At 37.0% G+C, this 265,907-nt stretch overlaps 10 protein-coding genes and 1 non-coding gene across 12 annotated transcripts; 7 read left to right on the top strand and 4 right to left on the bottom strand.

The window, feature by feature from the left end:
• The first annotated feature begins 6,067 nt into the window (after nt 1-6,067).
• LOC146140962 (calmodulin-like) lies at nt 6,068-10,331 on the top strand. Of its 2 annotated transcripts, XM_083391794.1 has the most exons (6): nt 6,068-6,133; nt 6,352-6,382; nt 6,949-7,064; nt 8,409-8,543; nt 9,334-9,469; nt 10,031-10,330. In XM_083391794.1, exons 1-6 carry the CDS (start codon nt 6,131-6,133, stop codon nt 10,057-10,059), a joined length of 450 nt encoding a protein of 149 aa, XP_083247920.1. In that variant the 5' UTR covers nt 6,068-6,130; the 3' UTR covers nt 10,060-10,330. The 2 variants fall into 2 exon arrangements, with proteins under 2 accessions (XP_083247920.1, XP_083247919.1); XM_083391793.1 differs by lacking the exon at nt 6,068-6,133 and having other exon boundaries at nt 6,343-6,382; nt 10,031-10,331.
• A 2,813-nt stretch (nt 10,332-13,144) lies between these two features.
• On the top strand, nt 13,145-15,780 carry LOC146140961 (neo-calmodulin-like). The gene is made up of 4 exons (XM_083392758.1): nt 13,145-13,157; nt 13,626-13,741; nt 14,276-14,404; nt 15,592-15,780. Exons 1-4 carry the CDS (start codon nt 13,145-13,147, stop codon nt 15,778-15,780), a joined length of 447 nt encoding a protein of 148 aa, XP_083248884.1.
• A 2,410-nt stretch (nt 15,781-18,190) lies between these two features.
• Nucleotides 18,191-22,509, top strand: LOC146140960 (calmodulin-alpha-like). Its single transcript, XM_083392980.1, has 6 exons — nt 18,191-18,326; nt 18,600-18,630; nt 19,292-19,407; nt 20,542-20,676; nt 21,757-21,892; nt 22,284-22,509. Exons 1-6 carry the CDS (start codon nt 18,324-18,326, stop codon nt 22,304-22,306), a joined length of 444 nt encoding a protein of 147 aa, XP_083249106.1. The 5' UTR covers nt 18,191-18,323; the 3' UTR covers nt 22,307-22,509.
• A 2,392-nt stretch (nt 22,510-24,901) lies between these two features.
• Nucleotides 24,902-58,495, top strand: LOC146140959 (uncharacterized). Its single transcript, XM_083392757.1, has 30 exons — nt 24,902-25,018; nt 25,614-25,741; nt 26,348-26,530; nt 27,136-27,282; nt 28,220-28,383; nt 28,886-28,997; nt 29,474-29,598; nt 30,080-30,156; nt 30,977-31,160; nt 32,088-32,192; nt 32,820-32,952; nt 34,772-35,001; nt 37,154-37,278; nt 38,398-38,706; nt 40,203-40,598; nt 41,399-41,429; nt 42,112-42,274; nt 43,613-43,727; nt 44,071-44,268; nt 45,403-45,593; nt 46,707-46,804; nt 47,985-48,122; nt 48,588-48,796; nt 50,132-50,252; nt 51,047-51,223; nt 52,284-52,718; nt 52,946-53,572; nt 54,601-54,807; nt 56,296-56,502; nt 57,119-58,495. The coding sequence occupies exons 1-30, from the start codon at nt 24,902-24,904 to the stop codon at nt 57,259-57,261; spliced, it is 5,595 nt and encodes a 1,864-aa protein (XP_083248883.1). The 3' UTR covers nt 57,262-58,495.
• Nucleotides 58,496-61,748: 3,253 nt separating this feature from the next.
• Nucleotides 61,749-74,202, top strand: LOC146140958 (serine/threonine-protein kinase PAK 5-like). The gene is given in 10 exon segments (XM_083392755.1): nt 61,749-62,042; nt 63,929-64,065; nt 65,369-66,252; nt 67,121-67,311; nt 68,269-68,441; nt 69,691-69,847; nt 70,790-70,960; nt 71,358-71,618; nt 72,834-73,094; nt 74,005-74,202. Coding segments are annotated over 10 exon segments (2,637 nt in total). The 5' UTR covers nt 61,749-61,838.
• Nucleotides 74,203-83,043: 8,841 nt separating this feature from the next.
• On the top strand, nt 83,044-109,679 carry LOC146140957 (homeodomain-interacting protein kinase 2-like). Its single transcript, XM_083392754.1, is given in 21 exon segments — nt 83,044-83,150; nt 84,242-84,572; nt 85,353-85,579; nt 86,167-86,325; nt 87,077-87,268; nt 88,816-88,997; nt 90,455-90,578; nt 91,065-91,271; nt 91,748-91,929; nt 92,687-92,873; nt 93,390-93,487; nt 93,909-94,056; nt 94,920-95,011; nt 95,399-95,505; nt 96,104-96,206; nt 100,424-100,555; nt 101,691-101,863; nt 102,227-102,495; nt 103,782-103,982; nt 104,534-104,774; nt 105,416-109,679. Coding segments are annotated over 20 exon segments (3,417 nt in total). The 5' UTR covers nt 83,044-83,150; nt 84,242-84,250; the 3' UTR covers nt 105,487-109,679.
• Nucleotides 109,680-112,559: 2,880 nt separating this feature from the next.
• LOC146140956 (solute carrier family 60 member 1-like) lies at nt 112,560-118,833 on the bottom strand. Its single transcript, XM_083392753.1, has 3 exons — nt 118,668-118,833; nt 117,642-117,758; nt 112,560-112,720 (listed from the first exon to the last, which is right to left on the bottom strand). Exons 1-3 carry the CDS (start codon nt 118,831-118,833, stop codon nt 112,560-112,562), a joined length of 444 nt encoding a protein of 147 aa, XP_083248879.1.
• A 6,746-nt stretch (nt 118,834-125,579) lies between these two features.
• Nucleotides 125,580-170,615, bottom strand: LOC146140955 (fermitin family homolog 2-like). Its single transcript, XM_083392964.1, has 18 exons — nt 170,221-170,615; nt 168,480-168,613; nt 167,804-167,903; nt 167,194-167,364; nt 166,461-166,493; nt 164,679-164,871; nt 163,186-163,288; nt 141,656-141,763; nt 140,114-140,236; nt 137,017-137,066; nt 133,160-133,274; nt 132,275-132,394; nt 130,005-130,146; nt 128,982-129,064; nt 128,160-128,309; nt 127,318-127,407; nt 126,642-126,730; nt 125,580-125,735 (listed from the first exon to the last, which is right to left on the bottom strand). The coding sequence occupies exons 1-18, from the start codon at nt 170,423-170,425 to the stop codon at nt 125,615-125,617; spliced, it is 2,130 nt and encodes a 709-aa protein (XP_083249090.1). The 5' UTR covers nt 170,426-170,615; the 3' UTR covers nt 125,580-125,614.
• An 18,422-nt stretch (nt 170,616-189,037) lies between these two features.
• LOC146140954 (uncharacterized) lies at nt 189,038-218,600 on the top strand. Its single transcript, XM_083392021.1, has 30 exons — nt 189,038-189,098; nt 191,056-191,161; nt 192,037-192,142; nt 192,615-192,727; nt 193,672-193,807; nt 194,560-194,741; nt 195,695-195,839; nt 196,578-196,712; nt 198,046-198,162; nt 198,959-199,126; nt 199,929-200,054; nt 201,084-201,251; nt 201,987-202,124; nt 202,771-202,974; nt 203,556-203,690; nt 204,325-204,492; nt 204,715-204,795; nt 205,554-205,743; nt 206,426-206,600; nt 207,348-207,540; nt 207,975-208,077; nt 208,347-208,473; nt 209,753-209,899; nt 210,507-210,675; nt 211,192-211,281; nt 212,569-212,723; nt 214,447-214,608; nt 216,033-216,464; nt 216,781-216,888; nt 217,558-218,600. Exons 1-30 carry the CDS (start codon nt 189,038-189,040, stop codon nt 217,841-217,843), a joined length of 4,626 nt encoding a protein of 1,541 aa, XP_083248147.1. The 3' UTR covers nt 217,844-218,600.
• A 1,707-nt stretch (nt 218,601-220,307) lies between these two features.
• Nucleotides 220,308-248,092, bottom strand: LOC146140952 (uncharacterized). The gene is made up of 26 exons (XM_083391652.1): nt 247,884-248,092; nt 246,930-247,096; nt 246,112-246,222; nt 245,076-245,202; nt 244,367-244,491; nt 241,819-241,946; nt 241,113-241,284; nt 240,295-240,421; nt 239,083-239,221; nt 238,262-238,422; nt 237,484-237,575; nt 236,786-236,835; nt 233,180-233,375; nt 232,451-232,561; nt 231,003-231,102; nt 230,145-230,329; nt 229,436-229,525; nt 227,979-228,098; nt 227,170-227,241; nt 226,053-226,192; nt 225,326-225,484; nt 223,815-223,978; nt 223,160-223,276; nt 222,557-222,669; nt 221,290-221,422; nt 220,308-220,526 (listed from the first exon to the last, which is right to left on the bottom strand). Exons 1-26 carry the CDS (start codon nt 248,011-248,013, stop codon nt 220,420-220,422), a joined length of 3,336 nt encoding a protein of 1,111 aa, XP_083247778.1. The 5' UTR covers nt 248,014-248,092; the 3' UTR covers nt 220,308-220,419.
• On the bottom strand, nt 228,277-228,351 carry Trnaa-ggc (transfer RNA alanine (anticodon GGC)). The gene has a single exon. It is a non-coding gene; the product is annotated as a tRNA-Ala (tRNA).
• Nucleotides 248,093-265,907: the final 17,815 nt, after the last annotated feature.

Here is a 265,907-nt window from a genome sequence, read left to right as displayed (position 1 = left end):
CCAGTATTTTGTTAACGTTCGTGGTTGAAAACTTGATTTCCTTAACTGCCACACGATGGTATCAGTGTAATTCCAGGCTTTACCTTAATTGTTTCTTTGTACTTTTGTGCATTCGGTCTACGTTGCAATACATATTTTCCGTCGATTCGTATGCTTTCTATTTCAGTCCCACATACTATGTCATGGGTCACATTTTACCAATTTTGTTTTGTGACGATCGTAGTTAACATAATTCAGATACGATGCTTCATAATTTCTAGCCGTTTTCAATCTTCAGTTGTTGTTATTTTGCCGTCTGGTAAGTGAAAATTTTTGGCAGTTGTAAAGATAGCGGTAACGTATAGGTCAGTGTTGCTCAAACTATGGATCCCGTCCCAAAATTTCATTGTTGTAAACAGGTCATTTGGAAAATACATTTTTTAAGTTTTTTGCTAAATAAGTTAAGTCCAAGTCATGTCATTGACGTAACAAATTAAACGTTTAGCTATTAATAGTGCTAAACACGTTCGATTGTCATGAACAATAACTCGACTAAAAATTAAGCACTTAATTCCAAACTATGTCATTTGGCTCCATGACTTCAGTCGAGTCATTTTACCGAAAAGACTCGAGTCAAGTGATTGAAAAAGAGTGACTTAAGCCGAATCATTATAACACTACACTTAGTATATGGTCGCCCACAGAAAAAGGTCGATAAGCATTGGTATATAGAATAGATGAAGATCAAATAGCGCACATAGCAGTGTTGCGAGTTCGCCCGACCTTGTTCTGTCTCTTCGAATTCTTAACCCTGTAGCGACACACCCTCCGAATCCTGTCCAATATGTGTACGCAATGGCGCGGGCTCGTCCGACGCTGCGCAAACAGCATGAAGGGGCGGCCGACGTGCAAATACGACGCTCGCTGCGAGAAATGTCGTCCTAGTTCGCCCCACTGTGTGCGGTCAAACTCAAATCTGCGCCGTGAAAGGGTTTGCGTGCGATGCCGCTAGTGCGCTGAATCAAAGGAAAACGCCGCATAAAAGGATATACGTCCGGTGCTTTTTGCTGTTGTCGTTTTTTTTTTTGTTGAAAATGCAAGACTTGAATGTAGGAAAATATGGCCACCAGATTCGGAGATAGGGATGTTGAGGTAATTTTTAACCCACGCGCTAGAAAATTATGACGCACAACAGGAATTGTGACGTACAAAGGGCTCTGAAGATTGCTGGACCGCACGCATGTTTGTCAAACAAGAAGTTAGAAATTTGCCTTCCTCATTCTGCCAGTAGTTTAAACAAGTTATTTAAAAAACTAATTAATTCCAAGACAAGTTGTTTGCAAAAATAAACGGCAAGTCATCAGTTGCGCCATTTAACACGCAAGTCACTGATTTCCGTTATTGCACCATTGCATTCTATAAATCTGAACACATGTTTTTAAGCGAACGATGTTTGCGGTATCCATACGCTTTGTTTTATTTTGGTTTATAAACGATGCCGTACCACTATGGAAAAAAACAAACAAAAGTATATCTGGCATAACCAGAAAAAATGTTATGTTTTAAAAGAAGAATTTCGCATTTTGTGAGAAATCGTATTATGTGATTGGTTCATCGTCAGAGTTTGTATCAATTGTACAGTTTTTTCTTTGAAATATTTAACAAGTGCCATTCTTTGCGTTTCGTGTAGGCTACATGTCGATTCGGTGGCTGGCCTCTGCCTTATATAGGGCTACATGCTCAATTAAAGCAGTGTTGGATCAATGGAGAAAGGTGGTGGGGTGTTTTAAAAAGGACATCGCTTTGCACCTTTTATGTTTTGCACAATTTAATCCATTTATCGACCAACGTGGTAATTTATTTTGGGTCGACTGTTTGACTTTTCAGGTTCGGTTCGGGTTTAAGTAAAAAGTTCTGGTCCAGTTGGGTTCGAACCAAGATATTCCGATGTTTAAACCGGTACGGGTTGGATATAAACATATTTCACTGACTAAATCTAGTGTTGTAAACAAGTTATTTTAAAAAGACTTAAGTCCCAGTCAAGTCATTTGTGAAATAACTTTAACCCATAGCATGCCAAGTTTAAAAAAATGGAAAGTCCAAGTCAAGTAATTTGTCTAAAAGACTTAAGTCAAGTCAAGTCATTTTTCCAAAACAACTCAAGTCATTTTAAAACAGTGACTTAAGTGCACCTAAGTCAAGTCATTGACTTAAGTCATTACAACACTGACTAAAACCATCCAAGTATTAAAACTCAAAGTTTAATACAAGTTTCATAAAACACGACGCAGGCATAGCCTACAAAAAGAAAACGCTGAACAATATATATTTTTTAAATGACCATGTTTTTCCATCATCTTTCGCGCTATTGTTGTTTCCTTTATCTCGTTCTTCGTTAGGTTTGTACAGCGTATCGTAGTCGGCAATTATTTCTTACAGCGGGCCGCATGGTAAACATAAAATGTTGTGGCGGGTCGGGTTAAAAATAGGAACTTAAGTCTACACAATGGTGTCACACTGTGACGCCATAATACAAGTCAGCTGAAGAAACCTGTATTACGTTAGGAGTTGGGCGCAAATGGGCAACTGAAGTTGGATTTAAACTATATTATGCAGGAATTTCGTTTAAAACATAAAGATTTAGAGGAGGCGTAACCATTTAAGCACAGATCAAGTAAAATATAGCGGATTGCACGATATATGGCAGTTGTGGGGGACGCTGACCCAACAGCAGCAAGGTTGAGCAAAAAACACTTAATAAGTTCGTTAAAACAATAAAAGAACCTGAAATGTGTTTAACTTGTTGAGCGAAAGTTACAGATACTTTAACGATACTTGGACAAAGATATACCAACAGAGCAATCGGTATAGCTATATTTTTTAGGTCAACCATAATAATGCAAAAACTTATATCCGAACAACCAGTCCGCGCATATTAATGTATAAGGTATTAATTTTTGTTTTAGGAATTATTTTTTAATCATTGTCCTACACATTTATTAATTTTGCCTCGGCACGTCCACGTGGCGCTTTGCTGTCCTCTTGAGGAAAAAAATTAGAAAAGTCACCGGCCTGAAAAAACAGTTCATTTACAATCACCGGCCTGAAAAAAACAGTTCATTTACAATCACCGGCCTGAAAAAACAGTTCATTTACAATCACCGGCCTGAAAAAACAGTTCATTTACAATCACCGGCGATGTAATCACCTTTAAATGGACAATCAAACTCGGTTTCCGTCCAATTCTACTATATAACTAGGGATGTGCGATACTTTACATTTTAATCCGATACTGATTACCTAGATTTTAACAAAAATTTTCGCGATCCGATTTGATGCCAATGACGTCATTACTATGCCCAAGCCCAAACAAACAAAGTAGATTAAAATACAACGTTAAAAGTTATTTTTCCCGCTATTAAGCCAAAGCTTGCCTTCAGCATCAAGAAGTCTAATTAGCAACAGTTGTTATCCTATTTTTTTAATAAATTTATATTTCAAGATCGAATTGCTGCATCGTATCGCATATTTATTTGGTTTAGGATCGGCACCGATATAAACCTAGCGCGAGTACCGATACTACCACTTGCCATCGGCTACCGGCTCCGATCCGATATTATCAGACATCCTGGCATTTAGCAATCCGATTGAAAGACTCACCCATGTTTTCAGGAAATTAAAAGCACATGATACCACAAACTGCAATAATATTGTGTGAAACGATCCGCACGTAAAATGTTTGTTTTTTCACTTTAAAGAAAACTAGTATACTGCTCCCAAAGTTAGTCGCGCAATTTTTTGGCAGATTTCGTGCTTTCCAAATTCTGTATTCGTTTGTCGAAAATATACAGCCATTCGACCCGTTGAGTTTTGCTGGCTATCTTTCGATCAATAAAGGCCGGCTCACACGATGCAGACCTTGCAGCTGCTAAAAGCCGATTTCGCTGAATAAAACACGACAAAACGACGCTAATGGAAGCAATTTTAGACTCCCACCTAACAGATTTGTATTATAAACAAGCGGATCGGTTCGACGTACAATAATCAACTTAATTAGTGCAAAATGCAATGCTGCATTGATTGTGTTTTTCTCCTTTTTTAGAACTAACGGCGTCGCCGACGGCAAAAATGTGTTTTTCATAATTAAAATTCTTATCGATTTTCAGTGAATTATGTGCGTATATTGTAAAATGAAAAAAACGATCAACAATTAAGCAACATGAAAACAGTTCTAATAAAATGTAGCAAACCAGATTTAAAACATGTGTTAACACATTGTTAATTTGCAAAGTTCTTCCAATTCAAAAACGCCACTTTAAGCAGTTGCGGGTTTACTCTTAAACACCCCCTCCCTTCTTTGAAGGATACCAAGCCCTATAAGCGGCTCATTTAATCGCGTGGGAGCCTTCTCCCACCAGTAAAGCCTTACTGTATATAGTCGGTGCATCAGAGCATCCGGTGTCCGTAGCGGCGTAATTACTCGGCAGGCTGCAAGCAAGGCTGTAGTTGGAATTGTCTCAGGGACTAGAGTATGGGAAAACGTTCAGGCTAGCGGTCGCAGGGCGCTGCCGTGTCGACTTAAAAGCGGGAATTAGAGAAAATGCAAGGGTACGTGCGCGCTGGGAGGGTCGGCCTCGTGGACTTGCAACCAGGGTTTTCCCTATAAAGGCCATCGTAGATCCGCCACTATGTAGATACAACTACTGCTGGGTAGATTCCTGTAAAACTGTCAGGGTAGAAATCAAGCTAATAACTAAGATTAAGCTAAGTGCACAGAGTAGGAAAAAATATGTTTTAAAGTTAAGGACAAATATATTTTTACTCCATTAGGGAATCATCAATTTCCTACGGTTACATTTATTAACTTTATCTAAGTAATAAAAGTTTGAGTACAATCTGCTGGAAATGAATTGTTTGGCTTAATTCGCTGAATGTGCTACCATAAAGTATATTTCTATTTTTCGTCATTCGCACAAAGGCAGATTGTTTTACTCAAAAGAAACGTTTAAATCATAAAAAAACAAGCTGAATTTTTTATTGACTAGCGTATTTAAGTCCGTTTTGTTGTCTGTTTATTTGCTAAACGAAGTGTTGTATTGGGTAAGTAGATTACAGTAGTCTTTAGCCTATGACTAATGTGCATCCGCCGTGAGGCAGACAGGATAATTCTTTAGCGGCACGTTAACCAAAGCTTTTTACAACTCAGAAAGGGCCTCCGTAAACAAAAGGGACAGTTTATGAGCAAAACAGCGCCCCTTTGCCATCTGCGCACGGTTTTCGTAGCTGTCAGTCGACATCGAGTAATGTACGAGCCCCTCTCAAAATCACTTCCTGTGCTTATCAATCGCTCCAGCGTGGACGCAATGCGGGCAAACGTCAGCCAATCAGGACAGAGAACGGCGCACGGCGGTGCTGGATTGTGCTCGTTTGTTTTTGATATGACCAATTGTTGATTGTGTCACAAGTCAATTATTTTGTTTTTTGCATTGCGTTCGAAAAAAAGCGATTTTAAATTGATTAACAACAAGTACAGACTATGGCTATGCTCGATATGTAAATAAATGACTGCTGTTTACATTCGCTTTCTCAGTCCTTCTATTGTGGGGAAAACGAGGCAAGGCAGGCCCAAGAGAATTGTTTCCACTTGTATTGTTAAATGTAGTACTTGATTTCAAACTAATTTTTGATCAACGAAGACTAAACTGATGTCATATTATAGTATACTGGTAAAGCACCACCGAACAAAGTAAAAATTAAACTGGTTTCCTGTTATACATTGAAACGTGTCCAATACTGTCCATAGTCAAAGTGTCTTTAAGTACGGTAGGATGTTTGTGAAGGCTTAAAAAATTAATTTAAAGTTTTTTGTTCGTTGTTTTAGTGTGAATAGCGAAAGCTACAAAAACCTAAATACTGACGGAGAAGGAAACAATAAATGCAGAGGAAACAGTATGTAAATTTTACATTTTTTCCCAGAAGGTGCTGTATTTTGTACGCTATCCTATAGCTTTGGTCGAATTATATGGGCCGACAATTTGTTTTCGGAACATATCTTGTTATATACTTTTACAGCAATTTGTTTTCGTTTAGATTGTTGTAGGTGCATATTTTTATAGTTTTCTTTGCAACATTCCTCGAAACCTTACAAAAAATGGTGAGTTCAATTTGTATGTTACATGTTAGTTAAAAAACATAGGTTCTAGTTTTTTTATGTTATTAATTATGCATTTTCATGTATTTAACAATCGTCCGACGTAAACTCTATAATGCACCATCTTTAGCGCTCGAAAATCAATATTTTACAATTATTCCTATTTGATGGTGTTTTATAGCCTTCACGCTTTTTTTTAAACAAATTATTTTATGTTTCAGTCTGAATCACTTACTGAAGAACAAGTTGGAGGTAATTAATAAATCACATGATTTTCAGTGTTGTTTTCCTAAAAAATACGAAATTCAAAATGTTCAATGTCACTTTTTTTTCTATGCAACAAAACTATTCTTGTGATAATAACACGTGCTTAAGGACAAAAAGATATTATACTTAACCGCTAATTAGGTGATTTTCGATCACATTATTAACTTGCGACCTGTATTGTTTTCGTTTTTGTTAAAGGTCAGCATCATTTTAAGTTAATTATAAAGTTTTACAGGGTGGGCTAAGCGTGAATTTCCGCGTTTGTCGACTTAGTACATTGTCTGTGTCTTGATAAAGTTAGAAAATATATTTTTTTGGAAATAAAGCGCATTTCGGCAAAAACGTGCGAGCGTAGATGTTTGAAGGTAAAACTCTAGTGTACATATTGTTATTTCTGTTTTTCTAAAATGTTAGAAAAACTCTGATCAATAAAATTGCACAAATTTTACCTTTTAAATATATAACGCTATTTATTAAATTAGGGGAGGCCCAAAGTAAACATTCCCCGTATATAACTTTCGATGTAAATACCCTGGATTGTATCTGTTCAGAATTCAAGGAGGCGTTCTCACTCTTCGATAAGGATGGCGATGGCACCATCACCACCAAGGAATTGGGAACTGTGATGCGATCTCTTGGACAAAATCCAACTGAAGCCGAATTGCAGGTCAGGTCATAATGATAAACGCGTTGTAAGCGCACATATTCAACGTTATATTGTATTCAAATATGTTCAGACAATGTCAAGTCATTTTAAACATCAAGCCCCAGTACCAGCCATTGCTACAGCAAGTCAAGTGAATGTCATATACAGATTTTAACAATAGGCCGGCATTCGATATGTCCAATGGGACACAATAAGATTTCGCAAACAAACAGTCTAAGACAGTGGTTCCCAGCCTTTTTAGCTTAGGGCACTGACTGGAAAATATAAATAGATATTGGCTCCCTTTCTTGCATTATACGAAGTGGTTAATTGTGTTATAATAATTAAAATTGAACAATACTCATGAACTCTATTCGAAACAGCACCACGGTTGGGAACCACTGGTCTAGGAGGTACATAAATAAGGTATAGCATCCAATAAAATATAGTTCAAGTCAACTTAAGTTTCACTTGGAAGCCTTAGTCAGATATATTCATTGGAAAGATTGTGATTTATCTTATCTTAAATTGTCGGCTTGATGTTTCCGTTCCGTCACTGTATGTCAAGTACGAGCGAGTTTCTAAATAATGTTACACCCTGCGGCATGTGTTTAGTCACAATTAATTAGGGGAATACCCAATCGTTTAGGATAACAGGATGGTGACGAAACTGCTTTCCGGTACACTTTTTACCTCTGTGTCCTTTTGGCTCGTAAACTAAAGGTATTTTCCCACTGAAACTATACGCAGCATTCACGCCCGCATTTATTTTACTTATTTAATGTATAACAGGATATTGTTTTTTATCAGTAAATTATAATTCCTGAAAAGACATTTTATTTTGGAACACAATACACTTTTTTAATAATTTTCATAAAATATTAAAGCCATTATTATTATTATTCGATGTAATAAACTTTTTGCTGTTACAAACGATTCGGCACTGCCATCATCAGTGTAAAAATACAAGTAAAGATAAAAACGCTAAAACCAGCACAACAGAAAAAAGGACAAAAATAACAGGAAAAGAAGGCGATATATAGGTCGGTAAGTAGCAATAAGTGTTAAAAAGATGGCATGAGGTATTGTCGAAACGTTTGTAACAGGAAAATGCAAACTGTCTTTTTTATCGATTATAATGGCTTTAATTTTTTAATTAAAATTTTATTTAATGTGACATTCTGCATAACTAAAATTACGGGGCCTATATAGGCATCTTAGAAAAGTTTAAATTTCCGTGCGTTTTCATTCCTTCTGAGCGATTGTTCATTCATTTATTCGGAGTTAACGTCATATAAATATCTCTTCAAACAAGTTATAGTATGTGGTGTAAATTGCATTTAACTTCGTTGTATTTTTACGCAGGATATGATAAATGAAGTTGATGCAGACGGAAATGGAACCATCGACTTTCCAGAATTCCTCACAATGATGGCCAGAAAGATGTTAGACAACGATAGTGAGGAAGAAATCCGTGAAGCTTTCCGTGTTTTTGACAAGGTTTGGAAATATAGGCTAATAATATCTTCCGATTGTTACAGAACCAAATCCGCAAAACATCGATGTACAAATAGCACCTCCCTCAAAAAAACTGCCTTTTACCAACTTTTAACTGCATCAGTTATTTTACGCGTTTCGCCAGCACGTTGTGCATCGAAAGTACAATGTTTTTTTTGCTATTTTTAGTTGAAGGCTATTCGCAGCTAGCGTTCGGACTGTAGAGGGTGAGAGAATAACACTTGTTTTTCATCAAATTAAATGTTAAGCCGTAATAACTGTTTTCCTCTAGTTTTTCTGAACAGCTTGTTATGCGTTTGCTCAATGTTTAACAGTGTTAAAAGAACAAATAATTACGTTAGGTGACTAAAGTTTTTAATATCGTAATAAAACCGTCGTCTGATCGGATCTGATACAAAATGATGTCATTACCATGTCCAAATAAGCCAATTAGACATAATTGAAACGCCTACCCTACAGACAATTTTTAGCGCTTCGTGCAATTAGACTGGTTTTCAGCCTTATATTTCCTAACATGCTCGTTCGAAAACAACAAGTGTTTTTTAAGATTAATTGCTTTATCACGTAACTTTGTGAGGTCATCGTAAAGGTTTTTATACCCTCAAACAAAAATCCTGAATATGCCCCTAACTATAAACATACATAGGATTTTTTTATAAGATTTTAGACAACAGTTTAGGGGTATAAAACCAACGGCAAAACCCAACTACTTCGCAAAAATATTTGAAAATTTTTGAGTTGAGTTAAAGTGTCGTTTTTTTTGTATTTTTAGGACGGCAACGGTTTTATTTCTGCTGCTGAGTTGCGTCACGTGATGACAAACTTGGGCGAGAAATTGACGGACGAAGAAGTCGACGAAATGATCAAAGAAGCAGATGTGGACGGCGATGGACAAGTCAACTATGAAGGTCAGTAAGGTTTGGGAAAATGTAAAAGATATTCAATGTGTTCAAACTGACACCTACTTCTGTATGACTTTGATATTCTTAGTACGTCCTACTACGACTTCCAACCATTATGGTCTAAACCCGGTTTAATTGCTAACCTTCCTGCGATGATGTTTGAATCCAACAGTTTTTAACGTTTTTACTGTTAAAAAACTTTGTGCAAAATGATTTTCCCAAAACGAGCTAAATCCTACAACAAACACTCACGTTTTTACATTAATGTAGGTAAAATCGGCAATAGTATTTTTTCGGGGTGACAAGCTTAATTATGCTACCCAAACATTTTGCAAGCAAAATGTTTTACTTGACAAACTTAACTCAATTTTATAATGAAACGTGCCTAATGAAAACACTTTTTTTTCAACCCTATAGTCATTTGGCCAAAAAACTTAAGTCAAGTCAAGTCATTTGTAAACCGTGACCTAAGTGTTCTTAAGTCATTACAAAAACTGATAAAACTTTCGTAGTTGGCTAAGTGCCCTCTAAACCGCTGTTAACCACCTATTAACCTATACGTCACAGAATTCGTCAAAATGATGACATCGAAATAGGAACAGCTGTATCAAGCTCGACAACCTACCCCTAAACCGATCTCCGTTTTGCACCTCCATTTGCTGGATTGTACCCGCCTCGTGTGCCTTGCTTCGTAACAACTAATCAATGTGTGACGTAACAATTGCGTCTTGGAATATGCAGTGAAGTACACCAAACAGAAAAGTGTGCCCAAGTGTGTCTTTTGGCTCCTTAAAGAAAGCAATAAACGCCAGGATGTTAATTTTCAGGCTTTAATTTAGTCGCAGTGTTTTTCTCCTGCGCCATAAATACATTAAAACAAGTAGATGTGCTCTGCTGTGGCTTTTCCTGTACCCACTTTTGACTTATAATAATCCACATTTTTTACTCTTTTTGTTACCAGTAATTTTCTACGAAATATCAGGGTTACACATAGATAGACTGTATTCATCTATTGATATCTACAAACAAACAAATCAACCTTACTTCAACCTAAATTAAAACTCTTTCAATTGCAAAAAGTTCAGGCACATATAGATTTTATTAATGTAATTGTACAATATACACAAAGTGTAGCTTTATCAGCTCAGAAGTTTACTTTGTAAATTAGTCGTCTCGTTCCAACTATTTGCCTCGAAATATTCTCTATAGTCAAACTCCCGATACAAGTAGGCAAGTAGCCTATGTAAAAGCTGACTTCACACATAGGCTAATATCCTTTAGATTTTGAATAAGAATTATTATCAGATGAAACAAACAGTGAGGTATTGCCATATGCGAGAATGGTTACTGCCAAATTGTAAAAGAATTGGAGGAAAGGTATTATCACTTCCTATATCACATTAGTGGTCATTAAAGCGGTATATTAAAACCCTGAAAACCTGAACAAATTGCTTTAGAACTGTTAAGTTTTGCATTTATATGTTGTTTTAAAACGTTAGTTGATCTGCATGCACGAGCTATACCAACACTCACAAACGCTTCCTCGCATTTTCTGGCCGCCTTAACATGTCCACGACCTTAAAAGGAGATATAATAGGTTTTAGGTCTTTAATATTAGGTCGCAACAATCCAAAACAAATTTTCAGTGAAGCCTTCAAAAAACCTTTACCGTCATACCTGTAAAGCATTACACATCCGATCAAGTTATTTTTCACATCCGGTAAAAAATCACAACTCATACACAAACGCTTCCGTGCAAACCAAATAATGCAAGCACGAAACCGGTCTCAGGTGTACAGTATCTGTCTACATGTCTGTTTGGTTGCGCCCAGCTACCATGTTTAGCTTAAGCGTTTTGATTGGCGAAGGTTGAGCGAGATGGAGAGTATAATTATCACATTTGTTAGCAAACTTGCAAATTATTTAGCAATTAACTGCTAGCTACAGTTTTTGATTCTTTTTAACCCAGACAAACTTAATTTTTATATATAAGCTCTTATGGAACAAACATAACTACGGTCAATTGTTTATAGCCATTGTGTAATGTCGTTAAGTGTTGTAAAAAAACAGCCATTTATCACGAAACATTTACCATGAAGGCGATCTTATAGACTGAGACAGGGGCTATTGTTTTAACGTCGGCCCCCACCAATTTGTATTGATTTACGTGGGCCAGAGTCGGCATGCTGACTTCATAAACCAAAATTTGAGAAATCGCCTATTTTCGGTTCAAATAATGTGAAACTGAAATGAAATTAGTCTTAATGTAGACTCAAGGGAAACGTGGCAAGGCGTTTTTTTCTAATAAACCCTGTTTTTGAAATGTACGCCAATACTTCAATTAGGCTTTCATGGACCCCCCAAGCGGTCCACCTACCCCAGTTTAAGAACTCCTTAACTACGCCGTCCAAAGGTTAGAAAAATAAAATTTGCAGAAGAGTTGTTTTTATTATTACAGATCTTTATGTAAAGTTAGTGCTGTCCATTCAAAGTTTTACTGGAATTTATATTAAAAAAATAAACGCAAAATGTTTTTCATTTAACTGCGAATAATCAACGGCTTGTTATCGAACGTTGGCGCCAAATATCTTGAAAAATTAATATTCGTGCAGAGCAGGAGATAACAAAGAAGTACGATTTATTTGGATCCGTGTTAAATAATTGCACCGGCATTTTAAAATTCCACATAATTTCGAGAAATTTTACATCATCAAACAAAGAAATCTCAAAACATGGTTAGTTCAAGTTGTGCTTGTATTTTTTATATCTATGTCTATTTTTTATATTTAGCAATAAAATGCGTATAAGAAAAAACACAATAATTGCGATGCAAACTATATAAGCTTGCCGAACATTAAAATACGAATCTATTTGTTTTAAACAATTTAAATACAAAATATAGATTGTATTGATTGTGAAAATCCCCAAATAAAAATTTCAGATTTAGGCCATATAATTTTGTGATTGTATTTTTTAACTTATATAAGCCTTTTGAGATTATGTTAACGATTAATCATAATTATTTTGTGTTTAGGCTGAATCACTTACCACAAAACAACTTGCGGGTATATCTATGTTTTTGATTAAATTAAATTATTTAATGAAATGTTCAAATATGATAATATCTTAGATTTGCAACGAACGGCGTTAGCTATCCGTAGCCGTGCTTGAAATTCGGTTAGGATAGGCAGTTTAAAGTTCAAAATTAGGTGAAATCCTCATAAAACAGACGTTGTGCCGTATGTGAAGCCATACCGGTACTTTATTAGTCTCTTAGCATTAAACCGACAAGTTTTACAATTCAGGTAAAACTAAATACATTTAAGAAAAAATCGTTAACTTTAAAGTTAAAACAAGCTGTTTTTTCTTTTAAATACTCTTACCCATAAAAGCCAGAAGTGACCATTCTCCCTTTTTTGGACAACCAAATTGCTGTTACGGATTTAGACAACCAATTAATTGCCGCTTTTATAAGAATTTCCAAAATTTTAATAGAATTACAAGCATTTGATACAATGCCATCACACGTTTAAACGCACTATACCGTTAAACTAATCTCAAGATCTAATGATCAGCACAATATCAGTTTTGTATGATACGTCCCTTTGCACTAATTAATTTCCCCACAAGAGATGACTTTTCCTGGCTATAGGCTTGCTAGAAATACCTTAAACTTAAATAATGTGTAGCAACGGTATACTAATTACTGCCTTCTTTTTATAAATATTTGTGTCACAATCATGTTCACTTTAGTATAGAGTTATAACCAAAACTACCCATTTAAGGCCCATTTACAATATAGCTGCGCTAAGCTGAGCTGGGCGTAAAAATCGCTCCAAAACGTAACATTTTTCTAAAGCTACACTGGGCTTAAGTTTAGAAAAGCGTAAAAATCGCTCAAATCGAATTTTTTCCAGCTGCTCTGGACTTAAGTTTAGAAAAGCGTAAAAATAGCTCCAAAGCGTATTTTTTTCAGCTGAACGGGGCTTTAGTTTAGCAAAGTGTGAAAAGGTCTAATTCTAAACAATGGAATTGAAATGCAAATTACGCTTCGCTCAGCTCAGCTCAGCTCAGTGCAGCTGTAGTGTAAACGGGCCTTTAAAAAATGCCGCGCGTGTAGCTTGACGCTTATAGAGTAAATTCCAGGGGTAACTTTGCGCAGAAATCAAGGTGGCTTTTCGCACTTATGACCGGGACGGCAACGGCCATGTTTCCATCGACGAATTGGGAGCTATGATGCGAGGTATGGGACACTCAGCCACCGAAGCAGATCTTAAGGTGACGCTTGTGTTCGTGACAGTGTTGTAAACAAATCATTTTGAAATAACTTATGTCCCAGTCGAGTAATTTGAAGAATAACAAGTCTAGTCCCAGTTCAAGTCATCAGTTACCCGAGTCACAAGTCCCATTCAAGTTATTATTTGAGCAAGTACACTTCAAGTTAAGTCATGGACATAAAAACAAAACGTTAGCTAATAAAAGTGGCAAATTTGTCCGATTATAATAAGCAATAATAACTCAACTAAAAATAACAAAAACGCAATATACAACAAGCAAACTGTTTTACGTGCAAAAATTGAGAAAAATAACCAAATTTTATTAAATATTATTTAATTAATTTTACTCCAAGGTATTTGACAAAATGACTTAAGTCCAAGTCAAGTGATTCGTCAAAAAGATTTAAGTCAAGTTAAGTCATGTTGGTCAATAGACTTAAGTCAAGTCAAGTCATTTGAAAACAGTGACTTAAGTGCACTGACCACAAAACAGATTTGCAGCTGTATAAAACTATTGGACTTTGTGCTTCCCCAGCGTATAATCACGGCAATTGATACTGATGGAAGTCGTACCCTCGGCTATGACGAGTTTGTCAGGATGTTAGCTGCCTGGATGCTCGCCGAAAAAGATAAACTGAAGATCAAGTTTAAGATCTTTGACAAGGTTTGTGAAGTGAAAGATCAATCCACCATACATTACGTAGGTTAACCAGGCTGTTGGGGTGTTTTTAGGATTGACATGAATACGTTATTTTGGTACAAAATAAACAATCTCGCATTACCTAATATTTTGGAGTTTCAATTCTGGAAATGCTTTTTTGCTGGTGCAGCATGCCGTTCCTGCAAGTGTGCCTAAATTGCACTTTCACTTAATGTTCATTAGAAGACGCAAAAAGCAGGTTCTCGACGGAGGATCCATTCAAGGTTAAGTGAGACCACGTGGCCATGCCCCACTCAAACTGTATTTCGTGCCTATTTTAACTAAGTTAATTCAAACAATCCCCCCCCCCCCCAAAAAAAAAAAAAATAATAAAAAATAAATAAATAAATAAAAATAAAAATAAAAAAAATTATTAACTGAGTAATTGCAATTTTCCGCTCCGCGCGAATATAATTACGTTGCTGCAATGTCTTCGCACATTTTTATAAAATAGTTTTAGCTCAAAGGCGCCATACGTCCTATCGCAACATCGAAAACAAAACGCTTGGGCGACTTAAACAACATATAAAGGCGTTTTGCGCTTTGATCGAATTGATTACATCCTTATAGCTTTTGCACTGAAAGTAAAACCTGCCCCGATATAAAGCGTTAAACAAATAAACAAACTGTATGGTGTTCATTTCATAGGGTTACTTTTTATAACGTCACGTTGAAATGTAACTTTGTGACGTCATCTCTAAAAAATGTTGTGATCCAAAATGCCATTATTTAACACTAAACAGTTTACCGCCGAACTAAATTATAACCGATCAGACAATGAGTCAAACCCAGTGGGGTTTTATACCAATGGTATTGATTTGGTACAATTTGGGTACTTAGGATTTGAAAAACATAGGACCCATATAGAAAGGGTAACAAATTACAGGTACGGCCACACTCTTTTGTTAACTTTACGAATACATATTTAACTACGTTCTGCTAGTCTGTTCGAGGAAGAAAAAAAATTGAATTCTTGATTTCTTTGCTTTTTATACTGGACCAGAAAAACTGTACTTGTTAACTAACGAACTAATGTAAAACATGCCTAAAATAAGGCCTATACTCATTCAATGCTTTAAAGGTAACGTTAAATGTATCGTTCTTTTAACGAAAAACGGACAAACCCTATAAACAACAAACTGGTGTTTTAGGACGACAGTGGTTTTATTTCTGCCGACGAGCTGCGTCAAGTTTTGGCTAATTTCGGCCAGAAATGGTCAGACAAGAACATCGAAGATGCGATCAAAAAAGTTGATTCGGACGGGGACGGAAAGATCAACATCGAAGGTGACCTAAATTATTTTCCAGTAAAAGTGAAGACAACAAAACCCCAGAAGTAAATGACGGAATAGTTACACTTCGCTTTTCCCACGAAAATTAATGCCAGAAGCTTAACTTTTTTTGCAATTAAACAAAATCAGAAGATAAGGGAATTAGTAAGGGTTGCAAATATTTTGCAAATTAAAAAAGAACAGAAAAATAAAATTAAATAAAACACGGCTAAAGATTGAAAATTATATTCACATGACGAAGTCAAGCGAATCTTCAATTACTAAAAAACCTTTAAACATGTAAAGAATCACACTACTGGATCAAAGTTTGGCCCAATAAAGAAGCACAATTATTTTTTATAGGCCGACAATCAGGTGACAGTCTTTCGACTGAATGAAACCTTTTGTCGTGGCCAGAGGGGTAGCCAGGGTATTTTGCGCCCGGGGGAAAACTATGAAAAGGGCACCCCCTCCTCCATGTTTAATCACATTTTCTATTACATTAACATAATGAACCTTACTTTATACGGAGCAACAATTCATATTTTAACAAAACATTGCAGTTAAAGAAGAAGCAACGTTATTTTTCAAAACAGGTTCCTCTGGCAATATATATTGTTTTCTACCAACGTTTTGGCTTACTATCCGGCAAGCCTTCGTCAGGGACACACAAAGCACAGCATATTTAAGAAGCAACGTTGTACAAATTTTGTAAGCCTCATTATGGCACCCATGTACCTTGGCTCCCGGGGACATGTGTACCCCACCGCCCCCCAACATTGCTGCAAAATTTATTTTGGTTTAACACAAAACTCTTGAAATATGTATTCCTTTACCGCTACCAAAGAGATTGATAACACAATTATGCTAATTGTTACTAACCGTGATTTTTTTATTATGTGTTGCAGAATTCGTGAATTTCATATAGGAGAAACTTTTCAAGTTAAGTCTTTCTTTTGCCGGGAGCCGCTTTGTTGGTGACAGTTAATCATCGTGTGACGTCATGACAGTTAACGTATATTGTATGCGGTGAAAACGCCGAATAAAACTATATAATTATGCTCAAGCGTCTTTTGGAACTCAGAGGAAAGCATTCGGGTTTTTAAACCACTCGGGTTTTTAAACTTTGAGTTTTATTGCGCCGTTTATAGTTTTATTTCAACTAATCTTGTGGATTTACTATACAATAAACAAGGGGGTTACTATATTACTATGCAACAAGGCAACTGATCTATTGTATGGACGTGTTTTGTTTTTAGCTCAGGTTCCATTACTGTTTCTTGACCATAACAAGTTTTTTGTTTTGGGGGATCATAATTTTTATACGTTACGTCACAGACTCACGTCAAAACGTGAATTGCTAAGTTACATCTTAACGTGACGTCATCAAGAAGAAACTATAAGAGCACCACACAGTTGGTTTATTTCATTAAACTTAAAGGTTGGATAGATGTTATTTTCAATAGAAAAGCTATAATATAAAAATTTGTCGATTTGAGCAAAGCAAAAAAACGCCCTTTACTCGTCAACTTGCCAAAATGCGAGATACGACGCACAATGAATTTGAGCTACAGCAATTTTACAGATTCGTGTGATACGCGAAATAAACTTGCATTGCCAAGTTAAAATAGGTAAAAAAATCCAGTTTCGGAAAGGGGTTTCCATATTCCTTCACGTAAAATAATTCACTGGAAATAATTATTTGGTGCAAATTAAATATGAATGGCCACAATGTTGCGGTGACAGGTTTTCTCATTAGTCGCCGCAGGCAGCACTCTTAACTTGATTGACAACCTACTGGGCTGGTCAACTTGCAATTGCTGTAAGCTGAAAAACGTTCACGAGTTGAGGCTTGCCAATAAGTTGGTTGACGGTCATATTCAGTTCGACAGGAAAGGCGATACATTTGCACTCGTTTATGTAAAGCGTTAGACACATAAGGACTTAAAAGCTTTTTGTTTCTTTAAATCTCTCTGCAAAAAAATGAATAGGCGTGTTAGACACATGTGTTGTGTGCAGTTTTCGTTTGTGTTAGTCTTTAGTGGTAATGTTTTAGAGCTAAAGCACCACTTTAGACCTGTACTTGTTAGTTGCCAGCATTCGGAAGTTTAAAGTGTAAAAAACTTGTGTGAAAGCCATAAACCGTATATAACAGCACATTTTTAAGCACAATATTAGATCATAACTATACTTCACCGAAATCGGTTCAAACCGTGTTCAATGCTGTAAAACAGTTATTAGGCTACCCAGTAAATACCCAATTTGATGCCACGCATAAGATATCTTGAAGTTAGGATACTTATTTATGCCAAAAGGAAGCTAAGCATAAAGCATTGTAGAGTAAATAGAGACGTTTTAATATGGTTGGTTCGAAACAAGTTCCCAAAATTAAAATGTGTTTGCTTAATTTTCGCAAAAACTAAACAGTGTTAGCTAGATTGCCGTTTCAGTTTTTGTTTTAAGTGTTTTTATCTGGAAATAAAAATTCTGGCAATATATAAGGTAAAGAGGTTAATAAAAGTTTGTTGGCACTAAATCAAAAGTTTTATTCAGGCATAGTGAACTAGTTCCAACTTAACGTTTTCATTCCGATTCCAGGAAATACCCAAAACATGGTAATTTTTTTTAGGTTTACGTATACCATTTGTTAAGAAATTTCGAGTCGATTCGTCATTTTTAATTACCAATAAAATGTAACCTTTGAAATTTGTTTTGCAAACTATAACATAAAAATTGATGTTTAAATAAACAAACCCCCTAGAAAATGTGTGTAACTGATGGATATTTTTACAATTTAAAGATTTTTTTTAAATTTCTTTTGGCGAATTTTCAAACTTTTTAGGCTTGTTAGGCATAATATAGTTAACGTTGTTCCTTTGTGTTCACAGGGAGAATCACTTACCGAAGAACAAATTAAAGGTAAAAGAGGGGGCAGATTAGGTAGGGGGAGCGTGCCTATGCCCCCCCTTTCAAAAAAAAGTTTATTTTTGCCCATTTGAACTATACGTAAATATAAACAATACGTTTTATTTTTTGCGAATCTAACCTATGTTTCTATAATTTGTGTTAGTCCATTTTGTGAAGATCGGTTTCGCTCCAAAGCGCCATATGAGGCTTATGGCACCTTCTAAAATCAAAGTTTTTAAACTGGGGTCCAATGACCCCTTGTGGGTAAGTGGACCAGCTTTAAGGGATCTATAAAGGCCTTATTGAAATCTTCGTGTGTAATTTTAAAAACGAGAATTATTTCTGAAAAAAGGTGTATTTAAAAACGATTGGGCGCCTTCACTTCAAATGTAGCTATTTCAACCTATTAATTTCACATTTGATGGACTGAAATCAGCATGTTCCCTGTGTCTACTTGTTTTGTAACGTCAATATACTAGGTTATTTTTTAAAATTGCATGCCGGCCGTGGGCCACTCGAACTAAAAAACTGAAGTCTCCGTGTATAGGCTAAACAAGTTTAAGGATGGCTCACCCAAAATAAAAAGTCTGGGTCACTTAAAATATACAAAGGCATTTTTTTACGCTGCATGCGAGTGTTTTCAAGTAGTAAATGTCGCTGTAAATTTGTGCAGACGTTAAGAAGACTTTCGAGCTTTATGACAAGGACGGCAACGGAACAATATGTTGCAAGGAATTGGGAACCGTCATGCGATCCCTGGGACACGAACTCACAGAAGCAGAACTTCAGGTGAGCATTTGCGCCGCTGGTCTAGATTGCTAACAACATTTGGGTTAGGGTGCGAGTTAGCGTTTGAATTTTGGTGGAAGAAATATTATGATTATATTTATTCTCCAATATTTATTTTTTACTTGTTATTTTAACTTTGGCAACTCATTTCGTTACAGTAAAAAAGTGGTAGGATTCTAGACCAGCTGCGGATTTGCAATTTGGTCATGTTTGCTCGCCAAATATGATAGTGTTGTAAACACGATATAACGTCATCTTGTTATTTTACCTTAATTGTTAAACACAACAAAAATGACCTGACTGAGTAAACAACAACGAAAATGCACACCTTTCGGAGCACTATTTTCGAAAATAGAGCAATTGGGGTTTTACGCGTAAATACTTGCTTGCGATATGTTGGGTTTTTGTTATTTTTTAGTAGAGGGTATTACTCAAAACCTGACTAATTTACCAATTATAATAGTTGAACGTTTTATTTTTATGGCCAGGACTTGCTGTAAAATTGAATTGCTCTAATTATGAATTTACTGGGACAAGTGTTTTCACAAATGACTTAATACATTTCAAAACGACTTGTTTACAACACTGCCAGATAAAACCGAACGATAAATAACTAACCACATCATTTGACCAAATACAGAGAAATGACACTTGCGATATTTTCCCCACAACATAAATGCTGTGAATTTGGTGTATTTCGCATTTTTAAATTTCAAGCACCAAAATAAAACAAACCGTTTTCTACATAAAAAGGTTTTCGATTTTAACTTTCAGGCAACAAAATTCACCTTGCATATCTTCACAGTTTAAACCAGTGTTTCCCAAACTTTTTTGGCTCGCGGTACACTAAAAACATCTTAAACATTTCGCTGCACACTTTTAACGGAAAAACAATAGTGTGATTTTACAATCGCCCTTAACACACGACAAACTAGTATATAAATGTTTTAAAACTATTAATTTATACTGAATAGTGCGTTTATAAGTCTAAAATGCTTGCGTGTATGCCTATTGGAAATAAAAATACTCTCCTTTTCGAAATTACGGAAAGTTGTGGGGCACACTAGTGTACCGCGGCACACAGTTTGGGAATCACTGGTTTAAACAATTAGGGTTATGCGTTTTTTTTTTCAGGCGATGCTCGAAGCAATTGATGTCGATGGAAATGGAAGCATTGGCTTTCCAGAATTTCTGAAGATGATGACGGGAGCAGCAGAAGACAAAGAAGACAAAGAAAATATGCGCAACCAGTTTCGAGTCTTTGACAAGGTTAAAAACGCAGCAACTAAACCAGCGCGGGTTGGGCAAAATATAACGCCCGGCGAAGTTTTGATCTTTACTGTCCAACTATCGATAAATGTTTTTAATCCTCTAAAACAAGTGGCATGAAATAGTTTCGTTATAACCAGGGCATGGGAGCTGGTTTAAAATAACCCGTGTTCCGGCTAGACGTGGGCTTTCATCGAGTACCGAGTCTGACTCTTCAGTCAGCATTTCACCCATTTACGTAACTTAAACAAGGTGGATATTCGATCCACTCAGAACAGGGGTGTCATATAATTAATTGATTCAACCACAATAGATCATACTTGGACAACTAGATAATTCTAGTTTTCTAATTCATTGAATTGGAGCAAAATGCGGCTAATTCTAATCTAATTTATGAATTGCCTATGTGCTTTAATTCTAGTTCTAATCTAATTCGGATTTTTCCAAAACTGCTACTTGTCCAACGACATTTTTAGTCACTCAGTTGAAACACAGAATTTCAATTAAAACTCTTTGGTTGGAACTAGTTGTATGAAATTTTTACAGTCTAAAAAGCATAAAAAGGCTTAAAAATTAGCACACACATATTTACCATTCACATTCTTATAAGAATACTTTGCGATTAAATTAAATTGGTTGTATGTGCTTCTAGTTCAAATTCTAGTTGAAATTTGTTTTTTTAGGAATTCGATAATTCTAATTCTATTCTAATTTAAAAAGACTCAAAACAATCTAATTCTAATTCTAATCTAATTTAGAAAAACTAAATAGCTCCAATTTTAATTCTAATCTAATTTTAAAAAGCTAAAATAAGTCTAGTTGTCCAAGTCTGCAATAGATGGTTGGAAAATATTCAACCATTTGCTGTTACAATATTACCATTTACAGTGTGCCGCCTTATAAGAAATTGAGTAATGCGCATGCGCACGTCGGACTCGGGTGGTTTCACGTGTTTTCACTCGAGTCCCGAGTCCGACTCCAACAAAAACAAACCGACTCCGTCGAGTCCTGGGCCCCTCTATCGAGTCCTGGGTTCTCGCACCCCTGGTTAAGAAACCCTGCTTTAAATATTTATTTTAGGACGGCAGTGGTTTCATTTCTGCCACCGAGCTGCGTCAGGTCATGTCAAGCTTGGGTGAGAAGTTATCGGAGGAAGATGTCAACGATCTGATCAAGCAAGTTGATATGGACGGAGATGGACAAATCAACTACGAAGGTCAGTGAATTTACCGTTATATAGAAAACTTACTTAATATAGGTCTGAATTGAGATTATTTAATACTCTTCACTTTTTTCCACTTTATGTAAAATCGTCTAATATACTTTTAATAGCCAGGGAAGTAAATATTGTTAATGCAATTGAATAATATTAATAAGTGCAATTGGTTACTCTACGCTTCCTTACGTTTATATAACTATATGGAAAAGGTGGCGGTGTTATAAATAAGTCCAAGTCAAGTTACAATATGATTACAGTCCTTGTGATAAAAATAAAGCGTTAAACTGTTAAAATTGCATTTTGCCAAAATAACATATTTTTTGCTTCCAACAAGGTTGACTGTACAAGTCTATGCCGATAATGACACCTTACAAAATTTGTTTTACAGAATTCCTGAGATTGATGAAATAAAGGAAATTTCTCAAGTTTACTGGTGCATTGTTTCGCCGCTGATAAATTTGTCTGTACAAATTAATCATCGTGTGACGTCATGCCTACGTATAATATGTGCCCTGAAAACATCCGAACAATGAAAAGCGTCACTAACCGCACGTTTTATTCTATTCTAACTTAAAGTGTATATTTTACCAAACCCTAATAAAATAAGCGCAACATTTCTGTCTATAATTATTGGTTATCGATAGTTCTGGAATTATTTTTTAGTTTAGGTAAACACATGGTGCGTATAACCTATTTAAAGCTTTCAAGATAGTCTAGTTTAATTATTTTGTTCAAAACGACCATCCGCATTTTACAACCTTCCACTCCACTTTTTAGTAAACAAACTCCGACCATGTACTTTTAGCAATATATGCACAAATTTTAATTAAGCCCAGGGTTATACTTATAGAATTTCTATAGGAAATGTATTACTGATTTAATTATTATGATCCACTTGCCACGACTAGTCCGTTTTGCACAATAACATTAGTTTTAAACCCTCGTAAAAACGGTTTGGCAACTTAAACGAAAAAGGGCGCTTTTCCGCTATGCGTGAATCAATAACATTTTTGTAATATAACTTTTTTTATTTAGACTAACACCTCTTAAACCTAAAACTTTAACAAAAGGCGACCTGTGTCGTGTTCTTAAAGTTCCTTCTTTCTGACGTCACGTTACGATGTAAAATTCTGACGTCCCACTTTGACGTAACTTTGTGACGTAACATCTGAGAAATTTCAGGTCCCGGATTTTTAGTCAGGAGTAGACATTCAGTTATTCATGGAAAGCGATAATTAATTGAATATAACTTTCAATTATGTTTTACACTACAATTATGTTTGCCCCTACAAGATTAAAATGTTGGAAAATCGTCGGAAAGATGTGACAACTTTTAATAAACTTAATAGGAAGTGTTGCTCTGGCAAGTGTTATTATTTTAAAACATAGTTGAAGATTCATGCTGTCTTCTTAAATACTGCTTGCCTATTGTTTCCACTACAAAACACAGACAGAAGTTAGTCAAGCGGAGCAAAGGTAGGTTTCTGGTAAAAGAAGAGAAGAGACTAAAACCAAGTGGTAAATGTCCCATAGAATCTGATAACAACAACAACTCGTTTGTTTTAACATTGTAGTTGCAATTGTCACAACGCTGCAATAACTAGACTAGATTATGCGTTCACCTCTTTACCGCAATGGTCCAATTCGATTCTCATATATGCCGAAAAAATACAACCGCAAATCGTTTCATGCATCAGTAACGCCGTATAATACTACAAGAGATAGCTTTGCCAACACCAAGTCATAGAGCAGACTGTACTAATTAGCAGACAGCTGTTGACTTTCTAAGTTTTGTATTGTTTGTTTAGTAATTATGATTGCTAGAGACGTCTTTGAATTTTGCAAGTGTATAGTAATTTGAATAATACACCTGTCAAAGTGGGTTATCTTGTAACGAATGTGAAACTACGCTGCAACGAACTGTTTTTAAAACACAACTGACTAGACAAGACCTGGAAAATGGTAGTTTTGTAAACACGTTTTGTTTGGCAGAATTCCTAGAACAAAACATTTTTTTGGTTCGGGTTCCTGTAAAATTTAATATAAGTTTGCTTTAAGGGAAGCAAGGAATTATTAAGTAAAATTGATTAACTTACGGATTATTTTGGCGTTGACCCAGAATCTTATTGTTTGGGTGCAGGTGGGTCAAATCGGTGCTGGTCTAGAATCCTACAGCATGTTAAAATAATTATTGAATTAACGCAAATTATTTGGATTAAGTTCTGTCCGCATTTCATGACACTTTATGCCGAGATCTGGGGTGTGCAGCACCAAGTTTTGAGGTTTGCAGGTGTGCAATCATGTTTTTTTGCACACCTTAGTTTTAAATTCCTAGTTCTTACCACAATCTATCTTTTTTCTCAAGTTTAAGTGTGCCATGTGCACCTGCCACATAATGCAGTGCTGGTTAGCATTTGGATTCGGGTTGGTCAAGTATTATTAATAAATTTAGTTGGCAATTTCAATTTTGACGCCAGATTTTATTACTGTACCTCAAAAAAGAGATAGGATTGTAGACCAGCGCCGAATAATGATTTACACCATTTCTGCATTTAGTGGCAGGTGCACACAGTATACACAAATTCTTTTAAAGAGAGTTGTGTGGCCATCTGATTTGATAATTTCAACACCTAAATTTTAGTAAAAAGAAATATTTGATTGAATCATAAACCTCTTGTGAAGTATGCATTAAACCTTGATTGAATACCTACACTACACACCTAAAAAAAGTGGCACTGCATTTCTGAGATCTTGGCAAAAACTACCATGAAATGCACACTAGGATACACATATGTGTAAATCATTGCATTGTGTAAATTTAGAAATGATTTTTTTACATAATTTGTATGTAAATAACTTGCAAATTTGAAAGAATTAATTTTTCAACAAGCAATAGCATGTTTCAACTGCACATTCTTCAGTGTAATATGTATCTAAGTTAAAATGCATCTGAGAAATTGGTAATGTGTAGTCTTTGTCGGTGACATTCAATCTGGAGCTAATATCATGAAAATGGAAAGTGGAAGCCAAACAGAGATGTCTCAAGAAGCCCTGCTCGACCACCTTCGCAAAAACACAGACCAAATAAAGTCCTACGATGAAATAGTTAATCTGCTACACGTGGTAAGACATAAAAGCCATACCAACTACTATTAAGATCCAATTGTCAATTATTTTAAAAAATAATTTTTTTTTTTTTTACTTTTTAGGAGTAAGTTTTCTTAGTGGTCTGTTAGAACCAAAGGCGCCAAACTTTCAAATTTCCAAGGCGTTATTTTCTAGAACAGTGCCAAATTGCTAATTAATTAGAAAAAATGCGAGCTCTTAGATAACTGCTGTTGAGTCTGTTATCACTGAGCCAACCATTTAACTCTTTTCGCACCTTGAGGCTGAAAAAGTTTACATTGAAATGGAAAAAACCCAACAATAATTTAAAAATAAAAATCGCATTAAACTTGGGATTGTATGGCCTCCTACCTATATGGCAATTCAGGAAAGTTTTTTTACACTTTTGGTTAACTATAACTGTGCTACAGGAATTATTTTGCACATTTATTGAAAACTTGGTAGAATTTCAGGGCGTTTTAGTGCCCTGCAGGAAATCTAGGGCGTCTAAAAATGCTCTGTACATCCACATTCGGCGCCTATGGTTAGACCAGATAATAGGTGCCAAATTTTTCCAAATACAAAAAAGGGATTCATTAAATGTTTTTAACAGATTGCATCTGAACAAAAGGCAAGGTCGATGCTGCGGTCATGCATGGACAAAGTTTTGATCAACATGAGCGATATTCACAGTCTAAGGGACATGCTAGATCGATTGCGCTCTGTTGCAAGAACTAATGGGTAGGCGCAGTTGTGATGGTTTAGTGTTTTTTTATAATAATTTCAAAACATAGCTTACACTACTCAATGTAACATTTTTTTCAGATAAAATTCTAAATGTTAATTGCATTACACTTTTTTCACTTATTGAAGTCTGTCACGAAGATCCTAAATCTTCTAGATCGATACTGAATGTTATAAGAAATTCACTAAATTTCTTTTAACAGTTATATAATTGTTTGCAGAAAGGCAGTCCATACCCCTTATCATTAAAATATTACTCATTTGTAATTTTTTCTTTCGGGAAAAAAAAACCTTTTACAAATTTCCCAACGTTTCAATAACCACAGGAATTCTTCATCAAATTTATCATAGATACAATGCCTGCAGCAACACTAAGTTCATTAAAATATTACTACAATAATTTAACCCATTGGTATTTGAATATTTCAATGCTACTTGGAAGTGACTAAAAATAAACGACATGAAGTGCGATTACTTAGCTTTAGCCAACTAAGTACAACATAGTCGCTATATTAAAAAAGAGCGTTAATTAGATTACCAAACAGGAATCAGAATTACGATAAAAACATAAATTATTACAATACTCAACATACTTGTTTTTAGATTACGATTTCAATTGGTGCTAGACAACAATGCAACGGGTCCTGAAACAATTTGCCAAATCATCGGCGATATGTTCAAGGTGGAGATAACGCTGGACGGACAAGATTCGCATTTTTGTCTCGATGTGAAAGTTCACCATTCAGAAAACACAAGGAGCTGTCCTGAGATAACGCAAATAATAAGGTTTTGAGTTTGTTCCATTTACCATTTGAAAAACCTAAAATGTAAATCCGAAAGTCATAGTTTTTTTAAGATGTTTGAGGTACCGCAGCGTTCTTTTAAATTTCTTTAACGGTCTCTTAGCTGGCACCAAACTCAAACCTTAAAAAACCTGCCCCTAGGTTTAGGCTTGCAGAATCTTGTCAGCCTTCTGGTGACAAGCATTTCAGGCCCAATCTGTTTTTTTTTGTTTGTCTCGTTGTAAAGGTATATATTGTGTTTGCTTAACGAATATATAAACCTTGCCATGTATGGGCGATTAAAAAGCATTTCACAAGGAATCTATTCCACTGAAAAAATGTTAAAAAAAAATTAATTATATTTATTTGCACAAATTTCTTCTTTTCCACCTAATTCTTAGGCCGACATGGTCGCCAAGTCACCTAGGTTTACTATTCAGTTAAGGAGATTCTGCTATTTCATGAAATTCTATATGGTTCACATAGTGGCCAACCATAGGCAGCCAGTTTGTTATTACTAATATCCTTGTATGTATATATACCCCAACCAATACTGTACTTTTTGGTTTATAAGTCCTAAGATTGAAAAAAATTTGCTGGAACTTGCAGAAACGGGAAGTTTCTTGAACTGTCAAAGTATCTCAAGAGCCTGATTGAGATGTACCCTCTCAACATGGACAGACAGACCAAAACCAAAGTGTTTCTTGCCTTGCAATCGCTGGAAGTGGATGTATCACGCATGAGTCAAATATACAAGTGGGTTTTAGTAATTTATAATTTTTCCGGCAATCCGTAAGCTGTTAAATAGGTTTATCAGAACATACCTGCTTTGGGAAGACTTGGACAACTAAATAATTCTAGTTATCTAATTCAATGAATTGGAGCAAAATGCGACTAATTCTAATCTAATTGGTGAATTGCTCATGTGTCCTAATTCTAGTTCTAATTTAATTTGGATTCTTCCAAAAATTATACTTTATTTGTCCAACGGCATTTTCACTCACTCAGTCGAAACCAAGGAATTTAAGTTAAAACTTTTATTCGAAACAACTTGTCGGCTAATTTTACAAGCCAAAATATATAAAAAAACACAGGAATATTTGCAATTTACATTCTGATTAAAATAAATTGCGTTTAAAACTAAATTGATTGTGAATTATTAAATGAAATCTGGTTCAAATTCTAGTTTATACTCTGTATTTTTTAAATTTAGTAATTCTAATCTAATTTTGGAAATAAAAATGATCCAATTCTACGTCTAATCTAGTTTTAAAAATCTGAAAGGATCTAATTTTAATTTTAATTTAATTTAGAAAAAACTAAAATAAATATATTAGTCTGGCTGTGGGTATGCTCTGGTGTGTTAATTTCTTATTTTAATTGTATGAAGTTACACATTTCGTGAAAGGTAGAAATAAAACAGTTATAAATTTACCTTGGTATATGTATCAACCGAATAAGTTATATCCAAATTTCATCCAAACCTTTAAATAAGCCCTTTTTTGCGTTTTGGTTTTGTCTGTATGTCAGTATTGGATTTTACACTTGACCATGCCAATTCCCTATGGTTCTTGCTACACAGAACTAAATTACTGTCAGATTTTTGTTTCGCAATTGTATGGTTGTTGCTTTTTCAAGCTTTAAGTGTTTCTAGCAGCTCAGTAACACATTTTTAATGTTTTTATGTTCACAGTGACTCCCATCCTGACAACGATGTCTTGCATGTTGTTATGCACGGTGCAGTGGGCTTAATAATGCCACATGTAGTCGGCAAAAGTGTTCATATCAACTATTTCCTGCCGCCCTACGATCTGATAGACCCCCTTTCTAAACAAATGATAACAGACCTTCAGTATAGTAAGAAGTTTCCCTAAAACTTTTTTTTATTATTTTTCTTTGGTGTACATATTTTTTGATTAATTTTCTTTAATATACCTATTTTAGAGTTCTTCTAGTTTAATTTTTATATAATGGTAATCAGTTTTTGCTAAAAAACATGTATATTACAAAGTTGCAAATAAATATCATGATTCATAAATATAATGTCAACTGTAAAATAAAAGCATATCAACAAACAGCATTATCTAATATAGATTGTAAACAAGGTTCAGATGATATTAAACACTTTTGAAAAATCATTTTAAAGTGGTATGTAAACAACCAAGTGCTTTAGGCTTCATTAATGAATAATGCATGAACTGGTAGACCTGTACTCTCTCTTAATTAACCGATAGATAAAATGTTAGAATGTTAGGCACTGATAACCTGACATGTTTTCTTTTATACATAATATGTACATTTTTTTTTGTTTTTTTGTTTTTTTAACTGTCTGGCCGACCTTCTTATTTTTTCAATTTAGTTCTACCAGATAAGGGAATGCAGGCAGAAGTTAAAATTGTTTCTCAAGATGTCCTTCGTACATTGTCAATTTCTCCCTTAATTGCTAACAACCATGCCATTGATGGCACTGGGTAGGTTTTATCTCTTTAACTAGAATAACAACATTTGTAGAATAAAGTACAATTAATATATTGTTATTTTGAAGCAAAATACTTTTTAAATTATAAGCGTAAAATTTTAACAGACTTGGCATTGTTAACATGTCTGTCTATCTATGCAGTATGCATAATGTGTACTTGCATAAACTTTTTTTAAATTGAATACTAATTGGAAAACTTTATATAAAGGTAAAGAATATTTTTTGTGGATAATAAAAATGTGTAAAACTTACACAATCTAGTCAAAATGTAAGGATAGCTATATTATTGTGATTTTCGAATTTTTAAAATGTAGGTCTTACTGAAAAAAATAAGTACCCATTGATGGTAAAAACAAAAGCGCTGAATTTTGGGGACTCTTTATAAAACATTTCATTTGTTGCAGAGGCACCTAATTAACAGAAAGCTGGTTATTTCCTATTATTGCTAACATGTACGTGCAAATGCAGGCAACCGCGTTTCGCTGAGGTGAACCAACACAATTCTGTTGCATTGGCTGCTTGCTTTATCCTCAAGCTTCATCCACCTTTACCACTGACCTCCATGATTGCTGCTGAAATTGAAAAAGAAACAGGCATGTGGCACCCACAGTTTGTTTACATGTTTGCTGTTTTTTAAGGGGCAGAGAGGGCTAGCCTCTTTTAATTGATGCAGTGATAACAAATCTTTTTTGGTTTAACGAAATTCAATTGCACTCACACTTTGTTTATTTTTTTGCTACAAATTTTTTTTGCGGGAGGTGCGCTAACCCCTTTTCATTTGTGCAGTGAAAATAATCTTTTTTTGTTCAACGGTATTCAGTTGCAGCTTATATTCATTTAAATGTTGCGCACACTGAAAATATTTATTCTTCTTTATTCAACGAAATGCAAGTCAAGCTTTATTAAAATTGAAAGTTGTCCGAAGTGCAAATAGTTAATCTACAGATGAAAGTGTATTTTTAAAAACACAAATTGTTTGTGCTATAAGTAAGCTATCCCCCAAATAAACCCTTAATTTTGAAATGAAATTATATGTAATGCTTATTTTGTATCTCACCGTAATTGTTTATTTAGGAATTGCTGTGTTTCCCGTAAAAGCAACTTTGCAATCCTACATGTCACTCATCTTGAAAGAAGAAAGCTGCTCACAGGTAGATTTATTAAATTGAAAACGTTTCAAAAATTAGCAAGTGTGCAACGTGGGTCGACAAACTTTGCCCAGACATATTTGCCAAACTAACCCAAAGGCGGGAAAAGTTAGATAATACTTAAATAACAACATATATATATGTAATATGCCCATAGGTTGTCTAACAGTGGATAAAACAATTTTTTTTTATCAATTAAATTTTTCAGTCTTGCATTTTCCCACTTTTCTTGTCCTTATATTCGGAGTTTGCTGTTTCGAAGATTCTACTATAGGTATTTAAATAATTTTTACTCAATCTACCAAGTTTAAGTCATACTTGTTAGTAATAAAAAAATACTTTTTATTTTTTAAATTCGATTTTCTATCATAAAAATCAGGGCTGCTGAATCAGTTTGAATAAATCCCAATGCGATTCCAGAAAAAATTAACCTGAGTCCGGCTCCGGCTAAATGTGACAATTCGACGAGTCCAGAGTCCGGCTTCTATGCCGCCTGTATATCACTTATTTACGTAACTAAAATAACGTAGATATTGGACAATCCACTCATAGGGTCTCTCATCCACGCACGTTAGGTGGTTGAAAACTGTTCCACCATTTGCCATTACACTTTTACAATTAGAGTTTTCTGCCTTATCAGTTTCGCAATTTGGTAATGCACATCCGCACATCGGACTCGGGATTCAGGCATCGGGTAGTTTACGTGACTTTACTTAAATCCGGAGTCCGACTCCGTCGAGTCCCGAGTCCAACTCTGACTCCGCAGTCTTGATGAAACTCAACACTGCGTTTTTGAACACATTAAACACTTTAATATTGCAAGGTGTCGTTCGATGACTACACCCACCGTTTTCACCTCGACTTTGGCCACTTGAGGGCCGGCATGGCCGAAGAAATCCACTTCACGCATCCTGGCCACATCGCATCTATTGTGGCGCTACTAAGGAAGCAGTGCTACTTTAACACTCTGTTGACAAGCTGTGTTCGAGCAAAGCAAACGCCCCCAGGTAGCTACCGAAGTTTAAACGATATACATAATGATTGTTAAACAGTACCAGATGTAATGTGCTGGTCAAATCATGCCTAGATATAAAGTCTACTAACTTTTAAATGCTTACATAGTGATTGTTCGACAGTAACAAATGTGTTGTTTAAATTATGCCGAGATATGAAAGCTACCAACTTTTAAATCTATACATATTGATTGTTGGACAGTACCAGATGTTGGGTACACTATGAACGGATCTGTAATGTAGCTTGATAATAAATTGCAAAGACGAAAAGGTCGAGTAGATCGACATCATCTTGATTATGACATGCGTCCCACGTTTTATAAGTATTGTCTTGATTTATTTCTTGGTCACATTAACTGACGATGATACAAGTTCGTATTAAAACGTCTTAATCAAGATGATGTCGATTTATTCGACATTTTTGATTTTGCAATTTCCCATGAAATGTGTTGTTCAAAAGGTGCCTAGATATAAAAGCTACTAGCTTTTAAACGATATACATATTGATTGTTAGACAAAGTTTTTTGTTAGAGCTTGCCTATTCATTAGTCTTTGTAAATTGCCGTATTGTACTTAAAGACAAGTTGTATTGAATTTACGACAAGCTTTTGCACAACCGTTCTTCATCAGGTCAAAGTAGAAAATCAAAATCCAAGTAGCATTTCTACTTTGACCTGATGAAGCACGTTTGTGCAAAAGCTTGTCGAGAATGCAATACAATTTGTATCTATATATTGTCACCTGATCTGTCTATTTATTAGGTTGATGATCCTTTTCTCCGTGTATTTTGATTTTACAACAATAAATCATCCGCATTTATTATCTTATATCAGTGTTTGTGTACTCCTAATGCCACTTGTGTTTTAGTTTTTTATATAAATATAGAAGTCCGACATTTATCGATTTTTTATTGAACTTTAGGTGCCAAAAAGAAGGAGTGGTATTGTGACGTATCTTCGGATGGCCGCCTCACCAAGTTTAACATTACTTTCGAGCATCCTCTAATTGCAACGTCCACCGCGTTCGGTAAGAAAGACAAATATAAGTTCCCCTTTTTTTGCAAATCTATTTTTTGCCTAAAAATTTCCCATAAATATTTTTAATAACTATCCGTCAAAAAGTTTTTATTAAGTGTAGAAAAATTTCGATATATTAACTATTGCTATACAGCAGTGGTCGCAAACTGTGGGCCGCGGACCAAATGTGTGCCTTACAGCCAATTTTAGTGTGCCGCGAGCTATATATTTTTATTTTAGTTTATTTGTCGGTCGCGTAATAGCCGTACACTCGTCGTACTGTATTATAAAAGTCACAACAAAAAGTTTGTTGACCACTGCTATAACTTGAATGTAAAAAAAATCTTATGTTTTGTTTAATTCAAGGAGTCGAATCGTTTGGCTTTTCCGGTTCTGGTTTCGTTCTTGTTGAAAGATTTTTTCGGAATCCGGTTTAGTTACGGTTTTGGTTCAGACCATTTTTAAAGTTCCGGTTCAGCTCCGGTTCGACTGAATTTATTTGTAAAACCGGTTCATAAAGTTCTTGTTCGACTCCCTGAACTTTAATTAGCCTTTTTCTGTATAAAAAGCTTAGTATACAACTTCGCATACAATTTGTGTCGTCAGAATCTAAAGAGCAGTTTTGTTTGTTTTGCAGCTGAAATCCTTTTCTCGACCGACGGCTTTTCTGCTTGTCATTTGTTCACGGGAAGGGGGGATCCCCCGCTATGTGGCGATCAGTATGTTACTAAAGTGCTGCAAAAATCTTTCTCTCTGCCTATTACTATGAGGTAAGTTTTATCGCTTTATGGCCCTTATTTAAACAAAATGTAACTATAGCTTGATAATGACTTGCAAAGCTAAAAAGGTGGAGTAGATCGACATCATGTTGATTAAGACGTTTCGATGCGAACTTGTATCATCTTCAGTTAATGTGACTGAGAAGTAAATTGAAGCAACTCTTATAAAATGTGAAACGCAGTTGCTATTATTCTTGGTTTCTAAACTGAAGATGATACAAGTTCGCATTAAAACGTCCTAATTATACGAGACCTTTTCGGCTTTACAACTGATTATCAAGCTACCTTACATATCCGCGCGTAGTGTACCTAAAAATATTACTATGTATAAGTCGCAATTTCATTTTTTACTGTTTTGCCACTTATTTGTGTTGTTTACCATTTCGAAAATTTAGAAAATCGAACTTTAAGTGGAAGCTTATTTTGTTAAACACCCATGTGTGTGTATTTCATTAAATGAAACCTCACTGCCGACTGCTTGTTTTTCTAGCCTGCCTTGCATCATTATTCGACACATTCGGTTAGTCTGCGAATTTCGGTGTGCTATGATACGTAAGCCGTTATCGTTGGTCAAAAACAGCTTCAGAAGGGCTAGATCAGGGATGTCCAACCTTTTAGCAGAATGGGCCGCATTGCCACTTTAAAAATTTCGATGGGCCGCAAAATCTTTCAAATTAAAGGGGTGACGTCATAAGTTGCGTCATATCGTGACGTCATAAAACAACCTAACTTATAAACACCCGTTCTTCGAGAGTGAACTTATGCGCAAATATGCAAAAATTTAAGTTTTCACGTGTTTGGGCTGACATATTTCCTTAAAACGGTCCGGAAAAACACACATTCAGAAAAACAAACATCTTACTTAGCAATGATGGGTGCACAAAGTGCTCGATGGATGTTGAAATGCGACATTAGACTCGATTATAAAAAACACAAGATTATGCCTACATCAAATACTGCGCGATCTTCACGTTTTGACGATATTCGAAACAACTGTTTTTAATAAAGGTTACTGAAAGTGAGAATTAGTGGTGGGCCGCACGTAAATATCAGGCGGGCCGCAATGCCCTGGGCTAGATCATTAGTGTTTCTCAATCCCCCCTTTTTAGCGACCCAAATATGATAAACACATAGTGTGTATGCTTCATTAGCTTATTCTGTTAAATATGAAAACTGTGTCGTTTAACGAGTTTTGCGAACTACATATAATATTGGATTCATGCTAACGAGCATTCGTTTAACTTTTTTACTAAGTTCGAACCGTAAAAAGTCGATTAAAACGAAAATCTCCACGAAAGCTTACTCAAATGCCAATAAGAAATTGAAATATACCTTATCACTACAGAGCGATTATTTTTTTACCAAAAAAATGAGAAATTTTGACCTAAAAATATATTTTTTTTACAAAATTCTGACCTATTAGAATTACATAGAATTAAACAACATATTTTAGTTTGACGTACTGTATTAATATTTTGGCGTCGCCAACCACACGTTTTAAATGCTTTACTGACTACCAGTCGAACACCAATCAGTTGTTTTTTTAATTTATGCAAAACTCATGAACAAGTTGTTATTTTTGTCATTTGAAAAAGACAAACAAACAAGAAGCTGTTATTTTAGGAAAGTGTTGTGTAAACAGTTGAAATGCTATAGTTTTTTTTTTAATTTGGTAAACGATTTGTGGGCATTTTTATCGATTTTGACTTGAAATAATTTTGACAAATTTTGACCTAACGTGTAAATTTTGACTTGTTAAAAAGAAAATCGCCTTACTTATATCATTCGCATTTTTTCTTGATTTATCCAGATACCTTATGAAGCAGACCAAGCGTCAACCGCGCAAGGAGCCGGAAAAGGGTCGCCACCCTCCCCCCAGACAACTCACCCTTCACCCTGCCGCGATGGGGTCCTACAAAAAGCACCCACCGCCCCCGTTACCCAAGCAGAACACCCTGCCAGCGAAAACGTCCACCTCGGCCGCCAACGCGTTCACATCGCCACCAAAACCGACTCTAAAGGCTGAACTTATGTCTACAAGTAAGATCTTGGTTTACAGCATTTTGTCGCTCTTAATGTAATAATACTTTTCTTTTTTTGATATATTGAGATTTTATTTTATTTTTAATTCCTTCGATTTTATGCAAAGACGGTTTTTTGTTTATAGATTACATGATCGTACCAATAAGATTTTAGTAGTACGTTCATTTGACGTTTTTCCAGCTGTAGTTTTTTTTCTTGCTTGCAAAGATAAGATCTTTGGTTTACAGCAGTTTGCCGCTATTGATGTAATAACATTTTTTATCTAGTAACTTTTTTAAATTTTCAATTACTTCGAGTTTATGCAAAGATGTTTTTTTGTTTATAGATTACATGATTGTACCAATAAGATTTTAGTAGTACGTTCATTTGACGTTTTTCCAGCTGTAGTTTTTTTTCTTGCTTGCAAAGATAAGATCTTTGGTTTACAGCAGTTTGCCGCTATTGATGTAATAACATTTTTTATCTAGTAACTTTTTTAAATTTTCAATTACTTCGAGTTTATGCAAAGATGTTTTTTTGTTTATAGATTTCATGATCGTACCAATAAGATTTTAGTAGTACGTTCATTTGACGTTTTTTCCAGCTGTAGTTTTTTTTTCTTGCTTGCAAAGATAAGATCTTTGGTTTACAGCAGTTTGCCGCTATTGATGTAATAACATTTTTTATCTAGTAACTTTTTTTTAATTTTCAATCACTTCGAATTTATGCAAAGATGTTTTTTTGTTTATAGATTTCATGATTGTACCAATAAGATTTTAATAGTACGTTCCTTTGACGTTTTTTAACAGCAATAGTTTTGTTTTTTTCTTGCTCGCAAAGTAAGATCTTTGGTTTACAGCAGTTTGCCGCTATTAGTGTAATAATACTTTTTTATTTTATTTTTTTATGATGTAATAGAATCTTTCTAATTACTCGGATTTTTTGCAAGGACGAACTGACTTATAGATGGTATGATCGTACCAATTAGATTTTAGCAATTAATGTATTACAATATTATTATATATATATATATTTTTTTTGATGTAATAAGAATTTGTTCACTTACATTGATTTTATGCAAAGACGGACCTGCTTATAGATTACATGATTGTACCAGTAAGATTTTAGTAGTACGTTTCTTTTAAGGTAACGTTTTAAGCAGCTGGTTTTGTGTTTTTCCTAGCTCGGCGTTTTCTTCAAATATACCGCATTTGCATATAAGTTGCAATAATAACACTGAGCGCCCAGTAAAATAGAATGTTTTTTTTGAAAATTTGACAAAAATGCAATTTAAATACGAATACATAGCGCATATTAATCAAATGCCGTATTTTTATGCTAATGTATTTTTTGTTGTGTTGGCTTAAACTCAAAACTCAATTGCTCTCGTTTTCTGTCCATCAATGGTGGACTAACTAAGAGGAAAAAAAGTAAAAGTAAAGAAACTAGACTGTGACTCGGTTCTTCTCATTGGCCAAGAAGTAGGGCGGGAATTTCTGAACAAGTCAGTAGAGTCTGCGCCTAGTCCTCTGACAACCTGACTCCACTAGGGAGCAGGTGTCGCCACGGCGGTCAATTGCATTTTTTTACCTTAATTTATCACGCGATAATAATAAGGTACACGGCGGAAGGAAAAGACGCACGAGAGATAAAAGATAGATCTCACCTAATAAGAAGCGACAGATTTACGTGAACAGCAGGGGTTCTTAAACTGTTTTTACCGCGGATCCCTATTTTGTTTTTGGCTTCGCGTGGACCCGGTGGGCACGAAATTTTTTAAAAATGACGTCATAAATTGACGTCACAATCGAATAGACTATACATTCAGTGGAAAAACGTTTTATTCCTAATTAAACTATTTTTTTGAAAAAATGATTACTTAAATATACAATAATATATCAATTTGGCCTTCATGGACTCCCTAAAACTAGTTCACGTACCCCTAAGGGGTCCATGGACCCTCGTTTAAGAACCCCTGGTTTACAGTCTGGCCTATTTGACTCAAAATGCTGCGCGATTCTTATATCCTAGCGCAATATGGTATTCTGATTTTTTTCACTGTTTTTACCGTGTTCTTGAACATCATTAAGGATGGCAAATTTTTGGCGTATTCGTCAATTGCTTCCGTTTGTGCTGGCCTTCACCATTTTGTTTCTTTATCCCCTCCTAGTGGCGGAAATGCAGCGGAACGACAACGAAAAAGAGAGTCTTAATCCGATGCTCACTCAACTTCTGAAGCCATCCAACGACCACTCGGTCGCCCCTAAGTTGAACACGTCGGTTGTTCAGAGCAAGGTATTGCCGGAATTTGTTGCGATAAGGTTTTATTCCACTGTCCTTTAAATAACGAGAAAAAACTGGCTTATACGTTTTAATGGGAACGCACAATAAGACTTATCAGGCAACAATATCTAAAGCAGAATAAACCGTAGTATTGAGACCACGTAGTAATGAAGCCAAGTACACAGTAATATAATATTTGATATATTGTAATATTTGTTGCCACAAGGTTTTATTTCACTGTCCTTTGAAGAACGACATACCTGCTGTTTTGATTGGTTTCGGTTCGTTTTTCTTCATGAAAATGTAGTCAAAATCACGAACCTGGAAAAACAATTTAACACGTAAAAATGAAGTCTAACGTATTGACTAAACATCAATGTTTAATTAATTAAAAAAAAGATGACACAATATGTGCAACAACAAATGAAAACACACAATTTTAAGTAGAATGTGGAAGAAGAAAAAATCGCATAAAGACCGCTTTAAATTTGATTTTTCACGCCGACAATCAATCCGCTAAAATTAATTCATTATTTTTTATGTAAAAATATAGGCTAAACAATAAATATGCTGTTGCTACCAGGCAGAGTAGATTTAAAATAGGTTCCTCTGGCATATATTTGTTTAGCCAACGTTTCGGCTTTCTATTCGGCAAGCCTTTGTCAGGGACTAACACACAAAGCCAACAGGGCGCAAGCCAAAGGCCGGATACGATGAACATCAAAACGGACGTTTTTGTCGTACCGACAGGTGCTAAAAGATAACCACTAAATTACGTTGTCTTATCGCTTGTGTTTTGAACGTTGTTTTATCGCCGTGTATTTTGAACGAGTCTGGCACATTTTTATGTCCTTTTTTATGTGTCACTTTATTTTCCGTCCTGTTGGATATGTGTGTTAGTCCCTGATGAAGGCTTGCCGTATAGTAAGCCGAAACGTTGGTTAAACAGGTACATGCCAGAGGAACCTGTTTTAAATATATAGGCTAAACATTGTTGAAAAGGATAAAATCCTAGTTAAACCGTCACACATAGTTCCTGTACAGCTTTCGTTTGAATTAAAAATAAACTTATTAATTTTTCTAAATTATTTTTTTTTTAATTTTAAAAATAAAAATCCATTTTTTCTACAGAAACACCCGATGCTGTTGACCCTACTCAACGACCCCGAATCAAAAGCAACCCCGCCTGCGCCCCCGGCCCCACCCCCAGGCCCCAATCCTCACCCCCAACAAGGGCCGCAACCACACCCACAGTCCTTCCAACAGCAGCAGCCCCCCAACGACATGACCCATCAGTATAGCCAGGGGCCGCAGCCCCATTTCAATCAGGGAAACCACCCCCATCCCCAAACGCAACCCAACACCCACCAGATGCCCCCGCCGCCAAGTTACCCCGGTATGATGCCGATGAAACAGAACACCCAGCCAACATACCAGCAGGTAATCTGAGAAGAAAAAGTACCACAAAAATGAATTTTAGATTTACCTATTGAGAATGATCTTCAAGTTCCTTGGTGTCTTTTATGCATGGAAACATTTTCAAAGAATAGGCTACTACGAAACCTGCTCCTTTAAAACAACACCTAGCAAATGCTCATCCCAGTATAATGAGCAAAAAATGGTCCCTTTTTGAGTCAAAACGTGTGCAGTCGTAACTCTTAAAAGACAAAAACTAGACCGAACTGGAATGTTTTGACAAAAATTCGTTGCTAAAAAGCAATGGCAGCCGTCGCATTGGTTATACCTAATGCATTTTGTTTTTTTCGTTTTTTAAAAGATGAGCACAATTTTATATATTGGGGGTAAACTGATATTCAACTTTGTTAAAAGGGTAAAACATACATAAAAGATTAAGAACCCCTGGGTTAGAAGAAGCGAGGAAATGTACCGTTAACGCTGGCAAGCCGTTAAGTGTGAACTGGACAATGCTAGAATTTTGCGCCAGGCGCTAACGCCAGAAGCAAAACGCGTCTATAGTGTGGACCAACCTTAAGACTTTTGTATTCGATAGCCTTATTTCATTTTAAGCATTTAAAGTAGCCTTTTTAGAGGACAGTGACAAGATATCGAGCTCAAATTTGATTGTATGATGTTCCTTTGTTTGTGTAGGTAGGCTATTCTGTATTCCCCGTTTCCTGTTTAGCCGAGGCCGTGAACTCCACTCTAACCGCGAAGTGAATTTAATTTTCCAGTAAAATTGCAGTATGATGTCGATCAGCCGTTTTGGGTGCATCCGGTGTTTTGTCAGAAGCGGGATAATTTTAAGGTGTTGACTTGGTGGCCGTTGAGATTTTTTCTTACCACCGCACCGCTGTTTTATACAAGTCTGTAAAATAACTCTAACTATACAGTTACAGCTATATTTTATGGGTAACACACGATAAAACGTAAAAAGCAACAATGTTTAAATCAAAATAATCAATTAATATTTTTAAACCAACGACATAATAGAGCCAAATACAAAATAACGCCTAAAACGTTTTAGTGTCGACGTTTGGGCTTCCTATAGTTGAACGGCGCCGCTGTTACGGCAGCGGAATGTTTTTTTATGACACCAAACAGCGAAGTAGCTTGTAGTAACAGAATGTGGCAAGCATTGCCGTATGGTTGTTTCTTGACTTGCTCCTCTTTGAGACTGCATAGCTCAGTTGGTAGAGCGACGCTCCCGGTATGGCCGGAGGTCGTGAGTTCGAATCTCACTGCAGGTTAGTTGTTTTTTTGCATCGTTGATCGACAGATTCGGCGAGTCTGCGATGGCCTTTCGTTGTATCAATGGTTATTTATAATTATGTGGCATACACATACATATAATTATTTTTTGTTACTTTTATTCGTTGCTAAATAAACGAAATTTAAAGCCAATTTCCAATGCTTTGCTTATTTATAATTATTCAACATACTTTAACATATACTTATTATTTTTCTTCTTGTTTCAGCAATACCAGCAGCCATCTCCACTCAGCCTTGACGACCTTGCCCCCATGGCCCCTTCACTGACGTCACCCTTCAATATGACCCCAAACATCCCCTCCAAGACCCCACCCCTCATGCCAATGCACGGGATTCCCCCTTCCCCAAACGCCCCCTCCCTCCCTTCACCCATGTACCAGCCCCAGTCGTCCCCCATGCAGCCCCCCATGAATACCCCCCAGCCCTTACCCATGTCTTCACCCATGCACCCCGCAATGACCCCACCCCCTCCCTCACCCCGAAAAACCAGCCGTCGGGCTTCGAGGCAAAAGTCCCTCTCGACCGAAGTGATGTCGGTGGGTGGAATGGCTTCTGTGAAGCAAGAAATGCCCGATTTGGGTTTCGCTCCACAATTTGACGAGGTGTGTGTCTCATTTGAAATTTTTTCTTTAATTATGATTATGGATGTCCGATATTTGGCGTTTCAATGTGATTCCGATACCCGATGTTTTGAACAAAAAGTACCGAGATCCGAGCCGGTACCAATCATGTCATCACTATGCTCCAACAAACAAGATATTTAAAATTAAAGCGTTTAAATGGATTTTTTGTGTGTTAAGAGGTTTATTTGCCTTCGTTTTTCTTTTACCTCCAGTTGTTACTCTGCAGTTTGTTTTAACTAACCTTATGTTAACCAATTATTCAGATATTAACCTACTAATTATTTTTTTAGAAATCGACGCTTTTTAAAATTCCTTTATTATTTGGTATTGGATCGGCACCGATACCACCCTAGTATCGTACAAGTACCGTTACTAATACTCGGTATCGGGTATCGGCTTCGATCCGATATTATCGGACATCCCTTGTTATGATATTTTTAATCCTTTAGCATTCGGACTTTTCGGAATGACTTGTGGTTAAAAGTGTACATATGTTTCACTTAATTTCGTTTTGTTTGCTAAATTGCTACCACCTTAATTTATTTTTCCTGAACTTCGTTTTTGTGGTCAACATGATTATATTTTTGTCGCTTTGGAGGCAAGGGTTTCTATATTATACCCTTTTTTCTGCTAACATAATGACAAGCCTGTACTCTTCTGCACTAACTTACTGTGTTTTTCGTTGATTTTTATAGTCAAATAAGACGTGTTTTGAGCGACTGATGTTTGACGGCTTGTTTTTTTTATAAACTTTGACGATTTATTTTCTAATTTCGCAGGCTCCATCGCCGATGATGGATTTGTTTTCAGGTAAGAATTTTTGTAAATTCATTGTTTTATGTTTTTTTTGTTTTTTTTGTTAGTATCAAACGGTGTTGTAAACAATACATTTTGAAATGACTTAAGTCCTAGTGTTGCCCAAGTCAAGTCCCACTCACTGACTCAAGTCATTATTAGAGCAAGGCAACTTTATTTCCAGTCATTGACATAAAAGTAAAACTTGAACAAGTAAAATTCGAAAATGCGTCCGATTGTCAGCAATAACCAAAACTAAAAAAAAAAAACGAATACGCAACATATTGCAAGCAAATTGTTTTACGTGCGAAAATGAGATAAACAACCCAAATTTATTAAAACTGTAAAACTTTTTCAACCCAATTGACACATTGACTTAAGAAGTCCAGTAACTTAAGTAGCTTGATAAACTCTTGTCAAGTCATTCATTCAAGTCATTATAACACTAGTATCAATTAAGCATTGAGGTAACCAACATTAAAAAGAAGTGTAACAGCTTCCGAGGAAAAACATATTACGAAACTAATTACTTCAAAAATAAAACGTAAAAAAACAAATAAACTTCCCAAGAGAGAAAAGCGTGAAAATAATTACCTTACTTCAGATAAAATAAATTTGAAAAAATTTGACAAGACGATTTGTGAAATCTACTGTTCCATTTCTTCGTAAAGTAAGCCAATCTGAATTTCTCTAAAAGGTATGAGTCCAGGAAAGGGTGGTAGCGGTTTTCTGAGCCAGCAACACCAGCAGCACCAGCAGATGGTTTCTCCCAACGGTGTGATGACCAACATGCACCTTCCCATTGTTTCAAGTTTCTCCTTCGACTCCGATTTTGGTATCGACAGCAATGAGCTGGTCAGGTAAGTTTGGAATTAGACAGCCGAGTTATTTGTTTGGCTTTATGTAGATGGCGTGTCGGCACCTTTAGCATCGAAGAAGGTAATTGATTCATCTCACTTAATCCTAATCAGAATAATCTATATGCCATCAGACTTGGACAACTAGATTTATTTTAGCTTTTTAAAATTAGATTAGAATTAAAATTAGATCATTTCGGTTTTTCAAAACTAGATTAGAATTTAAATTAGATCATTTCGAGTTTTCTCAAATTAGATTAGAATTAGAATTACCGAATTCTTAAAAAAATTGAATTTAAACTAGAATTACATTTGATTATTTACAATCAATTTGATTTAAATCGAGAAGTATTCTAGTAAGATTGTGAATGGCAATATATTTGTGGTAATTTCGATTTCTTTTAGATTAACATATGTTTTGCAGACCGTAAAAATTAAGTTCCAACCAAAGAGTGTTAATTAAAATTCTTTGTTTTGACTAAGAGACTAAGAATGCTGTTGGACAAAGTAGCATTTTTGGTAAAATCCGAATTAGATTAGAACTAGAATTAGGACATTTAAGCAATTCACAAATTAGGTTAGAACTAGAATTAGCCGCATTTTGCTCTAATTCATTGAATTAGAAAACTAGAATTATCTAGTTGTCCAAGTCTGTATGCCATAGCATTAAAACCACCGACACAATCATAACCAAGACAAAATAATATCCAAAGTAGCCTAAAAATACCTAAGTATGTCTGAATTATAGTCCCAAATTTATCGGAATAAGGCCTGAATGAACAAAATGACGCCTAAAACTATAGGGAATTGGTGTGGAACGATTGGGGGACACCTGCCTGGCATCGGCCGTTTTGTTGTCCACGTTTGTGCCCCATAGTTTGTGCGCCACTGTTATGGCATCCGATTGTTGTTTTTTTAAACACCTTAAAAATCGATTAAATAAATGAGCCGTCTACGTCGTGCGCAAACACCGATGGCGCTGTATATTCTATTTAAAGCAGTGGTTCTTAACCTTTTTTCAGTCGCGACCCCCTTTGGTAATTTTCCTATGGTGATTTTAGGAACTTTGGTAATTTTCCTAATTTCATATGTAACTGGAATTACCCTATTATTTTATGCTCTTTTATTTTAACGTGACCTGAGCTTGATTCGAGTATTGTCGTTTAAATTTGCTTTCGCTTATATTTAGTATAATCAAGGTTCTTTCCAACCTATTTGCCGCAATCCTAAAAAATGTACTCTCAAAGCCTGAAGCGTTTTTGCAATTCCGAAGCGTTTTTTGTGTCGCCTTTTGCCATGTTCTTACCATGTCCCTTTTCAGGAAAAAAGTTTTTTTTTCAGAAAAAACTCGCTGAACCGGCGTCTCTCCGGTCAGGGACCCAACTTTATGCAACAACAGATGATGAGCCAGAATATGCAGGTGTTTGTATGTGATTATGTGCACAAAAAGATAGTGGTACAAAAATGTTCGTTGAAATTTTATGGCAGAATGTTGGCGACCCAGCGACATTTTATAACAACTTTTATTCTGAGTCGGATATCAGCAACTTAGCGTATTATTGAAAACTTGGTTTTAATTTTTCCACCTTGTATGATAAAAATGAGTGCTTCGGTGTTAAAGTTAACTAGTGGTTTTATTTTATTTCCAACAAATTGTCGTTAATTTTTAGGATTTGTAATGTTAAAAAGATTTTACAACTGGCCGATTTCGAACCGCAAATACACCAAAAACATTCGGCAAACCTACTGTTTTAATTAAAACAGACTACATGAAAGTTAACGTTTAGTTTTTCCCACAGGCCGCTTCTCAATACTCGCAAGACTTTCAGCCACAAGAGGCGCTAGACGGTGGTCAGCAGGGGGCGCCAGAGATGCACGGCCAGTTTAACCAGTCTTACGCACAACAACAACAACAGCAACTACAACAGCATCAACAACAACAACAACAACAACAATATCAGCAACAGCAAATGTTTAAGCAGAACTCGGGCCAACCTGTAAGTAGTAACTTGCCAATCGTCAAACGTGATATACTTCACGGCAGAGCTGCAGATGTTGGGTAAAAATAACTCGATTCCGACTTCGGCCGAAAAAAAAAAAGAAATTTGAGTCCGACTCTCTAGTCTACACTCTACAGCCTGTATTACATCTATTTATGTAACCAAATTAGGGTGGACAACTTAACAATGGACATACAGCAATTTACTTATAGGGGCGTCCTATAACGCCTACACCAACACAACATGGTTGAAAAGTATTCCAACATACGACATTTTATCTTACAATTTACAGTTTGCGGTCTCAACAGTTTCGAAACTTGGTGCTGCGCATCCTTCGAGGCCGAGGTCGGAGTCCGACTACTTCGACTTCGCAGCCTTTTTTCAGGGTTGTCACAAATTCTTTAAAAAATTGTTAATTTTTTGTCCAGCTAAAGTTAAGTGTTCATAAATCGCCCTAATAAAACTGATCTTACAGTATTTTTCTTATTGTGCTGAGCATGACATTTATAGTGTTTTGTTTTCAAATTGCATTACATTTTTTTTTGAAAACCTATAGAAATATAAAACTGTGTTGCAAACCTGTACTTTTAGGAAAGACGTGTTTTATTTTACGGCGAAGTTCTGGTATAAACTAAATATAATTTCACACATTTGTCTTTTGCGGTGAATAGAAGCAACGCCTGACTCTAATCCTGGTTAAAGTTGTCTAACAAATGCAACAAAGAAAATAATTGGATTATTTGATGGAAGGTTAACTTAATCTGCCAATATTAATATCGTAGGTACTCGCCATTTATACTTAGTAAGTCCAAGTTTAGGGATATTTTTTTAACCATTGTAAAATATTTATTCATATAACGACACAACAGAACGAGTGCGAAAGAAAAAAAAAACGAGATAAAACACATGTCAGAAAGCGACGATTTAGCAGGGAGGCATTAACATACAGCTGGGGATTCGGGGTTACTTGTACTGAGCTTCCAAATAGCCCTGTCTACTTGCAGAGAAAGTCATTGATTTTCTTATTCTTAGTGGCGATAAATGTTCCGATTTGACCATACTGGGAACATTTTAAATTCGGCACAGATTAGGCTTGTGATGGCTTTTTAAGAATTATTCCTTTATTCACAGGGCGCTAACAGCGGCGGCGGAAAGGACGTTTTCGGTCCGCTAGGTGGTAGTACCGACTCGCAGCCGGGGGACTTAAGCCGTAGCAACTCGCTGCACACGCCCACTGCCACGCCCACCTCCTTGTCGGCCACCTTCTCCCAGCTAAACGAAGCGCCGCCCGAGGACCCGTTCACCTTTGACGACGACAATAGGTGGGGAGCTATATAAAAACGTGACTTGGACAAACTAGATAGATAATTCTTTTCTAATTCAACGAATTACGACAAAATGCGACTAATTCTTATTACAATTCTAATCTAATTTGTCACCCCAAAATGTGACAACTACATGATTCTACTTTTCTAATTCAAAGCATTAGGGCAATATGCGGCTGATTCTAAATCTAAAAAAATTTGTGACACCAGATTTGGTCAACCAGTTCATTCTAGTTTTCTAATTCGAAAAATTAGGGCAAAATGCGACCAATTGTATTTCTAGTCTATTTTTGAATAGCTAGTTTGCTCATATCTACTTCTAATTTAGTTCGGATTTTACAAATCATACTACTTTGTCCAACCCTAAGGTGGAAACCTCTGCCAAATCAATGTATAACGATCGGACTCGGACCACTACATAATTCTAATAAAAATATTAAGGCCATTATATTCGATAAAATCGATATTTCGCTGTTTTCAAACGTTTCGGCAATAACTCATACTATCATTAGCGTAAAAATGTCAATTTTATCGAATATAATGGCTTTAATATTTTTATTCAAATTACTAAAAAAAACGTGTGTTGTGTTCCAAAATACATAATTCTAGTGTTTCAATAACTTCGGGCAGGTGCAGGCAACTTTTGTTTGACTGCGATCGACTGAAATATTGTTTGAGACTCGCGATCGACTGCTGGTTCAGTAAAAAAGCCACAAGAACACTTATTAAAAATTTTGAGTGTTAAATGCATTCCAAGCCAGCGATGGAGGTTAATTTGTTACGTCGGCTTGTCCAGAATTTTTGCCAATTTTAATGGTTTATCGTTTTAAATTATATCAGTGGAGATGACTTGGTCTCCTATTGACCTACTCGGTGATGACTTGGTCTCATATTGACCAGAATGGAACTGGACTTGTTATTTTTTTTACAAACGTGACTTGAACTTAGTTATTCTTTGAAAACTTGCTCTAGTAATGACTTACCTGGGACTAGAATTAGGCAACTGATGATGACTTGGACTGGGAATTAGGTCATTTTAAAATGTCTCGTTTACAGCACTGGCAGTTTTTTGACGCAATGCATTAAACCCCCTATATTGTGACATCGTAGGACGCCGTCGAAGATCAGTATGCCGGACAGCAGTGGTGGCGGTGCCAATCCACAACGAAGCAAGTCGCTTTCCAGGCAATCAAGCTCGTCCACAGTCGGTAAGCGGGCCTGTAAAATCGCCAAAAAATAACCCGGGTCGGACTCTGGCCAAGAAAATGAACCCGAGTCCGACTCCGGTCAAATGTAAAATGTTAGTCCGGCTCAGACTCTACAGCCTGCGTGTTCCGCTAATTTACGCAACTAATATTGAGCAATCCACTTTTAGGGGTGTAATTTAGTTCTTTTACATATATTACACGGACAATTGCGCCTTCTCGTTAAGCCGTAGCAATTTAACACTACCCCTGGCATTGCTTTTGCCAAATGCGTACGGACGTTTAAGCGGGCTGTTTGTGAGTTGCTCTAATGTTTAAAAAAATGTTTGAAGTTTCGCGTGAAAACGACAACTGCGAAATAGACTATTGCTAACTTCGCCGCAAATTTTTGGGTAACACTAATTTACGGAATGATGAATGGTCGGAATGGTCGGAACGCTCACAGTATTATTATTAAATATAATAACACTTGACCCAGCTTCACCCAAACGCTAAACCCCACGCTAACTCAAATATTGTGCGTTGGTTTAATAATTGTTTTAACGGGGAACACTTAAATTAGTGAGCGTTCCGACCATTTATCATTCAGTAAATTAGTATTACCCAAATTTTTTTATAAGATTTCCTTTTTTAATTAGCCCAATATTTATCGTTTTTAACCTGAATAGTACTTCGCTCGATTGTTTGTCAGTTTAGATTGCGTTGATGTAGGGATTTCAACAAGCCACCCCTTAATAAAATGATTCGAAAAGTATTGCCGCCGTATCAACAAGCCTTGTAAAATCATCCTAAAATTAAAAAAAATCTTATATTGTTTTAACACAAAGGTCTTTAAACCTTTCAAGGTCGTTACCGTCTCTAAATTGATTTTCATGTTGAAAGGCCTTTGAATAATACTATATGTTTTTTTACCAAAATATTACTATAGTCATTATTATTTAAAATTAATGGATTGGGAGAGTGCCGTACTAAAACAAATTTCCCAATATTTGTTATTGTGTTGGCTATAGTATTTCTAGTGTTGGGTTTTCGAATAGTTTTCAGAACACCTCTTGTATATAGTTTTAGATCTTTGGAGTGTTGACAAAGTCTTTCAATCGCCCTTGAATTGATTTTCATGACGTCGTTACATCTCTTTGAATTTATTATTTCAATACTTCACCACTTTCGTTTTTTGCGACAGACGAGTCGACGCTAAAGGGACTTCTGGCAAACACTCCTGGACTCGTTAGCGCCCTCACCGGTAACAGCGGCTTCAAACAAGGCCCTGGAAAGACGGACAAGCCCGGGTCGGCCATGTTGCACAACCTGCTCAGTAAAAGTAAATACCTATGTGTTTGTTTATAGTTACAGACGTGTTGAAGTCAAGGAAACGATTATTTTCGTTTAAACCCATGTTTTTAATTGCTGTAGGTCTAGTTGGTGTGAGTTAGCAGAGACTTGTACCTTTACCCGTTCCAAATGGATTTCTCTAATTTAAAATATGGTTGAAATGTTTGTGGGATCCAAGAGAAATTTTGATGAAAACATTTGGTGTAGTAGCCACCTGATGGTTTATAAATTATAGTTTGATTAAAGCAATTCATTTTAACAGGAGTATGTTCAAACCACAAACTGTTAAAACCACAGGTACTGATTCCTTAGATTCAATGTCTTCTTAGTTCTCACTGTGTTGAAAATTAATAAAGAATTATTCGAAACGTTCAATATGACACCTACCTCTTTCTCTGTGTGGGTTTTGACATTCTCACTAAAGCCTAAGGTAATCTCGCCCGTTGTTTTGTAGACGCTAGCGGAACCTCCCAACGCCGTTCGTCCGAAGAACTTTCTGGATCTTCTTTCGCAACCGCAGCACAGCAACAACAACAACAGCAACAACAACAACAACACCAGCAACAACAGCAACAGGGAAACTTGATCAGTGGTCATAAACCCCTAATGAGGCAGAACGCCATCTCGAAGGGCGCACCGCAAATGAAGCCTTCTGGTCTTCCGGTAAGTTCGATAAACTATATTTGTAGATATTACTATTTTTTGGGGTTTTTGTAGAGTTTGTCAAGGTAAAATAGAATTCCTAATTTCCATTGTCACTTCTCTAATTTTGATTGTGGTGTCGTCGTTTTAATTAGACACAACTACGCCTCTAGAGATATACTCCCAAACGAATGATAGTTTATGCCCTTAGGTTCTTGCTTTTCCGAATATGTAGTTGTCCGTGTTTACATGGCTGCTTTGCGCAGGATTGCTCGGCATAAAACCTCAAAAATTACTATATTGTTATCAGCCAGTTCCATTGTAATAGCACAAATAATAATTAATTTATGGATATCATTAAATTTTTTAACTACTTTCAACTGTTTTTGTTGAAGACTATTGAATAACTCGATCGCCCATTTTGTCTAAAATCTGGATAATTGCGCAAAAACGTCATTTTACATAGCATCGTTCTACCTCTGTGCGTTCGATATGGCCATGCAATTCACAGTTGACTAAACGGTAGCACAAACTAGTTTGCGACGGTAGTTTTGTTTGGTGCTCCATGGACCACCTACTGTAGGTTTAGGGGTTAGGACAGTGGTCAGCACACTGTTGGCCTTTTACCTAATTTTAGTGGGCCGCTAGCTATTTGTCAATATTTTAGTTTTATCATGTTGTTGTGGGCCGCGTTACTGATAACCGTGCATTTAGTGTACTAAATTTTTAAGTTAGTTTGTGGCGTAACTTTGTGACGCCATTATAAAAACATTACATGCCCCCAGCCCTAACAAAAATCCTGGATTCTCGCCTGTTGTCGTTGTGGGTTTACGTATAGTGGACCTTTAATAGATCTGAAAAGAGTAGGGGCCGCGACAAAAAAGTTTGCCGACCACTGGGTTAGGGGTTAGGTTTAGGGCTTGGGGTTAGGTTTAGGGGTTTGGGTTTGGTTTAAGCTTTTGGGTTAGATTTAGGGGTTAGGGTTAGGTTTAGGGGTTAGGTTTTGGGTTGGGGTTAGGTTTAGGGATTTGGGTTTGGTTTAGGGGTTGGGGTTAGGTTTAGGGGTTGGTGTTAGATTTTGGGTTGGTGTTAGATTTTGGGTTGGGGTTAGGTTTAGGGGTTGTGGTTAGGTTTAGGGGTTGTGGTTAGGTTTAGGGGTTGTGGTTAGGTTTAGGGGTTGTGGTTAGGTTTAGGGGTTGATGTTAGGTTTAGGGGTTGGGATTAGGTTTAGGGGTTGGGGTTAGGTTTAGCGATTTGTTTTGGGTTTTTTAGGGGTTTCGGTGGTTGGGGTTGGATTTATGAGTTTCTATGTCTTAGATGGTTTAACTTTCCATCAACGTATCTTAACTTTTTCAGGGCAAAGTGGGGGAGGGCAAAGAAAAAGCACGAAAGCGGGCCGCCGGCAAAGATGACGTCACCAAAGGACCCCCCAAGCGAAGAGGCCGTCCCCCCTCCACCGACAAAAAGGAACACTCGGGTATTTGGCGCCTTTTAGCATTTTTAGCTTCTGAGGTTTTGGGTTTGGCCGAAGTGATTTACCTACACAATAATGTCATCTTAATTGGCATATATGAGCCGATACCAAATTGATTCACCTTTACGCTTTTTAAATTTTATTTCACACTGTATACTATGGTATAAAGTGTATAGCTGACCATAACATTGTCTGTCGGTATCTCGACAAAATACACAGTAGCATTTCTACCTTTGTTGTAATGACTTAAGTCACTGTTTTTAAATGACTCTACTTGACTTGAGTCTTTTGTACAAATAACTTGACTTGGACTTGAGACTTTTGGAAGATTGACTTGGGTCAAAATGAACTGTTTTCATTAAGATTTTTTTTTATTTATAAAATTGGGTTATTTATCTTAATTCACATAAAACAAGTTGCTTGCCGCATGTCGCGTTTATGCCAGTTTTTACTCGTGTCATTGTTTATATTTCGGTGGAGTTTACCAGTTTTATTAATTTAAAGTTTTATTTTATTGGCAAGGACATGACTTGAAGTCGACTTGCTCTAATAATGACTTGACTGAAACTTGACTTTGTTATTTATGCAAAGAGAATTAACTTGGACTTTAGTTATTTCGTGAATTACTTGACTGGGATTTAACTCATTTCAATTATCTTGACTTGGACTAAAGGTATTATACGAATTACTTGACTGGGACTTAGGTCATTTCAATTGTCTTGACTTGGACTAAAGGTATTATACGAATTACTTGACTGGGACTTGAGTCATTTCAAAATGACTTGTTTACAACACAGTAAAACGCAAGAAAATGGACAGCGCCTCGGGCGAGGATGGTGAGGGTACCCGGGGCAAGATTGTGCTAAACGTTCAGCTCAACAAGGGAACTCCAATCTCGTCTACGACCAAGACGAAGCCGAATGCCCCAGAGGCGGCACCAACCGCTGGAAATGGGAGTGGCGAAAAACCGTCGGGTAAGAAGCCTCTGTTCGCAAAGCTGAATCTACGCGTTTTTTGTGTCGCTGTGGTTCGTTTGTCGTTGTGGAAAAATAACGCTGTACAATTTCCGTTTAAGGGTATAGTTCACCGTTGGGCAACCCTTTCTTAATCGCCGGTCAAACCAACTTCAGAAGGGTCTCTGCTGACTGTAATGAATTTCAACTGACAATTATGCATTCAAATGCAATGAGTTGGCGAAACTTCCAATGTTAATAGTTCCAATACAGGGTAGACATTACGAATTTTTGAAAAAAATACGGAAATTAATCTAGTTAAAATAACCGAAAAATATGAGAAATGGCCTCCTACCTATTTTGTAAAGAAGGTGGCGGGCCGGATGATACTCATTAGCGGGCCGAATTTTACTCGCCGTTCGTAGGTTGCCCACTCCTGGTATAGTTGGTTAAAAAAATCAAATAAATTTTAACGCAAAAGTATTTTGATTCGTGACGAGAAGTGTGCTAGGACGTCCCTTAAAAAAGTCCTCCCAAAATATTTCGTGCTAAGACGCCGTAATGTCCGTATTTGTTATATACTAAAAAATAAAACAAATGTGAAAGCTAATCTTATTTGTTTGTACGCTTTTAAAGTTGTCAGATGGTCATTTTATTTGAGGTATATAATACGTCATAAGTCCTTTCTAACTTTAGAGGTTTCTTTTCGGTGAAGCAGAGTCGAAATGCAGTAATGTCGTTTTTTTATGTTTTCTTTGAAATGTAAGTTTAAGATTGAAATTTGTTTAGCTGTTTTCTTTCCCCGGTTTTCCGTCCTAACCTTATTGCACCTGTACGACGGAAAATTATATTTCTATCATTTTATTCCCAAAATATAATTTAATTTACCACATATCTAGATGAAAAGAAAGTCGTTTAACTTTGTAACACATGAACCAACGTATCGCTTTTTCATAGGTCGAAAAATTCATTTATTAACATTTTAATCGGAATCGTAAGTGGACTGAGTATCAGCAGGCAACATAGGGCGATTTCATAATGTGCTCGCCCCATTTAGGCGTTTTTCTTTATTTTTTCACAGGTCCCGTCCCCTCGGTGCCCCAGGCGGCCCCGGGTGGGTCAAGTGCGCCCCCGATCGAAAAATACTCCCCCGACATGCAGCGATACTTCAAGACGCAAAACGAGTTGGAAAAAAAGAAAAAGGAGCGAAAACTCGGGGGCGGGTCCGCGTCCCCGGTCATCCCTGGGGCCGGCAAGGCCAACGGGAAATTCCCGACGGCCCCTTTGGCTAAGTCGGCCGGCAACGGGGGCAAGGGGCTTTCCCAGCCCCCGGCCAAGTCCCAGGTGTCGCCCCAGGGTAAGGGGGCAGCGGCGGCCCCAAGACCCCGAAGAAACTCGATAAAGGACGTGGTCGAAATGCTCCACGCCGGGCACACCTCGGTGGGGGGGTCGAGCACCCCCAAAGCCCCACAGGCGGGAACAGGGGCGGCTGCTAGGGGAACCCCCGCTCAGACAGGTGATGTTTGTAATTTTCTCGTTGTTTTTGTTTCGTTGATCGATTTAAAGTAGTGTTTTGTTTAAGTAGGACGGCGATTTTTTTACAGTACCGTGAGTTTAAAATTTTTTCAAATAACAGACTAATATTTTCAAGTAATTTATTCATTTTTGAAATAAATTGCAAAGCCAAAAAGGTCTTTTTTTTAATGTGACTAAGAAGTAATTTAGGCTTATTCCTTTTGTTAGGTTCCGGAGTCGCCAAATTCACTGACAAAGCGCCTTCCTCCGCCGACCACCCCGGGCCCCCGAAACTCAAGCCCATCGCCGTGCAGGGCTCCAAGCTCACCCCCGCCGCCCCAGCGCCCCACCTGGTGGGTGGGAAATCCCCGACGGACGAACGGGGAATCCCCAAACCGGCGTCAATCCTCAAACAAGGTGGCAGCAATAAGAGCCCCAGCCACTCTGCCAAGCCGGGCGGCAAAGCGGGTGCGCCTGTATCGAAAAAAGACCCCCAAAAACCGCGCCCGGTGACCCCCCAGCGCGACCGGAGCCTTGCCACGCCCCCTCTGACAAAAACTTCCCCGAAAACCCCGTCGATTTCCACCCAGGAGAAGTTGAAATCCACCCTGAAGTATGTGAACGATGCGGCGGCGGCCACTGCCAAACTTTCTGGTCCGGGCGTCGACGTTGCCAAGCAACGCATGCCCGGGCCAGCGCGCCCGGCCGGCGGGGGAAAGTCCCCCGGCCGTTCGGTGACCCCACCCTACGCGAAAGTCCCCTACCCCATGGGTAACCCTGAGGTGCACATCAGGAACGATAGCAACATACAGAACATTATGAAGAACAAGAAGTCGCCATCACACGCTGGATCGAGTGAGTGGGTTTTGAATAGGAATTTCCAATAATATCGGATCGCACACGCCATGCCAAGTGGTAGCTTCGGCAGCCGTCCGATACCCAAAATGTCATCGCTGACCATCAAATACCTTATTTTAGGAACTGGGACTTGACTTGGGCAGCTGATGACTTGGAGTGGGACTTGACTTGGTAATTTTTGGAAAAGACTTGACATGGACTTGAGCCAACTTTTCTACATTTGTGAGATACTTAAAACAACTTGTTATGTATGATTAGTGTGCAACAAATCAAATGTTCTACATAGTACACAGTTGAAGTATGCAGTTTTACTTCGTTTTATTGTGGCATGTCACTTAACCACTTGAAGAAAATCCTAATAAGGTGCCGCGAACTAGTTACGTTTTCTAAAGGGTCTATCTGTATAGCATTTAAGATTCCCATTACGTCAAACTAAAACTAAAACCTCTGACATTGTGCCAAAAAATCTTACTTTTATTTTTACATTTTACCGTTTTATTTTAAACTCATAGTTTCTCGACCGCTTATTAAGACAAGTATTTACCTATCGACACACGTTACATCCTGTTTAAGTTCAAATATATTCAGCAAAGATGAAAGAAAGTCTTAATTTAAGTTCATGCTTTATAAACGGTTCCGTAAGCCGCCAATATTTGGGAACCACTTCATTGACGGTTTAGTAAAAAAGCTGTTTTTCGACTTTGGTCAGAAACGGCAAACTAACGGTTTCATTATTATATGTGCCGAAAATTTATTTGTAAATGTACCCCCCCAAACAATCAGTAGAATGCGGCACCCCTATAAGATTTTTCCGTGGATAATTCACTAGAATGTCACAATAAACGGAACTGGAACAAACACATCAACTCTGCACAACGTAGGAAGTTTGAATTGGATTTATTCCACTCTCATCTTACACAAAAAGTTGTAAGAGTTGAGCAAAAATCAGATTCCTAAAGATTTCCAAATATGTCGCGGCACCCCGGTTGAGAACCACTGAGTTATTGTCTTCTCTTTATCTTCAGTTAACCTCACCTTTCAAGATGCGGCCAAATCGACGTCCACCAATTCCTCAGCGGACCCCAGTTCCGTCGAAGGGACGCCCCCCATGAAACCCCCACCCATGACCCGGCCCCCGTCGGTCAACAGCGTCCACCCCAGGAAACAACCGGCGGGGTCCGATTCATCCCTTAACCCGCCCCAACCTAAGCGACCCAACCTGGTGCAACAGGGTAAGTGTTGTTCAGAGCAGGCAGTGTTGTAAATAAGTCATTTTGAAATGGTCTAAGTGCTAGTTAAGTCATTATGTAAAATAACGTCCAAGTCAAGTATTTTTTAATAAATATTAAGTCGAGTCCCAGTTCAGTCATATTTAAATCAAGTCAACTCCCAAGTCAATCCTTGTCTTAAAATTAGACGATAAACTATTCAAATTGGTAAGTTCGTTAGATTATATTAGTCAAAACTCAAAGAAAAATTAACAAAATCGCAACGTATGGCAAGTAAATTGTTTTAGATAAATAACCCAATTTTATAAATAAAAAACTTGCTTAATGAACAAACGTTTCAACCTTAGTCATCAAGTGTTCGACTGAATTCATTACAACACTAAAGCAGGGCTGCGGAGTCGGTTTAAAACAACTTGAGTCAAACTCGGTTGAAAAAAATTTAATAAACCGACTTTAGGTCTAATTTTGAACTATATAGTTTCTCGGCCGCCTTTTTAGCCAAGTATTTACTAATCGCCACATGTTTACATTCTTTGGAGCATAATGGTTGGAGGTTGTAGTAAGACGTAATAAGAATATCAAAGCCCATACAGAAGTAGGTATCATTTTTAACACGGCACAACCCGGAAATTAACGCAGACCAAGCTTCTATACCACTCTATCTTTTCAACATCTGATCACGTGGATGGCCTTATCTGCTATCGGCGACCTACCTTCTAATCGCCGCACACCCGGTTTAGATTCTGTATCTATCCACGTTTCCTTCTTTCTGATGTCTGCCTTAGCACTATATATACACTTACCATCAGTGACTTCTCTCTATGTTGAAAATAAATAAAGAGTTATTGGAAACGTTCAAAATGATATCTACTTCTGTATGGGCTTTGATATTCTTATTACGTTTTACATTCTTGTTTAAGTTTAAATATATTCAGCAAAGATAAAAAAGAAATCTTAATTTAGGTGAAAAAAACTAAAGCACAAACGTGTCTAAAAATAAACTTAAAATTCCCTTAGTACGCCGAAAGCCGTCGCAGACTTACTGAATCTGTCGATCAACGTAAGACCCCTTGTAGCTTAGTTGGTAGAAATACAGTACGTCCCGGTATGACTGAAGATCGTGAGTTCGAACCTCACTGCAGGCTACCTGTTTTTCCAGCCTGCCTAGCTCGCGTACTAATGATACGTATACCGTAATCGTTGGCAAAAAGCAGCTTCAGAAGGGCTAGATCACAGTTGTTGAACACATATGTGTGGGTATATTTTATTTAATAAAAAAATCAAGAAAAACAAACTAGCCTGCACTCTCGGTATGACCGAATGTCGTGAGTTCGAACCTCCCTGCTAGCTCGTGGTTTTTCTAGCCTGCCTTGCCTGCATACTAATGATACGTAAGCCGTAATCCTCAGAAGGGCTAGATCACAGTTGTTGAACAGTATGTGTATCTTTCATTAAATAAAAAAATCAACTTGTTCATTCTTGTCTCAGCAGGGGTTGCCAGCAACCCCGCCCCTCGGCCCCCGAGTGCCCCCGCCGAGAACCCGGTGAGCCCCGACGACCAGCAGCTCGTCATCGATGACGACACAGTGGGGTTAAAGGTCAACCGTAGCGTGACCCCAGTTCAAGCGTCTTTGATGAGTCGCGTTTCTTCTCCAGTACTTGGACTTATTAAGTTACAGCCCCCGCCTTCCTCGACGGGTAAGTGAATATTGAGTGATTTTGGGGAGAATAATGGTTGGAGGCTGTAGTATAGGGGTTCTTGTTTTGCCTCGCGTGGGCCACGGTAGGCTAAAAAAAAATTAAAAAAATACGTCATAAATTACCGTCACAATACAAAGAGACTTCATAAATCTGTTGATTTTAGTTCAAACATTGTGAAAGCAAAATAGAGTCTAAATGCATTTAGCGCAAAACCGTTGGGGGTAGGCAGACTTGAACAACTAGATAATTCTAGTTTTCAAATTCAATGAATTAGAGCAAAATGATTCCAATATAATATGTGATATGCTTGTGAGCTCTTATTCTACTTCGAATCTAATTCGAGTTAAAAAATGTTACTTTTGTCATTTTTTACGGTATTTTTAGTCTCTTAGTCAAAACAACGAGTTTAAATTAAAACTCTTTGGTTGGAACGACTTGTATGTGATTTTTGCAGTCTATAAAGCATAGGATGTCTCCAACATTAACAAATCAATGAACTAGGCAAACATTTGCTGATTTCAAAAAAAAAAATATTTGCACACTTTAAACACATGCACTTTTTTATCAAAAATGATTTTTCACCCCTCTGTTAAAGTTTCCTTTTAATCAACAGATAGGGTCCCGGCACCAAACCTGGCCTCCATCATGAAAAGGTCTTCAACGACCGACTTCGAGCTCTCCCCTGCCGTTTCCGGAAGTCCCTGCGTCATTGATGACGCGCTCATGGACGAGGCCGTCATGGATACGGTCACGTGACGTCATCATTGATGACGTAGTTTTCCCTTCAAGGCGCCAAAGCGGGGCGATGGCTGGTTGTTGCGCATATGCAAGAGTGCACAGCAGTGACTGACGTGAGAAGTCCGATAGTACCGGATCGGAAGCGATATTTGACACTTTATTTGTATTTTGTTCCTCTACCGGTCCTGCCATTTAAGGCGTACAGGTTTAGCCGACCGATTTGGTACAAGTCAAGTTTGAACTCTGTTGATGAAGTTGGCTTACATTTGGTAAATTACAGTTTTCTAAAAACTTCAATTTTGGAAATCGTTGGATCGCTAAAGGTGGAAATACCGAATAATTCAAGTATCGGACGAGTATCGTTACTACTACGTTGCATCTTGTTTCGAGTCTAATTGGCTTATACCGGTCCATTTCGTGTAATGTAATTGACACAAGAGTAAAGCGTTAAACTATTACGATTGGTAAACATGTCCGATTATGAGCAACAATTCAACTAAAAATAACGCAAACGCAATATACAACAATCAAATTGTTCAACTTCCAAAACTTTAAATAGAATTTATAGAAAACCCCTTAAGTCCAAGCTAAGTCATATTGGTCAAAAGACGCCAAGTCAACTCATTTGAAAACAGTGACTTAAGTGCACAAGTCAAGTCAATGACTCGAGTCATTACAACACTGGTATGGCTATACTGGGATAACATCGGCGACCATCCGATGCCACATAAATGAAGTCTTTTGAAACACAAATGTAGTTTGGAGCATAATGGTTGGAGGTTGTAGTAAGACGTAATAAGAATATCAAAGCCCATACAGAAGTAGGTATCATTTTGAACGTTTCGAATAACTCTTTATTCATTTTCAACATCAAATGTAGTTATTTTAAAACTAATTCAACGCAGAAATTTACAACTGGGGAGATTTCCTTTCAGCCAGTAGTCGATCAACTGAAGATAAATAGTTATGTTAGGCTGAAACAAATTAAAGCTCGGTGCCATGGATTGTATTGATATGAGGTCGGGCAGCTATGTTTTGCCTAAACTACTGAGTATCAACAGCGAAAAAATAATTCCCAATTTTGCAACACAGCAGTGCCAAGCCGTAAATACTTGATGGTCATATAGGGTTGTCGATAAAATCAGATCAAAAACCCAATTTATGTAGGCATTTGTGCCATGGCAAACGATTTGATGCAGCGTTTTCTGCCTAACCTATATTATATTGTTGCTTTCAACCAAAGGTGGATATATTTAACACCAAAACACACTATTGCTCAATACAATGCTTCAACAACAGTTTAACAACTTCAAATAGACGTAAAAAGCGACATGCTTTATTGTTCAAATGTTTCGGCAAATGCTCATTTCATCATCAGTGATGAGCCGTTATTTTCACCATTAAACTTATGAACAGATCCGTATATAGTGTTCCAAAGTTTAACAACTAAAATTGAAATACATTTCTTGACACCTCAAAAGTAAGCAATACGGAATTTTCAGTTTATAGTTCCACCTATTTTTTTACTTAAAGTTGCCAGGCGTACATGTGCCCAAACCTTAAGGATCGGTTCATAATATATATCCAAAGCCCCGCGGCATTATACAAGTAAAAAACTGTGGCCTATAGTTTAACTAAAAATTGTCCAAAATTTCCTTACTATGCTGCGATTTGCGATTTCCTATCTTTTTGAATCGTTTCTCCGTTTTTTTTTCATTTTTACACACGACCTTCACGTTACGTCACCAGTATTGCCAAGTCGTGACGTCACATCGTCGGTTTAGTTTTCAATACGTCACTGGGCGTGTCGGCGTCGGCCGAAAGCTTCAAATCTTATAACAAGTATGGATGTCCGATACTTGATATTTCGTTCCGATACCGATATTTTGAGCAAAAATTATCGCGTTCCGATAACAAATGACGTCATTACTATGGTCAAGTAAGCTCAATTGGTTAAACTAAACTGAAAAGTGAAATGTAACGATTTTCAAGGTATAAATCGAACTTTGCATTTCCCCTAGGAATCCTATATCTTCTGTGTTTATTGTAATTTGCTCTCAGATCGGCACCGACACCAACCTAGTATCGGACGAGTATCGATACTAACACTTGGCATCGGGTATCGGCCCCGATCCGATATTATCGAACATCCCCAGCCGCAAGTTCGCATTCGACGTTTTTTGCCGATCGTGGTTTCCACTTTGTAGCGTTGCACTATTTGTTGACCACTTGTTGCGCTTTGTATACAACATACTTTCTATGTTACAAACATACTTACTATGTTTCGAGACGCGCCGTTTCTCTCTCGCCCTTGCAAAAGTGTTTCTCGTTTCGCAGTATCCAATGAAATAAACTACAGTGCTGGACTATCTAATGCGATGTGTCATAAATATTGCGAATGCAGAGAAGAAGTTTGGTACTAACTTGTTTGGCTCGCTGTACGTAAGCGCTTTTCAAATTTGTTACAATTTCATTTACCGGTATAGTTTGTATTTGAAAATTTGGTTTTCTTCTGCAACGAATTTAGAAAACTAGCGTGTCAAAACACACTACTAGGACTAAATTGACAAAAAGAAGTGTATATGAACCAGTATTAACGGACTTGACTTGTTCGGTTTAATGTGTTTTGGGTAAAAATTTTTGAATTCAGTCAAATGGATAGGCCTATATGAATTGACCTTTAGCCTATTCATTTACGGAATGCACATATGGGAATCATTTAAGGCAACCTTTTGTATCACGGCACACAGCTTGAGAATATCTGATATTCACTCTATACAGGATTCACTGCTACATTAAAAACTTAAATTGGTATTATTATATCATTTGACGATAATATATGCCACCATTGTTAATAGGACTAATACCCAACTTTGGAAAAGTACCAGGAAACAGTTCGTGTTATAAAGCTTAAAAAACGCTAGTTAGCCATAATGAAGTCGTTGACTCCAGTCTTAATACAAACATTAGAACAACGTCATCGTTTGAATAAAACACAGTTTCTACTAATGCCTCAATAGGACCTAAGAGATTATATAATCTCTTTGAATAGGATATACCGTACCTTAATAATCGTAGTAACGTTTAAATAATAAGACTTAAATCCGTCGGAATTATCCTTGCGACTTGGGCTTTATTATGTTGTTAGTCCTAATGCTTTAGTATTAGATTGTGTTGATTTAAACATTATTATTTTGTAGGTGTTATCTTATTGTGTTTTCCTCAAGTTTTAAATTAAACATAGAATACTACATTGATATTTTAAAAACCTTAAAACGGATGAGCACTACAAAGGATTTCGAATTATTGAGTTAACTTTTTTGTTTTAGATTTAGATTAAGGCGTATAGCTTGATTACCGCTGAATTTAATAACTATAAAAAAAGTAAAATGTTAAGTGACGCGTGTGATGGACGTAGCCAAACAAAAAAGCTCTATATATCTGAAGGAATGTAGAAAACACCATAAAGATATATCGACAGCTTTCAAGTGTCGAAGGCAGTTTTTGAGGGGTAATACTAATTTACGGAATGATGAATGGTCGGAATGGTCGGAACGCTCACTAATTTAAGTGTTACCCCGTTAAAACAATTATTAAACCAACGCACAATATTTGAGTTAGGGTGGGGGTTAGCGTTTGGGTGAAGGTGGGTCAAGTGTTATTATATTTAATAATAATACTGTGAGCGTTCCGACCATTCCGACCATTCATCATTCCGTAAATTAGTGTTACCCGTTTTTGAGCTTTACAGAGTTCCTTACTAATTAAATACTACAATTACATGACCAATACTCTGCCGTAACTTTAAATGCCAACTTACAGCTCACCAGATCCTAAATAACTGATCAATTATATTGAATGTGGATAGGTAACTAACATTTCCCCACTATGGAAAGTGTACTCGCGATTTAATTTCATCAGACTAAACCTGAACCCTATAGAAAATGAATATTTTTCCATATGTTGTAAAGCTGGGGTGCACTTTGACCTTAGTTGCACACGCTCACCCCATTTTTTTTTTGGCTGTGCACCCGCAAGATCTCATTGACATAGTCTGCCGTACTTCCAGACGGGCGTTTTTTAATATTAGACCATTATCCAGTGTGCACCAAATATTGAGTCACTTTGTTTTCTTATTTATCTTAATGACTATTAACATTCTTGTTGGGAAATATCAAGTCATATTAGGACTTATCGATAATGGGGCCTGTCTTTGCATAACATGACACATATATATATATTATATATATTTCAATAAAATTTAAAAAATATTTTTGACAAATACTGTACATAGTTTTGCAGTGTTTATAAACTTTTGGGAAAGCAGTGATATTATTTTTTGCAATGCCAATTTAGTCGGTAAAGCATTATAATGTATATTTGTCTAATTCCATTTGGAGCATAAACATCTTTAACTAACTTAAAATTGGCAGCATGCCACACTTCAACGATGAACAACGATAATTTTGAGTTTAAACTAAAGCATTTTATTGTTTCAGGTATTTAACTTCCTTGTAGCTTGTCTATTAAGCAATGACCAAGTACACATTCCTGCTTGCAGTTATGTAATTAATTCGAGCACTGCAGGCTAAATTATGTTTGCCGGGAAAAAGAAAAAACGGGTTGACATTTCCGAGCCAAGCAACTTTCAGCATCGCGTGCACACCGGATTTAACGAAAACGAAGGTCGCTTCACTGGTTTGCCCGTTCAATGGCAGAGCATTATTCCTGAAACCAAAACCCAACGACCAAGACCCCTGATTGACGCCAGTCTCATCACTCCCGTCCCAACTGAAAAAGTTAGTTGTAAATCACATTTTTAACTGTGTTAATATAATAGCTGATAAAGCAATGAACAATTTAATGAGGATATTTCTTCAACCCCTGGCAGGCGTCTTAAACATGGGAACGTGAGAAACGATTGAGGGGTATGTAAGCATGAACATGTTATTGGCACTGTGACGTTTTTTTCAGTAAGAGTTCTTTATGGAAATTGTTGCTAACATTTGTGTTATAAGCAAGAACAAAGTTCCAGCTTACTTAGTGCAACATTTAAGCTAAAACCAACATTCTATATGTTACATATGACTTGATGCTGGACTTCACTGTTATTTAAAATTATACTATTATAATAGCAAAGCAGCTACTGCTGTTTTTTTTATGATGTAAGTCAGGTTTTTTTAGGAAAATGGTACGCACTCTAGTCAACTAAAAATATATTTTGGTGTAAGTTTATACTTTTTTTCAGATAGTTATGTCTTTAAACCCTAAAACACATGGTTTTTTGGGCAGCACATATAGATAGGCCAAAAATAACTAATCCAAAAAATCTTATATATGTTTTATCTTTCGTACACTATGCACAGATCTGTCATGTAACTTGATAATGAATCTAAAAGCCAAAAAGAATCACGTTACGATTAGGGATGTTCAAAGTAGAATATCGAATCCTTGGATTCGAATCCAGATGAGATTTGAATCCAATTCTGCCGTTTATTTCGGGTAATTGGAACCGATATAATTTAAAATTGTACAAACGCGTGTGGTAAGGTGGCCTGTCGCTGCGGCGACCAATTTATAGTGATTGCTTTAAATGTAACCTGGTAATGCAGCGTCAGCGTTTTTTCGGGTGACCAATTACCGCGTCTTGCGATAACGTTCGTCTAATAATTAGGTGTCAATCAAGCATTATTGGGCGAGCGACTAACGTGTAATTTCAGGTGGGGAGTTCCCAATTTCCCTAAATGCGTTAAGTTGCAAACGTAACATTACGTTGTAAGAGGTGCTGGATGTCGACCAAATGCGCTATAGGGTTACTTAAGGTCAACTTTAGGCCAATATTCAGAAAGGTTATACAGTAATGCACAGCGTAATTGTCAAGTATTCGTTATGTCAATAGTAACTTATTCTTTGCAGTACATTTTTTGACTGCATAATAGATCATTTTAGTCAAAAAAAGAAGCACTAAAAAACCCCAAAAAAACCCAAAAATGCTTTGAAAACAGGGCCGAATTGCTAAAGAGCTCTGTGTTCGGTGTTGCATTGTACTTACTATTGGCAAAAATATACGTTTTGGCAACAACTTGGACAGTGGACATATTACAGTTTACACAACTGCTTCAAATGACAGTTGTTAAGAATGTTTAACACATGGGAGATTTTTTTTATTATAATGTACACATGTTAGCAAAAAATTCCTTCCCCAAACAAAATTGAGGTTAAATAATTTAATAAAATTATACTAGGATTCGATATTCTGGATTCGTTATTCTAGATTCGAAACCTATTATTCTAGAATACCTTGGTATTCTACTTTGAACATCCCTAGTTACGATACATATTTGTATGATTTGTCTTGTTTTATTTTGAAATTATTCGTCTTAATTCATGTAAAATAAAATATTTTTCGATTCAAACGTATTGTTAATTTCCCAATAATTGTTTCAAAAAGAATCTAGAAAGTATAGTGTTTTTTTATATGAATATGCTTCACAATAGATATATATTTATGCTTTGAGTTAAAATGCCTTTATCACTTTTTTTAAACTGTGTCCTAGTATTGGGAATAGAGATAAATTGAGTTCCCATTACTCTCTCACCTCAAACAATATCCTGTCTATTGTTCAAACCTACAAAACTCAACAGCATTTAATTTCGACTGAATCGCTTGCTTTTGCCAATACAGGAAATAATCACTGGCAACAAGAAGCGAACAGGAAATGGGGCATTACCTCATTTGTCATCAATATCAGTCACCAGGTCAAATTCGCTCAGAAAAGAAAGCCCACCGCAGATTAGAAAATTGAACTTAAATGATTCCAGGTAAATCATCTTGATAAATTTGTTTGTTATAATTAACAAAATAATGTATTTCTACAAATTAAAGATCAACCAACTTAGAACTTTTTAAACCTATACCACAACCAATTTTTTATGTTTTCGCCAACCGATGCCGATAACTAATTTTTTATTTATTGTGGGATACAGTAAAAACTTAATTATTTGAACATATATTGCAAATTACATTCAGTTTAATTCCTACTAATTATATATACTGCTTTTATTCCACATATGAAATTTACATGAGGATAATCACAGTAAACCAAACACTATAGATGTTCAATCAGTCAGTCATGAAAATTAAAGCAAGTGGCAAATTAGGAAATTTGTTTGTGTTGAGGAAACGCTACATAATAATTTCATAGTAGAATACTAGCAAAAATTTACCTATACCGACGTATTGGTAGGAGTAAAATATTGCCAATAATATTATTGATTAATCTATACAAATATATATTTATTTCTAAATAATTTGTAGTTTGATCTTGTTAATAGGCAATAGGCATGTTGTAGTAGCGCTCGGTATATTTAAATGCATAAAAGTCATTTAAAGGTAACTGGCATAGTCATGCAAAGAAAAAAAAATATATAACATCAGAGAAGAAACTTTAGACAAAAGTAGTGTATGTATCTATCAACAACATGTAATAAAGCATGATACATTATGAGATAACTTACTTCATTTTGATGTTTTACTACATATTGTTAAAATTTACTACATAAATCAAAAAAATTTGATGTTAGGCCACAGTATTGCGGTACTTGGCAAATTCCATCTATTACTGAATAACAACTATATCATATTTGTTACTTAAAATCTTATATACTAATATTTCTAAAAAATAAAAATCTGGATCAGGCAACAATGTTGAATGACAAATTGTATTAGGTGTTGACAAGCTTTTAAACAGCAGTTCTTATTGAGTAAATTACTAAAATTTTACTGCAGTTGAGGTTCTCTAAAGCTTATTACACCCTTTTTGTTGTGGAAACCTGGTTTAATTTAAATTTACCCTGAGGAGTAATTTCTTGCTATCAACCTAACATATTGATTTTGCACCTAAAATACTCATATACCTTTGTTCAGGACTTTATTGTAAAAAAGTGGTGGTGTAGTTCAAATCTAGCACACTTTAAGCCTTGCTGCGTAACAGTGCTCTATTTGTATGTTGTAATTCAATATGCAATGGTAGAACATCCGCATCCATTCAGGGTTAAGTTAAACAATAATTTTTTAATTATATTCCATAAATTTTTTTTTTGATTTAATTTTGTGCTGTTCAAGAATTCCGGAGTCAGTGAAAGAAGATGGCACAGGCTCTTCAGGTGGATCTGAACTGGAATCCAACCGTAGAAACACATCCTCAAGATCCCATAGGGACTCCAGGCATCGAGATTCCTACTATCGTGACAGAGGGAATGACACTTACAACAGACACAGTAGTTCGCGAACCGGCGAAAGGCACTCGGTGAGGCGGCAGCACGATGAAGGAGACAGAAGGCCACGTCGGCATGATTCCGAAGAAACAAGACGCCAACGACGGGAGAATGAAGAAGCAAGGCCACGACGACAGGACAGCGAAGAAACGCTGCCAAGAACTCATCAGCGGACTTCAAGAGATCGCGACTCGCAGTATGACAGATCTGATTCCTCACGGCACCGGAGTTCCGACGGCCATCGGGATTCTCGGAACTCACCCTCCACTGTCGGCTCGCAGCACCGTGACAGGGGTGAAAGGTCATCCGAACCGCGTACGTCAACGTCTTCGACAAGGGAGTCGACCAGGCATCGGCGCAGACCCAGCGACGAAGATTACCCTAAGCCGGGTTATGAAACTTCGGATAGAAAAGAAAGGCCGAATGAAGCGCGACAAGCAAACAACCACTACAGGGAGCACCGTGACGGTCGAATGACAAGTGACCCCTCGAGAAATTACATTGCATACCGAGATGTTAGCGACGGTGTGCAGCACTCTTACCAAAACGTACCAAAATTTGCGGAGGAACATTCTCAAACAACCTCAACGAGAAGCAAGAAAAAGTATAACCATCCTTATCAAAACATACCAGACTCGATGCTGCAAGAACAAGTGTCGGTCCCGTCCAGTCGAAGTGGTCATAGAAAGGACTACCGTTCACAAACTCTTCTCCCCCAATCACAGCATTCTGGTAAGTCGTCCATCTTTATTAACAATGTTCCACTTTAATAAAATGAAGGTGTGGGGTTTTTTGGCAATCTGACTTTAACAACTCTTCTCCTGTGCGTTGGATGTACAGCTCAAGATAAAATATATGTTAAATAGCCGACCCAACTAATGTGCTCAAAATTTACAGGAATAGCTTTTTGATTTAAATTAATTTAATCCAATCAACAACTAAAATACGATGAACAGATTTCTTCCCTTTGCGTTTTACCATTTTAATCCGGAAACTCTGCTGGCCTATTAAAAAAAACAGGCCTGCTGAATGCTGATGAGTAAGCATTTTGCACTGATTTAAAATTGCCATGGAATTTTGAAGGGTTGATATTTATCTATATATTTTAATTTACTGCTTTACTCCATGTTGTAATAACAATGACTTGACTTAAATGCACTTAACTAACTGTGTTCAAATGACTTGAGTCTTTTGAAACAAATGGCTTGACTTGATTTGAGTCTTTTCGACAAATGACTTTGGTTAAAATAAATTGTTTTCATTAAGCAATTATTTATAAAATTGTGTTATTTGTCCCAATCATTGCACAGAAAACAATTTGCTTGCTATAATTGTGTTTATGTTATTTTTTACTTGAGTTATTGCTCATAATCGGAGAAGTGTGCCAGTTTTCGTAGTTTAAAGTTTATGTGACAAGGGCTTGACTTGAAGTTGAATTGCTCTAACTTTGACTTGACTGGGACTTGACTTGGGCAACCAATGACTTGACTGGGACTTGACTTGTTATTCATTCAAAAAGATTTGACTTGGACTTATTTTACGAATGACTTGTGTACACTGTACAACACTGGCTTTACCTACAATCAATATATCCTTTTAGCTGCAAGTCAGGATAGAAGCCACGGTGCCAATCTCCGCAAGCCGAACATTCCCATCAATTCCGGTGGCCTTCCTTCCAAGCATGGTTCTCAGTTTCGCAGCGCACCCGATGTCAGCCAAAAACAAACGGAAGACTATCAGAAGCCATTTGAGGTTCCCCATGACCCCCCATCTTACCATTCTCGACACAGAGTAAGTTCAGTAAAATAGTTCACTGCATTTTAGTGTCTTTTTTAGCTGGAAAAAAATGCTCATTTAAAATTTAATCTTAATTTTCTACTGTTAATTTTTTCATTTGATCTCTATCATTTTTCAATATATTTTTAGTCAAATATTAATCAAATAATTTAGAATGAGATTAACTTTTATTTGTGCGAGTTTAAAAACAAAGAAAATATTATCAAATTAATTACCTCTTCTGATGTAATCTTCTAATTAAGCTTTATTACTAAAACATAAGATAGTGCTTAAAGGTCAGCATGACATTTGAAAATTTATAATCAATCTATAACTTTATCTAAATCGAAATTAAAAAGTAAACTGTTAAAAAATTGTTCTTTTACAATTTAAAATGATGTCTTTCCTATATTTTCACAACATTTTTGGTGTTTGCAGAAGGAATTGCTCTCGTGCAATGAATCTATCCTAAAACAAAACAACATTACATTTGAAAACCAAACTACATAATTTTATCTAAATTGAAATAAAAAAGTAAACTGTTGAAAAATTGCTCTCTCTATCTCTGTACAATACAATGATGGCTTTTCTTTCTTTTTACAAATTTTTCGGCATTTGCAGAAGGAATCGCACTCGTGCAATGAATGCTTCCTAAAACATAACAAGGTCAACATAGCAAACTACAAAATTTTATATAAATCTAAATTAAAAAGGCAAACTGCTGAAAAATTGTCTGCAATACGATGATGTCATTCCTTTATTTTTACAAAAATGTTGGCGTTTGCAGAATCACACTCGTGCAATGAATCCTTCCAAAAAAATTATACAGTGCTTTAGGGTCAACGTAACATTTAAAAATTTGTCTAAACCAAATTAAAAAAAGAAAACTGTTAAAAAATTGCTCTCTCTCTCTCTCTACAATACAATGATGTCTTTCCTTTATTTTTACAAACAATTTTTCGTTGTTTGTAGAAGGAGTCACACTCGCGCAATGAATCCCCACCCTCGTCGTCAACCACTAACCTATCCAGCTCCCGACCAGTTAAATCCGGTTCCACCCAGCCACCGCCCAGCTCATATCGACCACACAGGAGCGACCGAAGCCACGAGGAAAGAAATTCTAGTCGTGATGGGCACAGAGAAAGGTTCATTAACATTATCGTTAACTGTTTGCATGTTATTTTAATCTTTCAGCACTTACACAATTAAAAATTATGTAGAAAAAACACACTTTTTAAAAATATTAATTAAGGTAAACAAAACTTTTTTTGCCCACCTTACCAAAATATTTAAAACTTAAAATATGCTCGCTTCAAAATACCCTTGAGAGTTGACGGTTTGTATTAAACAGTTAGAGAGATGAACAACTCTCTTTAAAAAATAGTTTTAATCCTTTTTTTTTCCATCATAAACTCCAAAATATCCATTTATCTTAAAATTAAAATTGTACCTAAGCATACACTTAGAAATAGCTACAACAACAGGGTTGTTTAGTTTATTCTGGCTAGTGTTTTATTGCAACATGTGATTTACTTTGTTCAAAAGTTTAATCCGTGCATCAACATGGTGATGGTAACCTATGAGACCATGTGTTTTCGTCTATATTTTAATTAGTTTTGGAAAGGTTTTATTCAGTCTTTTGAAAAAAATCACAGAGCATCATCTTTTAAATTCATCCTTGTTTTTCTTAAATAAGTCTCTTATTTGGGGGTCAAGGGTTGAAGAATGATCAAGTTATTATCCATTGAAAATATAGAAAGGTTTAAGATGATATTTAAGAAAAAAAGTAAAACAAAAAATGTATTTCAACTAGGCCACTATTGAGGTCTAAGTCGTCTGACCAACTCCAATTATTTCATTAAACCCTGAGCCACCCTTTAAAATTTGGCCAATGGAAATTTATGTGGTGCCCCCTCTCCGCACTCGGTGCTCGGCTTGTCCGATACTTGACATTTTAATCCGTTATCGAGACCCAATATTTTGGACAAAAAGTTTTTGGATCCGATCCCATAACAAATGACCTAATTAATATGCCCGAACAAGTGAAATAAATGAAATAAAAAATTTTCGAATCTTTTTTCTTTCTTATGATGTTAAAATTTGCTTTATTCTGATGAGTTTAGTTACCTACAGTTGTATCAAATTATTATTTGATAAATTTTTGTTACAAGATAAAAGTTGCTTGTTGGATTGCAAATCATGGCTAAAATTGCTTTATTTATTTGGTATTATATCAACACTGATGCCACCCTAGTATCAGAGCAGTAGCGATATACCGATACCCCCGATACCAATCTTATACTATCGGGCCTCTCTGCTTGGTGCTCTTTGCACTGGCTAATTTTGATTGATGGTTAATCCAACCCTGATTATTAAACAACATCTTTGTTGCAGAAAACCGTCGCACACGTCTTCCAGCACTCCACCAGCAAAAACGCAAGCGCAAACGGCCACAGTGGCAATCCCTCCGCCCGCTGCACAGAAGGCGCTGGGGAAGCAGCAGCATGACAGCTTTGTTGTAACTGACGACCAGTTCAGGCAGGCTCTGCAGGTAAAAATCAAAATACAAAGTGCATATCAAGATTGCCTGCTCCAAACACAGGGTTGCCACCAAGTCTTTGACTCTTTAAAAGTCTTTAAATCAATTTTCGTGTTAAAAGTGTATAAAAAAAACTATTTTGTGTCCCGCTTAAGTTATGTGCCTCCTCGCTCAAAATACAGGGTTGCCATTGCACTTGAGTCACTGTTTTCAAATTAATTGCTTGTTTGATTGCTGTATATTGCGTTTCTGTTATTTTTTAGTTGAATTGTTGCTAATATAATCGGACAAGTTGAACCATTTTAATAATTTAACGTTTTACTTTTATGTCAATGACAAGACTTCTTATGTTTTGCAAAAGACTTGACTTGGACCAAAGTTATTTTTCAAATAATTCACTGGGACTTTACTCGTTTCAAAATGACTTATTTACAACGCCGGGTGCCACAAAATCTTTCCCTCTTTAAAAGGCTTTAAATCAAATTGATTTGCGCCTTGAAAAGTGTTCAAAAATCCCTATGCTGTTATATGACCATCTTAAGTTATGTACTTAAAAAGTGGAGTTGAAAAAACAATTAACTATTTGTTATTGTGTTGACCTCAGCGTTTATCAAGTTGCTTTGAATTTTTTCCCCAATCCGACAATAACCAATGCAACGCACACGCAAAGTAAGAAAGTAAACAACGTCAGGGGATTAGAAGAAGAAACAGCCTTGAACCATAAATGGTTATGCAAAGAGAATGGCCATACTGTTTTGTTTTCTAATTTTATTCCAATCATGTGAAGTTAACAGAATTAACGGCTTCATAAACCTATAAATGTTCACTTAAATGTAAGTCTTTGAATAAGTACATTTCCTTTCACATCAGATAAATTGACTGACTTGAATTGCGACAGAAAAGTCTTAAGAATAGGCCTACTTGCAAGCTTCAAATTATTTTTTCTGCTCCCAGATGGTCGTGTGTCCCGGGGATCCGCGCGAAAGCCTGGAGGACTTTATTAAGATCGGCGAGGGATCAACCGGGATCGTTTGCATCGCTAGTGAGCGTGGGACTGGGAGGAGGGTTGCCGTGAAGAAGATGGACGTCCGGAAGCAGCAGAGGAGAGAACTGCTATTCAACGAGGTACATCCGACGGACACGGTTTTTGCCAGCTCGTTTAAACCAGGGCTGCGAAGTCGGACTCGGAACTCAACGGAGTCGGTTTGTTTTGCTGGTGTCAGACTTGGGACTCTAGTAAAACTTTATAAAACTACCCTAATCCTGAGACTGACGTGCGCATGCGCAGTACCGAAATTTCGAAATTAACGAGACCGCAAACTGCAAATTTTAAAAGAACTCCGGATTCGACAAAGTCCCACATTTATCCGGAGTCGGACTCGGGAGTCAGGACTCTGGTTATTTTAACCGACTCCGCAGCCCTGCTTTAAACCGCGGCATGTGCTCAGTGCGAATCGTACGCTTTGAGGCGTAAATTTTATTGCGAAAACATAACAGAAACGTTCCATTATTTTGAACCCAGGTGGTGATCATGCGCGACTACCACCACGACAACATCGTCGACATGTACAGCAGCTTTCTAGTCGACGACGAGCTATGGGTGGTCATGGAGTTCCTGGAAGGTGGAGCCCTCACAGACGTGGTAACCCGTGCCAGGCTCAACGAGCAGCAAATAGCAACCGTCTGTCGCTCCGTCCTCGACGCCCTGGCCTTCCTACACGCCCAGGGAGTCGTACATCGCGACATCAAGAGCGACTCCATACTGCTCACTGGCGACCTCAAGGTGTGCTACGGACGTGTTTTTTTTTTGAGAAAATATGAATTGGGCTTTTGGACTTCAAGACTATAACGCCTCTTTAATTGTTCTGCGGTTTTACGGTTTGCAGTCACCTCAAAATTGCGACGGACATGTAGTTGGGCGCGTTCGAGAAAGAACCTTTTTTTTGTTGATAAATATTTCAGAAAAAAATTCTTAATTTTTGTTGTGGTTTTACGATTTGCTGTCAGATTCAAACTGGGAAGATTTTGAAAAGTTTAATTTATTTTTACAAATTGTAAAAATGAAATGAAACTTTTAAACTTCATAGCCAGAAATCGCGATTTTTTTAATCTTGTGATTTGAAAGTAAGAAAGAAAGACACGTTTTTATGTGGATGGATTTTTTTTTAATTAAAAAATTACCTTAAATTTAAATGCTTTTTAACTTAAAGAGTGGTACGTTGTAGCTAAAGGACGTTAACCGCGGGAAACTTTTTCGGTGGCTATCAGTGTTGTAAGCAATGCAATTTTAATATGACCTGTGTCCCAGTCAAGTCATTCGTAAAATAGCTTTAGTCCAAGTCTAGTCTTTTTTAATAAATCACAAGACAAGTCCTTGTCATAAAAGTAAACGTTAAACTACTAAAATTGTTAAACTCTTTCGATCACAAATACCTCCTCTAAAAAATAATAAAAAACGCAACATATAGCAATTATTTTATATAGAAAAATTAAGGTACCCGAATTTTATAAAAAAAATTGCCAAGTCATTTGTCCAAAAAACTTAAGTCAAGTCATTTTTCCCTAATGACTTAAATCAAGTCAAGTCATTTGAAAACAGTGACTTTAGAGCAGTGCTTCGTAAACTTTTTTAGTTTTATTCCCCCCTAGCATCTATCTCCAAATTCCATTCACCCTTGTCTCATGATATGTAAAAAACTATATCGTCTATGTATAACAGCACACCTGAAATATCCGCGCTGCTCGCAAGCTATCATCAATTTCTGGCGGTTCACTCTTATTCACCCCTTTTGGTTGGTTCACCCCTGCAAAAAATTTATTCACCTGATTAGGGAACACTGCTTTAGAGGACTTAGTTCAAGTCATTGACTTAAATTCTTAAATCATTACGCCACTGGTAGCTATATTCGATTGCGTATCAATACAATTCCAGTAAGGCCTTCTCTAAATCATAAAAAGCAATATAGCCCAATTCAACCTCCCGTCATTTTCCTTCCAGGTCAAGCTGTCCGACTTCGGCTTCTGCGCTCAGATCTCGCCCGAGGTGCCCAAGCGGAAGTCGTTGGTGGGAACCCCCTACTGGATGGCCCCCGAGGTGATTTCCCGGGTCCCCTATGGCCCTGAGGTCGACATCTGGTCCCTGGGCATCATGGTCATGGAAATGATTGACAAGGAGCCCCCCTACTTTGATGAGGCCCCGTTACAAGCCATGAGGCGCATCAGGGACATGCCGCCGCCCAAGCTGAAGAACCCGCACAAAGTATGTGTTTTCGGCATTGTTGTAAACAAGTCATTTTTAAATAGCTGAAGTACCGGTCAAGTTTTTTTGTAAAATAAAAGTTAAGTCATTTTGAATAAATAACAAATCAAGTCATAATTATATCAAGTAAATTTAAATTTTCAACATTTCAAATTTTCGAAGTCCTTGTTTTTAAAAATTAAACATTAAGCTATTAAAATTGGTAAACTGCTTCCGATTGTGAGCAACAATTTAAAAAAAAACACACAACGCAGCCCCTCCAGCAAGCAATTTGTTTTATGTGCAAAACTTAAGATAAATAAACCAATTTTGTACTGAAAAATGCTTAATAAAAAACACTAAATTTCAACCAGAGTCATTTGCCCGAAAATGTCAAGTCTTTGAAAACAGTCACTTAAGTGCGGTGAAGTCAAGTCGCCCTTATTAATGATAAATGACTAGAACTTATAAATGATAAATGACTAGAACTTATAAATGATAAATGACTAGAACTTATAAATGACTGACTTTGATCGAGACAGGAAAGTCTAAAACAGTGATGTCCAACATTTTATTATAGTGGGCCGCATTGACACTTGAAAAAGTTTAATGGGCCGCAGAACCTTTTAAGTTTCAAGATTAAGTATTGCTCTTTAGAGTTATAACGGGCCTTTAGAGTTATATATATATTTTTACATATACTATACTATTAGTGCGCCCCTACAAGCTGACTGGTACATTTTAATTAGGCTAATATTGAACAATTAAAATACTTCTAGGGAGTAAAAATGACTAGCGGGCCGCACAAAAATTTCAGACGGGCCGCAATGTGGCCCGCGGGCCACAGGTTGGACATCCCTGGTCTAAAAAATAGTAGACAAATACGGATGCCAACCAATATTAAAAGAAAACCATAATATTTCCCGTCCAGGCTTCTCCGATGTTGAAGGGCTTTCTGGACCGCATTCTGGTCCGCGACCCGACCGCCCGTGCCACGGCCAAGCAGCTGATGGACCACCCCTTCCTCAAGAAATCCAGCCCCAACGCGTCCATTCACCCCATCAACCTGCCCCAGTAGCGGACCCCCCACCCCGGGGATGTCCCCCCAACAAGAAATCGAGTTGCTTGAACGAGGCAATTGGCTGTTTTAGAGGGTTGTCCGGTGTAATCTGACCAAGGGCCGGTTACCCAGTTATGATATGGGCTTTGATTGTCCGGTAGTGTTTTTTTATTACGATTCTCGGTGATTTCTGAAAACTTGCGCAGTCCTATCCAATTGAAATAATTTTAATTGCCAACATCAATTTTATTAAAGTAAAGAAAAAAATATATTCTAGTTTTTTTTGGTAGACCCGAGTTGGCGTCAACTTGTCTTCATAATTATATCAAGTGCGTGCATTTTTTTAATGAATTCTACATTGGTAAAAAATGGAAAACTTAAAATGGGAACCAAGCAATTCTTGTCACCCGAGACTTTCGCTTTTTGAGTTGAAAAAAGAATCCAACATTTTTTTAAAATCGACTGATTAAGTATTGTCGAAAGTCGCTTTAAATTCGTTTGTGGTCTCTTTGCATGTAATATGCTTGTTTAAGTTTTGGCATTGCAGTGTTTTTTAGTCGCCCTACGCTTTATGAACGAGCAAAATCCGATTTCATTTTTTCCAAATTACAACACACTTGACTTTTTTTAACCAACATTATGGAAATTGAACCGGCGTAAGAAACATGGTAAAAGTACTCCCAAGCAAGAAAAGGCTAAAAACCTTTAAACCTTGTGTAATGCAAATTGGCAAACCTACAGTAATTACGCGTCCTTGTTTCTTTTTGTTATGACAGTTTTTTACGTTAAAACCTGTTCGGTAGCGAATGGTTCCGCCTTGAACCTCTTCCAGTGAGTTTTGGTTTGATAGCGCCAAAATGTTTCGCAGCATACGCGCTCGCGTTTTTTGCCTTGTGATTACCTCCAAGTTCGGTGCAGTTTGCCAAGTCTGAACATTCGATTTTGGCTTGATTTTTCATCCCCAACGATTTATTTTGATGGCTTAAGTTAAAATCTAAACTTGTTGATGTAACGCGTGCAATTTTTTTTTTTATGTGTACGAGTCGATTTAAAAGAACCAGTGTCCGACTCCGGTCAAATTAACCGACTCAGTCGATTTCCTACTCCGCACCTAACCATGTCAGCAACCAAAATTAAGTCGATTTTTTGACTGAGAATTAGGGCTGCAAAATCTTTCAAAACATTAACAAGAGTCCGACTTCGGCCTTATGTGCGATTTCGCCGAGTCCCAGTCCGGCTACGACTCTACAGCCTGTATTCCAACCGAATTGCGTAACTGAATACGGTGGATAATCAGCAATCCAATTTCAATCAGGGGTGTCATATAATTCTTCCACTTACAATATATGTTGGAAAAAATCCACCATATGCTATTCCGCCTTTGCAATTTATATTTGGTGGCCATATCGGTTTCAAAATTTCATACTGCGAGTGCGCACGTCGGACGCGCAGTATTAAATTGGGAAATAATAGTTTTACGTGTTCTTACTAATAATTTTACGTGTTCTTACTCGAGTCCCGAGTTGGACAAAAAATAATACATTTTGTATCTAGTTGCGACTTAAAAAATTGCGCATCAAAACGACCCGGTGCCATAATTTGCGACGCTTAACGCCGCTAACTCTCGTTCTTTAAAAGTGTTATTTCGCTCTTTAAACCAGACCCTGTCAAATCGTGTAATTTCTAGTTCCCCTTTTTCGTGCGTTCGTTCGTTCGTTCGTCGGCAACATTGTGACGTCACAGCCCTGACCATTGTGCTTGTTTTGTTACGTCATCACTTTGTACATGTTTGCCGGATTGTGGTGTGTGTGTGTGTTTGTCTACGACAGGGGTGACGAACCTATTTGCTATCGCGGGCCACTTTGTCAATTACCGCTGAGTAAGCGGGCCGCACAACTTTTTGCTCATACTATAAAACCTGTTTAAAGCAAAGGCAAACTACGCTTACACTTAACTAGTTACTACTGCACTGTACTGAAGCAGCAACAGGCTCATGGTGTTAAATTATTATTAGTATATTTTATGACACAGCAATGAATAAACAGTTGAATCCTGAATTGATGGTTACTGTATGGATTTACATAACAGTTTCTACGATCCTGCGTGATATACACGTTATTCAATCCGGCTATTAGCTTTTGATATCGCATCGCAAAGAATAAAAGCAGGTCAAAGAAACTTCAAGACTGCCGTGGTCTCACCCGAATGCTTGGCGGGCCACACAAAATTCTTTCGCGGGCCTTTTGTGACCCGCGGGCCACGTGTTCGTCATCCCTGATCTGCGATGATTGTTGTTTGTATACATTATTTCATACAGTTATATACATATTACACTAGTCACTTATACGGAAAAGGCAAAAGCATTAATCGTGTGTGCACTTTAAATCTTTTTTGCTTGTATGCGCTTTTGTTGATAGCGGGGAAATGTATTTTATATTGCGATGAGAAATCTGGATGCTATTGAATTTGTCCAAAAATCGTACATTTTCATTTCTTGTTAAATCAGTTAAAACCGTAAATCTACATCCGCTCGCTTGGCTTTGTATACAACGATTTGAAAATCCGGTACTTAACATTAGTGTGTGAACAATGCATGTTACATTAGGGATATCACCTCGTCTAGATTGGTCCCTCCTATTTGTCTTATCGCCTTAATTCTTGGTATTCTTGCAAATCGACTTTAAACTATATTGGTCCCTACCCTGCAGTTCAACCTGTAAATTATATAATTGTTTATTTTTCCGAAAAAGTCATATCCCGATTGCTTTGTTTATTGAACGAATGTAAAATAAAATTTGCGAAAGCTGCTCGTACAGTTCTCTACATCTCTGTAAGACGCTGATTTTAGTAAAACGTTTTCACAAAGGGATTTCATATCAAATCACCCAACCCATAAAGCATGACCTTCTTGAATTTTGCCTAATAGTGGTAAACCTACTAGGCCATTAGTTCTTAAACTGGGGTCCATGGAAAATAAGTATTTTTTTTAATGAAATATATATATTTTTTTTAATTTTAATGATGGCGATAGACATTTTGTTTTTGAGATTGTAATAAGACCTAATCAAATATTGCTGTAACATAAGGGAGTTAATATGAAAATTCAGAATTACAACCAAACAAACAATTTTTTTTTTCGAACAAAATTTGGACTATATTAAAACAATGCATAAATCACAAAAAAGTGGAGTGGAATAATTATTATGGAGTAAAATTCAACCGCATTTTTTGGTTGTAGTAATATTTGGTATGTTTGCTATACACAACTATGTCACTTCAATGTACTATATGATGCAATGACAAATCCTTATTTATTTCTGCAACAGAATGTACAAATACAGTTCACAAATAAATAATGGCACTTAAAAACAGCAACACACAATTTAAAATAGTAGAAAAACTGTTTTTTAAACTTTAGTTGAAGGGTTTGGTTGCTCAGTGTTGTTCTTTCTGAGTCAAGCTGAATACTCTTCTAGTTGCAGTTTTGGGATTGACACTTAAATGGTCGCATTTGTAATAATTAAACAATCTTAGGGTAATGGATATGGCAAATGAAGGGGATGGGATTTATAACTACCAACCACCATTGGTTATCATACTGTTACACACCCACTACATCTTTCCAAGAAGTGTCCTCTGAACAAGGTAGGGAAGACACGCAAATATTTCTTTACCATGACATGCACTTCTGAATCTTTTACCAGGAAGTAAGAGTGAACCTTTCAAGTGCCACTATTGCCACGGCCAATTCAAAGTGGTCCCCTAACCAAGCTCTTTCTTCTTCAATTGAATTCTCTGGCACCAAGCAAAATAACACTTTGGGAATATGTGCTTTCGAAAAATTCATACAATTGCTTCAGTGTTTGAATTTGCTGCTCATTGGGACATTGTAAGTTGGCTCGCAGTGGAAAGAGGGAAAAGAACATGTCATAGCCTTTGGCAGCAGAACTAAATCAGGACGAAATTATTCCACCAGGCGCAAAAAAATATTAGCGGTCGTTTATGTCACCAAGTTATTTCGCTGCTATCACCTAAGACAAGGTTTTACTTTGCGGACTGACCACGGTTCTCTCAATTGGCTATATCAGTCCAAGGACCTCTATGACCAGTATGCGCGATTGGTCCAGCAACTGTTTTAATCTAATACATCGGTGTCAAACATAAAAATGCAGATGGTCTTTGCGCACGTCAATGCAATTTCGTATGCTAGGCGGCCGTATATATTCTAGCAAAATTACCCCCAAAGAATGGACTCTGTAAAGAATGCTAATGCATCAAGTACTCATAGTTACGTTTTAGGAATAGAATACGGCTACCTCAAGACTCGACCAGAGTTTCTGTGCTGCCACCTAGTGACAAGTATTTTATAATATAGGGTACGCTAACAGTTCCGCTAGACGTCGCACTATACATATAAGGGTTTAGTTTTGCTCTCGCTGTACAGAAGAGGGTTGGCTCTTTCTGACGGTGTGTTCATCATTAGGGTAGACCCAGCACAAGGGCAACTACACAATTTTAAATTCGGGCAAAAAGCCGAAATATTGTGGTAGGATTCTAGACTTGCGCACGTCAATGCAATTTCGTATGCTAGGCGGCCGTAGATATTTCATCAAAATTACCCCCAAAGAATCGACTCTGTAAAGAAAGGCTAATGCACTAAGCACTTATAGTTACGTTTTAAGAATACAATAAGGCTACCCCAAGACTCGACCAGAGTTTCTGTGCTGCCACCTAGTGACAAGTATTTTATAATATAGGGTACGCTAAGAGTTCCGCTAGGCGTCGCACCATGCATATAGGGGTTTATTTTGGCTCTCGCTGTACAAAAGAGGGTTGGCTCTTTCTGACGGTGTGTTTATCATTAGGGTAGACCCAGCACAAGGGCAACTACACAATTCTAAATTTTCGGGCAAAATGCAAACATATATGACCGTGACCTTCAATAAAATACGCCAGGTGTCGCCACTTGCAAGATAATACCCCCCTGTACAAATTTATTGGGAAAATGCTTTCACCTTTGGGAAAAATATGGCCAGTCTAACCAGATTTATTGTTACCTTTGGAATTTACATTTGAAAAACTAAATTTTGCTACTGTACCTTTTGCCGCTAAAAAAAAAAAAAAAAAAAAATTCTAGACCAGCGCCGAAAATTTGTTTAATCAAGTTTAGTAGTTTTTATCGTTTATTGTTTAGAAATTCACGAATTAGGTGTTAGACGAACGCTGTATGAAATCTTCAAAAATTACGCCAAGAAAATTGGGCGCTCTTTCACTATTGTACGTGAAAAGTTATGCAAAAAAAAAAAATAATAATACCGCATACCATAACGCATATTGTTTGGGTTAGGGTGGGTCAAGTAATATTTTGTTTATTATTAATAATAACTTGACCCACCCTCAACCAAACGCTAACCCGCACCCTAACCAAAACAATATGCGTTGTGGTAAGCGGCATTTGAAGAAAAATTTTTTTTTATTACATTTTACGTACAATAGTGAAAGAGGGTCGAAAAGTGTTCCTCTTCAAAAATGTTTCGACGGGAAATTCCCGGGATTTCCCGCGAAATAACGATCCCGAATATCATGAATTTTTTTTTATAATCCTGGTTATTCGTCAACATAGCAAAACTTTAAAAAACTTGTCGTTTTGACTGATATAAAGAAAAAATATATTATCAAGCGTATTAAAGTCGTTGCATGAGTTGCTTTATGTGCGCTTACCAGCGGAAAAACTTAACCAATAAAAATGCGCCCTGCATGCGCTTGTTTTCTAAATAAAAACAAATATGAGTGCAACCTTTAATACGAGTTGGTCTTGTAAGATTGCAGAAGCAATACTGCAGAACATAAATGAGCTTATGTAAATGCTTGGAGCTAATATCAAGAATTTTAAACATCAAAATGACGTAATTAGACACGAAAAGTCAAATACTTTCGTCGGGATTCCCGGGTTTTCCGGTAACTTTCATTTTTCTCGAGAAAGAAAAACTCCGAGAAAAAGAGGAACCCTTGAAGACTGTGCTATGTATAATTATGTCGCGCGGCTCGCGCCTGTGCTCGGTTATACACGAATACAGTGGAACTAGATTTTTGTTTGATATGTCTTCAGTTGTGGGATTCAATTTTTTTGTCAGTCGGTTCTATCACAAAAGCCACATTTTTTCAGCCGGTTCTGTTACAAAAAGTCATATTGTTCGGCAAATAATAAAAGTAATTGCAAGAACAGAATGCAACTCCAGGTTCCAGCGTTTGGTGCGAACCGACGGAATCCTATCACTGCTAACAGTCACACCAAAAATCAGCAGTCGTCTTCTCAACAATTCAGTTTTCAGAAAAAATCACACAAAATAAATTATTACTAAAATAATATAAAAATTAACACAATGGATAACTGTTACGTGATAACTTGACCATTACAAATTTTAAAGAAAAAACAAAGAAAAAAAAAAGCTGCTTGGATCTCAAAAATCGGTGTATCACATCAGATGCAAAAATCCATTGACAGTAACCAGTAATGCTAACCGGTTGCCTGATATCATAAAACTCGTGAACGGTTCTATAGAACCGGTGCGAACCGGCTGGATCCCACCACTGTATGTCTTCGATTCTGGTAAATCGTTATGCCTTTATCTCAGGTGTGGGCAATTTTTTTAAAGCGGGCCGCACGAGAAACTTTAAAAGTTGTGGCGGGCTGGGTCAAAAGTAGAATCTAAAAGAAACGCAGTACGACGTCATACTCCAAAAACAAATAGGCTGATAATCTTGTTATTACGCTAAGAGTTGTACGCAAACGTGCAATTTATGTCGAATTTAAAAGAAAAAAAAGCGATTATAGCAGGGGAGTAGAATCGGAACCGAACCGGAACTCTATGAACTGATTTTGGGCTATTTTTTTACGAACCGTAACCGAACCTGAACCGCTTTCTGTAAGAGTTTAAGGAGCCGAACAGGGACTGAACCAAATGTTTCAAAAGAACTTTAACCGAACCCGAACCTGTCAACAAAAGCGGTTCACTCCAGCATGACGTCACAACTTGTATTTTTGCTAAAGTTATGCCATGTTTGAAACGTTATAAAAAAAAAAAAATATTGATTAAATAAAACGATAATTTTATATTTTTCAGATATTTTAACAATGAGCTGCTTGTTTTTTAATACGTCACGTAACTTAAATTTAATACGAGTTACAATTCAATATTATTCTTTACATTTATTGACCCACACTTTTAGATTTAACACAACCAATATATTGTATCTGAACCGGAGCTTTATAAACCGGTTTTGAACATAAATTTAGTCGAACCGGAGCTGAACCGGAACTTTTAAATCGCTGGAAACCTAAACCGGAACTGAACCGAATTCCAAAAAAATCCTTGAAACCGAACCGAACCTGAACCGGAAAAGTCAAACGGTTCGACTCCTTGGATTATAGGCAATTTGTTTTAAAATGCAAACTTTAATTTGGAGGGGACGTCTAGAACTGAGCACATATAAAAATGTACTTCGCTTGATATATTGGCGTTTATTAAGTGGTTGGCGCGTTGACCCAGAAGTTAAGGTACGTTTTTCGCACAAAAATCTTACAATTTCTTTTGAGGCTTCAGTTACCGATGCTTTACTTGCGGTACAATGGTCATATTTCAAAGACGTTATAAATCGGGAGAAACACACAACAAGGCAATAAATAAATTACGTTGACAAAATGTGAATCGGTATGTTTCAGAGTTAGAAAACGGCTTGTATTTCGTTCATATTTTAGAGACGGAATACATTCGACCGAAGAGCAAAAAAAATATAAATATTGGTCTAAGTTTGGTAAATGTTGGTTGAAGAGACAGCCAGAGTGTAGAGGGGGCTATTTGTCTGCAACGATGCCAAAAATGGAACTTACGAAAAATTGGACAGAAGAGATTCGCGCAAAGCGAGAAAACAATTTCCATTTTAGCATTTAAAACAGGCTCAAAATAGAGTTTTGCGGGGACTACAGATCCGCCCCTGGAAAGAGTGTTCGCGATACTACCAAAACATTTAGATGCTCGCCCGCGTTTTAGCTTATAGCTTGTGAATTTTAGAAAAAACAAGCCGCGGGCCGGATTAAATCGCTTGGCGGGTCGGGCCCGGCCCGCGGGCCGTATGTTGTCTAGGTATGTTTTTCTATAAAGATGCAAATTAGTGCACGAATCACATTGGTCGAAACACGTCTTTTAGCACGTATTAGGTACGACATTTGACGAAACAAAACACCTCTTTATTTCGGTATGACGCATACTGGTCGTTATGTCTAAAACCAAAATTCAGGTAAAAATCCTGGATGCTACATCAAGGATCAATGTTTTATTTTACCTCTCGCCTTCCTTTATGATTTTATTCGGTTTATTTAGGACGTTTAAAAGCAAAAAATAAAACTGTGATTGACTTTAAAATAGCCTACAATTAGCCTATACGTTGGCCTACTTGAATTATTTTTATGTTTGTATATATCTTTAAGCACTATTAAAAGCTGCAGCCTGTGCTTATAAATTGCTCTAGTAAACGTGTCTTTCTGGTTGAGTATTTTTATTTCACCGAACTATTCGGTGATGCAACAACAACCTAAAGATCGCCAATCAATTTTTGATTTCTATGTTCTTAAAATAAAAAAAACGACTTTTTGTTACCTGCTAGGCAACAAATTTTCCCCTTAACAACAGCATGGTAGATATTTCTTCAAGTTGAAAACTTGACTTTGACCGCAGCATCGGCCAGTCGTCAGTCGACCTATCCAACGGCCGCCATTTCCCGCCACAGCCAGGCGAAGTGCGCGAAATCTCGCCTCGGCCGTTGCTCGGCCTCGTGCTGGTAACGCGATCACGTGATCAGCAACCGTGACGTCACATCCTGCTAGGTAAGCGAAGATGGCGTTACGAGCAACACGACAAAGGCTGGCGCTTTGAAGACACTTTCCGCGACGAAAAAAACGTAAAGCGTGATTTTTTAGACGGGCATCGGGCCTAAATGAAACGAAAATAGGACGGCGAGTAAGTACTGTTGCTGTGTTTTGTGTATTTTCTCGTAGTTTTATTAAATTTGCTGATACCTAGCCGCAGTGTGTATAGCTGGATTCTGAGTATACCAGCCAATTTGTAAACAGTTCTCGAGCTTTCGCGAACCATGATTTGTGTTTAATTTACAACCGATGAGATACAGGATACAAAAAAGTGAAACCATTTTTTAGTTTTCAATTAGGTGTTTTAATTTTTAATTAACAAAATGTTTTATTTTGTCTTTGTGCCATATCAAACACATAATCTGTGATAACTCCCTTTGTTACCATGTTTAGAATTTTTTGTAACTTGGTTATGTTTTGTCCCAAAATTCAATTAATATTTATGCAATTCATGTGTATACTTTGTAAAATAAAAGTAAACTTTTTTATATTTTGTCAAACGATTTGTCCTAATGTTTACCTTTGTTTGTGAACTCAGTTTTGTCTTGCACAAACTTTGGCGATGGTCTAAAATCCTACGACGTGTTCAATTAGTTATTAAATCAATGCATATTAACTGAGTGCAGGTTGATCAAGTATTATTATTTAATAATATTGCTTATCCCATCCAAACACTAACTTGCATCATAACCAAAATAATGTGCCTAATGCGTTGTGATAAGATTTTAGACCAGAGTCTCTGCAAATGATAAACAACTACCCAAGAGACGAATATGCTAGATCAATGATTTTGAAATTATCCACTAGTCCGCCAAAATGTTTTTCTTTATTTTTGTAGTTATTATCCATGTTTTGTGCCAACTTTTGGTCTGTGAAAAGTTTTCTGTGTTTTTATCGGTCTACACGTTTCAATAGGTTAAGAACTATTGCACTAGATGGCTAGACTATATAAGATGTCAATTAGCAAGAAAAACCTCGATATTGGGGTTAAATTAATAGCTGGAGATTAGATTTTGGCCTGAAAGATTTTTACACCAGGCACTGAATAGATCATTAATTGTTGTAAACTTCAAATTGCATCAAAGGCCATAAAATATTTTCTTTAGGCTGCTTTTGTGCACAGGCCATGTATTTGAGATCCTTGGGTAAGCCTAAAAATTGAAATTTTTTATTTCATTTCAGTTATGTGGAATGTCCTCGAATTCTGTTGAACAAACAAAAGAACACTTTGCTCCGCGCTGTTTCAGCAAAAAGAAAGATGCTTTACACAAAGTGTCCAGTCCTGGTCTAGATAAGAGCCACAGTAAAAATTACAAAGTTTCCACAAGAAAAGGCTGTCCGAGCAAACGTGGATTAAAAAGGAAACTTACAGCGGATTTATCCGGGCAGCTGCAACCCATCAATGGTAGACACTTGCCTGGCAAGAAGCTACCATCTAAGGATTTAAAAACAGACAAGAAGATGCATATTGAAGACCACAACATGTTCCATATGCAGCAGGCGGCCGCATCAGGTATGTTTGGGAAAATTAGCAAATAAATTTTATAAAAAGGTATTGAAGAATGCAGAAAATGGAATTCAACTTACAAAATCATTGTTTGTTTCCAGACTGGCAGAATCTTGTCAGCCTTTGGTGACAAGCAATTTCGGCCTAAATTCTTCAGTTTTTTGGTCGTGCCAAATAAAAACCTTGCCGTGTTTAAGCAATAAACAAGCTTAATAACAAGTAAAATAGTAAAACAGTTTGGTTTTAAATAAAAAAAATTGCACCAATTTCTTTGTTTTCTTGCTGGATCTTGGGCCGACGTAGTCGCCAACATTCTGTCATACTGTTTTGCATTGCATGCCATTTTTTATTAGGTCGCGTGCCACATTTGGCATGCGCGCCTCATGTTGGCCCCCCTGATGTACAATATGGTATGGATCTGTGATTTAGCTTGAAAATAAATGTCTATGCCAAAAAGGTTGATTAAATCAACATCATCATCTTAGTCAAGACGGTTTGATACACACTTATATCATCATCAGTTAATGTTACTGAAATCTATTCAAACCATCTTGATTAAGGTGTGGTTGATTTACACGACCTAATGGAATTTGACATTTATTTTTAAGTTGCAATTTTAGGTCTTTGGGTTAAAATAAAAGATGTTGAATTAGTTTCATAAAATTGTGCAGTAATCCTGTTGGTTACACATTAAACATTATTTGAGTAGCACTGTTCCAAAAAAATGAGAGTCTTTATTTTATAAAATACAAAAAAAATTAAACATCACATTTTTACCCCCTCCAGGTTTAATGACACATGCGCACCTACACGCGAACCCCCATGCACACCTGTCCGGCCACACGAGGCACCATCAGGTGTTCAACCAGATTCAGCCGCACACTGGTACGCCTCGTAAGAACAACAACCACTACAGGCAGCACCAGCAGCATACAACCACCAAGAACCACAACTCTGGTCAACAAAGTTCCTCCAGCAACAACGAAGGGGATTATAAGCTTGTTCACCACGAGGTAATAAATGTATTTTCAGATATAGTGTATTAAATCTAGCTAATAAAGCTGCATTTGTAATTATCTTACTGGCATGTCAAAAACAGAAATGCTTCAAGTGTGATAGTAAAAATACCGGGGCGCAAGGCAATAAATCAATTCAATTGGTTTAAGAAATGTAGGTATTTTGATTTGCTAGGAAATAAGTAACACTAACAGCAAGTAATGTGAAACAACCATGATTGTTAAAAAGTTTTTGAAACTTCCACTGCTTTAAGGATATATATGATACAAATTTATCCATTACGACCAGGTTTTAAAAAGTTTGGTAGACCCATTCTGCACCTATAAACTAGTAGGTAATTTGGGATTTTTACCTTTTAGGCAGAATATTTTTGCGCTGTTTTTCATATCCTTTTTTAAATAGCCAAAATGAATGTGTTTTACTCTTACATAACAATATAGAAATGAACATAAGTGCTTAATAAAATATTTCTTTCTTTTTTTTGTTTGTTTTGCAATAAATTAAACTGTTTCTCTTTTAGATATGTATAAAACGAATGTACAATGTTTATATATATGTATTTACCATGAAAAAACAAAACCAGGTTCTGCGTTCGCTGACCAACGAATACGAGGTCTTGGAATTTCTTGGCCGCGGTACGTTTGGTCAGGTGGTCAAGTGCTGGCGACACGGTAGTAACGAGCTGGTGGCCATTAAAATCCTGAAAAACCACCCCTCCTATGCGAGGCAAGGACAAATCGAGGTAATGAGCAAATTTATTCATACTATAAAACTAAAAAAAAAACTTATACATTTGCAAGAAATTTGCCAAAATAAAAAAAATCTAAAAATTTGCTAACATTTGATTTCCAAAAAAATTATGATGTTTGGGATACTGCATGTTTACATAATTCAGTTTTGTGAAGGTTCTTAAAAATGTTAAATAATATTTAGATACAGATTTGAATCTTTATTATATTTTTAGTTTTGGTTTGGTTTACCCTGCGGCAAAATTTCATTTGACATATTCGTATTAACTTTTTTTTGTAGAGCTTGTCATGAAACTATTTTAACGAGTTTCGTTTCGGATAAGATCCCTGTAAATGGTATTTATTTAAATGTCTGCTTTTTCTGTTTTGGTTGTATCTTAGGCCGTAAAATGTCCTGTTTGCATAATAAATTTTGAGCATGTATTTTCCTTTCTGTGAAGACGAAAAACAATTACATATAAACTTAAAATAAGTTGCATTAGTCAAAAAGGTCAAGTGTCTCGATGATGGCGTTTTGATACAACCTTGTATCATCTTCAGTCAATGTAACTTTTGGCTTTACAATTCATTATCAAGCTACATACAGATCCATGCATAGTGTACCCAATTACATATATATCTTGTAAAAATGTAAAATTAATCATAAAAGTATGTTTTGGTTTATCAAGTCGGTTTATCTGATTCGTTTATTGTCAGATGTTGAATTATGTGATGCTCTGTTGATTAGTAATCTGTTATCTTTAGGTTGGAATCCTCAACCGTCTTTCAACTGAAAACGCTGATGAGTACAACTTTGTGCGAGCTTTCGAGTGCTTCCAGCACAAAAACCACACCTGTCTCGTGTTTGAGATGCTCGAGCAGAACTTGTACGACTTTTTGAAGCAAAACAAGTTTTGTCCACTTAAGCTGAAGTACATTCGGCCGATTATGCAACAGGTGCGTGGTTTTGGTTGAGTTTTGTTGCTTTGATTTAGTGTTAGACACAAATACACGTTTTGATTGTATTGTTGCCTAGCAAAGATTGTAAATTAATATATAACTGTAATTGGTATTAAAACTTGTAGACTTTATCATTTTAAAGGAGGTTGAAAAGTTGTCTTGTTTGTCAAGTTTGATTTAATTGGATCCAACTTATTCTGTATGCTGTGCTAATATTTTTTTAAATAACCTTCAGCCAATATCGAATAATTGTTAATGATATGTTGTAATCCGGCTTTTAAGCATGTTTATTGATACCTTAGTTCACCGTAAACTGTTTGCAGTTGCAACCTATTATACATGGACAATATTTTCATAATTTGTATAGTATTTTAACTTTTTTTTTATGATAAACTGCTTAGTATAACACATTGTCATTGAAAAGCCTTGCAACAGCCATTGTACTTAAAAAAGGTTTATATTGTTTTAAATTTGTTAAAGTGATTCAGTTAATCGTGTATTCATGTTGTGTAGGACATTTAGGGCCTATCATTTACTGATAAAAACAAAAACAATTCTGTGACTCAAATGGTCAACAGTAGTTGTATAGAATGACAGCCATGTACTCACTTTGTTTGTTTTGTTTTTATGATGTATTTTTCTCTAAACACCGGCCCCCACAAAAACACTTTTCATTACAGACATGTCAGTGTTCATGTAATGTCACTTTTCTACATCACAGTTTTGCAATCATAGAGCCCTTTCAAAAAAACAAACAATAGGCTATGTAATGGTGTCAGCATCTCCGCTGTCATTATGTGTCACACACACACACACATCAGCCATCATGTCTGTTTAAAAACGTCATCCCAGTGTGGCGCCCTATTAGCCAAACAACAGCACTGTGCTAATACACCCTTTTGGTCCAGCCACTGGGTAGCTGCTCAATTGAAGTGGCCCAAAAGGGAAAAATATAGGCGCCATGCCACTCTGGTGAACACAATATGCCTCTTGGGCATGTGCTCAATTGGCCTGCTAGTGTTTTCTCTCTTCTGTCCCCTTTTTCCCTTCTGTTTGTTTCACTGACTGGCACACTGCAGGCTAGCCAGCTGCCGTTTTTTTTTCATATATAAGATTTCAACAGAGATTTTGGCCTGATCTTACTGACTGTTTTTCAAAGTAGCCAGCTGCCCTGCCTGTAAAACCTGGTTTTAGAATAGGTTTAGAAAGAAAGCTAGTTTCCTATGGTCATTATAAATTATTAAATTGCTTCTTAGTGTTTCACTGTGCTCTTGCATATGACTTGTTTTGAAACCAATTACTTTGTTTTTGTCATAAAAGTAATAATTTTTAACACAAGTTTATACCATGGATATGTGGATTGTTCTGGTCTAAAATTTTACTTTTTGAAATATAAAATAAAACTCTTTTAATCTATAAAGACACAAACAAAGTCCTAAACATATTAAAACCTAAAAGTTAAAACCAACATCTAAACTCGAAGGTTACTTGCTACTACAAAAATCATTCAGTTTTCCTTATGTTATTTTTCACTGTTTTTCTAGGTGCTGACAGCATTGTTGAAGTTGAAGCAACTTGGTTTGATTCACGCCGACCTCAAACCAGAGAATATCATGTTGGTGGACCCTGGTCGGCAACCTTATCGTGTCAAGGTCATTGACTTTGGTTCAGCAAGTCATGTGTCCAAGACAGTCCCATCAACATATCTCCAATCCCGCTATTACAGGTTAGTATAAAAATGTTTAAAATTTACCTGCCGCTTCCTTTCAAATCAACCTCACAACTAGTTGCCTTGTTACAGGATCAAACAGTTTTTTTTTAGCTTTTTGTGTATAATTCCACTATAATTTTTGTGTATAATTCCACTATAATAAACAGATGCCAGATAAACGCTTTTTTGACTATTAGTATCATTTTATTACAGTTGTCTTGCTCCTTTTTTATGTCAAACCCTAGGTTTTAACGTTTTAGAAATGTACAGCAATAAGTTTTATGAATGTTTCTTTTCATAAGAACGAAACAGTAAGAGCGTTTATATTAAGCAGGCTGTGCTAGATGCTATTAAAAGCATTGCTCTAAAATTCGCAATTGTATGTAAATGACACTGAAACTGTGCCATTAGTAAGATGCTAATAATATACGCCTATATTATCATCTATAATAAAGACCATGCATTGATCCTATACATTTACTTCCTAAACATGACACTGTTCAAATCATGGCCTAATATAACAAAAACATTTTTTGGTACTTTCCAAATGCTTATGGTAAAACAAGCAAGTTTTCAGTGGGTCTTCAAAAATTTGATTTGTAAATTATTGTGTTATTATCTTTGTTGAAAATATGCTAAGTGTTAAGACACTGTGAATTTTTTACTTTTTTTTCTTTTTTTCTGAACCTCTATGTACGATACTAACTTTCAAATGGTTTCCTTAATGTTAAAGCAACACCTTTACACACCAATAAATAAACAAGAGAATTTGTAAAACAAGGTCTTGTCTGTGTGACCCCTATTGAGTTCTTATAATTCCTGTAACCCTTATTGAGTTCTTGTAATCTGGCTTAGACTAAAATGATAGCACATTTGCGGTACTTTTAAAAACCTGTTAGGGCTAAACATCCCTTAGTTTTTCTACTTTTAAAAAAAGGTCCACTAAATGGTATTTCATTAAAACCCAATAGATTTTAATTCCGTTTTGTTCATAGTTTTAATGCAGAAAGAGTTACAGTTTAGTAGTTGGAAATGTCATATAGAAATATGTTTTCACTCAATTCATGGTGCACTAACTGTTTTGCCGATACCCAATTTTAAAAAAATTTGTAGACCAAAACCCGATACCGATATTTTTTTTTTTTTATATATCTTGGAAATGTTTAAAACTTGAATTAATTGAAAATAAAATTCAAAACACGTTTTAGTTTATATACTTTGATTTGTATATTAACTTCGTGTGATTCTAAAATCTTAATTTTTATGAATAAAAAATAGTTAAGTTGTTTATTGTACAACAAACATTCTATCATGTTTTTATACAGGTTAAAGTACCGGCCTACATTGACTGATACAGTTATATCGGTAGAAGCCAAATATCGGCTGCAGTTATCAGTAAACTGATATATCGGTCTATCTTTAGTTATTACTATGTTTTTGTATAAATTACCGTGTTTTTCTGTATTTTGCAGGGCCCCAGAAATTATTCTGGGTCTGCCATTTTGCGAGAAGATCGACATGTGGTCTTTGGGCTGTGTTGTGGCGGAGCTCTTTCTAGGGTGGCCTCTTTACCCAGGCGCATCAGAATACGACCAGGTATATAAAGTGCTATATTATTGGACTTCATACATTAAACAATAAGTAAAACCTTAATGCCCCATAAAACAAGCTAAGCAATATCTCATACCCTCTAGCTATTTAAATCTTCAGCGACACACTTTTAACACTAATAACTTGGAAATGTGACCTTGGTATGTTTTCATTAATCTACTTTGCTGATTTGATCATAATATCGACAGCAGTTGTCAAATAATGATCATGATAATTTTTGTCCAAAATATTGGGTATGTGTATCAGTATAAAATATCAAGTATCTGACAACCCTATCCCAGACTGTGTGCTGCATGACTAAAACCATTCAAAAAGTAGAAATAGACCTCATGTCATGAAACATGTTGGCGAGTGGCGACTATCCTGCTAATAGTCTTCTGTGGATAGCAAGCCCATTTGATTGTGCCAACATCCAGCCTAACTATTTTTAACAATTTCTGGGAGATAACAATGCAACCTATGTTCACACAGATTCGCTACATCTCCCAAACTCAAGGTCTCCCTTCAATACAGCAGCTTAACGACGGCACCAAGACTAACAAGTTCTTTTTGCGGCATAACGATAACTCCTATCCGATGTGGCGGTTAAAAACCACATCGGAACACGAACAAGAATCTGGAGTGAAATCCAAAGAGGCCAGAAAGTACATTTTCAACTGTCTGGACGACATGACACAGGTTTACAGCAGTGTTGTTTTACCAAACCTAAATTAATTACCCTTTAGTTGGAAAGATATGTGTTTCTTAAATGTCTAAATCAAGACGGTTTTTTTATTATTTACAAAATTCATTTTTTATTTTGAATAATAGTTTTGACGCATTTTTTATGTATTCCCTCTTTGTTAATAAATCGTTGTCCTTAAAGTTTTCTATGCCTATATAATATATAAGGTTCCACAGAATATTTGTTACCTCTCTTGGTTTTCAAATCCATAAAGGGTCTGAGATAAAACTTAAAATCTTTAATGCTTATTAACTTTACCACTATTTTGATATAGTTAGATTTTATATGTTATTTCGGTAACATGTCAATGGTTTATTATTTAAAACTGTTGTACCGTTTTATCCAAAAAAAAAAAATTCATTTCAGCAAAAAAAAAATTCATTTCATTTTTTCGTGATTAGTTTAAAGAACTCGCCAATTTTTTTCCCAGATCAACATTCCGCAATACGACAATGTTGACATGATGGCAGAAAAGGCTGACCGGCGCGAATTTCTTGCTCTACTCAAGAAAATGCTGGTTTTAAACTCGGAATGTCGAGTAACGCCTGGCGAGGCACTCAACCATCCGTTCGTCACGATGACCCACCTGGTTGAATATGCCCACTCGACCTTGTAAGTTTTGACCTAAAATATTCTTCGCTCGCCTTTGCGGATATTAACCGGCTATTGTGGTGCTAATTGTTTACACTGGACTTATTTACGCAGTGTTGCTTATATTCTAAACTAAAGGGAACAGTTTGAAACTTCATTTAGAACTACTGCAACTATAAATACTAGGAAGCACTTCTGGATTATATCAAATCATAATTCAAGTTTTTAGAAGTGGCCAACTTTACATATTTTATCCAGTAATATTTAAATGTTGAATATTACACAGAAGGACTAGAGATTAATTTTTGGTAAAGGCACTTGTAATTTTAAATGCTTCAGCAATATTGCAACAGTTCTTAAATGGACGCACTTCTGAATTATTTTTTTAAAACAAATATGCTGTATGTACTTACTTTAAACAATTATGCTGTATGTACTTGCCACTGTCCTGTGGCATACAGTTTGGAAAAGTATGAGCTATTAGATGCTGGCAAGTGTATACACTATACAAGTATACAGCCTTGTACAGGATAAGATGATTACACTTGTTCAATGCTGTTTCCCTATCTATTTTAAAAATATAGTCCAAAATGAATATTTATAAGCCAACCATGATAAGTTAAAAATGGCAAATTTTTAGTTGTCCATTGATTAAATTAATGTAAAGTTTCAATAAAAAACTTCCCCTCACATACAAAGGTACTTCACAAAAAAAATACTGCTAGTCCTTTAAAACCTATTCAAAATCGGAATTTTTATTATTCTGTTTATTTTACAGAGTGAAATCGGCGGTGCAGAAAATGGAAGTATGCCGAAGAGGCCACCAACTCTTTGACCTGGTTGGTCACCAGAACCAAACTGTTGCCATGACGGCAGGACCAAGTGCCCCTTTCTTGACCGGTTTTAACCCGGTCGCTGCATCTGCAGGGGTCGGTGCTGGCTTACAGGTTCCGCTGGCCAATCAGGTTTGTTCATGTTTACTTTTATGTGTTTGGTTGATCACAGATTGTTTCAAAATCACAATATGCTGGTTCCGAATCAAGTTAATTTATATATATAATATTAAGGTGATGTATTTCTAAAAAAACTTTGAGATTTCCTGTTCTTACTTAGGATGTATAGTATAGTAAGTACCTGAAGTACAAACATTTTCTAACAACAGTGAATGGTTTTGTATGTTTTATCTTATTTTTATTTGTTTGTTAATTACGCTTTGGGTTATTTTCTTATGGTGCCTTTTATTATCCAAAAAAAATTTGCTTGTATTTAACATTTATTCCAAAAAATATTGAGCTTTAAAACAATCACAAAATATTAAACTCATTGAAAAACTTATTAAATTTTTTTTAGTAAAAATAAATAGCAATGCACTGGGAAAAAAAACACATGAATTTTCTTAGAGTTTTCAAAACATTTTTATGAGTCGACTGATACATTTACATTTTAAACTGCAAGTAATATCTCCCATAATTTACTTTCAGTCCTCGCGTGCAAGTGGTCATGCCTACCCCTGCGGCACAGCATTTCAACAACCCTTGTTCATCTGTCCCACTTACAACCTCCAGGCAAGCCCTGGAAAGTAAGTAGCCTTTGTCTAAAAAATTATTTGTGGTTTTTATATTCAGTGGTCTATGTAGCAATTGTATGCCGGTTGCCACAGATTCATTTTTTTCTTTAAAAGTCTGTAAATGCCTTTGAAATGATTTATGTCTTGAAAAACTGTTTCTTAAGTTCTTTGAATAGTTGTTGAATTTATTTTATGTTCAATTTAAGAAATGTGTTTTTCAAAGTGTCGTTAATTTTTTTTTAATTGTGTTGACCATGGCATTTATATTTATACTGTTTTGGTTTTTGGAAATTATATTAAAAAAGCATTGTCTTAAAAAAATCTACTAAACTTTTATTGGAAAGTCTTTCTTCTAATTTAAACACCTGAAAAGCTAGCCAAAATAGTTTGAATAACCTAAAAAGCAAAAGTTTAATGAAAGTAATTTTGTTAGAAACAACCCCCAAGTGGGCAACGGCGGTCCCTCGATGGCCCACAACCCCATGGCGAGTTCACTGGTCCAGTCGGTGTCCCAGGCAGCTCCAACCGTGGCTGCCGTGGCTGCTGCTCAACTCTCACTGCAGACACCACTCCTATCACAGGTTCGTAGATCAGACTTAAAGCTGGAATTGTAATGTGTTCTCTGGTCACTTTGTTGTAAATTGATAGAAAAAAACAATACGACTCCGGCTTTGTTTTTAATATGTATGTTGGGAGAGTCACAATATAACATCCCAAACCAAAGTATATTTACTGTGGTCTTATGTACTACATGCACTATACAGTAAATTGAAGTACTGGCGTGGTTTTACTAACTTTAATGCCTATAAATGAAAGTTAATTCAACTTTTCAATCCTATCATAGGTTCGTAGATTAGACCTAAAGCTCGAATTGTAATGTTTTCGCTGTTCACATTACTGTGAATTGACAGAAGAAATCAATACAACTCATGTTTTGTTTTTAATATGTGTGTTGGCAGAGTCACAATAATTCATCCTAAACCAAACTAAATTTACAGTGGCCGTAGTACTATCTACAGTGAATTAATTGAAGTACTGTCATGGTGTAAATAACTTAAAATGCCAAGAAACTAAACTTAATTCCAATTTTTTATTTCTATTACAGGTTCATAGATTACAACTTAACCTTGAATTGTAATGTTTTCGCTAAACACATTAGCGTTCATTGGCAGAACCTACCACAGACAACTCGTTTTAATTTTTTTATTATATATGATGGGAGAGTCGCAATAATCATCCTAAATTTACAATGGTCTTATTTTGGTTTACCTAGCTTAAAAGCCAAGAAACTAAATTTGTTTGTTCGTATTTCAGTACAGGTTGAAAACTGTTATTGCACAAGCTTAAGATTTGTACTGGTCTAAATGTTTTAGGAGCCATAGGCCAATTTAACAGAAATTTGTGTTTCGCTCTTACATAAGTAAAACAACTATTTTTCTTTTAGAATCCCCTCCACCCCCAACCTGTGCTTGTCCCTGCATGGCAACAGTTGCCAGGGCTTGCTGCCAATCTTCCCCAGCATCACGACTTATTAAGGCAAGTCCAAACTGTTTGGGAATGTACTGTTGTGTAAGGATGTCCAATGATATTGAATTGGGGCCGATATCCTATGCCAGCTTGTAGTATTGGTACTCGCCCAATACTAAGTTATGTAAGAAGTTCAGTCCAAAATCGCAGGCAAACGCAGCGAAATTTAATTGCTTCAAAAAAACGCACCCTAACTTCTTGACACTAAGGCAAATTCAGGCCTAATAACGTTGACTACCTTGAACGTTTCTATCTTACCTATATGGCATTTTAAGCATAGTTATGACGTCATTTGGTATCGGATCAAATCGCAAATAATGTCAGTTATCGGTCAGTACCCTACATTTGTGCATTGCACACTATTGTCCTTAACGCCACCACGTTTTTTGCTCACAGGTGTCGGCAAAGCCAGCACTCTGGTTTGATGGGTCTTGGCGACTCACAGTATCCGCATTACAGCGCAAGCCATTTTCCTGGTGCAAAGAGGTAAAACTTTTGGGTTTGTTTTGAAAAAGGCTTTCATTTATGGAAAAAAAAATAGGTACAACGTTTAACTGTGCAATCTTTAAACGTTGAAAAAAATATCACCAAAAAGATGAAAAATACTTAAGCATTAAAAGTTACCTTCAAGTATTAATGTAGTATTTTACTATTTCCTGAAAAAATGACAATTTATTATTATGATATTTTTTCTTAAATTAAAAAAAAACGTAATTATAAACCTAATCTAATTTGAGTAAACTAAATGACTTATTTCTATTCATATTTCTTTCTAAGTCAATTTGGAAAAACTGAAATGCTCCCATTCCAATCTAATTTTAAATACTAAAACAAATTAGTTGTCCAAGTTTGATTCAGACATGAAAAAAAACGTAATTCTCATCTAATTTGAGAAAACTTAAATGATACATTCTAATTCTAATCCAATTTGGAAAAACTGAAATGCTCCCATTCCAATCTAATTTTAAAATGCCAAAATAAATCTAGTTGTCCAAGTCTTCTAAATCAGACAAAGTCCTCAGCGACTGGAATATCTCCCCCAAAACCTTGTTAACCGCGTGTTTCTCCCCCGTCTACCCAGGTTATCTCCGCACCACCAAGCCCACCACCAGCCCATACTTATCCCGGACAGCCCGGTCAGCGTCATCACCATCAGCAGTGACAGTGAGGAAGAAGAACAGCCAATGATCACTGGGCCGTCGTTGTAAGTCTCCTCGCTTAGAGCCCTATGTTAAATATCAGTGCACTTTTGGAAATTGAGCCGAAATTTGGTCGAACGAAGCGGGTTGGGCTCATGTATAGTTTAGTGGTGGCCAACATGCAGCTCTTTAACCGGGTTTATCCCGCTCTTTGGTTCATTTTTTTTTAGATTGTAACTCAACTTCGAGTAAGCCTCCCATTTACTTCGTCACTGACTTTTGCAAGCCTGTCTTTGAAGAATATCATTTCTCATCCGCTAAGTACTGAAACACACATGCCAGTAATGTCCTGGAAATTTTGATTTTTATTTTAGTGCGTAACATTCAAAATAAACCTGGTTGAGCAGAAATACAGTATGTGCGCTAGACGGTAAGAAAGGGCGTTTTTATAGTCATTTCTTCTCATTTCTTCTCATGCGCAAGGTGTGACTTTTTACGGTTGTAAATGTCGCTGACTGGCTGGCCACCCCGAAAATATTAGCTGAATCTCGGTATGTCGGAAGAGCAATTTTCCCAGCTCACATTGAACAAAAAATAATCTTTGGCCAATGCTCTAAGTCGGTGTATAATTTAAGCTCGTTTGTGGCAAAATGAGTCAGCTGGGTTGAATCATTTCGTAAATTAGTCCGCGCATTAATGGCTTGTTTTTGTTAGTCGTAAAAAAAGCGTAGTTGTCACTTTGTTGGAGTTCGTTTATAAGTCCACTTCTACTGTGTAGGCCAGTGGTTCTCGACCTTTTTTCTTTCGTGGCCAATTTACGTTGCCGAAAATTCTGTGGCCCAATAAATTTTTATGAAAGAAAAAACTTTACCCGTTCGACGTGTTTGATGAATTGCTTAATCAGTGCTATCAATATCATTTGATGACCTGACACCAGTGGTATTTTTTTCCTTAACAAATTCTCTTAGTTTATGTTTTTACAAGTAAAATATCGGTCTCAAAATATAATACTTCGTTATGATTTTTTTATTATAAAGCAATCCGAAATAAATCGACGGCGTTTTTTGTTTTCAATTTTATCGACGTAAAGATTTTATTGATGGATTTATAATATTTCCTTAAAAAATAAAAATTGTGGCCTACCATAAACTGGTAGCAGTGTCTAAACAACGTCCATTAATATTCATTCGCATGATAACGTAAAAGAAAAATAGTGATACTACTTTTATAAAAGGTACTACTTTTTGCAGTTCAAATACCCCTGCCATAAACCATACACCCAGCCGTGTAAAAGCTCACTGTTGTGTAACTGGATTCACAATTTGCAGCGTAAATGGCAAATCACTGCCACGCCTTTCGCCAAACTCGAATACGATATAGTTTCCCCACTATCGATTCGCGTATCAGACTTTATTGATTCGCTTCCTTGGGAATGCTCGTCTTGGTTGCCTTATTAAAGAAGAGATTAGTTTCGTGTTAAGCCCGTTCGATCCCTGGACTGCAAACAAACTGCTAATAAAATCCCGCGGGCGTTTGTTGACGCTGTAGGGGGGACACTTAATAAGACGTAAAAAGCAACAATACTTAAAGCAGAAAATCTTTAATGCCATGCTATTAGGGGACCAAAATAACGCCTGAAACTGTAGGGACGATCGTTGGCTATGGATCTGGCATCGGCCGTTTTGGTGATTACATCTACAATAGCGACAAACACTTTCAAGGGCAAATGCATTTAAAAACTTAAGCTATTTGATTACATGTGATCATTGCAAACACATGACAAAGAATAGATTGGTCTTTTGTTTAACATTTTTAGAACACTTGCTTTGTCCGTAAAAAAACGCCATTTTCTGCCGCAGAGTTGTACTTAACGTGGTTTTGAGAAAATATTGGATAATTTCTAGACACCGTGCTCTAATAAATCACCTTGAAAAGCCCTTTTTACTTACCGGGCTTTTTTTAAGTAAAATTATTTTTGTTAATTTCAGTAATACCCTTTCTTTGAACGACATGTTGCTCATCATTTCAAAGTGCTATTTATAATCGAAGCTGGCGACCTAGTTTCCACCATACCAATCTCATTCTCGCCTTTTCGCCAGCAGCGAGCTTTCGTAATTCAATTAAACCAGATCTACAAATCATTACCGGGATCGATTTTTGCCATTGTTTTCGCTATTTATCCGCGCCGCAATGGCAGTTGATTCGCTTTGAAATCGATTTGAAACGTGCTGGCCAAACTGTCAGCCTTAGCGCCGTCCGTTGTCTTGTTTTCGCGCAAGAGCCAACTGTCTTCCAATGCCTAGTTCAACAAGGCTGTTTGACAAGATCTAGCGTTATAAAAGCCTAAACGAGCCTATGGCATGACATGGAATTAATGTGGATCACCAGAGCTGCTTCTATACAATGATGTTTTTTGAGCAATTTGTACCTCTTCCCCTAATAATTATTATCTGATTGATTTCTAGTATTTCCTTAAAAAATAATAAATTGTGACCTACAGTCAACTATAGCAGCAATGCTTTAACAATTTTCCATTAATATTCATTTAAATGCAAACATAAAATAAAAATAGTGATGTTATTTTGATAAATTTCCTACTTTGACCTGATGAATCACGGCTGTGCGAAAGCTTGTCAAGATTTCAATACATTTTGTATTTAAATAGTGCAACCTGATTGAAAGTATGTTCGACCAAGTTTCAGTTGTAGCGCAAACGGCCCTGTCTTTTAAAGCAAACGTACAATCCCCGAATGCTCTGCTGAGGCACAAACGCGCGCCCTTATTCGTTTTTAAACCGCTATCCAGTGTTGTAACGACCTAAGTTGACTAAAGTGCTTTTGAGTCTCTGTTTTAAAATTACTTGACTTTACTTGAGTCTTTGGGACGAATGACTTGAAGTGTTTTTATTATGCATTTTTTTATAAAGTTGGGTTATTTATCTTTTGTGCGCGTAAAAACAGTAGCTTACTGTATTTCGCGTTTTTGTTATTTTTCAGTGAGTCATTGCTTATCTTAATCGGGCGAGTTTACCAATTGTAATAGTTTAACGTTTAATTCTTATGAAAAGGACTTGACTTGCAATTGGCTTGTCCTAATTGTGACTTGACTTGTTATTTATTAAAAAAAATTGCCTTGCTATTGATGCAAGTTATTTTTGCAAATGACTTGACTGGGACTTCAGTTATTTCAAAATGATTTACAATACTGTCGCTATCTGTAGCAAGTGAAGTATGTAAGCGGCCGTTGCCGCGCGATTTTGAACTTGAAGCACAAAACCAATGCAAACACTGGTACAAGGTCAGTAAGATGACACATCAATTGTACTGTACATAGCACTCGTCGTTAAAGCTTTGTTGCCTTCTCCATCGCTGGTCGTACATGTCTGCAACTCTTTGTCCCTTCTGGAAAACTCTTTATGTGTTCAAAAGTCGGTTTGATCCAGTTCGACATAGCAATTTCGACGTTTACGGCATAATCGTAGCTTAAAACTTACTTGCCGTTACGTCGAGTCATTCAAAAGGCGTGTAATTTTGAATATGTCTTCACATTATGTTTTTTCAATTACTGTTAAAGTAAAGACCATTAAAGTGACCGACCTCCAAAAAAGCTCTTTGATATTTTTCTTTAACACGCACAAGGATAATTTTAAGTGTAAAGAATGCAAAATTACTGGCTTTAAGTTTTGTGAAAGTAGCCTGCCCGTCTCATGATTAGAGTTTTTCTGAAGGTTGGTAATCAAGAACTATGTACAAAAAAAAAGTTTTGTTCACTATCCAGTGTTAAAAACAAAGTTTAGATGACGAGTAAGTCTACATGCCTCTAGCGCCGTTAATTTTACTCAATAGCTGGTAAAATAGTACAAAAGCGTTGTTAAAAGTTGAGCCATTTTTTAAGCGCTATATAACAATTGTTTTATAGCGCTTTATGTTAAAGGAAATAAAACGAGGCACGAGTTGAAACTCGCCTTTCATCCCTATTAACGCAGTACAGTAGAGCCCAAAAATACGACGTTCACCAAACTAAAGGTTGGTTTACACTAGATGCGCTTGGCCTTTAGAGTCTGACGCAAAGCGCTAACGTCGTCCACTTTAAAGCGTTACCAGCGTTAACGGCAAATTTCTTTGCTTCTAACCGAAACCGTCAAAGTTGAAATATTTTAACTTTCCGCAGCCGAAAGCGTTTTTTAAAAAAACGTTTTATGTTAACGCCAGACGCGTCTAGTGTGAACCAACCTTTAGGTTGAAAAACGAAAAACAAACACTGCTGCTGTTGTTGTTGCCAGGCAACGCAATACCGTGGTTAGCTGCGCGACGGTGCGTGACAGCCCGATGGAGCGTGACCGCCACACTTACTCGCCGAGTCCCGGGACCAAAGCTTTCGCCACAGTGGCGCCGCTGGCGCACGAAACTGCCAGGTGAGATGCCCCCGCGGCGCCAAGACCCCCTTGGCTCCCGTTGGATGGGTTCATGGAACCAGAGTGTGACGTACGATCAATAAAAACGCTAAAAAATTAACGCCCTAACTAGGGATGTCCGATCATATCGCATCAGAGCCGATACCCGATGCCCGATTGGTAGTATCGCTACTCGTCCGATACTAGGGTGGAATCGGTGCCGATCCGATAAAAAATTAACATAGGAATGTAATCCTGGATTTACAACTAGAGGTACTCGACCTAATAACGCTAAAGAAAATTTTATTAACCTGGAAAAAGTGATATTCAAACGATTTCATTTAATCTTTTTTTGCGTATGAGCATATTAATGACGTCAATTGGTATCAGATCGGATCGAGGAACTTTTTGTCCGAAATATCGGTTATCGGTATAGGATTAAAATGTCAAATATCGGACATCCCTAGACCCTGAACTTTTTTTGCTGGGTGCTTTAATCGGTGACCGTGTTTTACTGATAAAATCTGTAGGGTGAAAGCAATGCAACGTAGATCGCGCTTAACATTTACTTGGCTTGTTATGTTTGGTGCTTTTTGCGTGTTTGAGATGCAAGGTAATAATAAAGTCGGTTTTTCCAGTTTTTGATTGCTTACGGAAAATGATAATTTACCTTCGACTGGATAAAAAGCAATTACTCCCTGTCCGAGAAGTCGTTTGTAATGGCTTAAGTCATTAAGTCACTGTTTTCAAATGACTTAACTTGACTCCAGTCTTTCGTACAGATGACTCGACTTGACTTTTTGGACAAATGATTTGACAAAATTACTTGACTTGACTTGACTTTAGTTTGTCGGACAAATGACGTTGGTTAAAATTGAGCTTTTCATTTAGAATTTTTTATTAGTCATTTCAAAATGGCTTGTTTACAATAATGCTTCACAAGGCTTGCCACAGAGGTTAAACGTCTAAGGTTTGACACCAATTAAAAAAATGGGCAAAAATTAAAGAAAAGTTAGCAAAGTTAAAAAAAAATAAGCACAAAACATTGCGCTTATTTATAGGAAATGTGCTTTCGTTGGTGTGTCCTGACGATCTCATAGACTCCCAATCTCATAATAATTTATCTCAAGTTCTTTATTTTTTCTCCTTTTTCCAGATACGCCGCTGACGAGAAGCCAAACTTCCACCACCACCAGCATCCGTACCTCCGAGCAATCGAGGAGGAGGAGAAGCTCTTTCAGATGGGAGGCCCTTCATCCTCCTCCGCTCTTCACAGGAGCGACTCCCAGCATCGGAGGCAACACGCGATCCGAAATAGTGACGCTAAAGGTAGGAGGACTTTGGATGCGTTGAGACCTTGTAATACTAGAAATAAGTTCTTGTGGTATATATTCGTTTATCCAACCTTTGGGCTAACTATTCAGAAAGCCTTCATCAGACGTTGTTAGAAAATATTCCACCATTTGCCCTTACACCTTTACCAGCTTCCCCGCTGTAAATGTCGCCCAGACTTCATTTAAACTTAAATTTGTTCTCCGGTTGAGACAGTGGTTGACAATATTTTTCGCACAGCACATCAAAAATAATTTATTGCGGCATTTTTACCATCATTTGACTTTAAATATGTCACAAAACGAACACACTGACTGTAAAATTTTGTAGTTTGCGAAACGTTTTTTTACACATTACCAGGAGGTCACCGACAGCATCAACAACAACAACCACACCTTCACAACAGCCAGCAACATCAACACCAGGTCGCCATTTCTTCGCATCTACAGCGCACCTTCGCACCCACCCTGGCCCACGGGGCAGCCCCCAAACAGGAACGACCCCGCACCCTTAACGTGCCCGCGGTTCCGACGGCGTCCTTGGCGCCTTCCGTTGCCTCTGTGGCTCCCGGGGGAATTCCCGGAACGTACGGCGCGGCCATCCAGCTTCAGCCGCTCAATCTCAGCCAGGTCAGTCCGCGTGACGTCATTACGGCTATTTTTGTGAAAAAAAATATTTTTAGGTTAAAACAATTTTAATCTAAATGACTTTTTTTTTAATTTGAACGAAAATATTTTTTTTAATTTATTGGAAGTTTTCTTAATTTGAACGAAAATAATTTTTTTATAATTTACACAAAATTTTCCTTCAATTTTAACGGAAAAAAAATTATATTGAAAATTTAAGTAAAATATTTTTTCGTACAACGTATTCGCTTGGATTCCCAGATTTTGATTAATCTATATTTGAAAAACAAATTGGATTAACAAGTTCAATCCCTTTACAAAACAGTAATTATTTTAATTTTTCAATCCTTTTTTTCTTATATTAATGACCTCCTGCGTCCCATTTAATGAATGACGAAGTGTGACGTCATACAATTCGAGATTAAAACCACATAGTTTTCTTGTGACACGGCTAGAAAAACTTAAGAACGGTATTTCACTAATTGCTCTAAAACAATCCTTAAATTTTAACATAAAGTCTGCGTCTAATTTAACATTTTAAACTACTTGACGAACATGTGCACAAAAAAAAAAAAAAAAAATATACAAGTACCAAAAACAAATCAAAACAACGGGAAAACAAATAATACGGTATCCTCTCGCTAACAAATCAAAAAAACAGAACTGCGACAAAAACAAAATTAAACAAAAAAATCGAAACCCTTCTAAATCGATAAGGTAACTAGTATTTACTCGCCAACAAAGAAAAAACACCAAATCCAAATATCCAACATAATTATTTAAAAAAACATTTAAAGGTACCAGCAAGTTAAAACATCATAAAATTCCTACATCGGACAAAGTTATAAAAGTTTCCAATATTCCGGGCAAAAGGTTTTCCGATATTCCGGGCATTGTTTGGTCGAAAATAACAATAAACGTTGTTAACATAAAAATTCGGCAAAACGAGGGTCGAGTCCAGAGGCATAATAATAAATTTAAAAAAGTCAAGCCAATCATCTTAACCCGACGAACAAAGAAAAAAAGTCCCCCCCACACCCCCAATAAAAACACCCAAAAAACGGGTACGTTCTCGCTTTGCAGAACGCCAACTGGTCTGTGAGCAGAAAGTTCTTACATCGGCCCTCCAAAGTTATCATAAAATAAATTTCGCAAAGATGACTAGTACCAGTATTCAAAAAAGAAAAAAAACAGAAACGTGACGAGGGAATAAAAATATTAACGCGACATAAAAAGAAAAAATCCCAAGAAAAAAAAACACCTAAAATGGCTGAGTTCTCGCTTCGCAGAACGCCAACGGGTCTGTGAGCAGCTGCGGCGACTTCGCCCCTCGCTTCTGCATCGGACTCGCGTCCGCGTCCACCTGCGCCCCAAGCGCCGCCCCCTACTTGTCACCCACCTTCACCCAGCCCCAGACGGCCCCCTACCTGACCGCTCACTCTAGCCCCAGCGTGAAAGCCCCGACCGCTGCGCCCCACCTTCTCGGGACGGTGAGTTGGCGCGCTCGCTTTTTAAGAAAGTCCCCACTTTTGGCTCGCCGTTGCTGGTGTTTTAGTTTTGGGGGGATCCTGAAAAGTCAGAATTAAAATCTTTATGAATACTTAAAAATGAAAAAAAAATTGGATTAAAAAACGCATTCTTGAAGAAAAGCTCTTTATTAGACTCTTCAATTTTCTTGGCGGATAACAGCAAGTTTCTTGGTCTTCTTGTTTTATTACGTCACTCTATGACGCCATCTCTAAAAAAATATGCGGACCGTGTTTCACGCAAACTGAAAAAATTAAGGGTAAAAAAAGTAAAAACGCCTGGCTTAAATTTATCGGCCAGCCAGATTATTTCTTCAAAAGACCAATATGACGTCACTAAAATCCCAATAAACGACCCTCTAGTCATGATTTAAGAAAAAAGTGATCGCAAAAGACGCGAAATATTGCATACGAAAGTATTAGACTTAGAGCAATCTTGCTCAGAACCAATCTCAATAAAAAAAACATATTTACAAGGAAGATTTGACTTTTAACCGTTTTTTTAATCGGCTCAGGTCCGACCCCAAATCGCCGCCACGAGTCTACTGGCGCACCCGGGAAACCCCCACCACCCCCAGCTGTCGATCAACCCCCACACGCTGATCCACTCACCAGCGATGACCCACACCCACATTCAGCCCCACCTAGCCCCAGGACCCCCAGGTCACCCCTCAAGTAGTGCAGCGGCTGCTGCAGCCCAGGTGATTTTTCACCAGTACGCGCGTCAAGCCTACTCATCCACCACTTCACCTACCGGTAAGCCTCGTTCGATATATGCTTTTATATTTTTTGTTGTTAATGAAAATTGTGCTGAAAATTTTTTTTTTGTTAAGAATTTTTTGGATTGAAGAATTTTGTTAAATTTGGGCTAAAAACCTTCTTTTTTTTAGAAACTTTATTGTTGATGAAAATTGGAGTAAAACTTTATTTGAGAAGAATTGTGTTGTTCATTAAAAAGGGCTAAAAAAAAAAATTTTGTACAGAATTTTTTCATTAAAGAATTTGATGGTTGATAAAAATTGGGCTAAAATTTTTTTAGTAAAGGATTTTTTTAAGAATATATATTTGTTTAAAAATTGTAAAATGACATTTTATTTACAGTTTATTTCGTTGATTTTCTATTAAAGGATTTTTGTTTTATGAAAAAAAACAATTTTTTTCGTAAATAATTTTTTATAGTAAAGAGTTTGTTGAACAATTTTTAGGTTAATTTTTTGGTTTGATATACTTTCCCAATCCTGCTTTTCATTTGCATAAAGAAGTTTTTCATTGTGGAAAAAATAAGTATTTAGCATTGAATTAATTATTATTTTAAGATTTGATGTGAACAAAGTTTTCGATTTTTTATAGCGTGTACATAAAAAGGCGAAATTTTATATCCCTACTTTGTGTTACAGGTGGCTACGCAGCAGCCTACTCTCTAAGCCCGGCCAAACCGCATGGTTTCCAGTACTTCTACCAACCCTAGCCGGCGTTACGCACTGTATGCCACAATAAAAATGTCCTGTTTCTTTCGGTATCTTGTTGTGTCAGTCGATTTCACGCGCGGTTCGAAGCCTCGCGATCCGAAGGTTGTAAGATCGATTCCTGCCCTGGAACATTTCAGGATTAAACTGTAGTCTCCCGATTTTAATCTCGTATTGTATTTTAAACGGTTCGGTTTTAAAACGCCGGTTGCATATACTTGTATTGTCCCTGTTGAATTTCCGTTTTGTTTTTTACTTTTAGCTTTTAGCCCCCTCCGAGCATTTTAGCCCCTTCACAAAGGTGTTCCGCGTGTTACGGCCGAAACAGTCGGGTCGTTTTCGTTTTTAGAAGTCGAGTTTCCGCAGTTGCAAATGCGATTTGCTTGTCCGTCGTTTTTAGACCGCTCATTTAGTTTTTGTGGCTTGTATTTTTCCCCACCGAGTAGTTTTGCCTGTAGAATGGTGTAGCTGCCTTTATATATAGATTTAAATACGTGTATGTACAGCTAGCCGGTATCGTTGTACTAAACTGTCCCTGTATAGTGTTTTTACCATTATTAATGCCGCTTTTTTCGGCTTTGCTTGCCTTTTCTGTACCAAGGCACCCGTTGTGTGTTTATCTCTCTGTGCCCTTCCACCAAAACTATACTTGCTCCCCCACCGTGCAGTGACGTCATCGATTGTTGTGTATTTTTGCGACCCCGGCAAAATCATGACGTCATCACGCTGTATATTACATGACAAAAACGGGGCTTGGTCCTTAGGTGTTGCTTTATTGCTTTCTTTGAGCTCGGTCCATCCTACGGCATTTTTTACGCCAAACTTTTGGCCAGCCGTTTTTTTTTTCAGCGCGGCCCATTCGGAAAAGCCGGCCGGCTCCGTATTTTTCATCCTTGGCCGCTTTTTGTGCGCTGTCGATTTGGAATCCCTTTCTTTCGCTTGTACAAAGCGCCCTGCTCGAATTCTTGGCCGTTGCCGACTTAAGCCCGGTCTGCCTACACCATACAGCCGTAAACACGATAATAATTACGGACCCGCGATTTGAAAATAATGTACAAAAAATCGCGTGGCTTCTCGCAAAACGAGACACGCCCGAACAAAGGGGTGTATCCATTCGTACTTTGGCACAAACTGGGGGGCACAACCCCACATACCCCCGCCACCTGCGCGCCGTTGCACTACATATTTGATAGCACCTCCCCCTCGCCCCATTTTCGCCCCTCATTTTTCGTTGTTTTTGTTTTCCTCTTTCGCTTTTTTGCCGCCGAACAGCCCGCCATGCGTTTTCTATGCGTCGCAAAATGTAACCCAGATCACTGTAAAAAGAGTAACCTTCGCTGTCGTCGTTGTTCTTGTTGTTTCAGTTATAGCCGTTTTTTGTTGTTGTCGTTCGCCTAAGATTCTCCTTGCTCTGTATGCTTCAGTCGAATTCGTTAAAAAACAAAACTTACGCTTTGCTTGTAGTTCGCGACTGAACTTACGACTTTGCTCGCCTTACATGGCCTTGTCCAAAAAGGTTGCTCAGTTAAATGGGCCGCTCGATCGGAATTCGCAATATCCGTTCGTCGTGGATAACTAGTCCGGCGGTAATACGGTCGTTCACGCAAAACAAAAAGGCGATTTGCAATTTCGCGCTTGGATAAAGTTGTTTTCACCACCAGAAAGGTTGAAAAGTCGGTTGTACGAACCGCCCCTTAACCATTTACCTAAATACGCGTAAAATTGCGGCTCTTTTCTTGTCAAACCTTTTGCTTTAAGACACGAAGTCGGCAGGATTCTTGCAATTAGGGTTTCATGTTTCCGAAAACTAGAAATTTTATAAAAATCTTTTCAGCGATTTGTTCTCCATACAACAAAAAGCGCCGCTTTTTAGTGTTCATCCGCCGCACAACCTTCCGCGTTCCCGTAGCAATCCGCGTCCAAAAAGTCCTCGTAAAGTTTCGCGCCTCTATTGTTCTTTCGCCGCCGCGGCGCTTTTGTCCTGTATACGTAGATATGGTACATTATAAGTATATGAGAATATAACTATAACCGACGAATAACGCATCCCCACCCTGTATAATGCTGCTAGTCCGACCATTTTAATCGTGTCGTTGTAACGTAGTGCTCTATATATACTCGCACTTGTTTCCACTTGAAAAAAGTGTTTCCCCTCGATTCGCAGGCTTTTTTTTCTCAGCGCGGAAAAGCCTGTTCTGAAAACGAGTATTTTCTGCCCCCTTTTTTCTGCAAAATTACGGTTTGTTGTCGTATTCTTTTTACACGCTTGGTGTGTTTTTTTCCGAACGGAATTCAGCATTTTTGACGGATTCGGTTTTGCGAAACGACTTCTTTCCTCAAACTGGACGTTGTAGAATCGGCACGACGAAATAAATGCGTGGCATGTGCTTAACTAGCACCGCAAATAAGACGCCCCAAAAACAAAACAAAAAACAGAAGTATGAAAACCAGCTAAAAAGAGAAAAAAAACATTAAAAAAACTGGCGACTTAGCGAAACGTGGCCATAATTTCAGGCGAACCAGTTAGGGTTTATCAGTATTGCTTTCTTTAGATTCAGGGTTGGTGAAGTATGCTTGTAAGCGTGTTTAGACAGTCGATTTTGCAAAGTTGGTTTGCTGATGGTGTGCGTTCGAGAGTTGTTCTTGTTGTTGTTGTTTTAATAGGAGGTACTGGCAAAATAGAGTTTTCCGAGACTCGCGAAATACGTCGCTTCTTGTTTCGAAACCATGCCTTTTGTTGTGTTGTGCCATGAATTTCAACCTTGATGTTCATAAGAAAGAGCCCGGAGTTGAAACGCATTTGAGGCGAGTTTCCAATGGTACCGACCTGAAAACTAAATATATTGGTTTTGGTCCCGGATTTTTCTCTTAAATTTTCTTTATACGCTCGTGTTCGTGATTTTGCCGCGCAAAAGTTCAAGCAAAACTTTACTAACCTTTAAACGACTGTACAAACACGTCACTGGTTCGTTGAAATTTTTTGTCTCTTTCTCTTGCGCGCCATTTTTCCATGCCACCCCCCTCACCCCCCTCACCTTTTACCCCCTGTTTCTAATTGTGACGTCACACGACGAATTGTTGTACAGTCTCGCGTATACAGGTGCTGTAATTATACCCCGTCTCTCTGTGCGTTTGTATTGATTGCCAAGTCTCCATACCCACTACTACTACTCTATTATTCTTTCCTCGTTTTTTTGCTGTGATATCTTGCTGTGTGTGACGATGTTTTGCTACGTCAGAATTGCGCGCCTCTTCCGTATTAGACGGCAAAGTTCGCTCGGGAACCAAACCCGCCGCGAAACCGTACAAACAAGCGAGAAATTAGCATCAAAAAACGCCGAATGCGCTTCATAATAATGACCTGCTGCTTACTTTCAACTCACCATAAATCGATTCTGACCTCTTTGTTGAACTCATCCTCGTCAACTCGCATCCCTTGTGATCTTAAAAGTGGGATATGTCCGATATTATCGGATCAAAGCCGATACCAGTCAATCGTGTGCATTTCGGTAAGCCATGGTTTGCGGTCAAACGTTTTTAACCTTAATATGTGAATTTTTCAGAAAGTAGTAAAAGTATGTTAAGACAACTCTTCTTCTTACACTCTTTTTGTTAAACTGGAACGTTAACACTGGTTCAATTAGCCATGGTATGCTCGTGATTTTGGTTTACATCCAAGGTCGTGCCATTTATATCAAACTTTGGATATCGGAATAAAGTACGGCATATTTGGCTTGGTACGCGACTCGTGGTTTTTTAATTGGACTTGCGGACGCATCTATGCTTACCTGCTTTTGCGCGTTTGACTTTCTCAAAATCTACAAAAAGTAACCTGCTTTCTAAGGGAATTTAAAGCCGAAAAAATCTCTACGAATTGTGACGGCCGAAATATGATCACTGCCCATGTTTTTATTTCAACCCGGTCGAAAATCGAATAATAAGCCTTGGCGGAAACTCGGACCGCTTCACCCCCTTCACTGTTCCCCCGAATTCACCAATTGTTGCGTGAAGGCAATCGACCGCTCTATTTAATTTGGATGTTTCTTCCATCGTTGAAAGACAACCGAAACCCTTTTCACCCACGATACGCTACTTTCCCTAAAAAAATAGTGCGCCATAATTTAAAAAAATAAAGTCGCCCCGTGGGTAAATCTTAACCCCCTATGAAAATTGCAACCAAATCCCCAGCAAACCACGCAGCAGCACGTGCAATATACTTACTACACCCGCGATAAATACGCGCTGATTTGGCTTTTCCACGTTGAAAACAGCTTGCAATGTTTGCAGCAATGGCGAAACCGAATTTTACTCCCTGAAAAGTTTGAAAGAAAATTCAGCACCTCTTGCTTCCCCGCCTAGATTTCGGCTTCATGCGGTTTTCCCGATTTTGCCTTTCTCTTCTTGTTTTTGTTGTGGTTTTCCTGTTATTAACCTTCCTTGTTCGTTCGTTGGCGTAGCTCGGTTTTTGTAGCTTTCCTTGTTGATTTTTCTTTTCGGTTCGTTTTTTTTCGTTCATCTCTCTCTCTCTTTGCTTACTTTTTCCCACGCGATCGTCCCTCACTTATTACATTTTCACCCGTTTTTTTTCCTGTTTGTGGTTCGCGCGCGATCGTCGTCGTCCGCTTCGGGAGTCCCCCCCCCCAAAAAAAAAAATAAATACCCCTGTTTGCAAACCCCTTTCCCCCCTTTGCTAACGCGATATATCCTAACGCGCAAATTTGTGAACTCCAAACCGTTTTCACTTGCTGATTTTTGCCCCCTTTCAATACGTAGGAATAGAGGAAACCCTGACCCATCCCCTTCCCATTTAACCCCCGCCCGCCCCTTGCACCCATACCCAGCCGTGCGGCTCTATCCATTGTACAAGTACTCCTTGTGTTACGTAGCTATCGTGTTAATGGAAATAAACGGCTGACGTGATTACACTTGCAATCTTGCAAAGCTTCGTGCCGACCCTTAGTTTAGATTTAGAGAACTTTATTTTAGGCCAACTTAGACCCCTCAAATTTTCACAGATGTTGGATATAGTTTTTGTTCAACTCAATCCATTTGTTTTTCTACCTTCTTATTTTTAAAGAAAGAAAAAAAGGTTAGTAAAAAAAGGATTGTACCTGTGTCTTTCTATTAGCTGAAAAGATGTTTATGTAGGTACATCGTCCAGTTCTACAATTATCCAAGGTTGTTATAGCCTCTTTAAAAGGACTGCCTCACCAGCCAATATCTGGCCAAGCAAAAGTTATGTCAAAGCGATGGTTATCACTAGGGCGATTATTTTTTGAGCTAAAAAATAAGAAATTTTGACAAACTTTTTACTTTTTTAGATGTTTTACTGACGTCCAGTCGAACCCAAATCAGTTATTTTTTCGAGTTTTTGCAAAACTCATAAAAATGTTTAGTTGATATTTTTGTCATTAGTAAAAGACAAACAACTATAAAAATGCCCAAGGAAAACAAGACGCTGGTTATTTTAGAAAAATATTGTGTAAAAAGTTGATATACAACGTAACAATAATTGCAGAAAATTAACAAAGACCTAGTTATCGAAATAGAAAATGGAATAATTGCAAACCACAAGCAAAAAAGACAACAAGTACTGTTCAATACCTTTTTCCAAATCAGAGATAAACAACTATATATAGGCTTAATGCAAAAACGAAATTCGAGGTGATACGGAGTTCATACAATGGCACAAGCTGAATAAAAAAAGTTCAAACTGTTTGCCTTGAAAAAAATAGTACCTCACCGCACGTCACTGCTATTTTTTTAACGTGACTTTTTGGACTCGTTATTTTCCAGATAACTTGACTTGAACTTGAGTAATCCTGATCCGAGTTTATAAATTCGACCCTAACAAACGGGAACTTTTAATTATTCCTAAATCATAATAATTTCCTAAAAAGCAGCAGAAGCCTATTTTTTTGAGTTTTATGGTGCAACTTAGTGGAACCACAGGAAACTGTGCAGTGAAATATGCTATTTTTTAATTCAAAACTTTTTTTCGATTTATACTTTGCAACCATTTCAATTGATACCATTTTGCAGCGCAACTTTATTGATTCATTTTCGCCTAAAAGCTGGTTGCCAAAGAAAAGTTCAGTTTTTGAGTTTTAAGTGTCTTACAGTGGCACTACTGTTTTCTTCTAAACTTTACTTTTTTATTAGGCCATTAAATCAGTTATACAAACGTCCGTAAAAACTAAACATAACCTTTAACTCTTCTTATCAAGTTAAGTATTTCGTAAAAAAACCTTCAAGTCGTTATGAATATATAACAAGTCAAGCCATAATTAGACCAAGTTAAAATCATGTCCATTTCTTCTCATAAAAAATTAAACTTTAAAATATTAAAATTGGTACAAAATTGGTACAAGCAAGTCAAGTCATTTGAAAACAGTCACTACAACACTGAAAATCGGACATGAGCTTGGCAATTTTGGATATAATTTACGACATTATCATAAAGGAGTACTGCAAAAGCAGAACACACATTTTCAGGTACACGTTGTGAATCGACAGAGTTTGATCAGTGATTTTTCACTAAACCTTCCATAATTTTTTTAGAATACATGAGATGTATACGTAGGGGTGGTGATGATGCGTGGAGATGTTCGATCACCACAAATTTGCCATGACGGTGCATATACCTTTGGGAAACACTGATTTAAAGTACATTATTGAACGTTAAAATATGTTTAAGCTATAGTCCTCACCCCTTGCAAATCAAATTGATCCGTAAAGTTCGCGCTTCGGTTTTGATTTGGACAAACTTCTGACTCGCCACTGCCAAGAAAGGGTTGAGCTGAAAAAAGCAAAAGTTTCTTAATGGATTTCCAAGAAACCCACAAGAGACAATGTGTATTCTGTGATTAAGCCATTCTGGAGTCATACTGGCTGTGGATAACGTCACATAGTATAGTACTCCCCTTCGATTGATGTTTTATGTTCGAACATGATGCAGCAGACAATGGCGCTATGGTTATTTCACGACTTGCTGCTCTCTGAGCATGTATAGCTCAGTTGGTCGAGCGACGGTCCTGGTATGATTGGAGGTCGTGAGATCGAACCTCACCGCAGGCTAGTCATTTTCTAGCTTGACTTTGCTTGCGCTACAATCCTGATCTTGATTACCTATCAAGGGAGCGAGAAAGGCCCCGAAGGCGATCATGAAGTGGTAGCCCGAAATGAGGCCTCGCGATTCTTTTTCTCCCCACACTTGGAGAATCAGGGCTTGCATTCCTACAAAAAACACAGCCGGGATTAGTATGAGCATTTTAAAAAGTCCCAGTCGAGTCATTCGTAAAAGAACTTAAGTGCAAGTTTAGTCTTTTAGAATAAATGCCGAGTCAAGTCATAATTAGACCAAATAGATTCCAAGTCACGTCCTTGTCATAAAAAATAGAATTTTAAACTATTAAAATTGGTTAACTTGAGTCAAGTCAAGTCATTTAAAAACAGTGACTTTAGACATAACAACATTGAAAATCACACATGAGCATAGGCATTTTGGGATACAATTTACGACATAGGCTTAATCATTTTGATCACGTTGGGCTGATGTGTGCCCGCGAGTGATTCTCGGGGAAAAGTGTGCTGCCTATTTTTTTGCAACTTCATAAAACAACCCGCGAGTTTTGCAAGTTCAGGCAAACACACTAGACTTAAAGTCGCACCGTAGATTTATCACAAACTGAAACAAATTGTGGTATAAACCTATTGTCTTTTCGTATAATAATGGTGATACTAGTTTTGTATTTGTAATGATGTTTTTTTTAAAACAAGTGTGCCGCAATTCGTTTGTTAATTTTTGCAGTCCTAAGCCAGTGTTGTAAACAGGGAGTCGAACCGGAACCGAACCGGAACTTTATGAACCGGTTTTGGGTCAATTTTATCCTAAACGTAACCGAACCTGAACCGGTTTTTATAAGATTTTAAGGAGTTGAACCGGAACTGAACCGAATAATTTGTAAGTACCTGAACCGCAATCGAACCCGAACCTGTAAATGAAAGCAGTTCGCTCCTGATGGCGTCACAACTTCTATTTTACAGAGTCAAGTTACGCCATGTTCGAAATTTTATGAAAAAAATATGAATGTTAAATGAAAAAATCGTTGAATTTTTACTTTTTAGATATTTTAATAACAAGTTGCTGTTTTTTTAATAAGTCACGTAACTTAGGTTGAATGACTTACTATTCAAACATTATTCTCTACATTTATCGACCCACATTTTTAGATTTAACGCAACTTATATTGTATCTGAACCGGAACTTTATGAACCGGTTTTGAAATAGCGATGGTCGAACCGGAGCTGAACCGGAACTTTTAATTTCCTCCGAACCGAAACCGGAACTGAACCGGATTCCGAAAAAATTCTTGAACCCGAACCGGTTCGACTCCCTGGTTGTAAACAAGTCATTTTGAATTGAAATAAGTCTCAGTCGAGTCATTATTAAAGAAAGCCAATTGTAAGTCAAATCGCTGGAATAAAAATAAAACAATAAACTATTAAAATTGGTAAACTAGTCTGACTACGAGTAATGTCTCAACTAAAAACTAACAAATAAAAAACATGTAGCAATCTAATTTTCTACGTGGAGAGATGAATATTTCTTTTTTCAATTATTTCGTAAATAAAAACGCTTTTTAAGCCAAGTCATTCGACTCAATGACTTAAGTCCAAGTCACAAAGACTTCAAGTCTATAAAGACTTCAAGTCATGTCATTTTGACGATTTAAGATTTAAGTCAAGTCAATTCATTTGAAAACAGTGAGTCATTAGAATACTGTCGCAAGCTGAACAAGTCTGAGAACCATTATAATGTGGAATCATGTCCGTTGACTCTATGTTTGTAAATAGGTTGCGTTTAAAAACATTTAAAAATCGACGATGACATACGAGATCGTAACTTACAGTTGGCATATCGATGAGGAAATTTTACATGCAATATTTATCTTTTTCCTTAAACCATTATCTTAATTTCCTCGAAAACCAATTTAACCAAAATTACGTAGAAAAAACGTTGTGCCGCGAGAGATCCCCGAGAGAAAGTGTGCTGTGTAAAGTTCAGGCAAACATACTAGACCAGTGGTTCTCAAACGGAGCCACTTGGCTCACTTTGGGGGGAATTTTAAATTCGGGGGAGGGAATTTGTTCCAGGGAGGAATTGGGGAGGAAAAGTGTATGAAAACTGCTCACTTTTCATGATTTAATATTTAACACATATAACCAACTGCAAAGTTTAAATGGGAACTTCTACCTACTATAAGACTTAAAGTAGCCTATATGTGAAGAAAATATGCTGCTTTAATTGTGTTAAACTACGTCATAATAGACTTTGTTTACTTTACAATATCTATTGTTTCGTCACAGTACGTAAAGTTCACTAGCACCAGGTGTCTGTTTTATACTGTTGGTTTGTTTGTTTTAGCATGGTTATAATTATAAGTACGTAAAAGTAAACTGCGGGTGAAAAATAAGAAAGGGTGAAAAAACATATTTGCCCAGCTTTAACTTCTTATAGCTGCAGCTACTTATAATTTGAGAAAAATAATACTAACTGGATAGTACCGATTCACATTTCTGCCAATAATCATAACCTGGTTACCTGGACAATGTTTTATTTTGGTAGGCTAATCCTTCTAATCACCTATACTTATTGCAGATAAGTTTAAGTTGAATATTTGGTAGATTTAGTCTTAATAGTGCAGTATGGGTTCAGTATAAATTTTAAATTCTGCAAAATGCCAAAGCAAATGCTCGAGAGCGACTTTTACCAATTCGCTAATTAAAAAAATAGCTAATGTGGTTGGGTCCACAAGTTTGTGCTAATCGAAGTATGACAAATTAACGGTTATTTCCGACTATACATATTTAGTTGAATGTGGTTTTAGTGCCATTACCGATATTTTCCAAAATAGAGGAACACTTGACATTTGCAAACGCGGAGATTTTCGGGCAAAACTGGCCTGCTTTTCTCCTCAATATCCATAGTTTTTTTTAAACATGCTCATGGTTCACATTTACAATTAATAACACTTTATAAATACGTTATGTAAATTTCGTTCGGTAAAATTTTCTTTGCATTTTTGTATTGTTTTTTAATTGTACCCTACTTTTGTAATGTTCACTGTTATCTCTGAGATAAACCATAAAAACACGCCTTGCACGGCATATCCATTTACTGCGAAATTTTGGCAATATTTTTTTGGTGATTTTTGTCGGGGAGGAATTTTCAAATCTTTATGGGAGGAATACGAAAAAAACTTTGAGAACCACTGTACTAGACTTAAATTGGCACCGTAGTTTTATCACAAACTGAATAGATTGTGCTATAAACCTATTGTCTTTTCCTGTAATAATGGTAAGTTATAATTGTCTTTTATTTGTAATGATGTCTTTTAAAACAAATGTGCCGCGATTTGTTTGTTAATTTTTGAAGTATACCCCAAGCTAGTGTTGTAAACAAGTCATTTTTGACATAAGTCCCAGTCACGTCATTTATAGAACCAAGTCAACTGCAAGTCAAATCACTGGAATAAAAATAAAACAATAAACTATTAAAATTGTCATCTGATTATGAGTAATTTCAAACAAAAACACTTCATTTTAAGCCAAGTCATTTAATTCAATGACCAAGTCCAAGCCACAAAGACTTCAAGTCTATAAAGACTTCAAGTCATGTCATTTTGTCAAATCGATTTAAGTCAAGTCAATTCATTTGAAAACAGTAGTGACGTCATTACAACACTGCCGCAAGCTAAAAAAGTTTGGGAATCATTGTAGTGTGGAATCATGTCACTTGACAATTTATGTTTGTAAATATCTTGCGTTTAAAAACATTTAAAAAGCGATTGCTTACGAGAATATAACTTACAGTTGGCATATCGCTGAGGAAATTTTACACGCAATATTTATCTTTTTCTGAAACCATTATTTTAATTTCCTCCAAAACCAATGTAACCGAAATTACGCAGAAAAAACGTTCAGTCGCCAAGTTCAAAACGAAGCGCGTTTTTCTGACTTCCTGTTTATATTTTAGCAAGCGTAGTAACATTTTTTATCACACGAATAGCTGTTGCAGCATTGCTGAACGTTTAAAGAAAGACAGGCTGGTAAAAAATCCAAACAATATTAAGACTTTCGTTTAGCAATAGATTGTAGACAATTACACTACTGTGATATACGAGCAAAATATGTTTGTAGGTACACAACTCGATTTGTGTATCTTATTTGTACAACTATAAAAAACATAATAAAAGATGATAGTTGTAGATGCATTGTGCTTATATATTCCTATGTATAAATAGTGCACGCATTTATAATAGAGATATATTCGGCTTCGGTAGTTAAAATTTAAAAGTATGTTTTGACATTAGTATGCTGTTGAATCTTGTGCTGGGTATATTTTGTCAGAAAACCGAACAAACAGTAAAATATTCGTTTTAGTCCAGCGGTTCTCAACCAGTGGGCCATGGGAACATTTTGAGTGGGCCACAGACCAATTTTATAAAGCTAGATTTAATGAAATATTAAGTTTTATTTGTGTCACTACACTTAATTTTACAGAAATAATGGCTTGGGAAGGAATTTAGAAGGAATGTAAATTTATTGTTCAGCAGCTAGTATCTCACTGCACGGGTAAAGAAATTATCTGTTTTGAAACTTGTTGTGCTGTTTTTTCTTCTAAACCTATTCCATAGTTGTTTTTTTCATAACAATTTATTGGGCCACAGAATTTTTGTGCAACGAAAATGGGCCACGAAAGAAAAAAGGTTGAGAACCACTGCTTTAGTATATAGTCTTTGTATAAAAAGTACAATTGCTCGTTTAGTATTGCTTTTGATAATAGCCAGAGAATTTAACCGGCCCACGAAAGAAAATGATACATTGCATGAAAAACTGCGCCATCCAAATAAAATCGTTAAAGTCAAGTCATGTTATTACAAAATAAAGTAGGACTTTAATGTTTTTAAAAAAGAAACTTAACCGATCCACGAAAGAAAACCAAACATTCAATGAAAAAGTGTGCCACCCAAATAAATCGTTTTAAACTAACCAAAGTGAGAAATAGCATTGTGATAAACGCACTGTATAATACAGAAACATATAGTAGTTTTGTAATATATAGTAGGCTAGTATACGCTATTTCCAAGGTTACCTGCATCAAGATAGCCAAACACGACTCCACCGACCATAACAACAAGTATGAGCAACCACAGATGGGTTATCCAAGGGGTTGCTGTCACCACGGCCGCTAGGACGAACGATGCACCAGCTGCAAATAGATTCATATAGAAGGAATCAGGAAATTTAGTTATCTCAAGTTGTTAACCTATATATTTTTGAAATAAATTTAAGTTTCAAGATAAAAATTACTGCGTATAATCGCAAATTATTGCCACTTCCCAAAATAATTTGGCATAGAATTGGTACCGATACCAACCTAGTATCGGCCGGGTATCGATAATATTACTTGGCATCGGGTATCGGCTCCGATCCGATATTATCGGACATCCCCAACTTGGGCTTCCCGTTTCGCAACTATAATCACCTACAAATCGTGGTTGCACAGTTTGTTTTATTGATTGTTATATATGGTGTTTTCCCTTCCTATTGGTTGTTAGATATGTTGTTTTCACGTTTCCGTCTACATGTTTTTGTAATTAGTTTAACATTTAGCAATCGTATTTTTTTCTTCCGGCTGTAATTCTGGAAAACCTTCTAAAATTTGGCAGTAGGGTTTGGAAAGATGGTAGAGTTAAAATTTATCCAACTTTACGTTCGTGTCTTCTTTTACACATTTTTCGCTTATCAAAAAGTAATCTAATGTACACAACACAGTTCGTTTATTTTGTTAAGGTTTTAGATTGCTCAGGTGTTATTTTTAATACAAGAACTATATTACAACAATGTGATCGATTCGCACAAACCGCAAAAACTCATTTATATCGTTTAAGTTGCCCAACTTTTCATTTTCGATGTTGCAATATGACGTACGTCGCCTTTGGGCTAAAAGAATTGTATCAAATGGAGTAGGACATTCTGGCAACATCAATTTGCGCAAAGCATGACTTTTTTTGCACCTACTTAGTTACGATAGGCAAAAACAGTGGCCAGTCTCTTCCTTGAATGAATCCGCCCCTGGTAACCTCAATATTTGGCGTAACAGATGTAACAGACCCACCGAAAGTGTACATGTTGTTCAGTCTCTTCATCACGAATCCGGTGGCGACTCCGCCAGCCAGAAGTCCGATGGAGCGGCTTCCGAACAACCAGGAAACGTCACTCACCGAAACACCCACGTTCCTGGCCAGGGTTAGTAGGGTGGGGCCGTGGATTGAAATAAACATTCCCTGCAAGTCAAGGGTGAAAGTAAAGTAATTTTTTATCGGGACGCGTGAAAGTTTTTAAATCGCCTGAGGGAACGTGCAACTAAAACATTAATTCAAATAACGGGATGGCCTAGGGCAGAGGCCGAGAACCTTTTTACCTAAGGGCGCCATAAAAGCGGAATACTTCTGGTTGTATTTCGATGAGAGTCATATCACATGTTTTTTTTTATGTTGAAACAAAATATTGATTTGAATAGGGCTGTTTGTTCTGTCTACCAAAGACAGGGCATATTAAGCGCAAAAAAGTGCATTGGCTAAGTTTACACAACTTTAATTACAGAATGACATGTTACAAACATGTCCTTTGGAACAAGATTCCGTCAAACGGACTAACAGCCACCAAAAAACAAATAGGATTTGAGCGCAGCGCTAAAAAAATTGCTTCTTGTTTATGAAAAGTATAGGCTACAGCTACAGTGTGGAAAGGGGCCATGGCCGTGTGCAGTTTTATTCATATCATGCTAGTATGTTAGTTTTGATTTATCTGCGGGCAAAATTCCCTCTTTAAAGAGCCATACATATATATATATATATATATATATATAGGCTATATCAGTTCGGATCGGCACTGAACTCATACTTTCTATTGGCACAAGGCTGATCAGTTAAGCGTGGAGTTGTAATCCATATAAGCATAGGGCTTTGGAGCCGGAGCCGGAGCGTGGAGCCGGAGCCCTGGAGCCGTGCATTTTTAACGGAGCTGGAGCTGGAGCCGGAGCTCTACGTGTAATTTAAATGGAGCTGGAGCAGGAGCTGGAGCCAGTTGTTTAAAAAATAGCTCCGGCTCCGATATATTTCATAAGATGATATGCTACTAGCCTTCCACTAATAGCTGAATTCACATAACTTAACAGCAACTCTTCACAAAATTAGGAATTGTTGCCTCTTAGGCGCACCTTTTCTAACTAACCATTGTGGTGTTTCGTTTGTGAATATTTTGAAACGCTAGATATTGCAAATTAAGCGTTCAGCCTTAAACCTCAGTTTTTGTCGTAATGGAGCCGGAGCAGTGGTATCAATAAGCTCCGGAGCTGGAGCTAACCTATGATAAAAGAAAGCTCCGAAGCTGGAGCCGGAGCCGTTTAACATTTACGACTGCTCCAAAGCCCTGCATATAAGGACAGTATACCCACAGTTGAGCAGTGTTGTAATTCCTTAAGTCAATGGCATGACTTGAAGTTGCCTTGCTCTCATAATACCTTGACTACATGGGTCTTGACTTGGTCAACTGATGACTTTGACCGGGACTTGTTTTTTTGCAAAACACTTGACTGGGACTTCAGTCATTTCAAAATGACTTGTTTTACAACACTGGTAAAAAGTTACAATACGAAAGAATTACCCCTCCTATCCTTGCCAGAGAGATGGCTAAAAGTAGCAGAAAGGACCAAATAGAATGGCGGTGAATTCTGTTTTTTGGCTGCATATCGGCTGGCAATCTTCCTTCTACAAAATCACATACGTAAAAAAGCTTTTGCTTTAAATGTTAAATTGCAAATAAACTTTAAAGCCAACATACCTGCTTTCATTTTCGACTGATTGGTTTGATAGCTTCTATCTTGATAAAAATATTGGCCTCTTTTTTATCTACACTAACCTGGTTATTAAAACTAAATCTTCAAACACAACTAGACACAACCTAGACACAACTGCTCAGTTAGAGCATTTAAACAATAAACAACAAAATTTTACACAAAATACAATAAATTTAGGACATGTTTTGTTCAACATCACAACTATAAACACCAAAAAATACAACAGGAAATCCAATACCAAAAGTCAGCTATTGTGCTCTAAATCAGTGGTTCTCAACTTTTTAGCTCACGGACCGTTAAAATTTCAAAACAAATTTTGCGGACCGGTGGACTTTCAAAAATCAAAATCAACCCAAAATGTAATTACGACAAAATAATGTAACTTTAAAGCAAATAATTAAGACTTCAATTTTATGAGCAATTTGCCGCTGTATTTTTAAAAATCATACGTGGTTCTATTGAAGTTTTTCACATACAGCTGGTCTTGTTGTAGCCTATACTTATAAATAGTTGGGTACAACACTTGACGTCTTAAGTAGACCATTAACTCTATATGTTACGTCAGAATGCTACAAATTACGGAACTGGCGAAGTTCTAAATTTGATGGACAAGCTTTTACATCTTGCCATTGAGATATAAAATTGTAATATATTTGGCGGACGGAAGAAAAGTTGACGCGGACCGGCACCGGTCCGCGGACCGGCGGTTGAGAACCACTGCCCTCAATATTGGCGATGGGCTCTCCATTATATCAAACCAGTTTTTTGACAATACAGAACTTTTTGTACAAAAATGCGACCAGTAATTTCTACAGTTGTTACGCATAGCATATAATTACACAGGAAGTAATAAAAAACCTTCCTTTTTGTACACAAAGCGAAATTTTCCGGACTGCAGTTGTTACATCTTCCATTCACATTATACTTAACGTTATTCTTTACTAGCCTAAGTATCAATAACCAGACGTAACTATGGTTTTGGAATCAGCTTTGCTTTCTCAATTGTTATGTTCGGCGTTTATTTTCTAAATAAGGTTAAGAAGTAAGCTTTGCTGTACCTGGCTACGTAAAATTAAATAGATCTGGGTCGCAAAAATAATAAAATGATGAGTTTAATTCGCTCTGTGAATGCGTAATGTTCATTGGAACAATAAATATAATTAATTATATGATGGACTACAGTTTACGAGCGTCACAATGCTTTCATACAGAAGTCACATTTAACTATACGTGTAAGTTAAACGAAGTCTTAATTCACGGCGCTACTTATACCTACTACTTTTTGGTGATACCTGTGACAAAGTTAACTTGCCTGCCCAAATCTGGCACAACAACGTATTGCAGTTTGAGTAAGTCAAGCCACGGCATTTCCGTTCTTGCAAAATGTAAAATAAAACGTAAACAGGAAAGGAACGACTCGACTTCACATTGAGCGCTCAACAGTCGCCAATTGCAAGTTTGTACAAGTGCATTATGGAAAGTTACTGGGAGACTCTTTTCTTCCAGCAAACGGATGACATTACTACAGATACTTGGACAACTAGATTTCAACTTTTTAACCGGATCTTTATGAACCGGTTTTGGGTCAATTTGTTTCGAACCGTAACCGAATCTGAACCGTTTTTCGTACAATTTTGAGGACCCGAACCGAACCGAATAATTTGAAAGTGCCTGAACCTTAACCGAACCCGAACATGTAAACAAATGCGGTTCACTCCAGCATGACGTCACAACTTGTATTTTACTGAGTTAAGTTACGCCATGTTCGAAATTTTATGACAAAAATATGAAAATTGGTTAAATAAAACGTTGATTTTTGATTTTTTAGATATTTCAACAATGAGTTCCTGTTTTTTTGATACGTCACTTAACTTAGCTTAAATGACTTACAATTCAAAGATCATTCCCTATATCTTTATTGTCCCACATTTTTAGAATTAACGCATCTTATATTGTATCCGAACCGGAACTTTATGAACCGGTTTTAAAATAACCGAGGTAGAACCGGTACTTTTAAATTACTCGAAACCGAAACTGAACCGGATTCCGAAAAAATCCTTGAACCCGAACCGAACCTGAACCGAAAAAGTCAAACGGTTCGACTCCCTGATAAGAATTAGATCGTTTCATTTTTTTTTATTTACAATCAATTTATTTTAAATCGCAAAATGTTACAATGAGAATATTAGTGGTACATACTTGAAATAATTCTTATGCCTTTAAGCATGTACAGTAGAGTAGATTATGCTTTTCAGACTGTAAAAATCATATGCAAGTCGTTGCAACCAAAGAGTTTCAATTAAAATTCTTTGTTTTGTCTGAGAGACTAAAAAGGCTGTTAACAAAGTAGCACTTTTCGTAAAATCCGAACAAAGTAGCATTTTTCGTAAAATCCGAATTATATCAGAAGTAGCCGCATTTTGCTCTAATAGAAAACTAGAATTATTCTAGGTGTCTAAGTCTGCTACAAATACAATCCTTAACTGCTTCCTTCGTCCTTCACATGGCATCTAATGTGTGCGTTCTGTAAAACTTTCTATAATTCAGTCCTTGCAAACTATTGTGATGCACTACTTTAAGTCAGTGGTGAGAGTTAGCCGAAGCGGTGTTCCGGGAAAATAAGTTTTGAAAATACGCCGTTCTATTTCAACTAATATTTCAGTTGCATATTATTTAAGCACAGCATCGAACGATAAGCTTCGATTTCCTTCGGTTACTCTTTTAGACGTCGCGTTGTAACTTTGTGACGTCATCTCTAAAAATTTTCCGCTATGAAAATTATTCTACTATCACCATTGCCTTTAGTTGAAATACAAGCAATTCACTACCTATTCCACTGACCGAGTCTCGTTAAAAGAACCAGATATCATTGCTTTCCGGACGTGTAATGTATAATATTACTTCGTTAAACGGGGAGTGGACGTAATAAGGTGGGCGTGGCACGACGATGGGGGAGGGGCGAAAAAAAACAACAACACAACAAACAGATGAAAAAAAACGACGACATGCGCGCGCCATCGGAAAATCGGAGTTTCCCCGGATTTCGCGCTTTTTGAGAGAAGCGTTTGTTTTTTGTACAAAAAATCGAGGACTGGAACTGTCGAACGGCTTTCGTGTTTGATTTGTCGCCGTGATTTTAAGGTTGGGTAGTGGCGCGCTGGTTATTTTAGTTAAACCTGTACAATGCTTAGGCGTCGCGGCGGTTTCGAGACGGGGTGTTCCCCACAAAGGGGTATTCCCCGCGTGCGAGAAGGCGCACGGACGGTTAATCGATAAATAGTGCGACGTTGCGGACGCTTACAAGAGCGAAACAAGCGAAAACAAGGTTAAAAATCAACGCGTCGTTTTTTGTGATTGGGTTCGAAAATTTAAGGTTGCTTTAGAAGTTGCGCTCATACCGCACTGAATTGTATTTCAGCGAATTTTTTTTCGGGTCCCAGTACAATATTTGAAAATTTGCGTTAAATAGGTTGGAATTTTAAGTAAAAAAATATTATTGTAAAATATCCGTGTATCGGACGCTTGGTAACTTGTCACATTTTAGTGGACAAAAAACCTTTATATTTTTGCACACCGACGACAAAGCATTTTGGACAATTTTGAATCAATGGCGATTTTTTTGTGCAAGCATAATGGAATCACCTCCAAAAATCCGTTGGGATTGAGCGATTTTATTTAACGAAATCGCGCAATTGGCAGGATTTAACCCTTGCCGCCGTTAACGCGTTATGAATATTATAGATCTATAGAGCTCGGCAACGCAAAAAAAACGAGATATATTAATATAAAAAAGGTGGAAACAAGGAGGAAAAAAAGGGGCGAAACGCGTGATTTCGTGAGTGCGATTATATAAATGCTAAACTATATATTATACTACAGTCGGCGGACACCGGACAGGTTACTGATTAACACCAGGTCGATTAATAGATTTAACACGATTAGTTAAGCCGCGAGCGAGGGCGCAAAAAAGAAAAAAAAGTTACAAGGCATTTCATTGAAAAACAAAAACGAATAGGGTTACGGCGCTTTTGAGCTTTTTTTCTGAGGACGCTATCGCAAAACGACGTCCGAAGCTAATCGCATGAGATTCAAACGAAAAATGGCGCGGAAGAATATCTCTTCCAAGCGGACCGCGCCGCGGAAGAATATCGCGACGCCTGGCAGTTTTTCTTTGTGTGTTTCCCCACGACGAAGTGACGAGAATTCAAGACAACGCGAATGACTTCGGAGCAACAAACAAACAACGCACAACAAAATGACGTGGGGAGTTTAACAGGAAAGGTCAAAAGGTCACAAGCGCTGTCGTTGGCAAAATTTAAGAGGAATTCGTAAAAATATAGTATAGGTCAGTGCTTCCCAACCAATGGGTCGCGAAGCATTTCTAAATGTTACACTTTTAATTAGATCGAAAAAAAAAACCGTACCATTTATGCAACAATGTAACAAATAGGTTGCAATTAAATGTGTTCTGTCGCAATATTATTTTACTATATGTACGCAGGGAGTATATATGCAAGTTTTGTGTAGTACTCACATCTCATTGTGGGTCACACAACAAAACTTGCATTTAAAGTGGCGAACTTAAAAAGGTTTGGAAAGCACTGGTCTATAGGATCACGTTCGAGGCGGAATTTTAGTGATGACAAACACGTGTTACGTAAAGGGTCGCGTTTTTCGGGGGCATCATCTGGGTCTGGTAACACGCTTTCAATATTTTAATTTTACTTACACAATTACAAATCACGTGCGTGACGCGACACTCCTCAACCCGCGCGTGTGTGACGTAACAAACAAACTCAACCCGTCAATGACAATCGGCAGCAGCTTCGTGCGTTTCAACTAAAAATGACGTTTTACGGCGACGTTCAACGAAAAGCGATAAAAAACACGCCCTGCCCCCGTGAAAACCAAAAAATACCCCCCAAAGATCGAAGGATATCAAAGCCCATACAGAAGAAGGTAGCATTTTGAACGTTTCAATTATCTCCTGGTTCAATAAAGAGTTATTCGAAACGTTTAAAATGATACACACTTCTGTATGGTCTTTGATAAAAAAATACGCCCCAAACATCGAAGGAGCGCGCGTAAATAAAACCACTTGGCGCGTTTTGGCGACGAAAACGCAAAAGCAGCGACAACAGAACAAAGATAAAGGGGAAGCCCCGACAGCGTCGACTCTCGGGCGACGTCTAGCGGCAATGCGATCAGCCGTTCCAGCCTCCGGTGAGTTTGAAGAACTTCTCATCATCGAGCGTTTCGTCGGCGTCCTTGGTGCGCATCGAGAGGAAAATGTAGCCGCCAATCAGCTCGTGGACCAGCTTCGGGCTGCGAACACAGGCGCGAACATGAGTTCGGGTTTGTTCGCGAATGTTCGCGTGGGTTCGCGTCTTGGTGTAAGCAGTAGCGTTTTACTGCATTTTTGTATTGTTGTAATGACTTGTCTTAAGTGACTTGATTTTACTGGCTTCAAATTGCTTTTAAATAATTTGACTTGACTTGAGTCTTTTGGCCAAATGACTTGACTTGGACTTACGTCATTGAGTCAAATGACTTAAGTTGAAATTAATTTTTTTTTTTTACAAAACATTTTATTATAAAATTCAGCTTCTATATCAATTTTTAATTTGGCAGTAGCGTTGTACTATATTTTTGCAGTATTGTAATGACTGGATTTAAGTGCACTTAGGTCACTGTTTTTAAATCATGACTTGACTTAAGTCTTCTGGCCAAATGACTTGGCTTGGACTTAAGTCATCGAGTCAAATGAATTATGTTGAAATTAATTTTTTATAAAACATTTTATTATAAAATTTAGCTTTTTCTTTCAATTTTGCCATTTTTCTGGTAAAAAAACTATGCTTGTTATATGTTATTTTTTTGGTATTTTTAGGTTGAGTTGTTAATCATATAATCGGTCATTTCCAAATTGATTAGTATACCGTTTTATTTTTATATCAGTGATTTACTCTGAGTTAACTTGCTCCAATAATGACAAACCGATGGCTTGGTTTTAAGTCTTTTCAAAATGAATTGTCTAACAACACCCCATTTTTGTAACGTTGGAGCGTCCTAGCAGCAGATTTTGGCCGATATATCACTATAAATATATGGTATATATCATTCTAGTATCGGACGAGGAGCGATACCCCTGCTTTGCATCGGTTCCGATCCGATACTATCGGGCATCCGAAATTCAAGATAATTTTTTAACTGTTAGTTTTGCCCACTCACCTGAATCGTGTGCAGGCGAACATTATGTTCTGTTCCTCTTCGGCCAGCTCGACAATAACCTGGTTTGTGTCCCAGTTCACGCTCCACGCCTGTGATTGCAAAGCAACGCTAACACATCAACAGTACATAACTAGACAAGGGTAGATAGTGAATTGCAAAGCCAAAAAAGGTCGGAAACATCGATATCATTTTCATTAAGACGTTTCGTTTATAAGGTGTTTTTTTGTCTAGGTGAGCAAATGCAACGTTAACACATCAACAATACATAGCTAGAATTTGAGAAGGTAGCTCGATAGTAGACGTCATTTGGTATCGGATCGGGATCGCGATAATTTTTGTCCGAAATATCGAAAATCGGTATCGGAATAAAATGACCAGCATCAGACATCTTTAAATGTAAGGGGTGGCAAGACACTCGAAATTCGACGCGACTACTGATAAGTACACTTTGATAACTGGGTTTGTTTTAGCTTTTAAAAATTAGAATTAGAATGCATTTTCAGTTATTTCTTGCCGTTGGACAAAGTACAATTTTTGGTAAAATCCGAAGTAAATTAAAACTAGAATTAGAGCATACAAGTGATAGTTTAAAATTCGAATTAATTCAATTTGGCTGAAATTCCATTGCATTTAAAAACTATAATTATCTAGTTCACCAAGACTATTGACAACTGACCTTCATAACGTTGTACCTCCAGGTCTTGATTGCTTCTCCTGTGGTTGGTTCCATTCTTATAAGTCGGTTATAAGCGACCGCTACAAGCTCCTAAAATGACAGTTATACATTATACATCAAATAGTTAAACGTTGCTTTTTAAACAGCAAGACCTTAAATGTCAGGTTGAAATTGGTAGTTTTTACGAAGTTTTAAATGTAAATTATTCCCGTTTTTGGCTGCTTGCCATTCCAATGGGAAACAACAAAAGTATGTCATTGCGTTGTAAACAAGGTTTAACAAAGAAATTTTATAACGATTTTGTCAAACCGAGTGGGACGACTTAAATCAGCAAATTAGGCTTGGTTTGTCGCCTGTGCAACTCTTTTTTGCGAAGATCATTTTATAAAAAACAAACAGATGAAAAAAAAATTGGTTCCCAAGGCCTTTACAGACAAAATATTTATCAGAATCCTTAAAATAACATAGTTTTAATACCCAAAGAGAATCGGGACTGAACAGAAACTAAAAAAGAGGCGCAAATGGTTGGAAATAAACTTTGGAACATAATGGTTGGAGGTTGTAGTAAGACGTAGTAAAAATACCACAGCCCATAAAGAAGTAAGTAGCATTTTGAACCTTTAAAATAATTCTTTATATATTTTCAACATCAATGTTTGCCCTATAAATATAAATGTTGAAAATGATTTGATTTTTGATTCTATGAAAATGTTTATTCGAAACGTTCAAAATGCTACCTACTTCTGCATGGGCTTTGCTATCTTTACTATAGCGTTGGCAATGACTTTCGAAAACATCAAGAGTTTCTTTAAAACAATATCGACAAAAACAAATCGACTCACGTCCTTCTTGGCGCGCCTGAATCGAACGTAAAAGTGGGTGAGGCCGAACTCGGGCAGCGCTTGCCAGGCCTTGATGTAGGCCAGCTTGGCATTGACCAGGTTGTACGTGCTGTAGTTTGTCACCGATTCCTGGATCTTTCGCACAGCCATCTGTAAGCCAGGCAAGAATGGTTAACGGGTAAATATGGCTGAACATTGGAAGCTTATGCCGTTTGGCGGCTTTTTTTGCTTTAATCTATATTTGATAGCACCAGACGCTTTTTTGCTATAATGCAGCGGTTTTTAAACTTGGTTGTTAAAAAACTTCGGCAACTTCAGTTACTGTTTTTATTTTTATTTTTTTATTATAACAATACACTTAATTAAGCAATTTTGGAAATTCATAATGAAAAAAGGGTAACCTTAGTTGAAGTTTTTTGTTATTCTTTTTAGAACAATACACCTAATTTCAACACATTTTTGCAGAACTTTTTGTGATAAAATGTTGTTTAACGATTTGGACAATAATTCAAACGAAAAATTTCACTTAGGTTTGGCGTAAATGCATAATCCCCCTCCCGTGGGTATTTATTCGCACAACAAACAATGTAGGTTGAACGGAGGCAACAGCCTCAACTGTTGCCTTTGGGGTTCAAATCAAATATTATGAACGTATATTTATTCAGTTTGAGGTTTAACATTATGTTTTTTAAGGTAAGAGTTCAACCACAATATAAGTGGTTAATCTATATGTGAAGAGAGTCAAACAATGCGAATCCTGTGATATTCCACCAACAAAAATGTCTCCGGAACTTTTCAAAAACAAAATTGACGGGCAAGTACCTTGTTTCCGAGTTTGCGCAGATGTCTTCTCGCCACGTAGAACTGGGGTTCAATGTTGGTTACGAGCTGGCCAACCGAATCGCCTGTAAACAAGGAAATACGACGTTGAGTCATCATTTCGAACATAAAAGTTAAATGTCTCAGAATTTTTTTTTGGAATACCAGAATCTGCCTGAATCCGATTTGGGAAAAATTAACGATTTTGGTTGCACATCAATGAGAAAGATTAAACTAAGTACAGAACTTAGTAAATTAAAAACCAGTTTGTTTGGATGTTGTATGATAAATATATTTTTGCCTGATGTTAAATGTCGTAATATTTTTTTTTTTCAAAATAAGAAAATTAGTTTCATCAGTCAAATGAAGAATGCAAAATTACATAGTTATGCAGTTTTTTAACGTTGAGATTGGAACAAAAACTTAAAATAAGGGTAAACAGACCTCCAGCACGCGTTACAAGATTTAATAATTTTTTGTTACATTTTTATATGCAAATTACAAGTAACAATTGCAGGTAAAATGCTATTAGAACAGAAGTCGAAAAAGACAGGAGTCTATAGGCACAAGCGAAACTTAAAAAAATGGCATCCGAGCCTGAACCCACCTTTGTCACAGTTTTAAAGTCAAATTTACACTAAACAATTAAAAGTAAAATTCAATATAGAAATATGTGAAAAAAGACCTATGGGCACAAGTATATTGAAAGCAAAAAAAAAAAAAAAAAAAAAAAACTGTCATCCGGGCCTGAACTCTCCTTTTTAAGGTCAAATTTACTACAAACAATTAAAACTAAAATCCATTACAAAAAAATTGAAAAAGACAAGAGTCTGTGGGCACAAGTAAAACTTATAAAACTATCATCCAAGTCCGAACCCACCCTTTTCACATTTTTTAAGTCAAATTTACAAACAACAATTAAAAGTAAAATTCAATATAAAAATATGTGAAAAAGACAAGAGTCTATATGAGCACAAGTAAAATGAAACAAAGAAACAAAAAACTGTTATCTAAGCCTGAACCCACCTGATCCGTTTCCGGCCCCACTTCTCTGCAGTTTGAGCAGGGTTCGGAAGTTCTGTACTTCGGTCTCGTAACTGGCGTCGGCCATCGTGTGACCCTTGGCCGCCAGTTTGCACGCAGCTATCCACTGGCAGTAGATCACCTCCTACAAGAAAGAAGGGGGCACTGTTAGATTAGTCTTTCGCGGTTTTGTTTAAATCAGGGTGAGACAAACCTGCGACCTCGCTTAAACTGGGCACGAGGCTATTCCTCATATGTTTTTGTATATTTTAAGTATTTTTTTCCTAGTTTCATCCCTGATTAAGAGTGCTTGTGGTTGTTCTAATTTACACAGCAAAAAATTTAACTGCCCGCAGAGACTTTTTTGAGTTTGGTTTTGGCCCGCAACTGGCAAAAGACTGACCAGTGACCAGTGTCCAGTGACCACCCCTGGTTTATAATGCTGGTTATAATAGGATTACTACTCTTTTTTTTCGAAAAAGCAAACCTTTAAAAAATTATAAAGTCATAATATTTCCATAAAATCGACATTCGGTTGTTTACAAACGTTTCGACAATGCCTCATACCATCATCAGTGTGAAAACTAAAAAGATAAAAGCGACAAAACACTTTTGTTATAAAGCAGTAGCAGCTATCGCAAAACGAGAGAGGAGTATGGGAACCAATAATTACGCGGAACCTTTCCTGATTGGCAAAGCCGCCAAGCAGAAGCTTATCAAAGTGAGCTATAGCTGGTTGAGGTTTTTGCAAAGCCCTATCGCTTGCATGCATTCTTATCGCCCAGGTATTCCCAAGAAACAACCAACTTCACAAAATTCTACAATGCGCCGCTATTTGTTTCAATTTGCTGAAAAATATTTGTTTTGCTAAAACACGTTGCGAGAAAAACGCGCGGCCCATTTTTTCCTGACTTGGGTGAAACTTTATCGTCATGCTGAAACTGGCGTCCGCGAACTCCTGGATACGTGGACTAATTTTAGGCCCATGAAGAGCCTTATTGTAATATTATAGTGTATAGTTTGAATATTGAAATAATTTTTTTTGAAGAAAATAATTAAAAAACAACGTCAGGGCGCCTTCTTCTTAAATGTATTTATAATGTATTAGATTTTCAAATTTAAAACAGAAGGTTTCTTATGTCTACTTCTACTTGTTTTATGACGTCAACTCTAAAACTTTTACGCAAACCAAAAAACGTTAAAAAAGTACCAGTAACCTAGCTACTCTGCTTTCTCAAACACATTTCATAGTTTTTATAAGATCTAAATTTGATATATAATTCGAAAAAAAAACAGTATAAAGTGCCAAGTAACAAATATTTGTAATGTTGGTTTTACAACGACACTTTGAAACATCTAACTTAGGCTGCACACAAAAGCCGAAAAAAAAAGGTTTTTAAAGACTTCTCAATTTGTCGGAGAAAAGCCCGGAATACTTTTGCAGAGAATACATCAGTCATATTTTTTATTTACGTAGTTTGACAGAGCAAGGCTGTTCAATAACCGTCACACAAACACACGGTTTTTAAATTCACCAAAAATATTAAAATCACCGGTGGTGATTTACGCCCGTTCATATTAAAGGAATAAAATTGCTTCAACATAAATCTTAAGAAAATCGATGTATGTAAATACTGGGTTTCCTACAGTTCTCTTTGAATCCATGCTTTCAATAAGTTCAGGGGTAAGCAACCTACGGCCCGCGAATCCGGACTGCCAACGCAAAACATGCGGCCCGCGACCTTTATTACAAACTGGGTACACAGCCATTACTCATATTTTTTTGGCTATTTTAAATATAACTAAAAGCAAAATTTCCTTGCGCTTTGCGCAAATCTTGTTCTTTCATTGAGTGTAAAGTGCAAAGTACTCGTAGTTTTATCCCTAATTTATTATTAGTCGTTGCGGTTGTTACAAGATGCGTAAAGTTTTTAACACAGTTAAAATGTAATGGCCCGCAGAGACTGTTCTGAGTTTGGTTATGGACCACGATCCCAAACCTGAGTGAGTTGGTTAGTTGTAAATACACGATCTAGTATTGAACTTACATGATCTACCAATCTTAGTAAATGGCCGTATTTGTCTAATTCTAAAAAGGGTAATCAGGTTGCACTATATAACGACAAATTGTAGATAACTTTTTTCCACTTTGACCTGATAAAGTAGGGTTGTGCGAAAGCTTGTCGAGAATCAATACAACTTGTCGTTATATAGTGCCACCTGATAACCCCACTTATGTGATCAAGTAAAGTTCTACGTTAAGTTCTACTTACGGTGTCGCATCGCAGCCAGAGCTCGGTCATTCCTTCGGCGGTTGCGATGAAGAGCTTGATGATGTACTTGTCCTCGCTAATATTCACGTCTGGCACCACCTCGGCTCCCTTCAGCTTAATCTGGAAGCAGAGTGAAATAATTGGCTGATTTAAAAGGTTGTTTGTAGGGGAATATACACATAATAACCTACAAGGCAACAATATCTAAAGCACAATAATCTATAATAGCATACTATTAAGATTAACAACATAATAAAGCCAAATACACAGTAATATCCCCCAAAAAATAAGATCTAAATCGTCTGAATAAAACTTAAACCTGTTAGAATTTTATCCTAAATTTAGCTAAAGTCTTAGGTTGGGATAGTTTACAATTCCTTGACATGGTGTTCGAATAGACACAAACCAGTGTTTTTTTCACTTTAGAAAATCTTTATACAATAAATGTTTGTTTAAGTCAAGGCTGCGGAAAACAACCCCGACTCCGGCAAAATGTGACGAATTTTTAAGTCCTGAGTCCTGTTTGAACTCTACAGTCTGTATTTCACCCCTTGCGTAACTATAACCAGGTGGGGATATATTCAGCAATTCATTCGTAGAGGTGTCGTACAATTCATTCCCCGACAATACGTGCTTGGCAAATATTCTACCGAATTCACCAACATTACGAACAAATTGCACATTTTTGTTTTCGTGCTTTTTCAATGGTGGATAAATTTAGAAAATAGTAAATTCCGCAACAGTACCGCGTAAATGGCAAGTATCGGACATCCACATCAGGCACTATATATACAAAGGGTAAAATCCCGGTAAACCAACATCCTTTAGTTCAGTGTATATAGGTAATTAAAATATTATCTTATGGGAGCAGAACCATAAACGTACCGTGGTGGGGCTGCTCAGGGCTGCGGCATCTTCTTTTGTCTTGAAGTAGGAGATGTTGGTGTCCTTGAATATGAAGTAGTACTTCTTGTATCCCTTCAGGGTAAACTTCTTCGGTCTGCCGAAATGAAACGATTGTTTAGTAACCTGCTACCCGTAAAGTAAAAAAAAAATTTAGCCTTTCACAGACATAAAAGTACTTGTAACTATAGGGCTGCGAAGTCGGTTAGAAATACTCGAGTAGACAAAAAATGGACTCCAATGTCCGAGTCCCGAGTCCGGCTTCAAATCTGCAGCCTGTATCCCACTCATTTACGTAATTGAAATAAGGCGGATATAGAGAGCAATTCACTCATAGGGGTTGTCATGGAGTTCGACCACCGTGTCATTTTAGTACGTGTATTTCGTTATATAAATCATCTACCAATAAGACCTGATTGGATGACATGATGTTTCATCATATGCTATTCAACCTTTGTATTTATAGGTTTCGAAATGACAAAAAATATAGCAGAGTAAATGAAAATATTTCATTTCTAGTTGCAAGCAAGGCTGCGCATGCGCACGTCGGACTCGGCTAGTCTTGTACTCTAGTAGTCCCGAGTCCTACTCTGCAGCCCTGCTTGTAACTAGAAACGTAACTTCGTAGATAAAGATTTACATTTTACTCTGGTATATTTTTATTTAATTTTTCCCAATTCGACAATTTTACACGTAAAGCCAAATCATTTGTCGTCCTATTAACGCTACAGAAATTCAACACATAGCGTTTGCTTCTGTCAATTTTGTTGCATTTCGGGAACAAATGTAATTAATTTATCTATTTTGGAAAAAAACATACAACTCGGTTTAAAAGTTGTGCATGAACAATATAGGAAACACTAGTATAAAAAGATTCGTGCTTTTTCGTGATTTATTTAAGTCGACAAAGATACCATCCAGATATCGGGAAAATACACATACCAAGACCTGGTGTATTGGTTATTATAGCTTTAATACTTAGCACTACTTTATTGTTAAAATCTTATAAAAACATATGTAAAAGATAGAATAATATTAAAGACGCGTAATGGGTGCGATTATGGTGAAAAATTGTTAAAAAAATTAGGTGATATTAAAATAAATGGGTGTAAGAAAGCCAAAAAGTTGGGTTGCATGGTTACACGAAAGTTGTCTTTAACTAAATGAGATAATTGTCGTGACTCTCATTTACAAAAAGTTTTATTTTCCTAATTATAAGACACCATCTAGGGCAAATCCAAAGAAAATTAAGTTTGCAGATTACCAAAATCAGGTTAAAACGAGCTAAATGACACAAATGAAGGCGTTGTTATTTAAATGCTATTCCCAAAATAAAGTGCAGACCTCCCAGACTACCAAGTGAGTATTAAGGTTGGTTCACACCAAACGGGTTTTGTGCCTGGCGTTAGCGTCTGGATTCACACATAACGCGCTGCCAGCGTAAACGGCAAATTTCCTCGCTTCTAACCGAAAGCCTCAAACTTTCCGCAACCGAAAGCGTTTTTCACACTTTTGGCGCCGACGGCTAACGCAAAACGCGTCTAGTGTGAACCAACCTTTGCGTGATCGGGCGCGGCTTTGTTTGATCGGCCCTATACTTTTCTCAATACCCTTGTTGAGCCACGCAAAATACCCGGGCGGTTCACGGGCAAATAGTTAAACAGCCTTTTAAGGTAAAGCACGCAAACGGCCGACGACGCAATAATCCACTGTACGTCGTAAAGCCTTTTTATTTCCCTTAGCGATTTACTACGCCCACTTAAAACCAGCTTCCGAGCAAAAGCTATAAACGTGAAGGTCAACAAAATTGCTGATAAAATATTTTGATACTTCGTTTCATTCCGATACCCGATACTTGGGTAGAAAGTGTGACGTCCGATCCGATACCGAATGACGTCATTAATAGGGATGTCCGATACTGGACCTTTCACTCTGATACCGATACCGATATTTTGGACAAAAAGTATCGCGCTCCGACGAGATACCAATGACGTAATTACTCCGCTCAAACAACCAATATAGATTAAAACATTCGAAGGCCTTTTTACCAGATTATTAGTCCATAATTGGTTTTGACTAATTAAGTTTAGAGTTCCAATTAACTTATAACATACTGTTTTCTGCTAAACTTACCCTTCAAGATAAAATCGCTGCGTTGAATTACAAACCACGGCTGGAAATTCCTACATCGATTTGTTATCGGATTAGAACCGATACCACCCTAGTATCGGACGAGTACCGATACTACGACTTGCCATCGGTTATCGGCTCCGATCCGATATTATCGGACATCCCTAGCCATTCATATGGTAAATTAGAAAAGCTTGATAAAATTATATCGTGCAAACGAGAAATTTTTGAGATTGTGAAATCGAAATTTGAATTAGCGCGGAGAAAGTCGGCCATGTTATATTGTTAAAACGTTATTTTTGTAAAACAAACTTTCAGGGTAAAAAAACCCTAATTTTAATGACAAAGCATGGCTGAGATGCACAGTTAAACAAGTATCGGATCGGCACCGATAGCACCGTAGTATCAGACAAAAGCAAATACTACGATCTTACATTTAGTATTTCCAATTTCTGACAATACAAAACCTGTAAGGATTGTATTTTCTCAATATTACGCCCAGGAAAGCAATGTAAATACCCCGCGATTAGGTTTGCAAATTAAACTTCGCTTGGTGGTCGTTTGAAGCCACAAAGAGGGTGTTTCAGTGCGAACAAATATTGATTGTGTAATTTGTCGTTGGAGCCCCGATAGTGGGTGTAACGCTACGAGCCCGCCTATGCGCTCTGCTCATTAATAAAACATACCGCTGTCGTACGTTAGGGCGAGGTGGAAACAAAATACGCCGACAAAAGGCGTGTTTAACCGAATAGGGAAATCTGGCTCGCAAAACAGGGCGTCAATGTTGGTTTTGACATGTTTTTTTGCAGTGTGGCAAAACAGGAGATCCAAAACGAAGAAACAGATTCTCAATTGGGTACACTATGCAGTATGTACGGATCTGTAATGTAGCTTGATAATGAATTGCAAAGCCAAAAAGGTCGAGTAGATCGACATAATCTTGATTAAGACGTTTCGATACGAACTTGTATCATCTTCAGTTAATATGACTGAGAAGTAATTTAAAGCATCACTTGTAAAAGTGCTCCGACTATAGAAAATCAGAATGATAACCATTGCGTGCCACCTTATGTAAAACAGGCTTTGATTTATTTCGACCGTTTTGGATTTTTAATTCATTATTAGGATTCTCTTTATTCCGTATAAAACAATTATAAACATTACAGTTATAATTTCCGCTTAGCATTACACACACAAAAGATTAATTCCAATAAAGCCACATCCTTAAGGGGGAAATGCGCTTATATTTCATATTATCCCAGTCATATTAAAAACTTAAAAATGGGCTAATTTTTGTCCCTTTTCTTTTCTCCGTCTTTATTAATTTATAACAGGGGTCTGCACAACTTGCTTTTGAAGGGCCGGATTACTATAAAGATTGACGATTGAGTCTTGGATGTATAATTATGTATTGACCTTAATAGACTGTAAATAAATGAAGAAAAAAATTGTCCACCAAAATAAATAGTAAGTTTTTGTCAAATTGACGTTTAATTTTTTGAAAAATTCGTTAAAATTTACCTTGAGATGTTTATTTTATATGAAAAACATTCATGTCAATAAACTACTAATAACCCCGTTTTAGGAAATAACCAAAAAGCATTAAACCCGATTGTGGTTGTGGCGCCCGCATGTCGTAGTTTGGTGAGCTCTCATCTACAATGATTGTATATAGCAGTAGAGAAGCAATACAAAGTGAAAATTCTTACTTGAACAGCTTGAGGTAGTGAGCCAGTTCTGGTACTGTTGTGATGTCGCTCTGGTGAAAAACAAAAAGCAAAATATATTCATATAGCAAAACAGAAATAGCAAAGGTTTATGTCGCTTTAAAAAATCGAAACGCTAAGAATATAAAGATTGATTGTCTTAATCAAAATGAGTAGTTCACAAATTGTTTGGCTAATGGAACCCAACAGGAAAGATTACCAAATTGTGGCTATTGTATAACTTTTTAACCAAGTGATTTACTGTAGTGTCATAATAAATAAATATCAACTGTCGACAAAAAGTGGGAAAATGTTTTTTCGACTTATAATGGTACACAGCAAATGCAGGCAAATGCAGGCAAATGCTTAGGACGCGCATTGCAAAATGACAAAAACGTTTTCATTTCGCCATACGTCATTAAAATCTGGCACAAGCTAAAAAGACGAAGACGAACGTGGGTGACTGACTGGCTTCCGGTGACGTTACGTGATCAGGCCGTGCTCCTTTCATCAATATTTCAGGCGCGGTTTCGCTTTATTCCAGCTAAAGATGGCGTTTGAACGAAGCAGGGCGCGCAATGGGCTACATTTGCTTTGTTTTAGTGAGCTCTCTAGGACCGGCTTTTGTTTTTTTAGAGATGCGTATTTTATTTTTGCGAATGGGTTGTAAATTGAACTAACATGCACAATGTGATTTTAAATAGATTTCCACTTATCTTTAACAAATGTTTGACTGAAAAGGACATTAAGAAATGTTCTGTTTGACAATGTTAATTACTCGAAAATTTGAATCAATTAAAATGAGTGGCGGACCAAACACTTTAAAATGTCTGTGTAAAGATTACGCAAGGCTGGACAAAAGTGAAAGATATTTCCAAAGTTGCTCCAAACAACCTAAGATTTCAACAATAATCTAGAGAGTTTCATATAGGCTCCTGTCTAGCTTCAACAAATATATAATATTTAACAGGTAATATAAGGCTTTGCGTAAGAAAAGCATCTAAATTGAAAAATGAAATATTTGCTGTATTTATCTGATTATTATTTACGATATTTTTAGGTTGCTTGTTAAACCTAAATAACTTTTCAATGGTCTTCAAAAACAAAAAAAGCGAAAAACTAACGCATGCATCTCGACAATTTTTATACCGGTTATTTAATTCAGCGAAGAACTAAATATTAAAGGTTTTTTATAAATCGGGGTCACACCAAACAAGGCCTTACTGTCACAGATTAAAGAAGGAAAACTGTAACTGGCAGGGTTGTGAGTACTGTATATAGATGTCCGATCATATAGATTTGGAGCCGATACCCGATTCAAAGTGGAAGTATCGGTACCCGCCCGATACTAGGGTGGTATCGGTGCCAATGCGATACTAATTTAATATGGGTATTTTATTCGTGATTTGCCATCCAATGCAGCCGTTTCTATCTTAAAAGGTAAACACATCAAAAATCAGTAGGTTAACAACTGAACTAAAAAAGCAAATTTTGGCCTGGGAAAAATTATCCTTGAAAGTTATAGTTATTGTTTTCCCTGTTGTATGCGAATCTAATTACTGTTCAAAGGGCAATATTTAAATATTACATCACGCATGTTGGCAATAACACAGGTGCAACGAATACAAATTGGCCAATAGTGGGCAGAACGATACCAACAATTTACCGCAATGACTTTCTGAATAACTAAACTATACGAACAGGGGCCAGTAATTGTATTACGAATAACGCAATTCATAAGCAATGGCCTGTAAGGCAAAGTCACGTCGATGAACAGAAAAAAGGCTCGTTCAATTTTGCTCGACAAGCAAAATCAAAACGCGTCATCAGCGTTTTAACTTGCAGTGCAGCAACAAGGCAGTCGATTAGACGGAAACTGAACCTTAAGCGTAACGCGAAACAACGACCATTAATCGCTGCGTGAGTCACTTCTCTGTCGACGCGACGGTGTTCTGCGGGCGGTGACATAAAATCTCGTGTCGATAGCACAAGCTGCAGCATAAGCACAGCTCAGCAAAGCAACGCCTCAATCTGAGTGATGCTGTTGCTGCTGCAGTGTCCATGACGCAAGGTTTAAGCCTTAAAGGTCTTGCGAATAAACGCCATTAGTTTAAGCTTTAAAGGCGTTTATTCACATCTGCGTTTTTTTATACGTAAAAAAATCAGTTTGTGTGCAATATACACTACATACATGGGAAAACCATTTATAGCACAAGCAGCAGCATGATCACAGATCAGCAAAGCAACGCCTCAATCTGAGTGATGCTGTTGTGTTGCTGAAGACGCAAATGACGCAAGGTTTAACCAATGGTTCTCAACCGATGTGCCGCGGCGCCCTGGTGTGCCATTTCTTATGCTTAAGGGTGCCCATAGGTATTTAATAATTTTTAACCATTTTGTTTTTGTTTAATCGGTAAGCTTCTTAATACAACTATTTGTGTACGATTAGAGACCATTATGCCAAATTACATTTTCCTACATGCTTTAAGTTGATTGTATTGTCCCATTTCCATTTATAGTGACATTTCAGTAAAATATTCAAGTCGGGGTGCCAAAAATCTATTTATTATTTTTGAGGGGTGAAGTAAGCCATAAAAGGTTGAGAATCACTGGATTCAGCCTTAAGGTCTTGGGTTTATTAGCATTTGGTTGTGTATACGTAAAAAATCAGCAGCATAATCACTGCTCAGCAAAGCAACGCCTCAATCTGTGTGCTGACGCTGCTGTTGTTGCTGCTGTTATGTCCGTGACGCAAAGTTTAAGTCACGACGCATTAAGCCTTGAACGGGTTAGGAGTATTCCAGAGATTTTGCCTGTTTGAGAAACACTTATATACAGTGGTGCGAAAATCCGATCGAGCCCTTATTAAGTTGTATTGCCAGTATCCGACTGCAGAAAATTACATTACAGTTGTACACACACGTGTCTTTAAAAAACACCAGATTCCATTTACCAACCTTGGCCACCTGGGTAGCTCAGCCATATATATCCTTCATTTTTTTTTTTTTTTTTAATTTTTTTTGGGGGGGAGAGGTGATATTTTTTGCTTTGTTTGGAGGTCCATAAAACACACGACACTCCAGCGCGGTTTTGAGCTTACCCTGTTGGCCAAACTCGTGGTCCCGAGTGAGCCCTCTAGGTCCTGCAGTGCCTGGTCGATGTCCCGGTTGTCGTTTTGCTCCATTTCCTCGTCTGTGTTTTCCGACAGCTTGGTAATGTGGTACTGAAAACAAAAATAAAGGAGTTTTTTTTCAGTTACACGGATGATATGAGCGTTGTTTAAGCGCCATCCAGCAATAAAACCGAGATATGTTTAGACTTAAGGATAAGACCCAATGCACTAACTCCATCAATAATTTCCAAGCCCAAATTCCAAACAGAGTCCTCCTGTTTTTGCCAGTGACAGTTCCGAAGCGACTAATGCCAAATTTGCTTACTATATATAAATTAAGCTAAAATAATTTATTCAAAGTAGTGCTAAAAAGAAGAGCAGTTAAAATAGGAATATGGCGCTTTAGAAATTGCAACTATAATGGTTGGCCTATTGTTCTTGCTAAAATAGTGTGTAATTGTACAATTTATTTGTAAAGGGGCGGATAACTTAGAATTGTCAATCGAAGACCGAAAAACAGTAAGCATTAAAGATCACGGGCCGGATATACATCTTCTATTGCAGTGGTTCCCAACACGTTTTTAAGGCGACCCATTTAAAAAAAAATCATTTGGTATAATCTTGCGACCCAAGCAAATACAAGATTGCATTGCAAACAAACTGCACTACAAAAGCAGCTACTTTTTCCGAAAATAATATGTTTCTTAATTTACTAATGAGATAGTTGTGCTCGCTTGCTCTCAGTGAGTTTTTGAAATCGAGGCGTTATTTTGCTTGAGCATATAGAGTCACGCATGTCAGCTCTAACTTCCAGCCGTTTTCGCTGTTTAGTTTTCATATTTTCTGATTATGATTTCCAGTTTTGTGAAAAGATACAATATGCCTGAAAAACAAGCGACCCCCCAAAATAATCAGGCGACCCAACTTTGGGTCGCGACCCATGCGTTGGGAACCACTGTTCTATTGGACTTACTTGAATATATAATTAAACGAAGGAAACCGGTATTAAACTAACAATAACCTTGTTTTAGAAAATATGCCACGGGCTAAGGGATGTCAACAAAGACTTCTTGACTGATCTGTCACGAAAAAGCCACAAAGTCAAGCGTCGGGATTCCTAAGGGATGTCCGATAATATCGGATCGGAGCCAAGCCCGATAACGTAAAATCTTACCATGTTATCTACCGTAAGTTTTACCATGTTTGTCTACCGTAAAATTACGTGAAATCAATTCCTCAGAATGAATAACCCCCTTTAAAGAAAACTACCCTAACGCTTTGCAAAGTGTAAACATTTTAGGCCTTATATCGGTACTTGTCCGATGCTAACGTAGTATCGGTGGCGCTCCGATACCTGATTAATATATTTTTTAGCCATAAAAATGCAGCAAAAGAATTTAGCCCACAGGCCTTAGTTTGGTGACCCATGAATTAAACTGACATTTTTTTACTTCTACACGAACGAACGAGAGTCACAGCGTTTCAGTAACACGTTAAAACACGAGACACAGCACGTCTGTTGAGTTTTACCTGTAGCGACGCGAACATGATCATTTCCTCCTCAGTGCAGTCCATGTCCTCGCACAACAAACTCCACTTAGCTTGTTCGTATAACTGATTGATTCGAATTGCATCGTACTGCAAAGAAACGGAATACAATAAGACCTACAAGGCAACGATGTCTAAAGCAGAATAATTTGGAATACCTGAGCATTAAGACCACCGACATAATATAATTAAACACATAGTAATATTCACGACATATAAATGTGTGGTTAGGACCTAAACTTGTCGGAATATGTTCTAAATTCATCGGAATAAGGTCGAAATGGCCAAAATGAAGCCTGAAACTGTAGGGAGAGGGTATGGGACGATCGGGGGTGTCAGTCTGGCACCGGCCGTTCAGGTGTGGACGTCTGGACGCCCAGTTTGACAGGCGTCGTTAGAGTGCCGCTGCTTTGGCACCGAATTATTTGCCCTATTCCGAACTTCTATTTTTACCGATGTGATATTGTTCTTATTTCGGTCTTACAGCTGGATTCCAAAAAACGTTACGATAAAGAGCCAAATCGCGACCGCAAACCAGAGCCGTTAAATCAATTGTTCACCAAAAATCCTACAGTTGACTTATGACTTAACAGTTAACTCAAAACGCGACAGTGCATTAGGTAAATACTGTACCTCGATAGTATAAATAATCTAATAAATTGAGTCTTGCATGCCTCTACATAATAGAAACAGGTTATTTCCAAAAACACCAAAAGCAAAAAGGTCGGTTAAAGCTATCAATCATTATTAACTACTTACAACAACAAAAATATAGGTAATTTTTTTCAATATTTTAATCTCCTTCAACCTCCAATTCCCCCCTGAAATCGAATTCACATCCCCTGGGGAATCTGTAAGTTTAGAAAGTAATTGTGTACGCACTTGACAAGCATGTTTCAAAAAGGTATGACAAAAATATCCACCAATGACCAAATAAGTCAAACTAATCCCCTTGCAAGCCTTTAAGGTTACTCAGCTCTAACGTAAATCTTTATATGCGTTTATAGTGCATATTGCAGCCATTTCTTTTCATAAGGGCCGAAGATAAACTTATTTATCTGCCCGATTGTCTTCGCAGGAAAAAGTTTGTTTTGACAAACGGCAAAAAGTCCTTCAATTGCGTTTGCTTAGTAGGTTTAAGAACACTTCATAAAACGCACACAAAAGGATACAACACAAAGGCTTAAAGCTTCAATCAGTGTTGCGATTTTAAATATTGGTCAACTACTCAACTTGCGATTATTTTGCAAATAATAGCTAATGACTAAAAAGGCCTATAGTGCCAAATTAACATGGAAAGTTTGAAATCTTTTTTTTTATTAAGTCTGTAGAATTGCATGCAGATGAAAAAACAAATGGAATTAGGTACAAAAATGTGATATCAAACTGACCAAAAAAGGGGAATCTATAAAAGCCAAATGAAAATAATAGTGAATGGAGCATAATGGTTGGAGGTTGCAGTAAGACGGAGTTAATATCAAAGCCCATAGTGAAGTAGGTAGCATTTTGAACGTTTCGAATATCTCTTTATTTAAAACGCAAGATAATTGAGACGCTTAAAATGCTGTCTACTTCTGTGTGGGCTTTGATATTCCGACCACGTACAAGTAAAATATATTTTTGCATTCTTCACTGGGTGATAAAACTAATTTCAATTTTCTGAAAAAAATTAGGTGGCATTTCGAATTTATGTTTATTCCTTTTTAACATAATGGAGGTAAGTAATTTTGGTGCAAGCAGACGGCAGACGCGTTAACCAGCGTGCAATCTATTTGCCGCACATATATAGTGGGCAAGTCAGACGGACAAGCCATAACAGGGCAAACCGCTGGCATTCATAGCTCTTCAGCAGACCTTGTGTACCCGCAGACCACAGATAAGCAAATCCGGCACCGGCAAAGTTTACATTGGCCAAGCGGAAAAGAAAGCAAAGAATTGACACCGGTAAGATTGCCTAACTAGGCGGCACCCAACTGCTTGGAAAAAGGCTTTGCTGCAGTGCCCTTATCATTCATTAGGCTACGAGGCTATAGTTGTTACCACGCGACCAAATCGATTTCCAAGAACAAATGACTTGACTTGGATTTTAGTTTTTTGACTTGGGTAAAAAATGAAGCGTTTTCATTAGGGATTTTTGTTTATAAATTTAGGTTATTAAGCTATATGTTGCGTTTACGTTATTTTTTACTTAAGATATTGCTCAGAATCGGACGAGTTTACCAATTTTTATAGTTTAAAGTTTTATTTTACTCACAAGGACATGACTTGAAGTTGACTTGATCTAATAATGACTTGAACTGGGACTTGACTTGCTATTTATTCAAAACGATCATCTTGTTCATAGATATTAAATTTAAACAAAAAATAAAAAAATGGAAAAAGTAGCAAGTTATTCATTAATGTTTGTAAGAAAGATAGCAGCTTCACAAACTGGTCAAGATTTTTTTCTTAAAGCCAACACTAAAATCTTACATTTTTTTTTCAAGTTTTGAACACTTGCAAAAGTATTAAAAAAATTAGGATTTCAAGCGCATAAAAAGGGCATTTTTTCAAAAAGTGATGCTTTCTTATATGGCAGGATTCATTGCATGCGGCCAGCGGGGCAAAGAAACAATTTTCGAACGGGTTCGTGTCCGAAGTCAGCCGCTAAGCTCGCCGTAAGAACTATACAGATATAGAGTGGTTCCGGTACTGAATGCCGGTGCGTCGATTGGCTTGTTTGAAACGCTCGAAGTGACGTAGCACTTTACCTGGGCGCGGGTGCTCAGCGATGCGTGACCGAGCGCGGGCATTCCGCATTAGCACTCATGCGTGAAAACGCACAAGGACTGGCATTCTGCGGACGTTTTGCCTTTTGAGAGACAAGCAGCGTTAAAACAACGTGTTTTTACGGGAAATAACGTGATAACAGGGCACATACCGATAATGCTCTGCTAAAACTGGCTTGCATTTGATTTTTAACACGAATCGGCAACCACAGGTTGTGAAAATAGCGCTTTGAAAACTGGCCCAAGGCGATTGCGAATTTTGCAGGCGACTGATACATTCCTCCGATGTTTTTAGTTTTCAGCTTTTACTTTTTAACTTATAAACATTTACAGCCAATGAACCACTCAACATCCCTAACAGTTGCTTTAAACTGTCGAAAAAATTGTCTTTATTATCTGCGCTAAATAGTTAAATTCATTATGAAATAGACAAATCCTTACAGACAGTCAAATTCTTTATGCAACCGTAAAAAAACACGTTGACAGTCATTCCAAAACTCTTAGATTTTTGTCCAAAGATAAAGTTACAAAATCATTGGTGTGACAATCAACGCCAAAACTTGAAATGCGAATCAAATGTTGTTAAACTTGCCATGTAAATCGACCAAGGCGGGATCAAATAAACGGGATTACATTGTAAAATAACCTAATGCCGGTATAAAGAAACGATTTGCGAACTCAAGCGTGTAATTGGGACAAGGGTCTGGATAAATAATTCGCAATTTTCGGCGACATTATAAGCGCTCATAAACGAGCTGCATTCGTTGGGAGTTCGACTGGCACCAAACACTGAAACCAGATTCGGCATGCCTGGTTAGCTGTGAGAAGATTAGCGAACGCGCAAAACCTTTTAGTTGGGATTGTTAATCGTTTTAAGGGAGCTCAAGGTAAGTAAGGTCGTCGTTCATTAAGCGATTTCAGAAGGGCTGGATGGAAATATACAATAAGACCTACCAAGCAACAATACCTAATGCAGAAAAATCTATAATACCATGGTATTAAAACCAGCGACCTAATAAAGCCAAATGTAATACTCACAACAGAATAAGTTTCAATCGTCTGAATAGGACATAAACCCGCTTAAATCGCCAAAATACCACTGAAACTATAGGAAGAGGGTACGATTTTGGGGCCATTGGGGGCCATTGATTTGGCATCGGCCGTACGCTATTAAGGCTAGATTATTACGAACTATGTTTTAATGTAACGTTGATGTTATTCTTATTTCGATCTTATGGCTGAAGTCCGGTTAGGTTACAGTTGTTGTACACGAATGTGTCTGTATCTTTCATCCAATCGTTTTGCGTTTCGTCAAAAACGTAAGACTTATACCAATTGATGTAAAACAAAAGAGCGACAACTTTAAACTGAGGAAAACAAAGCAATGCTATAAAAAGAAGGCTTATGTTTGAAGTTCAGTCGTCAGCATATTTGTCATCAAATATTTTGCCAAGCAATGAATTTAAAGTGTGTTAAGTTTCGAGAGCAGACGCAAACCAATGCAAAGTTCTTTTAAAAATCGCAAAACAACAGAATCCAGATATATTTAAGAGCGCTTTACTTCCGTTAAAGGAAGGGAACTGAAACCGCTTTATCTGGGAGTTTGTCGAAGTGTCGAAAATCGTCCATGCTTGCCTTGCAAATATGGCTAGTGAAACAGAAACGTAAGACTTATACCAATTGATGTAAAACAAAAGAGCGACAACTTTAAACTGAGGAAAACAAAGCAATGCTTAAAAAGAAGGCTTATGTTTGAAGTTCAGTCGTCAGCATATTTGTCATCAAATATTTTGCCAAGCAATGAATTTAAAGTGTGTTAAGTTTCGAGAGCAGACGCAAACCAATGCAAAGTTCTTTTAAAAATCGCAAAACAACAGAATCCAGATATATTTAAGAGCGCTTTACTTCCGTTAAAGGAAGGGAACTGAAACCGCTTTATCTGGGAGTTTGTCGAAGTGTCGAAAATCGTCCATGCTTGCCTTGCAAATATGGCTAAGGAAAGTAAGGTAGCTGGCCAAGCCACAGAAATGACGTGATATCCGGTGTCTCACCATTTCAATAAGCCAGGAATGGCAACGACACCGTTCGATTCTACATACTTGCTTTGCTGCGTCGGAGCGCCAAAGCTCACATCCAGCTATGCGGCCCATATTAGGTTAGTTCAGTGTTTCTCGACTTTTTCTGGCTAGCGGCACCCCTCAGAAATAATAAAAAGATTGTGGCACCCCTACAAGATTTTTCAGTATGTAATTCACTACAACGTCACAATAAACAGAACTGCAACAACACACATCAACTCTACACAACGTAGAAAGTTATAACTGCATTCATTCCACTCTTATCTTACACAAAAAGTTGTAAGAGTTAAGCAAAAGTCGAAATCCTAGTGATTCCCAAATAAGCGGCACCGTTTAGGATTAAAAATGGCACACTAGGGTGCCGCGCCACCCCGATTGAGAACCACAGGGTTAGTTTGTAGTGCTAAAGAATGGTGAGTGCTGACAACCTATTTTTTTACTTTTTTGGTAGTTTTTTAACAAAGCTATCCTGTTATGTAAGTTATACAGCTTAAGCTGATCTGGTAGTTGGAAAACTTGCCTAGGCCTACCAATTGGCGGATGTGAATGCTGTACGCCCACATACTGCGTTATGGCGTCGGTATTTATTTATTCCCAAACTAACGAAAAAATATAGAATTGTGGTCATTGACAACTTTCCCTTTGTACACGGGTGCTCAAATATTTCCGCTAAATTCCCCTTGAAAAGATGAGTTCATATGCGAAGAAAGGAATATTTAAGTTTTGGTATAGTACACAATATTTCGCTAGTGGTGCTCGGAGCACCCTAATCACCCCAAACTCGGCGTCCATGATTGTGGTTCATTCGAGTCTAACCGCTCCTAGACGTCAGTATAGACCACTTTCCAGACTAGACAGTCAAAATTAGTCTAACCTGAGAAAACGTGCAGTTGCTAGCATTGCCCGTCATTTACCATTCTGCAATAAGGATTCATTACAACTTGAATGTAAGATACGTACAACATTAAGAGCAATTCACCAAGGAAAATGTACAACTTATTTCAAAATTTACGAGATTTTTTTTGAAAAAACATAGGTTTTTCACCAACATGTATCTTAACACTCAAGGAATTTAAAGAAAATTCATAACTCATTTCAATATTTTACGAGATTTTTAGAACAAACTTATGCTTTCTTACCAACATGTATCTTAACTCTCACGGGGTTTGTCTATACACCGTCTGCGTGTATTTGTAGCTAAAGGATTTTAGCAAATTCTGATTTGCCGCACGCGTCATGTGTGTACAGGAAGCGATTAATTAATAAGTCATTAAAAACTTTAAGTACAATAACAAGACACGGGGAGAGAATTGTCTTCAGCAGAATCGCACAACTAATGCTGCCACACGCGGTTCGTTTACCAATAAGTGGGCAACAAAGACGTAAATGAGAATTGAGAAATGCTAAGCGGTAACGGCGAGTACTCTATATACACAGTGTTGCCATATAGTAATTTAGTTCGAAAACATTCAAAGACTTGGCCCTATGCACGGATCTGTAGTGTAGCTTGATAATAAATAGCAAAGCCAAAAAGGTCGAGTAGATCCATATCATCCTAAGACATTTTTATACGAAATTATATCATCTTTAGTTCGAACCTTTATCATTATTTAGCACATTAACTGAAGATGATACAAGTTCGTATACAACTTAATCAAGATGATGTCGATCTACTCGACCTTTTTGACTTTGCAATTTAAGGACTTTTAAAAGAACATTTATAGGTTTTCCAAGATCTAAACCTGGTTCATTTGACATGCTTTCGAATGCCAAACATTGGATTTTTTAAAGACTTTTTGATATAAATCTCAAAGGCGTTTCAAGACTTGAGATATCGCGTTACGACGGTATGCGGCAATCTACACATTGATTTCGTATAACAATTGCGATGCATCCCGTGCGCTCGAAATCAATCTTTCATAGTTTTAGTTTTCAAGAGAGTCCCAAATTACCACAAGATAGTAGGTTATTGAACGGGCGCGACTTATTTTCAGTGGCTGTGAACATTGTTTTTAAAGGTAGGGCTTTTGAAAACACTAAAAGGAGAAAAACTATTTCACCAAAGTACCACATGGATGAAACTACAAAATGTTCTTCTCTATATAGTTACTGTACATGAGTATACATTGGAAGCATGTTAAAGAAATTAAGATTTCGTTGCGGCCATCAAAACACCTTTTAAAAAACGCTGGATGTAAAAACTGGTCAATTAGTTTGTTTTTTTTTGGCAAGACAAATGGCGCGAAGCGAAAATTTGGCACATTTTACACAAGCCTAAAAAGCGGCTTTCGCGGTCGGCTTTCAAAAAATTGTACTTGGCTGTTAGCTGCTGGAAATCCATTAGCGGCGGAAGTTTCAATCAGTGCGACATTTGCATGGCGTCTTCACAAGACAGAGACGCGACAAAATCCACATTTCAAGGGTCGTAGATGGTATAGGGACATTTGTCATAAATTTACGGGAAGCACAACTTCAGTTCCTCTTCAAATTGGCGTAAAAAGTCAATTCAAGTAATTTAAATAAAGTGACCTAAGTGCAGTCATTGAATTAAGTCATTACAACACGGGAAATAGTAGGTATCGAATGGACACATAAAAGTCTCTTGTATTGCGCGTGTAACAATACTCCAAACTGGTATGCTGTCTAAAAGTTGTATGTAAAACTAAAAAAGTTATTCAATGGAATATTGGAAATGGACATTCCTAGTATACACCGTCACAGGTTTGCAAGAAATACAACCCTAGTTAATTCTTTCGCGCCGCACCTTTTCTCTCGACCGGGAAAAACACGCGTTTCGTCATTGGCCGGATTCGGGCAACATGATGTAACGCAACTGTGACGAAACAAAGCAAGAATTTGAAAATTGCCAGGCTCGGTTCGGCGTAGAAGACAACGGTGTAGGATTAAAACTGAGGGAGGGCGGCAATTACAGCAGAAATGGGTTTGCTGCAGATATGAGTGGCGTTTGACAAGACTATAGGCTCTGTTTGTTGCACTGTATTGCTTTTTTGTGGCCAGAATAAGAAATGTAACCTATATGGCACTTTAAAAGACAAACAATCCTTGGGTTAATTATGACACCTTATCAGAGAAACTGTGAGAGTCTTACAACAAAAAACTGGTTTAGTATACCATTTAAAAAACAATACCACCTTGTAAGGCTGCTATATAAATTGGACAAAACATGAACGGCGCCCTTGGGTATTTGATAAACACGCTTTAAGACCCATGAAAAATAAACATATGCCGCAAAAAAGATTCTGCAATATATAAATAAAAAATAGACCTCATCTTAAAGACAATTGAATATGTTTCGCATGTCAATAAAAAAAAGACAGGTTTGAATAAATCAGGGGTGAGCAGCCTTTTTCTAGTCGCGGGCCAATATATTTCAACTGTGTAGACTTTACGGATTTTATTATATAACAACCACAACGACTGTTAAGCAGGGATAAAACTAGGGTATTTTGCAATTCAAAAGGGCTCTAACTACATGTTAAACTCAAAGCAAAATATGTGCGCAAAGCGAAAAAAATTGCTTGTATAGCTGAAATAGCCAAAAAAATATGAGGAATTACCTCGTGCCCAGTTTGTAAAATGGGTCGCGGGCCGGATTATTTACGTTGGCGAGCCGTAGGTTGCCCACCCCTAAAATAAAAAGATTCGTTTGGTGTGGTTTAATTTGAGATCCGCTGACGGGGTTAACCGACTCAAGTAGGGCCAGCAATTGAACAAGACGCCTTGCTAATTCCGGTAACCGACAAACGCGATAAGACTTTCTTCCGATTGATGTTCGGACGTACGCCGAACGTAACGAGACGTTGCTTCAGTTTTTCCGCGAAATTTCTGCGAGGCAATTAAAATCGACACATCCGTCCTGTTACAAAGGTGTTTTTCAAATCAAGTGTGTTTAGGTCTATTGTAGGCGATTGCTTACCACATTGCTAAGTCTTTATACAAAAACTACTATTTCTACGTTTTCGCGCTTTGGTCAGTTAATTCGGGTTTATTCACTTTTTATTGAGTGCTTTAAAAACATTTGCTAGCTCAAACTGTTACTCCAGTCAGTTTTTTTAGGGCTTGGCTTAGGATACCTGTGATAAAGAGTTCGCAACTTTTTCATTTGAGATGTAAACATAACCATGGTTGGTTGGTTGCCCTAGTTACAATGTAGGTTTTACGGTCTTCCTAAAATATTTTAAGGCAGTATAAGTCCTAAAAATTGCACCCATTGCAATAGGGTATCAGAGAACAAAAAAATTGTTTAGTTAATTTTTTGGAACAGCAGCCAAAATTAAACAATTAAAATACAAACAGCCAATATAACTTAATAACCAAATTACAAAACGCCAATAATACTCTTTATACACATCAGTGGGCCGCGGCACACCGGTTGCGGAGCACTGCATTAAAAGCAGGATTTAGCATTTAAGATCTCCCCAAGTGCGCCTGCAAAGCCGCGGCAAAACGGCATTGCTGGATTTTCTTCTTTTGAAGCGCAAAATAGCCTGTTTCCGGTCCCGGGGGCGTTGTCGGTTGGAAAGTAGAACAAGCAGCGACGTCACGGTCCAGCGACAAGCCGGCGACCTAATTGGAGCGTGACGGGCAGCTGGATCACGTGACATGGTTCACCGGTTATACGTTAACCGCGAGCAACTGTGCAATGCCGACCGCGAGCATTCCGTTCAGGCGCTTTTTTCTGATCTCACTTGTTTGTTGCATGTAACAATGATATGAGGAATAAAACACGCGAGAATCAAAGACGCCACCTCAGTTCAGTAATAAAGATCGGCAAAAAGCGATCGATGCCAGTTGACGGATAGCAAAATTTCACCGCTATACCACAAAGAGTTAAAATAAAAAGGGTAATACAACAAATACGACATCCTTAAAAGCCGTAAAGCCAACTGGACAAATTACGCTATTTAATAAATTGATGCACAAGCATGGATAAAAAGAGAGTTTTTACGGTTTCTCTCAATCTCAAAATTTTTCCGTTTATCTAAGCGAAACATTTAGATAACCTAAAAAGGTTCTTGAGGTCTTAAAACTTTTTACGAAGCTGCAGCCTTAATGCTTGTTTTATAAAACCCAAAATTGCACGCCATTTGAATGTGTTTACTTTAAATCAGCATTAGTTCGCTTTAACATTTAATAAAGCGTTAACCAAGGTAGCTTAATTTGCAACAATGCTACCGAATGGATTATAGTGAAATTCTTGGCTAAAGCGCCGCAGTAGAAATGGCAAACCGAGCGCTGCAGGCTTTGTGTTAAAAAAAACGGCGTTCGATGATCGCCATGCAGATAAGGAAGAAACAATTTTCATCTTCGAGTTTTGCCGGTGTGTTCATGCCTAGTGCCCTTTCCATCGCCTCCCCCAAGGGCAAATAGGCGGGGTACGCTTAAACCGTCAGGCCGGTTGAAACGATTTCGTCAAGAGGGCTGCGTTTCGTAAGACTGCTTTTGCGATTTTTGTTCACTCCTTTTAAAGGTTTCGTTTTCTCAGTGGTAAAAATGCACGGAAATCCAGTATTGTAATGACTTAAAATAATGACAATGACTTGACTTCAATGTAAGTGTACTTAGGTCACCGTTATCAAATAACTTGACTTGACTTAAGTTTTCCGGACAAAATGATTTACTTGACTAAAGTATTTTGGACAAATGACTTGCGTTAAAATGAAGTATTTTGGACAAATGACTTGCGTTAAAATGAAGTGTTTTTATCAGGAATTTTTTTTTTATAAAATTAGGTTATTGATCTTTACGTTTGCACAACAATTATTTTTTGCCATACAAAGCGTTGATGTTGTTTTTTACGTCAGTTACTGCTCATAATCGGACTAACTTGAAAGTTGACTGGCTCTAATTATGACTTACTGACATAAATTTTGCAAAATATTTCTCCGTCGTGTCTTATTAAAGAAAGCGTGGAGAAGGTTAGGGTTGGTAGTTTTATTGCACCTTAACTTCGCGCATTCAAGTTTACCGCAGTTGCTACAAGGTGCGACTAACATGCTCGATATTATCGCGGAAGTTGCAAATTAAGCGATACGATCGACCTTCAAGGCAAAGCACGCTCTACCGGCTTGATTCTAATCGGCAAAACCTCGTAATTTTGAAAACTGCGAGGCATTTTAGCAGCACTTTTCAATAGGTATTTTCGACCTTTGCGGCAAACAAGCAAACACGGCCCGGAAGGCAAAGACACGAGGCGTAACGTATTTTAACAAGCGTTGAGTAAACGAGAAATCGACCGCGAGTCAATAGGACGTAAAGCGCATCTCTAAAGTTTCCGCATACGTCTAGAATTGCGAACACACAATAAGACCCACAACCATAAGGCATCGATATTTAAAGCAGAAAAATCTATAATACTGTAGTATTAAGACCAACGACATAATAAAGCCAAATACACAGTAATATCCAGTACAGCATATGAGCAAAATGGTCTGAATAAGACTTAAATCTGTCGGAATAAGGCCTAAAATCACCGGAATACGGCCAAAATAACGCCTCAAACTGTAGGGAAAGATGTACTTAGGGGTGGAGTTTGGGGATAGGTAAAAATTGTATAGGCCTAAGTATGGCTATTTAGGTCTTAGTCCGGCGGATTTGGGAATTATTCCTATTTTTGAATTATTCCGAGATGCGTTTCGTTCCGAGGTTGAAGGTGTTCTTATTTAGGTATTATGGCTGGAATCCGTACAATCCAAGTCCCAACTACGCTAACGTGAACAATTTCGAAAGGGCAGCACGGCTTGTGCAAAGGATAACAGTAAACAAATGCCGATAGGTCTCGCATCAACCCAACAAAACTGCAGTTTACAGTTGGGGGACTTTTCCAGCAAATTTATTCGCCCTAAAAACACCCTTTTGTTTTTAGTTCACACTGTGGTTCGACTAAGAAAATAGGGTCGTTTTATAGGTTACAACACACAGTTCTAAACACTAAAATTAATCGCATGATTCAAAATTTAAACAACTCTGGATTTTATACAATGTAGCCAATGTAGGCCTAATCAGTAAAAAGCTATCGCAACGAAAATAATTATCCTATACATTAGAAATCAAATGAACCAAGGTTTCCGGTGTCCGATTACAGTGGCAAATATATGGTTACTAGTACGATATTAAATATACAATGCCATGTACAAACAGTCTGCACAAACGTAGAAGGTCGGAAAACCACGTGTATAGTCGGGGAAGCGGTCCCCAACCAATAAAACAACAGCAGTCACTTGCGTCCCAAGGGCGGGACAGTACTTCCAGGCTTTTGTACTTAAATGGACCGCTTTGGTCGCCAGCCGATTGATTATTACCGATTAGAACCGTCGACGGCGTATCATGTTTCTCTTTTTTTCAAGTGCGGCTGGATATTGGTATTAAAAGGCAAATTTCGAAGTCGCCAGGACCAATACACAGCTATAACTTTTTTGTTTAAGTTAACTATAGGCGTTAGTTGGCGACTGGCGTTAAAGTTGACTATTAGGCGTTATTTGAAGTTAAAGTCTGCTATTGGGCGTTATTTGGCAAGAAAACTACCTGTAAACTACCATATTCCAGGTGGAGGATTTTTGACTGACATAAGGTAAAACAGGGGATTAAAGCCATTAAATTATGTCAGGACCGTTGCTCGTTTAAAATAAGTTAGTTATCCCTCTGAATCCGACTAGAGAGCTAAAAAGCGACCTGTATTTTTTAATTTAAAAATAAACACTATCATCGCTTTTAAAGTAAACACTGTCTATCATCCATAAGATAGGGGATAAAAACATACCTGTATTGTTATTGTGTTTTACAAGTTACATATTTTTGGAGTGTGGAAAGTATGTTTTTTTATCGCCGTGCCGTAATATTCTAAAGTTTAATACCCACAGCTTTAAACCTTTTAAAACACCTTTGTGAGTAAAAACCTTAAAAAAATTACAAAACAGGGCTACGCGCCATAACTACAAGAATCTATTCTAGCGCAGTAATCAATACGAGATGAAAAAAATTGTAAATTTTCGGTCCAAAAAAAGTTTAACCATCAGCCGCGCACTTAGCGATAAGCAAACAACCAGACAACGTCGTAAATCGCTACGAGCTTAGTGAGCAAAACACGCGATCCAGACGATTTTGCGGCGGGGCCTGAGTGCTCAAAAACCGCGCGCGGCAAACTCGAGTCGAATTCCGGGCATTCTTTGCGGTGACGTCATTGTGACGTCACGGCGCGTTATGAGGGGGAACCCCGGAGGGCGGCCCGATTTGGTCGACGAACTCCAGCGAGGTCCATATTTGGTGAAGCGTTTTTAAGCGTGCAGCAATAAAAAGCACTTTACACAACTAAATATAGCCGTGTGCGCTTCAGCAAGCTGATTTTGTAGCGTGAGACAAACGGCAGCGGGAATATTAAAGCAGATGCACAGTGGCACGACTATATATAACAACACGCTGTTTGTAAACCTTGAACACACCGCGTTCGTTTAGGTGGACCTGCAACCGGTATGACTAGGGGTGTTTGATCATTGACAATTTATAACGAAATTAAGACCCTTAATTTTGAACAAAAATAATCGTGATCCGGATCCGATTTTAAATAATGTCATTAGAGAAACAACCATACGCCAATGCTTGGTACAATCTGTTAGCACAAGCAACTACACATTGAAGGGGCTTTATTCTACAGTACCATATCATTCAATAAGAGATTCACACATTGACATATACGTGCGTTTAACAACTGTTATCTAGCTCTCCGAAGCTGCTTTTTAACCAACGATTATGGCTTACGTATCATTAGTACACCGAAAGCTAATCGCAGACTCACCGAATCTGTCGGTAAATAATGCAAGCAAGGCAGATTAAAAACAACAAGCCTGCAATGAGGTTTAAATTGCTTGCATCATTAATTAACAAATTCGGCGAGACTGCGGTGGTTTTCTGTGTAACAATATCATTACAATGCTCAAATCTTCAAAAAAAAAAATTTGAAACATTTAAAATATTTTTTTTAAACTTTTTAGACAACAATACTGTAGAATAAAGAGCAACCAGGTACTGTAAGATAACAAACTAAACGAAAAAATGAACGAATTAGCGAAGAAACAACGGGACTTGACTAGCTTGAACAAAAACACAACGCGGTGTTTTTTGTTTTGTTTTGAGTGAGAAAGAGCGCGACATATTATGAGACTGTTTGGCCAACGTAAACAAGAAGCACTGGAGCTTATGTCAGAGAAACTAGGAAGCTAAACGGAGGAACTTAAAATGACAACTTGGTAGCTTTGTTGCAGTCGCGATCTAACAGAAAACGACGCGCAGAGGAAACGCTGGGTCGGCCTTGCGCCTTACTGCATTTCTCGAAAAAAAAATCTGCTTTTCGAGCGTGGGAAAGTCTCGAAGGCGTAATTAAGCCCATAGACCTCGACGACGGCGAAAAAATGCTCTCCATTTGCACGCTGTGTGTGTCGCTGAGACGGGCCCACGGCAGGCGCAAGTCTTCTGACTTTAGTATTGTCACGGATTGACACGCAACAACGAAAGCAGTCTGTCTAAGTGAAACGCGATCGGTCAAGTGACAGTCATTGCATTCCGCGGGTTTTTGCGCGCATCGGAAGGAGATATTTTAAACGGGCATTTTTTTTGTGGAAATTTCTTTTTGACGTTTTTTAAGGATAATTAAATTTATTTTTGCCTTTTTTTACGGATTCTTTTGACGTTTTTTTTTTGACGAACCATTTGCTCGCATTTATCAAAATATAGCCTACTTCTATAACTACAGCATATAAATAGCAGTTGGTACTTAGATTATGTAGTTGCGTTCTTTTTGAGATTTTTAGCGAATGACAAAGCTTTAAAAGAAATGCAAATGGGGATCTCAACATTGGACGAACGCACAGTAAACAGCTTTAAAACAATATTAAACGGGCGTTATAAAGCTGAAATGCTTAACGAAACACACAGGATGGTACCAAAATTAACCTAAAAAAGTGGAATCGGCTTATTTTTGTGTCGGTTTTTAATGCCACTTGAAAACGAGCGGGACAACTTTTGAAGTCATGCTTTCGCGTTCAATTTTACACTTTTTGTCTACTTTGGATTAAAATAAAAAACAACATATTTTTGCGTTATATTTGCACCAGCAAAACTAGGCGTTTTTTTTCATAGTGAGATGAGCAAATAATACCTTATTAACAGGAATTTGAAACAGACTATGAAAAGTCAGATAAAACCCAATGAATTAAATTCGTCGAATCAAATTGAAATTAAAGAGTCATAGAACTTAAAAATAATTCAAAAGAGGTATAAAAATATCGAAATAAATAAAAACAAATATCGCAATAAGGTTGTTGGGAGTAAAACTATTGACAAAATAAGTAAATTTAAATCCAACAAAGTTTACCGCCAGTTTTTCGAAAAAATATCCCGGTTATAAAAACATCATTATACTGGGATACATACTTTACTTTTCATCGCTACCAGTAGCCTAATGAATTATGCAAATGAGAAACGAGCGCCATCCTCCATTCTGCGCAATAACAACAACACGTCGGTCGGATCCAATTCGCGCGATTTAATTGCCGATCTGCGGCGGCGCGACACGCGACAGATGCACGCCAACGAGCGACGCGCGACAAATTACATTCCCGGTCCTCATATTTGGCAGTCGATATGGTGAATATGGGTTGATTAGTCGGTAAACAGAATGACGCGAAAAAAAATGACTAGAAGCGACCTACACTCAGTGGTATGTAATGATTTGTTTTAATTTAATTTTTCGTTTTCTTAACCTCGTTGTATTTGTCTTCATTTACCAATAAAAACAGTGAACACAAAAAAAAATCGAAGAAGCGTTTGGAGTTGGCGATCGGGACAAAAATTACAATCTTGGTTGGAAAGTTACAGTAGAAACAATTTCTAGAAACTACATTTGGGCATAGATCACGTTATATGCCACCCTGCAGAAGAAAACCAAACTGGCAATGTTAAAATCCTCACGCCAGTATGCAACCTTCAAATCGGTTTAGGTCAGGGTTTCTTAAACAAAGGACCCATAATGGCACTTGGACAAGTTTTAGGGTGTTCATGAAACCAATTTAAATATATTGATGTATATTTAAAAATATGAAAGAATTTTCGCTTTGGTGCCTTCTACGCAAATGTATTTAAGCTAAATTTAACAGATTCCTTAAGTCTAGTACACCGAAAAGCCAGAAGGGCTAGATCTCAGTTGTAAGCACACATATATGTGTGTACATATGTTTCATTCCTTAAGTCTATTCGTTTTATGATGACAATTTATGATGTTATCTCAAAAATGTTCATGCCAATCCTGGTATAGCCAAACCCCAAGTTGGTGGGAGAAAGATTTTTGAAACGTCCGGGGGACAAATATAGAGACCATATAAGAACGGCCAACAACCATAAAAACCCGAACACCTAGATGTAGTTTAGGCAAACCAAAAAAAAAGTTTATTTATGTTCTGTAGAGCTAATAACGTGGCTTTCGAAAGTTACTGGGCCATGTATCCACGAACAAGACTTGAAACCTAAAAAACGTTGGGCTTAAATTTACCGACAATAAAGGAAAATGTAACGTTTAGGCGCGATGCATGACCTATTGCAAAGCGGACGTTGAAACGAGTCAAAAAGTTGGCAATTTCCTCGCGCGCACATAGAGAGACTGAATTGCCACGACCTTGCTGCGGATTTGCGTGCGTATGGGCTACGATGTATGAGCGGCGCGGTTTCGCAGTTTCACTTCTGAGAGCTTTCCAGTGATTACTGGGAACCCGCTTTCTCGGTACGAATGGAACTGGTTTGGGGCTGACTGCAGATTCCGGGCAATCTTGCGGCTTAACAAACTAAATTTTACCGGGTTTTATGCTCGGGACGCTATATACGCGATAGTAGGGTTTATCTTTTTATAGTTTGGATCACTTACGAACAATTGTTTGTGGGGGGAAATTAATCTATTAAACAGTTGACGTTTATACAAAATGGTGTGTACGTTTAACACAGTTTGAGTTCACATATCAATTGACTTCTGTAGGGATGGGTGCCTGTGATTTCAAATTAACTTGTAAGAAAAGTTTTGGCTATTTATCTATGTTTTGTCATTTAAAAAAAATCGAATTACACACGCGAAATCAATACGGAAACTTGGTTATTATTCAGAACTGTTCGTTTGCTATAGAGTCCAGGATTTGAGGCGGAAGTGAAATATTCAAAGCCTTTAAACGGCTGCGATGGCCCGTTGAAAAAAATGCTAATTTTTGGTCAAGTTTCGGTCAGCACAGCAAACCATAGCCACACTAAACGGCCATGTTTGGACAGGTCTGGTGCTTGTTTGAAAACGATTGAAGCTCACACTTAATTAACCGGTTCGCGTTGTCCGTTCCGGCGCCTTGGGGTGATTTTATTGTCTCGGGACACGATCTTGTGGATTTTGTGCAGCCCTTATTGCAAAGAAATGATCAAAACGCGTGCTCGAAAGACGTCACAAGACTTGCCAAAGCGAGAACTGGCAGTGTACTGTTGGTCAACGTACAGGGTCGCTTTGCTAAGCATGAAAGGCCAGTTTTTTTAATCACAGAAAGTCATTTCTGAGCATCAGCTCGTCAAAATGGTTCGCGTTACAAACGTGACTATATAAAGACAAATTGTATTGAATTCTCGACAAGCTTTCGCACAACCGTGCTTCATCAGGTCAAAGTAGAATTAAACCAATTAAAATCGAAGAACGAAGAAAAAGCACAAGCGCGAGCATTTTAATTGCTTTCACTTTACTTTGACCTGATGAAGCACGGTTTTGCGAAAGCTTGTCGAGAATTCAATACAATTTGTCTTTATATAGTGCCACCTTGATTACACTTTTTAGAACTAAACAAATACGCCCATTTACAAAGAGTGAAAAAATGAGCAATGCTCCTTTCAAGCGACCACAAAGTCTGGTTTACTGGGTAAGCACTGGCGTCCGAATCTAGCACATCCTGGCACTCAGTTCGTAGAAACGAATGGACTTTGCGCGAGTGTGCAGTTTCAAAGGCTGTGTGTTAAATAGGCGCAGAAAAAAGAGCAAACTAGCCAAGTCCGTCATTCAGTTGGTTCCAGTTAAGGCTGTTTCCTATAACCGGCAAAAGATGCACAAACATTTCCTTAAATCGCGAAAAAGTTTTTTTTTTGGCTATTGAAGTTATCGTGCAACGCATGTGTACTGAAGACGACAGCGCAAATTTGTTTATCATTCGGTAAAAGTTCTTAAAAAACATACGTCGAGTTGTTTCAACAAGGTTGCCTGACATACTTTTGCCTAATGATGACAATTTAAAACAGGCATATTTCTACATTTTGCGACTTTATGACTGAAATAATTTAATTACCCCTAAATTTGGGTGAAAGATATTCTAAGGATTTATGTGTATATTAAAAAATATGTGTCAGAAGAAACCCTTTATAATTAATACAACGCCCGGCAGAAACAGTATATCCTATTTATATACAGTAAATTCTACACTAAGGCGCAACTCTCACAAAAAATCGACCCAGCCAAGATGTAAATTAAAGGTCCGGGTATTCTGGTCGGCCAGTCTTATTACTGCAGATTTGCTTCTTTATATTTCCTCAACAACATACACTTGAAAGCCGTGCGCCGCTTCGAATGTATTGCAAAACCACAAAACACGCCGCAATCGAACGTGGCCTTGTGACATAACACGCGCGACTTGCTCTTTGTGTGGCCAAATGAGAGAATTCCGGCATCCAGCCAAGGTGGCTTGCCTGCATCAGACTTGGACAACTAGATTTGTTTCAGCTTTTTAAAATTTGATTAGATTTTGAATTAGAGCATTTCAGTTTTTCCGAATTGGATTACTATTCGAAATAGATCATTTTCGTTTTCTTAAATTTGATTGGAATTAGAATTACCGATTTTTTTAACTGAAATTTAAACTAGAATTGCACTTAACTATTCACCATCAATTTAATCTCAATTGTGAACTATTCTTATGAGTATGTGAATGTTAAATTCAATGGATAATTTACCGTGTACAATGTATTTCATTATATACCGATTTCGCGTGTACAATTAGGTTTGCCATTCCATTGGTTTTTAAACGAAAAAGTCTAATAACAGAATTGCAGTTTTGCCTACTGATCAACATAGGCATGGGATGGCTAACAAAACAGGTACTACTGCAGTAACTAACATCAATAGTAAGCAATAGGCCCTTGAATTAAAAATAAAAAATAATTCCGACAAAACAACATAATGTTTTCCCAAAAAAAAATTTTTCGGGCCACACATTAAATTGTTGGGCAGTTAAGGGCTTACCAAAGGGCTAAAAAAGGAAAAGTTTACCAATATTCTGAGGTCAGTCAAATCCCTAAATTATACAGAAAGACAGATAGCAAGCGAATTGGTAAAAAGCAGCGTAACGCGTTAGCAGGAAAGGTTCAACTTAAGCCTCGATTAAAACCTCATATAGCGACACCGGGCCACAGGGACACCATGGTGTGGGAACGTGAGAAGCGGATGCCATAGCGTTGTGTTGATAAAAGCTCGGAAACGAAAGGACGAGCCAAAGGGGAAGCGTGCATTCAGGCGCAGAAGTATAGACAGTGACACGGTGCTCCGCGCGCTCAACCCATGCAAGCAAGCAAGCACTCAACTGTTTGAGCGGCTTTAGGATCGCTAACTGATTTGGAGGGGCGTTAAAAAGCCTATTATAGATTGATTGGAAATCGCGTACAAATCATTAAGCTTGGCTTTGTATTTCTTATTATATTAAAGACCCGTATATCAGTGCTTCCCAACCCTTTTCAGTTCGCAACCTATTTTTTTTAGGACCAAATGAATAAAAACATAAAACCTGCATCTTTACTAGTGGCGTACGTACTGAAGTAGTTAATGCGACACAATGTTTACATCGCATTTTTAAACAGCGAGTTACTTGGGAAACTTACTGCACTGGGCGAATCTATAAAAGATCAAAACCAGACGAGAGCCGCTGTTGGAGCGCCGATGACCACACTGCACAACCCACACGGCAAACAAAACGAAATGGAGTCACCTTTGGTCAGATTATAACACATATCTTTTACTCTTTGTTATTGTCTCTTTTAAGTAAATGAATTACGCAAGGGCAGGTACGCAAAGTGCCCTGACCAAAAGACGGCTTTCAACAGAGCTTTGTATACCGCAACACGAATATTTGCCAGCGGTGCAACAAAGGAACCAAAACAAGGGTATGACCAGTGTTGTAATGACTAAGTCAATGACTTTACTTAGGTACACATAGGTTCCTGATTTTAAATAACTTGACTTGACATTAGTCTTAAGAGTCACAATTTTAGTGTTTTCATTTATTGTTTTATTATAAAAGAGATGGACTTGCTCATAATCGGACGAGTATACCAGTTTTAATGGTTTATCGATTGGTTTGACTTGGAGAAGACTTGCTATAATATTGACTTGTAAGGAACTTGACTTGTTTGTTTTTAATTATTTCCACAAATGACGTGGCTGGGCTTTAGTCATTTCAAAATGACTTGTTTACAACACTGGTTACGTCCTTCCTCGAAATGGCCTTTCGAACTGGCCCAGATGACAAACAGTGCTTAAACGGTCGCACACAATAGGCGCAGTGGGCGTAGACTGACACGATCCGATCTGATGCATCACTGGCCGCTTAGCAATACACACGCACAAAGGTCTGAAAGGAAACGCTGGTTGGCGAGCGTTTTCTTTCAGTCCTTTGCGTGTGTGTTTTGCTAAGCGTTCAGTGTAGTGGGCGGCTGAGAGTCTTGAATCACGCGTAATTGATCTGATGTCGTTTAGGGCGATCGCGCTGTATGGCGGCTTGTGCTATTCTTCTCGGGTAAGCGGTGTCAAATTAGCGGCTTTACCTACGACGATGAGTTATTGTTGTTAATTATTTAGGTCCGGTTTTGCTTCGTGGTCGTATTGCGGACACGTGTGAATGAAGGATGAGCCCGTCAATTAAAATAGCGCGCTATAGTTGGTTGTTACTATTTACGAAACGTAAAATCTGAATATACTTTTCGCAGATTGTTTTTAGCAAATACGGAAAAGTCTGAGCTGGGCATAAACACAACAAACCGGCTTTCTTTACGAAAAATAAACTTAGCATTTTGGTGGGATAACATAAATTTATTGATACTGGTAAAATTGTTCACTGAATATCTAAAAGTCAAATTCAGCATGTCATTTATTTTAAAGTAATCAATGTTTGTAGAATCTTTCTATAGCAAACAACTGGCCAACATACAACACAAAGTGGTATTTTATTAAATAACCTTTTAGAGAATCTGTTGAAGGTACCTCTAAACTGGTCGCTTTCAATTTGGAACCAACATTGTCCAATAATCCTTCTTAAAATTGCAACATAAAAATATACAAGCTATGTGGTATGCCAGAGTACATATACCCCTTACGATATAACTAGCTCCATCTCTAAACTATTTGCTTCATTTAATTTTTTGACCGAAATGCTAACACATCTGTAAGTGTTTTTGTTTCTTCACAATCATAACATTTTTCATCTGCCTGATGAAACTTTCAATAAAAAACAAAAATCAATACAAAACCAATTATACATTGAATGGCTAGAATCAGTTTCTACTTTCTACCATTGCTAACTTATATATATGCATTGCTTACTTTTGGATTTAGATCGAAGAAGGAATAAAATTTGAATCGAAGACAGATTGTGTCGTGTTCCTTGACGCCCTGCTCCATAAGACACCTCGAACTGTCCAACCATCTAGGAACAAAATGTTATAATTATAATAACAGTTTTGCATAGCACACAGGCACCTTTCAATTGACCAAGTTTGTTTGTATAGAGATGGATTACAGCTATTACTATGTAGAAAAGGTGAAACTTACATAAAAACCTAAAACAACTTGACTGAAACAAATGGGAAGTAATGAATTTCCGCAGACAATGAAATGTAAAAGAAAGATTCTTGCCTTCATGTCAGGTGATGTTAAAAAAAACAACTATGCACTTAATAACATGTGGTGCATTGTGGTGGTTTTGTTAACTTGTGTGAAGTGACCTAAGTTCCGTTTTGTTGATTTAAAAGTGCATGGTCCTTCACTTGATGCTGTAAAAGCACCTAACATATTCTGCTTTAATTGAAATTGCTATATTTGCGGTCCAGCTCTCTTTATCATCGATTAAGTGATTTGTAGGTTCAAAAGTTAAAAAAAAAATCATTTTTGTAAGATTTGTAATTTTTACAAGTTAAAAATCTAATTCTTATCAGTTGGAAAACAAATTTACACAAAGTAAGTTTTACACAAGTATATATAGACCGTATTTTTATCTTTGTTTAATTTTGCCAAATTAGCTCACATTGGTGTTATTTTATTTTTTAATTGTTACCAGGGGATAAATTAGAGACAAAAAGGGTCATACCACAGTTTTACCTTTGTTTAATTTTGACAAATTAGCACACATTGGCTTCATTTTATCAAAAATTGTTATCAGGGGATATATTGAAGGCAAAAAGGGACCCCTGGGTGAGCTAGAAAACACAGCCTTCTACAGCAGCAGTCAAAAGTAGCCCAGGTTAACTTCAAAGCAGGAAATTGGGGAAACGTAAACAAGTAAAAAGTCCCTACCCAGTGTTGTATAAACAATAAAACTCAGTTTTAAAACCCCAGGTTAAACCAGGATCAGACAGTTTTTAAAGGAAGTTTAGCTAAGAGTTCAAAAACAACATCAGGCTGCCAGAAGAAAACTGGCTTTCTAAAAGGTGATCTAATGCAAAGGGGTCTAAAAGTAAATTAATTGTTTTGGGGTTCTTCTAATACACCTTGTTCTTTACAACACCTCCAAAAAAGAAATCGATTTGTGTCAGGTCAGGTGAGCGTGGTGGCCATTCAACATACCCCTTCTTCCAATCCAACACTGTGGAATAACTGTAAGCCTACTTTTGACCCATACTGCATGTATTTAACTTCACTACTAATAGAAACTCACAATGCCATTGTAGGTGAAATATATATTGCTTTAAAAAATGTCTGATCCTGGTTTCAGTCAGGTTTATTAAACCTGAATTTTTATTGTTTATATAAACAGTGATCGACAAGCAGAAACCTGCTGCCAACACGTTTGGACTCATAAAAAATACACCCTCATATACCCAGTGTTGTAGCGTGCTTTGTCCAGCAGAGTTTTTGGCCTGAAAAGGTGGGCCAGGGCCTGGGGTGATGGTTTGGCCGACGTGGAAAGCAGCTTCGGGTCGACGTAGGCGCTGTCCAGGAATTCAAGACTGTGCGACGTCATGGGACTGTTCTTCATGTTTTTCGGGGTCAGGGTGTTGTACATTGGAGAGCCTAAAAGATGAAGACTTATTTTCAATATACGTTTTTTTTTTTTTAGTGGCAAAGCTTGGGCACACTTTTATAAGCTCATTTCGCCATTGTGCCTCAACATTTCGATCAAAAAATTATAAGGTATTGTGTATGTCAAGGATTACTGAAAATATATATTGGTTGGGATTGTTTAGAAGATAATTTGTTTAACATTACTGCAAGTCTGACAGATCAGTTGAGTAATGTGCTCAGAACAAATAAAACAAATTTGGTTGAATCATTGACTAAGTCCTACAATGTTTGAGTTGTAGGCTTTCTAGGGGTTGATTTAAATATTATAAACCAGGGGTCGGCAACCTACCAAAACCGTATTCAAAATGATTGAACATATATTTTTTAACATTTTTTTTATATACCAATTTAAGTGCAAAAATATCCGAGGCCCGCCTGATTGACAGTTGCTCTCACATTTTAATAACACAATTCTTAGTTAACATTTGCGCGGCCCGCAGAGACCTTTCTAAGTTTGGTTTTGGCCCGCGACTAGAAAAAGGTTGCCGACCCCTTTTAAAACCATCATTTAAATTACTACCGAGGTGTACCATTATCATGAAACAAATTTTTTTTGAAAATACAAACAGTTTTGTAAAATATGTGGAAGTTGTTTTAAAAGGCACAGATTTTAAGCTAAGCATTACATTTGATGCCTTGTGTATAATCTACAAACACCACTGTTTACAGATAAGCATTCAAAACAACAACAAAATATGTAGAAGGCACAAACACTTTAAAATCAACACAACATAAACTTGTACAAATAACAAACTTATTTCAGATAGTAATGGTTTACAAATGAATAATTTACAACTAACAAGATTATTTACTTTATACTCCAAAACAAATCTTACAAAAAATACACAAAAAAAACAAATCGCACAACAAATATTTTAATGTCAGACATTAAAATAGTAAATTAACACAGCTAATAATTGGTATTTATCAAGTTTAACATATACATGAAATGAATGTGATGTAAAATTGCCGGTTTATGATAAAGTAGAAAAAAAATGGTGGTAAGTAATAAACAGGTCCAGGTGGTTCGGTAAAATTTTTCAAACAATACTCTGACAACAAACAAATGGGAATAAAATATATCTAGGATGCAAAATTGAGTTAATCACTAATAAATTATTTCAATAAAACCAGTTTATTTTTAAAATCAGATTGTGGCTAATGTCTCAAAAAAAATCCCAAATACAGAATCATTTAGCATGATGAATCAAGTTCTAAAATATAAAGCAATTGCAATGAAGCACAAAATTCTCCGTAGAAGCACACAAATACGGCATCTATAAATTGAAAATTGAATGAAAACAGAAATGGGGCAAAGAACACTGTTTTTATTCTTGACGTTATGAAAATTATTTTGCGAAAACAGCTAACAAATTTATGCACATAAATTTGGTGCTGGAATAAATTGAATTTTAGAGAAAAATTACAGGTACATTTCTGTTTACAGTTTTATTAAATTAACTTATTAAATTGAACACTATGTATATTGTCCCATTCCTGTATGAATCACTACAAAAGCACACACAATCAACTCTTACCTCCTCGAAGATTTGCCACCGATGGGTGAATAGCTTTCTCAAAGTTAAAAAAAAGTTATGCACCTTAGTTAATTCTATTCACATCACATTCAGTTTAGCGGTTAACAGTGACAAACGCTGTATTGTGTATGCAAACCAACAATATCTGTTATGCCAAAGCACGGTGGCAAAAAGTTACAGAAAGATTTAATATTAATATAATATTAAAATCCCAAATACATAAAATAGAAACGATGCAGCTTGATAAATGAAGTAATCGTCGGTAGATCGACATCATCTTATTAAGACGTTTCGATACGAACTCTTACCATATTTAGTTAATGCATTTAACTAAAGAACATATAAGTTCATATCAAAACGTCTTAATTAAGAAGTCGATCTACGAAACTTTTTTGGCTTTGCATTGCATTATCAAGAATACTATATATATATTAATAATATATATATAATTATAAATATGCAAAGAAGTGCTACATCTCAGTTACACAAAGGTGTATTTTAGAAAACCCATTTAAGACAATCATAGGTATATACAGATATACATATCTCAATGGTACAAACGGGTTAAGATAGTTATCATTGTGGTTGGTCAAAATAAAAAAGCAAGAGGGTTTATAAGTGCAATTTAATATCTATATAGTTTATCTGTAGAGAAAAAACTATTTGCACAATTATGTAAAATACAGCAAAGAAAGCCAAGTTTTAGCTAGAACCAGTGTAAATAAATGTATACCTGGTGTGTAGGGAGATGTTGGGGTTAGTCCAGGGGTGAGAACATTGGGGGTAAGCAGTCCGTCATCCTGGGTACCGTTTGAGTTCTGTTTTTTGGTGGGGGTGTGATTTTTTTCACCCTTGGCAGGTTTGGGCGGTACAAGAATGGAAAGTTCTTCTGGGTGACGGATATCTGCACAATTGTCGGAAAAAACACAATAAACAGCATGGTAATGGACTTTTTTGTTTGTTTGGCTACTACAATGTTGTGACTTGTGACGTCCACTAAATAAAATAACATTAAATATAAATTTCAATCTGAATATGGTTAAAGTATTTTAGAGTTTCATTGTAAAAAAATGGTACACAGTGTGGGGAGCTAAATTGTAAGTAACATTTGGCCGATAAAACAGGATAAGGTAGATATTTATGAATGGTAATTTGTTTGGCTGTGGCTGCTATTTAACCCCTAAACTTAATGGTTGTAGCTATAAGTGAAGCTTTCTTCAATTTAAAAACATCTTACAGATTTTCGTTTTTTAGCGTCGCCTGGGTATTTCTTAAAAAAAAATGGTACGCATGTAAATCGCATAACACAAAAGGCTGAATTATAAAAGAGGAAGAAGGCTCACCGAAAAACTTGCAGATGTCGATCATGGTGTGCAAAACCCTGGCGGCAAAGTTGACTCGCACGTTGACGAATTGCAGGTCGGGAAGTTGCACTTTTACAACCTAGAATGCCGTGAAAACAAAGAGAAGTTAAGCAAATGATAACATTAGCAATCAGGGAAACGGCAGGGCTGGGCCTTTGTTGGGTAAATGCTGTTGCAGGTGCAGAAATCCGTACATGAAAAAAAAAATGTTATAAATTCTTTATTAACTTGTACCTATGATTTAAATGGCACAAAAATGCCCTATTTTTTATTGAAACACAATGACCAAATAGTTTAATCTTTCGTTGATCTTGATTGGGTTTTTACTTTACAAGTTGTGAGATTGCTACAAAAAAATCAACAGTTCTGGTATTTACATAAAACACTGAGCTTGCAATAATAAAGTATTAGTTTTTAAGATTTTCCTTACATACAGTATATATATACTACAAATTACAATTTATTGATTTTAAAACAAAAACTATGCATATTTGTAATAAAACTCTTTAAAGTACAGCTTAAGAACTTGAAACATAGACTAATCAAAAAACTAAAAATCATCAAAATCTTTTGCTGTGTGCTGCAAAATTTTGTTACACAAATGTTATAAATTTGGCATTATCAGTAATAAACAATAAAACCAAGTGATATTTACCTTGTGTGTTGGTGTGTAAAGAAGCTGGGCGTCAGCCTGAACTTCATATTTTCCGAGAACTTGTCCCATTTTGTCAAGCCACTTGCAAGCTTTTGGCCACCATAGCTCATAATCTGACCAACTTTTGGTGATATCTGATAATACAAGATTGTGTTGTTAATATAAACCAAACTTGGCATGATTTTTTTCAGGGCAATTCCAACTAGAGATCTTCCGATATTTGGCTTCTACCGATATATCGGTATCAGTAAATGTAGGCCGACACTTTGGCCGATATTTTAGTACGAAAAAAATAATACGATTTTTTCTGAACAACAAACAACTTACCCATATTTTGATGAAAAAAAAAATTGGGATTGAGCATCACGCCAAGTAATATGCAAAATAATAATTTAATAGTTAAAAAGGTATATAAACTAAACTGTTATTCGTATATAACTAAAACGTTATTTGGATTTTATTTTCAATTAATTTAAGTTTTGAACATTTCCCAGGTACATAAACAAAAAAATCGGTATCGGGTATCGGTTGACCAAATTATAAAAAATCGGGTATCGGTATCGGTCGAAAAAGGTGATATCGGCCGATCTCTAATTTCAACTTGCAATGCTCTCACCTTGGACCGAAATAAATAAACAAACAAATAAAATAACACAAAAACAGATATGTTCAATGTCTCCAATTAAACAAAGTGAATAGAATAAATGAGAAAACCTTTATAAAGTTATATAGAAAACAAAAAAACTTTTTGTACTACAACTCATTTATATAACTTTAATTGTATTTAAAACTATTTTGCACAAATAAATATTTTAAGAAGTTAATAATTTGTTGAATTACTTTTGTATACAACAAAGGACAGGAACCTTCTTAATGTAAGTGGGTCATGTGTACTTAAGACAGTCTGACTAACTATCATCCTGTGTCATACCAAAATGCTCAATTTGTATTACTTCAATGAAGACCAATGTTTGCAGATGCTTTGTTTGAACAAAGCAATATTTGCTGGTGGATCAAATATTTCGATTGTGTGCAAAATGAACTAAAATAAATTAAAAGCAATAAACTAGCGATTGGGTATATTTAAATTGGAATACCCAGTGAGATTTTTATTGAGTATTTTGCATGGAAGTATATCATGTGTTACAGCTTTCTTAAAATTAAGTTTTATAGATATATAATTACCAACACTGGAATACAATTTACATTCTGATATGGAAATAAAATAATGACAGCCAAATAAGTGTTAATGAACCATTATTTATTATTTCTAAAATTTAAATATATATACAGTATATTTTGTGGCATTCTAAGAAATTTAGTTAACAAAGGTTTGCAACATACAGTGCACATTTATTTAGAAGAACATTGCACAACTGTGACTTTGTTAATCATTATGTTGCTGTTCTGGTTAGCTTTGATTCTTACAGTCATAAAAGCGAATTTTATCACAATATCGTAATGTAAAGCCACATCCTTACAATAAAATCAGCTAGCTTACCATATTTGTTTTTTAGGGAGTCAACCAGTTTTGCTATGAGCCTCAAATAAGTAATAATGCAGCATATTTCATTATTTCTAAATTTTTATACAGTATACATATATATACTGTGGCATTTTAACAAACAAGAACAAAGCAAAACTGTAACTTTGTTAATCATATGTTGACGTTCTGGTTAGCTATGATGCTTACATAAAGTACAGCATTATCATCCATAAACAACAAAATCAGCTTGCTTACCGTATTTGTTTTTTAAGGAATCCACCAGTTTTGCTATAACTCCTCCAACATGAAGTTCTGTCGTTACCAGCACTGGTATGTCCACCTCCGTTAAAATTTCACCCTGATCATTTTTTATTTGCATGTCGGTGACCTTAATTTTTAGTTCCCAAGATCCGTCAGCATAGCGGCCATCAGCCATCCGTACTCCACTTAAAGCAGACATTTTGACTTTCTGGTCACTTTTTCTATGTTTTTAGCAAAACTCCACTGCGACAGCAAATCGAGTACACAATAAATGCACTACAGAAGTCAAAGTAATCCCAGCGTTTCTTTGAAGAAGTCAGTCAACAGCTTACAAATTTTGACGACAAAGATTGGTACAATAAATAGACAAGATAACTGTTACATAAAGCCACAACACCTACAAAAATAAAAGTTTTGTGCTACAAGCAAATGATATAGAATATTGTAATAAGCAGCTAAGGTGTAATGGCATGTCAGGCTCCTACCACTAGCAAATTCTCATAGTAAGTTGTAAATAAATTTGTAAAATTGATAAAAACTAGACAATCGGCTATTTAGGTGGACAATAAAGTAGTTAAAATTTGATTTTGGTGTATATGTACAATTCAGCTAGCCATGCAAATTGCTAACAGGCACTTCCTGGGGTCAACTTCCCATCTAGTAATTTAAACAGATTTAAAAAAGCAAAACTTTTTAACTGAAATTCAATTTAACATCACCCGAGCCGTAACGGTACCCTAAAATTTAACTATAAAAAAACAATGCACAATCACTACTGGGTGTGTGTGTCCACATTTAAACTTTGGTAGATTTCGACGATTCTTCGCATGTGCAAGGTCAAAAAAGTCAGGGTGACAGAATGCAATATAAATTAAAATTGCACCTCGCTTGCGTAATAAGTAGAAAAATCTGGATGCATATTTTATTTTGTTGGGTGCAGGCCACTATGGAAAGTCTGGCAGGTGAACCAGCAAATTATTTTAACAGACTAGACCTGTGCCCCTAGAAAATAAATATGCACCAGGTATTTTATAATGGAGAGGTGCGCTTTCGACCTTTTAGTTGCACCCAGTCACCCCAATTTTTTGGCGTGCATCAGAGAGATTTCGCCGAGATACTTTCCCGAGGAGGGCGCAGCTAAGTTATGCTGACAAAAACTTGCGGGAGCACCTGCCATAATTTCCACAGTGGTGTTTTCAAAGACCACACTTTGTAAAGATGTTGGAATAAAATTCAATCAAGAGGCCCCCTAAGTAAAATACTGTTTAAAATTGTATAGTATGATTAAAGGGCGCTGGTTTATAATCCTACCACAACAAACATTATTTGGGTTAGGGTGCGGGTTAGCGTTTGGGTTAGTGTGGGTCAAGTATTATTATTAAAGAATATGTAAGAGTACTTGACCCACCCACACCACAACGCTAACTCGCACCTTTACTCAAATTTTGTGCGTTGATTTCATAACTGTGGTAGGATTCTAGACCAGCGCCGATTAAATTATTATTATATCTATATTTATCATTTAATAAGGCTCAACCTAACCAAATTTAAAGATACTGCAACTAACAAAACCAGACGTCAAAATTGAAATTGTAAACTGGGACAAGAAAAATAAGGCGCCTGTCTAGAATCCTACCACGACGCACATTATTTGGGTTGGGGTGCGGATTAGCGTTTGGGTGGGTCGAGCAATATTTTAAATAATAAATATATTAATACTTGACTCATCCAAACCCGCACCCCAAAACCAAATAATGTGCGTTGATTAATAATTATTTAAACGTGTGGAACGATTCTAGACCAGCGCCCTTAATACTCTGGTCATATTTCAAATAGCCTGATCAGTAGCAGAATAACATTCCAGCATAAAGTGGAAATATTATCAGCCGCAAAACCACCTAAACAAACGCAGACTATTTAAAACACAAAAAGGTTAATCTTATACAACCTGACCAAATAGTTTACTTTTTGACTACTTTCCCTTTAAAGTATTAACCCCTTCTGTTTCTGCAGAGACTTAGCAATTGCAATTTGTAAATCCTGCACAAATCTTGCGTAGACTAGTCATAAAACGAAAAACGCCAGCTGCTTTCAATCAAACTGTTGTAAACACACCAAAATCAGTGTGAAACGAGATCTCCTGCTCAGCGCATTTCTTTGAAAAAAGAAACAGCGAATGGAATCAACTGCTCTTTACCGCCATATAAGGCAAAGCCAAGTCGGCAGAATTCCACCTTCGTGTTGCCGAATGCAGCTTGAGGTTTTTTTTTTAACGTTGGTAAAATCAAATTAAGAAATACAAAAATTCCATTTAAATAACCTAACTATCTCCATAACTAGCTCCATGAATAATTTTAACCCTAATCCAATTTTTTCAACCCCGCTCAGTGAACAGGAGCGCCCGTTTTACACCGATTTGGTGTGTTTACAAGAAGTTTGATTGTAACCAGCTGGCGATTTTCTTATCACTAACGGTACTCAAGATTTCTGCAGGATTTACAATTGAATTGTTATAGGTATCTACAGAAACAGAAAAGGTAATAATTTTAGTGCGAAGCAGTCAAAAATGAAAACTATTCGTTCAGATTACATAATTAACCTTTTTATGTTTTAGTTTTGCGTTTTTCATAAGTTTTGCGCCTGATAATATTCCTACTTTATGCTGGAATGATAATATTCCTGATAATATTCCTACTTTATGCTGGAATGTTATTCTTCTACTGATCAGCCTATTTGAATTATGGCCAGACTATTATAATGAAGGGCGCTGGTCTAGATCCACCGTTCAAATAATTATAATCAGCGTATATTATTTGGTTTAGGGTTGGGGTTAACGTTTGGGTTCGGATGGGTAACGTATTATTATGAATTTTCTTCTCCCAGTTTGCAATTTCAATTTTGACGACTGGTTTCTTTGGTTACAGTAACCTAGCTAAAAAAAACTTGTAGGATTCTACATCAGCGCACGTTGTTTAAATGTAACTTTGTGACGTAACTTTATGACGTCAGTTTGAGTCTGTAGAGTCTAGACGCTTTTGAGAATTTTTTTATGATCGCCCCCGAAACAAAACACTTGGTCAGCAGAAATGCATTCCCTGATTAAAAGAAACAATTTGATTAATAATTTAAGTAACGAGCAGCATATTTTGACATCCTGCAACAAATTACTCGTTTTAATTGGTAGAAAAGTCTAGGATATTCGAACAATCTAGTGAAATTTTATGCCACTTCTATTCTTTGTTATGCGTCGTCTTACAAAGAGAAAAAAATACAACCCGTATTTCAAGTCTTCTTTATTATTGCTTACAAGGGCAAACGTTAAAATCTGAGTAAAATCAATTACAATAGCCCACTATGACTGTGTGGCCTGACAAAAGTAAACTTGTCAAGGTCACAATTTGTCGGCGTGCATACAACAAGCGTTGCTTAGGCAGCCTGAAAGCGGGCTGAGCCTTTTTCCGACGAACGTGCGTTGCTCTTAAAGAAGAGCACACCGGCCATGACAAGCACAGCCACGCACAGTGCCACCATTCCTGCCATGTAGTGGTAGGAGCTGGTGTCGGTTGTCTGCAGCAGAAGCGTCTCATCCTCGACCAGTTCTAGAAAGAAAATATAGTAAATATATAGGGATGTATGATAATATAATATATAGGGATGTCTAATAACCGATACTAGGGTGGTATCGGTGCCGATCCAAATTAAAGTTGAAATTTTAACCATGGTTTGCAATCCAACGAAATAGTTTCTAATTTAAAAAGTAAATTTATGCAAAAGTAGTAGATTAACAACTGGTGGTAACTGAACTTAACGCTAAAGCACATTGTGGTCTAATAGTCTGGAAAACTTTGAACGTTTCAGTTGTATCTATTTTGCTTATTTCAGCGTACTAATGACGTCATGTGGTATCGGATCGAAACGCGATAATTTACGTCAAAATTTTGTTTATCGGTATCAGAATAAAATGTCAAGTTTTGAATATACCTAAATCAACAAATAGGGCTGAGGCAAGAATCAGACTAGGAATCCTCTATTTGAAAATACTTGGGTACATTTCTTTTAACGCATTAAAAATCCAAATTACCTAAAATTTCACTATAACAACCTTCGTTTATTGAATATATCTAAACAACTACTTGTTTTCCTTAAACTTGTCAACTAAAAGGTTCCTTAAATTTAACAATGAGGCTTGGGATTGATTTGAAACGTATAGTCCAGCGGTTCTCAACCAGTGGGCCATGGCTCACTGGTGGGCCATGGGAACTTTTTAGGTGGGCCACAGACAAATTAAAAAAAGCAAGATTTATTGAAGAAATTAGTTTCATTTGTGTCACTATAACTAATTCCACAGGAATAATGGCTTGGGGAGAAATTGAGAAGGAATGTAAATAAACGTAAACTTATTGTCAGAAGCAAGTATCTCAGTAATGCACGGTTGAATAAACAATTTGTTTTGATATATGCTCCGCTATTTTTTGTTCTAAACCTTTTTTTATAGTTTGTTCTTTTATTTATTGGGCAACATAATTTTTGTGCAACGAAAATGGGCCACGAAAGAAAAAAGGTTGAGAACCACTGATATAGTCAATCAGTCAGCTTGCAAAGACGAAATCGATCGCTTACCGACGCAGTGCTTTCCGTTGGCCGCTAGAATCTCGCCCTCCAAACAGGAGCACTTGGCAGTTCCGCCGATCATCGAGCAATCTCTATCACAGCCTCCGTTGTCCTACCAAGCGGCCAAAACAAACAAAGTGTTAAAACGAATCAAACCAGTGCTTAGATAGGCTCTTTTTTCCCAAATAGGCTACTAAGCTTAAGCATTGGCGGCCCAATTTCCTTTACTGAGCCTTTTGTGAGCTTGAGGTGAACAAAAAACAAAAATCAAGTCCCCATTACATTTGTGACTTTCACAGATAACAGGATTTTTACACTTTTCTTTTCATATAGAATGTCTTATTCCTACTTATAACGCAGTTATGGCATTGCCGCTTTGAAATTCGAATTAACGGCATAAACATCACGGGCTGGTAAATTAGTTGGTTTTCCAGATGGCAAATGTGTTCAGGCGCAGCAATTTTTTGCACAAACCCACCACCATTTTGGTAATGAAAAACAATTTCTTATCTGTTGCCTTCATACCTTGAAATGCAGTAAAGTAATATAATTGACAGCCAGTATACTAAATTGAAATATTAGTGTATATTTAAGAATTATTCAATTTTTTAAAGAAAGAGTTTAATGAAAAATAAAACGTTTTAGCCGTGAATGTATTTAGACTCCATTTTACTTACATCATTAGCATATATCTAAACGTCTATTTGATTGTGAATACATTTTAAATTTGTTTTTGCTTACCATGGTTCTCGCGAAGCCAAAACCATTAGAGTTCGCGGTAAAAAAGTTACCCTGGATAACTTTTAATATTTACAGGGTACAGTCGATGAGTTGTGTGTCGTTATTCTAGAGGTGTAGTTGGCCATCGCGACTTTAAAGTACGCCAAATAATTCGAAAAAGAAACATCCCTCAGACGATACGCAACCTTTTTTATTATTTTTTCACGAATTCGATCAAGATTTTACAAAGTTTCCAGCACAAAGTACAAAGCGAAACTCTTACCTTCTCACAACTCTCAGGTAACCTGACTTGCACAGTGGTGCTCACAAGATGCTGCTTTCGTTGCGACTTTGGCTCAATAGCCGATTCCGAGATACTTCTCTTCTTCTTTTTCGCGGGGCACGTTTCAGCCTGTTTAAATCAATACAACATTTGTTCAACTTTTCCAGTGTTGTAACGACTTAAGTTATTGACTTGAATTGAGTCCACTTAAGTCACTGTTTTCAAATGACTTAACTTGAGTTAATTTTTTGGACAAATGACTTGACTTGGACTTAAGTCATTTTGTCAAATAACTTGGGATTAAATTAAGTGTTTTTTATTAAAATGTATTTCAAGTTTTGCACATTAAACACTTTTATTGCTGTATATTGCGTTTGTGGTATTTTTTTCAATAAAATCGTTTCTTATAATCGGACGAGTTTACCAATTTTAACAGTTTACTCTTTTGTCAATGACATGAATTAAAATTGACTTGCTCTCATAATGACTTGACTGGGACTTCACTTGTTATTTTTGCAGAAGACTTGACTTGGACTAAAGTTATTGTTCAATAGACTTGAATGATGGGAGTCATTTCAAAATGACTTGTTTACAACACTGACCTTTACCAACGAACAATGTAAGGATTTACTTACAGGGGCACAATCGTCCATTTCGCTGGTATCGCAAACTTCGGCTGAGCAGTGAACAAAGTAAGTCACAGCCCCGACCGCAGTCAGATCCTCTGTAAACACGAAAGACTTGAAGTTGAATCCAGCGAAGGTATCATCTTGGTTGTTAATTAGAGTTCGGTCGGAGCTAACACCGCTGGATCTGTCTGGGCAGCTACATACAGAAACAAACGTAGGTGTTTTCAAACCTATTCTTATTGATGACACAGACCTGTTATAATATAATTCTTATACTTACTGATTATCGATGACGACGTACAAGGGTGTACTTGTTGGATCCGTGGTTTTTGTGACGACACATCGCGTCAACTGCAAATAAGTTTTATAATTGTAGTTTGCTTTGATTTATGACGTGTCTAAATAAATACACATTTCCACTTACATCCAACCGAAGAGTCGCGGCAGCCGTAATAGTCATTTCAACCTTAATGTAAATTTCGTCCGGCACGATTATTTCTCCACTGGCCGCTGCCGTCAAAGCCGTGCCAGCGAACCTGCCCATCGTCAGACTGAACGCACCCGCCGCTTCAGTGGAAAAGGTATCCTTACTGTAAGAAAAGCATGACCCAAATTATGCACCTTGTATTGCTTATTTAATCAATCGAACTAGGATCACAATTCAATTTCTTTAACCTCTGTTCTACTAGCTCTTTGAACAGTCATCAGTTAGCGTTAAAAGCAATTGGCTTCGTTCGCCGTAATTTTTCTTTCGACATAAGGGCGGTTATCTTCTTCATACTTACCCGACTGTCGGCATGACTGCCAATGAAACGGTGGCCAGCTCAGGGTAGGTGCATGTGAAGGAGAGACACGACGCCCGGTACCTCGCAATTCCGTCGGTGAAATCTCCAGCCTGCACGATCTTCCACAGTGTGAAGGTATATGTGAAGGTGGAGCCCGCGTTACGCTGGAGGACGAACGCAAAAGAGACAATTGCTTTTCAGGTCTAGAGCTAACGGTGGAGAACACTTTACCGAAATAAAAAGTTGCGTAAAATCATATGTTACTTTAAGTTTTTCCAACATCCAACAACCACAAAATGGTGTTTTTTAAAATCTACTCACAACAAAGGTTCCTTCGCATGCGGTGACATCGAATGTAATGGCCCCGGCTCCAGAAACTGCACAAGGACCCGTAACGAAATTTGTCAGCGGGTTGGTGCCAACTGAAAAGCGAAGTTGGTCGGGAGCGTCCAGGTTCAATGCTGCTTGATCCGCGGCGTCAAGCCTGAAAAAGTAACCGGCCCATCTATACCAACCATTTGATTTTGAATTTCTACAATCTTAACTTGACGTTCGCGATATAAAAATCAAATTAGGAGTGAAATTCGAACATTAAGACTATAGAAATTAGGTTTTAAGTTAAAAGTTAGGTTTATAAAAAACTACGAAAGTGCAATTTTGATCGAATGACCTGAATTTAGGCTGCTATAAATGGAAGCTCATAATAGGTTAAGTTCTTGCTGAGGTCTCGCTAGGCGCAGACACCAACTTTAATTTTGGGTAATACATTTTTTTAAGGTTTAACAATGTCAGCGCTTTAGTCCTGGTCCATTTTCTATACTACCAAGAGTGCCGGATGGTTTTTATGGCTCAAGTATTCGCATTTAAAATATAAGTAGCTTCTGATTCTTACTTATTGCAAGAAATGGCAAATACATATCTCTCTATACTTACGATAGTGTTACTTGATCAGAGCACATCAGCGAATCTGTAAAGAGATTGTTGTATTTAATATTAGATATTACATTTTTTATATAAACATTAAACGAACTTCTGTGTTGTGTGGTTAATTATGTGACTAAAGATTTCTCAAGCAAAAATGTTAGATTTAGATTATAAGCGCTAATCATTTACCCAAAGAAACAAGTAGATACTCTACTTTTTGTAAGCTTCTTTATATTTCCTGGCATATAACATTAAAAGACACTTGAAGTTGAATTACACAAATATTTAAAATCAATAAACTTACATCCTGCAGTCTTTTGCCAAAACAGACACGAAATCAGCACCAGAACAAACTTCATTGTGAATTGTTGCACGCCACGTTTTAAAAAAAAAACTAAAATTCAGGTCAACTAAAAAAAAAATTTAAAAACTAAAATTCAGGTCAACTAAAAAAAAATTAAAAACTAAAATTCAGGTCAACTAAAAAAAAAATTACGAACTAAAATTCAGGCTATGCAAGGTAAAAAATAATTTTGGCGAACTAATTTCACATCTAAACGGTTTAGGATGGAAAGAATAAGTGCGGAATCACTGTGTTTCTACGTTGCACAAAAATTAACTACGCGAAGAAACATTTATATCACAAGAGCGCAGGCAAACCTGATGAAACTATTTATTACCGGGCTCTACTATCACCGGTTGTCAGCAAGCTTCAACTGAATATCGACATCTTTGGGACAATGCGCTTTTATCAGCTGCCGCGAACACGTTGCTTCCGGTGATTTGGACTCTTCTTCTATTCTTCTATTCTTCTTTGCTCTGACGCTTTTCCGTCCGAGTCAGAACGAAAAACAAATGTGTCGCGGAACTAGAAGCAGATAACCATCTTCACTGCACACCTGTTAACACTTTAAGATATTCAATGAAACATGCACACACAGTGTGTCTGAGATCTAGCACTTCTGAAGCTGCTTTTTGACCAACGATTACGGCTTACATATCATAGTACACTGAAAACCATTGCAGACTCACCGAATCTGTTGATCTATAATGCAAGCAGCGCAGGCTAGAAAAACAACTAGCCTGCAGTGAGGTTCGAACTCACGACCTCCGGTCAAGCCTGGACCGTCGCTCTACTAACTGGGCTATGCGGGCTCAGAGAGGAGCGAGTCGAGAAACAACCACACGCCAATGCTTCACTTTAAGATAAGTCTCATTTTAATGCAGGTCTCACACTGCATTCACCTCTCGTTTTTTCAAATCGAATTTAACCACCGTTCGTTTTCTTTTTTCTTTATTGGTATACAATTTTTATTAGTTTTGATACCTAACAGAGCTTTGGAATTTTATTGAACACCTTTACAAACCTAATCTCGCAGTATGGCGCTCCACCTAAAGGTAAAGGTTGGGGTAAAGCGCTACATTTTAATAGATAGCATTAGGCGCCATAGAACGGTTGAAGGCAATATAGGGTTATATAGGCTGCGTTTATCTGCCACAACCTACCGCGAGTTTCTTTCCTTACACATCATTTCTCGTTTTGGGGATACTTGTGTTAAATATAATGGTGCAACGGTATTAAAAAAAGAAAATAAAATTTAAAAACATTCGTTTTCTTTTAGAGAGTCCGTTGTGTTTATGTTGAATTGCTCGTGGAATGTGCGTCGCGCTGCGAACAAAACGATTTTTTACGTTGATAACACTGAAATGAATAAAACGTTTCTCACTATGCCAAGGACTAAAATCTCAAAGTTTTTGAATTGTTATTCCAAGGGATATAATTCTCAACGATATACGGACCCGCCTGGTTATAAAAAAATGTAGGACTCCAACCCATTTTCAACACAGGAAAATTTTACAGCTTGTGTACCGTAAATAATTTTATTACGACTGCTGATTTAAATTGAGGAAAGATTATTGCACTTTATTTGCAATTTAAGTACAATAATTTGTCCGACATTCAAAGTAGTACTCGTATTAAAATTCCCCACGATACACAAGGCTGGATGAGTTATATAACACCCCTATGAGTGAATTGCTGAATATCCACTTTTAATTAGTTACGTAAATGGGTGAAATATATGAACAATATATTACATGTATTTATGAAACAGACTCCACAGCCGCGGAGGACAAACGTTTAAACACCAGCTTTGACGTCGTTAAAAACAGAGGAATTTCTGGCCTTGTCGCAGCATTACGTCGTTCAGAGTCGATTTGGAGATGCAGGCAATATAAAAAGCCAAACTTATTTGAAAAAAGTAAAAAAAAGCCAAATCTGCTACAAACTCTAACAAGCCTATGTTTTTTCGTGAAGTAAATAAAAAAAAGCAACAAATGGTCATGCTGGTACATTGAATTTCTCTTTTTGTGGCAATTTTTCCCAATTTTTTCTCTTTTTGTAAATTTTTTTTGCAATTTTTGTCTTTTTGTGATTTTTTAGGGGGAAATTTTTCTCTTTTTGTGTTGGTTCGATCTTTTTTTTGACATAAGAATCATAAAATTTTTAAACAAAACAAAAAAGCCTAAAAAAGCGAAATTTCATTTGGATTTTTTTCGAAAAAATAAAATCCAAAGAGGTTTATAAAAAGCCTAAATTTTCAAATTTGTCTTTAAACATCCTAACTGGCAACCTTGTGAAGAAGGACGGTTGGTACGATTTAAAGTAAAGGCGCGCTAATTAACTGGCTTCGGCAACAAGACAATATCGTTCCGAAACGGCGCAATCTAGGCCGGAAACGGCTCGTCCTGTTGTTCGCCAGCGCACCGTTAGTTACCGTTCGAACTAACAATGCGCGAATGCTAGTTCCGGTCAGCGCTAGATGTTCTTTCAAGAAAACGACGCGATGATTTGTTTCCTTAAAGATTGTTGCTTGTACGTTTCGAGGTTTACTGCTTGTTTGTGTTTTAATTCGGTTGGATTCAGGGCAAACATTTGCTCTACTTCGCGACACGTGTAATTGCAACGTGGCACGAGGTATAAGTTACAATGAGCCAACCAAATAAAAGTAATTTTAGTTCAAGGAAAGTTACTGGATTAAATATAATAAATTTATAAACCAACTATTAGTAAAAAAGCCATATACCACTTTGTTATTTTAATTGCCATGTTGCTAATGTCGTGAAAAAAAATGGAGGCAAAAAAAGATTCACTTTTGTTTACAAACAGAAAAAATCACCGCTGGCCAATCGGCGTTTTCGGTAGAGTGATTTCAAAAGGTGAATAATGCCAAGCTGCTGTTGTGCTACTTTATTTGTGAAAAAAATGTAAAAATAAAAAAAAAACGAAACAAACAAAACAAAAATGCCCACACACTAGCAAGAAATGTAAAATATAGTAATTTGAATCCAAATTCGTTCAATATTAGATTTTTCTTTACAAATATTCACAGCAGGGCTGTTGTGCTATCATTTTATTTGTGAAAAAATGCTAAAACGAAAAAAAAACAACAAAGAAAACAAAAAAGCCCACACATTAGCAAGAAAACGTAAAATATAGTAATTTGAATTAGTACGTTTAATATTACCAAGTACGTTTAATATTAGATTTTTCTTTAGAAATGTTCACAGCAAATTGTTTTATTTTTACCAAAGAAAAACAAATGTCGTTCTATTATTTGTTAAGGTCGCAATAACATCAAGACTAATCGAAACTGGTTAAACACAGGGACGAACAATCCAGGACCAAATCACGGCCGATGCCAGGCCGAGGCCCTCGGTCCTAGTCCCTCTCTTCCTGCTGTTTCAGGCATTAGTTTGGACACTTTGGCCTTATTCCGATGAATTTAGTATTTATCCCGACAGGTTTATTTTCTATTCAGACGATTTATAATTTAGAACTTATTCTGTAGTAGATATTACTGTGTTTTCTGTAGAGGATATTACTGTGTTTGGCTTTATTATGCCGCTGGTCGTTATGCTATGGTGTTATAGATTTTACTCATATTGTTGCTGGTGGTATAGATTTTTACTACATATTGTTGCTTTGCAGGTTTGTTTTTGTGTTCCCATACAACAGTATCGGATCGAACGGCCGTGCATTCTTCTCCAAAAAAGCGGGTAATTTTTTATTTAATTTAGGACGGCCTCACCCCCAAACACCATCCCGCCATCTTTAAGGCGTCTTCGATTTTGATAGACGTCTTTAAGTTGGAAGCAGCTCCGATCGCTTAAAGCCGCGTTTGTTTTTTCCGCTCGTTTCAAAGCGCGCGCATAAATACATAGAAGCGCGTATGTGGCAGCTAGAAGCAGCAAAACAAACTGACCGGAAGACGCGATATACGATGATATCAGCTTTTCTGAAACGATGATATCAGAGTTTCTATTGTGGGAGCAACAACCCTATTGTCTATTATTGGCGCAACCCTATAGGCTGCCGTGAATTCACAGATAATTAAATGCTTAGGGTATACGACTTATCTCTTGGGAGACCGATTATTCCCAATTAAACTATATAGGCCTATAGTTTTTTAATATAGGCCTATATTTTTTCGTTATAGGTCTATTTTTTGGAAAAGCAGATTTAACTATAGTCAAGGACCCAATCTAAGTCGTTTAACTAAATATTACAGTCACAACATTTATATAAAAAGATAAAATGGCTGTATTAACTGAACAATGTGATTAACGTTTATACCCCTTTGCAATATTTTTTGTTTCATTGGAAATTTGAAAATTTTAAATGGAAATTGCACGAGTGAAGGGTGTCGAACTCGCTTCGAATTTTCTAGGCTAACAGCATATTTTTCAGCAATGGTTTTAAAGCAAATATTCAGGTGTTCCTGTCCATTGACCTTTTAAAGCATGTAGGCCTAGTCATCTCAGGTTCTTGTTCTGGGCGGCCAAATCCCAGGCCCGCGAGCCATACGTGGTCAACGACATCATTATTTGTGTCCCGCGAAACATTTCTTAACGTAGTGATTGTTAAAGCTTTTATGCTACGCTCTAGTGGCGATAAGATGTTCCGATTTCTGGACCGATATGACCATACTGGTGGGAAACATATTGAAATTCGGCACGGATTCGGCGTACTTACAACGGTTTAGTTAAAGTGTTTATTATTATGCTCGACAGGTACCATGTTTGTGCCCCAACCAGGGACGGATCAATGGAAGGGGGCACGTGCCCATGCCCCCCAAAAACCATATATTTTTCCTATGTTAAGTATACGCAAATGCAAAAAAAAATCGCGAATCTCAATTACGTTTCTCACATGTTTTACCCCATTTTCGCCAAATCGTTGTTGGACGAAGGCGTCGTACGACCCATCACACACTCGAAAATGAAAGTTTTGCAAACTTAACCAGTATAAAGACGCGAATCAAAAACATTTTTGTAATAAAGTTTTGGTAGTTAAAATAACAACTCTCCAAGCGAAAACTTTTTAACAATGTGTGTGGGGTTCAGCTTACCTTTCACGACGTCTTTAATTGTTTATAGATGTTACTTTGTGACGTCACACTTTGGTGTAAATTTGTGACGTCATCTCTGAAAAAAATTACATGGCTCCCCCCAAACAAAAATCCTAGATCCGCGCCTGGTTCTATCTATAATGAGAACTTCAGGTTTGACAGTGATAAACCGAACATTTCTTGTTGTTTGACTCTGCACGAATTTATTTAGGAAATACGAGACCCGGTTGGACGTTAGGTTTTATTTTTATTAATTGAACATGTCGAAAGTCAGGAAACAAATACTGTTTCGCAATTGATGTGAAAAGTGAGTAAAGAGTCATTTGAAACTTATACGCTACCTATATCATGGGCTTTGATATTCGTTTTAGGTCTAACTATATCAGTGATGTATACAAGTAATTTATTTTGAATTTGCATAAAATCCAAGTCAAATAACAAGTCAAGTCCTAGTTGAAGCCATCTGTTGGCCAAGTCAAGTCTCAGTCAAGTCATTATTAGAGCAAGTCAACTTCAAGTCAAGTCGTTGCTTTACACTAGTAAAACTAGTAAACTCGTCCGAGTACGAGTAGAAACTCAAGCAAAAATAACATGAACGCAACATTTATAACAGTGACTTAAATGCACTTAAGTCAAGTCATTTACTTAAGTCATTACAACACGGGTACAGCTATTTTTTTCAAAAATTCGAATTCAATTTGAAGAACAGGGATTTCTACAGTCAGTGCTCTACGCCTACGGTATGCGGACATCCTTATTTCGCTCGCATTTACTGGAAATCAATCGGCCATAAAGAAACAGAAAGAAGTCTTAGTAAACAATCGAACGATAAAAAGCCTCGATTTCGAAAGGTGTGCTAACACAAAAACGCACGCCACTGGTGACAGTAGAGGGGATTGTCTAAGGCCATACGCTAAACCAGTGCTTTTCAACCCGTGGGATGGTACGCACTTGTGCGGATGAAAAAAATTGGAATGCGGATGACAAACGTTGTGCGGATGAATGTGAGGATAAAAATGATGCACATTATTATTTTTTTATTATGTGTAATACAGTAATCAAGTGCGCCCACTTATGCGTTATAGTTACAGTAATATATTTAGTCTCGTATAGTGGTTCATTGCAGCTTAAGCTATTTATTTCATATCAGTCAAGGCTCAGCCACACGGTTTTAATACACAAACCCTTTCATTGTTATTTCACAAATAAAACTAAAGGTTGCAAACTTGATGTGCTTTTTTCGTGCGGTTGGAAATTTTAAAATTTTCCGAAAATAAAAAAGTGCGGATGAAAATTTTAAAGGTCGAAAAGCACAGCGCTAAACGAAGCTATAGTGGCTTGCCGCTAGGACTTGTTCACGGTGTTGTAATCAAGTCAATTTTAAAAAGACTAATTTTTGTCCGAGTCAAGTCATTTGTAAAATCTTCAGTCCAAGTCAGGTCTTTTGCAAAAACAACAAGCGAAGTCCATGTCCAAGTCATCAGTTGTCCAAGTCAAGTCCCAGTCAAGTTATTATGCGAGCAGTTTAACCCATGTAAAAATCAAGAAAATCGAAACAACAAACAAGTAAATAACAAACAAAAATTGAGATAAATAACCCAATTTTAATAACATTTAAATAAAAACTTAATTTCAAAAAACTTCATTTTTGTTTTTCAAAAAGTCATTTTGGTCGAAATACTCAACAAGTAAAGTCATTTAAAAACCGTGACTTAAGTGCACTTAAGTCAAGCCTGTTAAAGTGTAACAGCAGGTGAAACATCTCGATACAAGTGAATAGCTTCAACCGTGACATACTCACTACCTACATATCTTGTGTAAGTATGCCTTACTTAGACGATCTGGCAATCTTTTGCATTAAATTTACGGTACGATTTTTAAAACGGGAAAAATACCACCATGAGCAAAATTCTGTTTTTTTTATTTATTAATCATCAACATGTCAAGCAGCAATTGAAAGCGACAGATTTTGTACTTCTGTTATAATAAAACGGGTATAGCTTAAATAAACTGGAAGCATTATAGGTTTGACTCTGGGATCATGAATTTATTTTCAAAGCATAGTCGAAGGTATTGATTTAATATTGGATTAAAATTTATTGTAAAAACTAAAACTAAATTTTTAACAGCAATTTTTAGTATTTAGCTATACCATTTTTGGTTTTGTCAAGGGGGGAATTCAAGTAGAATACATTTATACATCTGAAAAAACAAAAATGGCGTCTAAACCCATTTCAAGGGGTGACCACGCGTGGGATGTCCTATGCTTTTCGGCGTGCTGCTCAGACATGTCCGTAATTTGACGCGACGCTAATTATTTACCCGGGAATGATTGGCATTGATGGGAGTCTAGTTACCAGCCTAAACTCCTAACACGACCACTACAGCTCCAAACCGATTGACCGTTGTATTTAAACTGGTCACAGCTATATGGTTGCCATGTTTTCAGTCGTTACAATTCTAGTGTGGTTTAACTTTAAGCCATTAGAATTTAGGTCGCTGGTCTGGGATCATACTACTGTTTCGTTTATATTGCTAACACTATTTGAGTTAGGGTGCAAGTTAGCGTTGCCTTACTTAAAATTAAAAAAACTGAAACAACTTGTTTCGTTAGTGTTAAAATAAAAGTGGTCGGATTCTAGACCAGCGTCGAATTTAGGAATATGTACGGTACCTTATTGTTTTTAGGCGAGTTTTTGTAAGACAGAAATACCTGCCAATCACACAAGACCAACGTAGTTTTAAAATGGCTCTACCTAAATTTTGAGCTATCAGGGTAGACTTACTGTAGTTAAAGCAGTTTAAATTGTTAAAATATTATCTTATCTATATTTGCGTGTCTTGTACAATTATACTATATTAATTCTTATGAAACCAGATTGCGACGTTTAATATTTTGGCCGTGCTTTCGATTTTATGTTTTTTGAACTGCTCTGAAGCCTAAGAAAAATTTCGATTGTAAATAATTTGGAAAACGATCGTCATAAAAATGTCCTCTTCAATCAAAGTGCTTTGCCCGGTCAAGCATGAAGGTTTAACATGTAGTGTTTATGAGAAAACGTCGTTTATTTTATTTCTTTTTATTCTTGCTGTAGATCTCAAAGAGTGCCAAGCATATTATTCGTAATGTTAAGTCAAGGGGAATAAGGATCCAGCTGCTTGCATCTTTCGCAACGATTAAAAAATTCAACAGGTTCGTACCTAAGAATTTTGTGCCTATTTTAGCTACGTCAGTGTAAAAAAATCGAAATCTGCTTTACGTTTTAAGTCTATCTTGTCCAATTTAAAATAGTTTTAGCCCAAAGGCGTCGTGCGTGTCTTCACCATGGAAATGAAAAGCACCATGGAAATGAAAGTTTTTGCAAATTTAACAATAGAAAGTCGTGTTTTCGCTAAGTGCGAGTCGATAACGTCTGTGTATTGCAGCGTTTCTCAACCGGTGCGCCATGGAAGGCTGCTAGGTGCGCCGCGAGCAATAGTAAAAAACATATCGAAATAAGTAAATTAATCGGAATAAGACTTTAATGGACAAAATAACGTTTTTAGTCTCAAAGGCTGGAAGTCCCTTTAAAGATATGCAACTATAAAACCCGTATAATAAAAAAAATCAGGCAATTCAAGAGAAATATCGGTAAACCTCAAAAACTTCGCGCTCGCTTCGCTCGCAAGGTGCGCCGCCACGTTTTTATACGTCTCTAGGTGCGCCCCCAAGTATAAAAGGTTAAGAAACACTGGTGTATTGTGACGATTGTATTAAAAGTAACACAATTTCATCCAAAAACTTAACAAAATAAACGGTCTTTTGTGGTGTTCTTAGGATTACGTCTTTATGGCGTAGCCTTTATAACTGTGACGTAATTTCTGGAAAAAAGCCCCTTAAACCAAAACCTTACATCCCCACTTATAGTGCTATATAACATCGCCGTTGCCTTGAAACTGCATAAACTAAATACAACCAGTCGTATGAATGACACTTTTAAAAGAAACAAATATCTAAAGCAGAATAATCTATAATACCATAGTGCCATGGTATTAAGACCAACGACACAATAAAGCCAAATACGTAATACCAAGACAGAATAAGACAAAATCGTCTGAATAAGGCCTAAATGGCCAAAATAACGCCTATGTTATGGGACGATCGAGGATCATCGGTCTTGCATAGGCGGTTTTGGTGTCAACGTTTGGGTCCATTTAGGTTTTATTCCGACGGATTTAGAACTTATTTTTTTATTTTGACGTTATTTTGACTATTAGGTATTAGGCCTAACTTGGTCTTATTCCAACTGTGTTTTATTCTGACGTCGATGTTGTTCTTATTTCTATCTTATGGCTGGACTCATTACACACAACTGTGCTTATGCAGCCCTCCCATATTTCCAACATTCGTTGTCGTTTAATATTATGCCGTCAGCAAATGTTAAGGGTTTATGATTCCATTTTTTGTAGATAAATTGTTAAAACACACAGGAGTCCAACAAAATCAAGTGGCTTTTTCGTACATAGTGCAAGGTCTGTACGAGATATATCGATTTATGAAAAATCTTATTGAATTGTGTCGCAATCTATTTATCTTTTCCGTGGTTTTCTTTGAAAGCTTAATGTGTATAATGGGCCGCAGTCGATGGGAAAATTTTCAAACACAATAGGAGTGCAAAGTTAAGTAGAATTTTCGTACATTGTGCAGGGCCAATACTATAGGTACTTCAATTTAGAAAAAATCCTGTAGAAGGGGTGTCGCAATCTATCTATATTTTCTGCGGTGTCCCTTGCCAACGAAATGTGTAAAACAGACCACAGTCATTTTGAAATTGTAAAAACGCAATAAAGTGAAGAACATTTCGTACAAATTAATACGAGATACATCAATTTACAAAAACTTCTATGGAAGGGGGTGTCGAAATCTATCTATCTTTTCTGTGGTTTTCCTTACGAGCGAAATGCGTAAAACCGGGGGCAGTCAATTGGCCTTTTGTTGATGACTCGTTGTTGAAGAGCGACGCTATACAGTCGCTTTTGTTTACGCCAAAACGAGCGGCTTGAAGGCACTCGGCGCGCCAACTGTAGCCCCTCCATTGTAGTAACTGTGGCCGGCATTTTGACGAGGGCGCTAAACTTTATGACGGCACAATGCGGTTTCTCGCGCCCATTAAGTCATGCCCTTGGAAAAAAGGCCCTTGGTAGTTCTATACATCTTAAATCCCCGGCAAACTTTCGTGGCGTTTTTAGTGCTCTGTGGCCGTTTTATGCTGCCGAGACAGTATACCGGTTATCTGTTGCCTTATTGCTCGACTTAAGTGGCCAATCGACGCGGTATTTAAACGCCAGTGTTGTCAGATACGATAAGTGAGCTTGGCCAGGGTTGCCGGGCAGCGTTCTTAACGCTTCTGTTTCAACAAACGGCTTTCCCTTGGGAAATCGCATTGAAACGACTGTTTTTGGTGCGGGATGGAGATTTATTCCAAAGTGGAGAAAACCAAGTTGCTTAGCACGAAGGATGTGCAAAAGTGTAAGTTCGAATCTAAGATGTTTATCAGAAAATATAATATTTAAACAACGGGATTCGGGTAATACTACGTAAGACTATCCGAATCCGACGTGTGTTTGAAATTCGAAACTGATAAGACCGCAAACTGCAAATACGGAATGGCAACTTGATTAACATATGTATAGGAAAGTAAGATAAATAACTATGCAATAAAAACTGCAGTAAGCTTTTAATCAGGGCGTCGGAGGTGGACTCGGGACTCGAAGGAGTCGGTTTGTTTTGCTGGAGTCGGACTCAGGACTCGAGTAAGATCATGTAAAACTACCCAAGTCCAGAGTCTTACATGCGCAGTACCATATTGTAAAGCTGGTAAGGCCGTAAACTGCAAGTTGTAAAGGTGAAGCATATGGTGGAATATATGCCAACCATGTATTGTGAGTGGATCAATTTATATTACACAGCTGTCAGTGGATTGCTGGATAGCCGAGCCTCAGCCTTAGCAATAGTGAATCGCTGCTTGTCGACCTGACCTTATGGATACTTGTTACTTACCAAATATAACCTGTGAAAGGGTCATAAGTACGGCGAACATTTTTTGACTTGCCAAAAAAAGTCAAAATTTGTCCAAAATTTTTTTAAGTCAAAATCAAATAAAAATGCACATAAATCGTTTAGAAAATTAAAAAAATATATATAGTCAGCTTTTTGAAATTCGTCGTTCAGTTGTTTTGAAATTTATCGTTCAATTTTATCAAAAAAATTTAGTTTTGATTTGTGTTCAAAGTCATTTTAACCGTATTATATCTTTATTAGAGCAATATACGGTATAAAAAACGCGTGATTAATGTCGCCTAGCTCATTTAAATCAATGTATTTCTAACAGGTCAAAATTTTGTCAAAATAAATTATATTTAGGTTAAATTTTTAATTTTTCAGGTCAAAACTTCCTATTTTATAGGTCAAAAAATATTCGCCCTAGTCATAAGGTGTCTAAGTATTATTAAGTGAACGCCATCATTTGATTCATAGTAAAAACAAACTTATTCCGTCATTTATTGGTTTAAAAAATAAAATAAATCGATCTGCTGCTTTAAAAAGCCTAACTCTGAACTTAGTCGATTTTTAGTTTGAAAAACCTTTCCAATGTGTTGATTGAGTCATTCAGTTGTGGAGTACAAACAAACCTATCCATTTCATTTGTTCGCTTAAAAAGACAAAAACGATCTGCTGTTTTACAAACGCTTAGCTCCTACTTTTGTAGTTTTTTCGTTAAAAAAAGTCTGCCAAATGTGTTAGTTTAGTCATTATAGGTTGTGCGGCGTGGTGTATTATTTAGTTTTAAACCTATAACATGCTCATCGTAAATCGCATTAGTTATAACAGAACGTGCAAATGTCCTGTGAAGAACTGGGCTTTATCCGTATTTTGCGGAAAGATTCACCCAACCACACTATGTCTACGGAAAAGTGTATTTATTTACACTGGGGCTTATTAAACTGGGGTCCATGGACCCCTTAGGGGCACGTCAAATAGTTTGAGGGGGTCCATGAAGGCCTAATTGAAATATTAATGTATATTTAAGAAGTAATCAATTTTTCATAGAAAATAGTTTATTAAAAATAACGGTTTTGCAATGATTATATATTTAGACTCTATTTCACTTTTGTTTGTTTTTTTGTCCAAAATGAAGAGATTTATGAAGCCTATTTGTATTGTGACATTAATTTATGCTGCTTTTTTACAATTATCCTGTCTACCGTGGTCAACGCGAATCAAAATAAAATTTTAGGGGTCCGCCGTAAAAAAAGTTTCAGAACCCCCGACTTACATGAGAGATACCACCCAAAACACTATATCTACGCAAAAGTGTACTCATTTATACAGAAAACCAGTCACAATTAATCACACAAAGGAAAAGTAGTCACAAAAGGACAACGTTTAGTTTAACCGACTAACGCTCGTGTCTGATTCCTTTTAGACATGGACTACTCGTCGATCCGCGAGTATCAGCCTTCAAGAGGCGGATCTAGGGCGAAGGGAAACTGCGACTCCTACCTCGACATGGACGAGTTAGACGTGACCAGGTGAAAAAATCAAAAGAGCCTTTTAACAGTTTTTATCCGCCTAGGCCAGGGGTGTTCAATATGAGGCACGCTTGCCAAATGTGGCAAGCGACCCAATAAAAAATGGCACGCAAGCCCCCCCCCCTTAAATGCAGCCAATTGTCAAAAAAGCTAAATTTGTTATACAGTCAATTGTCATTGTTTATTCACAATACAAAACAATCCCAGCAATTACGACAAAAACAATTACACCTGGTATTATAACAGGTGCTTTTATTTTTTGTATAAAAGCGCTTATAATATTAGAAAAAAAATAGTTGCTAAACTTTGGCACGGAAATAAGTCATAAGATAAAAATTGGCACGTCGGCATGTTTGAGTTGAACACCCCTGGCCTAGGCCTATTTTGGTTGTCTGCTGAGTAATAGCAGTTTAAATTATATTTTTTGAATTACCTAGTAGCCTTGACAAGTCAAGGTTTGACAATTTTAAGCATGGGTAAATGAAAATTTAATAAAACAATATTAAGAAATAACAAAGATGAATTTCTAAACTTTAAGAGAGCGAATCTTCAATATCATTTTCCATATTAGTTATTTTATAATAAGTTATTTAACCTATTTGGAATACCTGTTCTTATTAAGTGCGAAAAAGTAATGCACAGAAATAACACAGTTTATATGTCACCTTTAACCCTTGTAATTAACTTGATGAACTTTATAGACAGTTTTCTATGGACATCAATCAGATTGAACTTGGTGTACAGAATATTTTATTTATTTAATTATTCTCTCTATTTATAAGGAAATTCTAATTATCAGTTGATTATTTATTTTAAGGCGGACGGTACGCCCTAATGCAGGACAATATCAACCGAAATTAATATGTTTTATATAGAGACACAAGAGCGCCCCCTCGCAGTAGAGCTTCAACGCCGTCGGCTGCCGTTAGGAGGGCGATGCAGGTTTTGGACGAAACATACAAGAAACAGTCTTACTTGAAGGTAGCTCTATACTATATCTTTAAAATCGAGCCAACTCTGTACATCTAATTTGAAATCATCTGGATAAAATTTAGTAGAGTTTCAAAAATATCCTAAAAAAATAAAAGCTCCCGAGAGTATGCCCTTCTAAAGACAGCTTGTTTCACGCCTTACATAACAAAACCATACTATAATGAAGTAGTGTTTTTGGTATGTATATATTCAACATTTATCGCATATTGAGCAGTTGGAAGCGTAAAATTTGTATAAGTATCGTAAATTCGTAATAAAACTGATTATTATCAGCAACGAATATTTATTATTCACGTCCAAGTGATTTCCGATGTTTTCATATGGCAATAAAAATAGATTGTAGACTATATTGAACGAAGCAAACTGTTAAGTCATGGTATAAAAACTTGTTACTGTTAAAAATCTTATACTTTTTCCTATTTTTTAGAAAATTAAATACATCACGTTACTTTTCGTTTAGCAACAAGACCGTTGGTCACGGTCGGCTGACAACGGAAGCTTTCGACCAATCAGAACGCGAAGATCGCCGTCCCCGATCCGATCAAGGTCAAGGTCACCTTCACCAGTCCGAAGGTAAATGACGAAAATCTACGAGATCACAACTTTAGTCGCTTCACAGCTAAAAACATTTCTATCGTGTTATTCCTTTTATACAGATAAAGATTTTAAACTTTCAAAAACATAAAGTTAAATAAAAAAACGCGGATGATAGAGTTAAGATGATCAGTATTAGTTAAAAAAAAGTTGGACTAGATTCGGGTCATATTTTCTCTGTGCCTTGAGTGCTGGTTTTACTTTCGCTAAAACACGTGTTTGTTGTTTGATAAATCGTACGTAGACCAGTCTGTCCAAATTAGTGGTTCGGTAATACTTATTTAAGAGCTTATTTGGAAATTTGAACCAATTGTCATTTATTTGGATGTTTAAAGCAGGGAGTCGAACAGTTTCAAAGATTTCGGAATCCAGTTCATATCCGGAGCAATTAAAAGTTCAGCTTCGGTTCGACTAAATTTATTTTAAAACCGGTTTATAAAGTAACGTTTCGATACAGTATTAGTCGTCTATTTAATCTGAGTTTAGTGCGTATTAAAAAACAAGTAACTCGTTATTAAAATATCTAAAAAATACAAAAGAAACTTTAGATTTAATGAATTTCCTTTTATATACAAAATTTCGAGCATGGCTGTAAATACAAGCTGTGACTTCATGCTGGAGTGAACCGCTTTTTACAGGGTCGGGGTTCAGTTAAGGTTCTTTCAAAAGATTGGGCTCAGTTCCTGTTCGTCTTCTTGAAATCGTACAACAAATGGTTAATGTTGCGTTACGGTTTGGGAAAAGTTGGTCCGAAACCGGTTCATAAATTTCCAGTTTTTTCGGTTCGAATTCCTGGTTTAATGACCTATAGAAAAAAAATGGCTCCAAACCAATTCATAAAGTTCTAGATTTTCTTTGGTTGGACTCACTGTTTTAAGAGCTATAAAGTTTTTACTGTAAGAAGCTCTTGTGACCTTGTGTAGCTCCTCCCCCTGCAATTGGACACCGCCGCGGATCATAGAAATCGAGCGTGACAACTTCCACGACGCGTTGGACGACAGCGAATCAAGGAGAGAAATCCTTCTCAGAAAACTGGCCGACGCGCAAAAGACGATGGAGGTATCAAGCGCGTTTCTTATGTTAACTTTTTTTCTTTGGGATTTTCCACTAAACTAGGTCATAATTTCCACAACAACTCGCCCGAGTAACTAAAATTGTAAATAGTTCGGAGGAATGAAAGATACACCCACATATGTATTTAACAACCGATCTAGCCCCAAGGTGCTTTTTGACCAACGATCAGGTTTAACGTATCAATATTACCTAGCAAGCATTGACGTCATGCTTGTTTTTCGACTCGCTCCTCTCTGAGCCTGCGTAGCTCAGTTGGTAGAGGGACGTGAGTTCGAACCTCACTACATGCTAGTTGTTTTTTAACATGCCTTGCTTGCACCATTGATCGAAAGATTCGGTTCTAAGAAGTAAACCTTAATCGTTGGCAAAAAACAGATTCAGAAGGGCTATAAATCATAGTTGTTCACATATTATGTGTGTGTATGTTTCATTGAATACTGATAAAAGTTTACTGTAGATCAATAATAAGTTGCTTGCACATCAGAATGTAGCACAGTTTGGCCTTACGGTTGTCTCTCGACTCGCTCCTCTCTGAGCCTGTGTAGCTTAGCTGGTGGAGCGAAAGTCCTGGTTTGGCCGGAGGTCGTGAGTTCGAACCTCACCCAACGCAGGCTATAGTTCTAGTCTGCCTTGTTTGCATCATTGATCGACACATTCGGTTAGTCCGCGATTGCTTTTGGGGTGTACCAGTTCGGTGGAATGTCCAGATTGATGAAGCTCACTTCTTCCTCTTCCAGATGCAGAACGAGAGGTTGCGTGAGGGAGAAATGGACGTGGGAGAGTGCCGCGCCACCGTCCGACTCCTCCAGCAAGTCCAACAGGAGCTGGAGACGAAGACGGAATACTTGGAGAAGGAGCGGAACGGATACTTGGCCAGGTCGAGGCAAAACGCCGAGGAAAGGGAAGCGATGAAGCGAAAGTAAGAGATCCTGGTTTGATGTCAGTTGAGTGGTTAGATTAGGAGTCAGTGTAGTAATGAAGTGAATGACTCTACACTTAAGTAACTTAAATAACTGTTTTCAAATGATTTTTAACTCTGGGCAAAATGACTTACTTGACTTAAACCTTTTAGAAGAAATGACTTGACTTAAGTCAATTGAACAAACGACTTGAACTTACTCAAAGCTTTTTCTTGAATTGACTTTCATTGAGTCAAGTTACTTGGGTTGAAATAAAGTGTTTTCATTCAGCAATGTTTTATAAAAGTTGGTTATTTATCCAATTTTTTGCGCTTTACCAATTTAACTATTACTTTTGATGACTTGACTAATTGTAATTTAATCAAAAATACTTCACTTGGATTCAAGTTCATTTACAAATGACTTAAGAGGGGCTTAAGTCTTTTTCTGAAGTGGTTCTTACGGATTTTTGAACGCGGGCCACTAAAAAATACTTTTGATTTGCGTGGACCAGTGCCGGCATAAAATTGTCATAAATTTAGGACATAAAACAAATTTCACCCGAGTAAACTTCTGTTTTCGGTCAAACATTTTTTTTATGATAAAACGTTAACTGACCGACAATTTCCAAAATCTGACTATAGTCTTTTTAATTTTGTAATCGTTGTATGCGAATTTTTAGCAGATTTTGACTAGAAAGGATTTCGACAAATTTTGACCCACGTGTAAATTTTGACAAAATTTTGACTTTTTTCAAAAAGTCAAAAAATAATCGCGCTACTCATAAGGTTAACTTACACCAAAAAAAAAAAAAAATCTGGCTGATTTGAAATCAAAATAAAGTCTATAAAGTCTAAATACACTTAAGGAGAAGTCGAAAAAGTGTTTTTTTTTATAAAACTCTTCAGAAAAATAAATCATCACACCCACCAAAAAAATGATTTGATTTCTAATCTGTCTAATTGATTTTCAGAATGGATGACAACGGAAGGGAAATGAACCGACTCCGGTGCCAGCTCGACCTCCTATTGGCTGACAAGGAACAGCATCACGTCACGCTTGAGCACCTGCACAAGACCATCAATGATCTAAAGACTGAAAGCAAAGACACCCTTGAGGTTGGTTCAAAATTGTTTTAATACTAAAAGAATAGCCTTAATACTTAAAGAATATGTACTTCTGCATTAATGACTGTCCTGCCATAGTTAAGTCGACCCTTTGATAGTATAATTGGAGAGCTATAACCTAAGACAATTACTTGGTAGACTTTGACTTTCATTTGATGAAGTGACCTGACTGGAATTAACTTTTCAAAATCATTTGAGTTGGATTTAATTGTTTTTTGTGATCACAAAACGATCATATACATTAGCTCTTAACTTGAGGGAACTATATTATTTCAATAAGCAAGTGATTTACTTCCTATAGCCTCCAAACACTAATGTTATTATAGATTGCACTTTAAACAACTAATTTTACTTATGGCGTTTCGGCTGGCAATTAACGCGATCCGTATTTTTGCTTTCTGAAAAAAGTTACAAAAACAAAGCCAAATAATACCGAGGAACAAGGGTTCTAAATTATTTTGAACGGGCCGTGTAAATTTGCCTGTCTATGCTAAAAATAATCTCTTCTTTTAAAAATAAGTCCCAGAAAGCTTTTTTTAGTAATAAATAATGAGACCTACTGGAAGAGTTTCTTTTCAGTATTAAATAAGTACTGAAAAAGCTATGTTTAGTAATAAATAATTCCTGAAAGTGCTTTATTTTAGTAAAGCATAAAACCTGAAAGAGGTTCCTGTTAGTACAATATGTCTGGTAGAGCAACAGCATATTTATTGTTGTTTTTTGATTCAGTTACAAGCGTCGACGGGAAAAGACCTGGATATGGCCACGGAACGGCTGGCCGTAAGCAGGCAAAAGTGCGAGCTCCTGGAGAAAGAGAAGAACCACGCCTTCACCGAAATCGAGAAGCAGCAAAAGTCGCAGCAGGTTTGTAAAAAGATAAAAAACGAGAGAACTTAAAAAAAGAAAAAGAAGGAGGTTCTTTGCTAAAATAAAAAAGGAAGAGAAATTAAAAAACAGAAAGAGATATAGTAGAAATATCAGTGCACATAAAGAAGAAGGTAACATTTTAACTGTTTCGAATAGCTTTTTGTTCTTAACGTTTAAAGCAGTGGTTCTTAACCTTTTTTCAGCCGCGCCCCCCTTTGGTAATTTTCTCATGACTTGCGCCCAAATATTTCAAAATTTTGCAATTAAATATCACTAATAAAACAGGAAAATAGTGAAGGGTGTTGTTTGGAAAAATTTTGGGTTTTATTTGGTCGAATTGGCTAAACCGCAGCCGAAGAGGCGTTTCGCATTGGGCACACAACAAATTGCGCGAGCTGAACACATTGATTTTATCGAGCTATTTTGACAAACGTGTTGCGAGGGCATTGACTCCACAGTTGTAAGAGTTGTATGGTGTCGAGCGCAAAAAATATCAAGCGCAAATATTAAACATTGGGTTATCGTGTTTCAAAAGATGTAACGACACACAATACAACGGCAATATTGCAAAAACAATATAGTTTCGCTCAAAAAAAGTTTGACTCCCCCTGTTGCTATAGCCTGTTATCATATATAAAATATGGATGAAAAATAGTGCGAAAGGGCGATAGCTTTTCATCGTTTATCTATAAGTTAATTTAATAGGGCGGTGATACCGTGGATTTCCTGAAAGGGAATTGGAAGATTCAAAAAAAAAATTTTGCCGTTTTAATGTTAAAGTTGGCAAAAACAGAGTTTGTATCTAGGAATTATGCCTAACCCAAACGAAACCATTAAAATCACTGCAAAAAGTTAAAACATTGAAGTCGAGCTCGTGCCCCCCTTAGAATTGCTTGGCGCCCCCCCGGTTAAGAACCGCTGGTTTAAAGTGCTTACCTATAGGCTTCGATATTATACTAACCCTAACAAATATGTTGCAACGAAAAAGGAATGTAGAACAAATATAATAGCCCATTTAGAAGTAGATAAGGTTTTTAGGAACGAAAAGAATAAGTTGGAAAAGAATAAAGGAATATTCGAGCCGTTCATAAAATACTAACTATACCATTTCATATCATTACAACCTCAAGAAGTCATTATCGTCCGAAAAAGATAAATAATAATTATCACAACTACAAGTAAACCACCAGCTACAAATGCGAATTGGTCGAATTGCTAACCAACATACGTCGGTTACGGCAGAACCAGTTTCGCGAAGAAAAAGCTTTTACGACTGTGCCGCCCTGAATTTCAGCTGTGCAAAAAAATAAAAAACAAGTTCTGTTTTCAGGCGTTGATCAACCGTAACACGGAGCTGAGCCAGCGTTTAAAGCGATGCGAGGTCGACTTGCAAGATATTTCGGAACGATATGACAGAAACACGGACGAGCTGGGACACTGCAAAGAGGTTCGCTCACAGCTTAATCATTGTCCGATACTTAACATTAGATTATATTCTATTCTTTTTTCAGCTATCCGAGTTTCTTTTTGGTGGTAGCTGTTTGAAACAATTTTTAAATTTACCAACTTTTAACCATTTAAAACATTTATTAATGATTTGACTTCTACTTGACATTGGCCTGGGTTGTGTTGCAAATAACTCGGTTGAATTGCAAATTGAGGCTTAAATGTCATTTTAAAAATGCCCATTAAGGTGTAGCAAGGTATCAATAAAATAAAACAAGCTGTGTTTCCATTTTTTTGCCATTCATATTTTCTACTGCCAAAACCAATTTACTCTCGTTCAGCTAACGCAAACCAAGTATTTGTGAAAGTTAATGTCGACTGAAGTATTTTTCAGTAAGTGCAGTCAGTAAACACACAATGATGCTTACAGAACTTAGTTTCTTATACAAATAGATTAGATAAAGAGTTACCAACACTATTAATTCTACCAAAAACAAATATAAAACTTGAACTAACACAACAATAAAAATAGATGAAGACTAACAAAGTCACGTCAAGGACACCAGGGAGACACGTTTCTGCTCGAGGCAAAGCGCGCCAATAAGAGCAAGAGTTAATAAAATAAAACACTAAGTTAACAAAATTGTTTTCAAAATTCTTCACGGTGTAGCAAAGTATTAATAAAATAAAAGACTGTGTTACCAGATTTTTACCATTGGAAACTTTTTTTATTGCCAAACAAAGTTACTCGCGTCTTTCTAACGCAAACCAAGCAATTTGCTTTCAAAATTCTACAGGAACTTGGCATAACCCGCGATCGCGTGGCGAAACAGGCAAAAGATCTCACAGAATTGAGACGAAGCCATGCCGAGATGCAGCAGGACCGCGAGAGGGCACTAAAGTACAACACCGAGCTCGAAAAGACAGTTCATTCCATTAAGGAGATCAACATCGAGCTAAAACGGGTTAGAAAGCAGTCTTTGTTTACGGACGTTAGATCTACGACACGTAGTGACTATATTGTATACGATAATGGCCTGATGATTGGCGTCCTTTTTTTGTTTTTGCTGGTTATACGAAGTTTAGTATAAATGAACAGTGTTGGAATACTTATTTATTTTTTTAAACAAAACCGCTTCTTTTTGTAGTAAGTAGAGCAGACATTAATTTGACTTTGATTAAAATATGTTTTATTGAAGAGATATTTTATTAACAAAGTGATATTTGAACGATTGACTTTACCAATGCTTTGACGCTTTCTAATGGGTTTTGTAGTTTTTCGAGAAACACTTCATTGTAAATTTTAGATAACTTAGAAACGGCTTAATTTTGCCTCAGTTACAGCGGTTCAACTTATTAACTTATTGAGGAGTCCCTGATTGGCCTTTTCGCACCAACATTTGATTGTGCAAATGTGATTTGAAACGTCGTAAAGCGTTTTCATTTACAGCAAAATAACATTTCGTTTTTACATTGAACTAGCTTTTAAGCCTATAGAAAAAAAAATGATGTCAATCAGTTTAGTACAGCCAAATTGCAGGCTTTGGACAACAAACAATTGTGGAAAATGTTATATCAGCACAGACATTAAAGAACCCATCACTCAACGACGCCACTGGTTTGCTTTAAAACCCGCAATGTGTTCTTCATAGACTCGCCAAGTTTTGTTTGGTGTCTTTGTCTGCCGGAAACCTTGAGTGTTGTCATAGTTCGATCCGACCCTTGTGAGTTCAAGCCCTGAAATCGCATATTTTGTTCCTTCCGTAGGCGCGTGTGGCTTGTGAAGACGAGATGACAGATCTTCATTCGGACCTCGCCAAAGCCAGGATCGAGCTGGCTAGGACCTCGGACGAAAACAAAGCACATTTTGAGCAAGCCAAGACTTCCATGAAGGTAAGAAACAGTTTCGGATTAAAACGAGCACAAAATGACTTTGAAAATAAATGAAAATAACTCATACAAAGGCTTTACCAGAGCAATTGTCTTATTTCAAATAAAAATTATCAGGTTTAAATATTCCTAATCTGTCATTGATTTGGTATTGGTCAAAGCATTACAAAAATACACAACGAATGACACGATTAAGTTCGTTAGCAGTTGTTAGTGTACTGTGAAACGCTAAAAGAAAAAATGTCACCGAATAGATGGCAAAATAGGTTAACAGGCAAAGGGAAGTTAACAAGTATAAATGAATTTAGCAACAATAAAAAGCAAGAATGATCCAACCATTGTCAATGTACTCTCTAACCGACAAATTACAATGGTTGTTAAATAGCTTTTTATAGCCTCATCTCTATTTTACATTTGCATGAAACTGTCAACCTTAATTAAACTTCACGAACTCTGTATGGCCGTGGTCGTGGGTTTGAACTCACAACAGGCTATAGACTTTTTCAGCTTAACAAAATTGATCGACGGATTGGGTTAGTTTCTTAGCTTGCGGTGTTAAACGGTATTACAATTATTATTTTGTCTTTCATGGTAATCTAAACATTCAACTAACCCAACTTCCATAGTGTGAATTTCACAATATATATTTTTACTAGTCTGCATCTCTTACATAGCTATGGTTCCAGTGCGTAACCTTAATTAAGTTGTGGCAAAAATGTTTTATCTTCATTGAACAGCAACGACGTGTCATGTTTAATTATTGAGCAAGAAGCCTTATTTAATTTTGCTACATCATATTTGAGGGTTAACAACATATAGGATTAGTCATATATTGGATAGAGAAATGACATTTGGTTTTAATAAGAGTTTTGTTGCAAAACTACTGAAGGAAACAAGTTTAGGATTCAAGGGAAAATATTAAAATAGGTGTATTATGTCAGGCAATTATTTCTAGCGAATATAAATCAGCCTTGCTTTAAAAATGTTTTCTGATGAAGACTGCATAATATTAAACTGGGATTTAATATTCAGGAATGCGCCAAGCTGTCGTCAGAGCTGAACCAGTTGCGCCCTCGCGTGGACGAGCTGAGCGAGCGCGTCAAGTATTTCGAGAGCACGCACAACATGGACGTCCAGCAGGTGGCGCTGCTCGAGACGCAGAAACAGCAGGTGGCGCGAGAGAGGGACGACCTGAACACGGTCAGTTGAAAACTCGCGCTTGTAAATTCCTAAATTGGTCAAATCGACAATTTGCGATTGAATGAACTTTAATGCTGGTTTAGGCGCAAAAAACTGGGCTTGTATTTTCAACGAATTTTTAATCAACAAGTGTAATTTGGAGACACACCTCTAGGAGTATATAGTGTCTAAATTTGATTGGGCCTTGTCTTATATGGCTGTTCTATTTTGCCTTTAAACTTGTTTGGCCTTTTATTACCTTTAAATTTTATTTTGCCCTGTGATGGGCGTCTTTGTTGGGTACTGTGATTTTGAGTGTTTTGCGTAACTGGAAATGTCTTTAAAATTTTACTCGCAATTTGTTTGCATGAATTCCAGAAATATTAAGAGCCATTTGTGTATTCCGGTGAATTTCGTTTTATTAATGGCATAAATTGTATTGTAGTTTGCTCAGAATTTTACAATTTATTATTGGCACAAGTGGTTTGGTAGTTTACCTTATAATTGATTAAAACTTCTATAGGTAAACTACCAAACCACATAGAATTTTAAATCAATTATATTCATCTCTTTACATGTAAATATTCCTGCATTAGTGAAGCAAAATGGGTCCGCCAGGAGAAAATGTGCGATGACCACTGATAAGACAATATTAAAAATCCTCTACATTGTGCCTGCGTAACGCTTTAGTAAACTTTGTCATTCCAAGTAATTCGACTTCCTTGACCACTATAAGATTTGAATTCTTTCTGATAGAGGTTAAGTGCCCAGCAGGAAAGCTACGACCAACTGCAAACCCACCACGACGAAGAGTCCAAGAGGCTCAACCAACAGATTAAGGACCTTCAGCATGAACGAGAGAAGCTGGCCACGCAAATAAGAGAAACCGAAACGGTGCGGTCGAGGATTATTTGGTTGCATGAACTGTTTTGTCTCAAAACTTTGTTGTGATTACATTATCACTTTAAACCCCAAAACTAAACATAAAACTTACGCATATATAAAAGTCACTTATAGTTGAGGTTTTAAGTATCATATTTAAACCTATAACTGGAGTTTATTTTATTCTCAAATTGTCCTTAAAAGTTGGGAGAGGACTTTAATTGCACCCTTTAGCCAGTCGAATGTTTTTCTCTTTTAACAGAAATTACAGCTTTGTGCCAAAAAACAGACCTAATGTAACGAATGAGTACAGTCAGTTAACTTTACAGCTTGTATTTCACCTATTTACGTATCTGAAATAAGGTGAATACTCAACAATTTACCATATACAGTAATTCATCAACGAACAATGCATGGTGGAAAAATGTTCCACCATATGCTGTGCACCTTACAATTTACAGTTTGTGGCCATAACAGCTTCTAAATTTAATACTGCGCATGCGCATTTTGGATTCAAGATTTTACGAAGTCCTACTCGAGTTCTGAGTCCCGAGTCCGACTTCGCATCTCTGTTTTTTAGGAAATAATTAAATAGGTGCAAAATAGAAAACGCCTTCAAGGGACACCTGAAAACTTTGAAACCCACTTATCCATACAGCAACTGAACCGCGTGAATGAAGAACTGACGGCCAGCACTCATCACAACCAGTCTCAGATCGACCACTGGAGGCAGGCGTGCTCCAAGCTGACGTCACTTGTCGAAGAGAAAGACGAGGACCTGCGCAAGGGCGCCGTCTACCGGAGAGACGTCGAAGAGAAATTGGCGCTGGCTGAGGCGGAAAGACGCACAGCCGAACTCCAAGTAGACTGTTTAATATTAAATGCAAAACTACTCAAAATCATTTAAAAATATTTGAAAAAAAATAATGATTTAAACTTTCTTTAACCATAGGGCGAGAAAGATGTGCCGAAGAAAGTAAATCCAACTTGAAAAAATCACAAATATCCCACTTTTAACTTTTTTTAAGTTTCTGTTTTCTATTTTCCTAATTTATTGTTGATATATAGGAGTTTAAATTTAATTTAACTAATTTTTATAGCATAATAGACATTTGTAGGCCTAATGGTCTCTCAAAAAATGCTGTTATTATTTTCTGTGTTATAGTAATAGTTCACATTTACTATTTTTAGATTTAGTGTTTTATATTTTCCTAATTTATTGCTGATACGTAGGTAGTTTAAATTGATTTGCCTTATTTTTATTGCCTTACAAACATTTGTAAAGGTCCCTCAAAAAATGTTGTTAATTATTTATAATTTTGTTTTTTGACACTTTTTGTAAAATTCTTAAAATTTCTTAACGTCGACAAATCCACACCCTAGAGCAAACAGCAAAATCTGGCACAAAGTTCTACTCGGGTTTATCAAGCTTGTATTTTGTAGTTGGACGAGCTTGCCGGCAACGAAGAAGAACTGCTGCAGCTTCGTGGTGACGTAAAGCGACTGGGACAGGAGTCTGCCGAGAATCAGCAAATGATAACAGTGCTGGAGATGCAAAGAGACATCCTCGCAAAATCGGTAACAACAGTAAATTGTCGTACAGTTGATGGAGTATGAACAATACATTGAAATCATAAGTCATAGGGATATCTCAAACCTTGCGGGATTAGAATGTTAACGTTACTTTCAATGCGCACGTATTTAGCGCTGAACCGACAAGGCAAGTTCTTCAAATCTGCGTGTTTTTGTTTTGTTGAAAATCTGTGTTTTTTCTTTTGACCATGATTTAAGTAAAACATGATTTACTATTTAGCCTTATAGTCTTGCTTCAAATTATGGGATACACCGATCTTTCCCTAGAGCGACTGTTATCGATTAGGATACGACTAGATTTGAGTAGCTCTATTTTATTCAAAATTTTTCGATAAAGTCCAAGTCAAGTCATTTGCCCGAAAGACTTAAGCCAAGTCAAGTCATTGCAACATTGGCGTGAATTTAGAGCTGCGAAGCCGTAATAAAACAACACGAGTCCGACTAAGGAATCCCATTCCGGTTAAGAAAATAAATCCGAGTCTAACTGCTGAGTCCGACATCAGGATAAAAAACCGACTCCTTCGAGTCTCGAGTCTGACTTACAGCCCTATATCTAAAAAGTGGTAAGATAAGGCTTTGAAACAAGAGTGATATAAAAATATTTGATTTTCCGTCGCAGCCTTCCAAGAACGCAAGTCAAGAGTCGGTTTTGAAAGCACAAGTGGAAAAACAGTCGGCCGAACTCTCGCTTCTGCGAACCAAGCTGAAACAAGTCGAGGCCGAGAGAGATTCCATTTCGCAGACTACTTATTCCAAAAGCGTTGTTTCGGTAGGAATTTTGTTCGACGTTTTGTAGTAAGTTATTTAACACAATTTTCGTGGCATTAATTTGCCTTTATCACGCCAAAGTTGCTCGTATTGAAAAACTGCTTGGCTTGGTTGCAGTATGAAATCCATTTTTACAAAATTTTGATAAAGGTAGGAAGGGAAACCTATTTGTCTTAGCTGGTTGTGAATAATACGGACACTCAATCGTTTTTCACTAATGTTTAATGCTAAATATTTTTAGCATGATGTCAGTAACGATGACGTCAGTCGCCTGAAAGGGATGAACAAACTTCTGGCCGAGCAATTGACCAAAGTGCGCCAGGTGAGATTCTTAAAGATCTTAATTGAATTCAACAGACGTGTGATATTTTCAGGACACAGTCTCAAAATAGTTTAATACGTTTTTCTTTGTCCCTTCTTTGCAGAATGTTATTTTGTAGATGAGTTATTGCCCAGGCTCGGACAATTTGACCAATTTTAATACGCTTTATTTTTGTGGTAATTATGACTTGAATTGGAATTGACTTGCTCTATAAAGAGTTGAGGAGATTTCCACTTCTTTACAGGATTATTTCCAATTAGCTGTCTTCCTTTTTTGATCTTCTTTTTTTGGAAATTCATATTTGAATCATATGAATTTTTAAAAAGGTTTGTTTTCGTTTTTTAAACGTCATGTTTTTCCAAGTCCCTATAATTTTTTGTCGGCTCCAATTTGCTTTAGCAGTTCGCGGTTTTCATCTCTTTTTAACTAATAGAAGTATTTTTGAAATGACTTAAGTCAGTAAAAAAACGCAACCTATAGCAGGCAATTCGTTTTATGTGAAGAATTTGAGATAAATAGCCCAATTTTATAAATAAATGCTTAATAAAAACTCTTCATTTCAACCCAAGTCATTTGTTGAAAAGAATTAAGTCAAGTCAAGTCATTTGTCCAAATCACATAAGTCAAGTCAAGTCATTTTGGCCAAAATACGTAAGTCAAGTCATTTGAAAACAGTGACCTAACAGCACATTACAACACTGTTAAACGGAAAACAAAATTACCAAAAGCCCTTCATAAACGCCTTCATTTGTCGGCAGGAGGCCGAAACGTTGCAGGGCATCATCGAGGAAAAGAACTTGGAAGCTGACCGCGAATCGGCCAAATATGAGCGCGAAAGGAAACAGCTCGAGTTCCGACTGGCCAGCATGAGAGACGAAGTTCGAGCACTTAAGAGCAACCAGTCGGTCAAGCTGCATGATCACGTGACTGAGCTGAGGGCCCTGAGAGGTGGTTATGGTTGCCTTGACAACTTGTTGGTTTGAATAATGCGACTGTGAACCATCTGTACACAAGTGTATATACCTGTGCTCTAGTTCAGCGTTCAACAAACTATAAAGTGCCAGATAACTGTAAGGATTTTGTATCACGGGCCAGATGCAATTCATTCCAAACTCGCTAAACGAAGGAAATATAAATAATTATGCGTTAAATTACAATGTGATGCAGAGTTTCAAATTTTATCAAAATTACACCCGACAACATTTAACTTCATCTTCATACGGAAATATGCTGCAGGCCGGATTCATTGAAATACTTTCTGAAGCTTACATGCGACTTTTTCTCCACAATATTGTTGGAGACCAATAAGGTGTCACGAATACAATTATGTGCGCGCTATTTTTGAAATGCTTCGACGCTTTTCAACCTATATACCCAGAAGAGTTATCAGTTTCGCATTTAGATCAGTTTCTCAGTCGCACAAAAACACACGTGTTTACCTTGCAACTTTTAATGTAGAATGACCTGCTTTAACGCAGAAAACATCACGCCACTTTTGGAGCATTGTGACGTGACACGAACGGTTAGTCGAAACCAACAAAAACAAGTTTAGCGCATATAGGAAAGGCTGTTAAATACAATCGTTAGATACTAAGTCGTGACATATGTTTTTTTCTTCTTCTTCTTCCAGCGGAAGTGATCCGACTGAAGCAGGACCTTGAGGAGCGGAAGCAGCGAGTGATGGTGATGGAGGGAGAGCGAGTGATCCTGGATAACGGGAGGAAGAGAGCGGAGGATCGGGTGGCTGTCCTAGAGGCGGAGGTGGGAGACATGAGAAGAGAGAAGACGCTTCAGGAAGTGAGCAGGTTAGTATATCCCACGTCATTTATTGTTCAAGACCAGGGTTGCACAACCTGCGGCCGTGATTACAACTTTTGCTAACGCGCACGTCTTTGGGAAAGTACAAGTGTTGGCGACCGTACCTTGACACAAACTTGTATCCACCTATTTATATTGTAGGCCAGGCAGGCATCAATCTCCGATTGCTGGTCATGGGATTGTCTAGGAGAATTGTGATGGGGCAAAGGGGCACCTGGCCATTTCCACAAAACAAATATACAAAATGTAATTCTTTTTATGTACCTAAGCCATTTCGTTTGAATTAAATGTTTTGCTAATAATTAATTTAAACCCAATAAACGTTTTTGTCGCGCTGCGCGTGAGTTTGCTGGACTTACGTCATCTCTAAAAAGTTTTTATGGCGGCCAAAAGATAAACTGTGTCAATAGACCCTGGGGCTATATGCTAGTGTGAGGCCTATAAAAAGTAAGCCTATACAACTCCGCTACGATGTCGCAATTTTCACAATAACATTGCCCTATCATATAATTCAAGTAATATTAGGAAGGTTGCGTTGTCGAACCAACTGCAACGTACAATTATGCAACTAAAATTTTACACTTTTTCATGCAAAGATGATGGCCCATTTTTGAAATGGGTCAGGTGCTGTAGTCCCATCAGTCCCCGCCTTAATCTGGCCCTCATTGGTCTCATCTCTTCAATATGATATTTTGCGAGACGTTGTGTAGATTTGTCGTACTTTTTGATTTCAGGAAGTCTCCGGTTCCAACTCAGCGAGTCGCAAAGTTGTCCGAGGAACTAAACTTCGTCAAATCGACGCTGGAGGCGACCAGGGCCGAAAACGCCACCTTGCGGTCGCAATTCGACGAGTTCGACGACGTACGCGCGTCGCAAGATGGCGTAATTGAAGCGCTCAGACAGCAACTGGAAGCGAATTCAGGCAGTGTGAGTATGAGACCCAGTGTTGTAAACAAGACATTTTGAAAAAAGGCCCAGTCAAGTCATTTTTGAAATAGCGTCAAAGTCAAGTCGTTTCAAAAATTACCAGTCCCAGCCCAAGTCATCAGTTGCTCAAGACAAGTCCTAGTTAAGTCATTATTAGAGCATGTCAACTACAAGTAAAATCACTGATATATTTTTACAGCGATAAACCTTTAAAACTGGTTAACTCTTCTGATTATGAGCAATAACCCAACCGAAAAACAACTTTTAGCAATCTAACCGTTTCAGGTGCAAACATTGAGATAGATAGCTCATTTGTAACTACAAACCAGATCAAAATAAACTGAGACTTAATAAAATATAGTTTTTTTGATACACATGCTATAATTTTCAATTGCCTTTACGTTAGTTAGAAATTAAGCATTTTTCGTTAACAGTCGAACAACGACAGCGATGGCGGTGCAGTGTCGGGGAATTCACAGCAAGATTTAGAGAACAAACTGAAAGCACTGAAGCGCGACTTCATTAAAGCCAAGCAAGGTGACCATTGAAATATGACTTGTTATGTTTTAAGATCCTGATGATGCTTTTACAAGCGAAATATATTGATCATATAAAATCCAAACAAAATGATTTCCGGTTACTAGGATTTAATCATTATCCTTAACCTTTACTAAGATGTCCTTAAAATGTTTTAAAATGCCAATTAAGATGTTTCAAATGTCCTCCAACCGGTGCCCCCACAGTACAAAAAAACAGCGCGATATTATTTCACTGATTAACTTGAGTTGCTGTTTTTTTTTTCCAAGAACTTGCGGCGCGGGAAAAGCAAGTGGCGGAGCTGAAGCGGAAATTCGTGGAAATGCAAAAGGCCGAGCAGCGAGCCCGTCAGGAGAGGGACGAATTGCAGGGAAAGACCATCATCATGGAGTCCATGTAAATATCAGTACATTAGTACATAAGAAAGGGGTTCTTAAACTGGGGTCCATGGACCCCCTAGGGGTCCGTGAACTGGTTTTAGGGGGTCCGTGAAGTCCTCATTAAAATATTGGTATATATTTAGGAAGTAATCAATTTTTCTAAGGAAAGAGTTTATGTCTCTATTTCTATTTTCTTTTTCACATTTAGTGGACTAAAAACTGGAGATTTTTACTGTCTATTTGTATTGTGACGTCAATTTATGACGTCATTTTATTAAATTTCTTGCATACCGTGGTCCACGTGGTACAAAAAAAAAATTAGGGATGCGTTGTGAAAAAAGTTTAAGAACCCCTGACATAAGGTGTCTGTAGTGTAGTGTAAACTGGGTCACCGCTCACTGCTATGCTAAGAGTCGACCAACCGTATTAATCGCAAACGAGTACAACACGAACTTCTCAGTGGAAGACGCGGTTAGAGATGTATGATACTTGAGATTCTATTGCGATACCGATACACGGTAGTTGGTACAAAAAGTATGTCGATCCGATCCGATGCTAAATGACGCCATTGCCATGCACCAACAAGCAATATAGGTGAAATTGAAACATTCAAAAGACCCTTTTTCGGGTTGTTCCACTGAAATTTGCTTTAGGATTTATAAGTTAGTTACCTCTAGTTGTTTAACCCAATTTTCGATTAATTTGCCTTTTCAAGAATTGCTGCGTTGAAAGGTAAGTCATGGCTAAATAACTGCATTAATTTGGTATCGAATCGGCCCGATACAACCCTAGTATCGGGCGAGCACCACTTGGCGTCGGGTGATATTATCGTACATAACTACACACGGCCAGTCCTTTTTTGACAAGTATATCCGCCAGTTCATATGAAATACTGAGACAGGGAAGTAATTAAAAAGGACGAGAATTTGCAGTCATCGGTTTAGGATTCAAAAAATATTATAATTGGTAGGTAACTTGAAAAGAAATCAATAGATGATTACTTTAAATGAGCGAGCAATTTAGTAAATTTGTTTTTTACAACCGGCGATTTGCCAGGGTTGACGAGGGACAAAAAACGCCGTAAAATATTTCTATTTCAAAATGTAGAAATTCCATCGGCAATGTAACAGAAGAAGTTTTAAAAGCAGATCCTGAGAATTCATTTCAAGTTTGTAACATCACTTTGAACTATTTAGGGAGTGTATTCGTAAATTTATCACATTTAAAGCAACACGCCAGTTAATGTAAATTGTACGTATACCTTCTGCTTCTAAACCATCTCATTTAAAAAAAAGGAACGATTCGAGTCAGGATCTGCTTAAAGAACTCGACGAGGTGCGACACGAAAAAGACACGCTCGAGAAACAGCTGTGTATCTTTATGACGAGTAAGACGAGTCAAACGCCCCCAAACTCGCTCTGTCTGACCGAGGACCTGGACAAGTGAGTCAAGTGAAATCTTGTAAACAAGTCATTTTGCACTAAAGTCACTGTTTTCAAATGACTTGATTTGACTTAAGTTTTTGAACAAAATTAACTTACTTGACTGAAGTCTTTTTGGACAAATGATAAAGTGTTTTCATTAAATATTTGGTTTAAAAAAAATATTTTTTTCCTTAGGCGTTGCACGTAGAACTTTTTGCTTTCAATACGTTGGGTTTTTGTTATTTTTAGTATAGGGATTGCTTATAATTATCGGACTAATTTGCCAATTTTACTAGTTGAACGTTTAGTTTCTATGACAAAAACTTGACTTGAAATTGACCTGCTCTACTTATGACTTGACTCGGATTGGACTTGTCATTAATTTAAATTGACTTGACTTGGATCAAGACTTGGACTTGATTTGTCATTTATTCAAATTGACTTTAGCTTGACTTTAGTTCTTTCTAAAAACTTGTCTTGGACTTAAGTTATTTTAAAAAGATTTGACTTTTTTTTTAAAGACTTGATTAGGATTTAACTTGCCATTTGTTTAAATTGACTGGACTTGGACTTCACACGAAAACACTTAGGTTGGACTTTATAACACTGTAATGCACACTCGTAGGGAGCTGGAAAACCAATACCAGACCGTGGTGGAGAGGAACAAGTGGCTGGAGACAAGAATCGCATCCCTACAGCGGGAGATCGAACTCGTCCGGGATCAGAACTCGCTCCTCCAGGAGCAGAGGAACAGCTCGGAGCGGGAGGCGGCCAAACTCCGTGAAGACATGAAGGCGAGTGCTGGACGGGTTCGAACCTGCGACCCTCGGAATTTTCGCTTTGGTGTTTTTGTGCGTTATAAGGCCGGGGTGCAACTTAGAGAAAGCTCACTTAAACTTTGGAACTATATTTATTCTTTAATATTGCTTTTGTAATTTGTATTCAAAATGGTAAAGATAATTTCCAATTTAGGTTGTATACATAAACAAAACATTTCCTAGAAGGATTTGGCACAAATTTATTATTTCTTTATTTCTAGTTGCATTAACAGTTAATGTGCTACTTTTTTTTAGAAAAAAAATCTCTTCTTTTCGTAGAGATAAAAGTCGTTTAAGGGTAATATAACTTTTTTGAACTTTTGACTCCCAGAACTTCGGTTTAAATGCCAAAATGTTTTATTAACTTATTGCATTAAGACACGCTGTACAACACATTGAAATGGAGCACGTTTAGGGTCATATTAATATACTAATGAACATACGAAGATGGTGGCGATCACCCTATAACACTCCTTTCTATATATTTTACAGTCGCTGCAGATAAACACAAAGGGAACGCGTCGCAAAAGCGAAGTCGAACAGATTCACCTCCAACACAGCAACGCCGACAAAATACAACAGGTATAGGACCACTTAGTACCGGACAAGTACCGATACCACCACTTCACATTGGGTATCGGCTCCGATATTATCGTACATCCCTATATGCAGAGCACTGTCCCAAACACATCGACAAGCTACTGTTATTTTTGCTATAAAAACGGTAAAATTTGACCCTCGATTGTTGGCCTGCATGAATTACCCGATATTTACTAGTCTGCTCGAATTAGCCCATATAAACTGGCCTGCTTTAGACAAAAGCAATATTGTTCTAAGTTCTATATCTTTGCCTTTGTCCTTAACTTCTAGACATTCTTAGCTGCCAACCAATCATATTAATCAATTTCGATAAATAAAACGTACCTCGAATCAGATCATCGAGCTGGAGCGCGACCTCAGCGAAATGAAGCAGATCATCATCGGACTTTTGCGCAAAAACACGAACACAACTGTTGACAAAATAAACCGCTTAGTTCTGTTTTTTACTTATATTACAAAGCAGTAGGTATGTCCGATACTTGATATTTTAGTTCGACAACCAGCCCGATATTTTGGACAAAAACTATCATGATCCGATCCGAAACCACATGACGTCATAACATGCGCAAACAAGCAAAAAGGACGAAATAAAAATGTTTAAAGGCATTTTTGCTACTCTTTTTTGCCAAAATTTGCTTAAGCCTTAAGAACTTACCTCCAGTTGTTAACCTAACAGTTGTTTGACAAATTTGCACAGCTAGATTGATTACTGCGTTTGAACGAAAATAATGGCTGAAATTTCTACATCAATTTCATATCGGATCCGATCCAATAGTATCGTACATCGTTACATGCGGAGCACTGTCCTAGACACATTGACGAGTTACTATAAAACTTTGTTCTAAAATGTGACCATTGATTGTTGGCCAGCTCGAATTACCTCACCCCATATTAACTAGCCTTCTGAAATTAACCCATAAAAGCTGGCCTGTTGGAATTACACCATATTAACTAGTTTGTTGGAATTACCCCATATAAGCTGGCCTATTATAGACAAAAGCATTATGCTGTTAGTTATTCATCTTTGCCTGTGACGTAGCTGCCAATTTATCATATCATATTAAACAATTTTGCAAAATAAAACATACCTCGATTCAGAAACTCGCGAACTGGTCACGAACTGGAATTACCCGATAGCTGGCCTGCTATAGAGAAAAGCAATATTGTTCTAAGTTCTATATCTTTGCCTTTGTCCTTAACTTCTAGACATTCTTAGCTGCCATCAATCATATTAAACCATTTCGATAAATAAAACGTACCTCGAATCAGATCATCGAGCTGGAACGCGACCTCAGCGAGAAGAAGCAGATCATCCACGCGATGGCGCGCGAGATGGAGAGCCTGAGGAAAAAGTCGGACAAAGGCAAGATTTCCAGTTTCATGAAGAAGCTTAAGGGAAGCTCGGGAAGTTCGACTTCGACGAGGTGAACCTGAGAAATTAAACTTAACATTTTAATTATTATTAATTATTATGATGGAACAAAATGGTTTGAGGTTCTAGTAAGACATACTGAGAATATTGTAGCCTATGGAGAAGTAGCATTTTGAACGACAAACTCCAATTCTTTATCAGTATAGACTGTATGTTAAAAAGGAATAAAGAGTTATTCGAAACGATTAAAATGTTACCTACTTCTGTATGAGCTTTGATATTCTAAAACTTAAAAAATAGGGAAATAAGCTGGTAGTAATATTCTTAAAGCTTGGCGGATTGGTTTGGTGCTCTGTATGCACTTCGGAGCTTATTGGGGATATCCGATAATATAGGATCGGAGACGATACCCGATCCTAAATGGTAGTATCGGTACTCGTCCGATACTAGGGCGGTATCGGTGCCGGCCTCGTAGCGCAAAACCTATTTTCGTCCTAAACCCTGAAAATCATTACTGTTGCACTTTGCAATTTAATCAATTTGACTAATTTGATAGTAATGACGTCATTTAGTATCGCGCCGGATCACGATACGTTTTTTAAAAGATCCTGTGTCGATATAAAATACCAAGCATCGGACATCCCTAAACTCATCATAGATAGGTGTGTATACTTTTCGATTTACCACTTGGCCTTTATAATAGCCTCAACTAAAGTTAACATTACCGTGCATTTTAAAGTGAAATCCTATAACGTAACTAGATTCACGTAAAAGAGAATTATACAGCAATAATCTGTCTGCTTATGATTTTAAGACAACTTTTGTCACTGTTTCTCACAATAATAGGCAGTCGTATCGTATACCAAAGGTAATTTATTCCTATGAAACTTACATTGAAATGTATTGTATAATGTTGTATGTTCAGAAGCAAAACTTACCGAAAAGGGATCACACTCATGAATATCCCCAGAAAACTAGAACAGCTACTCAATTGACCTATTTGAACTGAATAGCTTTATGCGCTATCTGTTGTAGTTAACGTTTCTTGGTTTTATTTTGTCTGATGGCAAACGTTTAACAAATTGTACTGTAGTGCCTTAAGTACCAAACACAGCAATCACTACAATAATCACACCAACTGTCCAATTAGTTATGCTTGATTTGCCGCCATAGAGTTCTTAAATGTAACGGTCTCCGAGGCTGTACCGCTGTTTGGATTTAGAATTAGATGCTTAATTTTCAGGAAAATACTCTAACTTGGTAAAACTAAAAGTGTGGACGACAAATTCATAGAATACTTAACACATTTTTTTAAAGACTAAGTTAGTATTATATATATATAATATATAATTTATGCAAATTCGTATGTTAAGATTGCTTACGGCTTAACTAAACGGTTATTTCATTGTTATTAAACCAAGTTAAAAGTATTTAACTAATTTAAACAAGGTTTATTTGATTTGGTAAGCATTGAGAGAATTTTTTTTTTTTTTTTAAATTGTTAAATTTAACGGTCCCCCCTTGTTGCACAGTTAATGTACTGTTTCACTCTCGTTTATTGTAACGTTACAGTTAGCCTCAGCAAAAAACGAGCAAGGGTATCGCGAACTATAAATAATTTCTGTAGGGTGCTGTAAGCCAAAAAAGGTTGCGAAACTTTGTTTTAGCTTATAATAGGATTCGCTAATTCTTCTGTGTTGATTTTACATTAGGAAAAGGAAAAAATACTGTTTTAAGCGATTACGATTTGGTTTTAAACTGTACATTTTTTTCAGTCGCGACCTCGAACGTTCGACGCTGCATTTTACCGCGAGCACGGAGGGCGACCCCCAGTGGACGGCCAGGTCGGCCTCCCAGGTCCTCGACACCGGCTATTCCACTATGACGTCACAACAGCAGGACAAAAAGCGGTCTAGTTCTCTGTCGCCCAAGGCCAGGTGAGCCAGTGAATTGGATAAACAAAGAACATTGCCATACAGAAGTAGGTATCATAGCCTTCTTATGTTGAAAATGAATAAAGAGTTATTCGAAACGTTCAAAATGATATCTTCTTCTGTATGGGCTTTGATATTCTTATTACGTCTTACTACAACCTCCAACCATTATGCTCCAAACAACATTGCGTTTTGTGCTCCTTATGTGGTCACTGGTATTTGGTTATACGCTAAATTTAAAGTTGTACTTCATGGATTGCAATTTTTTGTTGGTGACAATTTTATGACATCATAGCTTGGAGTAATCGGATTTATTCAATTAGTTTTTGTAGGTTGCAGTATTTTCTTTAATATGAGACCAAACTCGAGTTCATATAAGCATTTTGATTTTTTTAGCCCATTGCCATCGCTTATGAAGTCACTGTGACGTATTAGATGTGATATTTTTCCGGGGATATTTTCGTTGGGTTTTGGCAACTTATAATAAATCACAAAACAAACTTATGTTACAAGTAGCTTTGCACTTACAAAATAAGATTGTTGCATAGGTGCTGGCAAATTTTATAGAAAGCTTTATAACAATATTCAAGGCATTTGAATACAAATGTAATAGCGACAACATCTGCAGACTTAAGACCGATCGGCATTGAAAGCCGGTAAGATTTAGATTTTTATTTAAAACAAGTATTCCTGTCGATTTAAATTCTTCATTATTAAGGGTCTTAATCGCTTTTTTATATTTTTTTTGCAGATAAAATTTGAACATCGTGGATCGAACTTACAACCGGCTAGATTTGCAAAATTCAGCGCTTTTATGTTTATTATTTTTATGTTTTCTAGGAATACCTTCCATCAAAAAATCTACTTTCGTTGAAAGCATATTGTGCTGTCAACTTTATATAATGTATTACATAAGTTTGCTGGTGAAAAGTATCATTAGACGTATTTTTGCTATCATTTATAAATAAATTTCAAAAAACTTTTACTAGTAGTGTAATAACACGGCCACCGTTGTAAATACATATACTTTGGTATAAACGTCAACCAAAGTTTTCTACATATTTAACGTTTACTTTTATGACAATCACTTAAATTGTCTTGATGTAATTATGACTTGACTGGGACTTGATTTGTGATTTATTGAAAAACCCTTGACTTGGAATTTTGGATGTTTTACAAATGACTTGACTTTGACTTGAGTTATTTTTGAAATAACTTGACTGGAACAAGTCATTTCAATAAGACTTGTTTACAAAACACTGTCATTAATTGCTCGTTTTACACAACTATTGGAAAAAAGCATGGTGGTAAATCCTGCTTCAATACGGAGTTCAGCATCACCCCCACTTCCCTGCCGTATCGACAATTTGAAGAGTTGCCCTGAGCAATTTGTTTTTGCCATTTCACTTCACTCGGTTACTTTCCAGGCCTGCGTCGTTCAGCGGTCTGCCCCAAGTCCGTCGCAACTCGTCGCAGCCCCCGGTTTCGCGACAGAGCTCCCGCAGCGTGCCCCCTGTCTCCCCCACCCTCACCTACGTCACCAACATGGATGACGTCACCCTGGGTTACCCGACCCCGTCGCCAAAGCGCCCCTCCAAAAGCCCCAAGCCGCGTCATCATAGCTCTCCGAGGAGTTCGAGCAGTAGGCAGGCGTCACCCACAAGGGTGAGTTTCGACGGAAATTCGGACCCCGAAAATGGGGCCAGGGGTCCGAGGGTGTCACCGATATCCTCACCCAAGGGACGAAAGGACCCCGGGGACTCGGAGGGGAGCGGTCCGGAGGGAGATAACGTTGTGTTCTTCGCCGACGATTACTTACCAGGAGAGGAAGAAGCTGACTTTGGCGCTGGAAGCACGAGGTGATACGTTTTGTTTTTTAAAAAAAAAAACTTTTTGTTTTTTAAAATACTGTATCATTGGTCAAGACATGAACAAATGGATTTCCTTTAGCTTTTTAAAATTAGATTAGAATTAAAATTGGAGCATTTCAGTTGTTTCAAATTAGATTATAATTAGAAATAGATCATTTTAGTTTATCTCATTTTAGATTAGAATTATCACATTCTTGAAAATACGAATTTCAACTAGAATTACATTAAAGTGTTTACAATCAAATTAATTTTGAATAGCAAACTCCAAAAAGGATGTAATGTTAAATATATCTTTTTATTTCAGATCTGCAGGCACTCCAGTGCCGTCTAGCGGCGAACCACAACCAACTGAAGCCGTGAGAATCCCGAGCCCGGCTTCCAGTCCCTCGCTACCCTCTCCTCAGTCGGGAAGGTACGCTTTTGTAGAATTGTTATTCAAAAAATTATTTAGGGTGAACTCACCAGTGCCTTTGACAATCCTGAAAGCATAACTATATATATGAGTGTAGGCTACAACCAAAATGTTGCATACAATGTAGTCTCTGTTCGATAATTTCGAAATAAAAGAATGATAATGCTTTTAGGAATGTTAGATATCATCATTTTACTATTGTCAAAAATTATTGCAATCCAATACCAACTGACGTCGTTACTACACCCAAACAAACAAAATGATAGATAAAATTGTAACGTTCAAAATTTTTTTCATGTTCTTGAGACAAAATTTGCTTTCGCGTTATCTGCAGTAGAAAAATACATCATATAATAAATTTTCTTGAAACGTAGAATTCCTGTTTGGTATCCGATATTGATCCGATATTGTCGGACATTCTGAGATACAATAGGCGAAATATTCTTCACTTTTAAATCCTATAAAAAGACTAATTTCGAATACAATGGCACAACAGTATTGCTGCTTTGGATTGCCAATCAGTTGTCATTATAGCGAAATAGTCTTCTATTTTAAATCCTAGAAAAATACCGATTTCAAAACAAGGCCAGAACAGTAAGAAAAATATTTACACCCATCCGATGTTAGGAAAATGGGCAGCCGTCACCTCGTTTCGATATTTGTCAGCAGAAAGCGTTCGGTACCCGTTTACGTAACAGCCGCCAGCGACGAATCCGGCGCCGACAGCGAGAGTTTGGGATCGGGAGAAAGCGAGCAAATCGGCGGGGATTCGGATCCCGATTTCCCGCCACCGACCTTGGTCAAGCCGGCCCAGGTCGAGCTACAAGTTCCCAGAATGCAGCAGCGGCGTAACTCGCCTCCGCCACGCCCACAATCCCAGCCAATCCTGAAGCAGCTCACCCCGTCGTCGTCCAAGTCGGCTTCGTCCAGAAAAAAGCACTCTAGTCTGAAGTAAAATACTTGGGAGTCTTGGACGATGGTGCCCTGAAAGCCATCGCAACCTCATCGAATCAGTTGGTCAATAATGCAAGCAAGGAAGGCTAGAAAAACACTAGCTTACAGTGAGGTTCGAACTTACGACCCTCATTGATCGACTGATTCAGTGAGTTTGCGATGGCTTTCGGGGTACTATTGAAACGTAAGCCGTAATCGTTGGTCAAAAAAAGCTTCAGAAGGCCTAGATCACAATTTATTAAACATATATGTGTGTCTATCTTTGATTGACTTGGATGAAATTTCGATTTTAATAGCCTAATCAAGGCGCCCCAGCTTCGCGTTTTGGTGCCAAACGTTGAACTTCTTTGCTTTTATTCATTACAACTTTAGAAGAAACGAAAGTACGACTCTGATGTTTAACAATGTTTGACAAGTGTACCACTATGTAATGATATTCAAGTGTTTTCAATAGTTCAGGTATGTTTAGTTGACGTCCATCAAAGTTTACCATGCAGTGCCTTTCATTTGTCTGAGATATAAACTGTTGCTATCAGGTAATAATAATCAAAAACAGCTCCCCTGATAAAAATAATTGTAATTGTTAAAATCGCCTTCTTCAGAGTAAATCACACCGAACGCTTGCAGTACATGTAATTTTACCAGAGGATCTGTTTTTGATTAATATTTGTCCGAGACGTTATTTAGCTGTCTAATAGTATTGCAATTAATTAAATCGCGAATACAAACAAGCGTAAGATTTTATTCGCTGCTGCATTGTTTTTACTACTTTTGGAACGTCCAAAGAAATATAAAAAGCTAATCCTCAGTTTTTGTAACTATATGTGCGTTTTTGAGGCCTTTTATACAGTTTTGCACTGTGACATTTTATTTCGTTTTCTACAAAATTTTGTTTACAGTTTATTATCGTTAAAGTGTCTTGATATACTTTTACCTAAAATTGTGCCAAAATGCGTGTACAAATAAATCAAAATATGATTTAGATTTTTTACGTATTACAGAGGTTTATATGTTTTATTAAAATAAAAGTATGTCGTGTGATTTTTCTGACTGCTCTGTTCGGACGAGTTTGAACCAAGCAAAAACCTTAACTTGCTATAGTGTTACTGACTGTTAATTTAAATTAAAGCTGGATATTTTATGTTCTTTTCAAAGTTAATGTCATTCTAAATCTGGCGGTTTTCAACCTTAACCTGATTTGCCAATGCATTAGGAAACCAGACTTACCACTAGGAAACCAGACTTACCATTAGGAAACCAGACTTACCATTAGGAAATCATGTTACAAGGCATTAGGAAACGAGATTTATCGAATGGTGCAATAAATACAATACACAAAATGTCAAACAAAATTCCTTGATCGGTTACAGTTAAACTAACGGTATAGCGAGATTTAATTTTCTAGTGCACAACTAAGAAAAACCACATCACAGTATAACAGGGCAGGTGCGGTAAACACGCAGTGAAAAAATACAAGTAAGGCAAACAAAAACGATTAGGTAACTCATTTTAGCAGTAATAGGTAGCGACAGTGTAAGGTCACAGTGATAACGTGAAGAGTTCAAACAGTAATTGAAAGGTAAAGATCACAGGTTGGAATGAACGACATGGTCAGAGCCGGTACCCAATATCAGGTGGTATAGTAACAGCAGTCAGCTACATTAAAAGATAAATAAAACAAAGTAAAATATAATAAATAAAACATTAACAATAAAAAAACTTAATTTAATTTAACCATGTTTTATTTATCTTTTAATGTATATCAGTAATACTTATACTGTTGCGTTTGTTAATTCAGTTATACTGACCATTCTTTGCTGGCCAAATATATAAATAAATCGTTTAAGATGTTTAAATAGTGTCTGACCTAAATCGCTAGATTTGCTAGATTATTCTCCTGCTACTAATTAGGAATTATAGCGTAATTTATCTTGTAAGGGCCCAGTTGATTTCCATTATCACATATTCATATTCAGTGCAACGGGTGGTATAGTGTTGAAGCATATTGTGTAACAAGTCAGCACAAAGACAGCTTTCAACTAGCTCAGGATCAAACTAGAAAGGTTTCAATCAATAACTTGCCATAAGACGATAACTTTGTGAGACTGGGCGCGAAACTGTGAGTTAAAAAGCAACGTTTGTAGAAAACCGGGCAAGAATATTGACACCAGTGAAACCATCTTGAACAAGTCTGCTTTGTGAAGGTCGATATTTAGAAACGCGTAACTTTGTATTTCAACCCAGAGTTTTACAGTGTTTAGTGCTGTTGTGAACTGCTTGCACTAAAATGGACCAAACGACGAATTACAGCAAAAGTTTGCATTATGAAGATACACAAAACCGCTGGAACATGGGAATATTGGATAATTCATAACGTTTGGAGTCAGGAATCCGAAACTAGTGTGGCAACGATTTTTTGTTACCTTAAAAAATAAATTCGCTTTTGAAATAATCTGCCAAGTATCCAGCTACCCTAAGCAACAGGTAAAATACTTTGTCTGGAATAGGATGTTAGCGAAATTACGAAGCACGAAGGTGATTGGGTAACTCTGCATCCACGTGACAAAGGAGGACCAATCAGAAGGCGAGTTGGGGCGAGTCACGGTTCAGTGGTTGCGGGATGCTGACGGGTGGTAGCGCCAACTTGCGGGAAAAGGTAACATTGGGAACTTTGGGCGTGAAAGCTAAATGAAGTTTAACAACATTAAGGATGCGAAAACACAAATGGAAACCTAAATGTCAAGAGCTAATAAAATATTTAGAAAAATATTAAATATAGGAAATTAGAATTTTTTTTTAAGTGAAATAAATTGTACCTACCTTTATTAAAAGTAGCATATTAAATAATTTAACGAACCCCCAGAATAGAGATTTTACATTTAAATAAAATCTTTGATTTTTAGTTTTTAAACTTAAAACTACTTAGTAAAAAAACAACCAAACAAAGCTGTAATGAACTTGCTGAATTAACGATTTTGAGAAGAAAGAAAACATTTAATGCAATGCTTACTACCCTATATGTTGATATAAAATTATAAATAATAACGCTAGGACAAGTTTCTATACGGCCGTTTCAAAAGCGTGACGTCATAAACTAAAACCTATGACACACTACGTTGCAAATTTAGGGATCGTTTCAAGCGATGTATTTTCTGATATAGGCCTGAACCCCCTCACACATTGCCTGCAGAGGGAGACCATAGTGCGCATGCGCATACTAAAGGAGTGTGTCAATAGGGTGAGAAGGAATAAAAACTCTAACTATGCTTTGTGAATTTTATGTTGTTGAGCGTTGACTAATACGTTTAAGTCGACAATAAGTTCATGTTTATAACAAAATATAATACACTACTATTTGCTCCGAATATTTTGATTTGAAATAAAATATGATTTGAAGCATAAGGATTGCGGTTTTAATTGAGTTTTTTTTAAGCGTCGGACACCTACCTCTTTTGGCCACCGGAGGCGCCAGAGCGGGAAAGCTGTAGGCCGGGAATCTCGGCACCGGGGAAGTCCCGCGCTGCAGGTACCCGCCGGTTCCGGGGGTCTGCGCCCGGTTGCCAGGCAACGAGAGGAATGGCTGCGCAAAAAGGTCACGTTTAAAGTTGATTTTAGTAATTGCGATTTTAACGAAATATATAAAAAAGTTTTTTTTTATTCATTTTTTTGACGTTTGCGAGCGTTGTTTTCGTACCAGATCCACGGCAAATTAAACTTTAGTGCTTGCTGATCACTAAAATGTTGAAGTGATTTAATCTGCCACACTTTTTAACATGTTTGTATTTATGTTAATTAAATAATATTATTATTGTTATTTATAATGTGTACATTGGCATCTAAGCCTGTTCCAACACTCCTATAGTTGTAGGAAAATTCAAAAACACTGCTAGTTGTTCCAACACCGCATCTTCCATCCACATAGCAAGAGAATCACAACCACAAAAGGGTTAACAAAATATATAAAACACAAATCATTCGAATCTATTTTATAAGCAGAATTGATGATGCATTTTGCGTAACTGTAGTATTCGGCTTTTTTGGAAAAAGTGTTCTAAATCGTTTTGTATACTTTGTGGTTCTGTTTGGATCTTGTTTCATTTATCGTTAAATTTCCAACTGAAACGCGAACGCTTCGAACGCTTGTAGTGGTGTGCATTAATACAAGAAACTGAATTTTTCATGCTCAAAATTGTGTCGAAAAATGCTTTTTGCGTATTAAGCTACACTCTCTGTAAATCGTTGAAAGCGTTATCGCAAGGAGAGTAGCACGATGGACAAAGATACGAAAATTTACCAGCAGTGTTGGAACAGGCTTCGATCTCATAATAACCAATAAAAATATATTATTATTTTACCAACATAAATGTAAACATGTTTAAAAATGTGGCAAATTAAATCACATCAAAATTGTAATCGATAATATCAAAACTTTCCAAGGTATTTTTTCCAGTCGATTAGGCCCAAATATGCTTTATAGTCTAAAGAAGTGTGGTTCCTCACAGTTGTCAGCCTACTATTTTTGCATAAATAGGCCTATAACTTACCTTATAAGGTAGAATACCTAAGTTAGATCTCAAATTTTGGCTAAAACTTGTACAGTAATAATTTGGTGTCGGATTAGCAACGATACTACTCTATAGTATCGGACGATTACCCGATACAACCACTTTGTATCGGCTCCGATACGATATTATCGGACATTCCTACTACATACCTGGCGGTTGAGGCTGATATTTTGCCTGATCATCGCTTGAACTTTTCTGTTCTCGTCTTGTATCTTCTTGCTGATGTTGCGGATCAGGTCCCTTGCGCTTTTCAGCTTGTACGCTGGATTGAAATAACGTTGTTAAGACTGTTCATAAAAATAGACATAAAACGTCCTAAAATTTTCCAGAAGTAAATATTTCGCGTTATAAACAGGCACCATCAGTTGCTGTACAAAAAGCAGACGTTCAAAATGCTACCTTCTTTCATATAAATTTTGAGATTTCCCGCAACGTCTAAAACTTCCAACCATTAGGATCTAAATTTAAAATGTATTTCACAAAAATAAAGTTATATAGCAATTACGTCGAATCAAATGATCAATTCCACTAATGTTTACGGCCGAACCCTTCTTGCTTACAAATACATTTTAAAATTTATTTTCTTTTCTGAATGTTTTAAATCCCCAATTTCCTTCTTTAAATGTTTATATCCCATTTGTTTTATGTTTTTTTTTATTTACCGTGAATGTATAGCAATTTACACCCAAACAAAGCCATGCTACAACCGATACTGGTTTGTGATTTAAAGTGCCGCAAATTTTCGCACTGACCTTTGAACCTCGCTATTATGTCGTCACTGAAGAGTGGACAGGCGATCCACTCGTCATAGTCGTGGACGAGGTCAAGCGAGGTCAACCCCTCGTTGTTTTTCCACCTTACGTCAGCACCTAAGTAAATAAGGGTTTGATTGTGATTTCAACCATTTTCCAGGCAAAGGTTAATCATGTGCTTATATTTTATATATGCATTAAAATAAACCAAAAAATCAGGCTTGACGTTTACTTCACTACTTGTTCGCGTAGCAAAAAAAAAATTATTCACGAAATTGTCCGCCTAATTTCAAAGTTTCCTGCTGCTTTTGTACATAAGCCATGGCTAAAATACGCCTTGCGTTATTGACGTTTCAAAACAAACATCGAAATATCGACTTGCCAACTTATTTCAAGCTGTAAGAAGAACGAAAATAGTGACTTTTAAAATGCTGTACAACGTCGTATTTTTCATACAGTGTGCAAACATTGTTCATTTTTGAGTCATAAACATTGTGATACTCGTTAAAAAACTTACAGCCTTGCCTGCGGCAAAAAGGCCCCCAAGATGCGACCAAAACTCACAGTACTGAAAGTAAAACTTACTTACTTCCATGGAAGCCCAATAGAAAAGAACACTCTAAATTATAGAAAAAAAAAACAGAATTTTGTTTACCTTGTTCGATGAGAACGCTCGCCGCCTCGAAGTTGTTCGATTTCATGGCGTCAAAGAGGCCAGTGGAGCCTTCGTTGTTGACCCCGTCCACCCTGGCGCCAAACTCAAACAGCACACGGATGACGTCAGCAGGGCCACTCATGCGCGTCGCCAAGTGCACCGAGCTGAGACGAGAATTTGTTTGTGTGAGATTAAGCCAAGGGTCGGCAACCTATGGCTCGCCAGTTATATATGGCTTTTTTGGTAATACAATTTTTTTTTCTTAAATTAGATGTCGAACAATATTATATGGCGCTCATGGAAACAAAACCAAAAATATTCAACATTTGGGGCCTCTTGCTAAAAAGTGTCTCGAACCCTGGACTAAGCTATAACGTTATAACAGCCAAACGCACAAGTAGGTAATACATCAGCAGGATGTTTTAAATAAATGAATGTAATTAGCACTTGGGATGTCCGATAATATCGGATCGAAGCCGATAACCGATGTCCAGTGGTAGTATCGCTACTCGTACGATAGTAGGGTGGTATTGGTACAGATTCGATAATACCAAACTAATACAGGAATTTAAATCATGATTTAAACGCAGCGATTCCACCTTGAAAATTAAATGTATTAACTAAACCTTTTAACGTTGAAGCAAATTTCGACTTACACCTGAAAAAATTACCACGTGAGGTTTCCATATCATGAATTTGCTTGTCTAAGCATGGTAGTGACGTCATTAGAACGGATCGGATCGGATCGCGATAATCTTTGTCCGAAATATCGGGAACCGGTATCGGAATAGAATGTGAAGCATATCACGGCATTCCAAAATTATGTTGATGGGAACAAAGATTGGTCGCTGTTTGCCCTTCAGGTCTCGGATAAAAGTGTCAGCGGGTGGCTAATTTTTATTACCTGTTGCCAGGGTTGCAGAATCGGTTAAAAATAGCCCGAGTACGGATTCGGCCAAATGTGCGATTTCGGAGTACCGGGCATACCTATTAGCACTATGCTGGTGTAACTTTGGATTTTATCCTACAACGCACATAAACTTGGCTTCAAAAAGTAAATAATGCAAAAACTGATGCGAAACAGTTGAGGCTATTATTGGAGACTGTAAAAAAAAGATTTACACACGTAAACAGTCTTCAGAAATGCAGAATAGGTTAAGAAAAAAAATTTTAGACAAAATCAACTAAGGTTTAGAAAGGACATAAAAAGGGATTACACAATAAGACCTTTTTCGCCCCTGATTGGTGTTAGTTGGAAGTAATGAGTGGGGTTAGGAATTGGGTTGGGGTTACAATTATTAGGGCAGTTAGTGATGTACTTAGGGGTTGGGTTTAGGTAAAAGGCTAGGCCTTATTCTGACCATTTAGGTTTTATTCCGACGGATTTAGGACTCATTCCGATTTAGACCTTTTCAAGACTATTAGGTACGGTATTAATCCGATTTTAGTCTTATTCCAAAGTGTGTTTTATTCCGATCTTGATGTTGTTCTTAGTGAGGCATCCGACTTACGTATCGCCGTTGGCGTATCTCAGGTTGACCAGGCCGCCGTTGCAGAGCAGAAAACGTACGGATTCGTCCCGCTCATCCATTACCAGCTCCTGCGTGAGGATCTTGTAAATGATCTTGTTGCACTCATTGGACTTGAAGAGGAAGCCTTGCTGAACCAGCCTGAACAATTAGAGAAGAAATTTGATTGTCGCTCAAATGACTAAAGGGGGACACAGAATTACGAATTACAAAAAAACAAAAACATTGCTGGAAATATATCGAAAGTGCTACTGTTTAATACAGGGGTGGACAATTATTTTCGACAGCGGGAATGAAAAACATAAAATAGGTATAAATATTTTAGTGAAGCTGGTATGGGTAGGAATAAGTGAGGATACCTTTCATGTGTAATTCATCCAACAAAATAATCATAAAATTACAAAAAGAACGTATCGGCAATTAGGCATACTTCCATTAAAAACTTTATTATGGTTAGAGGTTGTAGCAAGACGTAATAAGAATATGAAAGTATATACAGAAATAAACAGCATTTTAAACAACATCTTGAAAATAATTAAAATATTTTTTCAAAACGTTCAAAATGATACCTACTTCGGTATCGGCTTTGATATTCTTAATCCAGAATTAAAACAAAAACGTAAATGAATTTTTCTTTTCAAAAAAAGTTAAAAAAAATTATAAAGGAAAGCCGCGGGCCGTAGTTTCCCCAGGTCTGATATATAGTTACCATTTTGCGCAGGCAAGGTGATTTCCAGCCATGGCCAAGTATGGAAGACTCGGAGGTGAATCGTTGACTTCCTTGTCCACCTCAGACCTCACCACGTCATCTGTCTCCTCCAAGATCAGCTCTATGATGTCACGACGACCCTACGACGTAGCACCACGTGACGCCGTGACGTAACAAAAGTGTTTATAGCAGGGGACAGCAATTTTTTCGTAAAGGGAGGGATAACTGTAACGATTGAGGATCACAGGCCGGATCCAATATTGTTTCCAACTTGATCATTATTAAACGAAAATTTGATTAAAATACATTTTCTAAATTCGAAAACTGAGCTTTATAAAATCGACTTTTTTTTTAATTCATCTTTATAAAAACGACTTTTTTTAATTTCATCAAAATTGAGCTGGAATTGGCACCCGATGAACTTTTCTGTTGATAAACTATTTATGAGAGTAAATATTTCGCGGGCCGGATGAATTAAACCGGTTTAATTTCGTTTATGTGAAAATACAGTAAATCATCGAGCGAAAACGCCAGTCAGGTCGCAGCAATGTATTTATATTTCGTTTCGGTAGGGTGGTCTTTGTCAAAAAGGTTGTGAACCACTGTTGTAAACAAGTCATTTTCAAATGACTGAAGTTCCAGTGACGATAACTTAAATCCAAGTCATTTTAAATTAAAAACAAGTCAAGTCATAATAAGAGCAAGTCAATTTCAAGTCAAGTCCTGGTCATAAAAATTAAACGCTAAAGTATTAAAATTGGTAAACTAGTCTGACTATGAGCAATAACGCTATTAAAAAATAACGAAAAACGCAATAAATAGCAAGCAAATTGTTTTATGTACAAAACTTATAATAAATAACCCAATTTTGTAATATAAAATGCCTAATGAAAGCACTGTTCATTTTAACCTGGGTTATTGTCCAAAAAAGTCAAGTCAAGTTATTTGTCCAAAAGACTTCAGTCAATTTAAGTCACAAGAAAACAGTGACCCACTTAAGTCAAGTCATTAAGTTAAGTCATTACAACACTGTTGTAAATCACAGATGTAAACGTTGCGTGTATACGTTCATGGCGCTCAAACACTAAAACGAAATAGCGCGTCGTCACGAACTCACCTGCATAGCAGCGCAATGCACAGGCATTAATCCCTTCTTGTTGCGGTGAGTAACATCTGCACCACGGCCCATCTATACAAGGTTTATAAAAAGGGTTCATTTTTGTTGATCTAGCTTTAAATTAAAAATTCCATATATCATATCGTTAAGGCATAGTTGTATTTTATCAGTGGGCGATTATTTTTAGACGTGTCAAAAAAAGTCAAAATTTTGTCAAAATTTACACGTAAGGTCAAAATTTGTCAAAATTATTTAAAGTCAAATACCAAATTGGTTTAACTTTAAACGGTCAAAAGCGTAAATTCAAAATGATGACGCTGAAGTTCTATAATCATGGCAAATGAGTTCTACGGATGGATACAGGTGTCGCCAATTTTTATTTGTCGGCCTAGTCGAACTCCACTTTAAAGCACTTTGAATATGCTTAGGACGTTTCCAAAAAAGTGGTTTTAGGATTTTTGCCATGTATAGCTGCCGAAGATTTCGGAAATTGGGTTTATGTAATTGTGGTACCTTTTAAAAGTTTTCATTTTTTAATTGTTATATTTTTTATATATTGTTTTTTTTTCGTCCACCGATGGTGAACGGAACCGATGGAAAGTAAGTGCAAAAGTAAATAAAGTAGGTAAGGCTTGTTTCTCGGTTCTTTCCATTGGCCAAGAAGGAGGCCGGGAATTTCTCAGCAAGTCAGTAGTGTCTGAGGCCAGTACTCTGACAACCTGTCTCCACTAGGGAGCAGGTGCAGCCACGGAGGCAGGGGATTTTAAAAGTTTGTAACAGCAACGAACTATGAACATAAGAATAAATACCATCATACGGATTCCCTCGACGAAGCTTGGTCTGTCCTTTTCCCCGTAAGCGCGAACGTGGAGCGCAATGTTGCCCTCGTTATCCGGTGCGTTGATGTCGGCGTTACTATCCAGCAATAGCTGTACAAAGAAAAATATTTTAGTAAAAGAAACGCACACATATGTGTTAAACAACTGTGATCTAGCCTTTCGGAAGCTGCTCTTTGACCAATTACGGCTTACGTATCAATGGTACAACCAAAGCCCTCACCGAATCTGTTGATCAATGATGCAAACAGCGCAGGCTAGAAAAACAACTAGCCTGCAGTGAGGTTCGAACTCACGACCTCCGGTCAAGCCGGGACCGTCGCTCTACCAACTGAGCTATGCAGGCTGAGAGAGGAACGAGTCGAAAAACAACTATACGCCAATGCTTGCTACATTTTGTTAGTGGAAGCAACTTCACATTGAAGGGGATATACTGTACCGTATCCTTCAATGAAATATACACACACATGTGTGTTGAACAACTATGAGCTTTTAGGTTAAAATTAGGGTTTAAAACGACGAGGGGAAATTTTCGAGGTTAAACAGTTGTAGTGATGAATGTTTGACACTGGCGATGTCCGATAATATTGGATCAGGCCCTACACCCGATGACAAGTGGTGGTATCGGTACTCATCCGATACTAGGTTGGAAAACATTTTACTGTTTGCAGTTGGTCTATTTTGATTGTTTTAGGCATTGTACTTACAAATAAAGTAAATAATAAAATTCATGGTTTTGCTTAAAGAGGCATTTGACAAAACGTGGAACATCTAAAAAAGGGTTGCCAGACAAATTCTAAAACTTCAATTGTATTCAAAAAAAAAATTTATAGTTTTCCAAAGACCTAAAATTTGAATCAATCGACATTTTTGAAACTATTTTGAAAACAAAAGGAGTATAAACGCCGTTTTTAACACAATAACAAACAGTTCAAAACTTTGTTATTCTATGTGGCAATTTCTAAACACATAACATATGGTTTGATAGGAAATTGCAAAGCCACAAAGGTCGAGGAAATCGACATCATCTTGATTAAAACGTTTTAATACGGCTACTTGAGTCGTTATCTATCCAAGACAGCAGCCCGTTGACACCTCATCAACACCGCTGTACCTGTTCAACGCCTGAAGGTGCCGAATGATGCTTTAACTATAGAAACTCAGACTGATGACAAGCGTCCCACCTTTTATAAGCAATGTTTTGATTTGCTTCTCAGTCACATTAAATAAAGATGATACAAGCTCGTATCGAAACGTCTTAATCAAGATGATGTCGATCTACTCAACTTTTTGGCCTTGCAATTGATCATTAAGCTACTTTACAGATCCACACAACGTATAGTTGTACAAATAATTTTATATATGCAAATCGCTTTCAGAAGTTAAAGATTCGAGGACTTTGAGGCAAACTCGCAAAAAAAAGCTCAAACCTCGAGAATGTTGAGCGCCTTGGCCCGGTGAAGGGGGGTGGCGCCCTGGTAGTCGCGCAAGTTGACGTCAACCCGCACCTTAAGAAGGTTCTGGAACAACAAGGCGTGATGTCACATGGCATATTCTAAATTGCAATGTGTGACAGTCAGGGCTTGGGAGCCAGAGTAAAACAGCATTGGAACCGGCTCCACTGAACGTTTAACCAATAGATCCGGCACCGTCGCTTTAATTTTTTTAAGTCATTTCAGCACAGTCTACATTAATTACATTTGCCATACTAAACTGTTTAGTAGTTTGCTTTGGAGTAATCTAATATTCTTTCGAGCAGGTAAAAAGGCCATATTGATAGTAGTTGTTACCAAACGTTTCGGCAACCTATTCAAACCGCCTTTTTGAGAGTGAATGGCGTCGAACGCTCGTAGTATAACATATGGAAAAACACAAAGGAAAAAATCAACGAAAAAACGCGGACAATAAAAATCCTAAAAAATGTATTAGCGATAACGATTTAGCGTTTTTTCTTTCATCTTTTCCTTTTATGTTTTTCGATATATTGTACTACGAGCGTTCGGTGTCATTCACCCTAAAGAAGGCGATTTGAATAAGTTGCCGAAAACGTTGGTGAACAATTACAATTACAAAGGTGGCTGTTTTTGATTTATATTACTATTAACTATACCAGGACAACAGTTTATATAAATCACTAACCTTTATTGTCTCCTGGTCTTCAAAGTGCACGGCGGTGTGCAGAAGGGTGCTTCCCTTGAGACACCGCGCACTCACGTCCGCCATGAGACGGATGCCGATCATGTGATCTTTCACGATGCGTCTCATGGACTCCAGGCGACCGCTCACGGCGTCGGGAACCGTGGAGACCCACAGCTGCGCGATCTCTGCGGTCAAAATATTTGTGCGTTTTAGTGAAATACATTATCACGGTAAAATTTCATATGATTTTTTTGCATTTTCGTGAAATACAGTATCACGGTAAAATTTCATATGATTTTTTTGCGTTTTCGTGAAATACAGTATCACGGTAAAATTTCACATGAATATTTTTACAAGAACAGTCCGTGAATTTAATCTTGAAGGTATTTTGTGACAAACATGAGTTCGTATTAATGGATGATAGCTCAGCAGATTAAAGCAATGGTCGCGTTTTCCAAAGGACATGAGTTCAAATCACACCCATGTATCCTTAGTTTAATTTTGTTTTAAATTGTAATAGTTTTGGGTTTATCATACCGATAAGATGCTGGAGATTGCCAAATATCTTTTTAATGTAACTGATGCCGATTTTAACCAGGTATATACAGTGTTAGTTGATTTAAACATATCATATGCTACGTTTCATTTAACCCAATTAAAGTTTTGTTGTAATGAGTAACCGCGTTTGGTCGTTTGCTTTACTCGTTGGGAAATTTTATGTGATGATAACAGACTGATAATTTTGGAGCATAATGGTTGGAGGTTGTAGTGCGATGTAGCAAAGCCCATACAGAAGTAGACATCATTTTGAAATACTGATAATTAATTAATCTAAAATTTGAAGATAATGGAGCAGACCTTTCAGCGAGCTTTTCATGTCTTCGTGTCTCATCACATCGAAGGCGTTCTGGCAGCTGAAGTTTTGAATCTTTGTGTTGCAGCCCCATTCGATAAGGAGCTGTAAGTCGAAAATTAAGCTCATTTAAGAAACAAAAGTGCAAGATGCTTGCCGATAAATCTACCAGTGTTGCAATGACTTAAGTAACTGTTCTGAAATGACTTGACTTGACTTAAGTCATTTGGACAAATGCGTAAAAATTAAGCGTTTTCATAAAGCAAGGACTAGACTTGGAATTGATTCGCAATAATTTTGACTTGACTAGGACTTGACTTGTGATTTATTAAAAAATGACTTGTTTACATCATGAAATATACGGTGATGTGTATTTTAAATGGGGGGAAAATAGCCGCCACTACTGATAAAAGCTTCGTTTTATTTTTGTTAAACCGAATGTCCGTCACTGTGAATTACACAATATCACCTGAACATTATTTTTTTTTAAACACAATTTATTAAAAACACAAATTGGATTTTATTTTTAATTTTCTTATTTAATTTAGTTTAAAGGGAATTTTAGTGGTTGTAAGTTTTCGACATAAGTTTATCAGTCGTACGATACCACGCCCTCAACTTCTGGTATCGATAAAATACAAAATATCACACAACTAAAGGAAGTTCTACACGGCGATTTACAACCGTCTTGACTAGTGATGTCCGATTATACCGGATCCGAGCAGATACCCGATGCCAAGTGGTAGTATCAGTACTTGTCCGATACTAAGGTAGTATCGGTGCCCATCCCATAACAAATTAAAGTAGGAATTTTAGCCATGACTTTCGTTCAAACGCAGTATTTTAATCTCAAATTGCAAATTTGTCAAAAAAAGTTAGAGTTAACACCTAGAGGTTCATAATAAACTTAATAATTTCAACTTTCAACTAAACTTCATAATTTTGGCCTAGTAATAAAAGGCATTTGAACATTTCAACTTAGTACATTTTGGTTTGTAAGCATGGCACTGACGTCATTCGGGATCGGCTCGCCTCGCGATACTTTTTGTCCAAAATATCGGGTATCGGTATTAAAACAAAGTATCACGAATCGCTAGTCTTGACTATGGTAAATTTTCCGGGCCACAAATCAGACCCGTTTATTGAAATCCGATCGGTTTATCTTTGCTTCAGAAAATATTAAGTATCGGACACGTACAGTCTTCAATATATAAGCTATTGCTGCCAGGCATAATATCAAGTTTGTAGAGCTCTTCTGGCAAATGTAATTTTTATTCCGACGTTTCGACGTCCTATACAGGTCGGTGTCATTTACCCTGATGAAGATGACCTGTATAGGACGTCGAAACGTCGGAATAAAAATTACATTTGCCAGAAGAGCTCTACAAACTTGATGTATAGTCTTGACTATGTTGAACTTCTGCGAATCCAATTCGTTTATCTTTCTCCGTACCTGGGCGACTCTCTTGTGGAGTCCTTCGGCAGCGAAGAAGAGTGGAGTGCATCCGGTCGAGTTCTTAGCGTTCACCTCACATCCGCTTTCCAGGAGGAACTTGCAGATGTCCTTGGAGCGAAAAAATAGTGCGTTTGAAGAGAACAAAGGCGCATAGGAGGAAATACACTCCTTCATTGCTATACGAAAAACACTACCTCATTGCTAAAGAAAATACACTCCCCCATACATTTAGTTTCTGTTAAATTAAACATTTTACGCGTAGCAGGATATGTAATCAGAATTTAGGATTGTAGTGCATTGCAGGCTGGAGAAACAACTATAGCCTGCGGTGAGGTTCGAACTCATGACCTCCAGTCATAGAGAGACCGTCGCTCTACCAACTGAGCTACACAGTCAATATGTTGTATGTACGAATATGATGCAGCAGGCAACGGTGTTATGGTTGTTTCTAGATTCGCTCCCTTCTGAGCCTATGTAGCTCAGTTGGTAGAGCGACGGTCCCAGTATGGCCGGAGGTCGTAAGTTGTTTTTATAGCCGGGCCTAGCTTGCACTACAATCTTGATCCGGCTGACTGATTCGGTAAGCCTTTTCGAAGGTATCTTGTTTACTGTATATGTGTATCGTTATCGTTGGTCAGTACGATTCCAGGGTTTGACCAATGATCACAGAATAAACATTTATATGCATGCTTCACATGTGTCAACAAGTTAATATCTGGCACTCACGAAGTGTCCGAATCTGGATGCGACATGCAGGACCGTGTTGGAGGTGTTCGGCTCCCGGGAGGAAACAAAGTCCGGATGCGACTCGGAGAAGAAGACCACCATCTTGCGAGCCACGTCCAGGTCGCCGTTTCTTACTGCCTTAAAGAAGAGTCGCTGCCACTGGGATGTATTACCGGGGAAGACTTGGTAGAGGAAGCTGGAAGAATAAGAAGAATATATGTGTTAAACAATGATGTATATTATTCGTTATGTTAAGAAAACTTACGAACAAAATAATAACTTCGTTCCGTAATTTACTATTACATTTCAAGTCTGACTATGACTAAAACACAAAATCCGACTCACGCAAATTCGCCTCCTATAATATACAGTCCGCATTCAACGTATTAACGTACTGTAAATAGGGTTGATATATAGATCAATCGATTCATATGTCACATAACTTTAAATATGACTTGACTTAAGCGCACTTAAATCACTGTTTTCAAACACTTGCTCTGACTTAAGTCTTTCGGACATATGACCAGGTTCAAAATAAAGTGTTTTTATTGAGCTTTTTTTTATAAAATTGGGCTATATATCTTACTTTCTTTGCATAAAACAATCTGCTTGCAATATATTACGTTTTTGTTGTTTTCCAGTTGAGCTATTGCTCATAATTGGGTTAGTTACCAATGTTAGTAGTTTAACGACTAATTCTTAAAACAAGGGCTTGACTTGGTATGGACTTGCTACAATTATAACTTGACTTGGACTTAAGCTATTTTAAGAATGACTTATCTTAGACTTGACTTTTCTTGCACTGCTATTCCTTTACAATTTACAGTTTGCGACGTTAACACCTTCCAATTTGGTAATGTGCATGCACACTTTGGACTGGGAATAGTCTCAAACTACCCGTGTTAACATACCACTCAAGGTGGTTATTATAATTATGAACAGTAGCATCAGTGGTTGACTAACCTGAGTACTTCCGCCCAAGCGGCTAATATATGATGTCACTGTGGGATGTTATCTATTAATTATTACTGAGTCGAAAAAAGGAGAGTCTAGTTTGAAGGTCATGACTAGTGAGTTATAAAAATGGGTATCACTAATTTCACTGTTTTATGTGAAGAACAATGACCATAAAAAGGTTAAAAAAACATCGCTAACTAGTGGATTTAGCAAACTTTAGAATAAAAGTATTGACAAAACGCTGTAGGGGGAATGTCATGCTATAATACCGATATAAAGGTTGTTCACAAAACCATAGCTTATGTATCGATATTATTAGGTTAACAGATTTCACAAATTATAAATTGTTTTTCCTAAGAGCATCAGATAAAAGTTATCATAAATTTATGATAGCTATCTATACTGTTTTCATTTATTATCACCAGTGCAAAACCGACGTGATTTCCCAATACATAAACCCCCAAGAAAGTCTATCTGTACTACAGCCCATCATAAAATGTTCAACAAAAATGAGCCGGACTGCTTGAAAGCGCCCAACAGCACTTGGTAAATCAATCGAGTCAAACGACATAGAGATACAAGGCGTTTATATCCTTTGCGAAAAAAAACGGCAGCCAATTGGACCAAAGTTCAAGCTTAAATGATAACTACTGGGGATGTCCAATGCCATTTTATTGCGATATCTATACCCGAGATTTTGAACGCAAAGTGCCGCGATCAGATCCGATATCAAATGACGTCATTACTATACTTGAAACAATGAAAATAGACAAATTAAAAATTTGAAGAGTATAAACTTTCCAATTGATTAGGCCAAAACTTGCTTTATTGTTAGGAAGTTTGGTTATCCCAAGTTGATGACTACTTTTATTTTTTTTATGAGGTTTCTTTCGCCATATATTCGCTGAGTTAAATCGCAAATCATGACTGAGTAACTTGTATTATATAATATGGGATATTCTCCGATGCCGCTCTAGTATCGGACAAGTACCGATACTTACACTTAGCATCGGGTATCGGCACCGATCCGATTCTGTCGGACATTACTAATGATTACCATGGTTCTCCATCATGTCCCGGCTCCATCCACCAAGTATCAAAAGGCGGAAGGGCCTCGGCGTAAATGTAAGGCGCCAACGCCGACTCCACTTGTATAAGACGACGGGGTCTGCTTCTTTCACGCTTGATCATCTCCTAAGGCGCGATGCGGCCTGAAAGCTTTTTAAATCTGTATGCACTGCCAGTTTTTCTCGCTACAATTCGGCCTAACCTCAATGTAGGCCCCTGCAAAAAGGCGTCCAGCTATAGGGCTTGTGCAAGTTAAAAGCATTCCTGTCCCTTCATAGCAATGACCGAATTAGTGGCTGGCCTGATTTTATTTCTGAAAATATCTAGATAAGTAACTGCAAATGACCGGCACGACCAGAGGTTGTGAGTTAGAACTTCACCACACGCTAGTTGTTTCCTAGCCTGGAATTACTTGTACTTTCATTCTGATCAGGCTGATTTTTATAGGCCTTTCTGAAGTATCTTGCGTATTATCTCGATAAGTAATGATTTTTTAGTGCATTTTAATTATTTTACATTTGTGTAGCTTATAACTGCAGAAAACGAAACTACACTAATAAATTAAATCAATACGAAATTTTGCACATAGATAGGCTAATAATTGAACTAATTAGCTGGTTAAACTCGTTGTCTTATATTCAACACGGTATTCTTATCGCCAGTAAACGTTTCTAAGCTGCTTTGCACTTTACCTGAAAAACTATATACCTTCCTGCAAAACGTCTTCAAACTTTTAAGCACCATTGCCTAACAAGCCTATAGGCAATCAAAGCCTACATACAAAGTCACATACCGCTGGTTGATATATGTCGTCGCCCTACTGGTGCCATTGTTGGGGTTGTACATAGGGGAACAAGCCAAATCAATCGGCGCAAGACCAACCAACAATGGGCCGCCGTTTTCGGGACAGGCACAAGTTTTCATTTAATACAACTTTTTGTCTACGGCGAAAACTGCCTTTATGAAGAGGCGCGCAATATAGGCACTAGGCAGCCGTATGGCGACATAGCAATAGCTTCGAGAGGGCCTCTCTATACTCTTGAGTGGCCAATCTCGAAAGTCAACAGTCGCCTGTGTGTTATTAGTGAGCAGTGTGAAGGGTGAAATATTGCGAATTTTAGGTTAAAGCTAAGAGGAAGCCAACTTTAGGACTTTTCTACTAAAGTATTTTGTTTGAGTATAGACAGGCAATCACAAAACTGAAAATATTATTCAAATTTATGTTAAAGATTGAACAAAGTACAGAACGTAGTAAACTGAAAACCAGTTTGTTTGGATGTTATAATATTATAAATATATTTCGCTACTAAAATCATCATCAGTATCTTAATCGTCATGAATAATTCATTTTATTTTATCATTAATGTGCAACCAGAATCGTTTGTTTTCACCATTTGAATTCAGGCAGATTCTGTTATTCGAAAGAATATACTGATTATCAAATTTATGTTGCAATAAAGTTTCAAGGGTGGCGTTTTCACCTAGCTATAGATCTGTTTAGCTTTCACGAGGCAACGCAGAATTTTGTTTTGTCTATGTAGAGTTTTTCTACTTCAATACTGACACAAAAAATGGACTTACGCTGTGTTAGTGCGAAGAGTCTTGTTTCTTGATGGGCTTTCAAGGTAAAACTGAAAAAAAAAAAGAAATACGAAGAATTCGTAGTAAGTTCTAGTTCTACTTTTACCTGTGGTCTTTGTTTAAGCGGACTCCAACGATTAGACCGAAATAAGAACAAACTTTAACGTCGGGTAATAACGCACTTCGGAATAAGGCCAAAATAGGACTAATGTACAATAGTCGTAGTACCGTCGAAATCGGAATAAGTCCTAAATCCGTCGGAATAAGACTTAAATGGTCAGAATCAGGCCTACACATTATACAACCTTTACCTGGCCCCAAACCCGACCCGTAAGAACATTATTAACTGTCCTTATAATTTTAACCTTTTTTCTAGCGGTTTCGCGTTAAGTTCTTCATATTAAAATTGTTTAGGCGCAACAACGTTGGGGACTAAAATAGATTCAAGTAAACGCAAGTCGCTAGGTAATAAAAACGGTACAGTGAAGGTATATGCTGCAAGATGAAAAAGGTTGGTAAAGGCGGACTGCGACGTAAAAAGCATTGGTGAAAATGGACAGTGACGTCAAATTTTTTTCAAAGTACAAGTCTATATGTAGTAGCTAGGACACGCAAAGCTTTATTCAAAACGATTGTCTAAAATCGAAATAAACGGAAATATTGTTACTTGCGATGTAACTTGGGGGAAACGCACAAACCTCGTAATCTGGATAAAGGGAAGGTTCCAGAACGTAGACGACGCCTTGGGGAATCCCCAGCAACTCGCGAATGTTGCGACTTCCTTCGACACCTGCCATGTAAAAACTTGGAGTAAGTATATCACAAACAATATAGGGAATAGCTCCTTGATATGACACAACTATGAATTGGCAATGTTATATAATAAACATAATGTTTTTTTTGTTTTTTTTATGTCTAAAACTTGTTAAATGGCTATTTGCAAACTTCAGAGCCTAATGGCTGGATGTTGTAGTTAGACGTAGTAAGAATCTCAAAGCCCATTTAAAGTGAGAGATAACTCGAAACGTTTAGAACTTATCTTCCTAAGTTAAGCTACAACACTCACAAGTAGGGATGTACGATAATGTCGGATCGGAGCTAATACCCGATACTAAGTGTTATTATCGGTACTCGACCGATACTAGGGTGGTATTGGTGTCAGCTTGATATATTAATATTTCAGGTATATGATTTGCGATTCAACATAGCGATTCTATCTTGAAATCTAAACGTAGCAAAACAAGATAGTAGTATAGTAACTAAATTCGTAACGCTTAAGCAAAATCTCGGCTTCATAGCTTTTAAAAATTCCAGATGCATTTATCGCGACATCATTCGGTCTCAGATCGCGATATTTTTTGCCCAAAATATCGTCATCGGTATCGGATAAATCTATAGGACATTCCAACAAATTATATCAAACACCTCTACACTCACTCAACTAGCAGGGTTTGTTAAAAAAAACGTTAAACTGACCGGTGAAGTCGTCGAGAAACTCGTGTGTGTGCTTGTCCCTGAGAACAATCCTCCTGTCCGGGTTGCAGGTCTCCTTCTCGTAAACGCGATAGAAACCGGCGCCCTGGGTAAGCTGCAGGTTGATGGCCACCGACATGCAAAGCTCGTTGATCGTCATGTTTCTGCAATCCAAAAGGTTTTAAAGACCTTTCAATACGCAAATCAACTTAAGTACATTGTTTTGTAGATTTGAAGACTTTTTGGCAAGGTATGACCGAGGTCGTGACTCGTGAGTTCGAACCAATAGTTAGATAACGGTCAATAGTTAGATAACGGTCGCCGGACATTGCGTGCAGTTGAAAAGGTGCACCCCGTGTTATTGGGTCATAACATTTCTTTAAGGTCAAGAAACTTCTATTTTCAAAATGAGCACCATTCCAGGTTTAGGTCACTGTGAAAACGGTGGCACCAGTTGAGTTTTCGGAAAAATCGTTTCATAAAATGTTGTTATTACCAAACGAAGCCCTGACCAGATAACACGCTATTTGCACCATTGCACCAATGCCTGATGCATCTTCGATGTTGTATGTACGAACAGTTTGCACCAGGCAATGGTGGTGTGGTTGTTTCTCGACTCACTCCCTTCTGAGCCTATGTAGCTCAGTTAGTAAAGCACGGTCCCGGAATGGCCGGAAGTCGTGAGTTTGAACCTCACCACAGGCTAGTTGTTTTTCTAGCCTTCCTTTGCTTGTATTATTAATCGATAGATTCAGTGAGTCTCTGATGACTGAAAGGCTAATGTAGCGTTGTATTAGTTTGTAGGTTGATGCAAAATTCTTCACCTGGGAACCTTAACCAGGTCGAATCGCTGCGCCATCTTCTCTGCGATAATCTTTCTGGTCTCGGCCTGCACCTCACGAATGTGCCGCAGCCAGAGGTTGATGTACTCGATGTCGTAGGCGTCCTGTAGTTCGTTTTGCTCTGTTGAGGTAAGGAATCAGTTAATTTTTATTATTATTGGATTATAGAACCCAAAATAAGAACTCACATGCGGCTTTAGTTTCATTAGCGGCTTGGTATAGGCTAAATTAGATAACTAAAAATCCGTAACACAGATTTACGATCAAACGCAGCAGATGTTTTAATTTCATTTGTTTTAGTTGATTGTTTCATTTGTTTTACTTGTTTGTACTCTAACAGTGAAGTGAGAAGGAAACAGTCAAGTGGGAGCTTTGTAGTTTTGTCGCGCTAAGAACTCACGACCCAGTGGTTGAGAGTTCGAACCTCACCGCAGGCAAGTTGTTTTTCTAGCCTTGCCCTGCTTGCACTATAACACTGATAAGGCCTGACTGATTTCTATAAGCCATGCATCTTGTGTACTATATATGTGGGTTCCGTTAAGTTGGAGCTTTGCAGTTTTTTTGTCGTTTTGGCGCGCTAATAATATATTCGGATACACAGAGTCAACAACCTATACTCGGGGTGTCCCATAATGTTGCTCGTTAGCGTACGATTATAGTGAAATTACACCAGTATTTCTCAACATTTCGCATGTTTAAAAATTTCGTTTACTGCGACATGACAGCAAGTCGTTGTGAAAATGCCAAAAAGGATTGGAGTGCAAGCAAGGCTAGGCTAGAAAACAACTAGTCTGTTGTGAGGTTCGATCCCGTTATGACCATAGTCGGAGGCCCTGAGTTCGAACCTCACCACAGGCTAGGTGTTTTTCTATGCCTTGCATTACAATCCTGATCAGGCTGAATTCGGTGAGCCTCTTCGTAGGCATCTTGTGTACTAGATAAAGGGTGCCATTATCGTTGGCCACTACGACTCGAGAAGGGCTCAAAGATTGTTCACATGGTGTATGTGATGTTTCAAGGCCTAATTTATTTATTTATTTTTTTATATTACTGTATATATTTCCAGGGTGCGTAAACAATATAGTCAGCAACCACTTGAAAAAATAAACATCTGACAAGCCGATCTAAAACCAGTGGAGAATTAGGAAAGTTAGATTTAAACGAGGGTTCAGTTTTTCCTTTTTAACTTTGCACCTCTCTGATGTTCTTCGAGTCTCTCCTGCAGTTCCTTCTTCACCTTGAGATCTTGCATGTTGTCCAGGTGCTCCGGAAGCTGCGAGATCTCGGAGGACACTTCCTGGATCAGGAGGATCAACTCTTTCTGGGAAGAAAAGTGGAAGGATCACAGTTGTTGCACACCTGTGTGTCTGTTTTCTTCTCAAAACTTAAGGAGTATTTTTACATTCCCACCTCAGGTTCACTTGCGTGTGCCAACCCGGGTATGGGGGTATACTTGGAGTAAGATCTGATGTACACGTTTTTTTGAAATCTATTGCTATAAACGCCTTTGTTAGACTACGTATAACTAACGTCCTTTACTGTACTGGCCGCACAATCAGAAAAACTAAGGCAGAAAAATACCTTTCTAGCAAACAAACTGGTACTTTCAAATAGTTTATGTAAATAATACGAACGTTTACAGTTATATAATACAAACCGATGTTCGTTAAAACGAAACCTGTGAAAAAACAAAAACAAAAAAGTCGGCGTCTATGCTATCAGCTCTGATTCGATATTAGTAAAAAAAGTTTCTATTGTAAAATTGTTCTTCCGACCAAAAGTGGTCAATCTTCTTCAGGGCAATATTATTACAACTAAAGGGAAAAACATATAATATTTCACCTATATGTATATATATATATATATATATATTCGCCTATAGTTTCAATAATATTGCCGGAAGATTGCCCAAACAGGTGGTCGAAACGTTGGCACTTTTTTTTTTCTCTTTTTTTCTTTATTGAAACGCCTGATAGCAACAGTATATTCACTGAAAAAGTTTCCATACTCACAAGCCTGTTGATGACGGCCTTGGACTGCTTAAGCTTGTAGCAGCTCATGAAAAAAAAGCACATGTAGGCACACACCGACTTGGGGTCGGCTTCCGATAGGTCCCCGGACCCCATGGGGTTGGAGGCGTAAAGCATCTTGCCAGCAGTCTGTAGGGCCAGGTTGATCGTCCACCTGGCGATCAAAAAGTTTGCGTAGAGATTTCTAGTTTTCTAATTTATTGAATTCTGGCAAAATGCGACTAATTCTAATTCTAATCTAATTTATAAATTTCATGTCCGCTCTGATTCTAGTTCTAATCTAATTCGGATTTGACCAAAAATGCTACTTTGTCCAATGGCATTTTTAGTCTCACAGGTAAAACAAATAATTTGAAATAAAACTCTTTGGGCGGAACGACTAGTAGGTGATTATTTTAGTGTAAAAAGTATAGGTTATGCTAAAAAACATAAAAATTAGCACAGAAATATTTACTGTCCACATTATTGCGAGAATCAATTGCGTCTTAAACTATATTGATTATAAATGTAATTCTAGTTCAAATTGTAGTTTGTATTCAGGTTTTCAAGATTTCAGTAATTCTAATTCTAATCTAATTTGAGACAAATAAAATGATCTAATCGGGAAAAACTGATTTCATTTTAATTCTAATTAATTTTATATAGCAAAAATAAATCTAGTTATACAATTCTGCCAACAAGTGCTTACCTGTCGTTAAGCATGACCTCTGTTGTAAAGGTTCCCGGTGCAAACGAGTTAATAAGACCGCAGAGCGCCCTGCTGTCGACCAGGTCGTCCAAGCTGTGCACAACGAACTTGTGGCCTTCAGAGACAAGCTGCGTTAGAAGTAGGTTAAAGTTAGTTTCCGAGTTTTGTGGACAACCAAACGTTCATAGTGAGATTAACGATGAACGGATCTCGAGCGCCATCAAGCAACGACATCAGTCTAGTAGTTCATCCGCTTGGTGATGCTATAACTTAGTGACAGTTAACTTATAATCTAAGTCCAGCTAAAAAAAAGAAGCCCAGCTAATTGTCTTTTTTTTATCGCATTCGTTTGTTGTGTTCTTCTTTGGGATGTCCGATACTTGATATTTTAGTTCGATACCGATATCGATATATGAGACAAAAAGTATCGCGATCCTATTAGCCAAAATGACGTCAGTACCATGCCCAAAGAAGAAAAATGGGTAAAATTGAAACGTTCAAAGGCATTTTTGCTAAATTATTCGGCCAATAACATAATTTTATATGTTTAGATTGACTGAGATTGGTTTTGAGCAAGATTTCTCAAAAATTGAGAAAATTACGGAAGTAATGTGAAGAAATGGCGCATATTCATTAAATTCGAACTACGCTGAATTGTTATGTCTTCGCCTACCAAAAGTCCAATAAAGGAAATTAGGTTGATCTGTTAGTCATACAATAAATATGCTGTTGCTACCAGGCATAGTATATTTAAAACAGGTTCCTCTGGCAATATATATTATTTTCTACCAACGTTTCGTTTGAACGCGTCTCGCACATTTTTATCTCCTTTTTTCTTATTGTGATTTTACTTTGTGTCTTGTTGGCTTTGTGTGTCAGTCCCTGACGAAGGCTTGCCGGATAGTAAGCCGAAACGTTGGTAGAAAATAATATATATTGCCGGAGGAAACTGTTAGTCATACGCTTAGTATTTGGTTTGACGCAAATAAACTCGAAACCGTTTATTTTTCCACTATTAACTTTGTACCGCGTACGCTTACTTAAGGCAAACAAATTCGTTTCAGTTTGAGAGTAGCCGAAATACATAACAGGAACGGTTGGAATTTAAAATGGATGCAAAAGACAAAACGCGTGTTTCCGAAAATTGATTTCATGGTAAAGAGTGTTTTTAATTCGGTGAAATTAAAAAGCGGGTAAAAAATAAAATAAAGGCGCCAGTAAAAATATAAATCATCCGCTGATCAATGTGGAAAAATAACTTAATCGAGCCGCTTACCAATGATACACATTAAAACTCAAAGAGTTGCGCATCGAAACCTAACACGGGCATTTAAACGTTGCCGACAAAGCATCGAGAAGCTATAGGTATACCTTTTCAAAAAGACAAAGCGACAGCTCTTTAAAGCTCCCGGTAACAATACAAAGTGACCTTACCAGTGTTTGGCGGCCGGGGAGTTTATTGTTTACGCTACGGCTCCGTGTTTGCTTTGCCACAAAGAAAGCACTACTATACGCGATAAGAACCGTCGGCGCTCTTGTCTTTTCGCACTTTGCTATCAAACGCAGAAGATGCCATAAATCGTTTTTTTTTGGCGCCTGAATCGTTTGGCGTCGTTTGAATGGTTTTCGGCGCGTTTTACATTGTTGGTTAAAGATGACATTCGCATTTTACACACACGAACCCTAAAGGAAGAGGGTAACTCTGTTTCAATGGGTAGCATTGTTCCAACGTTCCAATCAAACAATGCGCATTATCAACGTTATAGTATATAAAGTTTGTTTTTAAACCAACAGTCCGTTATAATACAGAAGTGGGTGAAATTGTATTAACGCTTTCAATTTCTTCACATAAACATTTAAGTCGCAATACAGAAAATGTAAGAAAGCTTTAATTGAATCTTATTTATTTACTTAAACATGTAAGTGGTAACAGAGTAGTACGCATGTCTACTTTTTAAAACTAGGTATCCTTTTAAACTTACATGCCATTTTTGACACGTTGATAAGCATGCTTAGAGGATATATTTTGTTGCAATTACGTCTTCTAAGAAAGGACTGATTTTTTTTTAAATAAGGCGAAAAACGGAAAGCCGATAGATTTTCCCTACAAATTCACCACAAACATTGATCTCAGCATTTCCCGATAAATGTTGAAGAGCTCTGTCCAACCGAAAGTTAAAAACAAAAAATCCAGTAAATGCGAAAAAATCCATATTGTCTTTTAATCACTTTTGCATTTTAAACGAAAGCACGAGTAAATGTTACCTTGCCAATAATTTGATTGCTATACTTTTTATAACACGTCAGAACACCAACTAACCGAAGGTATTTTTTCTGCATAAATTTAGCATATTTTTTTCTCGTAAATTGAACACCGTCCTTAGATATAATAACATTGCTGGTGAAATATATATAGATACATATCTTTTAACATTTTTATAATCTGGCCACAAGCATTGCTGGACTATTATACTGCTATCGTGGCGTAGTTTTTACCAATTCAAACATTGTATTAAGTCAAGATTCTCGGTTTGCAATCGTTACCAACCTGCAGCTGCGAGTTGATCATCTCAAGGATACAATCGTCCGGTGATGGGTAGCTGTACCAGCCGCCCCTCGGTCTCCGAGGTTTGTACAACTTCATCTTGTCTGCTCCAATGAACTTCTCGTAACCTAAATAGGCGTGGACGTCAATCGAAATACTTACCGGGCCAAAAGTCTACTACTTCATATTTTTTTGTAAGATGACGTCATAAAGTTACGTCATAAGTTGACATCACAAAGTTACGTCATTACTTGACGCCACAAAGTTACGTTAAAACATGATGTTACAAAGTTACATCAAAACGTGACGTCATAAAGAAAGTTATCTTTAGAACAATACACAGTCGGTTTGTTTCGTTAAAGTTATAGGTTGGAGAGGGGATACTTACAAAAGCTATATTACAAAGATGATCGAGCAAAGCAAAAAATGCCTTTATATTGTTTAAGTTCATTTTCGATGGTGTAAAACAAATTTATTCAAATGACATGAGACATACTACTAAGGTAAAGCAGATTCGCACGGAGCGTAAAAAATATCAAAATGAAAAATTGTTTTACATTTTTGTAGTTAAAATAGGAAAAATAGAGTATGGGGACTCCACTGATCTGCAGAAGTTAGTTCCACATATAGCAACAAGATCTTTCAGTAGTCAAAAGAAAGGTATAGCAAACTAGGACCCAAATCAACTGAAACTTTTCTTGTGCTAGAGTACCTTCAGGTTCAGGCGATGGAGTAGCGTCCTGCATGACTTGTGAAGATGACCCGAACCCTGACATCATTGTGTCAGCGGTGCGAATCACCCTCCGCTTCTTCTTTTTAGGCGGGGGCTCCGGGGTCCACTGTATGACAGCACCGTATGTATGTCGGGCTTATAAATGTTATTTAACAAGGAAAGCTGTTATGTATTGTTTGTTTCAAGTAAATAGTAAACATTAGGAAAATCCAGAACTTTTTTATTCAACAACTTTCAAAGTTTATATTGTCACTTGATATGTAGGAGTGGTTAAACAAAGTTGATGGTTTTCCACAATGTTTATTGATACAGGTCAATGAATTGACTTCAGTGAACTCAAGTCACAGTTTCAGAATGACTTGATATGACTTGATTTTAGTCTTTTGGACAACCAACTTGTGTTAAAATAAAGTGTTTTCATTGAGCAATTTTTCATAAAATCGTGTTATTTATCTTAGTTGTTACTTGACTGGTTATTTTACAAACGACTTGAGTGGAACACATATTAAAATGACTTGTTAATCCAAAATACATATTAAAGAGTAAACAAAAGACTTAAAGAACTAATCAAAAGGGCTCTTAGAAAGTAGTCACATAAATTGTCTAATTGTTACCAGCTATGTCCTAGAATATATATATATAACTGAGTTGGTATAAGTGGCATTTTATGTGGATCTTAAAATATAAATTTGGTTAGTCTTGGCCTATCATCAGGTACTAGTTGTCTGACTATCAGTCTAAGTATATCACAAAATAAATAGCCAAATATCTAGATTTAACTTTGTTTTAGCTGATCAAACTCTATTTTAATTGTGGTACCAATATTAAATCCACATGGTTCTTTTTAATAGTGGCAGAAAAATTCATTCTATTTTTTATATTACTGCAAATTCAGTTCCAAATGAATATATTAACATATGGCTATCAATGCTTTATTTTAAGTCAGTAAAAACTGCAATTGTAGCAAGTATTATCGAAAGAAAATAGGGCTCTAGTAATCTAAAAAAGTACCTACCCTAAACGGGATTTCAGTTAAATTCTTGTCATTCTCTTGTTGCAGAAACTCCATTCTTTCCCATGTAAACCAGATGTCGTATGCAACCAGTCTCCATAGTAAGTCAAATACCTAAAAGCAAAATTTGTTATGTAAAGGAAATAAAATTTGATGCCATAAAATATTAAAATGCATTGTCATACAACCTGAATTCTCATTTTTTATTAATAGGCAAATATTTAATTTGTTTTGAAATGAAGAGCTTTTTGTAATCCGATTTACACAGCAGTATTTGTAAATAAGTTTTTTCTTTTAGTCAAGTTGTACGCGCCTGATATGCCTAAGTCAAGATATTTACACAACAAGTCGAAAATAAAAAAATTAAAGTAATTGCTGTTGCACTTGTAAGCAAAGTCCAAGTCTGGCCATTTATATAAAAAAAAAATACAACAGTTAACATTTCTAAATTTACACCATTTTTTCCATCTTTGAAAAACAAATTTACCTAAACCTTAACAAGCAAAAAGTATGTTATTATGATATTAAATATCCAAAGATTACAAAATGAGACACTAAAAAATAATTTAACATAAACATGTCTCTTTTAAAGTCAAACCTAAGTTGGTTTCCATTGATTGACTTCAAAAATTATCTCACCCAAAGACTTAAATTCAGTAAACCAGGTGCACTTCAATTAATTCATTAATATATAAGTTTAATTCTAAACACTTAAATGAAGTCATGTATATATAAGAGTAAGACAAGCTTATTTTCCTGATAACAAATCTTCCTTAAGCTTTCTCCAAATTAAACACTTATTATATGTCTCTAGTTCTTACATGATCTGCTGACTTCATGGCAAACATCCGGCAATTAACTCTGGCGTCGTCGGGAATGACCTCTGACTTTTTCAGTTCATCCACAAACCATTCAATCCTTGTTACCTTCTGGGGCTGCGTAAGTCCTTCAAATGACTGAAGCTTCTTCATTGTCTTGCCAGTCATGCCTGGTAAAAACAATTATATCACTAATCTTACTATGGTATGTCTATATATATTTAGAATGTCTGCAGAGGATCCTTTTAGTTTCGATGATTTTTCAGTCAACTTTAAAACACATCTTATTTGTGATGATTGAATTTCCATTGTAGATCTAGGATCTTTTAAAATTATTCAAGTAAACTGCGGTGATCAGGATAAACTATCTATTTTTGGGGCATATTTTACATTTACAGTTTTCCTTTTTTCTGATAGTTTACATGGTTATTTCGGAATGATATGGAAACAATTTCCAAAGCAAAGTGGCAGTATCCATACTCATTCGATACTTAGGTGTGATTGGTTATGATGTTCTGGAAAACTTACAAATAAATTCAGGTATGATTTGTGATCTTATGAGCGATTCCCTCTTGAATGGTATATTTATTAAAATAAATAGTAAGTTCACAAGTGGAGATAACTGAACTTCTTATCGGCAAAGCATATTTGTGCAATGAAACATGAAAAAATTAAATATATTAGTGTTATATTTCTTCTCTCATATTTATTTCTTCTTTGTAATTTTAATTTTAAAATCTCGTTTTGTTATTCTAAAAAAGGGCGCTGGCCTAGAATTCCACAACTTTTAGGTCCAGGGGTATATTGCTAACATTAAATTAGGGGTACAGTGCGAGTTAGCGTTTGGGTTCAGGTGGGTCAAGGTTTCCATATTTATTTCTTCCTTGCAATTTTAATCTTGACAACTCGTACTGTAAAAAAGTGGTAGGATTCTAGACTCACCAAAAAAGCACTTACTATGTAGAAGTTGCTGAACATGATTTCCTTTGATGATGTCCAGTAAAACATTGTTAAGCAGCGACTCATATGGAACCAATCGGAGATTCGCCCAAGCTGTATATCCATTTATTCGAGTCCTCAGAGACATCTTTGTTACTTTTTTAAGTTAAGTAATAATCGTTTAATTTTTATTTATGGGTAGTTTAGTCAATCAGGCATTTTTTTATGGAGACTGGGTCGCTGGTATAGAATCCTACCACAGCAAACATTATTTGGATTAGGGTGCGGGTTAGCTTTTGGGTTTGGGTAAGTTAAGCAATAATATCAAATAATAATACTTGACCCACCCTCACCCAAACACTAACCAACACACTAACCCAAATATTGTGCATTGCTTTAATAATTGTTTCAACGCTGTGGTAGGATTCTAGACCAGCGCCAAGACTGGTAATTTATAACCCTAAACTGATTGCATACAAAAATAAATACGGTATCGCCTTGTTACAACAAACAAACAGTGCATTGAACGAAGTTAAGCATACGCTTCCAAAATGTCAAGCTGTTGTACTTTCTCAAGTTTTAATGAAGTTGATATTCGAATGGTAAATCCCCTATTTTGACATAACTCCACTAGCGCATCTGGCGGCTATTTTTTTCTTATTTTGTTTCCGCTAGTAGTACTAATTCCTTAATTCCCTTCATACATTTTTTCATAAAGGGCGGTTTACACCACAGCTGCAATGAGCTTTGCAAAGTGTAATTTGCATTCAAATTTTATTATGGCAAGCGTTCCACGCTTTGCTAAACTCAAGCCCAGTGCAGCTATATCGAAAAACGTTACGTTTTGGAGCGATGTTTACGCCCAGCGCAGCTCAGTGCAGCTGTAATGTAAACGGGCCTTAAAAGATACCTATTATGAAATAGTCTAACGGATTGATTAAAAGCTGAACCCAAAGTACATTTAAAGAAATTTCAATTGATGAAATCTTTACAAGATTCAGGTTTATTTCATAATTACCAAATTGAAAAGCGACATAGTAACGCATACAAAACAGAGGGTCACTGTATTTCTAACTGAAAGGCTCGTGTTTTAGAGACACGCAAGATATGATAAGATTGTATATTGCTTAATCAGGTATGTATTGCTGTGGAGTCGTAATAAACTAGGATTTACGTATCGATTAGTGTTTATTCTCAGTTGGTTAATATGTGTTTCAGTAAAAAATGTGTAAATATTCGGTAGAAACGCATTAGACCATAACGTATTTTATGGGGTACACGTGTAATCATTTGGTGGTTAAACGAATAATAAAAAAACTAACAATGTCAGCTTAAGACGACGGTTTGGGCGCAGTGGTTCTCAACCGGGGTGCCGCGGCGCCCTGGCGTGCCATTTCCAATGCTCAAGGATGCCGATAGGAAGTTAAAACATTTTAAGAATTTGATTTTTGCTCAATTGGTAAGCTTCTTAAAACAACTATTTGTGTACGATTAGAGACCATTAAATCAAATGACAATTTTCTACGAGTTTTAAGTTGATTGTGTTGTTCCAGTTCCATTTATAGTGACATTTCAGTACTCAACGAAATTTCCAACCGGGTTGCCGAAAATCTAGTTATTATTTTTGAGGGGTGCCATAAGCCATGAAAGGATGAGAACCACTGGTTTAGCGTATATAAAACAAACCCGATTGGCAAATAAAAACGCTAAGTGAAATGCAGAAACTTTAGATGTTATTCAACTGTGGCAGACCAGCAAACAAGTCGAACCAAGTTACAGGCGACTTGATTTGCAAGTGATTACGGCCAGGCCATTTTGCTTGCATCAGTCCAGCAAAAAGTGACGCAGAAAGAAACGGATAGGCCTTATGGTGCACAGCAGAAAACACTAAACGAGTTAAAGACAGGCCAGTTGTCCATCGATGCAACGCCTCTATTGTTAGACTACAGCCTTCAGCGAACTGCTTGTATGACGTCACACAGGGGTGAAGTGATAATGTCCAGAGGATAGCTTGGGAGGTGAGAAGCTCAGCGCCGCAGGATAAAACGTGTGGTTCTGTCGAGAAGGATAAAATGTAACATCGCGTGTAGACGAAAAAGTCTTACTTTAAATACATTTGGAGCGCGCTCCACATTAAACGAGTTAGTGGGATGGTCTGGTAAAAGAAACATGGCCTCTGGTCTGATAACAGAAAAATATTTTACGGTACGGCGTACCAGCATTTTTTTTTATCGGGACGGCGTTCTGGATAGTTCCGGCTACCAAGAGCTAGTCAACCTAGACTCGTCCTATCTCATCCTACAATTTCAATGGACATATAAACATATTTATTCAGCATTTAAAAAACATACCACGACGCTTAGGCAGGTCTACATTTTATCGATTTCAAAAAAAATATTAAAATTAACAAAAATATTAATATTCAATATTAATATTCGCCAAATATTACATGATAAAACATTTGTCAACCATTTAACCAACAAATTCGGATATTCTTTGATCTCACCTTTCCAGCCGTGCTGCACTTAATGGCACTGATATGGGGGTTTTCACCACTGTTTATATATTCGATCCAATGCTTAAAAATCGTGTACCAACGATAACAGCACACCTATCAATCGTACTTATGCTCAAGTGTACATTTGGATTTAATCCTATTTAAAGTACCTTATAAAATACCAGTGTTGCAAACAAGTCTTTTTTAAATGACCTGAGTCCGGCTAATTTTTTTTTTTTTGAATAAATAACAAGTCAAGTCCCAGTCCAAGTCCCAGTCATCAGTTGCGCAAGTCAAGATTCAGTCAAGTCATAATTAGAGCAAGTCAACTTCAAGTCAATTCTTTTCATAACAAAAAGACGGTAAACTGATAAACTCGTCCAATTATAAAAATGTCATAAACGCAAAATATAACAAGAAAATAGTTCTATGTGCAAAAAATTCGATAGGTAGCTCAGTTTTAGGTAAAAATACTTTATTAAAACACGTTAGTTCAACTCAAGTCATTTGTCCGAAAAACTTAAGTCAATTCAAGTCATTTTTTTGACCAGATGACTTAAGTCAAGTCAAGCCATTTTGACAAGATGACTTAAGTCAACTCAGTGACTTAAGTCAAGTGATTGACTCAAATCATTACAACACCGTTAAATACACACATCAACACGCGTGAAAAATCGGTTCAGTTTTTCTCACCTGGCATGGCGAGCAGACGGGCGCGTCGAGTCGAACTGCGTTCTGCGAAAAGTCGTTCAGGCAGGTTTCACGCATGTACGTCGAAGCGAGGGGAAACCCCGGACCTGGTACTTGACTGTGACTGATTCCGCAAGGTGGCGATACAGGGTAGGCCTAGAAAATAAACGAACCGGTTTAACGAGATAAATTTCTATATACATGGAATCTTTCCAAAGCGCGAAAAACAGTAAATAACATAGATAGAAATCTTTACTAAAGCAAACATATATGTTTATTCAGCTAGAATAGGGTAGGCAATTAACCTTGACTTGGGGACTATTGAAAATAAGAAATGGAGGTCGGGAGGTCGGGTCTAATAAGTCCCGGTTGAGCTAGAATACGACGTTTGAAAGGGCCTCGAACGGTTGTATCATTATGTCAGACATTATAGGGCATGATCACTGTGAATTACGTTATTGTGTCAAATAACTTGGGTTAAAATTAAGTGTTTTACCAAATTTTTGTTACAAAAATCGGTATATCGATTTATTATATCAAATTTTGCATGTAAAACAATTTGCTTTCTGTATATTAAGTGTTTTTTTATTTGAGTTATGACTCATAATAATCGGACAAGTTTATCGATTCTGATAGTTTTGCGCTTCATTTTAATGTAATTTAATTAACTTGATGTTGACTTGCTCTCATAATGACTTGTACTGCTGGGACTTGAAGTGTTATTTTTCAAATCACTTGACTGGGACTTAATTCATTGTTCTTTTGAAACGACTTGACTGTGAATTAAGTCATTAAAATGACTTTTTGACAACACTGGTAATTTACAGTCAACTTCGTTTCAAACAAAACTCGATTGCTTTACTCAATAAGGTTGTATGATCGATGTGAAATTGGTTACCTGGATTATTGATAAGGTAGATCATTTCTTAAAAAGTGGCATAATTGATAATAAATCTACATGCGGAACATTACTTATGAATAATAACATTGACTGTTAAAAATACATTTCCCAAAAACTATAAGATGTGCCATCAAATAAAACAAATTTAAACCTTTTATCATGAAAATAAAGGTTAATTATATGGGATCGCCATGAGAAACATTTTAGCTTTTGGTTCACTTCTTATAACGCATTACAGTGGGGCGCCTGAGGCATTAAAATTCGACAAACCAGATTTTTCGTCCTATTCGAGCGGCGCAAAGTGAGAAACGATCTTTGCAATAAGTGCGTTCAATCAGCCAAACCTTTACTTGGAAATAATTAGATCCCTAAAAGGTCGTTTTTTTTCTAACGGAAAACAGAGAGTTGAGGCTTGTTTGCGTCGGTAATTGCACTTTGTAAATCAATTGTGTCTCCTGGCTTTCAATTGACAGCTTTGTTCAATAGGTTTTCTATCGACCGCGTCCGCCAGACACGTCTGTCGAGTTTAAATTTAACGTTTAAAACGCTGCTGCTGCTTAACGATTTCGCGTCCACTTGAAATTGACGTTCAGTTGGGACGCGAAGGAGAAGTTTAACGGGTGCTTCTAAAACCGAATTGATTGACAGCGACCAAGACTAGTGCGGTACAAATTGTTCCGTTCTCCAAGTAACAAATTAAGGCAATTAACAAAGGTATTTTGGTAGAACGCAGTACTCGAACTTTTTGACTTTGTCACTCATTTCCAAGGTACATTACAAATCCGTACATAATGTACCCAAACAAGGTATTCCTTGTAAATAAATGCATTCAAAACAAATTTTGCTGACGTGCAAAACACTACAAAATTTCCCCTAAATCATTTTGTCCTTCCTGTTCTTTGAACCCATTGTAATTCATCTTTAGCTATTTATCCAATATAAGTTTAACTATAAAATTTGAACCAATAATATACATACAACAATTTAAAGCAGGGCTACGTAGTCAGAGTCGGACTGAGGACTCGGGACTCGTCTGAGTCGGTTTGTTTTACAGGATTCGGACTCGGGACTCGAGTAAGATCATGTAAAACTACCCCAGTCACGAGTCCAACGCGCGAATGCGCAGTGCGAAACTTTGAAACTGGTATGGCCGTCATCTGTAGATTGTAAATGTGGATATTTCCAACCACGTATAGAGTGAGTGGATGGATGATATGACACCCCCATAAGGAATTTCTGAAAATTCACTGTGATTTAGTAACGTAAATGGTTGAAATACAGGCTATAAAGTCGGAGCCGAACTGGAGACGCGACAAAATCGCACATTTGACCGGAGTCGGAAGCGGGACTCAGAAGTCGGAGTTGGGTGATTTTTTCGCCTGAGATTTTATCAAAACACATTTAATAAAAACGAAAATATTTGAATGATAACCCAAGTTATTTGACAAAATGACTTCAATCCAAATCAATTACAGCCATTCGTCCAATGGACTTAAGTCAAGTCAAGTTCTTTGATTCAAAATAATTAATCGAAGTCAAGACATTTGAAACAGTGGATTAGGCGCACACATAGTTGCAAGTTGCAACACTGGTAAACTCTAGTGAAACCTTCGTATTTATTTAGAAACAACTAAACAGGATGTGAGATAACACTTGACTGACATTACGTCAGATTAAAATTCGGGACTTGACTTGACATAGGCATTTCATATATTATTTTTTTTATAAAATTTGGTTTATTTCCTAATTTATTAATTTATATATTTTTGGTCTATTTTAATAGTTTGCCGTTCGATTTAGATTGCAAGGTCTTGACTTGGAATAGACTTGCTATAATTATGACTTGACTGGGACTTGACTTTTGATTTATTAAAAAAAAAACTTGACTTGCATATTTTAGGAAAGGCTTGACTGGGATTCAAGTCATTTCAAAATGACCTGCTTGCAACACTGTTTGTTTCTGTTGTCCGTGGACGAAAGAATTTTCCGCGCCCTTTGTTCAAATTTTCAAAGGCTAATCCAAAGACGCAGAGCGACAGGCAATTTCCTATTTATTGTTCGACGTACCGGTCGAACGGAAAAGCAGCTTAATCGTTTAGGGCCTCGTAATTAGCTGAGGGAACCTAGAACTCAGTGGACGGAGAAAAGACAGTGCTTCCCCGTTGTTTTCCAAATTACTCTATTGATTATCCGCTTTTGGTTAGTTGGCGTATCGTCTGCAAAGTGGCCTTGTAAATTGGGAGCAAGATGGCTTCAAAAATACCCATCGGAAGAAGTCGACTTTTTTCGTCCTCAGCTGCTTGCAACAAAGCGAGGCTTGAGTAAACAATGGAAGTTGTGTGAAACCAATTAATCTTGCTAAAAACAAGGAATTGTGGCTCGAACTTTCCTTGAGCTGAAGCCTCGACATGACTGGCTTTTTATTGATTTTACTTGATTAATGACTTACAACGTTTTTGTAAAATACCTTTACTTTGGAGCATATTGGTTGGTGGTTGTGGTAAGACGTAGCAAGTATATCAAAGCCCATACAGAATATCGTTTTAAACGTTTCGAATGACTCTTTATTCGTTTTTAACATCTTGAAAGTGAATGATGAAAATGACTAAATAATGTTAAAAATGAGTAAAAAGTTATTCGAAACGTTCAAAATGATGCCTAGTTCTGTATGGGCTTTGATATTCTTACTACGTCTTATTACAAGCTCCAACCATTATTTCTCACTAGCCTACGTGCAACTTGACTACGATACACAATATAAGATATAGACAACAAAACTCCATACTTCATTGAACCAAACCCATGTTATGCTTTTTACAGCTAAAGCGCGTTTTGACCTTCATTAAAAAAACAAATACATTGGGGAATTTTTTTATAAAGTTTGTAATTACTTATTTTATAGTAACGACGTAATTTGTATTGGATCGCATGACCATACTTTTTTCAATATTCGATATCGGTATTACAATGAAATACTAAGTATAGGACATGCCTCATTTCAGTACATTTTAACAATATCAAAGAACTATCTTTGAACCATAACAATTTTAACTTTCGACCAAATACCAAAAATACTTTTTTTTGGTCATGATCGATGTTATATTCCAGTAAAGAGTTTTCTTAAGTTAAAGCCGTCGTGGTAATATGGTCGCTCAATCCCGGGGTTGTGAGTTCAAACCTTACTTCCGATTTAACGATAAAATAAAACTGCATCCTACCAGGTTTGGACAACTAGATTTGTTTTAGCTTTTTAAAATTAGATTAGAAATAAAATTAGAGCATTTTGTTTTTTCCAAATTTGATTAGAATTACAATTAGATCCTTTTAGTTTTCTCAAATTAGATTAGAATTAGAAATACCGAATTCTAAACGAAATTTCAAACTGGAATTTGAACTAGGATTACAATACAATTTTTATACGTTTTAGCATCTACAAATCACCAATGTCGTTCCAACCAAAGAGTTTTATTTCAAAATCTTTGTTTTGGCTGAGAGACTAAATATGCCGTTGGACAAAATAGTCTTTTCGGTAAAATCCGAATTAGATTACAACTAGCATTAGAGCGGACAGACTATTTACAAATTAGATTGAAATTAGCCGCACTTTCTTCTAATTCATTAACTTAGAAAACTAGATTTATTTAATTGTCCAAGTTTGACCATCACCTCAACGTCGGTGAGTTCCTGTTCTCGCTCGTCCAGCGGACTTTCTACTTCCGGCCTATATCCAGGGGAACCCCCGTTTACCTCCCCGGAGGACCCCGCCGCCGCCATCTTGGCTGCCTTTTCTTCCTTGATCTTCCGGTACCTGGAGAAATCCTCCCGTGATCCGGTTTCGGTCTCGGCTAGCACGTAACACTTGATAACGCACCAGCACACCGTCATAATCAACATCGAAACGAGGAGAAAGAAGAGGATTATCATGCCGGGGCCATTGTTCCTGGAGGAAAGAAACATTTTTTTCGTTGTATAAGCTTTATAGTTTAAAGACTCTCAACCGGCGGGAAGGGGGGGGGGGGGTATTCAGCCCAGAGGGTGAATTTTATAGGTTTGTAATGGGGGAATTTCAAATTTGGCAAAACAACACATTTTTTCAGCCCAAAGGGTGAATTTTTTAGGTTTGTAATGGGGGAATTTCAAATTTGGCAAAACAACACATTTTTTCAACCCAAAGGGTGAATTTTTTAGGTTTGTAATGGGGAAATTTCAAATTTGGCAAAACAACACATTTTTTCAGCCCAAAGGATCAATTTTTAAGTTTCATAGGGGGAATTTAAAATTTGGCAAAACAATACATTTTCCACCCCAAAGGATGAATTTTTAAGTTTTTATGGGAAAATTTAAAATTTGGCAAAGCAACACATTTTTCCACCCCGAAGAGTGAGTTTTAAACTTTCTAAGGGGGAATTAGAAACTTAGCAAAACAACACATTTTTCCACCAAAAGGGTGATTTTTTAAGTTTCTAATGGGGAATTTAAAATTTGGCAAAACAATACATTTTTCCGCCCTAAAGCGTGATTTTTTAAGTTTCTAATGGGTGATTTGAAGTTTAAAAAAAATACACACTTTATAGTTGGGGGTGAAATTTAAAGGAAAGGTATTACGTCACAATGTAGATATTGCTTTATATTGCTTTACCCTTCAGCCAGGTAAATTGCTAATAAATTGGTACTAATATAGTGGCTGAAAACTAATATAGTGGCTCTTGAGATTTTAAAGAGGTTATGAACGCTCGTCATGATTGACAAATTTACAGGTGCTGTTTTCTTGATGGAATGGAGATTTAAATAACAGGTAAAGAGGTCCATTTTTACATGTGTGGGCTCCAGATACAGCTTTACAATAAAACAAGGTCAAAAAAGCAAAAGGAATAAACTTTGATCCGTGACATATGTATTAAAACTTTTCTGTATATAAGAAAATTTAAATTGATTTGATACTATAACGAACAATTGGCATAAACCTTGAATCTAAAGAATTTACTATCAACCTATTGGTGTTTAGAAGGGTTTCGAATTTATGGATGGGGCCATTGGCCTACTTGCAACGGCGTTGTTTTAATTAAACGAAGCAATAGGTAGAATTTGGTGAAGGTTAACATGGTAATATTCTAAGACGTTTCTTTAAAAGCCAGTCGGTGAATCGCACACAATCTTTCCGAGGTGTGCAAAGCAGCGTTTCCTAATACGATTGTTTGATAATATCGGATTGGTGATGATACCCGATCCCAAGTAGTAGTATCGGAAATCTTTTATAACCAAAGGTGGTATCTTAACCGGCCTGATATAAATTTATACTGGCTGTTAGCAAGTAATTTTGAAATGCCTACGTCAAGTCCCAGTCAAGTCATTATTGAAGCAAGTTAATCCCAAGTCTGAGATAAAAATAAAAGTTTAACTAGATAAAAAACTATTAAACTAAATACTCCTCCAAATATAGGGCAAAGCAACAACGTAGCCCAACTAAAAATAACAAAAACGCCATATAGAATGCTAATTGTTTTACGTAAAAAAAAACGACATAAAAAATGAATTCATTCAAAAAACAGCGACTTTTATAGGTGCACTTAAGTGAAGCAATGGATTTGCATCATTGCAACACTGTTGTTTAGCTCTGTAGGGGGCCATACGCGGTGTTTTCTACCTAAAAATGTTTTTTGTAACTAAGAAAATGTTGTATGAATAAAAAATTGAAACAAACCGTACTTACGCCAATGCAAACATCAGTCTAAACATCTAATAAATATTATTCTTCCAATTTTGATTTTATGATTTTCGTTTTTCCACAAAAATGACGTAGCTTTGGAATCAAACAGCTTTTCAGCCACCCAAGTGCTTTTTAGCCACCAAAATCGCGTATTGGTAATAAAATCCAAAGTGCTGTCGGACATCCCAATGCCTTATCCAAGCCCCTCGGCGTGTGTAATTGGTGTTCAGAGCATAATCGATCGTGCATTTTTTTGGGTGGGGGTGGCACGGTCGCGTGCTTTCCCGGTAATTAAAAGTGATTTCGATTGGGCAAACTCGATTGCGGCGGCGCGGAAAAGTTCAACTCGATAAGGAAAGGAGCTAATTGGCGCCGCTACAAACCAAAACAAGCCACCGGCCTTGTTGATCGCGTCTTTTTTTCTTGTTAATTCAAGCCAGTGTTGCAATGACTTAAGTCAATGAATTGGTGACTGGAATTTAGTCCAGTGGTTCTCAACCTTTTGTGGCTTGCGGCACTCCTTCAAGAGGCAATTCACTATAGGAATGTCACAATAAAGTTTAAACGGAACAGGAACAACGTATAAAGTTTTAATCGGATTCATTCCACTCTAATCTTACACAAAATATTGTAAGAGTTGAACAAAAATCATATTCTCAAAGATTCTTAAAAATCTCTCGACACCCTTGGGCATTAGAAATGGCACCCAAGATGAGAACCACTGCTTTAGTCCTTAGGACAAATTATTTGACTTGACTGTGGTTTAGACTAATGACTTGGTTAAAATGAAGTGTATTCATAAAAAAATCTTTATTAATTTTGGTTATTTATCCCAATTTTTGCACATAAAACAATTTGCTTGCTGTACATTGCGTTTTTGGAATTTTTTTTAGTTGGGGTAGGGCTCATTATAATCGGACGGGAACATGTACTTTTTATTACAAGGAATTGATTTGGAACTGACTTGCTATAACTATGACTTAACTGGGACTTAAGATAGATTAGAAATGACTTGACTGGGAGTTAAGATAAATTAGAAATGACCTGACTCGGACTTCAGACATTTTAAAATAACTTGTTTGCAACACTGATTCAAGGGAGTCCTTTTCCAGCATTCCCTATAGGGTGGCAAGTCCCAGGCTAAGTCATGAGTTACCCAAGTCAAGTCCCTCTCAAGTCATTATTAGAGCAAGTCAACAACGAGTCAATTTACTGGAATAAAAAAATCAACGATAAATCATTAAAATTGGTAAACTCGTCCGAATATGAGCAATATACTTCAACTATACATACGAAGAAAGCACCATGTAACAATCAAGTCGTTTTACGTGAAAAAATTGAGAAAAAATAACTCAATTTTATAATAAAATGTTAAATCAAAACACTTAATTTCAACCCAAGCCATTTAATTCAATGACTAAAATACAAGTAAATTTGTTTGTCGGAACGACTAATTAGGCCTCTTTTAAGTCAAGTCATTTTATGAAAACGACTTATGCCAAGTCAAGTTATTTAAAAATAGTAACTTAAGTTCGCCGACCTAAGTGAATACAACACTGCCTCTCTTACTAAGCGACCTTTTTTTGAGAAGGTGTCCCGCGTTTTTAATCCTTTGAAAATTAATAAAAAAAAAATTGTGAGAAAGCGACGATTTTAAAAAAATCGAAAAGGTTGATTTTCTAGAGTCGAATTGACTGCTCACATCATGGTTTGGAAATCTGAAAAAATTGAGCCTATGCACAGGGCAGTATTAAGGGTACTGACTGTAAGGCTGTTTACTAGAGAAGCGCCTAATTTTGCAGACTAAGCTACAAAAATGAATAAAAATACATACATGAGAATTGAAACGATTTATTCTTAAAAAACTTAAGGGTCCAATTTTTTAAGGCAGTGGTTCTTAACCTTTGGCAACCTGTCGAACCCCTATGTTATTCTGCAAGCTTTCGTCGAACCCTAAATTTTCGCTCAGTATTCCTTTCTTCCTCCTAGCAACTGAAACTGCGCGGGCATAATCAAATAAACTTGCATTTATATAGGCCAAACTTTCAATTTATAACGTTACATGACACCTTGGTGCATAAAATTGATTCGAATTTAGCTTAAAATAACAGCATTTATGTTGCAGGGGACGTTCTCGCCGAAGCCTTGAAACAGCTGCGCGAACCCTGGTTAAGAACCACTGGCCGAAGGCTATATAGCCTTAGTAGCCTTATAGTTAATCCCGCACTGAGCCTGTACTACTGCCAAATGGTGACATACCCAAGAATGTCGTAGGGAATGTGTCCGATGTGGTTGCGATAACCTCTGCTCGTTCCGTCGCTCGACATTTCAGCAAAGAGCGACCAAAGGTAGGCGAACGGTTGTCTTCAGCCGTTGGCTTCAATTTCGGAAAAGCTTGCTATTGATTGAGTTGTCCGGATACGTAATCCTCTGTCCGATAATATGTACCACCAGGACGATTATGCACCGCTTGACGCTTGGTGTATTGACTCGGGTAAAACCCTTCCTTTTTCGATGCTTCAGTACGCCTCGCGATTACGCAGTCCGTTTTTTGTGATTACGCAGTCCGTTTGGGGATTGTCCTTGATTAAAAAAGAGAAATCAAAAGCTGGGCGTTGCGTTTTGGACATCGCAAAGAGATAATGACCAGCTAAGCGCAGGTAAAGGGCATTCAAAGCGTCCCTATAGGCGCTTTTAAAAATGTAAAACACATTGCTTTTCGATGGGTAGCCATAATGACTTGTGCTAAAGTCGGAAATGTGCCAGTGTACCTCTCAAGTAACACTACGTACAGGATAGAAAATAAAACCTAGGGAAAAATCGTTCGATTTCTCAAAAGGCTCCACATCGGCAAAATATCAAGTTTTACAGAAGTCACACAAGTTTGATATGGATTAAATCAGTGGTTCTTAACCTTTTTGCACTTGCGGACCGGTAAAAGTACAGAAATTATTTTGCGAACTGGTAACCAAAATTTCGACACGATTCCTTACAGATACAATAGGACTTGTCATTGTTAAACATATGTTTATCCGTTATAAAGGTGTTACAGGAGATCTGGGTATCCTGGATATATAAGTATGAAACTTTTTAGGACAAGTTATGATCGTAGTGGAAAGCACCACAATCAAGGAAACTTTCCCGGTTAGCGGGTAGAATCACTTACAAATTTGCTACATTTTTTTGGATAGCTGTTTAAAAGTAATGTATAGCACGAAAGCTTTCTGTTCAATTTTATCACAGGAGTTAAGTTTACCGAACACACTGCAGAACATAAGACCTGCAATCCCTGATGCAAATTTGTAACCGTAACAGTAAAGTAACACTGTAAGTTTGCACGAAGTTTAGATTAAAGCTAGAGTGCTGTTAATCAACTACTATAGGGCGTTATTGTGCTAAACAGACAACTACATGGTGCTTAACATACTGAAAAACGAGGTGAAATTGGCACGAAGCGGAAAAAAGTTTTGCATTCAAGCAGTTAAAGTTGGTAACAAAGCATACATATTTTACAACTACGGTACACAAATATAAAAAACTTTTTTGGTGGACCGGCAAAAGATCGACCGGCCATTAACAACCACTGGATAAAACAAATAACAAGGTCTAAAATGTCAGACGCAAATTCAAACCGCTGAAATGTTAAAACAGGGGTTCTTAAACTGGGGTCCACGGACCCCTTGGGGGAACTAGTTTTAGGGGTCCATGAAGGTCTAATTGAAATATTAGTGTATATTTAAGAAGTAATCAATTTTTTTTTACAAAAGAAATCAATTTAATTAAAAATAAAACGGTTTTGCACTGAATGTATTTGGACTCTATTTCACCTGCACAGTTTAGGACCCAAATCAGCAAATTTATGAAGTTTATTTGTACTTTGACGTCAATTTATGACGTCATTTTTAATTTTTTTTTGCCTTCAGTGGTCCACGCGAGATGAAAGAAAATTTTAGGCGTCCGCGGTGAAAAAAGTTTAAGAACCCATGGGTTAAAACGACAAACCTTTTAACAGTTACTCCATTCAATAAAGTTATGAAAAAATGAACAAAATGTGTCTACGGTGTTAAGATCGGCTTCCGACTTGCAAAAACAACTTGCTTAAGGTCTTAGTTTGTCCGGGTAAGGTCTATGCATATTTATGAGAAACCCTACCTGAAATATCTTTATAAAAACACTAATCTGCATAATGTCACTGGGGTCGTACGGTCCACGTAGCCAATATCATGTTAGTTGTGCAATTCGATTTTAGATTGGATTTAAATTGGAAATACATCCGGGTCGCAATTATTTTTCATGTCTACGCAAAACCCTAATATCCGGCTTAATAAAAAGGACTGACCCTTTAGCTGTACCCCCCACATACATTGGGCGATTTGTAAATGCCAGCGAATTCATCTTTTCCGATGCGTCTTTATTTGCAAACTTCGCCTTCGAAAAACGCTGATCGCTTCATGTTTTATTGATAAGCTTTCCAGGGCTGACTATTGGCACAACGTCGCCCCATCAACTATACTTCTTGGTTATTAGCTAGAGCAAAAGCAGATCGCCAACTACAAAACATCTAACATGTGTTTGCCAAATAAAACATGATACGGTTTGTTGTTATACGTTTTTAAAAGGTAAAGATATATCCCAGAAGGTTTCTAGACTGGTTTTAAACGCAGTTTTAAAAGGGTATTTTGGTTATTATTGGAAATGATGGTGCATTGTCTTGTTATTTTGCTTCTAACGATCCGATGACCACAAAAATTAAGTTTAGCGATTTAGACTTAATTTTTACATTACGTTTACACCATTTAAAACTACTGACACGCAAGCTGCAATTTCGTAAACACACACGTTTACTTTTTGTGCATTTCCAACAAAACAAACGGAATGCTAAGTCTAAAACTGACTTCTGGATCTGGAGGACTAAAAAGTGCCTTTGATCTACGAACTGCACCCTGCTGGTCTTCAATCTTAAGAAGTTATATGACAACAGTCGATCTCAACTGGCTGAGCTGTTTTACCAGTTTTGTAACGGCGCTTCAATTTCGTAAACACACACGTTTACCTTATGTGTAATTCTGACAAAACAAACGCAATGATAAGGCTAAAACTTGAACCTCTGGAACTGTCGCTTGTCTTCAATCTAACCAAGCGATATGACAGCAGTCGATCTAAACTTGCTGGGCAGCTTTGCCAGTTGTGTATCATCGGCGTTTCCCAGCGAACGTTTCAATCAGGCTTTACTCTTGCAGCGAGCGTTTTCAATCAACGAAAGCGACGAAATTTTTGCCTGTGCAGTATGCAGCCTAGCCCCGCCTATAAGCCTGTCTGAATAACACTACGTCGTTGTTGCTGTAATTTCACTATGTTCGGCAGGCGTCTGTTAGACTACAGCTCTCCTATCTCCGATCCGAATCGTTCCGCCATGTCAACTTACGGAACTTTTACAGAGTTTAACACAGTGCTTCTTAAACTATTTTAGTTTTGTTCACCCCTAGCATGTATCCCCAGATTTCATCCACCCTTGTCTCATGTTATGATAAAACTATCTCGTCTATATATAACAGCACAAAATGACTTAGGCTGTTGCGCAAGCTATTATCCATTTCTGACGGTTCACCCTTATTCCCCCTCTTTTGGTGGGTTCACCCTTGCAAAAAGTTTATTCACCTAGGGGTTAACCATTCACCTGATAAAGAAACACTGGTAACAGATTTGCACGCTACATTTAAACATATTATCGACTCGGCCCCCCGATGTAATTTTGTTTTTGATAGGCCAGTGTTAATTGGCCAATGACTTGACTAAAGTGCACTTAATAACTTGTGTAAACAGGATTTGGTGATTAGGCTACAATAGTTTTGTTACTAACTAGAATGCCTAGCTGTGTAATAACACCAAGTATGCAAAACCCAAGTTTTAAATACCACCAATTTATTTAAAACCCTAAAAAAGTTAGCTTAAAAAGTTTCGATTTTATCTACTTTGTTTCTTTGGCTATAGTAATGACGTATTTTGGTGTCGGGTCGCATCACGATACTTTTCGTCCATAATATCGGGTATCGGTATCGGAATGAACTGTCAAGGATCAATCATTGCAACTTGCAACCTACATTGTCGTTACATGTAAACCGCATACGGTAATATACGGTAATTTAGAACAAAAACCACCGTTTCAAACAGGCGATTGGCGAAAGTAAGAATCTAATTCCATTACTCGGCAGCAGTCGCAGTTTTTCCGTTAACTGCTGCGTTTATTGATCCATCGATTGATGGCGGATTGAGACTAAAAGCTGCTCGGACGCTAGACTTTCCCGCCAAGTAGTTTAACCGCAGAATAAACTAGACGGGGGTGCGGTTGTTGTATATTTTGTCAGGGGATATATTTTCAGGGCTTAGTGTTTATTTTCAATTTTTACTTTATTTTAATTTTTTTTTTTTAAATTTTTTTTTTAATATTTTGTATTGTGTAATTTATATTATATATTTTGTTTTTCATTTTCCTTAACTTGTTTCTGCAAGCAAAAACAGATATGGGCCGAAAACTTCCCCACTTAAAATATGCCTTTGATGCGAAAGGGGTTCAAATATGGCGTAGAATTTGGGGAATGATCGAAACATATATTTGATAAATAGAATTTACTTAGATAATGCATATGGCTATTTTATTCAATTTTGACCAGCTTACGTGTTTGAAAATCAAATATTATCATTCTCTTAAAGACTAAAAATGGTTTAACGCCTATGGTTTGCTCTACTTTTGCAAACTTTCACTAGGTAATTTTTTACCATAGCTTGGTCCGAGCAATCACTGTTAAAACAGGCTTTAAATCTGTCGTTTCAAACAATATGAAAAACACTATTACGTGCCTAATACGCAAACTATTAAATCGAAAGTTTTGCTAGATAAGTTTAGGCCTGATGTTGGTATGCTGGTTGGAGCAAGATGCACAACAGGTGCTAACAGAGAGGCGTAGACTGCCTTAAGATTTCGCATTTAAACTTGCGGCGGTAAATACACCCTATTGACACTTAATTATTAGGCGAAGCTTATCGCGAAGTAATTGGTCGCCCCAAAAAATGCTGACGCCGCATTTAAAGCAAGCATTATAAATGTGTCGCCGATATTCTGCCTTGAACATCCCTACTCGAAATGCTTCCCTCCGTTAATTGTACGGTGGGTGAAACTTTATTCACGGCCTTATCTCTTTGTGTATTACCGCGACAATACGATGAAATACGATTTGGAGAATATTGGAAACATCGCATTTGGAGAATATTTGCTATTTGCACCTGTTCTGTATGTTACTCCAATCCAACATATCTACACACAATTATAAGTTGTGTATAATAATATAATAACTTATGGCTTTGAAGCGAAGGGGGTTCAAATATGGCGTAGATTTTGGCAAATGATCGAAACATACATTTGATCAATAAAAATTTATGTAGATAATGCTTACGGCCATGTTATTACATTTTGGTCAGCTAGCATGTTTAAAAAGTCAATATTTTCATTCTCTATAAATGATTTAACGTCTATGGTTTGCTATACTTTTTCCAACTTTTACTGTGTAAATTTTTACCATGCCTTGTTCTGAGCAATCACTGTTGAAACAGAGTTTAAATCTGTAGTTTTGAGCAATATGCAAACACGTTTATGTGCCTAATAAGCCACGTTTTATATTGAAAGTTTTGCCAATTTAAATCCAATAAACGCAAGATTTATTTATTTATAACGCCATGTTATGACGTAGCTTTGTAACGTCGTCGTTAAGAATGCGTTAAACTTAAGCTTTTTGTTGTTGCGGCCCTTGTATAATTATATTTGCTTAGACCTGGTGTTGATATGTTTGAATGGTGCAACAATTACAACATGTGCTAACAGAGATGTGTACACTGCCTGTAGGATTCGCATTTAAATTTGCGGTGGTAAAATATTTTGTGTTGTAAGAGCAATAGGTTTTTTTACTTAGAGAGGCCTCTTTATGAAAGGCAAGTCGCATGTGCATAGTTTTACTAGGCAAGCCACTTGCAACACAAATGTTGCACGCGCGGGACAATAGGGCGCAGCAGGGATGCCAGCAGCCGCCTCGTCGCGACGCGAGCTGGACAAAGCAAGCGAATATGAACGAATTCTGTATGAAAGTTTTTCTGCTGCTAGATGGCTGTCGTTAGCTACAAAGTGCTAAAACGCAATATTTCAGGTTTTTACCCCCCAAGCAAAGGCCCCTGGGAGTGCAGCCTCATAAACTTTTA

The sequence above is a fragment of the Ascidiella aspersa genome, chromosome 6, assembly GCF_963924565.1.
Source record: "Ascidiella aspersa chromosome 6, kaAscAspe10.2, whole genome shotgun sequence".
Taxonomy (NCBI): domain Eukaryota; kingdom Metazoa; phylum Chordata; class Ascidiacea; order Phlebobranchia; family Ascidiidae; genus Ascidiella; species Ascidiella aspersa.
Note: the sequence above shows the minus strand (reverse complement) of the source record. Positions and strands in the feature narration are given on the sequence as shown.

Bases quoted from the DNA above. Each gene is read 5' to 3' on its own strand.
- LOC146140962 (XM_083391793.1), top strand. From the start codon at position 6,343: ATGTTTCAGTCTGAATCACTTACTGAAGAACAAGTTGGAG. The intron at 8,544-9,333 runs GTTTGGAAATAT...TTGTATTTTTAG, and splicing joins CTTTCCGTGTTTTTGACAAG to GACGGCAACGGTTTTATTTC. The intron at 9,470-10,030 runs GTCAGTAAGGTT...TATACGTCACAG, and splicing joins TGGACAAGTCAACTATGAAG to AATTCGTCAAAATGATGACA.
- LOC146140961 (XM_083392758.1), top strand. The intron at 13,742-14,275 runs GTGACGCTTGTG...GTGCTTCCCCAG, and splicing joins CCACCGAAGCAGATCTTAAG to CGTATAATCACGGCAATTGA. The intron at 14,405-15,591 runs GTTTGTGAAGTG...CTGGTGTTTTAG, and splicing joins AGTTTAAGATCTTTGACAAG to GACGACAGTGGTTTTATTTC.
- LOC146140960 (XM_083392980.1), top strand. The intron at 19,408-20,541 runs GTGAGCATTTGC...TTTTTTTTTCAG, and splicing joins TCACAGAAGCAGAACTTCAG to GCGATGCTCGAAGCAATTGA. The intron at 20,677-21,756 runs GTTAAAAACGCA...TATTTATTTTAG, and splicing joins AGTTTCGAGTCTTTGACAAG to GACGGCAGTGGTTTCATTTC.
- LOC146140959 (XM_083392757.1), top strand. From the start codon at position 24,902: ATGAAAATGGAAAGTGGAAGCCAAACAGAGATGTCTCAAGAAGCCCTG. The intron at 32,953-34,771 runs GTAAGTTTTATC...TGATTTATCCAG, and splicing joins TCTCTGCCTATTACTATGAG to ATACCTTATGAAGCAGACCA. The intron at 46,805-47,984 runs GTAAGCGGGCCT...TTTTTGCGACAG, and splicing joins ATCAAGCTCGTCCACAGTCG to ACGAGTCGACGCTAAAGGGA.
- LOC146140956 (XM_083392753.1), bottom strand. From the start codon at position 118,833: ATGTTTATTTCAATCCACGGCCCCACCCTACTAACCCTGGCCAGGAAC. The intron at 117,759-118,667 runs GTGGGTCTGTTA...ATCTATTTGCAG, and splicing joins GAACAACATGTACACTTTCG to CTGGTGCATCGTTCGTCCTA. The intron at 112,721-117,641 runs GTAACCTTGGAA...TGTTTTTTGTAG, and splicing joins GTTTGGCTATCTTGATGCAG to GAATGCAAGCCCTGATTCTC.
- LOC146140955 (XM_083392964.1), bottom strand. From the start codon at position 170,425: ATGTCTGCTTTAAGTGGAGTACGGATGGCTGATGGCCGCTATGCTGAC. The intron at 168,614-170,220 runs GTAAGCAAGCTG...TTGTATTATCAG, and splicing joins TTCCTTAAAAAACAAATACG to ATATCACCAAAAGTTGGTCA. The intron at 163,289-164,678 runs GTATATGAGGGT...TTTTGTTCCTAG, and splicing joins AAAGCACGCTACAACACTGG to ATGGTTGGACAGTTCGAGGT.
- LOC146140954 (XM_083392021.1), top strand. From the start codon at position 189,038: ATGGAGATTTATTCCAAAGTGGAGAAAACCAAGTTGCTTAGCACGAAG. The intron at 207,541-207,974 runs GTGAGTATGAGA...TTTCGTTAACAG, and splicing joins TGGAAGCGAATTCAGGCAGT to TCGAACAACGACAGCGATGG. The intron at 208,474-209,752 runs GTAAATATCAGT...TTTAAAAAAAAG, and splicing joins ACCATCATCATGGAGTCCAT to GAACGATTCGAGTCAGGATC.
- LOC146140952 (XM_083391652.1), bottom strand. From the start codon at position 248,013: ATGTCTCTGAGGACTCGAATAAATGGATATACAGCTTGGGCGAATCTC. The intron at 241,285-241,818 runs GTAAGCACTTGT...TTTGATCGCCAG, and splicing joins GAGGTCATGCTTAACGACAG to GTGGACGATCAACCTGGCCC. The intron at 231,103-232,450 runs GTACGGAGAAAG...TTCGACTTACAG, and splicing joins TCCACAAGAGAGTCGCCCAG to CTCCTTATCGAATGGGGCTG.